Below are 243,315 nucleotides of genomic sequence, written 5' to 3' on the forward strand. Positions count from 1 at the left end.
GCTAGAATTCTGGAAATGTGAACACTGTTTAAGAGGCCCTTTTCTGCATTTGTCATCCATTTACCATAATAGAGAGCTACTTGACTGGGAGATATTGCGGGTGTTGTTTATTACAGAGCATTCAAAGCACTCCCTACATGTTACAGCTGATACACAAAAGATCATTTCAAATGCTTAAAAATGAAGCAGTTCTATAGTAATGTGACCATATAAATGCATGTGAAAAGACAATACGTTGCCAGAGATCCAATTCTTTGTTTAAAAAATGTGAAGGAACCATAGGCAACAGCTGCTCAAGAAAAAAAATACTGTTTAATACTACAGCTGAATAGTAGTTGTATATGAAACCTTAGAATCACTGCATCCTGCAAACAGACAACTCAAGACCAAATTCATCATCCTATTTTCATTTCTATTTTTTTCCTCTAAGGACTGAGAATTATTTGTGAGCTGTCAGACTCAGTACTGGATAAAAGACAGTGCTATGCTGTTTCATTAATGAACTGAACACTGTAAAGAATATGCTAATAAAAGATTACTGGTCAGTTAAGGCCAATGGTTTTAAGGATTAATTTCTGTATAAATACAGCACTGACAGAAACTCTTACACTGTGCACTGTTCAGGTTTTTTTTTTTGACTTAAATAGGTGTGGATCAGTAAAGGCTATCAAGTCTATGCAGTTTTTATTTACATTTAGAATGATATAAAGAATGTCCTTGGTACTAATGATGCAATCTTTTTGGATTCTGTTTAATCATATCCCTTATTGGTGATGTCTATATCTGTTGGACGAGGCTAGCTAATTTATCTGCCTCCTCCTAAGGGCTGCTGCAGCAATACAGTGACTCAGCTAATCTAAATTGTTATCTGTTCTGGCTGAATTGAAATATTTTCCCTGTATATGGAACCAAGAAGATTCTCAGTTTCAAAAGAAAATTTATATTAATTACATATAAAACTGGGTAACTGATTTCAATTATTTGTCAAATTCTGTGATACAGTTGCATTTCTTGCAAAATACGTTACTGTACACTGCATTATTTTTAACATTAACATTTGTGCTTGGATTTTGGTATGGGAAAAAGAAGCTTAATGGAAAGCACAATGAATCTTTGACAGACAATGAACGTTGCTGTGCCAATAAGACAAATATTAAATATTTTTCTATAAATAAAATGGGAGGCATTGAAATAAAAATCTCTCCTATAGCTCTTATAGCTGGCAAAAGTGATCCTGATTTCCCCTTTATGCTGCCTTCCAAAACATCTGGTGTGAGTAGAGGCATTGCCCATACTGTGATGTTCTCATACTGTGATGTAGCAATTGTTCTACTAAGGGGTTGGAGATTAGGTTTTTCACACCATACCATTGCTAAATACTAATTATTCATACCTAAATGTAAGGCCTTCAAGTCTTATAGAGCCGAGCAAAGGTCAAAGGGGCTGACTGTGTAATTACATGCTATATAATATTTATGTAGTTCCATAATCTAGTATATGACTAAGAAAAACTTTCCAATATTATCCCAGATAAGGGGAAAAATATTGTTCTTGCTTACACAATACAACCTAGTTTGCATGCTGATTGATGTGATTTCACACTGAAAAATACAGAAATAAGATTATTGTAGCATAGCACTTCCATGAGGAATGGGGAAGAAGATTATTACATACCTTTTAGTTGCTGTTAAGTCTTGTAGCATCTCTGAGTGTCAAATGTCAGAGATTATGGATCTGAAACAGAGAAAGAGATAAATGAGAAAAAAATTCTCTCTCAAATAACCTGGGAGTAATTTAAAAAATGATTTCTTAATTGTACTTAAAGTACAATTACCTTCAAAGTGATTAAAACATACTATTAGTGTAATGCAACTGACTCACAGAAGAGCTATTAAGAATCAGAAGTTAAAAAGTCATTATTTGTTAAGACTTTCAAATCCTGCTCAAGACTAAATCTGTTGTTTGTCTTGCACCAGCCTCTCTTCTATTCATTTCAAAGAGAGGATTTTTTTTTTTTTACTCATTTGTGGTCTCTGAAAGGAGTATAACTCTTAACAGATAAATATAAAAATTGATATGACAGTTTTAAGAGCATTTAGAACATATCAAGAACCATTACTTCAAGAGTTCAGTTCACAGGATCACATAAACACTGTCACTGTGACGCACTATTCTTCTTGACAATATAAAATACAGAGGTAGGTTGGTACTTGCATTTTGTACTGCTGTGAATGTCATAAAGGTTTGCTTTTAGAAAGCACTCAGACATCCATTTTAAGTCCAATTGATTATTCATGGGTTCTTAAGCAGCTATGTTTCTTTAAATGGCCAAAATATTTATAGAGAGGTATACCATAAGACCATTAAAGGGCACAATGATTGTTATGTAAGCAATGGAAGATTCCATGAATACAGCACTTAATACATCATGATTTTGCAATGTTAGCATTAGCTTAGGGAATTCTCAGGTTTATTTTTTCACTACTATATTACAGTTGACCTATAACTTATCTATTCAGTCATTTAAAATGCACATAATGGTAGTAAATTCTTGGTTTGCTCTTCATAAATTGGTTAAAATAACAACAACAACAACACTTGCAGAAGAAAAGCACTTAAAAAAGACCAATTTTGTTCTACTTAGTTATATTGTCTTTGATTTAGTTGGCAGACTTTTTGGTCTTCAGAAGGTGTTCACACAGATTCTCAATGAAAGATGATATTTTTAATTAGTATTTTTGAGTGTTATCTGATTAAGACAAATCTTAAGGTTTTAAAGACCAAAAAAAAAAGCACATTTCTGTGTGAGCACAGTGCATCTGTGGGTATGCATATGTGTGTCTGATACAATTCAAGCCTTCAGCTCCATTTTTAGCAGAACTTTTTTTTGGCTTCTTTACCTTTTATCTAGTATTCATGTAGTATTCCTTTTTATTCTTTACATAACAAACAAGATAAAATGAAGTTACAAGGAAACTTGCAAGAGCATAAGAAGCACTGAGAAGCTGTCCTTTAGAAAAATATTTAATCTTCTGAGTCCATCCAATTCCAGTGTTACAGTCACCATGAATATATATCTTATATTTGTTAATCATAGTTCCTATTGCTTATTTCTCTTTCTAATGATGACTGTCCTCCACAGTGAAAAATTTCCAGATTTTCCTGTTAGAATTATCCCAACATTGTATATGTAGGCTGTAAACAGTTTGTTTGGAAAGACTGGTACTTAGTCATGTGCAAAACAGTAAAAGCATCTTAGTATTTGAAATTGTTATACATTACGCAAAATCAGAAGGTTCACTGTTTCTAAATTAGTCTTCTAGATTGTATGAGAAAACATTTCTCACTGAGATGGAAATAAGTTACCTGTTTCTGAGATCATAGTACAATAAAGGCTATGCTTTCAGAGTTAAAAGAGTAGAAAGCACAAGAAAGACAAGTTACATACACGTACTGCATTGCTGATACGCTCCTCTAGAAATACAACCAAACTATATTTTGTATATGCTTTTTTTATAATATATGTACGTCTTACACATGCCCTTTTATATACATTTGTCAGTCAATTCAAGCAATTGTTCCATTTTTGCTATAAACTGTCTTTAAACATTAATTAATTAAACTTCTGTATCTTGAATAATGAAAAATTTGAAAAATTGCCTTCAGTCTTAATAGAAGTTTGTTCTGAGTAAGGCTGGCAATATTTGACCCTTAAACAATCACACAGTAAAAAGCACTTGATGTTTCTTTGTATTTGTATTTAAAGTGTTAAATAAATAAAACCCTTAAAACATGGGATATAGTGAGCCAAAAAATCAGATATTTATTATTGGGAAATGAACGTAAGACTGGTACTAGTATTGTAGCTTCAGATTTTGGAATAAATCATGAGACAAACTATTTTAATAGATGTCTATTCCATAATCATTTATTTGTTTTATAGTAATCAATCACAGATTGTAACCTGTCTTTTTCTATCACAGGTTGTCCTCATTTTCTCTACAGGATTTTCTGAGAGTCCTCTTCTCAGCAAGCATTACTTGTGAGACTAAAAAGCTCTTTTCTGCCCTACTAATTCATTCATGTTCATAGCTTGCAAAGGTAAAAGTACTGACTCGAATAAATATAATTTATAAATTAAATTGTCATAATTTTTCTGTATACAATTTACTGGACTGCAGAGCATGGTGAGAGTGTTATACAGTCCTTTTTTTCTTTTTTTTTCTTTTTTTTCCCAAGAATGCTATGTGGGTTTATGTTCAAGGAAATGCTGCCAGAGGATCATTTGCTTTTGTAATGTCAGGGAGACAAAATGTTCCTTTTAACATAAGTACAAGTTAAATCAGTTCGGTCATTGAGCCCCTTGGAGATTACAGCATCTTCTCCCATGCTCTTGCTGCCCTCTCTTTGGGAGTGTTATGGGTGAAGGAAGAAGCTCCTGCCCTGGCAATAGAGAGGCTGCTCTCCTGAGTCAGAAGTGGGAGAAAAGTAGAGTACTTTTTATTGCCTTCTTAAATACTGCTACAGCCATCAAGTTCTCTCTGAATGCTAGAATCATAGAGTTATTTAAGTTGGAAAAGTCCCTTGGGATCATCAGCTTCAACTTCATCCTAACACTGCCAAATCCATCACTAAACCATGTCCCTGCTGATGCTGAGAAAATGATACATCTTACTGTATTATTCTTTAAGCCTGAAAATTGCAAGATATTTACAGAAAATAATAAATTCAGCATTTACACAGAGAAACAAATCCAATATTTTTTATAGCTGGAATGACCTTGTGATTGATAGAACTTGAGGAAATGGCCTCAAGTTGCACCAGGAGAGGTTTAGACTGGATATTAGGAAGAATTTCTTCATGGAAAGGTTGGCCAGATGTTGGAATGGGCTGCCCGGGGCAGTGGTCCAATTGCCATCCCTGGAGATATTTAAGAACAACTTGTAAGTGTATTTCTTGCCAGTGCAGAACTATTTAAATTGGTATGCTTATAAAATGTGAAATTGGCCAGGTAAATATTTACTAAGCTGATATAAATAAAAGAGAGCTCTTGTGCCTTAATTAATATTAATACATTTCAGAGTAATGTAACCTGAAAATTTTTAAATGGAATTGCAATCAGATATTCAACTCAAAAAATTGAACATCTCTTTACTAGACTTTTATAAGCTCTATCTGAGCAGAGAGAAATATCCCTTGCGTCACAGTCATGCCTTGTTACTCATGTTACCACTTTTTGGCAGTTAATGTACCTTTCTGAACAGCTATTTTCTAGGATGAAGCACAGGAAAAATAAAATTTCAGCAAAAATCTCTGACAAATACCTTGAGAACTCACTAAGCATTGAAGCCACTGCCCTCGAATGCATTAGCTTCACAAAAGCAAGGTCAAATTTCCCACTAGTTTTATGGTTTTGCTGCCTTCCTTTTTATCTTTTCATAAAAAATATGAAAAAATACAATATTTTGTTACCTATATATCTTAAGTATGTTATTTATTTTATGAGGGCTGTTCCAAAGGTAATGCCCTCTATCTTATTATGTTGGCCCATGGTGTCATAGGTTGGTGGTTGAGGTTGAACCTTCCGGCCAGTATTCCACGACGTTCTGTTGCTGTTTGACAGAGGGGCAATCTGACAAAACGGCATCTGACATGGAAGTGTGTATGAAGCAAAGGTGTGGAACTGAATTCCTCTGTGCAGAAAAAATGGCACCTTTGACATTCATCTGCACTTGTGAATGTTTATGGAGACCAAACAGCAGATGTGAGGACAGTGAGATGGTGGGTGGTGCATTTCAGCAGTTGTGACATTGACTGTGGGTCACCTCCTCCAGTGCAGTTTTTATGAGTGCAGTCTGCAGGCTCTTGTTCATTGCTGATAAAAATGCATAGCTAATAGTGGTGACTGTTAAAAAACAGTGTTTTGTAGATGAGAACGTGCTCTATCAAACAGTTACTGTGCTCATTGTATCTGTTGTAGTTTCCACAGAGATAAATAGAAGGCATTGCTTTCAGCATAATATACACATATGCAGCCCAAGACAATTCCTCATCACTCAGTGCATCCCAGGCAACAAAAAGGCTGGACTCTTGTGGGCTAGGTAATAAACACTTTGGTGTTTAAATGACCTCCTGACAAACAAACATACAATCTGGTAATCTGTGCTCTGTCCTAGAGATTTGTGCTTTGTGCTCTAAGTCAAAATACAGGATTTTGAAAATATAGAAGCTGATTTTGTTCTTTCTAATGCAATGACTTAAACAGTTACTCCCTGGAGTGCCTATTTTTGTCACATCTTCATATGGCTTAGCTGTACTTCTGCCACCTTGGACAACAAAACACAAGGAAGATCAGAAATAGAAAACTGACATGTTTTTGCTTCAGGGACATCATAGCAGCAGGTGTTCTGGGAGAATTCAGTGAATCTGTCTACTGAAACTAATGGAAAATGGGACTGCTGGAGGTCAGACACCTCAGGTGAGAAAAGTTGTCATGATGTATTTGGAAAATTGCATACTGGAAATTTGGATATGTTTGATAGAAATAACACAGGTGTTAGAATATACATGTGGACCAGCCTTGTAAGAAATGCATCATAGGTGAAATGAATTTGAAATTTTAGTTTTTTAGAATGTGTATTACTTCAAATTCAGCAAATCCATTATACAAATATTGCCCCCATACTAACAATCAGCACTCACATAAGTGACTCAGATTTGTGTTCATGAAGAACAATATATAACTATCCTGCTACCTTTAAGGGAGAAACATATTTAGAGAAAAAATCATCTATAAATAAAATATAGAAAGGGGTGTAGTGTAGAATTATCAACTTTGTTTAACAACTCCTGTTATTAGAGATATTGTATGTCACTATTATATGCTGCATGGTATCCTTGGCATATGGTAAATATCCACTTCAGCCCATATTTTCTGTTTCCTTTATATGTATGTTCTTCATCAGTCACAGCTATTATCTGTCTTATTTTTATGGAAAATGTATGACAATTTTTGATGACCTACTGGTTTAAATAAATTATGAGCCTTTTAACAAGGCTCCTAGCCTGCATCTCTGCAAGGATTGCCAGGAGATATGCTATAGTCTAAAGGACTACATTCCTTGTTTGCCTTATTTTCAGCAGAGATTGTCCAGCACTTATTGTGGAAATGGGCCTTAAGTGCCCACTATTCCAAACTCCATCACACTGTCAGCTATCAATGTTCTTTCTCTTTGGTTCAGTCTCTGTTCCTGCCCTCACCTGGCTGGCAGTCAGGTACACTGCTTTACTACTGTAATCTTTGCACTGCAGACAGTGAGCAGCTCTGCACCCTGCTGATGTGGGCAGGCAGCTTCTGCCTGCTTGCAGGCTGAGCTGTACCAGCACACCTGGACATAAACACACGTACAAGCATGCCATTAACTGATACACATGAAATGTAAATCACACAAATAATGGGATGTTTCTTTTTCTAACCATGTGGTGCGCAGAAGCCCATGTGGCTCATAGTACATACTAGCACATAATTAAAAGAAAATACCTCCCTGGATTCTTCCCATTTCTGTTTACTGTTACTATATGCATAATATAACGTACAGGATAATGGTTGAAAACGTGAGTAATTTTTGTCCATTGAATGTAATTATGCAAGTCTACAAAAATATTTTTGTCAATGAATAACTGGTAACATGAAATATTAAAAGTTTTCATTTAAAATGTATTTAAATTCAGCCTGCTTGAGTGTTAAGTATCCCTGATTTCTAGCATGTATGACTTGGCTGCCTCTTTCACTTGCAAGACATACAGTTACCTGAAAGTTACTTCTCTCTAAAATGCTAATGTAATATTAGGAAGCATTTGACCAGCCCAAAAGTTTAGCTTGACATGATAATAGCAGAAGAATATCAATTCAGATCATACTGCTCCTAAGCTGCATCTCTGTAGGTCAATCTGAAAGTTATGCCTCCTCTCTATTTCCATGGAAATTACAACAGATATAAAGAGCACAATAACACTATTTGACAGAATTCTCAGCTATAAAACAATGTTTTTCAATACAGTCACCGCCATTAGCTATGCATTTTTGCCAGTGATGAATAACAGTCTACATGTCACACTCATAAAAATCTGCACCAGCAGAGGTGACCCACTATATCACAGCTGCTATGATAGCATAATTGCTAGGAAAATGTTGCTCAGGAAGCCTGTCTTTCATTGGCCTGAACAGATGGAAGTCAGAAGGTGCTAAATCTGAATGATACAGTGGCTATGGTAGGACAGTCTAGCCAAGACTGGAAACATGCCCAAAGGTCTTCAAATTGATATGGCATTACTTTCAGAGCAGCTCTCAGTGTTGAACTTTTTTGGTTGTTTCTCTGTTAATACCATTGTGTAGATGTGAAAAGTCATTATAAAGTGTACTGATTTGGATACTTCATTCTCGGCCAACACAATTAATCCCCAGTAATTTGATCTGTTTTGCATTGTGATTTCTGTGTTAGGAAACAAGACTGAAAATTTCCATTGTACTCTCTGCTTTGATATTGACCCAGTTTATGATTTTTGTCGCTCAGTGTACCTGTGATTCATTATTCTCACTTCTTAAGAGATGTAATCAATGTTGAAATAACTCATAAATGCGTAGTGAAGTGTTGAAGTGTCATAAATAGTGAGCTGGGCAAAAAGTGATGTTATTAGTTCTTTCAGGCAGTGTTCTACATAATATTAAATTTAGCAAGCGCTCTGTCATTCTACTGATACACTTTGAACAAAATTTTCCATTTATAGTAAGAGCTACAGGATGAGCTCTGCTTTTTGTTTTGTGCTGCCCTAGGGACCAAGTTCATTGAGGTTTTAGCCAAGTTCAGTTGCCAGTTACTTTACTGCAGCGTTGGATTTCTAATGTCATTACAGTACTTAAGGGTTGCTTTGAATGGCAGTAATCTAACAGATGTTTTAAAAACCTCTGGAGTCGACAACTGGAGAATGAGTCTAAATTTTTTAAATTGTAGTCAGCATAATGGAAGAAGTAAAAAAAAAAAAAAAGCACATCCTAATTACAGAGGAGATGCTAATGGAGTAGCACACAGTGAATATAAACAGAATATGTGAAGTTGGACATACCTGTTCTGCCCAGTCGTACGCCTCCAGAGTGCACAGGGTGTGTGAATGGGGTTCTGCTGTTCCATCAGCAGCCAAGCTGAGGCTGTTGGCCATGATTACAGTTAGGATCAGTCTGTATAATCTTAACTCAATTACTTTGCTGCATTGAGAATGTACAATCAAGTACTCAGATAAGAATCAGATTTCATCAATCAGAAAACAAAAGTTTTCCACGCAAATATGTTAACAAGGATGGAGATCTTCCAGCCCACAAATGGGAACCACCTCACTGCTTGATGTTTAATCATTCGTTAATCCATTTTACAGTAAGGATCCTGACATTTAAATTGCTCCCGATCATATTCACTGGCTGCACACACCTTGCCTTCATACAAAAGAGTACAGCTGACACTGAAGGTAGGTTTTTGGCCTGCTAAAGAGCCCTGCTTAATACTTCTGCTGATGTGCAGAGTGGAATGGGCTGTAGTTCATCCTGCCGTGCTTAATTTTGCTTTGCAAGACTGGCTGCTTGTTGTCAGCGAAACCAGCACTTCTGGTGGTGCACAGGAAGCAGCCTGGCCAAAGGGGGCTGTTTTTCCACAATCGTTCTTCTATCTAGAACAGCAATTTCAAAAATATGTATCATTTTTGAGGGAATCAGACTGCTTGTTTCTCAGCAGTATCTTCAGCGGGCGGCAAAGCAGTCGGTACTCCATAAAAACTCTCGAGTTTTTCTTTAATTTGGTCTCCAGCCTTTTAGAAGAGAAGGTAGGCGAGACCGTCGCTGCAGCTGTTCAAAGTGGGGAGGAACCAAGAGCTCCTCAGCCTTGTGCTTTTACCACCTGTGAACACGTAACACCAGTGGAAACGATGCACGCGCACTGCGTTTCTCACAGCGTTTGCACTCTGTGAGCTCCCGCTCCCCGCCACCGCCGTTCCCGCTGCGCTCCGCTCCACCTCACGGCACGCGCCGTCCATCGCTGCGTGCTGAGCGCAAACGCAAACGGCTCGGAGAGTGCCGCCGCTGTGCCCCGTGCTGCGTGCTTATAAATAAAACCTCATTCGCACGCGCGCCTGACGCCAAGCACCGCGCAGCTTCGCGCCCTGTCTCTTGCACCGGGTGACTGACCGAACCCGGCAGCTCGCGTAGCCCGAAAGATGCTTTACGGCGGGCTTTTAGCTTAGCTACGGCCGCTGCCGCTGGCGGGCTCGGCGCCAAGGCGGATCCAGCCCGGCAGAAGGCGCAGAAGGGGCAACCGCTCCGCTCCGCCGCGTCCCGCCGCTGCTGCGCCCCGCGGCCTCCCCTCAGCCTCCCCTCAGCTCCGCGCCGCCGCTGCGCGCGCGCTGCTGCCCCCTGGAGGCGGGCGGGAGCGGCGGAGGCGCGCGAGCCGCAGCGGCTGTGGTGAAAGCAGCGCCTCCCCGCCCCGGCCGGCAGTGAGGCGGCGACCGAGCCCGGCTGCGGATCGCAGAGCCCGCTGCGGCGCCCGCCGCCCTCCCGCCCGGCTCCGAGCCCTCGTCCAGCCGCCTTCCAGAGCCTCGCCTTTCTCCCGCCCGGCCAGATGATGAACTTTCTGCGGCGCAGGCTCTCGGACAGCAGCTTCATCGCCAACCTGCCCAATGGCTACATGACGGACCTGCAGCGGCCGGACCCGCAGCAGCCGCCGCCGCCACCTCCCTCAGCCTCCTCGGCGCCCGCTTCGGGCTCCCCGGCCGCGGAGCGTCGGCAGCCGCCGCAGTCGGCGCCCCCCCAGCAGCAGCCGCCGCCGCCGCAGCAGTCGGCGGGCAGCAGCTTCTTCAGCTCCCTGTCCAACGCCGTGAAGCAGACGGCGGCCTCGGCCGGGCTGGTGGACCCCACCTCCGCCTCGTCGGCCGCCGGCAGAAAGTTCAAGCTGCTGCTGGTCATCGACGAGCCGCACACGGACTGGTAGGTGCCCCCGGCCTCGCGCTCCCCTTCCCTTCCCCGTCCCTCGCGGCCCCGCTCCCCTTCCCCTGCCGGGATCCCTGGGGGCGGTGCGGGCCGGGAGGGGCTGCCCGCAGCCGGGCTGGAAGATGGAGCACGGACCGGAGCCCCGGAGCGCCGGCAGGGATCGGGAGCCGCGTCCGTCGGCACGCTCAATAAAGCTTCTCTACCGCACCGAAACGGCTTGTCCTGTGTTTAGTGAAATAAACACCGCGTGCGAGCGCGGGGGGCACGAATTTGCTGTGGGTGCCGTGGCGCTACGTGCGCTGATTCATATTGATGAGCGCGCTTGTTTTCGTGCTCGGCTCACCGGTGCTGGTGCGGCTGCTGAGATGCGTGCTGGGGCGAAGGTCCTTCAGCAGATCGGCGGCGAGCCCGCAGCTGTGCCTCAGCGCTGTGCGTGCGTGTGGTGATTAGAGTAATTAAAAGCTGGGCTTTGGTTTGCTTCCCCGTTTGATTTGCCAAAGCCGAACTTGTACTGCAGCTCGTTCCTTCTGCCCGTGAGAGAGGTCACCGCTTCTTCAGAGCCGTTTGCCGTGTATGACTGTGCTGAATGTTGTCGTTTACAAAAAGATGCACGTTTTTTCACCGTTATCATCTTTTCCTGCCGTGTGTTTACATGTCAAGCTGTGAATCCCCTCGCTCGGTGTTGCCAGTTGCCAGGTGTATAATATCTAAATTGTGCCTAAAAATAATACGGAGTAAAACAAGTATGTTGTTATAGCACTGACATCATTTGGTAATGGATTGCGGGTCTGTGATTTTACTGTCAGCTTCTCGAATTTGTTTCCCCACTGCCTAGCCGTTCGTGGGCAGTTCTGATTTGAGATCGTTTGCTTTGAAATGGTACTTTAATATAACATTCAATACAGAAATTTACACGTGATAAAAATGGACTCATCCATAGCAAAGGTACTATGCTCATTAAGATAATGTTACCTGTTATGTCTCCCTTTAAAAACAAACAACAAACCCTACAAGGTTGTTGTATCTGCCAGACTACAGAGAGCCTCTGTGTCTACGTCACAGGGATGCATCCATGGACACTGCTCACTGCCTTGCAGATACATCTGTTTATTTGACATTCTACAGTGCACACATTTCTGCTTGGTAAATTGAATAACTAGCCGTGTTCATCAAGTTTGTTTCTGGTACCGAAGCCAACCTGTGTACTATAACCATGGAATGTTTTACATACTTGATAAATGCATCCAGTGTGAACACAATATTTCAGCAAACCTCAAGCTCTTAAGGGTCTGTTTTGTGAATGCCACCAACTGCAGTTTGGGTAGGTGGCCAGATACATTCTCAGATGTACACAAGGTCATACTTGCCTGCTTTTTCTGTATTTTTTTCTTTCCCATGGTATGTGGTACGGATACATAGTAGTTGTATCAAGAACAGTTTCATGGTACTGTGCTTGTACTGTCTCTCTTTTCCCTCTAAAAAGAGAATCAGGTTGCAACTGGGGATTTTAAAATAAGAGTTGAAATGCAAATGTGTGTATTCTGATAAGATATGCAGAAAAGTTTGTTCTGTACCTTTGGAATTTTGGACACCCATATTGGAAGGTATTGCAACAGGATTTGACTGTATCACACTTACGAGCAGGCTTGGACTGCACTATAAGTGATAATTATATTGAAGGCTGGAAGTGGCAGTAGATAAATGACAATGATCTGATGGCTCTCCCTCCAGCTCCCTGCCTGGTATGAAGCACTGACGTACAATTTAGTGAGATGAGGAAGCTGCTGTCATGTGATCCATGGAAAAAATACTGCCAACAACAACAACAAAAACCCCAATACCAAGTAAATCTCTTACGCTGAATGTAGATTCCTGAGAAATGATTTCAGTTGATTTATTTAATCCTGAGATGAAGATTACGTGCTGGGAATTTTGAGCTGCATTGTGTTTTCCTTAAATTGAAAGTGTGTCTATTGCCTTTGGGTTGCAGTCTCAATAGAAATCAAAGAATTTCCATCTGGATCGTAATGCAATCCTACTAATTCAGTATTCTCTTTCTAGCAAGCTCTAGAGTATGTATTAAGCACCTTCTTTTCTGAGCTAGACATATTGCCCCTTAATTTTAGCACCAAAAGTACATTGTGTTTGTATTATGTTTAATTTCCATTAGAAATTAACTCATTAATAAGTCTGAGATGTAATAACCCTTCCAGTGTTGTTGTTGCTAGTGGATTCGTATGGGTTATTTTAGAAATAAATGAATGTCCAGTTTTTTGCATTTTTAATCTTGATCTCAGTGTGTTCTATCATTTTCTTGTTGTAAAAAGCTTTTCCTTTCACAGGTTTTAAAATTGTTCTTTTACTGTTTCTTTTATGGTATAGGAAAATTAACTTACCTGTGCTCATTTGCATGTTTTGCCATGCTATCTTGTCTGAATCTTTAAAGAAAGAAAGCAAGTATAGTCATCTTGTCAAATCATGCCCCTTACTCTACTGACTCTCAATCAACTCCATGTTAGAACTGTGAAAGATTATTTTCCTACAGGCTCTTCAGAAACTTGCAGTTATGTAAAGGACTTCCAATAAAGACAAGACTGCCAAATAAGCTGATGTCAGAGGCTTTGTATCAGTTAATACTGTTACCCCTGCCTCCATGACAAGTGAAGGAAAAAAAACAGGATAAGGCTTTCAGTCAGCTTCCATAGGCAAACCCAAGACAAGCTATACTCATTGCTTCTGGTTCTGACAGAATACTTTCTATTGGTCTCCTTGTACATCAAATGATCCTTTGGTCCAAAGGTGGAAGAAAACAACAGTCATTTTTGTCAATTATCTTTGAAGCTTTCTCTCATTCTAGACTATCACTATAAAGAAGGGATGACTTGTAATTCCAACACTCTTCAGATGAAGCAGTGCTATTCATTTATATAAAAGCAGTGAAAAAGCTCTTCTCATTTTCTGGCCCATTCTTTATGCATTTTGGCATCATGTTCTTTTCATCTGCAGCTGCATACTGAACAGGTATTTGTAATACCTTCATTGATGTCCAGATCCTTTCCCGAGTTACCACATCTAGTTGAGAACCTTGCAATGTATTCAAAAGGTAGAAGTCATTTTGGTGGAAAATCAGGATTCCCAGGAACTTCATGGATCTGCTAGGGAGGGGAAAGCTTCAAAGAACCACTTTTTACTTTTAGACTTTTATATAATAGACTTCAGCCTGATTATTTTGCAGGTTTAAGTATCTGTGTTGCTATTTTTACAATTGGAAGAATCTAAGAAGTAAAATCATTTGCTCAAGGTCATTCAAGAACCTAGTGACAGAGCTGAAATAAAACCTAGATATTTTGCTTAACCTTTTCTTTTAATTCTCCTTTTCCAGCTGTTCTGCTGTGTCCAAAATTATAAGCTAGACACGTTTATTTTACAATATATTCAGTTCCTTCAGGAAATAACCATTTTGTTCTGCATGCAAAATGTGCTGAATATTCAGTTCTGTGTGAGCAATTGATTAGAGGGTGTACATCAGTGGCAAGGTGCCAAAATGCTGCGTATGTAAATCCTTGTCTTTACTGAAAGCTTATGTGTATTTAGAAAGTTGTTTACGTGCTGAAAAGTAACTATTGCTTGGCTGGTCTCGTGCTTCAAAGATTGATTCGTTGACCATAGTGATGAAAGAAGCAGATGTGAAAAGCACAGATCTTGGAAGTATCAGTGCATTTCCATTCTACTTTTCTCTCCACCCCAATAATTACACATTTCTTGTGATGTTTGCTGCTTTAGTAGTTACCTATCTTTTGTTAGGTCCAAAAAATCATTTCCAAAACCTTTGTGCTGTCTGTGGGTGAATGTTGCTCATCATGATGTTTTTAGTCTCTCTGGCATCGTCTCAGTACAGAAAGACACTGACTGATGATACAGAAATTTACTACAGGTTGTTTGTTTTTTTTATGTATTTTGTTTTTGAGGTGATTTTTTTTTTTTTTTTTTCATTTGTCCGGGCAACTAGAAGGTGAAAACAGTTTCAGTTTAAGATACTTACGATGTTATGTGTAAGGGTAATTGCCAAACAACTTGCATACTACAACAAGATTTTATTGCGTTATTTCTGTAGGGATGATTCAGTTGTGCATAACCAATTAGGCTCTGAGTATTTCCAAACCAAGGTTAAATTAGAATCAGAATTTGTTTTATTAGATAGCAGTATCTTTTAATAATTGCACCATTCTTTGCAAGTCTTCTGTTAGCAAGTTTTCCAGTCTTAGAAGGTGTCACTTAGATTTTAGTAATGCATACCTGCCGGCAGATGCTTTGCCAAAGCTCTTGATAATCTTCTGGTTAACAGCAGGATAACAGTCTCTGTAAGGTCAGTGTTCTTGCCTGTCTCCTGGCATTACAAAGCACACTGCTCCTCATAGAAGGAATAAAGCCACAGTGTAGAGTAGGGAGGAAAGCCCAAAGTGGGGAAAAGTTGTATAAGCAGCAGGGATTGCAGAGGAAGGGGGGATTGAAAGTTCCTTTACACTCATCTAGGGGCTGAAGGTGAATAGTTTTTCAAATCAAGCCATGGGAAGAGACTGCTGTGTTCCAGAGGTGTAGGGAGACTCATTTGTATGAAAAGCGTGAGGTCTTAAGACATGCAAAATGTAGATACAAGCCTTTAAACAATGAATAGAAAGAGAAAGAATTCTTATATATTCTTGTATCGTATATATTTTATATAGGAAGAAAGGCAATAGGATAAACAATTTCTGTTGGTTTTAAACATTATTTATTTATGAACGGCTGTGCCTTTTGCAACAAGAAGCTCTGAATACAAAAGGAAAAGCAACTTTCCTTTTGGTGTAATGCTCTAATTATCTTGCAAGGAAGGGATAGAGACGATAAACTTTCTGAAATTTAGCAACAGAGATAAAGATTTTATTTTTGTTTCTTTTTAATTCTTGCTTCATATGACATTCTTGTGTTTTAAAGTGATCTTTGTGAGGAATTTCATCTGCATCTTAAAGAGTTGGCAACGCTGCAGAGTCATTACGGTTACAGTCTTTGGACTAAGTTCCTAATACCCTTAAAAGTGGGATGGCAACCAGATTGTTACATGAAACCAGCATGTGCTTAGATAGCTCCTTACAAGCAGGTGGTTAGAACGGTACTACATCTCAGCACACATTGCAGTTAATTCTGTGCTAAAGCTCTGCATTTTTTTTAAATCAAAATAGCAACATAATTAAAGGAGACATGAAGACATGACTGTAACAGAAATGCTAAATCATGGCCTGAAACAGCGATGGAGCACCTGGTGGGGAAGGCAGGGCCAACCCAGGGAAACTCGGTTGTATGCAATGCATCTGAGTGACTGAAAGGGGTGGAGCCAGGATCCACCTCTTCCCAGACCTCATTTGAGAGTTGGCACTGGAGGTGAGAGTATCTCACTGGAGATTTCTGTGTGCTTGAGGCCTTCTGAAGGTAAGCAGATTCTTTTCTTAGTTTCTGTGTGCACAGCTGTTGCATTTGAGTAAGTCTTCTTTTGCTGCAGCCTAGGATCTTGCTGCTCTGCTGTCACTGCTGTGCTTTCCATAGTGTTACAGCATTACAGTGACCAAAAGTAATATTGCTGTGAGCACAAGCAGCACGTCTTTCTGCTGTCTGAGAGGACAGATGAAATAATGTGAGCAGTTCCAGAAATTTTTATTTCGAATTCTTATCTACTTGTAAGGTATGAGAAACCAAATAGCTTTTACTGAAGGGATGAAGCTATGGCACAATATGCCTTGTTATTTGTTCTTTTTCCCCTTTTTCTTCTTTCTCTTATTTTTCTTCTTTTTTTTTAATCTTAAGTGAATGTTGAGCAAGAATTTAAGGAGGACATGCAGCTGGACAAACTGAAGTGAATGGTGTAGTAATGCATTAACAAATCTGAATTTGTAGCACAGTCTTATTCAAATAGTACTTCATGACTGTACTCTGAAATGGCCAACTGATACAGTCCTTCACCAGACAATGTGTGTGCTAGGATTTGATGATAATGCAAGAGAAAATTCCAGAGGGTTTTTTAGTTCACCTTCAGTTCTCTAATGTTTGAATGCCTTAGTATAAATAACAAAACACAGTATGCAATAGAGATTGCCTTTTGACAAGATATTTATAAAAAGTAAAAGTAGAAAACTCTTTCCAGAAAGAGCTTTTATCCTCCAGATTGTGTATTTCTCTATTTAAACAGTTGCTTATGTGCTGTGATGTAATTTCAGGCAACTTAGTGTGCATGAGATGCTCATTAGAAATTTGAACATTCTGTATCTGTTCATTTTTGATTTTGTTTGCCATCTCCTCCACCATACTTCGAATTGTAGTGAATCTTGCAGTCTAGTTAGTTGAAAAGTGAAATGTCTCCAGAGGGCTTTCCGTATTTTGAGCTGTTTCTGTTTTAAACAGACACGTTAGTCTCTGTACTGTAAAAGCTACAGAACACAGCAAGCTGTACTTGTTTTTATTAAAACCGTGTTTCTCCAAAAGATCAATGCTAAATAAACATTCTTGCAGTATATTCTTCATATAACACTTCAGCATTTGCATTTTTAGTACCCAGTTCTTAATAGTACAGTGAGATGGTTTGTATGCAGTATCGCAGAATTTTATTACCTTCAGTATTCATCCAGCCTGCCCCCAGCAACTGCTCTAAACTATGGAAATCTCTTTAATATTTTATATATTTGTAGATAAAATGCACTTTGAATATAAAAGCAACATGGTAAGACCTTAGTGTTTGTGTATAAAATGTGCCTGAAGAAAGGAACAAGAACTACAGAAAGTTGTATTTGGGTACAGAACCTGTGAAGAAGAATTCTAGGCCAGACTGGATGAAAACTGCCAGATGAAAGGGTAATTACAAGTAGGTGGAAGAGCTGTAAAAGAAATGGCGAGGAGAGCCACGAGCTGTGAAGTAAATATTGCCTGAAATAATGATATTTGTCCCAAAGATGAGGCTGTTTACAATGTAGAGTGGGAAAAAAAAAGTGTAAGAAAGTGATAAGACCTTAAAGTGCCATGGCTGGGAGGACATTATAGCTTGGTCTAGAATGTAAAATATTTGCTTGATCGCACTGCTGCTTTTGCTAATTAAACAACTCTGTGCTGAGTCAAACTGACTTCTGAGAAGGAAGCCAATGCACTTTTAGACAGCCAGATGGAGGAGAATGAGGATGGGTATATGGGTATTCACGGCAACATAACTGCAGACTATGAGTAATTGGAGACTTGAAAAAAAAAAAAGTGGGAAAATTGTTTTGTTTGTCAATTTTCCAATACTCCTTTCATCACAAGTGTGTATCCACCTGGCTGAAACAGAAATAGTCACAAACTCTGATAAACACTCTGATTTAAAAAAAAAATAATAATAATAAAAAAAAAAAATGGTGACCAATGTAAATCTGTTTGTATATTTGCAAGCAAAAGCTATAAAAATGGTAATTCAGAAGACAGAGTCTTAAATCTAAAGAGGCTCTTACTGGTTTTCCTGTAGACAGACCTGTGGTCTTTTTCATCAGATTCTGCTGTTGCTAGAATGTGGCTTGTAAAGATAGTATTATATTTGCTAACTTGTTGCTTTTAGCAATGAGCTGCTGCTTCTACAAATCAGCTACTTCTATCTCATTCAATCACTGTTTGGTAACTTTGCAACAGTGGAAATTGCAGCTTGTTCTTTTGAGTATTGCTCCAGAGGGGACAGATTTTTCAGACAGAACAACGTCTAAAGCAGAACTGCACCAGCCCTCAAGCTATACCTAAAGCTGGCTGTTTTCTGGTTTGGCAGTGTCAGGCAATAGCATGGGACATCTGCTTTTCTCAGTGTGATTGTGGCTGCCACTCAGCAAGTGAGCTGCCTGGGCTGATGCAGGCCACCAGAGGATGCCTGCTTACTCTGCTTCTTTCCAAATTGCAAAAATCAGCAGAGATGGGATTCAATTAAGGAATGGATCCAGTAGGCTGTGCTGAAGAAGATGGAACTTCAGGTTTGTTTGTTTTTTTTTTTTTTTTTAAGAACTTTTTCTTTTTTTTTTCTTACCTACATGCGGCAGCTGTTTTCATCCCTCTCCTTGTGTACCAGTTACTGAAGTGAACAAAAGATGCATAGGATGTCACTTACGTTGCTGAGGGGGAATAGTCTTCTCTTAACAGCTTTCACCACTGAGCACCTGTGTTTGGACTCAGAGCATTTTTTGTAGTTATGAACTCTCATACAAAAGGGGCGGGAGAGTTCAAGCTTTTTCTTCCCTCCATGGGCATCAGGTTGTAATCTTGACATGTGCAGACAGAAGTGTAAATGCACTTTGCATGTATTTGTAAAAAGCACCATTGGGTGTGTGGTGTCTAATGAAGCGTGATAACCTTTTTTTTTCATCCCTTACCAAACAGAAGAAAAATGGCACATGGCACCATCAGCTAGTCTGGTGCCAGAAACTGCAACTGAAGGCAGTTTGGGTGCAGTGTTTGCAGAGGAACAAACTCCCTACTATTGATCCTCAGAATGGGACCCACTTCTTGAGATGAGAAGAGATTCTGTAGGAGCAGAATTACAAGTTCTTAGACTCTGTGTGGAAATGCTTTAGCTCTATGTGCCATACTCCTCAAGAGGAGAAGAGAATACTTTTAGTTTTAGAAATATAGGAAATAACATTCATGGTGAAAAATAGGATTATGTTCAATATATAAATCAAAGTAAATGATATTAATCAGTAAAAGCAGCTTGTTTTAATGCATGGTTGGTCAAAGTCAACATCTCTGCTGGATCTGCATTTGGCTCGTGTATTGTAATAGATAGCAGTTAGCATGTAAATTGGATTTCATTTTATGTACCACAAAGAGCAAGATTATTGTGGACCCATATAAAGGTGTGTGTGTGTGTGTACACACACACATTCCTCTTTCTGCAGTAAAGCAGGGTTGCTTTCCTGAATGCCCTGTCCAAGGTTGTCCTTCATGGTAAGGTTGAGTTATTTTGCTTTGTCTGTAAACTCGGTAAAAATCCTTGCATGTGAAACCAGTAGCAGTTCTTTAGGGATGTAAACAAAGAAAAAAGGTTAGAAACAGCTCTGATCAGGTGGTTAACGTTATAAAAGTACACTCATCATCCATATCCTTTAAAAGAAAATTAGGTGCCAGGATGCAGGCCTAACCTATATACTTTTATTATTTTCAAATGGAATAGTTTTATTTCTGTTCACTCTCAAATTGAACTGTTAGTAATGCAGAGTTACTGTCTTCTACAATTCTTTTTATCAGCTGTCCCCATTAATACTGCTAAGTGCATTCTGAGGATTGTGTGCAGTCATTCATCTAAACTATGTCAAGAAATAATACAACAAACTTCTAGAATTATTCAAAAGCTGCAATCTTTCTTTAATAATATGTCAGAATTTTTTTTTCGAGTGTTATTGCAATTGTCTAGATAGGATAAAGAGGAAAACTCAATCTGCATTTTTCATTTAGTCGTCTTTTTTTATTAACATTCATTTCATTTGACCTTTTATGTTGAAACAAAAATGAAAATATTTAGCATGAAAGTACTGTGGAGTCTAACAAATGACAGTGAAAGGTGTAAACTACTTACTGGCTATGGAATGTCTCAACATTTGCATAAACTACCAATGGATTTTTGGGGAAGCTGTAGGTAAGTCACAAATTTTATACTAGTTGATACTATTCAAAAGAGCAATTTCAAACCTCTTCTCAGGGATCACTTGATTATTCTGGGGAGTTTACTCCTGATTTTAATTTGTCACTTTTTATTTGAAAGAAGAAACATGTATGATGTGCTGGTTATAAATTTCTAGGTACAAACTAGAGTAAATATGCAAAAACAAGCTTGTCCTGTTAAATCTACATTTATTGTTTTAAAGAAGGCACATTCTGTTTTTCCAGTAATAACAGTAATTGAAGATAACCCCATACGTTCTTGGACATGAAACGTAGAGAACTGCCTGAAAATCCAGAATTTTTAACATTCGTGCTAAATAAAAATCCTGTTAAGGAAAGGAAGTTCATAGATTGAATCATATGGACTTAAATCCTCACCCAAGCTACACGTATAATTGACCCATGCTGCCCAGGATGTACACACAGAATAAATAGTAGTACTGACAAGTGTATGTATGCTAGTTTCAGTACAGCTAATGCTAAGAGCAACCATACTGAATGAGCAGGATTGGAAATTAGAAGCTGGAGCACACGCCACAGTTAAGATGGGCCCTTATTGTAAACATGCTGTGTTGTGCTCAGTTGTTGCCTGGCTAGATAGATTAAAGCCAGCATGTGTGTACCTCCCTGTGCTGTAAGACATTTAATTTGTCTTTGTGTGTTCAGTGGCTCTGTTTTTTATACCACAGAGTATGTGCAACAGGGAGGCTGATAACTTTTGCTCAGCAATAGTAATAAAGTGGGGAGAGGAATTTAGAATGGACAGAAGAAAATCAGTTTCTGCACTGAATTACTGTTTACCATTATTTCTGTACTGCTTTTCACATAGTTCTGTAATGAGTAGCAAAACGTATTTATCCCTCTGTGAACTTAGAATTAAATTAATAAGAATTAACTTAGAACTAAATTAATAAGTACTAACATAGAATGTTCAACTGAATACTTGCAGTGAGGTCTCAGCCTGCCAATCCATGTTTACTGTTTTGAAGTCTTGAGTCATTGAGTCTTTGCTCATTTGACTGCTTTAGAAATAATTCTGCCCCTTTTCTTTGATAATATGATTCCTGCAGTTCTGAAACTTGCCTTTCTAGGCTTTTCAGACACTTTCTATGTCATTTGAGAAACATTTCAGAAAAGGAGGCATTGACCTCCTGGCATCAGATGGACAGAAAAGGCTAAAAGCTTTCAGTTGTAGCAAACAATTGGAGCAGATTTCCCACATTCCTAAATTAGGTGCCAGTAGTGTGAGCAATTATGTCATAAAAGGTTCAGCATTTGGGTATCTTCATAATGTCCAGAATGGCTAAAGATTGTGATTAATAGAACATTATGCATATTTGCACTGTATTAAACAACTTAAATACAATGCATATGCCTCATATTTACAATAAATACAATTATTTGTATACAAGTAATGGATCTGGAAGTTTCCAGCCAATTTTTATGAAAATACTTTTGTGAATGTTTCATCCTAAAACTTCAGCAAAATTCTTACAAGAGATATGGGAAGGGAAAAGGAAGGATAGCACTCACCAATCAAATGAAAGTAAGGGTTTGTTTTTATTAATTCCTAAAGTAGACATTGAAATGCTGGAAATTCAGTCTTATGAAAATTAGTTGTGACTGAAATGCATTTCAGCTTAGAGAAAATCCCTCTTCTGGGCAGAAGTCAGCACCATGACTCAGCTGCTGCTCTTTTCTGATAAAATGTATGTGGGTGGTTATGCTGCAGTAATCTCTGTAGCCTTCCCTTCTGTTAGTGCCTACAGACATTTTTCTTACACCCACGCATGTTCTCTGATTCCATACAGCAGATTAATAGTTCCTTTGTGACAGTTGGAAGATGTATATAGCAGATTCTGTGCTGTATGTGTACAAGAGATGTACATCTATTGTTTTAAAGAAAGCACGTCTATAGTAAAACATGTAATCAAAAATATGGGAAATATGTTTAAATAAAATTGTAAATCCTACATGTGAACACTGGGACATCTGTTTGTTGTTTTTTTTAACACTAGGAATTTATCTTATTTCCAGGGTGAATTTTGTGTTTTTTTCAGCAGAGATTTGTTGTTTTTTAGTCAGAAGAAATCACTAGAACAAACACTATGTAAAATGTTCATGTTAAAATATCTGACAGTATCTTTAAAAGCTGGTAGGTGTTTTCCTATTTTCTTTAAAACCTGAAGGTGCTGGACAACTGTTGGAGTCTTCAGCAGGTGAAAGCAGAGATTTGATAAGATTAGGATTGCTTGTCTTTTTTCGAAAGACAAGTTACACAATATAAGGTTCTACATTGCTGTGTCACTCCAAATGAAATGAAGAGGAAAAATGAGTGTAACTTCTATTTTATTGTGTCTATATATTTTTTTCTTGGTTTTCTTTTCTAGAGTGTTTTATTTTTATTTTAGAACTAAATTATATTACAGTCCATATATAGATAGGATGACAAAGATTATTTACTGACTTTATAGCACAGTTTAGAAGTCACTGAGGACATGTCTTCCTGCATGCACTCTCATCCATTCAGAGCATTCTGAGAGAATGTTACCATAGTACATGCATTACACCTTTACTGTGAGCCTAAACTTGCCAATCTTGTTTATTTTAGTTTATATTTTTTAGTCAGTATGAATACATTATAGTCTAGATCTCCTTTCTTCTTTTCTTTTAACATTATTTTTGTGATTCTGTAGTATTTTTTTTTTTTTTAAGTGCATACACGGAACCTATAGGGTATGTTGTGTGGGATCATTGCTAGAAACAAAATTAAATTACAGAAGGATGGGACAGGAAGGAAATGATTTATAGCTCTGTCCCACTCTCAGATAAGTGGGAAGCTTTACCATTAGCTCATACTGACAGAAAATCATTTTTCAAAGCACCATTCACTAAAATGGCCCATAGCTCTACTGTCAGCTGCCCTGTCTTGAAGTCAGTTGATGCCCCAGGTCATCGTGACTTTCGTCATGATAGTCAGGCACTTTGAGAATGGCCTGCTGCATCTCTGTTAAAGAATAACAGTGACTGAGTAACCAAAATGGGCAAGATTGTTGGTTTGTTTGTTTTTTTTTTGTTTTTTTTTTTACTGAAGGTATCTTTTATCATAATTGTCAGGTTTTATTATTTTTTAAATAAAAGCTCCTAGTTATGTTTGTGCTCAGGTGGATTTACAGTAAATAGAAAGATTTCTTTTTAAACCGTTTATATTCGAGGCAATAGCTAAATTGACAGAGTAAGTTTTTAAAATATTAAGTGTTGCTGAGAGGCCACTAATGTGGCATTAACTGAGAATTTGCTTTTTTTCCATTTATAACTTATACAGCGCAGAAAGTGTTGCTTAAGACTCTGAAGACATTGTCTTCAATCTGTATATATCTCCCCCAACTCTATGTATTGGTTTGTGTAAGTAACTCTTGCTCCCTTCAGGCTCTGTACCAGCCAAAGTAAAGGTTATCTGAAATAAGCAAGCTTCGTGCATTGACCTACATAGCACATGCATGAGTCACCAGCCTTGTAGTCAGTTTGTTTAGGGCTTACTGTTGGAATAAAATCTTACGTTGTCTGCTTTTGCTGATGGCCTTAATTCTAAGTTGTTGGTGGTGGGTTTTTTTAGCGTTAGAATGTATGAAAGAAAAGATTACTTAATGTGTAGGCAAAATTAATAAGGACTGTGTGAAAAGTAGAAATACCCCCAAATGTTTTTCAAGTCTGAAAATGGAACGCTTTCTTCTAATAGAAGTCTGCAAAGAAAGTAAGGAGACAAAATTGCATTAACTTTGAAACAGATTATAATATAGTTTCCTTTGTAGAAGTAACATCCAAGTCTGAATATTTCCTTCAATCTAGTCAAATTATTGGATTAACCTTACAGTTCAATAGCATTAACTATTCAAGGTGAAAGTGATACTCTGTGTAGGTACAGAAGTCATCCCAACAGCTTATTGTGCTCTGATGTCTTACCGTGATCGCGTGTACTACTGGGAGGGGTGGTATAACAAATTTGCAGTCTGCTCTTCTGGTGACAAACCAGTGAAATGTAATGCATTCCCAGACAACAGCTGTAGCCATGAAACAACTTTGAACTGTTACCTTTTGTGAAATGATTGTGTTCAAGGAAGAAAAATAACTACTTTTATTTCCTGGGCTCAAACCGACTCGTTTCTGCTTTAGCCAGGATACAATTACATTAACTACATTTTTAAAAAACAGCTTTTGACAGCACGCTTTGCTTACAGCACCAGGAGGATGTTCTTGCTGTCCTTTATTGCTTGAGCTCCAAATTAAAGTTAGCCTTTGATTGATAATGTATGTAATAATGTCCAGGATACTTAAAGACAAGTTTAGATGAGACAAGCAGGATGTGCTTGTTTCCAAAAATGATTGTCTGTTTATAATAACACCACATTTAATTGCATATAACATTCATTTCTGCCCCTATTTACTGTGTGTGCTCTGACAGATCAGAGGAGGAAAACATACAGTTGAAACCAAACATGCATTATCATGAAAAATTAAATGGAAGTTTAGGGAAAGGTATACAGAAGTTAAAACCTTTTTGGCAACAATTCAAAAAGTAGCTCTCATTGGAAATTATGTAGATGTAATTTATTCTATGCAGTGTTGTATTATGTATACGTTAATGAATTTTGTGGTTCTCTATATATTTATTTCTACAAATAGATAATGGGCTTAACGATGCATCCATGCAGGTTCTTACATATGCGGGATACTGAATGAAGCCCAGGAAGAAGCCTGCTGAGCAGTTGCCAGTGAGACAACTAGAACTGACGACTTCTGAAGAAGATGGTAGTTCTTTCTGTAAACCAAATTCAAAGATGAGATGATTTGCATTAATCACTACAGTATATTTTTTACTATGATTAGATAATGATAAAATAAGGTATATTTTCTTTGAAAGAGAATAGTATTTAGGCAATAAATAGAAAATGAAAGCAGAGATATTGTGTTTAGTACCCAAATTCCACGAGAAAGAAAAGTGATAGGTGACCAGTGCCACGGAGAGAGTTTTTATATGCAAGGCTCAGGTTGAGCATTAAAGGAAAGGACAAATCTTTTTCAGCATGTGAAAAGAGAGTTAGTTTCTACTGTAAATATTGTTTGGAAAGATACTTTGATGCAGTCTGTCTCAAAATGATAAAGAGTTGAAAATACAAAATTTATGAAAGAGAAGTTGCTTTTGATTGGAGTTTTTGTAATATTGAATTATTTTGTTGTTAATAAATTATATTGATTTAACAAAGACAAGCATGAAGGAGTACAAAGCTGGAATACTTTTCTTCCAGAAGTATGATCAAGGGTTTAGGACATTGATACTCTTCAACAAGGTATTTAGTAGCTTTAAGGATATGTTAAAATACACTGGTTACTGTGTGAGAGCAAACCAAGGCTTCATGGAAATTTGGCATGACCAGTCATTATAATTCTCTTAAATATTCATCCTTATTTGCAGAAATTACATTTTTATTTTTTATCTTCCATGGATATTTCATATTTTTTTTTAGAGACTCTAAATCAAGAGGACACTGATTATAAAGAAATAAATAACTGCGTTTAATTCAACACGATTTCTAGTATTTTGCATTCAGATTCTTGCTAAAGTTTCCAATAAAAGAAGAAATAAAAATGTGTTGTCATTTGAATAATGCAAATGTTTTAGGTTGGGGTTCTTTGTTGGTTTCTTCTGCTTGCAAAGTACAATTGCCTAGTTCTGTACAGAACACTAGCGTACTATTTCTTATCTTTCTGTTGGCTAGGTTTGTGAAACAACAAATGTTTTATGAAACAACAAATAATTATCATAAACTGTTTTGTTGTTAGAAAAGAAACAAGATAACATAAATTCAGAAAGCATTATATGTTGGTGATGCAAAACATTCTGTGAGAACTTGACTTCCGTAATTTGCCTTTACATAGAATGCTGGGTTTTTTTTTTTCCTAGTGATTTTATTTTAACAGGTCTGATTTAGATTTCAATTCACAAAGCAATGTGAGCACCATCTGGGAACCCTGATATTCCAAACAGATTGGAAATAGGTCTCCAAACCAGCCATGTATTATTATTACTAATTTCTATATTTACTTATCTGTCTAGCTATCTATTATTTAATGCTCAGCTTCTCTAAATAAATGGAAACTTTGCTCTGGTCACTAAATGTGAGAGTAGAATAATTTTCCCTACAGTGCTTGGCAACATAGTCCTAAGTTTTTGTTAGCGTTAAGATCAAGCAGCACTGATTTACATTATATAATGTGCTCAGATCTTTTAGATCTTTTAGCATGTTTTGCTGTAGATTGATCCTTCTAACAGTAGTAGAAAATGATTAGGGGTGTTTGAGGTTTTTTTTGTTTTGTTTTTAGACTGATAATGGTTAGTTGCTGTTATGCTGATACTAAAGCCACGAGTTGGCTGAGAGTGTTTTGCAATGCATGAGCACTAAACACAGTTACCATCTTTACATCTCATGATCTTTACAATTCTCATAGTGGTACATGGAATCCTGTCTGCAGTTTGCTCTCACTGCTGTATTTCCATTCCATATACATTGTTCTTGTGCCAAAAGCCATAGGAAGTTTAATAAATTGCCTATTTATGAGGTATCATAATATATAACAATTTTATGTATCCCTACAAAAGAGAAGAAGAACCTGGCCTCTGATCAGCTATCTCGCTATTTTTCTCTAATTAATGGCTGTGACATTCAAGAGTCATTTTAATAATGTGAGCAATAATTGGAAGTGAGGTGCTCTGTAAGTGATTGCACTTGATAATAGCCTTGGACAAAACAAAAATGAATCTCCAGCTATGGCAATTATGTCAATGTTGATAAGTCCTCTTTCTTTTCTGCAGGGGCTGTGCTTAGCTTTGCTACACTACTACCACCCTACTGCAGATTTTTGCTTTTTTTTTCCTGCTGTGGATACATCTGTTTTTCACCATCTACACTACTTTTTACTGTTTTCACTCACTTTCCTATTAGAATGACAAAACAGGACATGGGAAGCAGACTTCAGTACTGTCAAAGATTAATTCTCTATGATGTAAGATAGGTAGAATTTAGGCAATTATAAAGTGTGTGAATACTTAGAATTCTAAGCATTATTATAAGACAGTCGAAATTGTTCATCTCTGAGGAATCAGGGTTGTGTGTCAGCCTGTGTGATAGTCTGTGTGATGATTTTATAGCAAAGTATTGTGATACTGACACAATATGACTTTGACAACTACTTTTGTCATGCTGTTTTTCACGTCTCTTAAAAATGAACTTTAAGGAAGTTTTGATTTGAAAATCAGGAATTCAAATATTTTAGTAAATACGCAAGAATAAGAATATTACGTCTTAAATGATTGAGTGATGCATAGATCCTCCTGCTAGTCATGATCTTGAGAAGGAAATGCAGATTATTTTAATATGGATTACCAGATTTGTATTATGTACTTTGTGTGTCATTTAAATGTTGTTTAAACATACGTGTGTTTTTTGTACATATCCTAAACTATTTTCAAGGTTAATTTTGTTGAAAGGTATATTTCCACTTCTCCTGAAAAATGGCAATACAATGTGTGCAGCTTTTCTTGAAATAACTGTATGTAAAAGAAGAAATTTAGAGAAATGATATGGAAAATACATTCTCTTCAAAAAGTCATTCTCTTATTTTATATGTGGATTTATAAAGATCACTAACGTGAGGGTATGGCTCCAGCATGTAATTGTAATGAAACATTTTATATTTTCTGCTCTGCTGTCTCTACCTAACTTAATTGGTCTAAGTAATAAAGAGTAATTAAAATAGAACCAAGCTGGTGTCAGAATGATCTGATACTGACAGGACATTTAAAACTCTGCTTTAACACTATTGAAAGGCATCTGCTCAGGCACTTCATTCACTCTTTATATCACTTTCTATTTTTTATGTTGATGCAGGGCTCTGGCAGTAGTGGAAAACTCAGGTTTAGTACTAGATATTTAATAGAAGAAAAGTAAATTTCGATGCCTTTGCCCGTAATAATATCTACAGAGGTGAGAAATCTTAGTATTCTGTTTCAATTCTGACTGTGGTGAAAGTGATATAATTGTTAAAGTATATGTAAGAATGTATGATGTGGACTCTTGCACTAATCACATATTTTATTTCTTTGAGTTTAACCTGGGAACTGGAGGAGAAATTGTTTAGTTCCACCAAGGTATTTACTTAGTTACTGTAGTGTATCCTTGGTGATAGATTTTGTGTAATTCTGAAAGATGATGGGGAATATTGTTTTGTAAAAAGTTGAGGTGAAAGGGAGTAAGATCACAATTGAAGATCTCTACTGGAATTCACTCCCCAGTCTGTTTATAGAGCAGGTACATTTCCTAGATCTTGAAATAAGTTCCATATCATAGCAAAAGAGTTAGCAGATGAGGAGCTAATCCACAGCCAGAGTTCCAGCTTGGAAAAGGGTCACCCTGAGTGGCAGCCTGGAAATTGGCAAAGGAGTTTCCAGCATTTGTGAGATGTGATTACTGTGTAATGACAGGTGTGTGCTAGCAAGGGGGATATTGCAGGAGTTGTTTAGGTTTTTTTTTCCGTCTTTTAAAAAAGAGGGTAACAAAGGAATTTAATAAATGCTTTTCTCAAAATAGGTCTTGATACCTAGGAGCTTTTAGAAAGTCTTAACTGTCAAACAGTAATCGTGCATTACGCACAAATGGATTTCCCAAGTGTGGGTATACAGATGACACTTAAATTAGTTCCACTCATACAAAATACTGTCTTCTGACTTGCAGATTTTGTCTGAGCTTGAGGAGATAATGGGCTGACTCCTGTCTTATCTATGTAATATTTCTTTTAGGCAGAATTGCTAATACTGAGTTTGTTTAATGCAAAAAAAAAAAAAAAAAAAAAAGTGTTCTCTTTTGGAAAGCAAATGGAAAGATAAGGGAAGAGAACAGATCTGTGAACACAGTTCTACATTTTACCTAAAGGCTTCATATAAGCTATGTAAAGAGATTAAAATTAAATCATACACTTCTATCTAACATGTAAGATAATTTGCAAAGGAATATTCTGACTTTCCAGCTGGTGGAAAATTTCAGCTTCTGACAGGGTAAACATTACAGATATAGATGGCAGGGACGTAGCACAACAGGTGGGTGTTAATAATTTAATACATTTTGTTTTCCTAAAACCACATGATAGAATATGCAGGCTTATGCAAATACAGTTTTTCTTTTAAAAAGTGAAAGCTAGAATGTGTGTGTGGAATCTGAGTATGCAAACAGCCTCAATATGCCATGTCTGGAGCATGCTTTGAATTGGTGGGAATATTACGAATAAGCGTTAGAAATACCTATATTTTACTGATGAGAATACTTACAACATCAAAACAAAGCAGTAATCCTTGAGTAGCAAAATGTCCTGTTTGTTCTTATGAACAATGATGACACTGTAACTCAAGTTAAAAGATCAGGTAAAAAAAATCTCTCTTTTTTGTGATTGTATTTGTTTCTTAATTTATTAAAGATACATTCATTGATTTCAGTGATATTGTCTAGACATGATGTAGGAATATAAATGTTTCATTTATACACTGCATGATTTCAAAATATCTCTTAGTAAATGCCTTTTCTGGACTATTTAGCAACATTTCTTCTGTGGGTTGGGGATCTAGTTTCAGCAATGAGAAGCTGAGTGCAACAGGTATTTTCCATTATAGGAAGAACAACTTGGTATCTTATTTTCTATGACTTACGGTTTTGTTTGGAGCAGTATCTTGCTAATACCAGCTAACCCAATAGTAATCTATTAATTTATTTCAAATGACAATATGTAATTAGATCAGATGCAGTTTCCATGTGTTGTTTTCAAGGGAACTTGTAAAATGACTTTCCACCTCAGCTGTGTGGAAGCTCAGGTCCTACATTACCAAAGCATTTAAACAACAAGGGTGGAGGTTTTTGCATTTGGCTGCTCTGAAACTCTACCAGTTAGTGGGAAGAGGGTATGAATCTGGATTGCTATCCAGCAATTTCTGTCTTCGTTGTGTTCCTTAAGCATAGAAAAGTAACTCAGAAACACAAATAAAAAGGTCTACCAGAACTAGCTGTAACTCTTGTAATGCTGTGAATGCTAACAACTGGCTTTACTGATGTTTCTATAAAAAAAAAAAAAAAAAGAATTTCAGAGAATTTTATGGCAGCACATAATATATTTGCATGTGTTTTCCACACACAGCATATGGCAATTACTCAGATTGCAGCAGCCAAGTGTTAGGCACTTATGTTACTTATTTCTAAGTTTATCTAAAACATACTTTGCTGTTCTGATCAGATTTATGAAGATTTTCATGTTGTCAATCCTTAACATGGAGCTGAGTCCTTCAGTTACCTTTATTTGTTATGGTTCCAGTTAGTACTTACATATTAAACAACAGAAATAAAATACAAAACAATTGCCTCATTTCTTACGTAGCTAAATAAACATCTTACCACTGCATCCCCATGATACAGCTTTGTTTTATACCAAAGTGTACTTTTGGGAGCTGCTTTAACAAATGAAAATAATTACTATTTCTGGAGTACTGTATAAAAATGAAAGTTTGCAGCCATGTTAAGAAAACTTTTTATTAATTTCTGTGATAGTCTGCAGAGTTGGAAAAAGTCCCAGTGTTCATCTACCAACTTCAAAGAAAGAATATTCAGTTTAAATTTAAATAGAGATGTGAGTCAGCTCACCAACTTTCTGGAATGTGCTTTTTATCAGAGGAGGGTAATGCTGAAGCTCAGGATATCTTTGAAATTATACAGACAGTATGTGTAAGCTAACTATGAGCAAATTGTTGCCATGTTAAAGTATGCGTATCTTTAGGGTAACCAAGATTTTCAGCTTCTTGTGGTGAGGTATCATTGAAATTGTTATCTAGTTTGAAGAAAACCAACTAAACAAGTAACAGGCCTTTGCAGGAAGTCTATAGGCAAAGGGAGAAAGTAGTGTGCAGCTGTTCCATGGCAACAAAGTCCATCTACATGCCCATGATTTAGTAATCTTTCCTTAAAGTGCCTTGTTGTAAATACTTTATTAGTATTGATACAACGTATAAATCTATGTGAACATAATGTAATGTATAGGTATATGAATGCATAAAATATACTAATTTCTAACACAACTTAGCTAAGGGTTAGTGCATGTTTTGACTGTAGATGATATCACATGGCACTGAGTACTAGTTATTTCTTCATGTAGCCAGAGATAATGGCTATATGTGTGTATATTTTTATAATGCCTATACTACAAGAGTGAACTTTTCTAATTACAGTAACATCACAGACATTCTGACTTAGGTTTTTATCTCTATGCAAGGGAGTTTTTGCTTAACTGTATTAGGGAAATACACTGTCATAGAAAGTCAAAAGATTTTATAAAATTTTCTTTGTTACATCACACTGATAGAAAGGACTTTGGTTTACCTGGACTTAAACTACTGGCTAAAGAATGTACTATACATTAAAACTAATTAAAAAAAAACCCAAAAAACTACCCCACTCCTCATCTGCCTCATCTTCTGTAGATGTCCACAAAAACAAGGCAGTTAAAACCTAGAGAGGTACCAGTGCTAGGTATTAGGAGAGGAAAATCAGTGTTTGAGTCACATAGGGAGGTCATTGCATCCAACCGTGAATTGCTGGATTATATTTCTGGAAAAACTGTGATGTATAATCCCATAGATCCTCAACAAGTCTGGTGTTGGAATGTTAAACCAGTAGGTCAGCTTCAGGCTACAGTCTTAAGTCTTACAGGCTTTCTTAAGTAACTTGTATAGATCTGATTTCATAGATAAGAGGTTACAGTTGGCATAGTTGACTTTTTCTAAATATGTAGCTTGAAAGTAAGTGCAGCAATATATTTGAATCACCCTTCATTTTTAAACAAAACTATTTGATATTAATATTTTATGGATTTCCATTTTGATATTTTTACAGTTTATTAAAATAGAGATCATTTTCATTTGTAATGAAAAATGTCAGCTATGAACATGTTAAATAGGATCAACTTAATGTGCTGCGGGTGTTGTTTTCTGCAAATTTAAAGTAACCTGTTTCTAAGCCTTATTAGACAGAAATTTTAGTATTTATTCAGAGCTGTCTTCACTGGAAATCTTAATTCTTTTAAACAGGTTTCTGAGCCAAACATGTACTCAAGAACTTTTGCAGTGATGATTGAGCGCAATAAGCTTTAATTAGACAGTTAAAATATTTTCTCAGTTTTCTTCAGTTGGGTCAGTAGAAGCAGTATCCTATTCTATTCTTCATTCCATTTTGGAATCGCTCCTCATCGAGCCTATTGTATTTACAGGAGCTGTTTCTGTGTCTGTTCCTGGTGTCACATAAGGTGAAGCTGGCTCTTCAGAGTCAGGCAGTAGGCAGAGCAACTCTAACTTGTGATATGATTTAATATAGCCCAGTAGACTGGCAGCTGTGTTAACTGATTGATGTAGATTGGGTAATGTCAGAGGTGCCTATGAAAAGTTTGTCGTCATTGTCGTTTTTAATACAAACTTGCAAACGTTAGGACTGCAAAGACTGCGTACCCTTCAGCAGGGTTACACACACTCCCCCTTCATAATTCTTCCAGCAGGATGTCATGCCAGATGATAAATTAACTTAATGAGTAGAACTGATCCCATCTGTCATGTCTCCATGCTGAAAAGCTACCAATTTCTCAAATCATAGCTTAATATCTGAAGAAATTGTGTTTTATGCTTTGACATCGTTAACTCTTACTGGTTGCAGATACTTCCAGGTTCTAACAATTGTCAGCGATGAAGATAGTGAAGAGAGTTCTGAGATACTGATGATATTTTGTCTGTATGAATCCTTTTTAAGACAATCTCCTGAAAGTCATCTATTCTGCTAAAGTGCAAGATCAAAAAAAAATTTTATAAAATAATGTACATATATATATATATATATATCACACTCACTGATAGAAAATGAATGCTTGATTTTTTTTCTGGAAAAAATACAGCAGCAGTTTTTTGCAGGTCAGGCTAATAATTTCTTTGATAGTGCTAAAATTGGAGTTGGAGTGTTAAAAACAAACTACAAAGCACAGCCAGTTTTCAGATATATTCAGAATGTTCTGTTACAAATGATGTGGCTTGCTAATTGCTTTTAAATTAGGGTATTTGTGCCTATGATGATTATTGCAAAGCATCATTAGTGTCTAACAACTGGAGTAGTGTCCTAATTGGAGTCTGATTTTCAAAAGTACTTGAGGATTTGGTTCTGTGGACTTGCAGTCTTATTTTAAAACATTCTTATCAATGTATATCACCATGCCATCATCCCAAGAGATGTGAAGTATTGGATGTCTACACTACATAAATTTGGTATGTTTTAATGGGGTTGGTTAAGTCATTTCTCAATCTAATATCATTTCTGAGATGCTGTTTCAGGATTTCTATAGTATTTTGTTTTTGCATTGAGTTCAGCATTAATAGATAAAATCGTTAAAAAAAGAAAAAGAAAAAGAAAAATCAAGCTATCAATTGAGAAGGCAGCCATTTACAGTCTGCAATGATCAAAATGAGGGGGAAAAAAAGAGTAGAAAGAGATGTATTTCTGTACATCAGGAAGCTGTTAGGCCCCTCAGATATTCTTTCATCATTAGAAAACCGGAAATAAAAAATGTCTTGATAGCCTCCCCAGCAAATCAAAACTAGCTAAAAATGCTTTGATGTTGGTATAGCTTAAGTTTGGAAAGCATACAGATATAGGTGCTAGTGTGTACAAATAGATGTGCAGTAATTGACATGCATCTTTAACAGCAAGCTTCTCTATGCTCAAGTAATTTTCAGAAATAACCTGCAAGTGTATATGTAAGAGACAGTAATATAATCCCACTCTTATTTTTTCTTGTAGCTATAAAAACAGACCTTTTAACATTAGGACTATCTCCATTTAGCTGATTTTACTACAAAGTTACTTCTTTTTCTGTACCACACATCCAGTAACACCTTCATAATATCACGGTCAGAACTGACTCAAAGCTTCCCAAAGTCAAGTGAGAACATCAGAATCTCACTCCTCTCTTTGTGACATAATTCATGCTTTTCTACTATGTAGCCTCGGTTAGATGCTTCTTCATCATCATCTTTTTCCCTTGGGTTGTCACCAGCTTCTGGTGACCGTGCAGCTCTGTGTCTTCAGTGGCAAGACTGACGCCCAAACAAATGAGTGACTATAGCTGCTGAGATAGTAAGTAAGTGGGGAGAAAGTAAAAACAAAAACAAATGCCGATAAAACACTTCTAATTCACAAATGGTTTAACAGTGAAAAGGAGAAGTTATTTTCTGACTTCTGTTTACCTGCGTATAAAATTCTGGGTAGGGAGCTGTGAAACTTGTCAATGGAGGCAGAGCTGTAGGAAAGTCTGCAGCTGGTAGGTGAGGTGGCTTTTTGAGGTTCTGTTGTTTTTCGTTATCTGTTGATCACAAGAACAGTTTCTTTCCCAAGCAGTGGAGCTGCCTCCTATCTTGAATTTGAATAGAGAAGCTGTAAGTAATCTTTTTTTTTTTTTTTTTTTTTTACAAGCCGTCATATGAATTAGTCAAATCCACACCATGTGTGCAACTGCTTGGCATCTGTTTGTATTTCCATCTCAGTGTTATTAGACACATAGCTGTCATTAAGAAAGCTTACCTTTAAGTTTCCATATTAGATAATAATGATTGTTTATTTAGTCCAATAATTTCAATAAAGCAGCGCTGTAGGAGGAACAAAAACCTGTCAAACTCATTTGCAAACAATAGAAAGGAGTAAAACTTCCTGCTTCTGTTCTGTATAAACTATAATACACTCTTCTTACAAGGTTGACTGGAGCTCTGAGTTAGAAAGTTGATGTTGCTTTTATTATGGCTTCCTGTAAATTTTATAGAAGCTTATTTTAAGAAAAAAAGAGATTAAACTCTTGACATTTTTTGTGGCAAAATGTTATTAAATAATATTTTACTGATTCTGACATTTCCTTTCATTCAATTTGGATTGATAAAGAATCGATTGTTCTTTTTTGATGCACTTGGAAAAAAGAGAGATTCCTGATCTATCTGTAATTTAGGTCAATTGTTATTTTGTATATTTTATGCATATTGTTAGCTTCCTTCCTGAAGTAAGCAGTTGTATTCTTTTACTTCTAAGTATTTACAGTCACTGTAATAGATATTCTTCTATAATTAAGAACTTTTTTTTGTCATTTTATATATATGTTGCTACTGCAGATTTGTTTATCTAAGCTTTTTAAAGCATTCTGTACAGTATTATGCTGATTGATTTTTTTTCTGTCAAAATTCAAACATTCATCTTTTTAATCCTTTTCCAGAAGGAGATTAGCAATAGCATTTCTTCCGTCAGCCAAAGACATTACATTTCAGAACCAGAAATCTTCCTTGAAATACTTCTTGCTTTTTTTTTTTCTTGCTCTGTATTAGTAATTCTGATTCAAAATGGGAGAAAAAAGATTGCTTAGAGTGTTTTAAAATAAAACATACTTTTCTTTAGACCTCTTAATATTACCTTTTTGACACTTGTGTTACTCATGTCACCAATGCTGACTCAGGATACTCAGCTTTGAAGAATTCTCTTACTATTTGCACATGACTTTCTTGGATTAAAATAGCTATTCAGTGTTTCTGGAACTGTACTGTATTGGCAAGGTGCATGTTTCCAACATTTATACATAATACTTACTCTAATACACATTTTGTGATCTGCACCGTGACTTCTTTTTGTCAGCCTGAGGGTGACAGAGAGGTGATCATTGCTGCAGTACTCTCTGTCCTTTCTTTGGAAGCCAGGAATAAGCAGCTGGATTTTTTCAGGCAGTTTGCCACGACTGGAGAACTGAGGCATGGAATCTCTGTGGGAGAAGGTGTTTGGGAAGGAGTGAATGTCACTAAAATTTCTTCATGACTTTTGACAGTTGGAATTTTATATATGGATGAAGCAAGTGAGGGAGATCAAGCAGTCCTGTCTTTAATTGTCAAATAGCTGAGAAAGGAGTATTTTGGTGTCCTTGTTGCCAGAAATGGAGCACATTTTAACCGAGACCCATCAGGTAGATTACCTGAGTTACAAACTGAAATAATCTGTGTGTCACAAAAAAGAGCAAATATTTTAAGGTTTATAGCAGAGTTGGTGTATCCTGGCTTCTTGGCCCATGAGTTATTTTAAAGCAGTCTGTAGCAGGTGACTAAGAGAGCCAACTTAAGGAAATTATACCTCTGACAAAAGGAGTGAAATTTCTAAATGGCTGGAGAATTAATCTAAGGATGTGGAGAACTGCCTTTCTAAGCGGTGCACCACATATTGTTCCATCCTTCTAAGGCTATTGCTGTGCAGCAGCATTCTGCCTAAACCAGCTGGTAAACTGTTAAATGTTTCTCTTCTCTGCTGAACAACATAGCATGTGATATAGTGGTATGTAACACTGCCAGCAGCAACAGGACTGCAGGGCAGCAGGTGCGCTCAGCTGAACACTTGGATGGAAAATGGGAACGGCTCAGCATGGAACTGGCAGCAGGGTTTTAGGGTGTACCATATGCATACAGAGATGCTTGCAAGGAAATAGCAAATTTAGGTTTACACCACACTAGAGAGGTGTCCCGATATTGTTAATCATTGTTCAGTAAGTAGTGAAGAGCCCGCTGGCTCCTGTCCAAACACAAAATGCTTCTTTCTGAAAAGATCTCTTAGTACTTTCATAATAAATCTTTGTTATAACGATAAAGATAGAAACGGAAGGAATCTGAAGTATCCAAAGAGTTGTAGAAAATGCATAACTAACTTAAAAATAAATGCTTTTCTAAGTTGTAAAATGATTAGATGAAATAATCAATGAGTATGTATTTCCCTTTGAAGTAAATCTGTATCAAAGTATTCTTCCATTGTTTTTAAATTTTCATAAGGCTAAATGGATTATAAGATTCCTCCCTCATTTGGGTTGGAATTGCCCAGGAGGGATTGGGATGACAGAACAAGCCTTGCTTTTGTCAGAAGTTGAACTAAGTTTTTCAGTAAAAACAGTATGCATATGTAGGAGGTTCATCAAACTAAATAAATCTGCTGTATTTTCTAATCTTATCTGTTGTGGTTTTTTTCCCTGTATCTGTAAGAAATGCATACAAATACTAATTTTTTTTCCTGTAATTTAGCAAGATATCAAGTGCAGCATAGGTGTTTTCAGGTGTTATTAGGTGCTAGATGCAACTAATGAGAGTGGGAATTGATCACATTAACAAGCAGAATTTGTAATACTATGAAAATCCAGTGGCAGGATGTGCTAAAAAATGTGTAAAATCTTGTGTTAACTGTTTCATATTTTACAATTGCTTCTGTGAGAAAGATGAGCTATATGAATAAGGCTGTAGCCTTTCTTTATAAAACAAGTCTCTATTACTTTTACCTATCTTGATCATACTGATTATATGCATAAGATATTTCAGTTACTTTTGACAACATTACTCAGTACATCTTACATGTCTTTTGATAGCTTTCCTTGCATTTAATAGTGGATGCTGCTAATAGTGTTTTGTGAACAGGTGTTGGCAATAGCTAGTAGCACAATTCCAAGCAGGTGTTCTCAACATAGCTCATCAGGTGGGAGCTGAATTTGATGTGGAAGTATATTGTGTGAAGTACTAAGCAACATTTCCAAAAGCAATTAGATTAATTTTGGAAGTGCTGTTCAATCAAACAGCAACCACTAAGTTTGCAACAGAAATGCAAGAGCAAAATTCTACCAGTTACCATCTATGGGTTTGTTGTCACCTAAGTGAAATTATATTCAGGAACTAATTACAGGATTTTGGCTACTTAGCTTTAATTTGACTGGTATGATTTCTCATTTGTTGTGTTGCCTTTGTTTTTAATCATCTGCTTTTGATTTTGCAATAATCAAATTCACCAGTACTTGTTTTGCCCAAATCATGCTATATAAATCATGCTATATTCTTCCTGAACTGAGATTAGTGAAGTTGGTACTCAGCAGGTAAAACAACTTGATTCAGCTCTACCAAACAGAATTTAAATGTGAAGGTTGATTGTCTTAGCTGCAAAGTTCTGCTGCTAATGGAAGTACTTGCTTTATTTTGGGCACTTTTATACCTAAGTGCCTGAATTGTGGAGATTTAGGTGTGATTACAGTGGAAAACCTGCTACAGGATTGAAGAACGTATTTAGGGAGAGAGCAAAACTATTGCAGCTGTTTACTAAATAAATGCTATTCAGAAAAAGCACAGATAACAAGCTTTTAGTGATTGATAGCTTATGCTGTATTTGAAGTAGAACAATATTTGTATTGATATTCAGTATACCTGCTTGAAGAATCAACTGAATCTGATTACACTGCTGACCAACTGTCCTTGCCCTTCAAGGGAGAGGTCGAATCTTGAAGATCAAGGTGTGTCTGTGCCATCTAGCTGAGATTTACGTATTGCAGGATTCTAGGCATGTGCCACTGATTGCTGTGATTTTCAGTCATCTTTGCTACTTCACTTTTTTGTACCAACCAGGCTTGATGTCTTGATACATGAAGCTGTTCACTGATCAGTTAAGTAAGAATTAAGATAAAAATGATAAAAATTTAAAGTGTCTGTGATGGCATTACTTATAACTTTGGATGGTGTTGCAATCCTACTTGGGTCATAACAGTAACGAAGGAGAGCAAGTGGGCATTTGCTCTTTGCTCACTGTGTTACTTTTCTACTTACTGTGCCAGCAGTCAGCATGGGTCTTATGACTTCTTTTGCACAGATGAGTAGGCACAGGCCTAGGGATCAGTATTTATGTGTAGGTAAATTGTAATGGTTGTGAGAGAGAGAGAAATGCTGTTTTGACCAGCTTTTTCCTTTTCTGTACAGTCACATATTTGAATTTACATGATAGATTTATAATTTTAAGTTTCAGGTATAAACTGTTCACAAAAGAAGTATTATAACACCTTTGCTTTGGCATTTGAGCAAAATCAATCTTAACAAGGTGCCAACCACTGGAGTGAGCTGGGCACCAGGGAAGTCCATTCTGTTTTGCACTGCTTCATAGAGAGAGATCCCAGAGTTGAAGCTGGTCACTTCACCATCTGTTAGAAAATAAATCCAAGTACCTTGCTTAGGTAATGAAGTTGAGGTACTTTTTATACTGAATTCAGCCCCAAGTGTCTTATGATGACAATTACAGGGGAATATTTTGATACAAATACAAATTTGTAATCTCTGTCTGAAGGCAATAATATGTACATTCTTATGATCCTTATTTTTCCTGTGAAAATACACACCTGTGACTGTTCCTCCAGGGATATTTTTTTTTCCTAGTTACAAGTCAGTTTTTGTACAAATAACTGATGGCAGATCTGTGTTGGTATGATGCAGGAACTCTTGGACAACACTGAGTAGAACAAAATGCTTTGCACACTTATAGCATCTCCATACTAAGTGTGTGTATGTATAGGCTGTCCATTTAGATGTGTGTATAAAACAAATCCACCCCCAGAAAGACTTTGTCAACTTGTGTAGCTGCTATACATCCTGTCTGGAAACAGGGAAGGTTGTTATCTAGCAAACTTTTTCTATACGTTGGTCTAACAAACACTTAAAACACATTATGTGATATGTTACACAATTCTTCAGATTAGAAAATGTATGCTTCTGTGAAGGACAGTTTAAGATACTTAAAAAATTACTTGATGTAGGTAAGTTTTCTAGAGGATGAATTTCTCTCTTGTAATTCCATATGTGAGCCTTTATTAAGACTGTAAAAGAAAGTGGCATGGTGTGTAATTGGATCCTTTTATATTCACAAGGGAAAGAAAAACAGTTATTCTTTCTTAAAATTGAATGCATTTACTGATTTCAAACACGTGGTACTATGAAAATGTCCTCTTAGGTTTTAATGCTGTTGCAAATAGATTATTGAGGTATCTGGTGTGTCTCATTGCAGTGGGCCTTTTGGTACATCCTTGCTTTTATCTGTTTTATTAATCAACTTGTACTCTAGTCGTCATAAAAGTAACAGGGATGTAAAAATGTAGACGCAATAATAAAGAGTTGAGAAACATCATAGTGGACAGAACAGAAAGAAGGTATGAATCATCCCCTTTTATAGAATCTCTGGCAGTCTTTTATGTTTATATTCTAAATGAATTGGCAGTATATTGAACTCCTTTCATTAGTCTCCCTTTTAACTCCCCTTTCAGTACAAACACACTTTGTCATTCAACTCACTTTTTTTTTTTAAACCTTTGAGTTTTTCTTTCTCTGCAGGAATTCTTATACTGCTACCTGAACTGACTTGTTTCTAATTAAAGCTGTGAAATTTAGGTGTGACCATGAGCATTCAATCACATACAAATACTTACCTAAAAACAAGGAGGCCCTTGTAATTGAGAGAATTTTGCAAGCTTTGAAATTCTTACGCACGTCTTGCTATGAAGTTGTATAGACCAAATGAGATTTTACTTCTGATAATTTTTTATTTCAGAGATCCTCTAGGGACTTCTTCATATTTTCAAGCACACTAAAGACACTTGTGTATTTATGAAAGGGTATGAAATAATCATAATTTTGTATTTAAAATCAAGTCAAGGACTGAAGGAATTTAGATGTTGTTCCACTGTGGCATTAGAGAAGAACAAAAAATGATAGCTAAATGCTCATTTAATACTCTAGTTTTAAAGACAGTTGTTATGTGAAGTATGCTTGTGGTTTGCAAAAAGTAAATTAAGGTTACATTCTGTTTTGTAGCGAGTGTGTTGTTAAGAAAGGAACTGGCCTTGTCCCACACAAAATGAACAATGTAAAGTGAGAGTGATGGATGAGAATAGCATCTGTGGCTGTACGGGGTAGAGGAGGAATAATTAGCTCCCTGTCTGCTACTCTTCTGGAGTAATGTACAAATGGATGTGTGCTCTTTGGGACAGGGTTTTTCTTTTTGCTGAAAAAGGCTGGAAGCCATATGTAGGCAGAAAAGGAAGTCAGCACAATTTTAGTTACTATGTGGGGGAAGGGGCAGACATCTGCTGATTTGCCTTCAGCTGTAGAATCTCTAAAACGAGCGTGTCTTTGAAGCCATAATAGAAATTTCAGTGGGGAAAACTTGTAGTGAGATAGCCTATTGCTGTGGCAATTGTTTCCTTTCTATTCTTGTGAGGATGACAGCCTCAAAAGACTAATAAAACTAATGGAAAAAATATAGGCATTGCTTTTTGTCTAAACCAGTTTATGCGAACCAAAATGCTGGAAAAACAGAAGCATTGCTAGTTCGAGGCATTCAGATACAGTAAAGTTTTTCTTTTTCAACCAGTTCAAATCAAATTCTCATCTAATTATGGTGTTAATAATAAATATTCTATTGAGATTTAATATTTTCGGGGCTCATGTCATTATCTGTAAAGTCTGTTAAGAGTATTAATGATGGACATCAGTAAATCTATACCTAGTTTGGTACCTGATTCTTCTACCAAATCATCTTTAGACATTGGGCTTATCTTTCTTATGGGATACATATCATTTACATTAATGATTTAACAATTATTTTGAACTTGGTTTTAGGGAAGGAATTTACAGCATTCTTTTGTCTGGGCTGATGATTTCCTTGTTGAAATTCTCTTGCGTGTTAAATCTGCCAGGCACAGGCTGGTGCTTGATATGCAGGTGTTCATGCATTTCTCTTTATAAACCAGCTAAGCAAATTACGCAGATGAAAGATAAAGTAGGCAAAAATGAGCAGTGCTTACAGTTTTCTTACATTTTTTTTCTAACAGATATGGAGCTCTGAGAGCTTTTTGCCTTCTGCTGAAATAAAAAAAAAAAAATACTCTGGAATCAGACCTCAGAAGCCACGGGTGCAAAACCTACAAAGATCAAGTGGAGGGGAATTGTCTATCTTATTCAGATTAATACATCACCGTGTTCTATTCAAATTAATGTAGCATTAACATTTGTTAGAAGATGATAGTGGTAAGCTGCCATAAATTATTCTATATGTGTGTAGTTAAATGCTTCTTGGCACTGGGTAGTAGTGATCTGCTATTGCTATGTAATGTTAAATTGTGAGTCATTTGTGTTTGATAAATGTATCCTTATCCAAGGCACGAGTAGTGTGCAAGTGACTTGAGCATGTGATATTAACTTCTGCAGTGAGTCACAGAGCATAACGAGCAAGAATAATTTTAGTTTAGGATTTTACATAATCAAAACCTTGTTTTGATTTTTTTATTTAAGAATCCTTTCTGAAATAATGTCTCTTTGAGAGAGAGAATTGCGTAGAAGAAAGTAAACTATTTTACATAGGACCATGTGGTAGGGAGTTATTTTAGCTTTCTTACTTGTCATCTTGTTGTTCCTCTGTGCTATCAAACTGTGACTTGACTGTTTTTCTGTGTTCTATTAATCGACCTTTGATTCTTTTGGCCCTTTTAGTTTTAATCAATGAAATCATATTATACTCAAAATTGTACTAAAAATTGAGTAAATGTTATAATCTTTTGTAGTATGATATTTTTCAGAGTAAAAGCATGTATATCCTGTAACTATAGGTTATGTTGTTCTTTTATCTTGCCTAAGGATTGACTTGCTTGGAGGAAATTCATCAAAGAAGAGGGCTCAGTTGTTTTCATCAGCTTCACAAAGCTTTTTCTCCTCGTTTTTATTTTCTTTTTTTTTAGATTTTATCTTTTTCATTGCAATGAAGTATAATATACATCATTGTCCTCAACTGCTTTCTGGAGATTGATTTAAATACGTCTTTGCATTGGGGTTTTTAAAAATGCCAAACTTTAGATAGCAGTAATGCTACTGATAATTCAGAGCTGGTCTTTAGCATTCTTACCTTATAGCATTACAAAAAATAAATCGTTGTCATTATTCTTCTCTTTTTTCATTGATATCTGTAGAGCTTTTCTTTTTCAGTTTCACTTCAGTCTCATGTCACAACACTGGAAAAACTGGCTAGGCTTTAGAATTCAGGTGATGAAGGCCTTAAAAGAGTTGGTGAGCCAGGATGCAGAGGGAATATTGGAATAAGTGTTTCAAGAAATTTCTGAATTTATTTAATATAATTAAATTCTCTGTAAATGAAGGCACTTGTTAAAAGCATTAGAGCTATTTGCTTTAGGGATCTCTTATACTGCAGGTTAATCATTTTCATTTGATTTCTTTAAAAAAAAAATTGTTACTAACAATTTGCTGTCCTATAGAGCCATGCTGTTTGTTGAAGATTGCAAGTTGCATAAAGATGGATTTTGTAGGTCTTTTAAGGTCACATACCTTTGCTGTCATTTAAAGTTAAGATTTTGTCCTCACCTTCCTGCTGCTTCAGTGCCAGCACAAATGTTCTTAGGATAGAAATATAACTGCTAGACTGCAGCCCAAACTTCCTCATCAGCTTTACAGTGTAGCTATGTGAATGCTGTACTGGGATGGCAATGTGCAGCTGCAGTCACTGTGAGGGCCAAGCAAATTCATTGGCAGCACTGGCTTCTAAAGTCCACTTTAAATGGTTGTGAAAGTTTCATGTCTCTCTGGATTGTTCCTCTCTGGCTTTGTTCTTTCTTCCATGTGAGAGCATGAGGAAAAAAACTCAAGTTACTCTTGGTGAGGTTTAGATGAGATTTCAGGAAGTAATTCATCATGGAAGAGATGGTTGGGCATTGGAGTGGACTACATAGGAGGTGGTGGGATTCCCATCCCTGGAAGTCTGGAATGAATTTGACTGTATGTGTAATGGCAGAAATGTGAAGCCCAGCAAAAATATAATTAAGCTTTGTACAGAAAGCCATAAATCACTGAGAGTTTGTTTAAAAAAGAAGGGGAAAAAAAGCTAGTTATATTTAGCATATTTTTGCTGTGCTTTCTCTAGGAGGTTAGGCAACAGATGACAGAATAGTTGTTGATACAAGTTTCACTGTGTTAATTTACCTTCTGTCATGCTGGTGATGGTTTGCAAAATACCATATAATTAGTGATTCTTTACTTTACAATGCTTTCACGCTTAGAAAGAAAGCCAAGATTTTATAGAGTCAAAGGAAATTTGACATGCTGATGTCGGCAGAGATACACATATGCAATATGTATATATAGGCATACACAGACATAACTACCTTTTCAATTTCAGGTAAGATTTCTGTTGTCAAAATAGCCAATTTAACCTGAAACAGAAGTACTGCAAGTAAAGTCAAAACTGTACAGAACGATCACAAAATTGTTGACAAGGTTCTTTAAAATTTAATATAAAACATGGTACTGCATGTACAAGGAGGGTGAAACCCAACCCCCCTCAAAACATCTTGGAAAAAATAAAGCAGAGGAAAGGAAAAAGAACCCGAGAAGAGAAAGGAAACTTATTTTAAAAGCGTGGTCTGCAACAAGAAGAGTGGAGCAATATTTTGTGTGACCATAAGGAAAGCAGAAAGCACGAAGGAAACCTTGGCTTAGTCAGCCTGTATCTCACTTTACAAGAAACGCTTAGGTATCTAGCTGAGGTGAAAGTATGACAACAGTGGTACAACTTCTATGTAAAATAGCTAATTTTGTCTCTAGGAGGCTCGAATCTTAGTACCGGTGTCAGCAAAACATTAGAGAAGATTGTGAAGAACTCCCTTGGGGAAAAAGGAGATGCCAGTTCTGAGAAGAATAATGATAGTTTTTTTAATCTTTCTTGACAGTTTTGTGAATTTATTGTCTTTCCTATTTTTTCAAACCATGACTATTAATTTCAATTTCATCAGCTAAGTCTCTGTCAGTCAAAACTGCTTGCTTCAGCAAGCTTGAAGATGGAAGCAAACATTCCCATATTATGGAGAAGGCTTAACAGTTAATGAAAACAACAGTATGTTCTTTGAGTCTGATTTGCATCCTCAGTGTTTTTAAATGAGATAGCACTGATATTTAACTAGAGCTGAACAGTAGTCATGGCATAGCAGCTGTTCAAGTCACAGCGAAGTTTGTCTGACAGTTGCTTTTCCATGCCTTCAGAGAAACCAACACTGCTTAGTAACTGTCCTAATATTGTGAGCACTCAGTTTTCTTGTGAGCATCTCTTTACCATTTTTTTTCTCTTTTCCCTCTTATTATTATTATAGCTTTTGGAATTGAATAAGAATCTCAGCTATACTTTCAAATAAATAAAAAGTTGACACTTCATTTGAAGAGAATCGAGAGCTTAGAAAAATAACAGAGCAAATAAAAAGAATCATGTATACTATTTTCCTTAAATGTATCTCTTAAATTCAGGAATCTTACTCTAAGCTTGTGATTTTTGTCAGGCCTGTGACTCAGAAATTTATTTATTTTTTCATGTTCTATGTTCTTGCTCTGACAGATTTTGCCTTCCCACAGACTACTCCCATCTGTTCAGGGTGATGGGTTTTCTGTCTGTACTCAGGAAGAAGCATATTGTGAAGTTTGAGTGAGAAATTTTACCTACAGAAACCACTAGTACTTGAAGTCTAGTTCAACTTGGTTGCCAGGACAACTGCATCGTAGGCAAATAGAATAAAAATTTTGTAATCCTCTTGCAGAAAATTGAGGATTATAGCATTCTGACTGAAAGAGAGGAGAAAAACGTGTGATAATGAAATACAAATTTTGTATAAACATTGTGATTGTGGCGTGTTCCATCTCTCTAGTCTTAAACTTATGTAGGTGGATGGGTGGGGAAGAAGGGAACAGGAACGAGATCGTGTGAATCTAGGAATAGAACAAAAGTTATAATACATTTAAAAAGTAAAATCTAAATAAGAGATCTCATTAGTATTGATGACTTTTCAAAATACTACAAACGTCTGTCGTTTTAAAATATTTTCTTCTAGTTGACAAATCTGATAAAAATTCTCAGAATATAGTGATTTTTTTTCATGTGTATAAAATGATTGACTGTTTTGACGGTTGGCCACTACCTTTGAAAGCTGCTTTTTTGTTGTTGTTGGGTTTTGTGTGTGTTTGTTTTCTTTCTAAAATAATAATTCAGTAGATCCCATACTTGTTTCTGCTCGTGCCCGTCTGTACTGAACATCACCAGTTTACGATCTTCCCAGCAGATGGCGGTGTTCAACCAAATATAGGTGGAAGCCTGCTCTGGTTTTGTTTCTTAGAGATGGCAATTCCCGCAGAAACTCTGGTTCAGTTACAGGGATTACATAAGCATAGGCATTGTAGAAATTCACCTTGTTTTGTTTTGCTTTCTTTTCACAACAGAGTGGTGAAATTGGGCAGCTCGTTAAGTTTAATTAAAAATGTAAAAGATGCAGAATGCTATATGAGGAAGTCAAATGTTTTGTCTTCAGTACTAATCTTCAGTGAGAGGACAATTTGAAAGGCATCTAGAAGGAATATCTGTAATCCCTGCTTCATTAAAAGTCTCAAAGAGTGGTTTTGGTTGCTTAATGGGGGAATCCGATCTTACTGGCTCTGTATCACTGTTGTATATTATGGCAACATATTTTTTAAGAGGAGATCTACTAAGAATTTTGGTGATAATTCCTTACCAAAACCAGTACATAAGGTTAAGTTTTTAACTCAATAGTGTGAATTTCCTTTAATTTAACTTCTGGGTTAAAAAAAAAAAAAAAGAAGAAGAAGAAGAAAAGAAAAAAAAACTGCATTTACAGAAAACAGAGTTATAAAACTGAATTTCTCAAGTGGGATACACAGCACCAAAGATAGAAATTGCTGTTCTTATATGTAGTTAGAAATTTTTGCCCTGTCTACAAGTCCTTCTGGAATTTTGCTTTTATTGAGGCATTAGGAATTCAGTGATTACTTTCTCATTTCATTTTGTTGAATTTTTTCAGTTGTTTGTTTTTTGTCTTACTTTCTTATTCCACAACTGGAAAAAAAATAATAAAAAGGATTTTGGAGAAAATGGCAGGCAGGCAGTTGTTATACATGAATTTGATACAAGATTGCTTTCAGACAGCAATCACTGACATAACTAAAGTCTAGTTTGTGTTGATGCAGTAGTAAGCTAGAATGAGCTAACAGCATTTCTTTCTTTAGCAAACTCAACTTGCAGTGGGAATATCCTGATTCTCTCATTCTGAAAGGTTTTCAACACATCCTGAGTTTTTGTCCCAACAGGCCTTATTGTAGAATAACCAAGAAAACATTCTTCCTCTGAATGCTGTTATTTGTTCATGTTTTGTTTACTCACTGGAACGATCATCCTTGCCCAGAGTCATAAATTCACCAGCAAAAATATTTACCAGTAACTAGCTGCAGATTTGGGATGTTACGTAACAAGGACTTGCACACGCCTGCTATTTCCATCTTTGCCAAGTGGCAGTATCTTCATGGGAAAAGTACTCCAGTCTTTTTCTCTAACGACTCCTCATCCAAATGAAACAGTGCCATAATCTGCAGACTTCCAGTTGCCCAAGGATCCATTAGTGGAGAGGTGACTAGTAGCATAAGTGAGCCACTTCCCATTAGGGACTGAAGTGGGTAGGCGTAGCCCATAAAATGATATAGAACTGGATTCAGTTCATCTCCTGGGCATCCTTCACTAACATGATATATGTTGCCAACTAAATTTAAAGCAGTCTTTCCACAGAACAGCTCCTAGAGGGAAAATCTGTTCAAATCTCTAGAACTTGGAACCACCTTTGCTATTGTGTGCAAAAGAGAACAGGTCCTGTTCTCAGCTCTGTAGGCCCTGAGGAGTTAATCACGTAGATGTGAATTGTTCAATTATGAAACTATTACAGCTATTGCTATGTTTTGTTATATGTCAAAAGAGAATACTTATTTGTCTTAGTTGTTTTGTGTCTGTTACACTGCCTTTTTTGGCAGTGATTCTCATAACCATATGATAATTAACAGCATTTAGTTGTGCAGAAAATAAAAGTAAAGCTCAGCTGGGAGGGGGGAGAGATGTTGGAATACAATTCTGTGTTCAGCAGATGCTTTTGCTCATCACAACTGTAATGTACTGCCAGTCAGCTCAGCTCTGGACTCGTGGGGGACTTGCAACACAGGCCTGTTGGGAGATTTCTGCTCAAAAGATTGGCATACTGCTGAATTTCAAAATCTGAGATTTGTGGAATAGCTTACATTAGATTTTGCCCCACTTTCGGGGCTGAATGTGACCTTGGTGTAATACAGACAGACCTTGCATAGAGTGACTGGTGCAGTTGCACAGCAGGCACTTGGGACAGTGTGGGACTTGCTTGATTCCAGTGTTCGTGAAGTACTAAAAACTCATCAAATTTGTTTAACAAATAAATGAAGATGTGAGCAATTGTCGGATTTTGTATTAATGAAATGTATCGTTTGACTAAAATGAATATATTGCTCATGGAGATTTTTTAGTTTATTATTAAATTTGGCTTCTAATGAGATGAACTGTAAGCAAATAAGGTGGTCACAGCTGTTTACAAAATTCTAAACAGGCAACAGTACTTTCATGAAACAATGTCGTATATCTTCATTGTGATTCTCATATTTTATAACTTCCCATTTGTCTCTACATCCTTGAGGCTCATGGTATGTTTTCTGTTAGAGTTCACTGGACTTCACCTTAGTTTTATGGGCAGTATTTCATTTAGGGAAGGACTGGTTCATTTGCTAACTTCAGCAGTACCAGAAAACTCTGTTATTCTCCAGTTCAAAATGGAAAGCTGGAAGTCTTTAGGAACCCAGGCTCTTGTTTGATTTTTTTTTTTTTTTTTTTTTTTTTTTAGAGAATATTAAAATCAATAAAACAGGCTCTATTTTAAGCACAGACAAAATAATCTCTGATTATAATTTTAAATGTAATATTAAAGTTAGCTTCGTTTTATAGTGTACTTGGAAAGCTTAGTTGTGAAGAGAAGAGACTGTTCCTTTCAGTGAGAGGGAAGAATTTCTAGTGATAAAACAGAAGTCCTGTTATGTCTGAAAATATAGACAGAAAGATATCCTGGAAGTGTCAAAAAAAAAAAAAAAAAAGAATTATCAGCTACGTTCTTACTGGAATAGAAGGTCAGGATAGCCTACATTCTGATTTATATGGCACTGCATTATCACCTCATCACATTATCATCATTTTTACATCCTGGTTGTTTCACATACAGCTACACACAGCTCAACAGCAACAAGAAGGAGGAGCAGTTCTTGGAATCCGCCACATCATTTTATGCACTTCCCTGCAGAACATGGCATAAAATGTGGTTTAAAAACAAAAACAAGAAAGCAACAAGACAAAAAAAAAAAAAAAAAAAAAAAAAAGTTAAAGTAAAGGAGTAATGTAGAAAGCATGAGCAATTACTACTAATTTAATCCATTTCAAAATCAGTAACCTTTTCCTTATGGGTTTCTGCTAGCCCTGCATTAAATATGTAGCAACTGTTCATATTGTTGCTGGTAATATGTTTTCTCTAGTAGATTTAAAACTATTTACAAGTAAGGCTTATACTGTAAATCATGCATATACTGAATATCATGTGTAATGCCAATCATTCAGCACAAGTATATAACCTAACTTTAGAATAATGAATTATTTCCTCTGTTTTCAGTTCCTGCCTCTCGCTGCTACCTCACTTTCTTTGAAAGGGGGGTTGATAATGATACAGTATCATCAGATAATGATGGATCTGTATTTGTCTGTGGTTAGAAACATTTTTTTTAAACCAATATGATGTACATTTCTTTCCACAGAAGAGGGCAGTAAAAGCCATAAACTTTCTTTACTGCGCCTATGAAAGTGATAAAACAAGTTGGTTAAGCAGAGATGTAAGGATTAGTTTTTCTGATTGACCAACGTAGAGAAATGGGGCAGCAAGTGACTATCTTAAGTCTAATAATAAGTTACACTAACATGAATAAAGATCAAAAGATTTGCTTGGAATCTTGATTTAAAGGCCACCTCTAGTATTCCTGTAACTCTGAGTCTACTTGATGGAGGTGAAAGGATCTCTGAACCAAACAACTGCTAGTCTGTGAGAACTTGTTTAATCTTTTCTCACTTAAATCTGGTTTGGTGTTGATGAGCCCAGCTGGAAGAATTTAGATTGTGTGTGTGTGTGCGTGTGTGTATCTAACAGGATATTCTGGCTTTTGTGGTAATAATCTCTTCTCTTCCCGTGCCCAGCCTTTCCCCTGAGCCTTGTCCCTTGTGTAGGGTTGAAAATGGAAGGTCTGCAGTTAAGGCTGCAGGTTTGATGTTGCATTTAATCTGGTTTAGCTACAATCTGTGGCCAAAAAGTATGAATTATCTCTCACTTTTTTTTCAGACATGCGTGAGTTTTGCACGCTTTCTTCTTTGTCTTGTTTCATTGACTGATTTGTTCAAAATCTCATCTATAGGATAAGTACAGAAAGAAACAAACTGGGGAGTTTAAGGTAAATTTTCTGAATTAACTGCAGGATTTCTGAAGATGAAAATCCGCACATGATAGCACATATTATAAACGGTTACCACCTCGTAACATCTCCAGGTAGTAGAGAGTTTAAATAGACAAATTTCTGCTGAAGGGTCAGATAATGTGGGTTCAGTCTCAAAGATTTATTCATTCTGGGCTGGCTATTATTATTTTATTTTCTTTACTTCCACAGGAAAAAAAGTAAACTCATATCCATCAATGTTATTTCTAGCCTTTAGCTCTAGGAAAGTCAGAGCAATGCCGAATATGCAGTTTGAGTCTTATAGCACTAGGAGCCATTGAAACATTGAGCAGCATTTAGAACAGTAATATTTCATAATTGGGTTAGTGATGTTTTTCTGCATAGAAGCTTGGACTTTTTATTCAAAATACAGATTTAACTGTGGAAAAGCATAGTGGTGATTTGTTCTAATGAGTCTAACAGATTTGGAAAAGGTTATATAATATGTTGCATCAAGTAAGAGGTCTTCTAGTGATGAGGGAATGAACATTTAAAAACACTTTAATTTGTCATCTTATTTGCAAAAAAATAACCAACAGCACAGAAATTACACATAAATCTAGCAATGTGCTAGTGGTAAATATTACATAATTGTAGATGTGGGATTTAGAGACATAAACAGAAAGGCAGTCTAGCATTTGGTCATGAAAAAGTTCATTTTTGGTAAAGCATGCTGTTCAGAAAATCCAGCAAATTTAAGTCTCAATTAGATATTCAGGAGTAGGAGGCATATTCCTCCTGATTACAGCTCTATTGAAAATACTGTATTCAGGCAAAAACAGAATGACAAATAGAAGGGATCCTGATTAAAACAACGGAGATGGTTCTTGGGCTCAAAGATCTGTACTGTGGAAGAAAGAATAAATAACCCAATTTTGTTTAAATAAGATGATAACATTCTGATATACGTCAAGGGGATAGGATAATTTTTTTTGCTTGTTTTAAAAAGGCTAATAATAAATTATTACGTTGGGGTTGAGTCAGAGATTGTGGAAGCCTCTGAAGGTGCCACATACAAAGCTGTTCTGAAAAAAAAACACTAGCAAGAGAGAGATGTAGCACAGGAAGGGAAGGGGAATGATTGCCACTTAATCAGCTTGCATTCTTTATTTTTCAATAGCTCATTTATCAAAAACATTTTTAGAGTTTAATTTCGGTAGGCAATTTCTCTATTGTCTGGAGAGGAAAATCCTCTACTTTCATGAGCTCAGCCATCACCTGTAAAGGGAAGGGTAAAACAGTTCTTAGGCACAGTTTAGTGGTCAGTGTTGGTGGAAGGTGGATGGTTGGACTAGATGATCTTAGAGGTCTTTTCCAACATTAATGATTCTACGGTTTATGCCTCTGTGGAGGAAGGACTGAATGAAGTAGTGAACTCTGTTTTTTATCATGTATTTAAGAGAAAGTTCTTCAGGTTATAGAAGTCAGAGAAGAAAAGCTCTGCACTGGAGGATGCTTGTTTCTTACCGATGTTTTGGACTTCCCTGTTAAGTTTGAACTATTCAGGTTCTTTAATATGTACTTCAATAAAACTGGGCAGATCGGCAATGAGTAATCCTATTAGCTTGACAGAATAATCTGTGTGATAGATTCTACTATTATTAGTCCATCTGGGGTGACTCCATCATGTCCTCATATACACTAGGACTGCAAGTGCTTGGTTTTCTTCCCAGTAGTATGATGTGATGGGCAAGTTTGGCACTAGAATATCAGAGACAGTGATTTCAGGTAAAGATAGTCAGTGGAGACTGAGACCAGTGGAAACATCATAATATCAAAAAAAAAACATGGCAATGTTGTATCACTGGATACAGAGTGTGTTCAGAATACATTTCTACTGTGAGCTTGATAGATAAAAGAGAGGCCAAACCTCAATTGTGAACATTGCGTTACTGGCAGAAGCTGGTGCTTGAACAGTGTTTTTCTCCCTTCAGGAGGCAAGGCCATGACTTAATCTGAAGCCATGCGGTAATTGTGTCATGTGTGTCATACTGTTTTTATGAAATTAATCAAGTTTCTGTGACTTCTCAGATCACACAGTTAACAACCCTTGTCTCCTTTCCAGTGTCTCCACTGAATATGTCACTTCATCAAACTCAGTGATTAACAACAGAACTTAACTAGCTTGGTATAAAGGTGAACTATGGAATCTGATAACATAAGCTGTGTTTTTTACTTCAGAGCTGAAGAACATGCTGCTCTTCAAATTTACAGGCTCCTGGTAATGGAGATTAATGATAATCTAATTAACTCCAATCCAGCAGGGAGCACTTCAACGCTAGGAGTCATGCATGAGTTGGTACATTCTGTGATTATTTTGTGGCGGTGGTCTGCTTCTTTTAAGACAGTTTATAAGGTAGTAGTTTAAGAAAACATTTTGCTTTAGTAAAGTACTGATTAGGTCACGCGAAGAAGTATAACTTTACTATGACACTTTAATTTTTTTAAAATCTTTATATGCATGTGGAAATTCCTGTGAACCAGTTATTTGAGACTGTATACGTATGTGTAAGTTACCTGGGTTGAAGTGAATTATGCTGTTTTTTAGCATAGACAGGCTGCAATTTGTGTACTCTAGAGGGTGCTACTGTTCTAATTGGTGAATAAACTCTTGCCCAGTTGTAAACTGGCACTATATTACTTTTGAGTGTACAAAGTTCTTACTCAAGTGAACAGAAATTGGATCCCACTGTTCAAGCATGACTAGAAAACAATGCTTAAGCTAATCTAAATCTTGTGCATGCTGTACAAAATCATACCACCAATGCTTCACTAAATTGACAACAAGGGTAAATTGCAGTAATTAAGTGTGTGAGGTGCTGTGCAAATAGGAGACTTACATGAGTAGGGGGTTGCAGGACTAGAACCCATATTTTTACAGGATGTGTGCTCTTTATTAAAGGCTTCTGCTGGTAAACTCTGCACTGTGGTGTTTAAGAATGCAAACTGGATAAGCATAAGTCTGTTGCATGGTAGGAAATAATTTTCCTGTTGATTTTGTTGCCAACTGACTATAGTACCAGTGTTAATGCTTTGTTTACTTATCATTGGTTTCATGGGATAGTAAGGTATTATGGAAATGTATATAGCTGCTCAGTGATTTGAGGGAAATGTTTCAGTTTTTATTTAAAATATATTTTAAACATTTTTACTACTTGCTGCTTCACTGTCCTTGCCAAAACTAAATAGCATGAGGTCATATTTGGCTGTATCTATGACAACTCTATATTTCATAGTTGTTTAACTTTAAATGTGAAAGATTTTTGTCCAGAAAATTAATTGTGAAGCAAGAAATTCAAAATAAATGAAATATTTAGGCATAAATTCTGACTACAAGAAGTTCATGCTAATGACTGTAATAAGGAGCAGTAAGTGCCAATAAGGTACTCAGGTGCTTTGACTAGAAGTCTCAGTGTTGAAAGCATTACTCCCTTTCTGCTGAGGTGTGATGAGAGTTGATGTACAAATATTCCATGCTTAGGGCTGAGATGAATAAGGTGTAACTGGAATTTCAAACTACTTTTCAATAAAGTTCTATAAGTTAATAACACCATATTATTCTATTCCCTATTTTCCCTTAGGAAAATAAGGTAATTATTTAAGTAATGTCTTTATGGAAGGCAAATAGGAAAACAATCATATAAGGCATGACTATATTTCCTGAGCATGGTAAATAAAACAAAGTTATATTTCACAGCATACTCCTATATGAGTACCTCAGAGTTTCTTCTGAAATTAGAATTATAGAATGAATACAGCTGGAAAAGACCTCTAAGATCATCAAGTCCAGATCAAGGTATCATCACCATGTCCACTAAACCATGTCTCTCGGTGCCACATCTCCACATTTCTTCAACTCCAGGGAAGGTGACTCCACCGCTTCCCTCGGCAGCTCATTCCAATGCCTCACAACCCTCTGTGAAGAAATTTTTCCCAGTATTCAACCTGAACCTCCCCTGACTTAATGCCATTACCTCTCTTCCTACTGCTGTTACCTGGGAGAAGAGACAGACTCACACCTCACCACCAACTCCTTTCAGGTAACTGTAGAGCATTATAAGGTCTCCCCTGAGCCTCCTCTTCTTCAGGACAATCCCAGTTCCTCAGACACTTCCCATAAGACTTGTGCTCCAGACCATTCGCCAGCTTTGTTGCTTTGTTTCTCGGGACATGCTCCAGCACCTCAGTATCTTTCTGTTTTCATTGTAAGCTCTTTTTTAATGAGATCCAGATGAAGTCTTGCTGTTTTGTGGATCAGCATTTGGAGAATATTATTACACATTTTTATATAGTTAATTTTGGCCGATGCTAATTTGAAATTAAACTTCTCTGAATGTTACTGTCATGCTTGTTTTCAAGCCCTAGATGACATAACTTCAGTACTTACTATGCTGTTTATTTTCAAAGCTGAAGTCATTTGTTGAAAGATGAATTGTGCCAGAGCATAGCTGTTTAAAGGTTGCATCATCTCTAAATGGTGCTGAAGTAGAAAAAGTAAATTTAAAGGGGTAGCATTTCACCTTAACTAATGTTTGGAGCACATTCTAATAAATGCAATGAATCTAATGCTAAAGAACAGAGGAGCCTCTCTTTGGCTCTTTGTGGTTTCTTAGATCTATTTCCTGTCATGAAGAAGCAATCAGCTGCTGACATTTGTTAAGGTCTGTGCTCTGGTTGACTTATTGTCTCTATAAGGTCAAGTTACCATTAATCACTGAAGAAACTGTATTACTTTAAGATTGTTTTTTATTGTTAAAGGGGCAGCTACACTATGAATTCACTGAGTTATGTAGCCAACATAATTCTACTTTAATTTGTTATATATGATGTCCAATAATGTATTTATTGTATGCATTGCTGCACTGTAAATAAAACTAGTTAACAAAACATGTTTTCAGTCAAATTCAACAGCATTGCTATTAAACAAATAATCAGAACTGGAGTTTTAAATATCCTTTACAAAGCAGTGAATCTTTTTTTTTTTTTAAAGAGACCTTTAAGCTGGCTGTCCGTATGAATTGGTCACTTTTCTCCTGAAACAGGTTTGGTGTTAACTTTGAACATGGTACTTTCCTTTCTGCCCTGTGGCTTTTGTAGTCTTGAGTAATGTGGATGTCCTTGTTTTTCTGTGCCTATTAGATTAACGTGGTTGAGCTGATACTCCACAACAAATAGCATTACAAAACTTAATTTCGTTTATACATCTTCAGTTTTCAAGTAATTTTTTAATCCCTATATGAAATTTCAGAACAAATTTGGAAATAAAAATAAGTTATAAGTAATAGTTTTGTAAGCTTGTGATGTACTTATAATGTAAATATATTTATCTTCTTTATTGGCAAAATTATTTGATAACGTCCTCAATATGCAACTCATGTAGTAAAAGACTGGATTTCAGACTTAGTATCTTGTCTGCATTTATGAAAAAAACTAGTATGAGTCAGTAATACAAATGCTTTCTTCGTTATTTTCTTACTAATTGCATATTCATACAGAACTCATTACTGAACAATGTTTTAGTATCACATTCCAGCATAAACAATTTATTTGCTTATTACCATCAGTTATTTTTAAAAAAAAAAAGAAAAAATTGAAGAGATCTTTAAGAAATATATTGCCAAGTGCAGTGTTTGCCATTGATCATTAAGATGCTTGGTTCTTTCTGTGGTGGGCCTCACTGGGAAAAAGATTTTCCAAAAGCGTAATGAGTTGTTTTATTACATTGTTCAAATAACTTCCACTGATAAGATAAATTTAGTTTAACAGATAACATTTTGTCCAATGTTAAAAATGAATAACATTTTGTTGAAACTTGCGGTGTTCTATGTTTTATTTTTGTTTTATGTGTGGCAGATTTTTACTTGCTATTAGTAAAACTGGGAAAGGTACTTTTAAGCTTTGGCCTGAATGAAGAAGATAAAGGGATACCATCTCTCTCTTTTTTCTTTTTTTCTTTTGTTTTTTTATACTACAGAGTGCTTTCTCAACAAGTTGTTTTGTTTGTTAGTTTGCTTTATTTTCATTCTTATTTACTCCAAAGCAGTTAATTGCTAGATTACACATACAGCTTGCAAAAGTCTAGAAAACTATCTGCTTCTTAGGCCTTAGTGATTGGACTATTGTGTTTTATCACAATAACTGCAGTTTGTAACAGCTCATAATTTCTCTTTCTAACTAATTACAATGACACTTTAATGTTGAAAATCACATTGAGTGATCTTAGGAAGAATCGCAAAACAGTATGAGATGGGATATTAGAGACAAAAGAGTGTAAAAGAATTTTTGTACGAAGGAAATAGGGGGATCTTCATGTATTACTGATTACACATATATATCCTTGATTTCTATCTCCCTTTTTTTCCTGCAGGGCCAAGGCTTTTCGTGGAAAAAAGGTCCATGGAGAATATGATATTAAGGTTGAACAGGTAATTAAATGACTCAACCATTCAGATTGTGGTTTGGTTTTTATTTTGCATAGATACAGAGCTAGATACAAATGTATATGTAGTTTGCACACTATATATATGTGTAAAGTACTCCAAAAGTAATGCCTCCTATTTTATTATGTTGGCCCACAACATCAGAGATGGATGTTTGGTGATATGGTAGTAGAGGCTGAACCTTCCCATCAGTATTCCATTACATTTTGTTGGTATGTGGCAGATGGCAGAAGAGGCAGTCTAATAAAATAATGTATGACATGGAAGTGTGTATGGAGAAAAAGGGTGTGATAGAATTTCTCTATACGGAAAAAGTAGCCCCCACTGACATTCAATGCTTGCTGAAAGTTTCTGGAGAGCAAATGGCAGATGTGAGCACAGTGAGACTGTTTCAGCAGTGGCAATAGCAACAGTGAGCTACCTCCTCTGCTGCAGCTTGTTGTGAAATGTGGTATGCAGGCTTTTGCTCATCACTGTCAAAAAATGTAGAGCTAATGGTGATGACTATGTTATAAAATACTGTTCTATAGCTTAGAATTGGCTTTATCAAATGGTGTTATCGTGCTCTTTGTATCTGTTGTAGTTTCCATGAAAATAATTAGGAGGCATTACTTTTGGAGCAACCTACAGACATATTGATGTGTACTTGCAGTCCTTTGTACTTCAACAAAAACTCTCAAGTCAGCTTACCTAAATTTGCTTTAATTCTACAACACCTTGCTTGGCTCTCTTCTTTACACCACTAAATATCTGTCTCGTGTTGGCTTGGAACAGTTTCATAGGGATCTTCAACAGTATTGGTGGAGAGAGAGTAAAAAGAAAATGCTATTTTGTCTCCAGATACTATTCACACATAACAGACTGCTATCTGTGCTGATACCTGTGCATTCTTTACTATTAACAAAAGCTCTGTGTGACTAGAGTTTCCTTCATATGATCTCTCTTAGGACCAGATCTACCTTAAATCAGTATGAATTTAAGGTTTCTGAACCCTCTTAATCACTCTACATACAGTAATACATCAGCACAATAAATTGTGTACAAATATTACTAACTTTAGTTCTTTTTTTTATTACTAAAGAGCGTTATTTTATTTTTGTACTACTTACAGCATCCAACCTATAATCTACAATATTTTCTGTCATGTGCTATGCCTTTAAAGTACAAAATCTATACTGTGAATCTTCTTAATCATAGAATATTAATGAATGGCAGAGATTATTTGTCAATCTCAGGTTAAAAAAAAAAAAGATTTTACAATATACAAACATGCCAATCTCCCACCTTTTGCAATGTTTTTACAGTAGTCTTAAATGTTCCCCATGTGTTTAGAACATCATTGTAATGATTAAAGAAAGTATGTAAGCATATGGAATTTAATGAAGAGACATTCGTGCCTGAAGTCAAGAGCATACTTAAGCCCCTGAGTTGGAATGGTGGTTAGAGTAGTCAATACCTGCCTTAACTGACCACTAAATTCTTGAAGCCTTACCCAGATTTCACTTATAAACCTTCAATTACACGATTTTTCAAGAGCAGACTAATGAGAATTCTGACAGTCTCTATCCTTTATTAGTGTCTGGGATAGCACAGACACTTTTGTTTATCCTCCAGAAGACACTTGGCTGCATTTCAATTATTCTGCTGTGTAATGTTATTGTAAAGTGCTTTGAGAAATCTAAGCTGATGAAAGACTGGGTAAATGAAAAACATCCTGTCCGTTTATTTCAAATAACTGTAGATTTAGAGTATGGATTTGGTTCCTTTCAAATGCCAAATTTTCAGTGTGAGAACACAGAAAATTATTTACTTGTGAGTTTTGCAAGTCAATTGTGTAGTAGCACCAAATTTTTTTGAAAATAGAGTAAAAGCACAAAAAAGTAATGAAGTATATGAAGGGAATGGGAGAAAAATCAAAACACAACTGTCGTAAGAAATTATTGTGTCATATTTCTCTTCACATTGGTTTTATGCTATTTGCTTCAAAACATTAGGTACATTTTGTTCTGCCTGCGTTAATCTCTATTGTACACGATAGCAAGCAAATATTATCTCTACTGTGTACCAGTCCTTTACACAGCTTTTTACTTTTTTCTTTATATTTAATCCAAATGTGTAATCCAAATGTGTTGTGCCATTACCCATACTGTGACCCACACTGTTGGTTTAATATTCTTTCAGTGCTCATTGTGTTCTAAATATATATTGTTAGCAGTTCAGATACATAAAGAAAGGGCTTTGGGGAAATTAAAATAATACAAATTGGCTAATGTGAATCCTCTCTTCATAGGCAGAATTCTCAGAAATCAACTTGATAGCCCATGCTGATGGCAATTATGCAGTAGATATCCAAGTATTTCGAAATGGCACTAAAGTTGTCAGGTAAGAAAAACAAGATAACAGCAGAAAGCAATAGGTGGCATAATTTATGCATGTAAGATGTACTACTTCTATGTGTGGTGGAGATTTTGACAAATACAACACACTTTGATCACTAAGCATGACAAAAATCTTGAACAGCGGAGTAGATCTTGAGACAGGAAGTAAATCTCTCAACATTTAAATCACATGGAAAATGGAGCAGGTCCCCTTTGAACTGTTGGAAACTGGCACTTACCTGACTTCAGCTGCTGAGGATTTTCTCACAGAGGCCATCCATGCAGCTCCTCACTACCAAAATTTTGCCATTTAAGCTCAATATAAAAGGAAATTAAGTCTGGTATAAATACATGTATGGGAATCAGAGTTATCAATTTGACTCATATTTCTGTCAGATTTATGCAGTCTTGGTGATTTAGTATGCATCAGACTGTTGTAGATGAGAAATAATTGTTTATAGCATTGAGTGTTTTCTATTCATTGAATCATAGAATGGCTCAGGTGAGAAGGAATCTTAAAAATCATCTAGTTCTGTTGTGCTGTTAGGCAGGATTGCCAACCACTAGACCAGGCTGCCGTGGGCAAGATGGGACTTCACAGGGGCTGAGCAGAAGATTACCTCCCTCACCTTCTGGCCGCAACTCCTTGTCAGGGCTGCTCCCAACAAGTTCTTTCTCCAGGCTACAGTTATCTGGGATTGCCCCAATCAAAGTGCAACACCTTGCCCTTGGCCCTGTTGAACCTCATTAGGTTTAGATAGGTCCACTTTCCAAGTCTGTCCCAGGCCTGTCTGGATGGTATCCCTTCCTTCTACTTTATCAACTGCACCACTCAGTGTAGTATCATCAGCAAACTTGCTAAGGGTATGCTCAATCCCACTGTCTGTCATTGATAAAAATGTTGAAGAGCACTGGTCCCAAGACAAATCCTTGGATGCCACTCATGAACAGCCTCCATGAACACCTGGGCACAGATCCATTTCCCACATCACTCTGGCTGCTGGCAGAGGCATTTGTCTGCTCTGTTTATCAGTTTCTGAGAACAACAGACATAGAAGTATACCAAGAACATATTCAGAGTTTATATAAGTGATTTGTTTATCTTTCAGTGGCAAAAAAAAAAACAACTTGAAAAGCCATGATAACTTGTCTCTCTTCTTAATAGAGCTGCAGTATTTTCTAGATGCTGATATTCTCAAAAATAATTTGATCATTGATTAATACCAATATATCTCTTTCTTGCTAGGTCATTCAGACCTGATTTTGTCCTTGTTCGGCAACATTCTTTCAGTATGGCAGAAAATGAAGATTTCCGAAACTTGATTATTGGACTGCAGTACGCAGGCATCCCTAGTGTCAACTCCTTGGAATCAATCTATAACTTCTGTGACAAACCATGGGTGGTAAGTGATGTACTGAAAAGTTCTCTTGGTGCAAACTTAGAACTTACTTCTGTTTGCTTATTTAGTTCTTGCTCATGAACCCTGAGTGACCAACCATAAAGTCACAGAGCAGTGAAACATTTGTGAGAGGAATAAAAAGCAAACTTAAGGTATTTAAACCTTTTTTTTTTCTTTTCCAAAAAGACAGTGTAGGCAGTGTGGAGATAGAGAAAAATATTTGTGGTATAAATACTGAAATAAGTGAGGAAACTAATGGAAAGCCTATCCACTACTAACATCCTTCCTCAAGTGAGGAAAGTATTTATTCACAATTTGTGTGGGAAAAGCGAGCTGAGAATATTTCTCATATTTGTGGTTTTGAACATAATTTAAAGACTTTTAGCCAGTGTGTTCCTCATGCCTGCAAAATTTTTGGGGCTATGCTTCAGTGAGGAAACCTGAAGCTATTAGTTTCATCATTTGAAAGCTCTTTTCATAATCTTGGGCACATTGGGTAGGAGTTGACCTTTTTACAGTTACACCTGGAGTAATGAGGCACATTGGAGAATCACTGAAACAGTTTTAGTGTAGAAGCTAATTCTGCTTCTCATTGCACGCTTTGTAGTGATGGAGGTAGGCTTGGATGATATTTTTGTTCATAGAGAACTAATTAGCATTAACAAGTTAAAATATGATGCAGTAAAAGATGATTATGGATGCTACTATCATTTCCTTTCATAAATGTGTTCAGTTGCCAAGACCTAATGAAGCTTTAAAGGATACTACTTGCTATAAGTAGCCAGCAAGTCCTGCTTTTTTCCTCTTGATGCTTAAGTAAGAAAATAACTTAGTACAAGTATTCTTCACACTAAAGGAAAGCTTTATTGAATACTTTGTGGCCTCAAAGATGTTTATTTTACATTTACTTTGAAAGCCACCACAGAATGCTGTCAGAATGTTGAAACATGCATATCTTGCAGTTAATTTTATCATACTTTTGTGTTGCAATAAACTACAGCAGAGAATAAAGAATTGATAGAGTATTCACAGCTTTCCAGAATACATATTGTACGTTTCTGAATCAGGCATGTTTAAATGCAATAATTATTCTGTAAAAAGAAACCCAATATTCTTCCGGTGGCATTAGTATTGTGGCTCTTCCTACCCCAAACCAAGATGTGTTTCTTCTATCTGATCTCATTTCACAGATGTGAAATGAGCTGATTATCCTTTCTGATAATAGCTGAGGGTAACTGAGTGTTGTAGAAATTGTTACTTGCTGTAATAACTGCCACATCTGCTTATGTTCAATTTATTTATTTTCATATATTCTCTTTGCTTAATTTTCAGTACTATTTCCAAGCCCAGATATGAATGCCATTAAATTTTTTTCAGCTAAGCTTACTTTATTTGAATATAGAGAATGATTTTAGTTTTACTGACTATTTTCTACCTTGCTATTTCTACCTCTGACAGCCAGAATACATTTTATTTGAACTGCTTAAATTTTATACAGTCTCAGTACATTTCACATCTCTTAGATATTTTGAGAGGAAATATCTATCCTGAAGAATTTTTAAAGTATCAGGTCACTCGTTTCAAGCCAACATCTTTCACTTTAAAATTTACTGCCACATTTCCTTGAATGGAAGTTGTTTTCATTATGATGTGTAACAGAAGGATTGCCTCAGTTCTGCTTTACTACCCGTGGCCATCAGCTGAGACTGCAAACGTGCAAGTGGTTCCTCTTATAAGTTTATAACTGGACTGTACCTTAATTTATCCTACTTTAAAAGAGTGCAGAATTTTAACCTGAGGAAAAAATAGTTTATCAAAATATGAGGGGTCTTGTTTGTGCTTTAACTTGGAATTTTGTGATTTCTATTCTCTGTTGTAATGGGAGACGCAAAGACAACCATATTCATCCACATTTCATTGTGAAATCTTTTTCGAGTGCAGGGACGGTGGCCACTACAAGACATCATGTGGACCTGTTACAAGTCATGTCTGGATTTAATATTCAAAGTGTAAAAATCCATGGTCCTTTGATTTAGCCAGTCTCATAAATATTCAAGTAATGCAGCAGAATGTGAGACCTGTTTATTTTATTATTCTAGCTTGTTAGATTAACCCTAACTCAAATGTGCTACCTTGCCTATGTAAAATCCTGACAGCAAACTATATTCTAAAGAAAAATAAATGAGAAGAAAAATAGGTTTCACTTCATACATACTTTTTTTAATAAAGTGAATCTTAGCATCAGGAAAGAGTATATTTAGCAATCATGAGTGTCCATGTCAATTTTGCAGTAGTGCAAGTAAGCAAAAATGTGCGTAGACGCACAGTAGATTAGGCTCATCTCTTCACAGTGCATCATGGTTGCCTTGAACAATTCTCATTAGCGTGGAAGATCTGATATTTTTTATGAATACTTCTATAAAAATTGCAGATTCAAAGGCATGACAATTACAAAGTAAAAGTATAGATAAACTCAAACTATCATCCTTATTAATTGATAAGAAATAGATCTCTTCTGTAGTGGAAAATTCAATTTGCAGAAGTGAATTAAAATTCTATAACAGCAGAAGAACACAAAGTGATGCAAAGAGTCGCTGCGTTGACCCTAGGGGCTGAAAACTTACTGAATTAGCTGTGGACACCAATCATTTGTATTTGCGTAAGTGTAGAATCAGGAGAGCTGTGTAGAATTTGTAGACAGGGAAGTCAGAGAAGTTAGGTTAATTATAAGATGGCCGTGGAATAGAACAAGAGTTAGAATCCTAAATACATGATCTTTGTTTCCTAAGTTACTCTACTTCATAGTAACAGGTCTTTGCCTTTGTTAGAACATAGAACGCAGCATTTCTTTTCAACTCTGAAAACAGATTGACATCCTGCATTAGAAACTACTGCAAATTCCTCTAATTTTTTGATAGAATGCTGTACACTGCATCCGCAGCTGCAGGTTTCTGTGTCACTGCCAATAGACAGTCAGCAAGTTTCTATTTAAACTTTTATATTTGTATGTTATTGAAAGATGGGAGTGTGGTGGGAAAGTTGCCAGAACACAGTCAAAACATTTCTAAAATCAAGTCTTAAATCCTGTTTGCTAGTGTTGGGACATACATAGTTCCTTCAAATGCAAGTCAAAAGTTCAAAGCACGGTATAACCCTTTGAAAATTTAAGATGCTAGCAACTGTGGCAAAGAAAATATTGAATTGAATGTGTGTGCGGTGAGGTGTTTGCATACTGAAACATGTTAATGACTTGGGTTATTACAAAACTTCTCTTATTTCACTTCTGTGATAATACTTACCACCTACCTCATGAAAAATGTATGATCCTCGCCTTAGAGATGGCTTCTACTTAAATGCTAGTAAGAATGTCAGAACTCAGGTTAAAAGCATGAGTTTTACAAATAGAGACTGTTCTTTGTTACTAAGTGCACACGGAGCTGTGGAAGAACTGTTTTAAGTTAATAACTTCTCACAATAATTGGAATGTTTAGTTGCATTGTCATGTTGCAATGTCATAGGCTCTAATGAGATAAATTTGGCCTAGTTTAATTTACACTGGTTCAGTTGATACAGAAACAGATATTTTCTTTGCTGGATTTACAATCTATCTTATGATAGTACTCAAATCTAGCTGTGTGCAGCACCTGTTATCTCACTGACAAAACACCAAGATTTATAGACTAGTTATTTTATTACTTCAGAAAAATTCATTCCAGAAATAAGTGAGACCTTACTTCACTGAGGCTTATGAGACTGTAATCTTTCTGGTAGTATGTGATGTCAGTAAGCAAAGTATGTAATCTCAGAGGACAGAAGTAATTTAAAAAACTGAAAGTAACGACAATGCCTGAAGTAATCTCATGTTTATGATTAGGGCTGGGGTAATAATGTATATCTGAAAAAAGAATAAAATCCATTGCATTGTGTTGCTATTTTAAAGAAAATATATAGTTCTGTTTTGCCAGTGTATTTTTGCATACTTCTTATTATGATCAATGTGAAATTTGATTGTTTAAATGTTTGCATCAAGTGAACTTTGCTCTTGATTTTTACGTTTAATTGCAAATATTGATGACAGAAGCACAGTCTTGCAGTACTACAAATCACTAGCAGTGATCCATACTAACTGTTCATCTGTACTGTGTATAGCAAATATCCAATAAGTGGAATTGTGAAGTGAGATAAAGTTAACAGGTGAGGTTACTTAACATACAAACTCTGGCTTCCTTGTCAGGAGCTGTAAGGGTTCAATGTCCATAGCTGCTATAAATAGAATATTTTATTTTGATTAAACCTTGGCTATGACATAGCAGTTATTTTCATTACAGAAACTGAATTGCTGTTTCTAGGTTCAGATACTGATAATGTTTTAGCAGAGCATAGATGACAATTCTTGCAGCTGTATGTACTAATGATATATTTTTGAAGAGGAAGAAAATCCTTGTGTAATCAGCCCGATTCCATGATGGCTGTTCTTCCTCTTTCACTGAAGAGGAAAAACATAGCAGCATCCGTGGCTGTCTGTAAATCTGTTTTTCCTTAGTGTGACTTTGGGAGGCTGGTTGGTTTACAAGGATTCAAGAGTCTACTTAGACATTAACTACACAGTCATTCTGGTGAAGGAGATGGCAGAGCCTACAGAAAACATGTGAGCATTATGACCTTAGTTAGCTGCTGCCAAGCTGGTGGGAGCACTTGAAGCCCTGACTTGTTATAATCACAGAAGGGATGTAGGAGCCCACTGTAGCGTGTCAAGCTGCTGCATAGACATAACAACCTGTGAAGGGTGTCTGTCGCTGCACGGGTGGGAAGGCTGGATGCTGAGCAGACTCAGCCTCTAGTGAAGAAAACTGTTGGCATGGTGACAAAGTGCTACATCATTCTCCTGTTCAGCAGTGTGGGAAAAAGAGGGAGAAAAATAGGAATTCTTTTCTGGTCAACAGCTGGAAGAGTGGAATTAAGATCCAGAAAACAGACTTATCTGTATTTTAAAGGCACCTCAAAGATTCTGGTATTTTTTTATGAAAAGTGCCAGATGTAAGCTCATATACAAAAGATCACTGTGACTTTACTTCATTGTAGGAATTTTTTGCTATTTAAGATTTGAAATGCCGGAGTGATAGTATACTCTGTTATGTCAAAAGTGATTTCCTTGCTCATCTGCATTCATTCTGAGACTGATAATAATTTTTCCTTTTATCAGACTTCATTGTATTATAAACATCAGTTACTCTTTGTGCCTTTTCCTACAGTTCATGAGTCAACACTCAAGTGAGTTTTGAGCAAATTTGAAATTTTTTCCATCTTGCTCCTTTTGCCAAACTTGCGTAACTCCATGACCTCATGTGTTGTATTTTGCTTCATGTTGTTTTTGCAGATTTTCTCCTTACTTATCTTCATCTTTCTCTTATTGAACACTTTGTTTCTCTGTTCTCATCTTCCTATTTTGGAAGGTTGATTTTGACTGTCTTTTGATGCTTTCTGATAGTATCAGAATTTTTTCCCCGACTTGTGTTCTCCTTCATTTGTCGCTATAAGAAGTTGCACTTTTGTGCTTTCTCACTTTTCAAGATATACTTTCATAATCTGAGCTGCAGACTGGGGCACTGACAAGAAGGTTACAGGCACTCTGCAGGGAGAAGCATATAAAAGAAATAAGCTCTGTTCATTCCAGCTTCCCGTTGACAGAAATTATTGAAGCTATGCCAGTAGGCAGACACAGGCACATACATACATTTAAATATTGTGTCCTAGTATTTTTGGAGAATGAATAACATAAAATGAATGTCCATGAGAAGAAAAGTCTTTCTGAAAATCTATGTACTGTAAACTTAATTTTATGAGTCAATCTCTAGTGCTATTTTGTCTTAATGAGATAAAATATAAATTTCTTACCAAATAAATTGTGTTTTTAACCACGCTAGCAAGGTTGATCTACCTGATAGAAAATACTGGGGACAGTGAGCAGCCAAAACTTGGGAGTATGTGGATCCCACCCACTCATGCTGTTTAGTATCCTTTTTCTACTCTTATACTTCAGGAAGCCATGGTAGCAAAGGAGTTCCTTCATTTCAGGAGCTGCACCTCTCTTCCTCAAGATTTGCTTTCTTAGGTACTAGATGTCATTGCATGACTGACAATGTCTGAACATATCACAATGTGTGACGGTCCCCTCAACAAATTCAATTTGCCTCTTTGAAAGCACTTACACAAAGGGAGAATATTTTTTAAAAACCAGTTTCATGGCTCTTATTCAACTGAAGGTATTATGTAAGACAGCCAGAGAACAAACAGTCCACATGTGCTATTCTTCTAGTCTTGATCTGAGCAGAACTTTAAGCATAAAAACTGTAGTTTACTTCTCTGTCAGCCAGTGAAGATCTTGGTGTCTTTGCTCAGTCTGCCAGCTAAAGCTAAAACACATTGATGGATTTGTATTGCGAGAGCTAAAGTAAATTCACAAAACTGTGTCAGAAGGAAGGTAAAAACATTTTAAGCTTTTTGGTTAAAAGTAAATTACTAGCAAGTTTGAATACTAAATTGGAGCAAAGAACATAATAATTATTGATTTTTTTTTAAATACGTTACAAAGGAATCTACATCAAACAGTCATTTCCTGTTTGTACCTATTCATAGGGAAGAACAGAGCAAAGTGACAATAACTTTGCAAAAAAATTCAAGAATGTAGTGAAAAAAATCTGAAGCTACTTTTGCATTAAATTAGCAACTTCATTCCTGCAATAAAAAGCAAACATGAATTTGCTTAAGTTTACTTTCCTAAAATATGAAAGTTCACATGAAATTACTTGAGAACAGCAGAGAACTTTAATGATTAGTTTTTACAGGACTGATTTTACTTTTACAGGAGTATTTTCATATATCTGTTTGAAGTACTTATATGTAAATTCATTGTATGTTTTCCTTTGACTACTATTTAATCTAATGCTATGAGGCTAACTTAATGCAAAAGTAGTTTCAGATTTTTTCACTACATTCCTGAATTTTTTTGCAAAGTTGTTGTCACTTTGCTCTGTTCTTCTCTGTACTAAGGAGCAGAACTGGGAACTCTTGACATCCATTATGGACTTTCACTGCACTGAACATTTCCAGAGGCAAAAAGTTGAAGCAGATCTTTATCAATTTCTTAGCTTCTACTGGAAAGAAACTATATTTAAATAAATCTAGAAACTGACATACCTATCACTAACATCCTTGTTCTATGAAGTGCTTCTTCTCTAGTTTACAGTTCAGTTTATATCACTGTAGAGCATAACATAGTTTGGATGCTGGCCACCTCAAAAGTCCTGGGACTTTCTGTGCTGGACTTGAAAGAGTATGTTTCCTGATCCTGTCTTGGATGGTAGCATTCCATCACTGAGCTTTGCCAACACATAATATGAAAATTTTTTATTGGTTTTCCTCATCTTGTAGCAAGAAGATTAGGAAAATCCATGTAGGTATGAAGCCTGTATTGATCGAGTTTGAATTTTGTGAATGAATTTGTATATGCACATGCTTGTGTCTATGCACATTTCAAGAGAGGAAAAAATAACAAGATATTTAGGCAGTTTTAAAATAAGAGTTTACTTTTCAACAGTTCTGTATGTAAATAATGCATTGTTTCTGAAAAGAACTTCATGTTGAGACATCTGAGCACCTGCAAAAAATTTCATTAACTTCTGAGGGTCCTTAACAATTGGAGGGTTATATCTGCAAAAATACTGTTCGCATTGTAGAGCTGACTCTTCCTATCATAATGTGAAGCTTCATTGAATTAAATTTTATTATTTTCTAAAAAAAATATTTTAACTGGAGAATCTCATACTGGGGGAGGAGAGCAACAAAAAGGAAACCCATGCCACACAGTAAAATCTCTTTATTGTAGTGAGACTGAAATTCTTCTGAAAAGTGCTTAAGCACACACCCAAGTCTCATTAAAGTAAACAGGTGCACAAACGTTTCCTTGAAGAGGACACTGAACTCAATGTTCCCATAACAGTGGAATCAACTGCACATTTGTATTGCTGCCAACTGCACCCAAGAAAGAGTTTTTATTTCAATGACTCAGTTCATAAAATTTTGTTTCTTTTTCTATCTTTTCATTCTAAAATAAGAAGTTCCAAGTCATCTTGATCTCAGCCGCATGGTATGACTAGTTCTTTTCTGACAAGTACCACTTGGTCTGTTTCTATGCTTTATGCTTGTAACTATTATTTCCTTTTTTAATTCTCATATTTTCCTTATAGCTCACTTTCCTCAATGTCTGGACATTCTGTCACTGCCTCTTCCATTAGTCAAGGTGTTTTGTATTGCCAGATGCCTTGCTGCTCAAATTTGCAAGTCAGGATGAAATGTTTTTCTATCTCTAACTGTGATCCTCTTTTAGCTTTTTTTTTTTTTTTTTTTTTAAAACATCCTGCTTCTCTAACTCTTGGAGGAAAGAAAAAATTTACTCTCAAGAGAGCAGTTTATATGTGGGAGCTCTGCATCTTTTTCAAGGGCATGAGGTTTTTATTTAGAAGTGGTTTTTGTATTATCCTTTTGAAGTTCTTAATGATTAGAATACCTTGTCAGATATAACTGATGGGAAAGTATTCCAGCAGTAATTTGCAGTTGTGATTGCAATTGAAGTGAGAGGAGATGTATTTAAACCACGGGAAAGCTGCAGAAATCAAATAAATGCCTGTGGAAATTCTGGATAATGTGAAGCAGAGATGCCCAGATCTTTCTGGGAAGGATCAATGTGATCCACACAGGCTCAACACCTTCATCTCAGTGGGTGCAGGTAGACATCCCAGTGGGTAAGTAGGGAGTTGAAGATGAAGGAGCTGAGGAGATTGCAGCTGCAGTCAAGGGTGAAGGGGAGGAAAGGACAAGATATTAGTCCCTGAACAACGGGCTGAGCAGCACGACTTGAATAAAAACTAGTGCAGAAGGGCAGCTTAACTTGGTGAGCAGCACCAATATTCTCATGTGAGGCTGGACTCCAAAAAGGTTGGGAAACAATTCAGTTTGTGTTATAAAATTACTGCTTTAATTACGATGCGAGTTCCCTGTAACTTATCTTTCCATTCACAATCCAACTACTGCAGGAACATCAAGATCTTTTGTCAGTTCCCATCTTATCTGTATTCTGTTAATGTGCCCAAACTGATCTGTAGGCAATGTTCCATTGTTAAGTTACCTCGTCAAACTCTGAATTGACTTTGAAAGTTTGAATACTTTCATTAAGTTGTCTGTCAGATCCTACTGACAGAAAGTACTGAAGTTACAGTCTGCTGTCTGTCCTCTGTGGTTCTCGTAGTAGGTATCAACACATCAAACGTGTATATGCCTTCTGGAAAAGTACTTGATGTTTACTAAGTCCTAATAGAGGAAACGTAGTTGAATCACAGCAAAGAACCAGTATTATGACAAAAAAAGGAGTAACACAAATACTGCGCAGGTAGTAGTAGAAGTAAAAAACCAATACCAGCAAATACAAATGCAGGAACTGTAAAAATAAGGGATGATGAAAAATCTTGGTTAAATTCACTCCCACAAAGTGCATGTGGCAAATGTACCCTTTCACACAATCACTTAATTTCTTTTCCCACTGAAGGGCCTACAAGTATTTGTTGCTCAGTCTGCTGGCTTCCGGGTGCCTGCTATCTTTGCACTAATGATACTGAGTGCTTGTGCTTTTGAATGTTTCTTACTCTTACAAGGCAGCCATATTTTTCTTGAAGGATCAGATTTACAAGCCGCAGCCTAAAAATGGTTTTCCTTCATCAGGACAGTTTTCAGGGTGGGATCTGAAATGGGTTAAAAAAAAGTCAACGTGTTGCAACATTTGGTTAACACAGTCCAATCTTTCAACTGTTGTTCATCATCTGCTTTTAAGAAATTTATGTTCAAAGAAAGCTCTCAGAAATACTAAATACTGAAATTATGTTAGAAACTTTAAAAATTTTACTTCAGCAACTTCACCCACAAACACTGATATGCATTTCATTTTTATTTGGGAAAGGGTAAATTTTCATGTGGAAATACAGGAATAAAATACATCTCAGCAGTCAAAGATATAAATTTCAAAAGCAATGTTTTTTTGGCAACGTAGCAATCAACTTTTTTAAACTTGTTTCTCTACTGCTGGGGCATGTCAGCTCACCTGGTTTGGAGTCCAGACAATCGTGAGACCGTTTAGGTTGTTATCATGCAGTAGTGATGGTGGTTGGACTTATTTAATTGTCAGTTGAAGCCAGCCTTAAATTGTAAAGGGCATAGATAGTGAACACAAACAATAAAGGAAAATCTCTGACAAAATTGGTCTTGTAATATGTAGGTGAGAGACACTTCCCTAGAAGGGGACAGTTTTACAGGCAACTATGAAGTAGTTTGTTGCATCAAAATTTTATTCAACATACCACGAAACTCTCCACTAGAATGGACAATGGTATAACGTATTGTTCTATCTGGAAAGAGAGACTAGAAACTTGCTGTTATTAAAGGTAGCACAAAGCACCATCATATCTAATTAATTTTTTAAAGGAAAAGTTTGCAGTTTGTTCAGAAAAAAACATATGACCATTTCAGGGATGAGATGATTGTAATTAAGCAAATTTTAACTCATCTAAAGCAATAAGCAAGTCATTATTCAAATCTTTGAGATTAACTAAGTGAATTTTTTTAGCCATTCATGATAGAGTGCACTACACACAGTCAAATTTATGGAATTCTATTCTTAGTGTAACAAAATCCCATAAAGCTTTTGTATCAAGTCAAAAAGTCATTATCTTTTTGACTTATTATTTCTTCTTATCTATGCCATACTTTATTGGAGAGGAGAAAAAGTGATTTTATCCTGTTCTTTTTGAGAGGCACTGTCTCTGAAGACTCCTGCTGAAATTTTAAGTTCTTTAAAGTTATTTTGTTTCATAACCGTTAAAAACTTACAGGACTTTTGATATGTCTACAAAATACTTCATATACATATCATGTAGTTCTGCCAGTGTTCTCTGTTTCATGAACATCCCATACCAGAGAACGTTCAGCACAGGATTAGATATTAATTCAGTAGTTTATCATCTAAAAATAGCTTGCTCTTGCCCAAGTAAGAATGTAATAAGCCTTAATGTGATTTAAAGGCATAATTTAAGTTCAGACTAGTTAGTGCAGTAAACTGAAACACTTTCAAAACTTTATAGATAGAACAATAATTAGATCAACTTAGCACAGATCGTCTTTTTTCCCTCTTCCTTGGGTAAGGCTTACAAACAAGTCTAATCAGAATTGTTACTGCAGTTTCCAGCAGGCTGTTAAAACCCAGTCTAGGTAGAAAAGCAGAAGTGCAACATTCTGTCAATGTATTTGCAAACTCTGTGCATCTTCTCAACTATCCAGATGGAGCAGGATTTTCAGAAGTGGTAATTTGCTTCAATCTGTATAGCTGATGTTTTCTTTTTTAATTTTTGATTTAACTGCTCAAAAGGAAAATATAGAAAATGTAGATCACATTTAATTGCTGTTCTGTTTTAATGAACTTATTCTGTTTTTTGTGAATTGCCCAGTAGGGTTCAAGGAAAGTAGGAAATACAATCAGTAGTTTATGGATGTACAATTAAAATGCCAGAACTGTTATGTGAATTTGGGTTGACTTTATCAAATCACTTATTTAGGGATAGAGTTCAACAAGAAATTCCTAAAATTGTAGACATGAGTGAAGCAGAGATCCAGTAGGGAATAGGGGTAAATCAGCCCCCATTTTTGTGGGGGTATCTGACTTCGTTTATATTCTCTGCCTCAGGGAATTTAAACCTACTTTTCCTATGTGCTATTCCATAGCTTAACTACTAGATTATATGTACTTCAGAGTGATACATGTATATTATGTGTGGTTAGTACTATTTTAAGTAAGTAAACATTTGTCAGCATTGATATAAAGTACAGTTTTCTTATGTCTTGGATGAACGTCATTATCTCCATAAAGAGTGTCATTTTTCTCACCATCTTTCAGTAAAAATGGGGAAAAAAAATCAGGAAAGAATTACAGGAAATCCTATGAATAATTTTTTAAAAAAGAATTTTACATAAGGGTAGATTTATTGCTAGATGATTTATTTTAACATAATGGTTTGGCTAAAATCATGTATGTAATAGACAGTATTTCATCACGAAATTTTAAATTTGGATCTTGGATAAGGACAGGAATAAATAGAAGTTGCCAGGAATTCTATTCGCAAACCACCTTATTTTGGTAGCTGTGATAATATTTCTTTTCCTTGAGGTCTTTTTTCTACAGCACGTATCCAACTAGAATTTTTTAGGTTTCTGGTGAAAACTATTCATCGTTAAGGTATTTTCCACTGGCCTTCAAAATTTAAATATGTGTTTTACCAAACCTAAGTAAACACCACTAAATTAAACAAATTTTTTATGCCAGCTGGATATGCAATGCAAAGCTTTCATCATTTTTTTTCCCTTTAAATGGTTTTTACTATCCCTTCACCCTCAATTGCATTAACAGAGCATTTGATCATACCGCATCACAGACAGACTTGTATTGTTCTTTGCTTTTTTCCTGTTTGTAACCAGCAAATCCCGCTATTCAAATTGTTGCGCTAATTTGTTTATGCCTCATGTTGGCATAATGACAACTATACACATCATGGGCATGTACAAGCCAGAGCTTTGGAGTCTTGAAACAATAGTGGTCTTCTGACTGCCAAAGTCATCTTGCTCCCTAGAAACCTCATTTGCTAAGCTGTAATTTCAAGAGGTTTGGGTTTTTGAACTGTTAGAGCAGAAGAGCTGATCTGCTCACTAAAGAGAACAGCCCTTAAATATGTTTCTATTTAATAAAAGATTGCATTTTTGTGTTTAAATATTGCTTGGCTTTTTGTGTTCTTACTACTGTCTACATTATAGGTAAAGTGGGTATGAATTGAGGAAAGGGCCCAGAGAGAAAAAGTTAATAGAACAGCCAATAACACATAACTGTTTAAGTTATCAGCATCACTGTTGATCGAAGACAGTGGAAGAATGGCTATGTGGCTAAGGTACATAGCTAGAGCCTAGGAAATTAAAATTCTCTTGTTTCCTCTTCATCTGACTTGTATATGACACATGGTTAGTTATTGCTTTTCTCTGCTTTCCAATTTTGCAAAATTGCCTTTCAGTGTCACTGAAGTGCCAGAAGATAAATTAATGTGAAACATATTTCATCTTTGGATTGAAGATGGTAGGAAATGCAGTATTATAATGACTTCATCACAAAGTCAGCTTAAAATATGCAGAATATGAGGTGTCTGAAAATCAATATTCCAATTTATTTCATTTCATGTAGGTGTGACGGTTTACTCTTAGAGATAATGTTCTTTTTTTTCTTTGTATAAGATGTCATAGCTTGGATGGATTAAAGAGATGTGTAGAAGTGAGAGAAATTAGATGTTGTTTGTGTATTTTATGCTGAGTTTATGAAATACAGAAGACCAAAAGCAAGGCGATGGTATAAGAACCCTTCAGCAGAATGTGATTGGTCTCCTGAGATTCTGTTTTGCCTTGCTTTACAGTTTGCCCAGCTGGTGTCTGTCTACAAAACTCTGGGACCGGAGAAGTTCCCGTTAATTGAGCAAACGTTCTATCCAAACCACAAGGAAATGGTATGTACAAGAACCAGTACTACATTAGTTACCTGTCTCTTTAAATAGTGACTGTAAACGCACATGATCCATTTCTCATTTACTATCTATTTTAAAGGTTATTTTGGTAACTTTCAGAGGGATGAGATGTGGTGATCACTTGAAAGCACTGTGGTGGCTAAATGAAGATTTTCAGATCTAAAGGCTAACATTTTTTCAACTAATTAGCCTCAGACTTCAAGAAATTAACTGGCTGTAAAAACACAGAACAACTATTAAAGTGCAAGGGTTACTTTTATGTTTTGCTTCAAACTAATTCTTTAACATATATTTGAAGAGTCATTTCATTATTTATCTAGATGATGTGCCTACAACTGTAGACCTTTGAACTTACCCAAAATTAGGGTGTTTGTGACTTACATGTTCATGTACCTGAGCTGAGATTGTTTGATTTCCAGCCCTTTACACATATAAAGATATTCATTAAAGTGACACTTGTGAGCTTCACTTAACCTTTTCCCAAAATAAAATTACCCTACAAATTTCCAATCTTTAGATGGAAGTAGTTTCCTTTGTCCTCAAGTTGTTTTTGAAGATAGATTGGAAGAGTGTGCATCAGTGTGACTGTTTTTTCGAAACTGGTCTGGCAGGATGTAAGCATAGTTTCTTGCTGATGAATGTGCAACTGTGATTATTTTTGTGCCTGCATATGCAGAATCCACATAACCTAAAGAAAACACATCTTACGCTGGACACATTCGTATTTTTTTCATGTGTTTTCTAAACAGAAATTCTTACCTGAGTATTTTTTTCTAGGGGAAATACCTTCCCTGAGAGAGGGTATAAAGTTGTATGGAGGTATCAAGTATTTTTAGTATATAATCCTGATCTTGCCCTTCACCATCTATTGCACAGCTGAGATTCGAGTGTATCAGGTACCGCTGCAACATCCTGATAAATGCATTAGTTAGCTGTTTATTTAAGATCCTCAAGCTGTGATTGCTTTGTCCATTTTGATATTGATTAGGACTCCATCATCATAGATGGCACTTCAGACTTATCCAGTCCTCCTCTCTGGTCTCTTTGGACTATTGACTCACAGATGTTAGTCTTTTATTGAATAAGATACTGAGGAAAAGAGCCATTGCTACACATGTGTATTTAGGAAATCTGCTACACAGAAGTTTTGTGCAGTCAAATGAGAGTGGTTACTGATATGGAGCAGCAGATCTAATTCTGTATAGTCAATACTTTGGGAATTGAAAGATGTTTCTGTTGATGGGTTTGTCAGGAAAAAGTTCCATAAAATGCATATTTTTATGTCTTGGGATACATTAGTAGTAGGTAGAGAAGTAGAACCACCTCTTTTGTTCTGCAATATGTCTTCTTTAATGCTATACATTTTATATCTCCTATTATTCTTAGAATCTAATCAATCTAATCTTAGAATTAAATTAATGCTCTTCTATAATTTCCTGCACAAAAGTAATTGTTCTTCATTATTTTATCAGCTACTAGTCATTGTCCTATTGAAAAAACAGACCTTTTAAGGTATTTCTTAGTTTTACTAAGAAACTCTGAATGTAATGTCTCCTATTTAATTAAGTAGAAACCGCAACAGATACCAAAGGCACAATAACACTATTTGATAGAGGCAATTCACACTATTTTTCAATGACTAATTGAATTGAAATTTTGTAATAAAACACCAAGAAGAAGACTTATGCATTCGTTTGACATATTTTGCTTGTTTATCAGACTATGAAAAAAGTTGGGATGTTTTTTCCCTTCTTCCCTTTGGGTATTTTTGTCCTCTTTGCTGCTTATTAATGTCTGAACTCACAAGTTATTTGTCTTTTGTTCAAACTTTTGAATACCTCTACTCTCCACATTTGAGTAAATTTTTTACATATTTTTCTATGCAATGAATATTAATCTAGAGAAATTATTCTCTGCTTCAGTATTGCGTTGCCATATGTCATTCAAATATGCTATAATATATGATTATGCTGAAGATCATTTGTGTGGTTTTGCCTTCTGATGAAATTCTGGGAACTTTGTGACTTTAAAAATAATCAGGCAGCATCGCATGAGATAGCATTTTTATTTGAATTTCTAGAATAGGTGGTAAAATAATTTCAATATCATTAGTTTCTTAGTTAATAAATTGAAATAATATGCTATTTGAATTTTTATTTAAATACTATTTATGGCCTGTCTTGTTTGCATTTACTTTTACAGAATTTGATTTTTACTGTTTAACTTTTTGTAGTTCCTTTTGTGCTCATTCATTCATGTTTTATCCCCCAAATCGCAAGCTAGAGTTCCTTTCATCCAGTTCAACCCACTGAGGGGGAAGGGGGAGAGCAGGGGAAAACTGCAGATCTGTGAATTGAGTTTTTGGCTGAGCATGCCAGTTGTGCTTCTGTTTTTTGTTTTTTTTTCGTTTCTTTCATACTCTGGTGATCGTTTGTACCGAGTCTTCAGGCAGCAGTAAAAGGTAAATAAACAAAGATGCCATTCTTTTGTGTAAAACTGGAGCTGCTTTAAAGAAACACTTCTTGAAACAGAAACATTCATCTCAAATTGATTAGAACTATACAAAATGCTGTTAAGCTTTCTGAACTCACTGCTAGTTGAGTCATATTTACAGCTTTTCCCTCAGTAATTAGCTCCCTTTATTTCACTACATTCCCACTTCCTATGTTATATCAGGAAAAAAAATTCTTCACTGTAATTGCTGGGCATTTTAATAAAACTTAACTAAAACATTGTGTTAAAAGAAAAAAAACAGCAATATTTAAGGATTTTATTTTTCCAGCATTCACCTGATCTTTTCTCTAATTGTCAGTCACGAGTCATTTTCAAATTAAAATAGAATGTTGTACCAGGCTGTATTTCTGCTCTGACCTTCCTAACAACATGTACCAATGCCACTGCTGTAAAAAATAAATCTGTATATAGGAAAGTGAGATCCAGAAATCAGCACTACTTAATCTTTTTCATAATCTTTATCAGTTTTTCAGGGAAAATAAGAAATCATTTTGAGAGGATTTGCTTTTCTTAAAATCTTTTCTTGAAATATTTATTGATATGAAAAAAAAACCATCTTTTTTATCATCCATTATGGAAAGTTTGGCAAGATTTGAGTTCAGACAGAAATCAAACTGGACAGCCAATAATTTTGAAACACTTCATATTGGACACTTTATGGCAGATCAAATATAAAACATTTTAAAAACTCATTATAACATACAATTCATGTTATAGTTTGTTCATAAATACTGAAGAAAACATTTATTTTTACAATGTCTACAAAGAAGAAATGAGAGTTTGGTTAGTTCAGTTTTAAGGTCTACTTATTATAAAACTGAAAAAGAGACAGAACTATGTTTCATTTAAAAGCAGAAAATATCTGTTTTCTGCTGAGTGATATTCAAAATGCACCATTACATCAAAATACTTTAGGAAACAAATGCTATGTTGTCCATGTGTGAAATATTAACTAGCCATGTGCTTGATTTGGACTTTGTATCGTTATCAAGCTTTTGCAGACTTGTCTATGAATTGTTTTGGCTTGACAGGAGGAATTTATGCCTGGCTTTTTTGTTGCTGTTTTTTTCTTTTTTTCAATCTGTCTGTGAACTGTTAATATAAATGCACAGCACTAGCAGCAATTAGCACTGCCAATGTTGTCTTTGCAATATCAGTTGGAAGAAAAGTGGCCTTCATATTTCCTTCAGGTAAGTAGTTGTGTGCACACATGTGTGTCAATGGCCAAAACTGCCCAACTGGTAATTTTTTGTTCGTCTTCAGCAAAACAGAAAACTAAATTGGAGTTGTATTTGGCACACAAATGTATGATGTTTTAGCTTAGGACTGTAAATAAAAATGACAGGCAACATTTATGTCCCTACTAAGGGACATAGGCAACTCTCCCCAAAGGAATAATGCTGAGTGTTCCTGTTGGTTTTGCAACGTTTGCAGTTCTAAATTTCTATGTGAGTAATATGAGAGAGTAATCCATAGGCAAAATTGGAATGATTTTCAAGAAACCCAATAAAGAAAATTAGATTAAAACATAGGATCCATAACTTGGATCATGGTTCTCATCCAGTTTCTAGAACATGAGCACTACTTTAACAGTGGTCTAAACTTTGGCTCTGAATGAGATAACTTCTGCAGTTTTACCACTGTGAATTGAGATGCTTTTGTAAACTTATATATGTGTGAGACTGGCTACTAACTACAGTAATCAATTCTTAATAGTTAAAGCCCTAAAAAAAAATTGAAGGCAAACTGCTGTAACTCTAGGATAAGTTCACAAGTTGACAACTCATTATGACAGATTACAATGAGAATTCATGAATGAAAAATTATTAATGTAAATTTGATTTATAATTAAATATGCTCAAATATTTGAGAGCTTTTTAGAAATCTCTTGCAGTGTAAGTTATTAAATATCTTGTGCATTTACTTTTATGTGAGTTTCTGAAGCCAAGGCTTTAACAGTGCTGAAATAAATTGTTCTAGTCATGTAATTAGAGAGGCACTATTAATTAGTACAGCTGCAGTGATGATGGACGTGATTTCTGTAAACAGGTAAGCAGTTTTCACCTGTTGTTATTTGTGTTGATTCCATAGAATGCTGAAGCATTAGAACATCTGCCTTTACTTTCCTATGGACTAGCTATACCTTGTAGAATACTGAGTTGGATATTGGGATTTTGATTATCGAGTTTGTGTTTTAACTTAATTATCAATGAATGTTACAACTCGTTAGTTAAAGAAACCTGTGACATAATTAACAAACAAAATGTGAAGTAGAGATTGTTTTAATCACAGAAGTGTTCAACTTGTTTCAAAAGGTAAGGAAAAAACAGGGATTTCTGAATCTTTTATAGCAGATTGTTAAAATACTTTACATATACACTGTACAATAATTCTTTTGTATCAGAAGACTTTCATATGGGAAAAAAAAATAGTTCTATAAAACATTCATTAATTCATCAGAATGATTTGAAATAAAATGTGGAGCTTTTTCGATCTGTAGGTTAGCAGAAATAGGGACAGATTTCTGACCATTCTTATGTTCTCATACATTCATATTGGTAAAAAAAGGAAACTTGTTATGCCTTATAAAACACAGAGCAGCATTCTCAGTTTGAGCCTCTCTGTACAAAGCAGGACTTAAGGAATAGCTATCTCCAGGGAGGTTTGTTCCTCTTCTTGCCTGAGTGCCAATTCCAAAGACTCATACTTTAACTTTACAGGACAATTTGTTTTTGTTTCTAAGCAATGGATACATTAGACGATAGCAGTTCAAAGCTGTGAGCGTGCAATTTTTGATGGAATTAGACTCCAAGGCTTTTTAGGAAGTGATCACTTTAAGGTTCGCTGATGTCAATAAACTCTTTCTCTGGGGGAGGGCCACCTCGGTACCAGCTGCAAGTGCCATCACTTCTCTTGATACAGGCGTAATGCTTGGCTTGGTGCCCATATAGCTTTCTTTCTATCAGCCAGTCTGTCCAGAGGCACTCATTTGGTGCAGTGATTGAGCAGGGCACCATGTAGCAGGTAGTAATCTAAACATGAAACAGTACATTAATTCAGTAAATTGAAGGTTTCTAAAAGAACAGTAAAATACATGGTGTATTCCACCAGTGAAAAATGCTCTTTCCTGAAAGGTGAGCTCCATTACTAAGGAGTATATTGTTCCATACTTACTTTGCAGCCACAGCCCATTTGATATCTCTGATTAAGACTCTTCTTTTGAGACAAGGATAAATCATCCCATGGTTCAATGTAGTTGCATAAATGGATGAGGACTTTACCATCATTTAAAATCTGGCCTACAGCATGGGAAATAAAGAAAATAAGGCAAGCAAATGAAACAGTTTTTTAAATACTGAACTAAATTGAAGTCAAAAGTTTGTAACTAATTGCACCAAATTTGTCAAACTTCACAGTTTTTTCAGTGAATTTTATTTAAAATGTTAGAATTATCCTCCTGAATAGATGCTAAAGATTTAACAAGGACATTTCTCAAAAGATGCTGGTAATCTGCAAATAAGGGATGGATGTAAATGAGCTAATATCTTGGACAAGATTACAGGACTCCAGAGGTATAAAACTGCAGTTACTTACTACACCAAATGTGGCATAATGTAAGTATGGGTTGTCTCACTACATACGTTTGCATTCATAGGAAAACTGGTACTATTGCTTTTAAATGAATAATGGTGATGCATAGTTCCTATTTACTAACTACACAGTTACTGGCTTCAACTTCCTCTGAAACTGTTTTAAGATCTTCAGATAAAGCATGGAAAACATGTAAGATTGCACATTAACTGCAACTTCATACAACTTGTCCATTTAATTCTTTTTGTATTAATTAGCACAGAAATATATAGGGGTTTTTTTTCAAAGTTAGTGAAATTGGACATTGAGCAGTTACTTTTTTCTTTTTTTTTAATATGCACATTAATTTTGTTGTGTTTTACCTGTCAAAAGGTACTGTTTTTTGTTGTTTGCTTCTAGTTTCACTCCACAGAGTGATGAATCAAAGGGAGTATAGACATACTGGACATCCTTGAGCTTTTCAAATCCTTTAAACATCTGAAAATTATCAGAAACTGAAAGTCAGAGGGGAAAAGAAACATGAAAAACCATTGCAAGCAACAACTGAAATAAGTATATGGTGCATCTTTCGGAAAAAAAGGCTCTGAAGTTTGAATTTCTATGAGAAAATACCAACCATTAGGCCCCATCTCTACATAAAATTAATTGTCTGTTATTTTAGAAGAATGTTAGGTCTTTAAAAAAAAAAAAATCATTTTAAAATATCTGATTTTTTTTAAGTGTTTTAAATGGCTCTCTAAAGCCTTCTCTTCACATTATATTCTACTCATGTCTCCCATTTAAGGAACAAAACAAACACAGCACTCATCTTAAACAAGGTGCTGCAGTGTTGAATCTTTAAAGATGAAAAAATTACTGATATATTTGCATGGAAAATCTTATCTTGATCGGTGCAATGCTGTGCAACTTCAAGAAAATAAAACATGCTAGGAGATGGAGCACTGTTCCTATATTCTGTCAGTAAAGAATACCGTTTTTCCACACCCAGTTGATAATTTTGCTCAACACAACCTTCTCTAACAACTGTTAGAAAATGGGAGCTAGCTCTTAGAATTTCTATCCCGGTGCACCAAAATGGATAGGTACAGAACTAAAGCCCATGCAGTGGTCAGATTGTCTGCTCCCTAACCAGCAATCCCAGCTATGGCTAAGTGAGCCATTAAAAGACAGAAACAAAATCAGTTATATCCAAATGTGAGAAGGATCCATAAGATGCTAATCAACTTCAGAATGCCTGTCATCACCTAATATGACATAACCGAAGCCCCAGCATGCCAGGGGCCCTGTTTTGTTACATCATGCTGTGTGTTGACAGCTGTGGACAATTGCAAGGTTCACAGCTCTCATGGGCAAGCTCTCTCTGTTGCAGCTGGTATCCCTGGAAAATATGTTCATATTACTCAATTTCTCTCAGGAGATTTAAATAGTACAGAGTGCTACAAAATGCCCGGTAATATGTTAGGGTTTTTTGAAGCCTTATTTATAGAATTATAAAAATAGTAAAAGGTGTTGTCATTGCTTTTGTTGTCCATCCAAAAACATTAGGCACTCATTTGAAATATTTAATACAAGGAGAAAACACGCTCAAAAGAAAAAAAAAAATCCAGAATAGCAACTAAAAACAAACAAAAACAAAAAAAAAAAAAACCAGCATCCTGCACTCAGCTACAGTGAAAGTAATAGAAAATATATGTAATGATGATGGACAGTGTGTCTACTATTATTAGATAGAAGCCAAATGTAAATGATCTTCTCAAGAAGATGAAGAAGCAGGAGCAGGTCATGTGTGCTGCAAAGAATCTGCCTCAGAGCTAAAGCAGAGCTCCCATTGGAGCCCTGGGCCTTCCTTACTCCCCATAAAAGTCTTTCATTCCTTTGGAACTGGAATCCCTTGCTTACACTTAAATCCACCTTATTTGGGGTATGTTAGACACAGAAGTTTAGACAGTAACTGTGTGAACTATGCAAGCATCCTGCGTATTCACTTTCAAAAACCTTAGATTGAACTACATTTTATAGTAGGGTACAACTTTATGTGAATTACTCGCTACTTGATCCAAATTATCTTAAGAGCCATACATAGACAACGTAAATTTATATATGTGTATATGCTTATATATACATGAATCAATAGCAACAAGTATTAGAGACCTGATCAATATTTAAGTGAGCATTTTGAGTTTCGCTGGAGGTAGAGTTTGATATTAGTTGAATAAAACTATATAATAAGTGAGGAGCAGCCTTATAGGCCATCATCAGGCTGTTTGTTTCTTTTGTCTATGATATTCCAGCTCTGATTTATCTCTGGTTTTGAGATGTGTTAAACCATTTAAGTTTTTACCCTTTTGTTTAGTTCAGTAAATTGTATTTTATCTTCTCTGTCATTTTCTCCCAACTCCTGAAAGTGTGGATGCTTTCTCAGTAAATGCCTAGGATGGCTTGACTCAGTTTTACCTTCTGATATAATGCATTTCCATCTGATGTTCTGGTAGGACTTTATTGATGGAAAATACACAGAGGAATTAGGATAGAAAGATTTATACTTAATAACAGTTTGTATGGATAGTGGCACTGTCCTGCTGAGGTATGTAACAGATCAGTATGCTGCTATTGCTTTAAGATTTTAGAATACTTTTTTAAAAGACTTTGTGTTACTTTCAGGATCTAAGGCATGGTTTATAACAATTACATTCTTCTATCTTCTTTGTTTTCTGAGGCTTTTCAGCCATATGAGTGCTTATTTTCCTAACTTTCAAACAGCGTGCATTACTATAAAGTATACATATTGTTAGGTTTAGTTATCAGCTTGAATATCATCTCATACTCCCACTGTGCACAGACCCTGCCCTCTGTAAATGATGTCAGCTTAATTCTTTCAGAGGGATTCCATCCGTGCAGCTTGTGTGGAACTTGGTAAAAGGTGTTGATTTCATGTAGAACATTAATATCTTGGGCATTGCTTCAGTATGATAACATAGGACAAAATATTGCTAACGCCACCAGCACTGCTTTTATATTCAGGTGGCTCCTCAGAATACACAATTGTTATTACCAAGTCAATAATAACAATGCTATGAAAACAAATATTCAGACTGCGTATAAATCATGTATTTTCTTCTCAGTTTAGTGTAATGCTGTAATTATTATCACCATGAAAGAAAATGAAATAAATTGAATATATATATGGCTTTTAAACATGCCAGCTCATATATAAGAAATGAATAAAGCCATCACTGTTCATTTTTAATATTTCTGAAAATGAATAATAAAATTATACTGAATATTTCTGTCCAGAAATATCCATCCTTTACTTCTAAGCCAAAAATATTGGTTTTAAAATAGCAGGAATATATGTTGGATAACAGTAACAGCTTAAAACAGTCATGCTAACGCTACATGTCAAATTGCCCAGTGAATAATATAAAAGGAGAGCAACATTTTCCCAATTTACAGTTGAAATAAAATGTAATCTCTACAGGTTCTGTGAAAATGACAAATTCTTCATCATGGAACTAAACAACTGGTCTGGAAGAACTCTACTAAACCTAATGGTGATTTTTGAACAGTAAAATGTTGATGTACATTTGGTTTTGCTAGCATTTCTGTAACAGATTACACAGCCTTATATCTCATTAAAATCTTTAGAAACAATTAAAAAGATTATACAATATGATAGATAAAGAACACTGATGAATGCATTCCCTTACTGGAGCTGAAAAAATAAATGGAAAAATCCTATGAGATTCTGAATCATTTTATTTTGTGCACTCCCGTTTACTCTCCTAGCAGCACTCACACAAATTGATTTTTCTATGAATAGCAGGGAAGGAATTCTGCTTCTGCACATGTCCGTATTTGCTTGTGAAAAGCCCTTTCTATTTCAGCCAGAAATGCTTTCCTGTGCTCAGAAAGTTTGTTTCAGCCAGTCAGAGTTGCAATACCATAATGCAACATAAGTGGCCGGAAAATAAGCAAATGCAGTGAATACCACTCATAAATTTAAGTACGTTTTAAAAATATGCTCATTTAGCAAGTAGATGCTTCTCTGATATTCATGTTACCTCTTTTTTTCCTTTTTTTTTCAACCCTACTCTTAATTCTGTGTAGTTCACCTACGTCCATCCTTGAAACCAACTGGATCCTTTTCCAGCTTTAAGCATATTGAACTAAATTGTAGCAATATACAGAGATTATCAGTACTGAACTTCAAATTAGCTGAGTGATTCCATGTACCTTTATTTGTTTGATTTCATACCGGATCATTTTGTGGGTATCGAGAGGATCATCACTGGCAGGAACCACTTTTTCACTGGATATTTTTGCTCGAATCACTGTAATAGAAGAGAAAAAAGTTTAAATGCAAATAAGCATATACCTGCTTTCATAAGTAATAGCTAAAATTATATTTTTCTTCTATTTTTATTGATTTTTAGCATTTTTATTTACACTTTAGCTAGTAGATGTTAAGCCATGTCAAGCAAGTCAAACGCTGAAAACAGAAACAAATGGTCTGCCTCTTAAATAAATACTTACCTTTGACAGAAACATGTTCAATTTCTTAGATATTTTCTGGTATTTAAGGACAAAATTTTTCAAAGTTGCTTTGAAATGTCTATCCTTGAGTTAAGATATCCTTAAGTAGAGCAGAGCTGCTAAGCTGATTCTGGTTATGTCTGCTATGGTCCTGGAAATCTGAAATGAGTTACCTCTGAGTTTTGATAAAACTGTCCTTCAGGTTGCTAATAACATGCTAAAATCTACAGTCATTAAATGCAAAGATAACAATTTTGTTGCATTCACTTTCCTAAGACCATAGACTGTAGCTTGTTATTACTAACCTTAATTGCATTAGTCTGTAAAATTGAATTATTTTCTTTCTTGACACATTTCACTTAGTTCTTATTTTAAGGAAAGGAAGAAATTGTACGATAGAAAAATTGTTTGTTCTCTTACCTATGTTTGTTTTGTGTCTCCAATCTATATTGTTGAAAATGTACCAAGAATATTTATCACAGGGAATAAAAGCATACAATAATATGCTCTATTTCATTGAGCCCAAAGTTTTTCTAGGGACTTCCACCGCCCCAAAATTATTTATAGTCCAGTTTTGGCTTTGGATCACTGTTATTGTATCTCCTCTGCAGATGTGCTACTTGTTAGAACAAGGTGTATCTCCATGGAGAGATAGTGGCAAAGGCCTTAGAAATCAATAATCCAACCCCACCTCTACTCTAAATCTACATCATAATTGTGCAGAGATAGATCTATCCAAGGATGTCTGCATTTTTTGAAGGAAACAGTTGAATTCCCTCTCTGCCTACATATAGCTACAATAGCTACACCTATTCATGCAGGTATCACAGAAATTATTCTTCAGCATTAGAACAGCTTCCAGACTCCCTGAGATGTTGTTCTAGAGTTCATCCGTTCTTACAGTGAAATTCTCATACTTGTTGTTCTCTTCAGAAAATCAAGCTGATGTAGAGGAAATCTTTTTTTGCTATCATGCTCCCTCCCATCCCCAACAAATTTATTCAATAAATTAACTAAACAAAAGGAATAAGAAACCCAAACTGCGATTTTTCTTACAGCCAAATAGAGGTCAGTTTCATATAAAAAGTAGGCAATTCTCATTTCCTCACTTATTAGCAGAGCAAACTGGATGTAAAAATCAACGTGATGCATGTGCTTGCAGCTTCAAAGCTGGAGTTCTCCATATTTTGGCAGGGGGCTCCCTCCTCCCAAGCCGTTCAAACGCTTTTAAAGACCTTTAGTCTTACTGATTGGATTGAAAGGAAAGAGTTCTTTAAAGTATGAGCAGCAAATTCTTCATTTCAAATAGCAAGTGGCAGCATCTCTTTAATCATCTGCAGATGTGTTATGTTCCCACAAATTAACAGTACTTCTGAGTGCTTTGATCTACTTTCAGACAAAAGGTGTTGTGGATTGTTTGTGCTGTACTGATGGAAAGGTCAGGTTAGAATCGTGTTCTGTTTTGTGTTGTTTTCCTTCACAGCAATACTTCGTAAGGAAAGATTTTAGCATAAAAAAGTTCACTCACTAGAAGGTAAGAGGTGAGACAACAGTTTAGGATTTAGGCCCATAATTTCCTCACTATCACAACATGTTTTATATGTAGGAAATATTTCCTTTCATTTTCAATGCAAACATATGTAGGATAATTAAAGCTACTTTTCCCCTTCTGCTTAATATTGAAATATTACTAATTTTTATGTTTGTATTAAATTCTTGTTACCATGTGACAGGAGCATTACAGGTTACCTACAGTAGCTCAAAGAGTCTCCAGGGAATTATGTAAAGCAGTTTGTCTTTATGAGATCTTTTTGTGGGTGTGTAGAGAGAAAAAATAAAAAAGAAAGAAAGAAAAAGGAAACTTGTTTGCTTAAGAGAGCGCTTCCAGATGGTGGAATTAGACCAAACTGAGATGTATTTTTTTTTTTTTTTTAATGACAAGAAAGTTTTTACATTAAAAGATGTCTAAATCTTTAGTTACTTCAGTTTTACTTTTCTCCTGAAATCAGATTCAAGTGCACACAGATCCTTTGGGGCCTTTTAATCCTCCTTATTTTTTTCTGTTCTTTGATATTTTTTTTTCAATCAGTCGTTTAGCTGTCTCCTAAAACCTCTGATTCATGTGGTTGCTTCTGTTTTTAACCACAAGCACTTCCTGATTTAGCATTCTTGGGCTCAACCATCTCCTTTTCACTCATGGTTCAGAAAGTGGTTATAACTTAAGATTCCTCCTTGTCTGTACTTCTTTTCAATAAATGGTTTCAACTGTATCATTGCTGGGTTGGCTTCTCTACTTGGCTGAGAACCTCTGCATGTTTAGGGCAATAATTTCATTTTATCTCTCAGATGGTTGTTGGTTCCATATGAGAAATTCCACATGAAATGCATATGCATAGGTTTTGTATTTTAATGTGAATAATTCAGTCTGCCTCAAATTTGTTCCACATTTAAAATATAGGATGCATTTCTAGAGACATTCCTGCTAATATTTCAGTAGTGGGAGACTGCATTTATGCACTGTTCCCAGGTTTTGTAACTCATGGTATTTTAAGAAATACTTCGTGTTTTAAGAAATGCTTTGTAGCTGAAAGCTGTGTTGGGTAACTGAAATAGAAAGAAATGAATGTGATCAAAGCTATGCAGGGGGTCAGTTAGAGCCTCAAAACAAAAATCCTAATGGTAGCTATTTGGCTCCCACTATGATGAGTCCATACTGTCAAAGTTGCTGCCCCTGTAAGCAACTGCTGTGTTTATTACTAGGGTCATAGCATATTGCTACAGGAGGGCACTGTTCTATTTAGTAAATCAGCTTGGCTACTGCACATTTATTGTTAGATATCTATTAATAATATTTTTCTTCCTCCTTTCCTAAGTATCTCTCAATCATTTCTACATCAATGAATGGTAATTTTGAACTGCATGATGGACAGAACTTACTTAGCATAACATCAGATATATTTTTGTTTAAACAACATGGAAAGAAGTGTTGGATTTTATATAATGCAGGCGTGTTCAAAGTTAAAAAGTTAAGCATTAACCATGTCTTTTCTAATGCTCTGTGGTTTCTCTCTGAAATCAGATACAGCAATTGTTTACATGTACACAAATGTTACCATCACCTCATCTAATAGAAGGCATTTTATGTTCATTCACTTTTAAATACATAAACCTAAAAATAAATTTAAAATAACACAACGGCCAAGAAGAGTGTAAATTCTAAGGATGGCCAGATATGGAGGCAGACACTTGGAGCTTTGAAAACTTTTATCATCTCATTGTTCTCTACGAATGCTATAGCTGAACTCCCTGGACAAAGTTATCTCAGGATTGTGAAGATCACGGTAATATGAGAAATATACACTAGTATTTAGTTGTCTTATTTAAGTTGGACTTAATTCAGCAATTTTGTTTCTGGGGTATAATTTCCAGAAGACTGAACTATTTTTCTCCTGATTAAAAAAAAATAATAATTGTAGAGGCATTTGGAATAGCAATAGATGTACTTCTTTAATTATAGAAATATCCACAGAGTGAGGAAAATATGTAGCCACACCATTCTCAGATGTTAGGATGAGAAAACTGATATGAGTTGCAACTAGAAAAGCTGCAATTTAGAAGAACATAGGGGAAAGTTACAGTGAGGTGTAGAAAGGGTTGTTGATGTACGCAAATATTCAGAGATTATGGTAAAAAACAATTTACAAGGAAAAGAAAAGGAGAGAAAATGGTGTGGAAGGTGGAGAGAAAAGGGAGAGGGAAGTGAAAGAGCTCTCCCCTATGACCAGACAAGAAGGGAAGTGACAATATCTGAAACAAGTGTCCAGCCTGAGCATCCAGTGCAGCCTGTGATCCCTCCTGTGATAATTTTCCCATAGTAAATATGTAGTTGTCTACAAGACTTCCTGCTTGATAATATTAGTGATATTGATATAATGATGTAGGTAACACTAAATGGAGCCTGCAGTAATCAGGAGCAGATGTTGCACACTGACTGGTTGGAGATTTGTGCATGTATGTTGTTGTATCATGTTTCTCTAAATAACTGTTACCTACTTTGTCATTCCCTGCTTTGTTCTAAGCTAAACTGAACAACAAAACTGGTAAGTGCAAGTCTTGTGCTCATTACAGTGTCTTCCATAAGAATTTGTCATACCGAGAACAGCGGGGTTTGCAGTTGCAAAGGCAAAAGAATGGCAGTGTGAGCCCTGTACAACAGAATGAGAAAGGGAAAATTCTGAAAATTCATTTAATTTTCTAAAATATATAGAATGACTTTAAAAGCTGTTCTTTCTACCTATCTGATTCCTGATGCCTGAGACTTAAAGCTGTTGCCAGATACTATTGCCCTGGTACTCTTGTAGTGCTCCTGTATTGTCCACTAGGGAAAGGGAACAAGTGGCAAACTTGGAATTTGGAATCTAATTATTTGTATTGTTTTGAGGGTGGTTTGAGGATGGCATTCCAGATATATATGGGAACAGATAAAAGAAAGCATTTAGACTTACATAGAAGAGAAAACAGAATGGTGGTGGTGGTGGTTTGTTTGTTTGTTTTCCTTGAAATTATATAGCAATCCACATATGCAGTATGAATAAAGCAGAATTATGGACACACAATATATAAGGAATTGGTAATCCTACATTCAAATGAATTTTAGATATTAAAAAAGTCCTTTTACCAAAGGGGAGGGAGAAGGCTTCTTATGAAACGTTTGTAAAGTAGTTACATTTTGTATTTACACTCTTTTTATAATCCCCACTAAGAACTGAGGGTTATCTTCCTTCTTAGTTGGGTATATCAAAATAGAAATTTCTGATAAATCCTCAGTTTACCTGATATTAATTCTTATCGGTGCTGATACAAATCTGGACTACCTGATAAAGATATGCCTGTCTGTTTTTAAGAACCTAGACTCCTCACGTAAATTAACTGTAAAAGCAGGGACCTTGTCTGCTGCTCTTTAATGACCCAAACTAATAAGTAATGCTATCCAGTGCTAGTATCATAATAATAATGGTATGGTTTAAAACGTTGCCCTTATCCTGCAGTATTTAAGGCCTTTTAAAAGTGAGTCCTTTAACAATGAATATTCTGGTTTCTTGGTTCATGCTGAAGGATTTGCCAAATAACATCTCATAAAAATGCCATTTTTATCCTGTTCCCGTTTATAATTTCCTTCATTTCTCTCTGCTCTTAGTCCAAGAAACCTAACCCTAGTGCTCAGTTTATTTCACATTCTTCAGCTGAGATGGCCCATACTGTATGCAAAATAAGACTGAATTGTGTTTTCAAAAACTGTTTTATTGCTTCTGTAACTTGGTTTTCAACTTAGAGGCAGTTGAATACTTTATTTATATCTACCACAAATAATCTGAGTTAAATCCAAAGGTACCTTGCATTTCTGAAAATTGACTCAGATTATTTGTGATCTTTCAGAATTCTGTTGTTACAAATTTACTGGAACACTGAAAGTTCTTTGTCTTTCATTCATGTACTCATTTTTAATTTCTTTAAAGAAGATTCTAGCAACCATGTGGTCAAGATTCTGTCTTTTTAAAGTAAAATACATCTATTTCATAAGGTTCTTTTATTTTTTATAGATATTTTTATGGCTTATGCTGGCCATGCTCTACACTATGTCAAGCAGTTCCAGAAAGCTAAATACCGCCTCTGCCGTGCCTGTATGATCACTTTACTCTTGATTGCCTTTTTTTTTTTTTAAACGTTTCAATCTAATCTGCTGGCCAATATCACCACTCTGAAAAAATAGATTAATGTATTTTTTTCTTCTGTACTGAAGTGCAGGATCCTGGGTTGCAGAGAATAGAATCTGAGTCTAATCTGAAGGAAAAGCGGTGTATTTTGTCAAAATGGTTCACATAGCATTCATGGGAAATGAAAGATGACTCCTCTATTACAACAGTTGTGCTACCAAATCACTGACAGTAATATCAGTTGGAGATATAACAATTCACCACTCTAAGAATAAATCTAACAAATTTGATATCTGATGCTGTCATGGGCAAACAGTGTATGTTCCACATAGTTTTTGCCTTTCATGTTTACAATGTAGAGGTACTGCAAGAGTTCTTTTGCAGCATTGATTTCTGAACTATTACGCAACCCTCTAGTTGCAGACTTCAACAGAGAGAAGGATAATTACCTTAGTGTTCAGGTAATCTGTTGAGATGCTAGTTCACCTTTATTGCTTTCTGAGTGGAAAACTAAGATTAAACACCTATACTTTCTGTTGTCTTTTGAGAAGCACAATGCTCTTGAATAATCTTTAAGAAGCTGAAAAAGAGCAAATGTGTTTAGCAAACAGCTTATCTATCACTGTAGATTTCAACAAGGCTGATTGGCAAGCAGTAGTTTTGTTTCCAAACATTGACCTAATTGAAACCGTTCTACTGGTTCAATTGTAAAGGGAGTGCAGCAGCAGCAAAACTTGTCCAATACTGAGTGAAACTCAAAACATCTTTTCCTCTGTGTTTGTAGGATGTATTTCTTAAATGTAATTATGCATTGTTAATAATCCCTTTCTCCACAATTCCTAGAACAAAAGGCAAGGAATCTATATTTCAAAAGATGCCTATGTTAGATAGGATGTGAACACAGCCTTTTCCTGCTTTGTATTTTAGCTTTCCAATATTCCCTTAATAAATGTTCACAACCATCCATAAAATAAATCAGTGGCACCATAATCGACCAAAACACACTTTTTGAACATCACAAGAAAAAAAACTGAACCTGATAGACTGCTGGGACACAGAGGCTTTGGATCTGTACCCACACATCTTGAACAACAATCTTGAACAATCTTATAGCAGTCTTTTATCCTCTACTCTATGGAAACACTGTAGATGAGCATTGTCTTGTTTTGTTTATGCTTCCAATGGCCTGAGAAGGTAAGTGATATAACAGTATTATATGAACAGAAAAATCAAATCCTTCCACTAAAATTTTATTACTTGGTCTGAAGGAATTCCAGGGAGATTTTTGGCTCAAGAACTGAGCCAAACCTAAGTTCTTTTAATCCAATGTAAAATAGAAAACAAAGAAAAAAAGATGATGGATAAACCTATATTTTGCAAATTGAGGACAAAGATCACATGATCTAATTTAATATCAGCAATATTAATATTGCTAACAAGTATGGGTTCTTCTAACCAATTAATATGGCTGCTGTGTAAATGTTTTGGTTACACCTTTCTTCTCCAGATGATGAACTACAATTTTTTAATATCATTCACTGTTATTCATGGTGTTTTTGTTGAGAAAAGACAGAGCATTCCAAAACTCATCTTCTTGAAAAATAAATACATATGCTTCTGAAGACTATAAATCAGAAACAAATAATTGTTTTATCACTATTTCATATGGATATTAATTTGCACTGATTATCAACTTTTTTCAACGTAAATACTTTGCAGACTTTGATTATTCTGCTGTGTTTTATTAGTGGTTGTGCTAGTCTGCATCTAAAATGCATTTCTTTTGAGGCTCATTAGGACTTTCTGGTGGGTCAGGATTTTGTGAGTCCCTGTGTGTTTCTGGCTTGGGATGCAAAAATTCCTGGTGTTGAAGGGAAGAGTTGATTTAGTTTGGCTTCCTCGTTAAACCAGATTATGCAGTCCTTTTATTATTATTATTATTATTATTATTATTATTATTATTATTATCAGAAGTATATATTCAATCTGTAAGAATGAGGTTTTTATAAACGTTCAAATGGAAGAGGTGATTTTTTTAACAGATATGCATTAGTCTTAGCTTATTTATTACATAAAAAACTGCATGATTTCCTAATGTTGTTCAAGGTCACTTTTATTTTTCTGCACTGTTTTTACAGCTGCTACTCATGTTACCAGAAATATTTCTTTCTACTTCACAAGCCTCAAATACCACATCATTTGACTAGTAATCAACATCTGCCTAATTTCAGCTGAAGAATAACACTCTCTTTATGCTCTGAAATCTGTAGAACAACATACATCATGTTATTGTAGATTTCCATTCATGGCTGCATACCTCTTCCTCCATGCGGAAGAAACCCTGTACTGCTGAAATGCTTTTTAATGAGAAAGTTAGGGATTAAAATTGTTAGATTAATAGGATTAAGAATCTGGCAGTATTTTACAGTCTGTTTTATATTATTTAGTCATTGTTCATAAGCTTGCATTTTGTTTTCCACACAGTGTATGCAGAATGATTTTGAAATCATGGGTTTTAATTTCTTGTCCCTATAATGTACAATTTTAAATAAAAATAACATAGTTGCTGAATTATCCTATCTTGCACTTAGGACAACAATAAGTTGGTATTACTGAGTTACTTTTAAATCAGTGAACTGCAATAATTGTGAGTTTTTATCTCACAGCAAAACACTCGATTAGCTCTGTTGTATTTTTTTCCACTAACATGTAATTACTTTATAGTCATCACTTATGCTCTAATTGACAAGAGTTTTGTGCTCTGTGGATACATCTCTTTAAAATTCTGTCCTGTTGCTCACTATTTCATGATGCCACCTCATTTTACAGCTTCAGCTTTAAAGCTGTCAGGAGTGCTGCCATGAAAATGTTCAATGAGCAAAGGAGAATAGTGACAGCATTTTTCCAGACTGAGCCCCCATTTTCATGCTTTAATGGCAGGACTCTAAAGAACACTTATAGCAGATTGGAAATTATTTCTTAAAGTTGCATGTCATTGATAATGCATCTTACACTGTGATTTGAAAAGAGAGTAAGGAGATCAGCTAGGCTGGAATTTTGAATTAAGTTCTCAAAACGTTTGTCTCTGTCTTAAAAACTGAAGTAGATATAAGGTTATTTATAGCTTGTTCTGTCAATAGCTCTTACTTCCAACAGAAAATACTTTACCTAGCTAGTGAAGGAAACTTTTCTTACATTCTGCCAAACGTTGTCTGTAAGTAGAAGGAATTAAGTACTGTCATTTATCCTTACTTGTGAGGGTATTCAGAAACAATTAGTTTGATCCAGCCTGGGCAAATTAACATGTAGCTTCAGGCACAATGATTCTGTAAATCACTCTGTTCTTAGTCTCTGATAAACTCAGAAGATTGTTCTTTTTCTTCCCCATGGCAGCACTTAAACAATTCAATGAGCATGAATGTTGGAGTGCTTTATTAAATATTCTGCAGAGATTTGTACAAATGCATGTAGCTGTAAGTAGTCATTAGCAGCACAGCATCTTCACAATCAAAGTTGCCATCCACTGCAGGAAAATTCACATCTTTTTGTATTTTAGAAAGCATTTTGAAGTTTGGGGCTCCTGATGCCAAGAAACCAACATGTACTACGATTATAATTTATTCTAATACAGAGGCATTCACACCTTTGGATGGTTGCAGACCATTTTAATTTCAGAGCCTCACTCTAAGAGCTTTAGGAGCTATTTAAAACTAAATAACTTCCTAGGACTTATGTAGTGTAGAATTTTAAAAGCTTAATTTCAGATATTATTAATGTGTATAAAAGTAAGCATGGGAGACAAGTAAAAAAAAAAAAATTACTATGTATTTATTTCATGTTTTTAGAAGTAAAGAAACATATCCCCTTTGTTTAACTGATTTTGGTAGGACACTGCACACCTTTAAGATGACAATAATCTCTAACTGCTTTTTTTTTTTGATAATTCAATGGTTAATGTAATAAAACTCTTTCAGTGGCATGCTCTTTCAATGGCAGTGATACAAATAGCCTCAAATCTTCTTTTCCTCTATACTTCTTTATAAGAAGCATGCTCAGGTGCTGTGCTCTTCCTATCATTTGTATGTGTATTTTTTCAAGGAAGAGAGAGAATTAGAATAGATAAAGCCCAGTGCATAATTTCTCTAATCAAACTTACAATTCTTTGAACAGAAATTCAGCTTTCATTTTTTCATTTTTGCTAATTCTTTCCAGTCAGTGCTGATTTATTCTATAAATATACCTATGCATTTTTATCATTGATTTTCACTCTAGAGGCAGAACATTCATGCTCAGCACGTTTGCTATGATACAAAGCTTTGGGGAGTGCTACCATTCAGTAACACCTGGACAGCTGGGAAAGTTGGGGAGGGAGAAATCTGGTGAGGTTTAACATGTGCAAGCATAGATTCTTGGGGAGGAATAACTGTGTGCATCGGTACAGGTTAGGGGCTGAGCTGCTGGAGGTAAGCTCTGCAGGAAAGGACCTTGGAAGGTCCTGGTGGACAACAGGTTGGCCATGAGCCAGCCTGTGGCCGGGAAGGATCCTTGGGTGCGTGAAAAAGAGCATGGCCAGCAGGTTAAGGGAGGTGATCCTCCCCCTCTACTCTGTCCTGGTGAGGCCACACTTAGAATTCTGGGCTCCCCAGTTGAAAATAGAAAGGTATCTCCTGGAAGGAGTCCAGCAGAGGATCACAATGATGATAAAGGGCCTGGAGCATCTCCTGTATGAGTAAAGGCTGAGCAACCTGAGTCTCTTCAGCCTGGGGAGAAGAAGACTGAGGGGGGAGCTGATTAATGTTGATGAATATCTAGTTCTGTGATTCTGTGATTGCTACCAAGCAAATAAGATCTGTCTCCATTTAGTAGGACAGTAATATAAATATATTAATGCAATAATATAAATACGACAATATAAAATATAGATGCATATTATATACCAAGTACTATAATCTTTCCATGCTATGGAGAAGTTCAAAGATGTTTAGACAACTCCAAGATGCAAACTGTGTGAAGCCCATCTCAGTGAGGTGCCTGAAAGCACGGCTTCTGATTCAGGGATCTACCCAGGGTCTGAAAGAGCCTTCAGTGAGGCCACACTGTCCATTCTCAAGCAATGGATTCAGGTGTAGGAATTTGAGCAGCTGAAGGAACTAGGATTGTTTGGTCTGGAGAAGAAGCCCAGGGGACACATTATTGCTCTCTACAACCCCCTGAAAGGAGATTGTGGTGATGTGGGGGTTGGCCTCTTTTCCTAGATAACTAACAATAGGAGAAGGAATGGTCTCTACTTGCACCAGAGGAGGTTCAATTGGATATTAGGGAAAAGTTCTTCTCTGAAAGAGGAGTCAGGCATTGGAACAGGCTGTCCAGTGAAGCGGTGGAGCCACCATTCCTGGAGACTTTAAAGAAATGTGTAGATGTGGCACTGAAGGACATGGTTTATTGGGCATGGTGATAATGGATCAACAGTTGGACTTGATGAAGTCTTTTCCAACCTTAATGATTCTGTGATTCTTTGATATGCTTTTTTTTTTATGGGACTCTGTGGAGTCTGTCTTCAGTGGTCTTTTGTTACGTGATATAGGTATTAACATTTGTGTGAACGTTATAGTCCTTAACACAAAGATTAATTACACAGTTGCTTAATTTTGTGTTACACTGTTCGCAGCAAGTAAACTCTATGAGATTAAGCTTATGTGGGAGCATATAACATAGTGAGAATAAAAGTCTCGTTTCACTGTTAGAATTTTTTTCCTTAACTTGGAAGAAGTACTGTCTGCATTTCTAATAGCTTTTCCAAAGCTGATTCTCCCCATGAGGCAAAACTACTTTCCACTCTAATATTGCACAAATCAAAACACTGCAGTGCAAAACAAAATATGATATTGCACTGAGACAAAATAGTGTGGCATTGAACCATCAACTTTTTAATGTGAAATTCAATAATACAGAAATCACGTATTGCAATTTTACCCCCAGATGAACTGATTTTGAAAAATTAATTCTGGTGTATTTAGATTTTTTTTAACATTTATTTTTAAATGTGATTAAGATTTAATATATGATCTGGCACATTTTGCTCGTGGTGATCTTCTGAGATTTTGGGAGGCTTAAAAGGCTGCCAAGCTTCAGCTGTAAAGCTTCCATCACGTTTTGAAATGTGCCACTGGTCTGTAAAGCTGAAAAATTCTTCTCTGAAGCTATATCATATATTTATGAGGGCTGTTCTGAAACTAATGCCTCCTTATTTTACATTGGCCCACAATGTCAGAGGCAGATGTTGTTGGTATGGCAGTAGAGGTTGAACCTTCCCACTAATATTCCATTACATTTGATTGCTGTGCTGCATATGGCAGCAGAACAGCAATCTGACAGAATGGTGTCCAACATGGAAGTATGTACAAAGCACTGGGGTGTAACTGAATTCCTCTATGTGGAAAAAAATGGAACTTATTGACTTTCATTAATGCTTGCTGAAAGTTTATGGAGACCAAAGAGCAGATATGAGCACAGTGAGGCTGTGGGTGGTGTGTTCCAGTGGTGGCAACAGGAACAGTGGGGCACCTCCACCGGTGCAGCTTGTTATGATCATAGCATGCAGACTTCTGTTAATCACTGGCAAAAAATGCAGAGCTAATGGTGGCATCTACGTTGAAAAATATTGTTTTATAGCTCTATCAATTGTCTCTATCAAACAGTATTACTGTGTACCTGTTGTAGCTTCCATGGAAATAAATAGGAAGCATTACTTTCAGAGCAACCTGTGTATTTGCACTTAAGACCTCTTAGTTTTTTGATTTCTATTGCAGTGTGGCACCAATATTCAGTTAAAAAATATCATTTTCAATAAGTTTTTAGAGAAAGAAATCCATCATAAAGTAGTTGAAATCAGAATGCAGGCACCAACTCTAGGATAGGGCACTGGTATGACCTATCTTAGGAGTGTAAAGTATTTACTTATTTGTTCTGTTACCCCCAAAAACCTTGCTTTTGCTTCAGGGGAGAATACAGTTTGAATTAGAAACAACAGACTTGAGAAAGAAATTAGTCCTCTTTACGTATGTAATTTCTTTCCTGGTTGTGTAATTTGATGTGAACATTGGTTTAGAAATGAGCTCATGAATTACTGAAGTCAGTGACAAAAGGGAAATCTTGATTCCATTTGATCAACTCAGTTTCATTCCTGGCTTCTCTCCAACATCTCAGAGGACATTTCTTATATCAGCTTGAAACTATGGTGCCTTTAAACAGCCCACTCTTGTTGTGTCTCATTTCAAGAAGGAAAAAGCTTCTTGATTTTTGGTGGGGCGTGTACTTAGCATCTACAATTAGTTGTGAAGTACATGGAATTACTGTTTAATAAACCTTCCATCTCCATTTTGAGCTAAAGTAATCTGGAGAATTATAGGTGTTCTTTGAGGTTTGAAGACATTCAACAAATTCTAGGAGGATCTCAGAACTATTGAACACAACAGGAATGTATTTCTTTTTCTAACAGAAGATGTCTGTCTTCATGGCACTAGGCACATCCAATTGATAGAGATTTACCTCTCTTTGAGCTGAAGATGTAAGACCACAGAGAAGTTCAGGAGAACAATTCAGATTTGTACAAAATCACACTCCCTTATGGCTAAGCAGGAGAACAAGCTAACACACAAGTGGCAGGACCAACATAACACTCATTATTTTCTGTCAGGAACTTCAACCCTATAATTGCTGTTCTTCCTATTGAGGACAACTACGTAACTGCAGTACTCTTCACTCATCTGCAATTTTTATTTTATCCAGCACGATACCAGAACAAGAAGTACTCTCTTTTTCTTCATCTGTCAGAAATCCTATTATTTCTGTCAAGTTACTTAGGCTCTGTGGTAAATACTGAGTATTTATAAAGAGTGCAAAGCCACAAAATCCTCCTGACAGAAAAAGACAAAATGGCACAGTACCTAATCATTTGAACAAAAGGAAATTGATAAGAACTTGTCCCAGACTTTATTCTTTGCCTATTTTTTTTCTTGGATATCTCATATAGATGCTAATGCTTCTGAGTGCCTTCAAACATTTATATTTAGGGACTCAAGTAAAGCCTACAGATTCCATCCCCTCCACCTTAATCACATGAGATCCTAAAGCAGACTTAAAAAGCTACAGACTTACAGTGAAACTGAGAAATAATGCAGTAACTGAGTTACTTATCATGCTCAGTAACCCTAGGAGCAAAACTGAGACTTTCTCAGGTTTTACTTAATGTGAAACTTAGAGGCATGGCATGGTTTCTTGGTTTTAGTATGTTTTTATTCTGCAAGGAAATACTTGAATGTGTCTATGGGTACACAGATGAATGAACTAAATAAGTGAAAAAGACTGAATAGTCTCAGTAAGAAGCTGGATTGATGTTCAGCTACTAATGATTTTGGTCGGCGAAGAGCTGATCTCTTTGTTTATTGATATTTTGGAAGTACAGATATGTTGATATTGAAGTACAAATCTTGAAGTACATGTTTTAATCTTCTTAAATCTTGAAAAGGCATAGGTATAAAACTCTTTATACTACTAGCAGGAGAAATTTGATGTGTGCTACTGCACAGGATACTTAATAGCATGGCCATTCCCATTTAAGAACTGAACGGTGCAAAGGACGCAGGTGTGGCTTCAAACCTGCTTTGCTTCCAAAAGGAAGAACAGCTGCAGAGGCACTGCCCTGATTCCCACCGGGGTGGTGCTGTGTGGGAAAACTCAGTCTCGTGCTGCCCGTTCCCCAGGACAGCCCCAGCCCTGGCACAAGGGCTGGAGAAACTGCCTTTGCCAAAGTGGTTAGTGAAGGTTTCTCATATGCAGAGTAAACTGCTCCACAGGTCTTCTCCAGATCCTTTGAAGCCATTTTGATCTGCTTACAAGATGTACTGTGTTCAAAACGAATCAAGGAATTCATCCATAAATGCTTAGATCAGGTTTCAAGTGTTACATATATGCAAATGCACATATGTGCATATCCAAAAATATATATTTACAAATATTTATTTGATATATGTACATCTGTCAACTGTTTTTTTAATATATAGAAATGCTATTTTAAAATATGGATGATAAACAAAGAGATCTATAATATAAGTATTCCTTAGGTGAAAAGTACAATCTACTTTAAAAAGAACATTTATGGAAGTGAGAGCTTGAGAACCAAGTCCAAATATAAAGTAGCATTACTTTACAATCTTTTATTTAAAAATATCTGAAAGTATGTATCTACCATTTCTAAGGAACCTTGTCTTAATTAGAATGGTTGGAATGAATTCCCTAAAGTATACAACTTGTAACAAGTATTTTGAGTTTCCTCTATTCGGTGAAATTATTTATTTAGAAAACTCCCAAATCTGCTGAAAAACTTACTTTGTTATGTCTAGGAATGCAACAGATTAGTATCATTAGCTGTATACATATATAGTTAAGCTTCTGGAAGTGCAACTTTATTTTCTTTCGCACCTGAACCCCAAGTTTGTAATGCCTGGTGTAGGTAACTCAATGAAAAAGATTGCTTAACACAACCAGATTAAAAAACAATTTAACTGATGGCCACAAATAGAGCTTGGAGTTTGTCATGGCTACAAAGATTTTCTGTCAGAGTATAAAAGCAATTAATCAGTATGCAGAAGGTATTGCCTGCCCCATAGAGATGCTAATTTTGTGACACTTTGGAAACTCATGTTCTACATTTACTGTTCACACTAGATGGAAGCTAACCAGCCTCAGCTTGAGCTAATGAAATCAAAAGACTGCAAAATGACACATTTTCCTATCCCCATGCAGTATAATTTTGAGATCTTTAGTTTCTTTCTAGAAGTATTTTGACAGCCACAGCTTTGATTGAATATTATGAAATCCTAAGGAGTGGAAAATCCTATTTGTGTAGAAAGCCTGCAGTCAGATTAAAATAAATAAAGGACATATCAGTTTCCTGCTCAAGTATTTTTCGTAAATAACAGCAACAGAGTAAGATATTGTAGTGCAGAAGAACAAAGATCGAATATTTCCACATGTTGCCATTAGGGACTTTTTTTCATTTTGCTTTCCCAGAGTGCTGTAACAACTGTTGATAAGCACAGTTATAGTGGGTATGTATTTAGATGGAATAGTCCATTATAGATACTGTGAACAGTAAACATTTAGAAGTCCACTTATTCTTTGCTGCTTACTCTAAGTTAGAAGCTAACATAGATGTTGTTTTTATGAAGAAAAAAAAAAGCCCACTAAATAATACTGTAATTTCAACAATCTGTAACCACAAAATGTTCTGGAAAAGAAAAAAAAAAATATCAAGAAAAACAGATCAGCTACTGCCACATTTTTCTTCCCATAGCCGTATGTTTAAAAGGGTCGTCTGCAGTCATTTGTTCTAAAATCCTCTAAGAGTCACAGCCACATGGTTAAAAGTATTTCTCTACAGCTGTACAGAAAAGAATGCAGCAGTTAGATTAGCTCCACTCCATTTCCTACCAGCAGTTCTAAGCACGTCGTTGTTAATGACTCACCTAAAGCAGAATCGCAGATGAGCTGCTGCGGATGAGCAGGGGCACAGCTGCACGCCTCCACCAGCTCCTGAATTCTGTGGGTCAGCAGCAGAAGCACTGAAAACAACAAGGTACTAAGTACAGGATTCATGCTGCCTTAAGCACAGCTAATCGGTCTGCCAAGAGAAAATGCTTTCTTACTGTTGATTTTATATCTAAACTTCCTACAGACTATCTGATTTCTTCTGCGTCTTCAATTTCAGCAGACTTGGGTGGTTTAGAAAAGCCCTCTAATGCTCAGTCTGAGTATACGCTTATGTTAACTGACTTCTAATTTCCCTGACATAGGAACCTCTTATTTATGGCCCAGACACTAACTCGTAACTCCGCCTTCCTTTAAGGAAAAAGCACATCATTGGTGAAAGTTATTGTACCAGAAGTGAGATTACCTTAGTAAGCACTGCAACGTTGCTGTTATGAGTCAGTATAACTATTAATAATCAAAAGCCTTTACAAAAACAGCTTTTACAAGTATCTGCAGTTAATTTCATGATCTGTAGCAGAACAAAGATTTTTATCTTTTTCTAGTAAATCTTCGTCCAGCCTGAATTTACAAAATAAATCTGCTACCTTCTCTATTCTGGTCAAGTAAACAGCTGTCCTTTATTAAACTCTGTTTTCATTTGCAGTCCTTGGTCTTCCCCTGCCCTTCTGTGCATTTTCTTGAGATGACATTCCTGTTTGCAGGCTGGACAGAACATCATTTATGAAAAAGAATGCTCTATTTGTAAGACTAGTACCATTAGCATTTACAAGGAATAATGAACTAAAAATAAAAGCTGCAATAAAAGGCATTCTTTATTATTTTATCAAAGATTTAATGTAGATTTAATGTATGTTGGAGGCACAGCTTTTTCTCTGCATTCATTTTCAATATTAGTCCTGATCAACACAGATCTGTATCTGCATTTTCTGGTTACTGTTATGCATGGAACACACAGAAATTCCAAAATTGGAAGTTTCAGCTTCAGCTCTTTTGTTGATATCAGCCTGGATATGTTTTCTAAACGTTATAAAGTTGTAATATAGTGGTAATATAAAACACAGATTAACATGGAGGACAGAACTTAAAGAACTGTATTTTTTGTCACAATTCAAGTTTGAGAACTGAGAATTCAGTAATGTAATTTGAACCATTTTAATCAAGACTCATGAAAAGCTATTTTGTCAGTAGTAGACAAAGTAGTATTGCTACAGAAATGTGTGCATGTTCTACAACATAAGGTTGATTTTATAGTCATTTTAGCAACTGACAAGTTTGCTTTGATTTTCAGTCTTCCCACGTAGACACTCAAGTAAAAAACAAATAAATAAATACACAAATTCTCAGAATTATTATGTTTAGATTCAAAACTGGGCTGGGAATATTCTACATGGTATCCTGATTTAATTCAAACAGTCATACTTTGAATTTTATTTTGTCAGTCTGAAGTTTTGCTTCAAATCATGGGCATAGATCCAAGTCCAGGTCTAACACCAGCAAATAATTTAGACTTGTTAATATCTCATTTCTTACCTGGAGGAAACTTAATTTTTCAGGAAGTATTTTCACATGAATAAAAAGTTGTGAGGCTGAAACCTTATCCAGGAAGTGCAAGCTAATTTGAAACAAACAAAACAAACAGCAGGTATTTTAATGGCATCTGTGATTTATGGTCTGTAGTCATAGGGCTGTTGACATTCAGATCTCACTTGGGGTGGTAGGATGGGAAAGTGTTGAAGGAATTAATTAAGGCCCATTGACTGGTTTCCCAATAACATGATATGCCTTCTGCTATAAATCATCTAAATAGGCCAATTTGACTACTGTTTCAGTAAAATTCAAGTAACAGGTAAATATGATGCTGGGCTAAGCCTTCTCTTTACAGTGTTAATGCAGTTCTTCCTATTTGGTGGTTAACCAAGGAAGGCATTCCCTAAGGTTGTACAGAATGGCACATTAAGATAGCATTCTCTCTGTGTTTAGAGGAATGAACTCTAGAGGAATGAAATCTAGTGCAATCAAAATAATTGTACAGTCGAACTAAAATCACTACCCTTGTAAAATAACTGCCTATAGACATAGCTGGGAATTTAATAATTACATTTGGCTGTGCAGAAATGTAAACATGCTAAAACCAAATTTTGTGTGGTAATTGCACAAATGCCATAAAAAACACATTTCTTGTGATCTTATATCACATTGCCTGCAGCTGTTTTTGGAACAATTCAATTAGACTTTTAAGTGTATTTCAAAGCTTTTTGTATATATGCAGAATACTTGGAGTACGGTTACATTTAGAGAAGCAAATGGCTAGGAAAGTGGATATATATCCATTGATGGTCTCTCTAGAACTAGTCAACATTGTAAGAGAGATACTTGGAACATGCTATCAGCAACCAGACCTTTCAGCGGTAATATGAACTTCATTGAAACTTATGACTGTAAAGTTTCTGAACCATGGCGTGGAACAGTTGTTACGAGCAGCACAACACCAAAGGCAGACACGTACACCACACTAATGAGCAGTTCTTTGATAGGCTTATCTTTCAGATATTTGTGAAAATGTTGATACAATGTTGTAATTAAAATGTAAAAGGGAAACAACTTTGGAGACTTCAGCAGAACTGTTTTCTGACAAATCTTCATTCTCAAAGGAGTAGTTTTGTCAACTATTTTTTAATTCCAAAACCAAGGCAAGATAGCTGAGGAGTATCCTTCATAGTAATAGCCCATTTATGCAAGGAGCCAAAGATTATTTGTAGCTCCTGCTGATATCAGTACAATTGAGAACCTGTTACCCCTGAACAGTATCAGTAAGCATCAAATCTTATCTGGAAGATGCTCTGTGCTTTTTTATATTGCATATTCTTTTCATCATATTAATCAAACTAATTTTAGATCTAACTATATCAGTTAGATTTTGACCTCGCAAAGCACAAAGATTACTTCCAGAAGACACAGAAATGTTCCTTGACAAATCTGTAAGCAAAGTAATCTTTTGTCATAAGCAAAGTATAAGCAAGTAAAGAAAAGATAGCCAACACAAACCAAAGAAACATTTGGTCTTCTTCCTATTTGTATAACCAGACTAACAGTAGGGACTCTTTGACTGCACTCTTATGTTGATTTTCCTTCAGTTTGATATGTAAACCATGATATCATAGCAAATTGTGTCACAACAGTAATGAAGCATGAAGCAGGACTAAGCAGTGCCCACTCCTTGTTTAACGTCTGATGTAACTAACGCTTGCTAATAAGAGGCAGAAAACTGTTTCTCAAGGGGCATAGTCACTGACTACGTCAGTTCACTATGGACACAGTAGGAAGAACACTACGCAGTTTCTCTTTTTTTTTTTCTAGCTAAATAAACTTAATACTGAATAGTTCATTTCTATTTTCTAGTAAAATGCAATTAACTAATGCAGATTGTGGATCATTCACTACATTTGTTGATGTGTATGATATAGAAAGAAAGCAGGAAACTTGACTACAGTCAAAGTTATGATCAGCTTTGTCTCTTCTCAATGGAATCTCTGATTTTGCCTAGGTCTTACAATTCTCAGTGGGGCTTTTTGGGCATCATGTTCTTTATTATTTTTTACTGTCCATAATTAATTTCTATCATCAGCATTCTGGAAAAGCTTAAAGGTCACTAACTGCCAACTTTGTTTCTTTTTTTTTACCTAATGTCCCCTAGCAACCTGTATTAAGAACACCAGACTACCATCCATCGAACTTCGTCCATGCAGGGTTCCATGGAGAGAACTGCTGCTTCCCCTGAGCCCCAGAACAAACTCATTGCTTTCATAATGGTCTCATTTCTTCCCTGGGAATGTATCTCTTAACTATCTGCCCTCTATACTTAATTTTTCATATGATGCAGCATTGTGAGGTCAGTTTATTGTTTCCAGGAGATTGATGAGGAGCATTTCTGTGGGCAGATTTGATTTTGATATTTGAGTTATGTCAGGTTGCTCTGAACTGCGTTGCTTAGAAACTGTCCAAGTTTCACAGGCTCTTAAATTATAAAGGAGTATCCAAGAAAGAGATTGCTGCCTGTTCCAGCTGTAGAGCAGTTTGAATCTACATGATACATGTGACTGGATTGCCTGCTCTGCACATCAGTTCCTGACTGTGTACAGAATATAGTTTTTTACCCATATCTATCCTATTCTCTCTCTATTGTGGGAAATGAATCTTACTTTAGAATGATTGTAGGCAGGATTCTCCACAATCATAGTTTATCTGTTGCCTTTTTGATGCTTTGCTAGAGTTCTTTTCTTCCTAGCTTTCTATTTGGCATTGCATTTATTTTTCCTAAAAACTACCTTGTATAATCACAGTACATATCCCATTCAAAAACTGTATAATTATATTTTAAAAATGCAAATTAGGATAGTATCTCACAAAATAGATGAGTTTTCATCATTTAAACCCTAGTATCTACACATGTATTACAGCCCATTTAAAAAGGCATAGTACTTATAGCTGTCACTTCCTAAATACTATAGAAAAAACATACATTCATTCTACATTCACAACAATTTGGATCATTTTGTTATAAAGTTGTGGAATGGTATTGTTTTATAGGCAGCAGCCTGCAAAATAGTTGTTAGAATGATTGGAATGGAATGAAATACTGACATTCCAGAATCAAAATATAATAAATCCCTGCCAGGATTTTGTCTTCTTTAGGATTTCTATTAGAAACCTGTGGGAATTGCTCTTTTTGATTCATTGCTGTTAGATTTACCTTTTTTTGTTCTTAAACAATTCTGTTTTCATGCAGTACTGGCTTTAAAAGTGTAAGATTTTTCTACTGTCACATCACTGGTGTACTGACTTGGATAATTTTTTTTTTTTAATTGAACAGGATACATGCAGACAAATTTAGTTTGGACTGATTGCCTGGTTCAGATTTACTTGGCGCTGTCCTGTTCTATAAGGCAGTGTTGAAGTGTGCCTTGATTTCAGTGAATACAAAGAGCACTGGCATCATACGATCCAGTCTTATGAGGTGATGTTAATGGCAATGGAAGGAACTATGTATAAGGAGAACTCAGAAGACCCAGTTTTTCATCAGCTCCCAGTGGGTGGGAAGTTGGGTAGCCCCAGCATTTCACAGGAGCCTATTTGTATTGCACTCACCTAGTTTATAAGCTATCTTAGCCCTCTGTTTTGAATAAATAAAACACAATTAATCTGCATTTGGCTCTTTCTGCTGACTTTGCATTCTAATCAAATCCCAACTCTTTTCATTCACTTGAGCTTTTATTTTTCTTTAATGCACGTGTTTCTGAGAAGTTCAGACAAGGGAGAATCCAATATGCTTTGTATTGCTACGTGTGTAATGGGAATATAGGATGTTACTCTACAGATTTTACACCTATATTTCTTCTAGAAAGGTACACGACAGTAGAAAATCTGTCTTAACATCTCTGAAAGTGTTCTCTGTTGACAAATAGCAGCTGCTGAAGTGTGTTGTTTCTGCAGTTCTTAGTGATGAGAGGAGTATGTTGAGCTACCCCTGCTGGTGACAGGGAACTTCTGCATGTTTAAACCTAACTTGTCTTGGGTTTGTTTTCCTTAAACCAAATAGACTACAGAAAGTACTGCTTGTTTATTGATTTAAGAGCCTTCCTGCCTGTTTCTGAGAAAGAAAAAAAAAATGAATGAAAGGACACTTTCTTTATTTCATTTTTAATTTCCTTTCTCCAAAGCAAGCAGAGCAAAATTAGATTTAGTCTGATGCATGTTCCATAAATAAATCACATGGAAGTAGAGTGGCTAAATGAACTTTGCTTGGGGATTATTGGAAAGACAAATATTTAAACAAGGTAAGTCATGTTTATGAAGTATATATTTTTTTGTGTTGCTTTTTTCCTTTTTTTTTCTTCTATTGTGGCTTTTCTAGTCAACGCAACCATAAGGAAATTAAATACTGAGTGAGTGCTGCCTCCAAAAACTCTTTTCCGCATTGTTTCCAGCAGAGGACTTTTGCCTGGTTTATTTTTATATGCAGCATTGGGTATATTTTGTATTAGGTCTTAACATAATTAAAAGTAAATTCACAAAATTTCAATCATATCTCTTGGAAATAAAATATTTGCATTGTTTAGAAGCAAAGAACTTACAAACCATTCAGCATTTTAGTGTTTGAAGCTTAACTGTTACGAATTTGTATTAAATCAATAGACTTATACTGCAGCAAACCACTCTCACAAATCTTCCGAATATTTCTGAAGTAGGGAAGGATAGTTATTATTCCCATTACATATGGTGTATGTATACAGTTCCATAATTTCCAAGCCAGTTTTTTATTAGACAGTTCAATTTTATTATGTTTAAACTGTGTCACCTTTAGCAACCAGCTTAAATTCCACTGAGGGGACTTAAAAAAAAAAAAAAAGATTTTTGACTGAGAGCTTTAGGGTTTTATTAGAAGAGAATAACAAAGCAAAAATAAGTTGTTAGAGAGGGATGTCAAATCTCTGATCACTGCACACATCCTAAAAAGTGAAGGTACACTCATCAGGCTAATAATAGTGCTGTGGCTGCCTCTAGTTACAGTGCAAGCTTTGTTTCCTTTTAAAACACCAGTTGAGTTTATTTTGTCAGGTTCACTGGAAGGACGTGACTCTTGGTGATAAGTTCAAGATTTTTTTTCTCCTGCTGCTGCCCTGGAACTACAAGCACAGGGCAAAAATTCAGTTTGAAAGAAATCACAGTGATGAATTCAAGAGGAAGAGAATGACCGAGGACTTCTTAGTAAGGAGCACAATGACTTTTCTTTCCTTAATCAAAATGCAGTGAATATACATGTAACATTAGAGTGTAAAAATATCGCAGTTCTTCACGAACACAACATTAATCAGATCAGTGTTCGTGAGCTGTATAATTCTGTTAATGAACTGCTTGGAGCTGACAGATATAGCACCTATTTTAAGACATTCCTTTTTGCATTGTTCTTTAAACTTCCCAATCCTAAATCTTTTACAGAGACAATATATGTAGCATACTAGAAATATCTTGGCGTTTCAGAAGAGCATTATGATATTTCATAGATTTTCAGAGTTTAAAATAGGTTCAGATCAGTAACTAATGAATCTTTTAACCTAATCTGTTTTTAAAGCCAGTTTGCTAGTCATCCTAGAAACACAGAAAAGGAGTGTTTGATGTAATAACTTACATCAATGGAAGAGTGAAAATCTACGGTGTCAGCCATCTCAAAGTGCTTTGTGATCTCAAGCTAGTTAATCCAGCAGATGTCATGATGTGATCCTGAGACACTTGATGACATAAGAAACATGGTCTGTGATCTGTTTGTTGTGAATGCATGCTTGCCTTAGTTAGTGTTTCTTTAGCAATTTGAGAATATTGGGTTCAATTTCTCCCTGAATTTGGTAATTCTGTCAGTGTAAGTTCTGCTTGAGATATATCTATTATAAATCTAGATAGTTTGATTACAACTGTAGTTATTTTGATAGTTGCCTTTCTGTATTAGGGAAAATTAATTGTATATCTACTTTCTAATAGTCAGTGTATCTGTGTAATTAACTGGGGAGGAACTTTTTATAAGGGCATGTAGTGACAGGATGAGGAGAAATGGTTTCAAACTGGAAGAGGGTAGATTTAGACTAAATACAGAAAGCAATTCTTTATTGTGAGGGTGGTGAGACACAAACAGGTTGCGAGACAGGTTGAGACACAAAGCGAGGTTGTGGATGCCCCTTCCCTGGAAGCATTCAAGGCCAGGCTGGATGGGGCTGTGAGCAACCTGGTCTGGAGGGAGGTGTCCCTGCCTGTAGCAGGGGAGTTGGAACTACGTGGTCTAAAAGGTCCCTTCCAACCCAAAACATTCTATGATTCTGTGATAATATCTTTGGTTTTTCTGAACTAATACTAATAATTCCAGTAAAAAATGTAGAGTCTATGACCACGGGAGATATTGAAGGAGCTTTGGAAAATTTTATTGTATGTTTGTCATGTGTTTTTCTTTCTCATTATTATATCACAGTAATATAATATTGTGTATGATATCATTATTTAATTTATAATAGAACTCCCATTTATCCTAAAAAATAAATAGATTTCCTGTATTTATTATGCATATGCAAGGGTTCATGCAGTATAGTCTGTCTCTCATATGTAAGAATGTGTCACATTCATCAATGTAATTTCTGTTGTCAGTCTTCAGATTTTCTATTCTGATTTCTTACCTCTATTTTTAATTGTCATAGTAGAAATTATATTATTCTGAATTTAAGAAAACCTTTGAAAAATAAGCAATACTTTTGTTAAACAGTCTCCTCCCCCCAAAAAAAAATTTAAATCACACATGCAATGATTTGAATTAGTATCAACTCAACTTAAAACTGATCCTTGCACACCTGCCAGACCTCACAAGATAACGTACTACCAAATAACTGTAATGGGAATTTAAAGGAAATCCATGAAGCTTTCAGTTCAGTAGCACAGCTGTATCATACATAATGTTTATCCAAATAGATGAAAAGTCTTGAGGCTGCCTGTTAAGACAAAGTAACAGGAAAGAACAGACTGGAAAAGGTGAGGAAAGAACTGAGATGAAGTTATTGCTTGATAGTACAATATCACACAATCCTGGAATCTAGTTACTGTTAGCAAGGTGATTGCATGATGGCACACTCCTTATACAATGGGAGAACTGTGATAATTAAAGCAATGCCAGGACTAAAGAAAACCTGCTAGAAAAGCAAATTAACTGCAGCTTCATCAGCCCTGGGTTCATGGGCCTGTCACAGTGATAGAAGGAGAAAACCACTGGAAAAACTTAATTTCACTGCCATTTATGCTACCTGGTTTTTGTCTGTATGATATCTGAAATGCAATACTCAGCGCCTTTTCTGCTGCAAAACCTCTTCACTTTGTCTAAACTGGGATGTGGTATACCACAGAAATCTTGATACTGGACTCCAGAGCAAAATGGACTGTCACTCCTTAAATGATGTTAGCACATTTTCACATTTTTCTCTGGGAGAAAGCAGAGTTGGCTTTGGGTTTTTTGTTTTTTTTTTTTGGTTTTGTCTTGAATTAGTGTTTGTTCCTATGGTCCTCAGAGGATTCCACAGCTATGGAATCACAGGAAAATACATGGTCTTCTTAATTACAGGAGTGCCATTTGTACTGCTATACTTAGATGTCTGCCAGCATTTCCATTACAAACCCTGTGTCAGTGGTTTATAGTTCACTCATAAGAATGCGCTGCTGCCTCTCTGAATTCAGGCAATGATTTGTTCCCTCCCTCTTCAAAATTTAAAAAAGAAATATGAAGTAGCTGTTTTTAAAATATGGAAGCAATAAATAATTAGATGCTGATTGACTACATAGTCCTTTGCATTACTACAGTCTACAAAGAAATTTAATTTGAAATTGCAGTATGTCCGGCCCTTTCTGTATAAAGCTTTTACAAGTGCTTTTGGCTTTCTGAAGCCTATTGAAAATCTCAATATTTATGTAATTGTCAGTAACTGACAGTTCTGGAAAAAGCAAAAGCAAGAACAGAAAACATCTACATGTAGTTTGCATTCAAAGACCAACTTCCAAAATCTCTGTACACAGTAGTAAATCAACATGGTATCACAAAATATACTCGGATGTACAGCTTGGTTACATCCTGCATTCCACACTTCAGCATAGCTGAGAACACTGAACTGACACTGTGTAAATACTGTCACATGTAAAAAGCTGCTGATTAAATAGAGTGCTATTTTACCTATTCTGATTTTACTCTGACGTAAATTCTTCTTTGCTACTTTTTTCCTGTTTCACACTACACCCAAGAGATAAATTCAAGCTTTTTAGTATGATAAGTCTTGGAAGAACAAAGCATACAAGCACAAGTATTTTATTGGGTGAATTACTAGGGGAGTTCTGGTCTGTTGCTTTATTATACACGAAGTTCTCTGTTCATGCTCACAAATTGAAATCTCACCTGCAACTGCGTGATAAAAATCTTTTAACAAAAGAATTGTTAGGAAATAATCTTCTCTTATGTCAGAGTACTTCCTCAGTGAATTTATAAATTCTTTCTCAAGAAAGGATGTTCAGCATTACAAGAGAAATCCCAAGCCTCTCTTGTAGAGTCTTCAGTTCATGAATGCTTTCTGTTATCAGGACCAATATTATTTTGGAGGGAGTGGAGAGAGATTTAAGAAAGCAAACAAGACTGTTTCCTACTAAAACAGCCATATACTTTTATTTAGGAAATATGAGGGAGGGAGAAGGAATAGGTAAGACTGATTCCAGTGGCATGTCTTGTTGTACTGCAGTGAACTGACTGGGAACTGGAAAGTCAGGCAGTGCCAGCCATGTGCTGTGCCTCCTAGTAGTGCTTCTATGGTAAATGTAAGAAATTACAAGTGTGATGCAGCGATGGCTGTCAGAAGTTCCAGCTAAGCCATGATAGGCACACCAGAAATTCAGTGAAATACTAAGCATATCTTCTTTAGCTTTACTGTCAGCTTTGGCTGGATGGTCTTTTTTCTTTTCCCTCTGTATAAACCAGAGTGGAATAAAAATTCCCACTAGAATCGGAGTGCTAAAATCTGGGCGAGAAGTCTTTAAAGCTTGCACTGTAAGTATAACATGTGATGTATCCAACATGGAGGAACAGCTTTGCTGCAAGTAACCCTCAATCTTAAAACTGCCAAGAAACAGAAGAATAATTGACAGTAAATTCTGAACTGTTCAGTGCTTGTCCAGATCGAAAGCTCTCTGAAGAGCGGCAAGTATTGTTATGATTTTTCACAGGGAAGATTGTCCTCTGAATCCTGAACTAACTTTAAAAATAAGTTATTAGCATATCACTGCTTCACAGGGCTTCTTCCTCGAACTGCCACTCAAACTTTTTCCAGTAGATTCATTTTATTGAAATGGAACTGAAAATAACCAATACCACTTGTGACTTTGTGATCAGCTGAGATGATCAGAGCAAACAGAGCAATATTTAATACATCCCAATTCAGTACAAACTAACAGTTGCAGTTGATTGGAATATCAGAACAATCTGTGGATATCTATTCAAATAACCACGTGTCAAAAGCAGGTTTTCCCTCGTTAGGGCTGTTAAAATCATTTTCGTCAATGATGCAGCTTAATCATTTAACTCAGAGCTAACTTCTCTAACATTTCCTTTCTGTTCTCCCTCTCAGCTAACAATGCCGACTTTTCCTGTTGTTGTGAAGATTGGACATGCTCATTCAGGCATGGGAAAGGTGCAGATGCTACTTACTGCATGTTAGGAGGCTGGGTGTTTGTCTAAAATAATATGCATGTTCTTTTGTTTCCTGGGTATTTTAACTTTTCGGTGTCCAAATTATCTCTTTGATCCTCACCCTTGCAAATCTCTGCTTGTCTATTATTCAAGAAAGCATCTCTCTTCAGAAAAAAAACCTACATATTTTAATATTTTCATATTGACACATTCTCAGGTACTTTATGTGTTGCCCTATTCAGGACACTTATTAAAACATGGGATGCTTTCCTGAAGCAGAATCTTGTTAGTTAATTTAGTTGTCTGTGGTGAAACTATTTAAGAGTCAATGTCTGTTTGCACAAATAATTTTTTGGACCTGGGATTCTAGGGTGGTTTTGTCTTGGTTCTCTACTAGTTGCAGCCTGATCCAGATTCTTTCCTCATTTCCTGTCTTAATGTATTCTCTGTGATTGTTTCACACTGCTATATAACTGCTGCTTTCTTTCTCCAAAGTAATTGCATTTCAGTGGTGAGTACTGCTGTTTTGATACCACTTCTCTCACAATGATGGTTCAAGTGATGTGATTTAAATCGCACTTTCACTGATGTCAGTGACATTTGTAGTCATTACAGGGTACGTTTCTCTCATTGAAAACACTTAAATGCTGTGTTTTGTATTTTAAAATAAATCATCAGAGAATAGTTTCATTTATCTCCAAATGTTCTATGAACACATTTGCCACAAGAAACAGAAATAGAAAGCTGATTTATTTGTATTCATTCAACAATTGTGCCATTTGAACTGTATGCTATGATTTTTTGCCTACAACTGTTTTGCTTTATTTTTTACTTACTAAGTCAGAAGAAATCTGGCAGCCAAATTAACTGGGCACAGAATTAACTTAATTACTAATTACTTAAACTGCAGTTTCTGTGGATTGCACACTTAAAGTATTATAATGTTTATATCACACTTTCAATATTCACTTCTCATAGCAAATATCTAGCATATCAAATGACAAATAAAAATCTAGATTATTATTATTATTTTTTTTTAGCTATAAAGTATTTTAAGTCCTTAAAGACTGAGTGCCAGTCTTTTGTAGTGAAATGCTTACTATCAGAACCCGAATAAAGGTTCCTCTTGTAGCCCAGTTCTCCCAGAAGGCATTGCTAGGAGTAGTGTTTCCACTTGTAATTAGATTCACACACAGTATTGAATTATTAGAAACAGAGATGAGACCAGGAATTGTATCTGTTTTGCTGGTTCTCAAATGACAAATAATTCTGCATCATTCTGAATCCAAGACTTGAGAGCAAATACTTAGGCCATTTGGCCTCAGTATTTGGCCTGATCCCTCACTTCACTGGACACCATTCAATACGCAATTCCTATCTCACAGCTGTGGGCACTCCAGGCTACAGGTCCTCTTTTAAGTACCATTTGACAGTGGAAGCAAAAGAGATGCTGGGCTTGAAAGAAGTTGCAAACTCTTCTAATATTGGATAGTATGATACGAGTAATCCCTGCACCCTTTCCTCACCTTCCTGAAATGCACTTTGGGTAAAGAATTATTGGCATTCCAGTTTCCCTCTCCTATTTTCTCCCAGCCCTAAGACTTGTCTTCTGATTCATGTTTTCTCCCTACTTCAGCTAGCTTCCTTTGAACTCAACTGTAGAGATAAGATCTCCCTGTCAAAAAGTAATACTTCTGTCTCCCATCTGAAGTATGTTTCTCACTCTCCTTCTAAATCAGTATTCCTCACATTTATCGCAGTGTTTTACGTCTAGGAAATTCTACTCCTAGAATGCCTGACTCCTTGCAAAGAAGTAGGACAAATGGGAAAAGTGATTCCATCATCTTGAGCCAACCTTCTGTGCTCCATGTAAATGGGCCCTCACCAGAATGTCATGAGCCTCCCTCCTGGGAGATACATGACACAGAAGTGATAGTACATGGTGGGCACCACATACATGCAGTTACACAAGCAGTTTAGAAAATCATGAACAATTGTATAAAATTAGTGTAACCACAACTTCAAACATTCTCCTAAAAACCACTGATCTGAAAATGATCAATCAAAACTATTAAAAAAAATTGAAAATAAAAATCCAGTATCTGCAAGTTGCTTTCTATGGATGAGCAGGTAATACTTTGCATAGAAAATTAAATACCTTAATGTGGGACTGTTACAGAATCTAGAAATCAGATAAAATATCAAATGCCCTTTATAAACTGATGCTATCAAAAACCATATTTCTCATGAATGCCATTTGAAAGTGAAGTCTACATTTTATTTCTAATTGCTGTTTTTTCTTTTGCATTTGCCGTTTACTTGTGGCATGATGACTACAGATCAAGGTAGACAACCACTACGATTTTCAGGACATAGCCAGCGTGGTAGCACTTACTCAGACCTACGCCACTACTGAACCGTTCATAGACTCCAAATATGACATCAGGATCCAAAAGATAGGCAGTAACTACAAAGCATACATGTGAGCCAAAAACTTATCTTTTCATCATTTGTTTGAAAATTGATAAGCACCAATAAGTTTAAGACTGTTGGATGAGTCTCTGAGTAGAAATGTGGTGACTCCATGCCTTCATTGTCATACTCTTCAGAAAGACAGTGTTTTAGACTTTATGGATTTATCAGTTTTTTTTCTTTAAGTTGATTGTCACTGGGAGGAGGAGAGTAACATAACAGGTGAGCCTGCCTGAGTAGCGTTCCTGACAACTTTTAATTATTTTTCCATTTCATCTATATTTAGATGGCATTCATTCACACCAATTTGAAATGATAAAACTTTAATGGGAGGGAGTACTCTCCTTCTAACATAGTAAGAAAAATTGTTATCTTACAATGGCCTTCATATAAATGGGTAGAAATCTCTTCTAATTTTATAGAGATATGTTTAGATATCATGACTATATGAGAGGCTAACATGTTTCAGTTTTAGAGCAGCAAAACAGATCATGAGGTATTAATTGATCTACGGTAACTGTCTTTATGCATAGTTTTACTCTATTTCAGCTATCAATTATCAATGTAATTTGACATTCAATCATTTCGTCCATGTTTTTCAGATAAGTTTATTCATTTCATGCATTTGTTCCCTCATGCTTACAATTCTGAGGCAGGAAAAAAATACTTGGATAAAAACACTCATGCATAAGAGCACACGTGTATACATAATCATACATCACTAGGGACTCCTGCAATGTTGGAGGGATAACAGATTTCTAATATGTTGACATTTTAATTAAAAAACAAATAAGATACATGCAAGTTCTTTATTAGTAAAAATAACTGAACTTCAAGCAACCCAAACAAACAAACCAAAATAAACAGAAGTTGTAGTTAGGCTAAAGAAAATGCATGAAATATTTTTTAATATTAAAGACAGAATTAACATTAGGTCTCAAGTAATTTAGAAACAAGCAACAAGCTCTACTAGAAATGTAGAATTTCCTGCTTAGGATAGGGATGAAGGGCGAAATATATCCCCTTAGGTTGATTTTGGAGAGCCATGTACTGTGGCTCCTCCCCTATGACATCACTGTCACAAGATCAAAACTCTGAGCAACTGCTTCCCTCTCCTGACTTAAAAGCTGGGGGGGCATTTGTTAAAGAACATCTAAGATTAAGCCTCTCAAGAATAACTTAATGGTGCATCTGTCTCTTGATGTACATCTGAGTGGAAGAAAAGACTACATAGAACAAGGAGGACAGTGTCCCCGTAGGTCAGATCCATCCAGCAGTACAGACAATCTTCTACTTTGTTTTGAACCTAAAATTTTCTAAATTTTGCAAAAACAATGTTGGAAATTTGAGTTGTACACAGTGACCAAAGCAGAACACTAAAATATACTGCAAGGATTGTGTGGTTTCTGGAATCCTTGATCCAAAACCTCTTTTTAAATAGTGATGCAGTCCAGAATCTCTAGAACTCAAGGTCCCTCCCTAGAATTTCATATGTGTTGGTCCTACCTCAATACGCTTCCTTTCCCTTTTGTTTAAAAATAAAAACCAAATGCTTCTGAATGAGTCCAAACCATATCTTGATCTGGTATCACCTCTTTCCCAGACCACTTCTACCTTTCTATATCTTAGTCCTTACCTCTTATGCCCTAATCTTCATTGTTCCTTGCCTTGGGTTCTCCTTTTACTCTAATAATGCCAATTAACTACCGTGCTCTCCCTCCACTTCCAGTCACCATTCAGATTTCTTTCTTTATCTCAGACCTTTTTATGCAGCCATCTCAGCCTCTTCAAGGCTAGGACAGTGCTTTTCTCTCTCATGGGTGCTCTGATGCACAAATGTCTTGTACTCCACTACATATGTCTCACTTCTTCTGTTGTTTATATTACATGGAGTTGATTTATCTCTGTCTTACAGTTCCCAAGTGGCCCAGTCTTAGCAGTAAAGCCCAGCCATTAATGGTTGGGACACACCTCTGGGTACCAGTAATCAGATGCAATGTCAGTAATTTATGGTTCATTCTTTGTGGTAGAACCTGAACCACTGCATTTAATAGGAAAGGGTTCTACTTTTTTTTTTCTTTAAATTAAAATTCTGTTTAGTCTCTATAATATTTATTGTATTAGTCAGCCATGGCAAATCTATAATTTTTTACAAAGAACGTTTCTTCTTCACAAAAGAAGCAGTTGGTCTAAGGATCAGAGAAGAAAAAAAGAAGAAAGAAAAAGCAATTAAAATGGCAGCCTGTTTCTGCTAACTTTATTTTTACGCTTCTGTTCCCTGAGAAACTATGGGTTCATCCAGATGCTAAAAGCCTGGCCATCGTTTTTTCTCTACTTTCTTTCATATGGTTAAATTACAAGAAATGAAATATTGATTCATTTTTACAAAGCATTGTGAAAGGAGATTTACCAAATGTCTATAAAATTCTTCATATGCATACATATGCATTATGTCAGTAGTACATTGTTTTACAGCTGGTTCTCATTTTGTTCTCTCACACAGGAACAGAGTACTTAGAGAGCAACCACAAAAAATACAAGCCAAGCAATTGTTTTTCTAGTTTAAAGAGTTATGAAGAGTTTCATTTTTACAATTCTGTGGGAAATTGTGGTATAAGTGGATCCATGACTCACAAAACACTGGTACTTATCATCTGTCAGCAGAGATTATAGCCAAAATGCAACACTGGATCTCTCTAAATACCAGAGCTCCTCAAAACATTTTGTGATGCATGCTTAACGGCACATGGTATCATTACAGAATTCATCTGACTTCAAGGAAATAGAATTTAAAGGATCAAACAGAATGAAGAAAAACACAAATACAAAATACTACCTTTAAATCTCTTCTCCAAATGTAATAAACTGAATGCACAACAATGTACTTTGACCATAACTTCAATTAAAAAAAGTAGAGCATAGCAGCTGAAGAACAGCAATGCTGTAATAGCAAGCTGCTAAATAGATTACCTACACAAGAATTGTTGGTAGATCTTTCTACTTATTTTGTGACAATACTTGTCCAGACAATTTGGAAGGCATGCTTCAGATAGTACTAAACAAAGCAGAGAGCTGCTGGAAAAGAGAAAGGTCAAGTTATGATATACAGCAATCATAATTCCTCTTTTTCCCAACTTTAAAACAGTTTTTCTTCATGTTTACAAACACCAAATCAAGCACAAGCATGTAAAGCCTAAGTGCAAAACATTCCATTATATTTGGAGTTGGTTTCTTTATTATTTAGAATTCAATCAAAAAGGAGGAAATGATGTGGATGGGGCTGTGAGCAACCTGGTTTGGAAGGAGGTGTCCCTGCCTGGAGCAGTGGGTTGGAACTACATGATCTTACAGGTCCCTTCCAACTCAAACCATTCTATGATTCTATGTTCTTCTCTACTTAACAGTGCTAAGATTACTTCAGTGCAGCTGAGCATCTTCAACTAAATTCTTGCTAGAAATCTTCAGGATTTTTTTTCTAAATCGGTCACATTTAGCTTCCTAAAAGACACCTTAAGTTGTACATGCTAAGGAATGCCTTTTGAGAAGTCTGCAACAGAGTTCAGTCATGACTTGTAAGAAGTAAAATCTATAGAATGTATGTGGAGTAATAGTGAACTTAAACATTTTAACTGTTCTGTAAGTACACACACACATATAAATATCACTTAAAGCCTTATTACTGAACTGTATGCTTTAAAATTCAGTTAATTTTATGAGACTTCCACAGAAGGGTAGACATTCCCCCACAATTGCTACTGACCCTTGTAATTAGATCAATAAAAATTGAGAGAAAACTATTGCTGATGCCTAGTAAACTTTTAGTATATTACAGATATTCCTGTTATACTTCTAAGTAGAAACACTTCATGATTTGTGTCCTAAGCCTATTCTCAAAACATTGTTTAGGTTTCAGAAAAGAGTAATCTTCTTATACCTGGTAACCAACCTGGTGTCTGAGAAGGAGAAAAATATATATTTTTTATTTCTTACTGATAAAATAGAAGATAGTATGCTTGAAATAAGATGTTTAGATTATATTCACAAACTATCAAGGAGTGAAAATGGGAGGAGAAACCAAAATCAAGCTGTAGAACAGATTGGAGATGTTCAAAATTGACATCTTGACTTTCAAGTATTGGGACCTAAATGTGCAGCGTATGGATCTGAAATGAGAAGCTGAAGCTTCAGTTCCTTGACATTTGTGTTACTGGTATGTTACAGGTTATTCAATCAATTTATAACTGATAAAATTTTATTGTTAACACTTGCACGTAATCATAGTAGCTTTAAAATTTTACTTAAGTGAACTAATGGGGAACAAAAATTTCATTGTCATGCATCATAACATTGTGAAGCCAGTTAAAATTCATCATGTTTTAGATATTATATTGTAAGCTGCCAAATACAAAAAATATGTAAATGCTGCCTTAGAATCCATGTGAAAATCAGAATAATTTAGGAGGTAGGAAAAATATAAAACTACTGGCTTTCTTTGTAATGTTTTTCCCCTTTCAGGAGGACTTCCATATCTGGAAACTGGAAGACAAATACAGGCTCTGCAATGTTGGAACAAATTGCTATGTCAGATAAGTAAGTCAAGTCTCATGTAAAAGGTAATTAAGGAGAAAAAAAAAAAGAATTTTAAGTCTTCTTTTTTTTTTTAAATCACATTGATGTGCAGTTTACAGTAAATGAAGGTCCTCTGTTCATTTTGGAAAAAAAAAACTTGGAACTAAATGAAAAAGCATGAGAGAAGTGTTTCCCTATGAGTTGTCTCAGCTAAGTATCCAAGTTAACTATCAGGCTTACATGTTCACAGGCACCCTTGAGCTCCTAAATATATATCTTCACCTAGAAAACTACTGGAATTCCCTTCACAGTATGCCTTTTTCAGATTCAACCTACCAGTCATTTCCTCTGGTTCATTTGACCTCTTTTACTTTACTCCATGTCACAGTGTTTAAACTGTTTCTCCTACATCACGTGATGTAACAAAGTGATTTGGTCTTAACTTTGCCTATTTAAATTGTATTTCTCTTTTCTACTAAATTGCTTATTTGTCATTATTGAATCTTCTGGTCAACTGTACTGTGAGTCTTTCTCCCCAGATGCTGAGATATAACAAAGCTTTTTTCCCCTCATGTCATCATTCCCACCCTGTACTTCATTTTATTGTGCTTTTCTCTTCCATCCTTGTTCTGGTTACCTCTTAGCAATTCTGTAAATCAGTCTGCAGTACATTTTGAAGCCTCACTCTGCTACTGCTCAGTGCTGCTCATTTTCCCCGATCACAAAATATAGGCCTGTTTTACATGCAGAGCAAAGCTGTGATGCTTTTTATGGCTATGAATTTTATTTTGTTCACCTTCTGCAAAGGTTTCTCTTTCACATTACAGCTTTATTTTCCCTAAATTTACTCCAATCAGTCAATACATCTACAAATATTGAAAACTCTGTACAGTAGAAGTGTAATCTAACTGGTGCTTCAAAGTTCAACAACAGTCTTTTTCTGTTGTTTGGTTGGTTGGTTTTCTGTTGGTTTTTTGTTTTTTGTTTTTTGTTTTTTTTTTTTTAAATCTGGACCTACAATTACTTGTAGCTGAGAGAAACTGAACTGAACCATTGCCTGCCCTAAGAAAGGTGAAAACAAATAAGACGGGAATTACAACTCCCTGCTGTCCAACCCCTGTCTAGACTGTGTCCTCACTGATCTCCCCTCTGGGGATGGAGTGGAGCCACATTATTTTCTCATTCTCATTCCCCTCCCACCTTCCTTTAGACTGTGAGGTTATGCCTTCACTAAGAGGGAAAGAGCGTGCTTTACTCTGCGTAATTACAGTCCATAAACTACTTCTCTGTAAAAAAACAAGCACTTTAATTTGGCCATAAGGAAAACTAAACAGTATCAAGCATGGGCAATGAGTACAAAATGCTAACCTTGCACACCACCTCACTGTAAATGCTCTGTGCTGCTTTGGTTCTGCTTCCACATTTGAATGTAACATAATTAAATCATATCAGTATATTCACTTTAAAAAACACTAGCAACAAACCAGAACTTTTATGCTGATGAAGACAAAAGCATAGAAAAGAGGGATGTGTTCTCGTAACAGCAAGGCTATGCCATAATTTTAGTCTGATTACATACAAAGCAAAAAAAGGAAGTAAAAGCAAATTGTAGTTTTCTGAAGAGCTGAAGTACTTAAAAGGCACACAAAAGCAATCAAATCTGATGCATGTGCACTTCAAGGCATTTATAATACATCTCATGATTTAGAAAGAAGTGTTTTGAAAGTGCTGCCTGAGTCAACATTGCTGACTGAACACAAATGTTAGTCTAGAATATTAGTAGAGGAATGTGGAGCAGTAAGGGATGATGATGAGGCAGAGGAGAAACAAATTTCAATATTATATATTCTTACTGAGCCCTTCATTTCAGAGAGGCACTGCTCCCCACGTGGGCCAGAAGAATACGGACTTACTGTAGTTGTGCACACCTCACAGTTCTTGTCAGACAGTGTTTTGTTAGCTGTCAGTTCAGAGGATGCTGCATGCTACATTGATTCTAGGAAGATAAGGACCATGGCCTCTGGTCAAACCTGCTGTGCAACCCTTGGGTTTAGAACACTCCAGGGTAGTCTACTCAAGACCTCTCTTTCCAAATGTAATTGTCATTCTCCAGCTGTGTTTGTTGGAAGAAGATTGGCTACTAAATATGTTCTTATTTAAATCTGATTATTTTTTCAGTTTCTTAAAGAAAATATCTTCCTTTTTTTTTCATAGAAACTTTAATTATTTGCCGTTAAAGGGAAGTTTTACAGTCCTCGTGGCTTGCTAAGATACATGGTGATATTTTAGAGCAGAAACAAAGGTTGTTTATAAGCAAATGTGTGAAAGCAATCCAGCCAATCAGTGCATTTACAGATGCTGAAATTGTCAGGACTCCAAAAAAACTTCTCATTTTGGACAAAACACTTTTCTTACAGGAAAAAAAATATTTGCTAAAATATTACCATCAGGATTTTTTTCAAACAGTTGTATTGATTTCTTTTTATTCCACTTAAAAGATTTTTTTTCCCATGAGAACAGAAAATATGGAGAGTGTGATCTCATAAGTTTACTTGGAAAGGGGACCATTACTAAAGATATTTTTATATGAATAAGACTCACAGCCCAGCAATGAGTTTCTTTTCATCCTACAATGAAGTCAAATGCTATGTTTCTAACATCTTTTTTTTTTTTTTGCAATGGAAAATAATATGATGTAGCATATTTATCATTATGGCTTAAAGGCTGCATCAAGGGAGGGTCCATAAAAGGAAATAGCCCTTATTCATACTAGCCAATGAAAAAAAGAAGTCTCTGATAAATGATGCTGAAAAATGCTTTAAAACTGCTTTTTTTTTTAAAAAAAAAAAAAAAAAAAAAACATGTTCTTCAATTGGTGGAATGGTGATATCTGCCTGGTATAAACTTTCTTACTATATGGTATAAAATTTCAAGATCATATCATCACTTGGTGATGCCCACACACAGCTATGTTACTAGTTAATTAAAATTCTCAATGCTTTATGTCCTAGCAGTCAATCCTTGCCATTTAGCAAACATACACAACTTACATCACCTCTGAACGCTCTCAACAAAGTATTATGGCTCCCTATCTGTGCTACTGACTGTGCTGTACTTGATCACAGGAATTGCCTCACTCCTTTTCTAGTAAGTCCCCCCTTCATTCCCTTGTTAGTCAGATAATTTCTCTATTCATAGGATGGATTACGCTCCTCAGGCAAGAAAAATAAATCACATTACTGCATGTAGAATGGGCTAACTCTCCATTTATCAGACCAAATTTCTTACCACGGGGATAAAAATGCAGTGCAGGGGTTCAGTACTGTATGAAGAACTATATTTTTTGTTAGAGTTGTAACCATTCTTCAAAATTTTCTAAATTTCTGTTGAATTTTCTGTAACTGTCTGTAGTCCTACTGAAGATGTTACGTTTGTCTGCATGCTGCATAACTTTTGCATAGTGTCCCGTGGCTGTTCATCTTCTATTGTCTTAAGGCCTGCTGTTTCTTGATTTTTCTTTTGCCTTGTTCAGTATATAGAAAAGTTGCTAATTTGGAATACAGTTTGGTCAGTAATTTAAGACAGAGACTCTCATCCTAGTTTCCCTGATACAAGGATAAAACCCCTCCATAATTAAGTACACTACCAAGACTGACAGGCAGGAGGATGGTCACACTTGCATCTGTCACAGATGTGCCAGAATTTCACAGGGCAACAGAAGCCCCATTCCCTGCCTTATAAAATTCTTTGGCATCGCTGTAACTACAGAAACTGGTCAGATGCCACCTCTGTGGAGTTCCCACATAGTGTACACAAACAGCAAGCTGTACTAGCATAATGGCAGTGGAATTGCAGGATGGGATACCCTGAAATAATATTTGTGTTCCAGCATATCTTATCACAAGGTTACTCACAGTTTAGAGCACACACATATTTGGGCTAATATGAGCTGGGACAGCAGCCAGTGTAATGTTAGGTCAAGATAGAGAATCACAGTTTTTATGGATTCTACTTGGAAAAGGAGAGTAATCAGTCCAGGATCTCTAAGCTACTATTCTAGGAAATACAAATTCAGTAAAGCTGACAAAACAGTGAAAGTGTTTCAAGCAAACTTTATATGAAATGCAGTATTAGATTAGGGCTATAGAAAAACAAGAGCCTAATAAGATACTTACAGAAAAAAAATTGTTTTATAAAACAGGTACAAGCTTTGGGTTGACACCTGTTCTGAAATATTTGGTGGTTTGGACATCTGTGCTGTTAAAGCTGTACATGGAAAGGATGGAAAAGATTATATTTTTGAGGTAAGCAATCCCACCCTTTTCAATAAATGCTTTATATATTACAGATATAGAAATGAAGAACATTTGTGATGTTAAGCATTGGCTTATTTGTGTTTCTGGAAATAGTGTATTTTTGAGCAATGTTTAAGTCATACTACAAAGCCACAAGTCCAAGTCAGTGGCAACACTTGCTGGAAAATGCAACCATATCATATGGTAATGTTTTGTAGTGCTTGAGGAAATGTACACAAACTGCAGAACAAAACCAAATGTAGATGTCATATTTTCCCAGCCCTCGTGACTTCTTTCCTGATCAGGCTTAACAGTTTTTCCTGGAAGGTTTATAGATAGCATTTTCCCAGGGGAACCCCAACAAAATTATATCTTTATGTGGAAAGGCAAATTAAGAACGAAGTGGAAACAATTTTACTTTTTTCTATCCTAAATGTTACTTTGAAGATCTGATTCCTCATGAAACTCCAATGCTAGAAGATACTGTTGTGGATCATTTTGAAAAGTTTTTTCATTTACCTTAATTATGGATAAATATAACTTTGTCTAGCTATGAAGCAATCACTTGCCAAATACACAGTTCAGAGGTTTGTATTTGCTAAAGGAAAAAGTAACAGTATTTTTTCCAAGCCATGACTGTAATCTGCGATCCAGAAAGAGGCAGTGGATGGACTTCCTTTAGTTATCCATACCCATTTAAAACAAAAAAGCTTTTATAACAACAATCTTTGTTTTGTCACTGAGTTAATTTTTTTCTAATTTCATAAATTTATTTACAACTATTGCAAGTGCTAAGAATTCCCTAGTCAATTTATAACACTTTAAAGGGCTGAGCATTTGCAGAATTAAACCTTCAGCAAAACAAATATAATTAATGCCTACCTGCTGAGGAATACTGAAGAAATCCTGTATGCTTAGTCTACCTGGCCAAATCAGAACTTACTGTTTCTTACCACATCGTAACTCACTGTAGCATAAAATTTAGTTTCACACTAGCCCTTCTCTTTTACTCCTCCATATAGTGCAGTCTGTCCCACCAAAAGTTTGTATTAAAACTATTGCTTGCCCTGTAAATCTGGCTGAGATTTGACAAAGTAGAAAAAATGTATTCTCTTTCTGAAAACGGACCTCTCTGACTTCTGATGAGACAATATAAACAAAAATCCTGAACATAATATTTGTTATGTGTGCTACTTCGCTCCTTGGCTGTAGCCACAGGTCTGTCTTAGACATTGTTGACCTACTGGGAAGGTACAGATTTTTTGCTCTGATCCTCTGCAGCACTCAGGCTTTCACAGCCTCCCATATGCCATCCAAAGCTTTGCAGGATACTCTGCAGTAACTGTGCTCCCTAAGTGTCTCAGAAGGTGAGGCTCAGCATTTCTGATGCACTCCAACTTGTCTACATTCAAACTGAGTTAATGCATACCAATTTGACTGCCTTTAAGCAATGCATTTTTACCCTACAATCTTAACTATAAAATAATGACATACAAATAATAACAAAATAATGAATAAGATATGAGACCTTAGTTATCTAATAAGTTAACAGTTAAACACTGATAGATCATGTGCAAAAAGATACAAAGCTAGACTAGAAGTACATTTAGCAAGTATGTTACTGTAGAAACTGGAGATTTCAGATGTAAAACAATCTTGTGACTTACAGACTGGAACTAAAGCTGGTCTGGTAAATGACTGTCATTAGTCTACTCCACATAGTCTCTCCACCTCAAATCTTACATTCCCTAATCCCCTTTCATCTTGCTGTTTTCTGCTTCCAGTGGAAATGAAAGATGTCTTCTTTATTTTATTTGACCCCTCGTTGCATTCTTTCTTGCAAACTGCTATCACACTGAACACTCTTCACTTTCATTCACTGAAATCCAGTTTCAACATTTTTGATACTTCTTAAATTTGTAAGCAAAGGCAGCAATCAACATCAACTTCCACTGAAGTCAGTGTACACAGAGAAAACTTCTGTATCAGGCCTGGTTGGTTCATTGGGTGGGAGGAGGGGGGAGAAGTTTTCTGACAATTAAGTAATCAATCAAAATTATATAATGGAACAACAGAGTACCTCACTTCCTGCTTCTGAACAAATGAAAAAATGCCCTAATTTTCCATGCCAGACGCATTCCTAATTAGATTAAAAAAAAAAAAAAAAAAGGAAGAGAGAGAATTCTAAGAATTGCAGGATACACCAGGAATTGGGTTTATAGAGCATTTTCAGTAGTGTACATAAGAGATGATGCAATTAAAAGAAAGACTGAATAGATGCATGATAATTCTCACTGTCCTACAGGATCAGCTGATTTGTTTGGAAGATGATAGTGCTCAGGAATACTTAGAATATACGTAACCTATTGAAATGCAGAACTGTTTGCAAGGCTCACACTGAACAGAGCGTCTGTAAAACTTACAATCATTTTCTACTTAAATGCCACCTTATATCAAGAGTTTCCATACTATAATTATGACAGTTACTGCACTATAATTCTGTAATGTAATAAAGAGCAAACGACCATCTGTACTTGTACAGGAGAAGTTTATGTCTTTCCATTGCTTTCAATATGGGAAAATAGATGCAGTATGTTTGTGCTGCGATCAAGGAACTAGAGCTGAACAGGACAATCAGTCTGTAAACAATGGCTTTGCACAGCAATTGCATCCCTACAGACTGGAAGGAGCGGTCCTTGAGAGCAGCCCTGTGGAGAAGGACCTGGGGGTCTTGATAGATGAAAAACTTAACATGAGCCAGCAGTGTGCCCTTGTGGCTCAGAAGGCAAATGGGATCCTGGGCTCCATCAGCAGAGGGGTGGCCAGCAGGGACAGGGAGGTGATTGTTCCCCTCTACTCTGCTCTTGTGAGGCCCCACCTGGAGTACTGCGTCCAGGTGTGGAGCCCCCAGTACAAGAAAGACAGGGAGCTGTTGGAGAGGGTCCAGAGGAAGGCCACAGAGATGATCAGGGCACTGAAGCACCTCCCCTATGAAGACAGGCTGAGGGAGCTGGGCTTGTTCAGCCTGGAGAAAAGAAGGCAGCCTTTCAGTACCTAAAGGGAGCCTACTAAGATGAGGGGAATCAACTCTTAGAAAGGATAGATAACTGCAGGACGAGGGGAAATGGTTTTAAGTTGAGGGAGGGGAGATTTAGGTTGGATGTCAGGGGGAAATTCTTTACAGAGAGAGTGGTGAGGTGCTGGAACAGCTGCTCAGAGAGGTTGTGGATGCCCCGTCCCTGGAAGTGTTCAAGGCCAGATTGGATGGGGCCCTGGGCAGCCTGGTCTAGCATTAAATGAGGAAGTTGGTGGCTCTGCATGTGGCAGGGGGGTTGGAGATTCATGATCCTTGAGGTCCCTTCCAACCCTGGCCATTCTGTGATTCTGTGAATTGCAGTGCTACACTGAAAACCCTGCTCTTAAGTTTTCACAGTGATTGGTAGTTAGTCTATTACAAAACTACAGCATTCTGTGTCATTCTGGACAGAAAAAATACAAATATTCTAATGCATGAAATAATGTATGCAAGTATGGCCACTTTGAGCATTCAAACAGTATAGCCACCAATAGGAAATCATACATATATTTTGCCCAGCTTCAGAGTGAATGTGAATCACGTTACAACTGTGCTAAAATATCCTTCATATGTTCAGCGTTCTAGACAGAAACAAATTTCAGAATGATTCTTGGTAATTAAGCTGGGAAAAGAGCATTTTACAGGAACTTAATACATATATATGTTTTGACAAAGGTGTTCAGCAAAAGCTTTACAATATGCATAATTCAAAAAATAGTTTTTAAATACCCACAGTACTTAAGTATTCCATGTAACATCACATGTGCTTCCAAACAATCATTCTTAACTAATGTTAGAAAATGCAACACTTAAATCAATATTAAATGACTATTTCTGGAAAACTGTTAATTAATTTCATATTGTTCATTACTTTCATATCCTGTATCAATAATTTTATTTTGGTGATGTTGCCCTTCAGCTGCTTTGTGACGGTCATTTTGTCATTTTGCTTTCTTTCATTCCCCAAAAACGTGGAGCAACAAACTGTACCAGGGGCTGATGCTACAGAGTCAAAATAACCACTGTGTCTCCTGAATGTAATATTCTAGCTGCACTTCTTAGAATGCAGCACAGTAAAGTGATTTTATTTTAATCTGTGACCTAGTACAGTAGTCTTACACTGCAGGTAAGAATGTGTTGGTTGTTATTCTCAGATCCAGTCATCACACCCAAATTTTCAAGATGGTAAACCATCACTATTTTAGTTTCTCCAGTAGTTTCTCTTCTATGTGTATGATTGAAGTGATGACAATTTGACAACTTATTCTATGAGAATTTCAGAACATATTCCATGTTCTTAATGGCCATTCAATTTGTGAAAAGTATGCTTATTGTTTAAGTAGAGTAATGCCTGCTGTGTAAGTAGAGTAATGCCTGCTCAGGTATAATATAGAAGGTTTAGATAGCTAAAAAGAAAGAAAAAAAAAAGGATGTTTAGTGACACTGATGTATAATTCCAACACATGATTTCTACAGACATAAATCTTCTTAGGAAATAGAAATATGCAGATGCTAATTACTATTAACTTCTTGTAGATGCTCTCCTGGTGGGATGTGCATGTTCCTTTGACCAAGTAATGTAATAACAAATAACAAGAAATGCCTTCTCACATTTTTAGCTTTTGGTTCTTAATTTGGATGCAATTTATAGATCTGAGTCTGTTTTCTTGGTGCTACTTTATGCACTGGCATCTTTGTACTTTTGAAGCTACTCTATATACTTTAATGAGTTCAGGCTAATCCTACCATTATTTTCCAAACATTATAAAACAAACACATTTCCAGTGTACCATTCATCCTTCCACCACACTGTAATTGCGACACCCATGGGAATTTTTAAGTGTCCATTTGAGCCTTCTTGTTATGCAGATGAGGAATAACTTTTATCCCCAGGAAAAAAATGCAGACCAATCTGCCAGAAGACAGCAAGGACAAAACACTGGAGTCACAGTATCATTCAAATGTAATACAGCCTCTCTTTTTCTGTGAGGCTGCAAGTTCTCTACAGTTTTCTTAGATGGGGGCTCTAAGAAGTAACTTTGCCTTTAAAAGAACAAGGTTTTCTAAACTTTTTCCCCAGAAAAGAATTATCTTCTCTAGAGCAAACCTCGTGGGGTTTGGGGTGTTATTGTTTGTTTGTTGTAGGGTTGGTTTGTTTTGGTGTTTTTTGCCTTTTACTTCTGTACTCCAAAGAAGCATTTCCAAAGCCCTTCAAATGAATGAATTGAAAGGGCTGTCAGGTTGCTCAGGAGGAAGCCCAAGTCATTTCTGTGTGTAACAATCATAGCTGTTCGTATAGTTCCTATTCTTTTTACTTCAATTTGAATACTCAGCTGCCAAGCATCGTTACACCAATGAGACAAATTGTAGAAATTAGAATTCTAAGAACACATCATTTCAACATACAGTGTTTTAACCACTTTATCAATTCTTGATAACACAGCATCAAATTAAAGTCCATTAAGCTTTAAAAACTTAAACGAGAGAAAGATATTTAATTTTTCACTTTTACAATTAATACTGCTGTAGTTCAATAATAAAAGGAACACAAAATGGAGTGTTTCTTGCTCCTCACTACTGAATAATACCTTTTTCATGACTCACTTCTAGAAAACCAAGCCTCTGGGAAACAAAACAGAAAGCTCATATAGTTATGATGAATGCAGTAAAAACAACAACAAAAAAAAGAACAGAATCCTTTAAAGTGGCCTCATGGATAGTTACCAAATTTTGCTCAAAACTGAATGGGGGGAGTGGGTGGGGATGGCTGCTGCAAGTGTCTTGTTTCTGCTTATTTTTATCCTAAGCTATATTAAAATTAGCTTCTAAGTGGGTTATAACCTAGCAAGATGCATAAAATTTGGACTTCCTAAGGAACATTTTCAGGAACTGTAAAACAATTTAAGAAATTAAAAACCAGAATTGGGTTTTTTTGAAATCCCGGAGTAACAAACACCATTTCTGAAGGTGCTGCAATTGTTTCAACTACTAGAAAATATACCACAGCTTTTATAAAACGTATCTGCTTTACAAGATGTAATGATACAGCACCAGCAATAAGTGTGCCATCTTTTAAAGACTTGCCTATTTCCATATTCACTGTCCTGAATAGTATTGGCTAAAGTACAGAAAAGAATAGATGAGAAGGGAGTAAAGGTGACAAAACCTGTACCTCATGCAGTATTTGGGTTCAATTTACTTATGGTTGTAATTCCTTTGAAATGTTATTCATACTATTCAATGACACAAGTTTAAGGAGCCCAAGACTGCAATACTGTGCTCAGAAGCTAAACTCACTTATTATTCTATCTGAATCATATCCAGTTCCAAAACTCAGCACGAAATACTGGACATGAAAATATATTCTTTTAGTATTATTTCATGGTATTATTGTAAGAGGTGTCTCATAAATCATAGACATTAGAATGGAAGGGAGATCTGGGTGTCGCTTTGTCCAATTGCTCAGAGCACATCTAACTCTCACGTTGTTCAGGGCCTATCCCTAAAGACATAGGAGAGGGGAATTTTTCTGTTTCTTTTCATTCCAGATTGAAATGCAGTTACATAAGTTTGTCTTCAGGCTGTTGGGTCCCTCACTGTTTGATTCACTTTCCCAGCCATCGTTATTCTTTTTCTGCAAATCTTGTTATTCACTCACTGCAGGAGGGACTGTAAAAATTTTCCTAGCTGCCAATGTTTCCCTCCAGTTCTATCCCTGCCAACTTCTCAGGTGTGGTTACATTTCCAATTACAAATAATTCCTGCATCTGCTGTAGAGACCTCTGGGAAAGCCCCATGATTACTTCATATCCAGTCACTTCCTTACTTCTCAGAAATTACACCACCTTCTCTTACATCCCACTCAATCTGAAATGACCTTCTCAAACTATTACTTGTTCTTAATGTCAGTTACTCTCACCATACTTAGAACTCTTCATTAAATTCTCTTTCAGCCTCTGCCTTTCTGGTCAAAGTTTTCACCACAACTGCAGACATCCAGGTCCCATAAAAAAACACAGAAGACGAACACATTCATAAAATAGCAACAATTCAATCCAGCTTCTCTTATTCACAGACCAAAGTAAATGTTTTGGGTTGGTTTTTTGTTGTTGTTTTTTTTCCCCTTGTTCCTCACACTCTCAAGCATAGACCTTCAAAATTCCTCTCATTTCTGATGAAATTAATTGCTACTCCCTCTGCACTTACCTTCTCTTGAAACTCCCAGGTCTTTTTCCATGTGAAGTCCATGTGTTGTTCTCCTGTCACACTTCCTAGGCACTTCTGACTTGCAAGCCTTCCATCTGTTCATTCTTATTCTTCTCAGCATCCTGACAAACAACTTTTTCTCTTACCATGTCAGAGTTTTTTACATTTGCCCTTCCTCTTATTTCTGCAACTCCATCTTTCCCAGCACCATTTCAGCTGAGTCTTCATAAAGCTGTAGATACTCTTATCTTTCATAATTCTTTGGTGGTAAATATTTTATGTACTGGAGAGGTACGTGTAGACAATAGCAGTTAGTGTAGTAGTTTCTGCTTCAAAATGGGGAGTCCTTTGCAATTACTGATGTTTTATATTTGCACTGGCTCTCTTATTAATCCCATCCCATTTCCTTCAATGGTCATCAGAGATAAACAGCATTTCTCTTTTCTTTTTTACCAGTCTCAGTTTTGCAGCCAAAATCTCAAATACTTGTCTTATACCAAGCAACAGCAGAAGGCACAAATTCACTGAAGGGTCACATCACTGAAAGGTGTTATATTTTATCACAGCATTTTGTTGACTTAATCATCCTGCTGTAGTTTCTATATTACTGCTAATATATACAATTAGTCTCTCACAGTTTAACATAAAGTTGTGTTAAATGCATTGCAGCATATGTTTTATGGGTGATAAGAGAAATTCATTCTATAGAATTGGGTACTGAAATGCATATAAATCAAAGATGAAAGTAGTATGAATTAAGTAATGATAATTCATAATGACCTACGTTTTTACTGACGTCTACAAAAGTAACACTTTAATCCATACAAATTGCAAACGTCTTTCTTCTATGAAATCTTCATAATGGGAAACTCCAGTATTTTAAATAGCTAAACTAGATACTGAAAAAAGACCTGGCAAAGTGTTTCAAGGATATTTTAAGACTAGTAGAGAGTGTAATAGGCTGTTTATAAACCAGGATGCTGTCTGTGTTTAAACCTTGCCAAGCCCTCTAAGGAGAAAGGAGCCATCATGACATTCCTATTAATCATTCACAAGGTTTTAGACTCTCTTGGTGTAATACAAAATATTTTAATTCTTAAGATATGCTTATATAAAACATTAGTGATTTCTGATAACTTTCATTCATTATTTTACTAGGAAGGAGAATAGAAGCACAGCAGCAGCAAACAAAAGGGTTTTTAATCAACATCAAAACCTGTCACAGTGACAAAAGGTTCTCAAGGACAAATGGCTGTTTTTTTTATGTCATATTTATTTGAATCTGCCTCAACAGGTGCACATGGCAGATATATAAATACTATCTTACTATCTTCAAGCAATTTAAGATTTTATTTAAAATATACCTGAGGTGTTCAACAGAGGCTCCTCTGGATCTAAGGAATGATCTGCTCGAAGATTTCCAAATAGTAAGCCCTTCACTGTTAAATCCAAGTCAGCTAAGCATTGCTGAGTGGCATGACCACAAACCAGTTCTGGCCAAGTTGATGCATATCTACCAACCATTCTGTCAAGCCCAGCAGGGCATATTCACTAATTAAACAACTTGCATCATTGCCAGTGAGTCTGAAAGCTTCACACATTGTGAGTACTTAAACTGCTCAAGTTGTGGTACTGAGTTCCATGGCATTAACCAAAACAAGCACACTTTTGTCTGGGACATAGAGGAAATACAAGGGGTGTCTAAACACCATTAAGATCCTGCTGTTGGAATCTTTACATACATTATCTCTGTTTAGAGATGTTCTAATTTCATACTCATGTTTCAAGACACATGGGGTTAAAATCTGAAGGAACCTCCCAAATTAGACTCATTTATCCTATGCTGCTTCTGGCAGCTGTCACAAATTACCAATCTAACAACGATAACTCTTAACTTAATATTCTTCTGTCAAATCATATATCTGTCATAGGTAAAAGTCCAGCAATAACCTATCACTTATTTTAGTTTAGGATGTGCACAGTAATTTTCCATTCCAGTGTACTGAAATGTACTCAAAACTTTATGTTCTTTTCTTTTGCTACTTTAATGTGAAATTTAAAGCAATGCTGTCTAATAACCAACTTTTCTTATGAAACTGTTCCATCTGAGCAGCCAAACGGTATTTTACAACTGGTATTAGGCCCTTCAAAATCTCAACAGAATAGACTTTATGTTATTTTATAGCTGTCAAAGCTGAGCTGAGATAGGTTAAATGATTTACTGATGTGGATGTGGAGTTTTGAACAACACCTCAAAGCTGCTTCTTTTATTCCTGGCCAAAGAATGACAACTTCTCTATGTGTTCCGGTAAACAACATGGAAATAACTCCCAAATACAGTTATGTGTAAGTAGTCATAGAAGTATTTGGAAATAGAAACTCAGAGTCAGAGCCCAATCCTCTGGATCTTCATCCTATCTAATCCTTTGGCAGGATCTTATTTTAGGCAACTTCTTTCACGGTTAATTCCAAATATTTTTTTTTTAATGTAAGTGGATCTTAAAGAAAGTGAGGTTTCTTTTCTCACACCTGTCATGCTTCTTCACTCAAGCCTTTCTTCTGCATACATTCATTCATTTTTAGGAAATATTTGCTCCAGATCTCAACTATTATTTCTTTTTTTACTTTAGGTTTATTTTAAATTCTCTTCACTGTGAGAAAGCTTAGAGGACACATCCTAGATTTGAAAATCCCAAAACAAAGTTGTCAGCATTTTGATTGCCAGTATGCAATGTTAGTGTCTCTCATAAATCAACAAACAGAAAAATAATGTAAACACTTTTGGGCTTCAAGCTAATATTATCAGAACAAAGTCTTTGTCAGCATCAGTAAGAATTTCTATAGCACTATAAAGGAGATCATGTGCAGTGTAAGTTAATGGGTTGAGGAGAGTTTTGTTGGCCCTACTATACCCCTTCATCCCATAGAATTCAGTACCACCAGCTTTATTCCCTTCAGTCTGATCACTGTGACAGCCCTACAAAGAACAACATTCTTCCACTTTGTAAATATTTTTCATGATCAGGTCTTATCACAAAATTTCAGCATCCTCCTTCAACAACACAAGTTGAGTAATCAATGAAGAAAGCTCAGTGTGCCAACTTACATCAGAATACCTTTCTGAAGAGATGGGAATCAGCTTCCCCAGTCAGACTAGCCCTGCATGCTGTCAGCAGAGCCCTTTTTCTTTTTCAGTCCTTTTGCTAGAATTGGGTAGGAGTGAGTGACATTTATGAAGTTTCTCTGATCATTAGCACTCCCAATTGCCTGTAGCAGAAAAAGTCCTCCAGCAGTCTCTTGACTCTTTTGAACCTTTTCAGTCTTCTTCCATTTACCTGCAATGGAGAAGAGAAGACAAAGACACACAGGGAAGTTCACTTCTGAAAGTACTAAAACACCTCCATATAATTCACTGATCTAGATCACCTTCTAGATCTGGGCAAAATCCATGAGGAGTCCTTCTTAGTGATGCTTTCCTTCTTCATCCACCACCATCCTCTCTCTTACCAGCACAGCTTACTTCTGCATCAACTGCAAGATCTGTCTACACTAGTGAGAAATTGTGTGTGACATTTTTCATCTGGCACAGACTGGAAATTAGATGGACACAATTCAGTTTGTACAAACAATCTAACTGGGTCAGACATAATAACATCCATCAGGTATATTACTACTAATGTAGTCCAACTGCTTTATCCTTTACAGTCATTTGTTAATTACTAATATTACTGCTTGTATTGTAGGCTTCAGTCACTTGTGATCCACATCTATGAGAAACACCAAAATGCAGAGCTGCAGATGACACGCTGTCACCTTGTTCTGAATTGAATGAATGACTGCAATTTCTCAAAAGCAAATTAAATCCTTTGTTATTGCAGAAGTAAGAATGTCTATTGCCATTGTGAATAGTAGTCAGGGTCATTTTGTTATCCTTTTATTTCTCATGAAACACACAGAGATACACCAAAAATAGGCTCACTGTAGAAGTAACAATATCTCTGCGGAAATAAGAAATTCTTATAGCTCACTGAAGTGAACAGAATTCAGTATTAGTTTTATCCATTAGAATAGCTGAATGAAATGACTGCTGAACTCTACTGACCAGTAACATGTACCATGGAAAGAAGTACATTTTTATTGGTCTGTCTGATATTCTGCTTTCATTGTGTTCTGTTCTGTTGGTTGTTGTTGGTTTTTTTTGCATCAGCTGCATTGCAGCCATGCTGCTTTTCAAAACAGCCCATCAATAACAACAAGGTCTTATTACAAAGTTTTCTCTAATCAATAAGGATCCTTACGTGAGAGCAGAAATCCAACAAAGAGCTAGGAAGCTGAAGTTTTAGTTAGTATTTCCATGTTCTAATTCAGTTGATGATCAGAGCTGAACCACAACAACGCCTAAGAGAAAAAAAATCCTCAATCCAAAATGTAGCTTAGACCGCAGTGCAGACAAGTTCCAGGTCAACAGAGTAGCCTAAGAAGTCTCATATTCCTTATCTACTATAGCTGTGAGCTTCCCACCAGAATCATTTTCCTTAAAGAGCGTATGCCTACGTATCATACTGCACCTGTATATTGCTTGGAGATTAGAAAGAGATTACATGATTACATGGTAAAACTGCTGTTCTCTTGTTCTGCTGATCCACATCCTGCACTTGGGTTTTTTTGTTTTTTATTCTGGTATAACTTGTATCATTTATACAGATCCCATTTGTGTTTTGTTTCTTTTTCTTTTTCTTTTTCTTTTTCTTTTTCTTTTTCTTTTTCTTTTTCTTTTTCTTTTTCTTTTTCTTTTTCTTTTTCTTTTTCTTTTTCTTTTTCTTTTTCTTTTTCTTTTTCTTTTTCTTTTTCTTTTTCTTTTTCTTTTGTTTTTAAAGATGACCTGATATTCTACACAGATGTGGAATAAGTTTACTTTGGTTCCATATTTTATTTTACAGGTAATGGACTGTGCAATGCCTCTGATCGGTGAGCATCAGATTGAAGACAGGCAACATATAACTGAATTAGTTGTAAGCAAAATGAACCAAATGTTGTCCAAAACTCCTATACCATCTCCTCAGAGACCCACTGCCACTCAGCAGCCTCAGGTAGGAAATCTTTGTCTTTAAAATAAAGCAACTTTTTCTATAATGTTACACTCCACATTGTCCTTCAAGAATCTGGCTGGACAGCTATGCAGATGTACCCTCAGCTACAACAATTCAAGAGCTTTTCAATATGTTTGATAGCTTTGTCATGCTTGAGTGAGATGGACGGATGCAATTGAGTAACGCAGGGTTTTTTTTTTACTGTTTTGTTGATATGGTTCTACAAGTAATCCAGTGGCTCTGGATTCCATGAATTACTGAGTTTTATGTTTTATGTTTATTATTTTTTCCAGTTTCATCTACATAAAATGTTATAGAAGTTTAAATATCACAACAGTCTTTGCCCTGAGGATATCAGTAAGAGTGCTAAGATAAGAATTCTTGTTCATGTGCATTTCTGACCTTAATTATATGATCATCTTTTGATGTGCTACAATTCAGGAAAATGCCTCTCAAATCTAGGAAACTCCTGAAATAGTTTTAACATGCTATCAAACTAGTTTCAAAGATTGAAAGAGAATGATTTTCATTTATTTTATTTCACATAGTCTGATAATTAAAGCATATTGACCATGGAATTCTGCCCTTCGCTTTGCTACCAGCTGTCTTTCAGACTTTGGACATTATTCTCATTTCCATTTCTGTGCTTACAAATACAAAGTCTCTTCTATTGACACTTCAGAAAACTTCTGTGGGTGTCATTAATTTGTACAAGGTTTTAAGAGCATAAAGGGGCCACCTAAACAGCAACTCTTACCAGTTCTTAGACTAGGCAGCAGGTCTAATCAAAAACAGTGTCATTAGCTTCAACTTTCATGTACTTCTTTTAATATACTGAAGGAATATACCATGACAATAAACTACTAAGGACTGTAGTGCTGCTTGGTACCAGCGCAGCTCCATGTTGCTCAGTTAATTAACAAAGTAATCCAAACAATATTACAGAAATTACCAAGCCAAAATCAAGAATCTATTTTTACTGCCAGTAGGCTCCATACCAGGTAAACAGTTTGAAAACAGTTTTGTGGCATACCTCAGACAGACAAGTTCTTGAGGTAGGGTGACTAACTTGTTCTTCAAATATATCATCATGTTTTAAGTTATAAAAATACACCATCCCACATAAAAAATTGGTGTGGCTTCTATTTATATTACAGCCACTCAAACCTAAGCACAAATTGCTGAACCACACACAATGGAGACATTTCCATCCAGCATGACTCAAGTTTATTGTATAGAGCACTGAAAAAGAGGGACAATAAAGGGAAAAAATAAATCACCTCATACCAAATGTGATTTTCTTCTAGGACTGTAAAATTAGTCACACATACAAATGAAGCAAAGTGTCAAATCTGGAGTTGCCCAAAGATTTATCAACATAAATCAAAATCTGTAGCAATAATGGACAGATTCACAGTGACTTAGATGCTTTAAATCACTAAATCACTAAATCTAAGGTCCTTTATAGGCATGATTCCCTGGATTTCAAAGAAGGCAATGATGGAAAAATGTTTGTGGTTACTGGTGTCATACAAAGAAACTGGTTACCTGTTGTATGTAAATACAGGTTTTACTAATTTCCACCTAAAACTGCCTACAGAGGACCAGATCTAGAATGAAAACAGGACAGGCAACATTTTTAGAAAGTTTCTAAATTCCAGGATTTTTTTCCTGTTAAGCAAAGAAGCCTTGGATGAATTAAAAGATAGTATCTGCTAGTGAGCTGCTGAATTTCTACTCTATTTCCACTGGTAAGTTTAGGTTACTGAAGAATTCAGCCTTTACTAAAGGCAACAGCATGTTATTCAATGTTAATCTTACCTGCCTTATCGTGTCCCTTAATTATGGATTACAGTTGACCAAAATCAGAGAGACATCCCTTCAGAATATTTGCAATATTATTTACATTTCTCAGTTAATCAGACTCTGCTTCCTTAAAATTTTCCTTCTTACATTACTCACCAGCTTAGGTCAGACAAATGTGATCTAAATTTCTACATAAGATGCCATTTGCAAACATCATTAATTTTCTCAGGGAGACAATCATGAGTATGTAAATCAGATATCTTCTTATGTGCAGTTCATTTTTAACTAGGTTGTTTTCCTAAGCATACAATTAGTCTGTTTTAAGCTGTCTCTTACATCTTTGAACAGATTTCTTCTTTTCTAATCTCGGACATTATTTTCTATCCTTGAAAAATAAAGACTATTCACCTGCAGAGAAAGGAGAGAGACTGCATATTCATGCAGTTTGTATGAAATGTGAAGCTAGGAATTTATCCCAAATAAAGTGTGTGCATGTCAATGTGTGGTCTTAGAGACTAAAGTAACATGAATACCAAAATGTCAAATGAGTGGTTTACAGCCATAGAAGTTGCATATTTTGAGTTCCCTTATTATCTACATGTTTGGTTGTTTTTTTTTTTAATTCTTTATAACGTATCTGTGGCATTGGGTTCATCATGCACAAAACAGTGTTTCACTTTATAAATGCCCTCCATGGTTAGTACTGTTCCAATTAACTAGTAATCCATCAGAAAACAATGATTAGGAAAACAAGTCTTTGTTTAGAGCTGTGCAGCCAAATCTTGATGAAGCAATTGGCCTTGGAATATGTTTTGAAGGCCAGCAAAGTTCCTTCTGTCGGAGTGCCAGAAGTAGCGAGTTCCAAAATAAGAACCTCAGACAACTCTGTTGCTCATGTTAAAAACTCAGAATTGCAGATCCTGTGATTCTTAAACTTGTTTGAGATATCAACTTATTTACTTATTTGTTTATTTATAAACCTTTTATAACAAGATACACTGAAAAGAACATGAATAATCAGTAACGGTGAAAGCACCGGTGTACAGTTCTTTCTGTTGCTGCTCTCCCCCCTGACTCTGTCTGCAGCCAACAAACTGTCATGCTTTTGTGGTCTCAGCTTACTGCATACCTTTGACAGCATGATCAAACCATACCAGGATAAAAAGCATTTTCAGTTACAGGACTCAAAACTTACCCGTTTTGCTTTTATCAGTCACTTTACGAGTCTTCCCACTACAAAGAAAAGCAAGAATCCCTGGACAGCTTTATTGCCTTATATAACTGTACTTAGTTAAAAAATTCAAACAAGTGCTTTATTTCTCTTTCTTTTTAAAAAAATGACGGCTTGTTTTACATACAGCCATGATGAAAATGTTCAGTAGAAATATATCTAGGAATGTGATTTTTGTGGAAATTTTCCATGAAACGAACGAAAATCCAGGTGTTCTACTTGTAGGCAATAAATGGAAATCCAAATTTCCTCCTTTTGCAGCCTCTTCTAACACTTCTGACAACTCCTCTAAGAAACTTCTCTCAAATCTTTCCTTAAAAGACAAAACAATATGTAAAAGTACCCAGTGAAATGCTGTAGATAGAGGAATCGCTTAACTCTGTCTCCATCTTTTGACAGGAAAGATCACTGCTGAAAGTTCTGCTGTGTGGATTTGCAAAACTACAGGTGGTTGCTCAGTAGAGGCTATTTTATGAGTGCTTCTGTAGCAACATTTATATTTAAAACAATATTAGTAAAATACGTTCAAAGCTGCATATCAAATCATGATACTTGTAGTGATCAAGTAAATTTTTTGTAAAATATTATGCAAGAATATTGCCATAAAATTCAAATGATTACAGTGATATTAGCAGTTGAAAATAAGGAAAATCATATTAAGAAAATCTTATCTCATTACAGCTATGTTGAGATCACGGTGCATTATCAACCACAGAACAAGAAAGTTTATGTCCTTAATGGAAGGAAGAAATACGTGCACCAGAGGCACAACATCCATAACCACATAAAATCTCAAAGAGCAGAGCATCCCCAATACCCTGGTTACTTTCTATTTAACAGAAAGAAGTAGCACACCAGCAAAATCTAAATGAATGATGCAGAAGTAGAGGATGGTGCTTTAATTGTTTTGAGACCAGAACAGCAGAACTTGGCATATTTCCTTTCATAACATTCTATTTTAAAACATTTTAATACTTTCTTTACTTTCTACCCAGAGGGAAGTACAGTGCAATTACTTTAAGTTCAGTGCAGAGTCAACGAGCTCCTCCTCACCAATCTTCTGCTCTACAGACATATGGTTGATTTTTTATAATTTTTGCCTTTACCTTATTCATTCTTCACTCCCTGAACTCCTATGTGATTTGACTACAGCCAGACAGTTCTCTCCAGTTTATTTTACTACATTGAGTGAGCAAATTGAGTGGATAAAAAAGTATTAACTCCAGACAGAAAAGCAAGCTTATCAAGTTACCTATTCTTGTGCTTCCATAATAGTAGTTACTATTCCATCTGTTGTATTTGCTATTTCTTTATTTCAAAGCAAACTCCGTATGATGAGCAGCATGTTTTTTAATCACTGAAGCTTTTATGCTAGGTATACAATACAGTTACTTGATTTGATCTTAACTAACGTGACGGGGAAGGATCCATCATGGAGTTTTATGGAAATCTAGAAGTCAGTATTCATCTGCTTGTTAGGAAAAGTAAATTTTTCTGCACTAAAGTCCAGGCATGGATCTCATTTCTGAATGATGCTCTGCTTTGCAGTCTCACAGAAGTTCACCTGCAGTGTAACAGTTGATGAGCTGAAGAGCATTGGGGCCAAGGTTAGGTTTGCTAGAGCTTCATGTCATCCATCAACTCCTTGTGCTAAACCTACTCACATTAGCCAGGCTGTCTTCATACCACCAGTCAGCACCACCTATAAGAACTTGCTGTCAAAGTCCCACATCGCTTATTGCAAGAATATACCTTTCATACATGTTTGTGAAAGGAAAGACTGCCTTCTATATGAATGAAGGTAAACATAGCGTTTGAGTACTAATATATGAAAATCCTATTGAACTGGTGCAAAGCAAATCATTCCCTGTTGTAATTACAACTATAATAACAGACAACAAGAGTCATGTAAGAATTGCTTGCCTTAAGAGGCAAAGCAATTATGCTAAATTATGTGATGAACCCTAAAACTATATGTGCTGTATTTCTTTGGTAGACATTTAATTAGGAAATAAATGGCAGCCATATCATCTGTCCATAAAAGAGACATACATGGATTTGTGGAGTAGCATCCAATAGAAATTCAGATCGTAAACATACTCAAGAGATTAGCCTGACTTTCTCCCTGCTTATGGCAAGGCAGCACAGAGATTCCATGATATTACTATATGCTTCTTCAATTATTTATATTTCCAAACTATGACATCACTTCCTCTGTATGAACAAAGCAGCATACCTAGCCAATAAACAGATAGCATGTCTGTGTAGCTATTAACTGAGTATCTTCTGTGGTCTACACTGGGGTACAATGAGTTCTTTTTATTGTGTGTGGGTACCTCAGAAAGTTTCTGTACACTTTGACAGCCATCAGTGACTACAAACAAAGTCCTATTACTTATTCTTTATTACTTGTTCTCTGCATCTGCCTAGAAGTTCTTTTAAATCATAGTTCTTAGGAAGCAAACTGCTTGCTACATTAAGATGTTTATAGACTTATTGTTGGGACTCAGTGGTAAGAGCAGTCAGGCAGCAGCAAGATGCCCAAATAGTCAGAAAATCTGTCATCGAGACTCATTAAGAACGGGAAAAAATATTGCTGAGCCATTTACCCACAACAGAACGCTAAAAAATACATTTCAAAGGTCATGTAAGTGAAAAGGCATTCTTTAAAATTGTACTGTTAAAACAATTTTTACAAGTTCTTTGTTAAACCGGGGGTTCGCTCTGCTCACTGCGGTGCGTTCTGCTTCCTTGAGTCCCAGCGACACCTCGCGGCCTTGGCTGTGTGGCAGCCGATGTCCTGAGCTGCCCTCAGTACCGCAGAGCACTGCAGCACACTGCGGGGCTGCACCATCCTCAGCAACAAGTTGGGTACATTTTACCCATGCGAAATGTTCTCTCTCTTGCAATTTCTGATAACTCTATTATAATGCATTTACACCATTTAATTTCATTATTTTTAATACAGAATGTGCTTACTTAATGTATACATGTAATTGTACGTATTTATACGTGCAATATCCAGCTTTGTATATTTGAACAAGAGAAGATTATTTTAATCAAAGGGTTTTTTTAACCTTTTAGTTATTTTACCTTTGTGCAAATACAAGAAAAACAGTTGTTATGATTTTAGATCCTAATGATTTTAGATCCTAGCGCGTGGAATTAAGAAAAACAGAAGAAAATAGAATTGTAATGGACTTAACAAGAGCTGAGTGCTTCTTGTTAATAGGCATGAGGAAGGCACACTTCATTCCACCTATATTTACAGCAGCCAAGTTTAATTATCACACATAAATAACGACAGCATATATTTTACTACACCAATTTTGTCCATCTTTCATTCTGACATCTATTCAAGGCAGATCTTTTGTCTTTTACAGAAGTGACAGGGATCACAACAGACTAAACTGATGGATTAAGGGTACTTTATAAGAGTTCTGGCTGAGTTTTTTAAAACATTATTTCATTGCATAGTTTGATTTAAGCTTGACATTCAGAGAGCGAGATACTAAAATTGAAGTTCATGCAGGAAAACAAATCTGAGGCTCTTTGACAGCAGTAGGATACAATATACAGATGCTGAGCAGAGATTTCATTGAAAAATATTTTCATTGTAAAATTTAAGATATCCTATTTAAAAATGTTTATTAAGATCCTGTACCAGTAGATGGAGTAATCACTACGGAGGTAAGTATGTGCTGCTCAGTTCTACTAGTGATGTCTACACGGTTGGTTTTGGTGGCTAGCTGGAAATGTATCAATTAAATGAAGATGATTAAATCAAAATACCAGTAAGTGCTCATCTTTCCTAGCTTGTTTTGAATTACTGTGCCACAACTAAACAAGTGTGCCTTTATAATGCCCTTTTTAAAGGGATACTTCACTAATAAGAGAAAAGACACTAAAGGGCATATATTAGAATGTTAGGATTATTTAGTTAAAATTTTTACTGACATTGATAGAAATTAGTGAAAACAGAAGTTTCCAGGATGTTGCCTTGGTTTTGTGGGTTGTGTTTTTGTTTGTTTGTCTCTAGATTTTTGTGTGTGCATTTTTTTAATTAGTGTTACTATTATTCTTTTTCATTCTGACTGTACTGGATGTTTAGTGTCAGTGGAGTGTCTGGAAGAATACATGCATGATCTCCCTGCAGATAAGCTGAGTAAAGCTTGATAACAGAGTTGCTCACAAAAATATTTCGTAGAAGAGAAAAACAAAGGGAAAGCAATGTGACAGACTCCAGCATCAGGACCAGGATGATCAGAATAACTTATTGTTTGTAGGACAGGTAGGTAAGGCAATAGCCTTACTGCTAGTGATTTTTATAGTACGTAAAGCAACAAAATTCTAGACAAAACTGAAAAAAACAAAAACAAAAACAAAAAACCAAAAAACAACCAACATATTAAAAGTACGACTAATTAATAACTTTTAAAAACATATTAATAATGCTTTTGGTCAACACTGAACAACAAAATAATGCTTTTCTTAACTTTTCTGGCCATCTGTCTTCCCATCTGCCCATTACGTTGGCAAAAACTAACATCTTCAAGAATTCTGAGACTCCATGGTGACTAACCTCAAGAACAAAGAAAAATGTTTAATTTCTAAGTAATCATGAGCATTCCAATATAGAGTATATGTTCTCAGTAGATTTTTGTGAGAAACAGCTTCTGTGTCCCACAGACATTTTTGGGAGACTTCAAGAAGATGTCTTCTATCTGTTATGTAGCAAAACTCAGTCTTTCAAAATCAAAACAAGGAAAACAGTGATCCTATCACTATGGAACACACAAGTGTTGCCACATAAACAGATACAAACACAGAGTCTAAGCTAGATCTCTTTGTTTGGTCTTAGTGCTATAATTGCTATCATATAAAAACCTCTTGTTTTTTTCTATTTTATCATATTTTTCATCTATTTCTACTCTCTGATTTTGCTTATTTAAGCTGAACCTAATAGAATTATCTTTTTTTGGAGGTTTTTCCTTCGCCTCCTTTCCTTTCCCTGCTGTGCTGGGTGTTTCCCTTCTACTTTTTTGTTATCATTCTCTGTCGGCACTTTTTAAATATGATTTCTCTGAATTTTAAGTTATAACCTGTTAGGCCCATTTGGCTTTATTCCATGTTTAACTTACAAGGATTCTGTCTATCTCCCCAGTAGTCATCACCATAGTTTATTTTGAATAGGGACCACATTCTAAATAAGCATTACAGTTTTTGAACAAGGATAACTACCAAGAGAAATTACAGAAAAATCCCAAACAGTGCAACTCATTTTCAAATATTCTTGAATGATCAATTGGGAAAAAACGAGCAACCTCCCTGATTGTTCCTCTACCACTCATCTAGTGGTGGATCAGTGCTCCATCTGCCTAGCTGCCAGCAGTTCAAGCTTCTTTTCACCTGTTCAAAGATTGTTCTCCAGAATCTCCTAACTTATAAGAGACTCAAGCAGGTTCTCAGATTCCAACAAGTCACCAGCGATGCCTACATGTGGCTGTGTGCTTGTGCTGTATCAGACAAAGGAAAGAAGCCCACACAACCACTGGCAGACAGGTCTTACGTTCTGTTTGAGTTCTGAACTTTAGTCTTCTTTGGGGAATGGCTCTTAGCTCAGCGACTTGTCCTTTCCCAAGCCTTTTCCACCATTCTGTAACACTGATACAACAATATTCTGACAAACTACTCATTTTAAGACCAGACTTGAGTTAGCTCCATCTTTTTTCAGACCTTCTGTTTCAAAGCACAGATTCCAATTCTGAATGGATCCAGTAATGATGAATCACTGCGACTCCCGGTTTTAACCCTTCCTGTTCTTGAAAGGATCACTTGTCATCCCATATCAAGAAGACCAGAGGAGCATAGCATCAGCCAACATCCCTGGGTCCCAAGGTTAAAACATTCCTTACAGTTTCAAATAAGAGCACAGGATTTTGACACTATCAAGCTCTAAGCTAGAGGTATCTATGTACACTGAGAAACATTTAAGGAAGATTAACTTTCCAATAACTAGATAGTCTTCTAGATATGCTGTACCACTTTCATTTTCCTGTCCATCTATCTTACAGCTCTCGTTCTGTGGTATAAATATGCAAACTCATTACATTTCAGTTCCAGCTGCTTTAGCACACAGGGAGCTCTCTCCTATCACATAGTCCACATTCCTTCCTTGTCTGTGGGGAGCAATTTTTTACTGGGAAGAACTGCCTGACAGCTGCTTTGCAACAGCATACTTTTAATGTTCCCTTTTCAAAAACTGAAGTTGAAATCTGGCTTCATTAAGCAAGAACTGCAATAAAATCAGATTGCATCCTTGTCCATTAGAATTACCATCTGCCTCTGGAATGGGACCAGTTAACTTCAGCAAGTGCTGCTACTTGTTAAGAAACACTTTTTTCTGATAAGTCGACATCCTGCATTTTGTATAGAAATGTCATGTTTTGTGGTAGTGAGTGGGATATTTCTTTTTTTCAGCAAAATAATAGAACATAGATCTGACATAGGCAATGTGATGTTTCACCTGTTTCATTGTCTAAGAGAAAATATTGAAGTGTGCCATTAAATAGCAGTGAATCTCCACTAGGATATTCATTTTTCAGAGTGTGTGTAAAAATATTCAGGAAGAAAACTCTTCTCTAGGAAGAAATTAGTTATTTAACAATGGAAAGCACTTTGTATACAAAACATAAGCTATAGTACTTTTTGATGTTTAAAACCAAAACTTTTTCAGTGCATGATGTAAATACTGTTCCAAGTAAAAATTAAGCTGCATAGCTTGTTTTCTCCTCTTAGCAGTCATTTCCCTTCTCGTTCAGAGGAAGATTTTACAGGTTTTGCATTGATAATTTGGAAAGCTGGCTGAGCAACAACAAAAGCTGGTCTAAATTTTTTAATTCTTTATCACAACTTCAACATGAACAGATCTTGTGCTGGCATCAGTTTTGCTGAGAACATCTTTGGAGCAAGGCTGAACACTGAAACTCCAAACAACTGTAAAATGTGGGAGTGGGTTCTCCTTTCACTGGCCTCTTTTACACTAGATGGTAAAAGTGGCTTCTTTCTGATGTGTGCCTTACCACACCTGTCTTACAATTAGAATCAGGCCTATTTCATTGCCTGTCTCAGTCCACAAGAAATAAATAGCAAAAACTTTGTTGTCATGTTAAGCCCTACTACCAAGGAAGCATTTATGAGTCACTTATATCATGTTCATCCTGTAGAGAGTAACGTCTGCTCCAGCAACTGGTGAGTACCCTTACCATACTCACTGCACACTGAAGGTATAAAACAGTAAACAATAAGATGCTAAGGAGTTTCTTATTTTTGGATTCTCCATATTACTAAGTCAATTCAAGATCTCAATGCTTTGCTAAGTAATACAGTATGTGCTTATTTACAACCCAGTTTTATTCAGCTCATAATGCCCATTTCTTCTTGGTTCACATTATCCTTTAGTCTAGCTTGTTCCCTATCTAGTGCTTTACCATTACAACATTGTAAAAAGAACTGTACTGCCTTCAAGCCTCTTTGGCTAACCTAAGCTAGCTGACTTCTTCCACATGCTGTAGGTATAGACTCTTCCATCTGCCTGGTCAGTTTAACAGTGCTTTTCTGCATCTGATCAGCTTATATTCATCTTTCTTTACCAGCAGTGATGTTCCTCTGTTGTAAGGACTAAATATTTGTATCTATGAGACTTTTCATGCAGTCATTTACTACTGACATCATACTTAAATAATCTAAATTACCTCTCTGCTTTGCAATCACATTTCTTCTTAATCCTTCTGTTAACTTAACTGTTTTACTATTTATTCTTGTTTCCTTTAGGCAATCAATCTCAGCTTATACTTGGCAATTCTCAATTGATCCTACTATTTCTTGATCTGAAAAATATGGCTTTCTTTTCAAATATTGAAATACCTGTGAAAAGCTTCTATCATTGCATTACAAAGAAAACCAAATGAAACCCAAAAACAACAATGCATGCTCCAACTCTGGTTCACAAAAGCTTCATACACAGCCAAATCAATATCAGTTTTAGTTGGGACTCAGTTTAGCATCTCTCTTGCCTAGGGGCTATTTTCCTGCCAAGTTGCTGCTTTTGCTTCCACCCTTTTCAGCATTCCTCTGATTATTCAAAATTCAAATATATATGAATCTAATCTGCATTTACATAAACAGATAGAAAAATAAGTAGTATGACCGATCAAGTTATAATACAGCATGCTTTAAGAACCCTGTTTTACTCCAGCTTTACCTAAAGAATTCTAAGGAGATTGTTTCAGGTGAATATGGAAAAGAAGGAAGTGCTACAGAGACATCCATGGGCACTTATATTTTAGACAAGTAGCTGGGTTTCTGCTCTAGCTGTAATGAACTTAACCAAAGCATTGATTTTTATACTCAGATCTGAGAAGTCACTATTGCATTCCTGAAGTATTCATGGGACTTCTTGCTTCCACAAGTAGAGTTGTATTTTTTCTAATAGTTATGTAAACAATAAATTCCCTTTGAACAGGAGAGATTCTCTAACCATCACCAGAGAACGTTACTATCAATATCAGCAATCCTCTCTTTTGGGAATTCTGATGTGATATAAAAGCTGCATTCCTGAAATGAAAGCAACAAGGGCTTCTTCCAGAGCATTTACCACAACTCACTTAGTATCAACCATTCAGTATGGTTTAAAATTCCACACTGAATGCTGTCATTTCCCATCACTGCACTACTAATTGCTGTACAGTACAGTACTACTAACTGGCAAGCCTTGAGCGTACAAATAAGAATCTGTTCAGGGCCATTTTCCATTATATGGTCCACATTCTAATCCTTGATTCTTGTAGTGTTTGAATTAAGCAGTCAGCACGTTTGTAGATGAGAACTGCAGTGCATGAAAACATGTTTGTGCTGAAAGAAACAGGTAGGAGGGTGATCATCTAGGCTGGGCAACAAAGGAAAAAAAAAAAGAAAAAAAGAACAGGAGGGGTGAAAACATCTGCAGGACAGGTCTAGTCCAGCATCTCTGTTCAGAGAGGCTGTGCCGCCTATATGGAGTTAGCAGCTCTTACAATTACATTGGCACACCACGTTGGAGAGGTGAGCAGTAACAGACTGCAGTCAATTTGCCAACAAGTGGTGTTTTAGAAGAAGCCTGGATTTTATTAAAGACCTTGGCTCAGGACAGCAAACAAGAGTGGTTCAAAGCCTGTGTTTAATATCAAGTACCAAGGCTTCTGACTGTCTGGGGGAAAGAAAAAAAAAAAAGGAAAAAAAAAACCTCTTGAAAAAGACTGGATTACTACAGACCATTGAAAAACCATGAGTAAGATTTCTCAAATAGGAATGTAGTGCTAATTAGTCTTTTTGGGTCAGCCTGGGTGGGTTGGCTAATTAGCAAAAGTAATATACCTGTGTGATTGGCCTGGAGTGTGGGTGAGGTTCCTGGAAGCACCAGGTGATATCTGGTGAAAAAAGGATGTGTGGGTGGTAAAATCAAGACAGCTGCAGTCAATGACTGGAGTGGGGAAAATACATCTCCAACAGAAAATGCACAAAGGCTTTAAACTTCCAGAACAGTTGAGGTGAGGATTAGCAAGCTTCTATAAGGTTTATTGAAAGCCTAATTTAGGATAAAATAATTTCTTGGTGAGATAGAAAGATATGTGGATTGCATAAGTACTGATGTTGTCAAGTCAGTTAAATAGTGTGTGCAATAAAACCTGAGACCATTTCAGTGCAAGAACAAATGGCAGACTTGCTTCAGCCTCAAGGCACAGAGGAAACGGGGGCCCTACAGATGTTGTTTTAATATTTAAGTGATGTGAACTTAAAGCGTCAGCTTATTTTCAGTTTCTAAATAAAATATGAGTTTTCCCTATGTAATCTTTCAGTAGAAAAACAGCAACGTGCATATTCTCTCTGGTCTGTGTCACTGCACAGAGCTCCTCAGTGTATTTTATGGCCTTTTGCAGGACTAGTCAGTCTATCACATGCTAGTAGTAGTAATATTCTTTACTGAACGCTATGCGTGCTTTTTAACTAAGTCATGTGGTCAGTTCAGTCCTCCAGAATGCTTTTGAAAGTCCTTAAAGCCAAGTACTCCCACTTTCCCTTTAAGGGCACACTCCACGTGTCATACTTCAACACCAAAGGAAACAGAAGCTCTCTGTAATGCAGAACACCCAAATGCCCTCTGGGCGTGCAGAGGAAGGTGCCAGGTGCATCAGAACAATGGTAGTAGAATATGAAAGGAGTTAGCTGCTCTAGGGCAGCTTTTCAAGGTTTCCATTCTCTGTGCTAATTTCCCCGGTATCCAAGGAGTTACTGATGTATATACGTATTTTTTCAGCAAGCTCCTGTGCTGAAAATTATATAAAGTGGATACCACAAATGCTTAATGCGTCATTGAAACAGGAATAGGATAGAAATTCAACTTTTATGTGTGGTTCAGAAGGCCAGAAGAAAAAGAGAAATAAAACAGGGAAGACTTTAAGTCACATGAAAGCATTTTAAAATTATCTGGCAGCAGTGTATCCTCATCCTTACAGTGATGTTTACTGAGAGCTATCCAACTGGATCAGTTAACACGGGATCAGATTTTGCCTCATTCATTTTGTGTGTGTCATTTTTACACCTCAGTTGGTCTTCTGAAGGTTGGTAACTCACAAAACTTAGTTTTGGACCTGTCTTATGTCCTTTCACTTATGTAGCTAAAGCAAACAAAGCTGCATACAAGAGTGTCATGGTCTTGTAGCATTTAGGAAGGACAATATCTAGATTGCTGTGCTGGAATTTGGATCACTTGAGTAATATTTATTTCTGCAGTTCTGAGATCAAATACAAAACTGTCAGAAAAAAAAAAAAAGTTTTGCAGAAAAAGTTATATTAATTTTACATTTACTACTTAAGATATCCTGGTTTTTTCCTCATGACAGATGGCAGTTTAGTTTCTGAATCCTAAAAAACAAACAAACAAACATCCCGACCAAGATATTGTGTCCAATTATTTGACATATTTCATTTTTTTAAATATAAGAAATGAGTCCAAAACGAAGCTTGGATTCAAGTGCTAACATTCCCAAAGGCTTTTCTGCTCCAAGATTTTGGTTCAGGCCCATCTTTTCCTCTGGACAAGTATACATTCAAAAATGATACTGCTGAATAAATCTACTGTCTTGAAAATTTAAGTATTACATGTGTTTCTAATAACATGTCAGATGGAGTAGCATGAAATAATTTTAATTATTTTCACTATTTGTTTGTGGTTTTTGCTTCCTTCTTGCATTTTGCTTAGCAAACTAGTTAACCTAGAGTAGTACATCTCTCTTCCCATTTACAGTCAGAGAATCAAAGTGAAACTACCACTGCTGTGCTACTGCTTCCAGAAACAAATGTTATAAAAATACATTATTTCTTGAATCACACAAAGGTGTCTGTTGAAGTTCTATTCAGTATACTCTAAAAAAGACTGCAGAAGTGATGAGATACAGAAAAGTGGTTCAAGGTGCTGGGAGCTGAAGAAGGAAGACCATACGCAAAAAGCGGTAAGGTTTGAGAAGGCACTACTTACGTCTTGGTCACATGCTGCAAGGGGAAAACAAGTTGTTGTTTGGTTTTGTGTTTTTTTAAATCAGTTTTGGAATAGTCTAGGATTTCTGTCATGGCAAGCACCAAATAAAGTTGAGAATGTTTTCTGGAATAAATTAAAATTGTATGTTCAGCCCCCAGCCAATAAAGAGATTTCAAATGAAAGTAAAGGCAAATTAGTGGAAAACCGGAACTATGCTACTCTAATTTTCTTCTCTTCTGTTTTCAAATATGTTTTCCAGAGTGGATCACTAAAGGAGCCAGAGCCAAACAAAATCCCACCTCAGCGACCACCACCTCAAGGTTGTTTACAGTACATTCTCGACTGTAATGGCGTTGCAGTAGGACCAAAACAAGTCCAGGCTACTTAGATAATTGAGACTAAAAGCAAGAGTTAAAACAAAAATGAAAATTAAAAAAAAAAAAAAAAAAGAAACAAAAACACAATCTTTAAAGCAAACATACCAGTTTTGTTCAATTTCGCATTGTTCAGTGCTGACCTGGACTGTGTTTTTTCTATGCAGTGTCAACTATACCGTCTGGTTGTTTACTTGTTCATGTCTGTGCGTGTAACGCTTACCTACCTTTCTCTGTAAAACTTGTGATTTCAGGGCTGTTGTCAACAGTGTACAAAGAATGTGCCTCTTTAGAGCCCAGTGCAACTGTATGGATGGTTAGACAGTATTTCTTAAGTATTATATATCTGTCAGTGAAATACCACCAAGGTTCAAATCTAAATACTTTGCTTACTCTGTGAGTGTGTGCACACTATGCTCATCGCCTTTGTGTGTGCGTGTGCGTGCGTGTGTGCATGACTAATAGGTTGGTGATCCAGAAATATTTTTTACAGCCTAGGTTAGAATTTGCTAGTGAGGCTTTTTATTTATGATTTTATAAAGTTTGTTAACATTTGAGTTTTACTTATATGCAAGTGGAAGTCTAATATTTCAGAGACTCGATAAGTGCGATACAGTTCTTCCCAAGGAATATTTAAAATATCTTCTATTTTACATACTGGTATTCATATTTTTAGTAATTCTGCATTAAATTATTAGCTACAAAGCTATGTAAATGGGCCACCTATGTGCAATATCTCAGTGAAAGTGTGAGTATTTAATGTATCTTATTTCAGTTAAGTAGTACCTTTCGTTGTAGTTCTGAATTAGTAATATCTATGGAGATTTTTAAGTAAAAAACTAATGCAAATATTTTAAAAATCTTATGCTCACCTAAGAGTTAAATCCCAGGTTATTTGGTGAGAAGTACCTCAAGGACTGTTAAACTTCCTGTAAGAGCTCATTTTTTTCCTAAAACTGAGATGTATGGATATAGTAGACCAAAGTATCTTTAACCAGCCAGAGATCTTGCAAGACAAAAATATTGGTGGTTTTCTTCACCAACTCAGGTCTATAACTTTAAACCTAGAAATCTCAAGATAGCTACAAAGAAAATTTAGTGCCAGTGTTATCCACGTCAACAGGGTTTAAAACAATTGCTTAAAATCAAATGTGCAACAAGACTTGAGATGCCTAAAAGTGTTAGATTTTCTGTAGGTAAATTATTTATGATTTTTTCAAACCCATTTATAGTGTAGTATTACAAGAAATATACAAGTGGGCAGTTAATCTGCTGTGAGAACTCTAGCCAAGAGTCAGAAGCTGCACAATGCTAGCATACCATAAAACTTTGTTGTGAGTGAGCCACGGAGCTCTAATTTGAAATTAGAAGACGTACAAAGATGAGCAGCCATTAGTTTAGTGTGAACAATTCTGTTTAAAGGGAAAACAGCTTTATGTTCTTCTGTTTTTCCTGCAAACACTGGGAAAAAAATTATCAGTGAAAATCATCATTCTTAGCATTTCTTTCCTTTGTACAGTCTGTCTGGTAAGATGAGAACTAAGGTATGCATTATTAGCTATTTCAGTGTGTGTAGTAAGTGCTACTGTTTACTACCTATCGGTAATTTACATGAATATTTTGCTTTAGTGATCAGCATTTGTCTGGGTCAGTGATCATTCCCATGATGGCATTGACTATTCTGTTCTATATTAAGAAAATTCCACATAGAGTCAGGTTCACAAATCCTTACCTCCAGACACCATAAAAGTGAATAAACTATACTGCCCTGGGGTGAAGAAATGAATCTGATGATTGATTTTATTTAAAGCAGCTGGTATTTTTTTGCATGTAGTAGTACAAGTATTCACAAGTGCTTTTCACACGACATTTGTGAGCTGTGTGTGCAAAGAAGAGATGAGTGTTTCAGAGAGGATTTCAGCTTTTTGACTGTAAAGGATTTACAAGGGCACACACTACTGCTACATACTACAGACAAGAAGCAAGCCAAAATGTCTCTCTGCATGTAAGCATGCTTAGGTGCAATATTGTGGTAACAGGGAACAGATGTTTTACAGTGTAGGCTTAATGTTCAGTTTTGTTATTTTTGGTAAAAATTTCTTTCATGATTGTTGCCTTTTGTACAACCCAGCTGCAAGAAAGTGAGCAAATGCTGGAAGTGTGACAGCAGTATATCTTTTATGTGAAATATCTTGTACAGCTTAATGTGCAATAAAAGAAAGTTATATCTGTCTTCAGTGTAAAGTTTCTGGCATTCAAGCCTGTATATACAAGTGGGGGAAAGAAACCTTTCTGTTTTTCAATATTGAGTGAAAGGAGACTAATAAGAAAATGATCCTTATTAAGATGTTGCAAGACCATGTTATCACCTTCAAATATTTCCTACAAAAGTGGTTAAAATTAATACACGATGAAGGCACATTCCTTAACATACAGTACGTGCTATTTATCTTTCTACACCACAAAACACTGCTATAACTGTACTAAGACTTCTTGAAGCATTAGTACGTGCTGTTCTCAGACACATACACTGGAATGAGATTACTGGAATCTCATATAGTAAGTGGAAAACTATCTATAATAGCAATTTCTTTTTTTTAATCATGAATTGCAACATTATTTCCAGATATGAAGATTTTCTCCATAGAGACTCAAGTAGGTGAAGTCTACTACTTGCACTTAATATATGTGTAAGAGTAAAAATTCCCAAATATTGAGAACACTGTATAATATTTACCGTTCAGCAAAGCTTTTTCCCTGACTGAAGCATTATACAAACTAGTCTCTCAAAATTTCATGCTGTCCCTTCCTCCCCTTAACTCTTACATCCCACGTGCTTAGTCATGTGCAAGAATAAAGATTTTTCTGACAACTGTCAGCCAAGAAAACCACATTCAGACGTCTCATGTGAGATAAAAGCAGCGCAACCACTGATATCTGACACAGCACTATTTCAGACAGAAAGCAGTAAAAAGAAAAGCCCTCACTGATGATGTAGCATCTTTCAGCCACAGATTTCACAACTTAGCTCTGTACCACAAGTGGTAATTTCACACTTGCTACAGTATTTTTTCAGCATAATTCCTGCTCAGTGGGAAGATGTCCTTGGTAAAAAATCAGTAATGATTTTCTTTCCTTTCTTGTAATGCTCTTCATGTATTTCAATAAGGAGTTAAGTTATCGAACAATTTTAAATTAGTTTTGTTGCTATAAGAATGAACTTAAGAGGACTATTACAAAAATAACTTCTGTGCTTTGGAGGAATAAAATTGTAATAACTACACAGAAAATAGGAGCTGTATTGCAGAACTAGATTCTGTTGGTATATGCAATTCTCTCACAGCCTCTTCTTTAGCTGGGCCAAAATTATAGTGGCTGTAACTCCACTAATTTGAAGGCAGTGGGGTTACCACTGGGATAAATCTGGGACTTAGCAATTTTATGGATGCTCCAAGCAAGCTTCTAATGTACCAGCTGTAAATTGTAGAATTGACTACGTTAAGCTGCAGTGCATAGAATTCCATAGATTTTTGCCTCAGAAGTATAATTATCACATTCAAGGATTATATTAAAGTGTTGGATATGAATCTAGTAAGAGCTCTTTGATACTATAACATTATGAAGTTTTTCTTGTGCTGAACCTAGGGGGCCCAGTGCAACCCCAAGGAATGCAATCACAAAGCCAGGAGCCATTGCAGCCACAGCGCATGTACCCCCCTGGGCAGTCAGCAAAGCCCTCCACTTCCCAGCCACAGCGTCCACCCGGACCCACGACCCAGCAGCCACGTGCCCAGGCTCAAGGTCCTTCCAGCAACCGATTACAAAAGGAGGCAGAGGCACAGCCTGCACCACAACCACAGCCTGCTCCACAGCCACAGCCTGCGCCACAGCCCGCCCCGCAGCCCGCGCCGCAGCAGAAGCCTCAGTCTCACCCACAGCTTAAGTAAGATTTGCTTTATCAGTTTTCTGGTCTCAGAATAGTTACATTTTGTTGTTGAAACTGTAATTTGAGAGCCGGTCTGACCTTCTTATAAAGATGTACATACGTTTCCCAGTCTAAATTGAGGTTTCAAAAAGCTTATTATCGGTTTATCATTAGAGTAGCATTAGTTACATCCTGTGCTATACAAGATTTCATTAGTTGTGCAACTTATGCCCCCACTAGATCTGATGTGAAAACTCTTGATCGTTCTCATTTCTTTCCCTTCCTTCTTATGTCACTGACTCATGATCTGGGTGTGCTATTCGCCTGCACAGAGAAGAGGAAGTCTTATCTGCTTCAACTTTTAACCTTGCAGTCACTCAGAAGAACAGATTTCAGTTTCAAAAGGCCTATCTCAGAAACAGCCTAATGAACAAGCCGTCAAACTGTGTTTACAGTAACGCTCTGGTCATGGTGCACATTGCTACTGTCTGTGCAGCACAAGTCACTCAGACTCTTTCTGGAGATGTCAGCAGGACTCGCACAGACACCTGCCTGTAGCTACCTCACTGCTGGAAGGTTCCCTCCTGCACAGCATGAGGCTGTTGCTCTATATAGCCAGCTACACACTGCAGTAAGGAATGTGAATGGGATCTGTAGCCATGCATTCTCATAGAGCTTTAAATCAGTGAATGGAAAACATGGAGAGGGTATTAGCAATGATTTGCTGTTTTTCAACGTATTGATCCTGACTCTACTGCCAGTAGAGTCGCAGATAACATTGCAGTTAGGTTGATGAGTAAAAAGCCATCATTTTTTTTCAGTAGTGCAGATTCCCCCTTTCCACCAACTCACATGCTTGTACTGGTGTGAAGCAACTCTGAGTCCTCGCCTGAACACAGTTCAGCCAAACAGCCTTGTTAGATGAGAGGATGCACAGATTAAAACAATAGACAAAAAAGCTTAAGCATATTTGCTTCTGAAGAAAGTGTTTTCTTGCATTCCTGGGACAGTATAGTTCTTTATTTTGTTTTATAAACATAAAATTCCAATTTATTCATCTATTATTTATCTAGAGAATAGACAGCTCCATTTTCTTAAGCAAGATGAAAGACCCTAAACTAGTTTGAAACTTAATTTGTTCATTTCTGATATGAAAAAAAACTGTACCACATACATTTTTCCAGCTTTCTCTTTTTCCTCAAATGGAAAAGTAGTCTCTATATGAAAGAAAACAGAATGAATTCAATTTTTAAGATGCAAACTATATTGGTGTAGTTTTTCTAACTTTCAAGAACTTTTAGGTCTGCACCAAGACTCAGATCTCCTGCCTGTAGGATTAACTCTATTTGCATGTGCATACTTTGTATTCACCCACATGCTGTTGCCTAACCTGTATGTACATGTTATTAATCTGTGAATAAATATTTAATTAGGCCACTTATTGTGTTACTAATCAAGTCAAGTGCTGCTTCCCACCCTCCCTCTTTTAGTGAGTACAAACAAACATTTATCAGTCTATTCTCATTAACACAACTATAATTTACAAAAAACCTAAAACGCCTGTAGCACTGTTTGCTGTACAGACATAGAAAAGTTGCAAACCATGGGGAGTATAAAACAACTTGAATAAGGAGAGTGATTAACTATAGCCAAAACTGAAATCCTATTATTGTACTGAGAGAAAAACGAAATTGATTAATATATTATTGCATGGATATTTTCAAAAAAAGATTATAACTCATCATTGGTTTATATTTAAATTCAAACTTACCTTTTAGGTGTTATTTTACTTGAGTTAGTTTTAAACTTCAGACATTTTCTTTCTTGTACGTTATTTTATTCATGCTTGCAGAAACTTAAACCATGTGTACATGATAGCACTAAAAACAGAATAGGATTGCTAGACTAACTGCTGACAGAGAAGCAAAGTGATACCTGATTTGGGAATTTTTTCAAAGAGGAAAATTGTCATTAAACCGCCATTAAGTTTGAACATTATCTAACACGCAGCAGTGGAACACATTACAACTTTAGGTCTCATTCTTTGAGCTCCCATCATGCTTTGTTGAGTAGTGAGTTGGATTTAGTAGGCAGGCTCAGATTCGCCTTAAATTCTAATTTATGTCATCCAGTTTACTTAGACATAATGTTTCAGGTATGTAAAAAAGCAGTGTGTTCTCTAAATAAAAGATTGCCCTACTTGTCAAATCAAAGTACAGAAGGAAGATGCTTTATTGCAGCAACTCTGTATGCTATATCTAACCATATTACTTGTGTTGAACATTCATTTTGCTCAAATGGAAATTGTCTGTATCTCACAGCCATTCTTCCTTTTCTGCTAATTTATACAAGTTATATGTGGATGGAAGTTGATAGACAATATGACCATACCAAACATGTTGCATTTTTGTCTTGCAGCAAGTCGCAGTCCTTGACAAATGCCTTCAGTTTCACAGAATCATCCTTCTTCCGATCATCTGTGAACGAAGATGAAGCAAAAGCTGAAACTATTCGAAACTTGAGGAAATCCTTTGCTAGTCTTTTTTCTGATTAGCCAGCTTCATCTAAATGCACACAGCATATAGTCTAAAATCTACGTGAATGTTACATAGGTTTTGTTTTCCCTGTGGCAGTACCTTTCTCTCCTGTGCTAACTGTTGTATTAAGCAATATGTTAAACTTACAAAAAGAAAAAAAACAAACAAAAAACCCACAGAAGAAGGACTTTGATGAAATACCATTTGGGAACATGTATAGTGATAAACAAGGTAGAGTTCTATTATGAAAACAGAATGCCAAATTCTGAAGTCCTTATCTATTGTAATATTGTGGCCTTACTGTGACTGACTATATTATCCTAATTGAGACTTCTTTGTAGATCTGTGTTAATAAAGCATTGAGTTATGGGTTTCTTCTTGCTTTACCCATTTCCAATGTATTGCAATGCATGTGTATTTTGTGTGTAAATGTTTTGTACTGCAAGAGTAGTCCTGATTTGTTCTTGCCTCCCAAGTTTAGGAGGCAGTTCCCACTGACGTTCTTGTCAAGCTGCATAAATAGCGTGAGAAACTGAAGCACTTTCTTCCTCCTTATACAATCTTTCCATCAGCTGACTGTAGATTTCTGATGTATTGCTGAGTTATCATTACACTAAATTAATCTCATAAATAGAGTGTATATGTACTACTGTACTCCATGTCTATTTAAATTTATTTACAAATTGTAACCATAACTGATTTTAGTTGCAAAGAATATGCATGATGTTACCCTTATTTTTGTGAGCACCTTCTAATAAATGTAAAGTCCCATGCCTGTTTAAAAAATGTCTTTGACAAAGCTTGTTTCAGCATCAGTATATATTGTCTGTTTTAACTGATTTCAAAAGGGTATTTATGTGATTATGAAATGTTTGGACACAAGCTACAACTCTAAGAAAGCAAACTGTCAGAAATAATTCCCTTTTACACTGGCATCATTAAAAAATATAACTTTTAGGAAACACATCTGCATTTTCTATTAAGGAATGTATTTGTTGAATATTTCTCTAACTTGCAAAAACAGTCGATCCCAGGCTTTGAGATAACAGCAGTATTTTTTTTTAATTCTCAAAAGGAAACTGAAATTGATCAGTAATCTCTTGACCATCCCTTTCCAAATGAATATCATGTCATTCTCCTTATCCTGAATTGCATACAGCAGTACTCTATGCCAGGAAGCAGTGCTAGCAGTGGAAACACAAGAAAATAGTATATATATTTATACTAGCATATCTGAGGTAGAAACGAGTAACACGAGGTTAACTTCTAAATCCTCTGGAATTTATAATGCATTTGTAGAAACACATCTATTTCCCTCTGAAATTTTACTTTCTGTACTAGCTCATAGCCAAGTATTAGTTTATGAAGCATAGAGAAATAACAATAACTGTGACTACATAGCTTCAGTTTGGGATTCTTTTGGACAAAGTCTGTCCTGGACCAAGAGTTTGGCAACAAAGCATGGAAACTTTCACCTCAAGTGATGTCAAAATCAAGTTCATACATTAGCATCTGGTAGTTGCCTTAGAACAATACTGTCCTCCAGATTTAGGACTGGAAGACAGAAATCTGGGGGCAGGTTTGCACTGCAACATTAGAAACTATAAATACATGGCGCTGCCCTCTGAAGGATGGACTCTCATTCTGTAATGGGCGCATCATCTTTGTGAAACAGCCCTCAAAGCAGCTCTCTTACTAAATTAAAGATGATTCTCTATTATTTTTTTACTTCCCAGGAAGAAATGCACTGTAGACAGAAACCTACATTTTAGACTATGAATTCTGTGGCAAACAGCACTCCTTAAATATCGATGTTCCTATTATTTTATAAACACCATCAAAACTGATTTTAATTTTGTCCCCTTCCTGCTCCCCTCTGGGTTGAAACACCCCTCACTGGCAGCAGTAACAACCCTGAGCAGTTCTATAGCCTTTTATGTCTGAGAAGCACTTTACTTTTAGATTAGAAAGATTAATCAAAGTTGCTAACGCAAATTAATTACTGCTACAGAGAAAGCATGGTAATTATGCATAGTTTGGCATGGTTCATGATTAGTACATGCCTAGTTTCAGCAATATAGTACAATATGAACTACAGGTAGTTCATTAGTCCAGACCCTGGATTTTGACTTGAGGCGAAGTTTCTTGCTCATATAAAATTCCCTCCCACCTTTTCCTGGGAGAAAACAGGTTTCACTGCAGTCTTTGTTTTACCATCTGGAACCAAAAAAAAAAAAAAAGAGAGAGAGAGAGAAAAAGAAAAGAAAAAAGAAAAGAAAATCAAAAAGAGAGCAAGATGATGCAATCAAATCTGTATGGTGTATCCTCCCACACAATGTACATAACATTGTGCCTCCCCACAATGCCAGAAGTTCTTTGTATCTCCAAGCTTGCTAAAGCGTGTCACATGCAAGCTCACGCATGCTTATGTTCCTTATGTACTTTTTCATAGTTAAAAAATTTTTAGGCAATCTATAGCACATGTTCAGAATACCTATCAGAAAAAAAATAGTGAAAAATCTAATCACACATTTATTCTCTGGTTTGTATTTTTTCATTAAATAAATTGTGTTTTGAATACATTTGCAAGCTCTAAGTACCCAGTTATGCAATACAGTGCTATCTAGGCTTGCATAAATGGTAACACAGAAATAACGTGAGTGTCTGAGGCTCAGCTTTGGAAACATTTGCCTAGACACATGAGTGGTGTACTTCATATGTACCTTTTCCATGGAGATGCAGATTATGATGCCATAGGTCACTATGCACAGCACTCCATCCTTTTTGTCACCTTCCACTTACAGATCAGCATAATATGAAATCTATAGAGCTACTTCATCAAGTTTAGGTTTAAGATTGAGATGGAGTCATTTTCTGACCAGTAGGCCTGCAGCCATTCAAAACACAAGCAAGTTTCAAAAGATTGTAATTATGGATGAATATGGATGCTAAACTGGCTTTGAAACCACCATTAACTCTTCAATAAAAATTAGACAAATAGTACTAAGGTACTTTGTAAATACTGAGTGTAATTTGTATACTTCCTCCTCCAGAAGAACAAAGTTGTTTATCTGAACTAATGTTGTCTCAATGAATACAACACATACAATGAAACTTATTTACAAAATTGAAAAAGTCATTGTACGATATCTGTGCATTGACGTGGCTGTTGCCAGTATTTGGATGAATACTACAAATAAATTTCCTAGCAAGTTGCTCATTAACAACAGATTCCAGTGATGTTGGGTAGGATGCAAGTGGCTGAATATACCAAACAAATCTAGCTAGTGCCTTTTCAGACATCCATCTTAATAAACAGAATCACCACAATGCTGGGGGTGGAGGGGAGGGACAGCAACAATACAGGATCTGTGGGAGACCAGGGCTATTCTAAATTGTCAGTGCAAGGCCAATATAAATTGACCATACATATAAATTGACCTAAAGTGGCAGTAGGTATTACTGAGCTTCCTCTCAGATCAGGTTTTTTCAGTTATTTTTTTTTAATCATTCAGAAATGGAGTAAGAAGCAACTTAAGTGAGCTCTGCATTTCTTCTTCTCTGAATTAACAAAGCTATCTAGGAAGCCAGTGCTACAAATAATGATTTGCAAATTTTTATCACTAGTAGAGTTTATTTTTCATACCAAAAATAACTAGAAATGATTACTGACTCAGAAGAGATTAAGAAAGATTATCTAACATGTCACAAATGCCAGCACAAATGAAATTAAGTCCTGATGAGAATACATGTCTCATACGGAAATGCTTTTTATTAGACATATGTAAAACTATTAAGATGGTTTTAAAATCTCGTGTGATAAGTTTCAAAACAGACAGCTAAAATTAGTTTTCCAAATTTACATTCTATTACACAAATAAGCAGCAAAATTTGCAAAATGATGTTTTCCTCACTTCCTTTATTTCCTTCTCATCTTCTAAGGAAGAATGTTACACCTCAAGATAACAATTTATATCAAGTTTCGTGAAGCACTGATTTGGCTATGTGCAGTTAGATTATTGCACCTCAAAAAATATTTTAAGAAAGAATGAAATAAAATTAGCCTTCAGAAAAAGAATTAAAATAATCTCTAGATCGTCAGGTATTCTCAAGTATCCCTGCACTTAAAGGGAAAGAACAGAAAGACTATCCCCCTGCTTTGTTTTAAGACAGCTCAGGAGTAAAAGAGATGTTTTTTTCTTTTTGTGGAAAGAAAAGCTTTTTCTCCCCACAGGTCACGTTACATAGAATTAGAAAGAAAACCAATTTTAACAAAAACAAACACAAAAAGATACCAGGCTTTTTCCTTTTCTTAAATGGGTTTGAGGTTTTAACTTCTGTTGTGACATCGCTCAGAATTTCCAAGGGTGGATGCAGTATTTAAAAACTGATCCACTTCACAGTAGAGCGTAAATATTAAGAGAAGGCAGCTGTCTTCCACTGCTAAACCTTTGCCCTGTGTAAGCAATAATAACAGAACCTAAGTGAAAAATATCATAATCTGACAAGACTGAGAATGGATTGAGAGCTTCACTCTTCACACGTGAACTTCATTAGCATTTTTCTCCTAATTATTCTTATTTTACTCACATGTGCCTGTTCTTCTCACCAATCCCCATCAGCCAAATTCTTCTTTAAGGATTTATAAGCACTGAGGAATACCCAAATTTTTTGGTTGAGGGCAAGTCTTTGAATTGTTTTCATCTCCTGCTATTGCTCTATGCTTCCTTATGCACTGAAGATAGCTGGAGTAAGTAATAACAGATTGAAGTTGGTTGTTCATGTTCAGTTGGTTGTTCATGTTCTCTTGTTGCTTCTTTAACTAAAAGAGAAATTTTGGTAAAGATAATTAGATTTTTAAAGCATATAGACATGCAATGCAAAAGAACTTCTTTTTGTCTCTCTTGTAGATAGAAAGGAGTACAAACAAAACTAGGAGTGAAAGTGGGTCACTGTTTTTGAGTTTAGGAGCTACTTATCAAATGTTTGTTACAAAAGTTACTATAGTGAGTCTTTTTTTCTTTTTTTTTTCTCTGACATAATCTAGTATAGGGACTTAATGGAAGAGACTTAACAGTATAACTTTAACTACAAGATAACTGAAATAATGAAGAAGCATTAGATGCATTAACAAGAGTTATACTTTATCAGTATGCCACGTCCCATTTTGAGGCTGTAATGAAATCTAAAGTATGTTTTCTGTTTTACTGTAGTTCAGAGCAAAAGAATTAGCACGGCTCATGGAAATTAGATTTCTGCTTCTAAAATAAACTAGGAAGAGTGAATGCTTTTCCCTCAGGTACTTCACATAAAACTCTCCCACTTTGGAGAAAAGGATCTACTGGGCAACTGTTTCCCTGTTAATTAGAAGGGGATGTCAATGCAACAAAAGAGTATTTCTCTCATTCCCAGTCACTGCAATAAAATATGAGCATGTTGCTGCTTCATTCGTAACGTGATGCTTCCTTCAAGGTCATTAGAAGCTTTAACATGGAAAGAGGGGTGAATGCATCCTTTCATTACATGTTTGCAGAATGCCATAAGCTAATGCCTGACTTGCCAAGTGTGTTCTAACTGGAGATAGAGTGTACAGATCTCAGACTGATTATGTAAGTTTTAAGCCCTTTAAACAGTAGATTGCTATCCTGACTGCATCTATCATTGCTGAGTACTTAACAGTTCTGGCTAGTACAAACCAAACTCCTATAGCCTGTTTTTTTTTGCATATTTTTCTTTCTTTGTAATCTATTAATAATAGTGTCATAAATATAAATATATCTTTAGGCATGTTTTTCTCACCTGTACATTTCTTTCAGTCATGTAGAATTTGAGACCACATGTTCCTTGTGTATTAAGAAATGTGGCATGCTGCTGGAGAGTCTGCCACTAGAATTAGTCTGCAAACAAACCCTACTGCCAAGATGCTATGTCAGATGCAGTCTTTGTGAGATGTGTCTCATGTTTTAGATCAACAATCAGCTCTAAGTGCCAGACATTATAGCTTAAGATATAGGGAATGTTCCTTTCCTTCCCTCTTCTTATTGGGAAATGAGGATTAGTCACTCTTAGTCCACTAGCTGAGCCAGGCTTAATTACTATACAGAAATGACAGTAGATCAGAACTGTGATAAACTGCATTAGTTAACCATCTTGGTGACAATTTAAGTATATTAATCAGCAATAAGTGCTGCATGATTCATCTTAAGATTCCTAGGAAATTGAGTTGTTTCCATATAGAACACATTCTACCTCAAACGCTGTTAGTACACAATCCCAACCAAACATCTGTCTCTTAATGATCTTGACATGGGTGTTGCTAGCTACGTCCACTGCTATTTACTGTAAAGACATCTTTTCTCATTACTTGATGGAATTGTAACAAATTTGGGTATATGGAAGAGACCTGCAATTTAAATGCTTCTGCCCCACCTGTTATGGGAATGTCTCTGAACTGGGATCAAGGAAGCATTCTTTTTCTTATTTAGATGTTTTCTGTCTGTTTGCAAGTCATGACTTAATCTATTAAAAAGTGATTTTTTTTTTTAAAGTACAATGTCTCAATCTCTTCTAACCTTAAATTCAAGTTCACTTACAGGTGATCATCATATTACAATATATATTCATTTACTTAGCTTTGTTTTACAGTAGATTTTTGAAGACACTAGCTTTTGTCACGCTTTTTTTTTTTTTTACTAGAAAGGGAAAGCATGTGCACTGACTCTGAGGCATACAGAGCTGATGTAATTTCATGGCAAGAAGACTCCTGCTGCCCTTAAGAATGTTAGTACAAGTTCTGAACTGACTTACCCTCCTCTGGAATAATTATGCATTCCACTCTGGCACATTTTATCATGCAATTCTCCTGCTTTGTAGATTACATGTCTTGAGGAGGTACAAAAGGGAAGAGCAAAGACTGTTTTATTTCTATACATGCATCTAACAATTATATATACACACACACCTCAAATAGTACTTTTAAATGTAAAATTATGTGAGAATTTACAGGCGTATTTAATATGTACATTAAATACAGGTATCCTTTCATGCATCAAGGAGATGCAAGCATCTCTTGGGAGTAACACAAAGTATGGGGAGAATATATTGTTAAATTATAATTGAGCAAGCTAGAACTTGCTCAGGTTAAACAGCCCACCCTCAAACTGAAAAAGCCAAATTACGCCCTCAGCAACTTCTGAAAAGCAAACTGCCTTCAGTGGATTTCTGCAAATTTAACTGTCTAGAGCCTACAGCCACATCAGAATAAGTCTCAATGATCTCAGAGATTAAGCAGTCCCTGGCCGAGTAAGTATTTGGATGAGACCACTTGGCAAATTCACATAGTATTAGACATCAGCACAGGATGCATTTATAATTGAGTGCTTGGGTGTGAGGGAGTGTTCACAACATCAGACTTACAGATATCATAAATGTACCTTCCAAAAAGGTTTTAGGAGGGATTTATTAGCTTACCTCTGTCTGACTACAAAAGCCTAAAATAAGTTTAAAAAAAAAAATAGTATGGAAGCTTAAGTGGCCTGAGTTCTTTCTGCAAATAGCAGATAGCAAAATCTGAACGAATGTAAAGACTGAACACAGTTATCTGTTCTGAAAATGGAGAATAAAATATGACTACCTTTAAAGGCTACAGATGAAGTCATGTTTTATACTGAAAGGCATAAATATGTCTGTTGTTAGAGTCAGCAGAAGCATATAAGGATAGAGCTCTTCACAATAAAGCCAGACAGAGATTTTACTGTCCTTACAGTATCTCCTTCAGATAAGTTTTAGTATATCTTCTTGAGGTTTAGGTATTTCAAATGATTATTTTTGACCTTCAGGATGTTATGGACAAAACTTTGAAGAGGAACAAATGCTAGGAACTCTTTTTATGCAATGATGCGTCAGAAACCTACTGTTTCATTTTGAATGCTCCTGAAAGTCTAATTCAGCTATGAAAACTCTCTCCCTTGTTCTAATAACTGGCTAATATTATTATGTTGGAAATTTCTGTGTACTGATTTGTCAATATTACTGAGTTGCAAAGTCTCTGTGTTTTTACAGGATATGGAAAAAAAAAAAAACTAAAAAGGCTGCAGAAAGATGGAACAGTATCTTTTAATTCTCATCAAAATCAAGATTTCAGGAAATCTAACAAGCCAAAAGAGTAGCAGAATGGTTAACTAGGAGTTCTGGTCTTATCTATATCTGAAATGCTGGGTTTAAAACTCACAATCCTTGCTACTCTCTGCACGTGTCTGGTTTCCCATTCCAACCAAAAGCTGCTTTTCTCCAAATGGGTCAGGCTTATAGTGGGGGAGAATATACAGAGCATCACGCAGACTGTGTTGGCAAAATGCAGTTCTTCATCGTTTTTATGCCTATTCTCTCCACTAACAAATTAAAACCTTTTTTTCCTCATTTATTTCAGAAGTCAAATTTATATGAAGTTCAAAAATAATACGTGAAGTTGCTAAATAATACTGATGCTTTTTGTGCTCCCTCACACATATGGCTAGCTGAGAATACATAGCAAGTCCAAGCTTGAAATGAATCTTTTTTTAAGCAACCAGTATATAACACTAAACATGATTTAATAATGGAAAGACTGGCACAGCCTTAAAGGAATATCATCAAGTAGGCAAGGTATTCTTGTGACTTATTATAAAACAGTTAAATCAGGTAGGAAGCATAATCCAGATTCTTTACATAATTATGGCAGAAGGGTGTGGAAAAAGGACTATCAATTACTGTCGAAATTGGAGAACTTCTAACTGTAAAAGAAGCAATACATTGATCTCCCATTTCTCTCATTTCCTTGAAAATATCTGCAATTTTTCATTTCTTAGTGTTGTTGCCAGGTTAAATGCCAGCTTAACATTTTGCTAACACTGAGCTTATTCTTTTGACAAAGGAGTTAGTAAATTTTTTTTCGAGTTTTAATATGTAAAGCTTAATGTTCTCAGGACTGTATCATCTCTATGTAACCAAACGGATCACAGAAAGTAAATGAAACAATTTCTTGTCCTCGTTCCACAAGTAACAAAGTCTTATTAAATTCAAATTAGCCACAGAGAAAAATTGCTTAGTTATAATACCAAAATGGTGCAATCCAGTATTAAGTAAGGCGGCACAGAATTGATTTAAAACACTGAAGACAATTTTATTTATGAAGAACTTGTTATTTTATTTGCCTTTTAGTTCAAGTACAAATAATTTCTGCTGCAATTAACAACAGGTTGCCATGTCAGATGGCACACAGTGGTGACTTGTAATTAATTTTAAGAATGAAATATACATCAAAACAGTATTCTGTTTCAAAACAGTATTCTATTTTAAAGCACTTTTGTTCTGGATCTCTGTGTAAACCAAGCAGTAGTTCCATGGTAAAGGACTGGCGTTTCCTTAGAAGTCCTGTTCTTTCCAGCCTCTCATTTTTAATCTCTTCTTAAGAGACTGAGACTAGAAAACAGAAGTGTGATTTGTACACACTGGGTTAGGTCTGAGGAATCAACAGTTCTTTACCAACGCTATTGAAATAAGAGGTGTGTCTGTGATTACCAGAGATCTTCCGGTGATAAAAGAAGGATTGCATCAGCTTTTGGCTCAACGTGTCAGAATGACTCAGCAGAATGTGTTTCTATTTTCTTTCCGGTTGGAAGATGCTGAACCTTCCTTAGTACTTTCTCTTAAAACACCATGAAACAGGCAAAAGGGGGATGTTAGATTTCTCATCAGAATAGCTTGAATCACCTTTATTCATAGTGGCATAAGAGCCATACAGAGTTCATTGATGCCATTCTACCGTGTGTTTATTTGTTAGCAAAAAGAAAACAAAGAGATTTGTTTCAGAAGCTCTGCAGCTGCTCCACAGTTAAGTTGCCACATCATTTCTCCAAGTTTGTACAACGCATAACCTGGGAAATTCTGATTTGGAATTAAAACTAAATTGTGAGAGGTATCATTCTGGGTAATTCTAGTGATCAATTAGTCCTTTCTTCAATGATTTTGACCCTCCTTTCTTTAGAAATTTAGAAAAAATAAATTAAACATCTAAGGAAATTCCCAAGTCTACATCTTACATTAAATTACCATGATTATCAAAATGCAACTATGCAAAATATGTTTTTTAAAATATTTTTCTTATCCTTTCATATTGCTAATAGAGATTGAATACTGAACTATACAGAGCACTGGATTGACTCAGCAGGACATTTGTGTTCTTACTTTTATTCCCTGTAAGTAATGAGTTTGTACCAGTGACATTAAGGCAACCCAAATTAAAACTAATTTGGCAGCCCTGCCAAAGTTTCTTCTGAAATAGAGTTGTAACTGTATAAGTCAACAAAATCAAAACATGCCAGAAAGACGTTTGAAAGCTGAGTAAAAATTTATCTGGGTATTTGATTTTAGTCTGTACTGGATCAGTCAGTTAGAATCAGGACACTTTGCCTGTTCCTGGAGAATTCTGATTGTTTTGAGTGTATCTGCTGCTATCACTGAGAGTTAATGTCCAACTACAGGTAGTTTTCACTGTGGCCTTTTATCTATGCTTTTTCCTCTCCACTCAGCATATGCTGAGGTCAGCATCATCTGATTTAAATTAAGACCACCACATCTTACTTTCTGTTCTGCCCTGCTCTCTAATATTTAGATCACTTCCTTGACCGCTGTCAGGAATCAGTTTCAATCTGTACATACTTTAACAAGATGTTTAAACAAGATATCATGAGACTATACTAACTGCATTTCATCATCACTGGGTGACAGACCCAGTACTTCCTTTAGGCTATGCTGTGCTTACAATGTAATCTCCAAGAACTGGGAAAATCTAAAAGCTACATTTCCAGTTAGCTGTGTTCTTAGAAAAGGAGTCTGAAAAGATCACAATTACAAACATATGGGAATAAAATTGACAGTCGAGAAAAAGAACAGCTATTTAAATCGATCAATCATTGTCAGATATTATATGGTGTTCCAGAAAGTCTGTTCATTCTCCTGAAATAAGACCATGCATATTCTAGTTATAATCCTGAAATTTGAAAGGAAGTTTAAAAACATTTTTTGAGGCCTGCCATTTCCTTTGCATCAAGTTCAATAAGTCTGAAATAGGTGATGAAATAATGATGGAGTCAAGACTAACTTTTGTGCACAATTTGCACAATACAGCTCTAAAGTACAATCCATCATCTAATCTAGAAACGTACCTCAATGCCAACTGTGGTTTTCAGCAACATGCCCTTCTGAATCAGCACTGAAAGTGATTTAACAGCACAACAGATCAACCCCCCCCAATTACTTAGGTTCTGACAAATGTAAAAAGGCTAAGAGATTTTCTGCTTATTTAGTTGATCTTGCTGCAACCATGTTGAAAGTTGCTTTACAATGATTGAACTAATTTATGTCATTTTTGCAGGAGTTGGTCACATTCTTGGAACAGACTGAGCTTTGAGAGACTGATTTTCTATGTGAAATATTGGCACCCAATCTGCTGTTACGGTAAGCATCCTCTGTTCACAAAACCTACACCAAAAAAAGCCCAATGTATTTACAAGCTAATTACGTTTATCAATGAAGGCTAAAAATCAGGTTTGTGCTATCGGGAAGATTAAAGCCAGAAAAGTCCTTAAAGTTGCAAAATTGATAGCTGCCAAGCACAATGATCATTCACGTTTTAGAGAAATGGAAACATGGTTTATTATGTGTATCAGAATTAACAGGGTATATTCTTAAGAGAGGAAATATTTTAGTGATAAAGATACCAGTAAAACTTTCGTAACTCAGGAGGAGGAAAAACACATTGCTTAAAAAATTAGAAGCCTCCTTTCTGTCCAAAGCATCAGTCACCTTCCCAGAGTGTTATTTTACCAAAAAATCCTGAAAAGCAGGTAACTGCCAGCTATGACCAATGATGTTGCCTTACAAGAAAAGTGGCAATGAAATGAGCAGCATACCAGGACATAAATACAATTGTTCCACTGTGAAAGATAAACCACAAGAACCAAACATTAGTTGGCAGAAATCGATAGTCCAAGGCCCTTCTGAATGAAACACTGCAGAGCAACAGCACAGCTGTGCCATGATAGAGCCTACAGACACTGCAGGTTGTGCAGTGCCAGCTGCAGTGCCAAAGCCCAGACGGTTGTTCAGCTGTGCTTGCACTGGATCCCTGGTGCTATTGTCCAGCTAGTGAGCAGAAAGAACTTAGCCCTAAGTCTCAGCAGGGCTTTCTTGCATCTGAGGAGGAAGAGGATTTTTCCCAAAAGCAGAGTTCAAAATAAATGAAGTCCACCCAAATTTGTAAGACATATTCCTAAACTTTAAAATATTCTGCAGTCTTATCTATGTACGTTTACTAGTTTACTCCAACTGAAATGCTTTTCAATTACTAAGAGAAAAGATTGTTCACATCAGTCTCTTGCTTCACAGTGTGTGTAATCTGTGTGTGTCAGTGACCTGTATTATTTCTTACTCTGAGGACAATCAGCTTTTAACAATGTACTAAAAATGTATGCCAAAGACTCATTTCATTGTGAAAGGCCTACTTTCTCTCTTCCATTCAGCAGATTTAGTTAGAATTGATCTTCCAAGTCTACTTTCTTCTCACTAGAGATGCTAGGCAACTGTTCTTTGGTTGTTGGCTTCCTTAGACTAATATTAAAAATAATCTCAGTGAACATTTCAGTATTAGAAATCTTCCATTAAGATACCGGATCACTTAAATGTTTGCAAAAACAAAAACAAAAGAAGGATAATTAGTAGGATGCTTTAATTCCATCTTATCCCTTCTGCAATGCGCAGAGATCCTTGGTAGTACTGAATTAATGATTTGTCACTCATTGACCGTTGGCTTAACTGTTATTGGTACAATGTTCATGTGCTGTAAATTCTCTGCTTTTACACTAATTATTAGAAACTAAGGCATTACACCAGATCAATAACTGCAACCACACCCAGTCCCCCCGTGTCAGATAAACACCTGGTAGAATTTGTCTGATGCAAGCATGTATGAGATCAATCTTATTGATTTTATGAGATGGCTACTAATTAATCTGTTTATTTGTAACTGTTCACGGAAGAGTTTTATACCTTTACATCTAGGTTTTGCATTTGAACTTTCGTGAAAGAGAACATAATAGAACGAATGCTTATTATTACTCTAAAATGTAAAGTATTAAACAAAACATCAAATAGATGCATTTTGGAAGAGCAGCATTGGTTATAGCAAACAAATCTGGGTAAAGCAGCTTTCAGTTCTCCATTAGTTATGAAATAAAGCTTCCACTGTCTTAATACCACAAGAGCATTAAAGAAATTGTTATTCAATTAAGCCCAGTTTCAGTATTGAACACCTTACCCATTCATCATTTTGGAAGGAAGAACATGACTGGCGTGACATAATTCCCGAGTAACTGAGAAAAAGAAAAGATTACTCTGAAGTGTTATGAAAAATGAAAGTATTCCACACGCCTTCCAGCAGGGGGCAATGCCATATATAAGTGCTTAATCACATGCCCTGAACCCCGTGCCTCCCAGCGACTGGGGGAGTCACCCCTCATCGTGTAATGGAATTGGACACTTTCTGGTTAGACAAATTCTCCTGCCAAAAAGCAACCAGGATTATTACTAAATGTGGTATAGCAACCAACTTGTATTAGCTTTCCTTCCAAAATAGTTAAATGGCAGTTAAGAGCCCCAGTGCTATTAAAACTGAAAGCATGGTAAAATTCAAATATATTTAATCATTTCCTCATTTTTAATTTTTTTTTAAACTCAGCTTGGGCAGCATTAGCTTGGAAACTTCCGCCTCCAGACAATAAGAAAACATATGAAAAGGGCTTGCAAAAAGAGGAAATAATACAACTTAACAGAGAGACAACAGGCTACAAATAACTGAATGACCTACAGAAATACAGCCAAATTATGTCCTATATTTTACCTATGATAACAAAATCCTTTTGAAAATGAATGCATGATTTTAAAAGCATACTAGTAAAGAAAAATGTTAGTGCTCTAAAAATAACACCAAACAAAACAAGCAAACAGCAAAAATTCCATGCCTACAATTAAAATTTTCCTGTCAAGTTGTTTGGCTGAGTGTATGCAAGCACTAAATTTCACTTTCTTGTTTATTACAGCTGCAGGAAGGAGGCTTTTGGGGTTGTTTCTCTGGCCCCAACCCAAGTGCATGTACACACACAACCACACTGCCAAATTCCCCCCAGTTGACAACAGAGATGGGAGGAAAATGAGAGAGCAGAAAAAGAAGAGAAATAAGTCCTATTTTTCTACCTCTAGGCTCTGAAACAGATCTTGGCTGCACTACTTATAGGAAAGATACAATTGCAATTAAATCCTTAACAGGGTAGCATACCTGTTAAAAACAAACAAACAAAAACACATTTCCATAACTTTATTTTCCTGTATCTTTGGTACATGGACTCTATAAGTCCTACTTTAAAATGGTGAATTGCTTTTGTGTTGAGCCTAGAAGAATACTTCCCACTCTTGGGAAGTAAAACAATTCAGACATAATATGACAGATCAGTCCTGGGATTATCTTCCACAGGCATTCTCCTCTCTTTCCCTTCCTCAGTCCTCAATCCAAATTCTTCCAACAGCGTCACGCTGTGCTGATCAAATACCAGTAAACTGCTGTTCATTGAGGACTGGGCTTATGATGTGAATACCACAGTACTGCATGTTTCTTGTTTTAAATGGAGATCCAGATTTAGGCTCTTTTTAGTATCTAGAGTTTAAATGTCATGATATGCTTAACTCTTCCTTTCATGGTTGGCATATAGACGTAAGATACTTTCATCTCCCATGTCTTATAAAGCATAACCCAGTAAATCTCATCACTAATGTAGAAACCATTAAGCAAAAATTTACTTTGCTCACATTCAGCAAAGTTTGTCCTGATGTAAATTACTTTTCTTCTGTACTTCAATGGGCACCAGGTTGCTAGAAACCCCATATCCAATCCAGTCTATAGCATGAAACAGCAACTCCATGTAAAGACAAAATATTTACTGCCATTCATGAAGAAAGAATAAAATGGCAGAATCCATTCCTGATATTTTCCCCTGCAAGTTCATAGACATAAAAAATCAGATATAAAGATTCTGGTATTTGGTCCCTTACCCCTCCAAACAGTCAGGAGTGAAGTGATCATCAGAAGCAGAAAAGTATTTTGATCTTTGTTACATTGGGACTATGGAATCTAAGCAACTATTTTACAAGACATTGTAATTGTTTGTACTTGCAAAACTGGATTAAGAAATCACTGCTATTCTTAAAACACATTTATCACATACATACAAAAGTCAGCATATTTTTACTTGAGCTGAGCCTTCAGCCAACCACAGTGAGTTACCGTGTACCGCCCACACTCATTCTCGCATCCTCCCCTTCCCCAGAGCAATCACTGCATCTGGCTAGTATAGCACAAAACAGTTTCCAAAACGCCTTACCGGGGTACACCTGCCCTATGGATGACCCATGTGTGTCTCACCTATACTCCATTGATAGTGTCACAATTTCCAGCAATTTCAGTGCGATTAGTGAAACACGGGCATTAAAAGTGCTGAATAAAAAGGCGAGATTATGGAAAGACTTAAGGCTGGGGGGTTTTGTTTGTTTGTTTTGTATTGTTTTGGTTAAGATACAAGCCCTATTTTATTCCAAATGAATTGAGAATTAAAGCAGTGGCATCAGAGTCCTTTGCAGTGTAGTAAAGATAAGCAAAAGAGGCAGCCATAGAATGCAAAGTTTCACCAGACCTCTGAAATTCCTAAGTACAGTGCTTTACTGAAATTTTGCTGTGTAAGTCTGCCTAGATCTGTTGTAAATGCTTAAAAAAGAACCAACTAACTAACACTATAATTGAAAAATAGCCTCAAGCATGTATCACAGCCACAATCAAGCTAATGTCTGAGTTAGGAGACTACAGTTGTCGTTTCTGTTAGCAAAATCAGCATCCACACAGCTAAGGTTTGTAAGGAAATTATAATGATGAGGGACTCAAAAGCCAAAGTTTCTCTACACATTTATTTCTTCTATTTCTTTTTTTATTAAATGTCTATCCTTTTTTGTTTCACTTTAACAAAAAAATAAAAATTCTCTTTTAGATTTGATTTTATCTTTCTACTTCTTTACTGATACATTCCTTTCTAATATAACCTGGAAAGCATTTGCAGTGCTTTAGCACCATTATCTCTTTCATATTGCTTCTAAAAGGAGGTATGGTTGGTGGCAGGTACAGCACTCTGTCTACATTCTTCACAGAAGATAAGAAAAAAGCAGAATGGATCTCTTCCTTCTTTCTTACCTCACATTCTCTCTCTCCTAAACAGGAAAAAAAATCAGACTTCTTGGAAACTAGATTAAGAATGTAGTGGTTTACATGGTAAGAAGTAGTAGTTCTCTCCATTCTGGTTCATTCTGTCTCTATAGTCCCAGAAATACTCATGTTATACTCATGATATCACTGCACATTACTCATGTTATAATTTCTCTTAAGGACATTAAGTAAGAAGTTATGACACAGTGCCTATAAACAAGATATCCTAATACTTTTCATAGGTACTCCTGGCATTCTCTATGTTAAATTGTGTTCCCTGTTACTTATGGTCTATAGCAGATGGTGAATTACAAGACCTCCATAGTTTCCTACCTCCATAAATACTTCAATATACTCTCCTTCCCTCTATCCTCCATATGTAATCTTCCTTAACAAGGAAAGCTGAATTCCCCTTCTCTAAGAAAAACAAAACAGAACAATTTCTGAAAGGAAACTTAGGAAACTTCATTTAAGTTATTTGAGTCAAAATATATTGTTATGCCCTTCTTGCTGGCTACAAATGCTGCTTAGCCTTACCTATATTTGACCACTGCCAAAGAAGGAAGTTATTTTTTTTTTCCTCTTGGCAACTCTATTGGAGGTACACTATTGTGTTCCCAGAGTACTCGTTCTCAAAGGCTATTGTGAATACTGTAGTAAACAGAACGCTCAGCATCAGGATGCAAGAAACAGGATCCAAGGCTGAAAATATTTGCCAAGAGTGGATGTGACCGCTGCCCCATTCAATCCTGGATGGTACAACAGTTCATCTTAGCTGCTAGATATAGCACATTCTGTAATGAGGAGGACAAAGGTAGCAATTACTGACAAACCGTGTTGTTGGAGAAAACAGCATCAGGATGTTTAAAAAATTTCCTTTCCATCAGGCAACTAAACAACGGATCTCAATTCCAGATAGTAGGCTATAGTCTCAATTTGTATCGGCATATTTCCACATACTGTTGTGGAGCTGCGTGATTACGACAACTGAGCTGATGACAACTGTGAATTTGGCCCACAGATTGAAATTGAAATACTCAGAGTATTTCAATTAGCTCCTTGGCTTTTTGGCAGAACATACATGATTAAGACTTGCCAAATGATTCACATTTTATAAAACTAGAAAAGAACCAGAAAGTGGTAAATCTAAACATTTAAGAAGCTAATATTAAATACAGAATTTCACAGAATTGAACTATAAAGCAAAAGTAGTGTTACATAGGGAACAAAGTACTGTGAATAGCTATGGAGGAACTGATGTTCTTTCATTCCGATTATGGAAAGAACAGGGGAAATGCACAGAGGAATAAAAACAGTAGATGATCAATCTGATGTTAAGAGAAATATTTAATGGATTTTACTATTAATTAGTGTGTTTACCATAGTGGAAAAAACGTATCAGGGCTACTCAAAGTCAAATAACTGCTTAATACTACCAATCACCAAAATTCAGGCACATCAAGAAAGATACTGTTGATGTTAAAGACAGATCTGATTTTATCCCCTGCATAATACAAACCACAGCAACTTCATTATAAATTGTTCCATCAAGCTCGTAGCTAATTCTTTACAATTCAAACGCATCTCTAGAGACACAGATGGAAGGTTCTGAGTTATAACACTTTACTTTCTAGATTACTTGTTTCAGTTACATTTTTAATCTGAATCTATATAGTTATTGCATCTTCTACCTCTATCTCTACTTTCAGCTGTTAGAAGTACAGCACAGATAGTTACTGAGTCAACTGACCCTTTAACTTCTATAGGTGGGCCAAGACCCTGATGTCAGCAAGTTACAATGCTATGAATTTCTGTGCAGCTCTGTTACCACTGTAGTACAGCTTCCCACACACTTTTACACTCAAATCACGTCAACAGTCTTTCAAGGGTCTTTGCAATACAGAAGCCCATTTAAATTGTGAAGGAATTTAGGAAAATATTACCATTTTTTATTAGTAAAACATCACCACTAATTAGTAGGTGACTTCTTTAGTGTGTGGTTATTAAACATAAAGATGATTCTTGCTATGTCTGTACACCCATTCTGTCAAAGTAGTCACTACATCAATCAAGAACTTTCTGATAATGCAAAATCTCTGTGCATAAAGATGTCAGGACTTGTTCCCAGTCTTAACACATCGTCTTGAGCCACCAACAAAGTGGCAAAAATATCTGACACTCAGTTAAGGAGAAGAGATAAATGAACACCTGCACACACAGAAAAGATTCGGGGAAAAGTCATCCATGAGGAGGACAATTTGAGTGTTTTGCAGGCACAAATAATGCTTGAGCAAAGCAGGTGTTTGTAGAATGTCCCACAGAACTGAATATCTTTACAGAAGCTATTTCTCTCACTTCTGCCATTTCTAGTGTCTTCTTTTTTATAGTTAGGAAGCATGTGTTTAGAAGTCCAAACAAGAGCTGTCAGATAGTTTCCATTTATGAAAGGTTTTGTTTTGTTTTCTTTGTAGGAGAAGTAGGTTTGGGGTTTATTTGTTGAGGTTGTTTGTTTGTTTGTTTATATGAACAAATATTTCTGTCTGCTTACTAGCTTTCATCTGTGCAACTTCAGGAATCTGAAACTGCTTTTAACAGTCAGGAAACAAAGGCACAGAAAAGTAACTGTTTTATTCTTCAGATCACAAATGGCTGTTTTCCATTATAGATTGCAGACCATGAACCTAAAAACAAGGATCTGGGGCAAAGAATCCTCTCAGAAAATACCCCAAACTGGGAGGAAAACAGCAAGATATTTCACCTATCTTAAAGTCAGACATAAATTGAGTCTTGATTCCTGCAGTCCTAGGCACACACATACATAACATTAAAATAAGCAGTTCTGTCGAAGTGACAGTAGATGTGTGTAAGCACGGTACTGTGATGTAAGTCCAAACACCAATACTACAACGCTACTTTTAAAACAAAGAATATGCCAGATTGTGAATGACACAGAAACCCTTCTCAAATTTTGATCAGTCGAGGTACTGTTCAATCCTTCAGTTCCATAAGGAAGTCCGTAAGCAGATCACATCACCTCACTGGTGTAAGCAGCCAAAACAGCATTTAGAAGTAATAACTTATGAAAATATTTTTATTCACTTGTATTCCAGAAACAGCTAAAGCCACTTTTAAAAAAGAACAGTCTGGAAACTATCACTAGAGCAATGCTTTAAAAATTACTCACAGCCTAATTAACATCTGCTTTAGGAGTTTAAGTTATTACAGTCATTTATCTACTCAGAGCATCTTGTACAGATTTTTAATGTTTAACATTTCTCCCAATAAACTACTAGTGAAAGATATCCACCTCAGAGAATACAGAGGTAATTCTCACCTAAGGCAATTTTTCCTAATCACGGGATAGGTAATAAACATAGAAATGCAGTCCTTTTTAGAAATCAGGTGTAAAATTCCAGCATCAAAAGGGAAAATAACAACAACAACAACAACAACAAAACCTACATAAACAACTTTACCAACAAACAAGAAATAGAAATTCTATAGCTGGAAAGACAAATGAAAAAATTACTCACCAAATGTTCTAATGTGTATGACCTTACTTTATATTATAAAAAACACTTAGAAACATATGGATCTTGGAAAGGTTCTCTCTCAGTTTTCAGCTGCTAGTCTTTTCTGAAACACGGCTGGCTAGAAGTTTGATGAACCAAACTGCAACTATCTTCCTACCAACAGCTGTCCTAATCTTTTAGGGGAATTATTCCTTTGAATTTCATTTCCCACTGTTAGATTAGGTTGTTGTCTTACTAAGGCAAATGGGATGGATGCTGTGGAACATACATAATAATAGAATCACTACAGTTGGAAAAGATGAGTAAGATCATCTAGTCCAACTAGCAACCCATCCCCCCCATGCCCATTGAACCACATCCCTCAGTGCCACATCTATTTTTCTAGTCTCCACCAACTCTGTGGGCAGGCTGTTCCAATGCCTCACCACTCTTCAAGAAAGAAACTTTTCCTTAGATCTGACTTGAATCTACCCTGGTGCAACTTAAGGCCATTCACTCTCATCCTATCCCTAGTTACTTGGGAGAAGAGGCCAATGCACCATTCAGGCAGGGAAGAAAGTTTCAGCACTGAAGAGCATTGATTTCCATCATCTCAGACAAACCACAGCCTCCAGCATGTGCATAGGAGTGTTTCTATTGTGTCTCTAGGAATGTGTTTAAACACAGTAGAATGGAGATCTAGGAATTTAACCCTTCCTAACCTCCTTTTATTTTCCCTTAATGTTTATTATTATATGAATTGATCTAAACACTCTGGAGAGTCTTTCTGATCATGATTCTAACAGTTGTTTTAATTTGGTGTGAAATTTGGGATTCTTGTTGTTGTCAACATTGTGCCCTACACAATAAGCACAAGTATAAATGAAGAAAGTATTTCTTTTAACTAGTTCATGTTAGTCTTTATTCCCTTTTAGCAGCATCCAGCATCAGCTGAGAACAGAAAAGGCATCTAATTGAAACAGCAGAATCAGAAGAAGAAAAAAACAATTGCTGTTCATTAATGCCATTTTTACTAAAAGATGTGTTCTGAAGTGTACACCTGGTATCAGTGCTGCAAAATACCCAAGAGAGTTTGGAAGAGCCCTTCTAGTTCCTTGCCTCCCCAAGCACAAAAAGAAAATCAAGGCAGTGTTTCATTATTGTAATAACAAGGTCAGAAGAGCACAGAAAATCTGCTCCTAATTATAAGAAACCTCTGAAAGCCTTCTTTCCTTTTGTTGGCGACCCCACCCCTACCATATACATAATTTATCAGCTAAATTGAGTTTCCCTGCTTTCCCTTTTCTTGCTTTCTCTTTTCTCACTTTCCCTTTAGGAAGCCAACCCTCTGAGGGCCCCAGCCAGACTTCAGGGACCCTGACTGCAAATCATGATGCAGTCCTTCCTTTTTTGGAAATTGGGTGAAGCTACTGCACAGAAAAAGAGGATGCTAATGCAGGCTGCATATGCATTGGACCAAATTCTGATCTCGGACACCCACACAATTCCTGTTGTAAGTCACATGTGTGCACATTTCTGGCAGCAGGATATGCCCACTTGTGCTGTGTCTTAATGCATCAGCAAGAGTGGCGTGCCTGATTTTTTAATAGAAACAGAAGTGTAAAGAGATGATTTTTTAAAGCTCAGGGGCACAGGCAGACTGATAATGTTCCTCTTACTGAAACTGGATGGGTACAAAAAGACTAGTAATCAAACCAAAGATGGAAAAACAATTTTCTCACTTAAAAGGGATTTCACAAAGCTGGCATGCATCCATGGCAACTCTCTGCTTTTAATATGGGTTGAGGGACATATTTCAATTTTAAATTAATTAAGGAAAAAAATATAATGTAATCCAATTGTCATATGAAAGTGCTTCTGCAACAGCTTCACTGTTATTATTTAAGCTTAATGAACAGGGTAGGTAATAGATAATTGGCATATAAAAAAGCTGTATATTGTTACAACTAGAAGCATAGCTGGAAGTGAACACTACTCAAAATGTTAGAATAAATAGCTGCAGAATTATTTTTTTCACGTCTGAGGGAATATACAAAATATGCTTTTATAAATATCTTTACTAGATCTTATGGAATATTCTAATAATCATTCTTAAAATACAGGAAAATAATGCAATCAGAAAGAGCTGAATTTATCCTCTAGAAACTTTGATTCGTTGTCATATCCACGGATCATGCAGCAGATTGGTTTACTTTGTTCTTTGTTCCTCCTGGCTACCATAAATCACTGCCTGTCCTTCCCAATTTAAGTGGATATTGGGGAAGCAAATTAACCTAACTGGAAATAGAGATATTGTCCCCTATTTCAGAAAAAAATCTGCCAGTAATAGAAATGTATATATATTTACAAGGAAGGTTTCCCAAAAGTATAAACATTGGAAGGGTTGATAAAACATAAAAACTTAACCTGGTACACAGATCAGGCTGTAAGAGATCACATCACACAATTTAAAAAAAATAGGAATGTTCTGTAACAAAAAAGCAGAGGTTAAAAAAAATAAAACAAAACACCTTGTACAAACAGAGCTGAGGTTTCTAACCAATAAATGTTAAAAGGTACAGTCATGAATAAAGAACTCCAGACAAAAAGACTAGATCTGTGTGATGAGTAAACAGGAAACTGGAGACAGAAAAGATAGAATGGAAGGAGTTTGCTACCATATGCTACTGCAAAAGCAGTTACCATAAAATACTTGTTTGTTCTAAGCTAAGATTGGAGGTATCAATAAATTAATACAGAGGAACAGGCTAAATTCTTGAAACCAGTAATAATTTTTCCATTCTGTTCTGCTGTCTTTTCTCTTCCTTTTGTATACTTCATATCCATTTTGTGGATACTTTATAACTAAATATACTTGAGCTGTAATAAATGAAATACAACTAAATACGAAGCATAATTTCCCAATTTAATCAGATTTTCTTCCATATCTTTTGTTTTGGTAACCTATTACTTTTGGTTCTGTATGCAGTAAAGGTAGGCAGGCAAATAAACATAAGAAGTTTTCAAATGCAAGTAGGATAGTCCAGAGAAAGTTGACGTGCAATAGTCTGTCACCAAGTTACAGTCTGCAGCGTACTAACCTGCTGTGTTTTGTTTTTTATTAGTATGTATAATACTCATTAGTATGTATATTAGTACATAGAAGACTCAAATCAGCATGTCATTGTTCCTGACCCAATGTTATTTTTCCTCCATTTCTGTTTCAACTTGCTATTTAAATTCACCAGGATGTTTGCTCATATTAGCTAGGACATTCTTTTTTATTATTATTATTTTTTGGCATTCGGCACTTCATATTAAAAAGCAAATTCTATACTGTAAATGTTGTGTCATCCATGCTCAGGAGAATGCATATTGCCATTTTATAAAATGGCAAATAAGCTTCACAGAAGATATTTAATATCCATCCATGAGAGAGATTACAACAGAACACAAATGAGAAAGAGCTCCTGTATTGATAATGAAGGGTTTCAAGAACACAGTGGGCAGAAGTCCTAACATACTTGAAAAATATTTAACTGAACAATAATGGAGCAATGCCAAATACTAAAAGCTACCAAAGATAATTTTAATTGTTGTAGATATAATAGTGTTCAATGACAGCTGTTTTGGAACAAAAAGGTTATTTCCTGCAAATTATTATAATATTTTTTCTCCCAAAATAGCCCCTGATTCACTGCTAAAGTTACCTGGCATCCTCTAATGGTTAGCACAGAGTAAAAACCAGTTACTAACTTTATTTTTGGAGAGTCAAGATTTCAAAGTAACAATTTATTAAAAAGTCTAACAAGAGTCAGTTCAGAAGAGCAGCTAATGAACTAACAGAATGAATGAAACATTTTTGACTTTAATACAACAGCTACTTCAAGTTGCGTTACCTGACCATATTTTATTTTCTTGGACTTCTGCAAAACAAAACTCAAAGATGAGTAAGGATTAAAGGCAATGCCTCTCTACCCATCAAAATTCCATGTGTGTTTGGCAGCACATTTTTCTGACGAAGATTTAATCAGAGAGTAAGCAGATACCGATTACACCGTAGCAACCAACTCATCTGAGGCCTTTGAGTTTAGCATCTCTGTAAGTTTACACAAAACAAGAACTGAAAAACACTGTGTCCCAAGACTATGAGTATTTATGGGCTTCTTCACTGTGCTACTGTCCGTATTCTTGCGCTGCTTATGAATCCATATTTTAAGGTTAGCAGTCAGAGATGTGTGTGAGCTTATTTTGTTGATGCATACCCAGCTGGTCACATCTTTAGTGGAATAAGAAAAAAGAAGCCAAAACATTGTGTCAGATGCAAGAAAATAATGTTTACATTTTATTGTTTTGCTACTCCCTGTGGTGATTCCTTCAGAAATAAGTAATGAAATCATATAATTTTAGGATGCTTAGCACTATAGTAGTCTATATTAACTACAAAGATGAAAAAGAATCTTCTTTTTTACCCTTTGGTTGTGTTATTGAAAGATACCCTACTGCTGCAAAAACTGAGAAAAGTATTTCATGTAAATATATTGTTAAGGGGTTAACTGTTAAAATAAAATAAAATTATGAGGGAATAAATACCCCTTCCTCACACTCTTAAAAAGGAAAAAAAAAAAATCTATATAATTGTCCAAATGGCTCTAATTTGGTTTTAGACTTTATGATCTAAAAATGATATTTGTCCTAAAGAAATGCAAAATGTTTAAATGTTTATATGTATCTAAGTATATTAAACTAATTTATTAGACATCTGAAAAAAAACAAACAGATCTACTTAAATATCTTCACTTTAAAATCCTCTATCGTTTCTCTTGGCAATGGAAATCAAAGTTGTGATATCAAATTGAGATCCATCCCACAGTGACAGAATTGCCAAGAAACTAATCCTTATGGCTCGATAGTGTGCGAGGAGATGTTCTTGATTCAATGACTTTCACTGGGATTAGTGGTAGCAGTGCATACTGCTTTTCTACAGAATCATCACTTAGCTGAGCAATGGTATTTCTGACAGCTATCTGGAGCACCCTGGAGATTAGGGTAAAATATGTAAAAAGCAGAGATTTTAAAAATAGTATTTCAAATCAATTCCATAAAACAGGACAAAGGTTATAGGAAATGGAAGTATCGAGTGATCCTCGTACAATCTTCCAAAAGAAACAATGGGAGGACGGAGTTAACTTTAAAAAAAAAAAAGTTATTAGGGAATAAATACCCTTTCCTCACACTCTTAAAAAGAAAATTAAATTCTCCTTGTGAAGAAACACTTTATTTTGAACCTGGAAGCAAAGTTCTCTAGATATTTTCAGTTATACTTTGCACTTAGGAGTTTATGGTCTTCTTTACTGGAATCAATGAATTGTTGTGTGAGAAAGAAATAGCAAAATACATGAAACTAATTATGTTACTGATATGGTTTTTGACCTGCTGATACAATTATATACCAAGTCCATCAATGAGCATGAAGCAATTGTACAAATACTGATGACTTCAGTCTCACACCATTTTAGTAATAAAAGTTTTATTTCCACTTCATATATGAGTAAAATGAGCCACAGTTAAGTGCCTTAGCCAGTGACCCACAGGAAGTCAGTGACACAACCAGGAATAGAACACAGACCTCTCAGCAGCTAGTCCCATGCTTTAACCACAAGACTAGCCACCCTCTTCCCATACTACATTAGCACAACTCTAAATCTTGGTTGCATGAGCTACTAATTTAAGATGTCTAAATATGTACAGTTGTAGAAATCTCATTTTCAAACATTGGATCATTTACATTCATAAATCTGTCTTAACCACAGAATGAATTAGGATAAAATGTTTTTAAATGAAACTCAAAAAGACCATAAACTTTTCGTAGCTTTAAAATGATTCCTTCAGAAATCAATTTCTGATCTACAAGCAGTAGTGTATGCTTGATTTTTATGCTTTATTACTGTATATTCTGTTGCTTCAAATCTCACTGAGACACAGTTTAGACCCATCCAATCAGAATGGGATTACGTGAAGATAATATCCTCTTACAGGAGAATAAGACAATCCTAAAAAAATGCCATACTCTTACAGAGAGAAAGAAATCAGAGAAGTTGAGAGTTGGGGAAAGACCAAAGATAATGATAACTATTATAATTAGAGGTACAGAGCCTGATGTGATCTCCTCTTTACAGAACTTAAAGCAGGTACGATTTGGATTTTGATCTTTTTTATCTAAGCCTCAAAGTTCAGGAAAAGAAGGATAATTTTTAGTTAAAAGGATTCTTGTTTTGACCCGCTCTACAGTTATCTATGAAAAATCTGCATTATGCCTAGTCCTATCACTTTTGCTGGATCCAAGGCATTGCACTCTGAGTGTGGTATAACAATACCGTAGTGCGATCTCCAAAGAGAGTTGGCATCATACCAAGGGAGCAGTCTTCTGCCATCACATAAAGAACTGTGTTTCATACATAGGTTTTGCTGTGTTTCCACACTCAACTCCACAGATAATAATTTAAACTCCTGATTTCCTTCAAATAAAACAGTATGTAGAAAGAACGTGAAAATTGAAGATAGGCGTGTGGCAGAACATTATGAAATACTTCTTACAAAAATATCTTCCCAGAAGACCAAAAACTGCCAGTAAAGACAGAATAAGATATGCTAATACAAAGTTCTTTTATCAATAAAAGAACAGCAGATATATAAATTCAAAAATTACATAAATTAGATAAAGTAGACACAGTAACTGTAAGAAACAGAGCAATAGAATAGCTTCTCAGCTTACTTGAATCCTTTTGCTTTAAAACAATGCAATTTACACAGCCAGAACTATTCTTCTGACTGCTAGATTTATAGTCATGCTGCTAGAGTATGAGATTGCCCTCTAGATGTTAAGGTTGGCTAGATAGTTTTTCATTCTTTCCAATGTTTCCAATGTACTGAGATGGGACACACTGTGTGATTTGTAATTTCAAACTTCTGTAATATACCCGGAGACTTAAAGCATAGACATAAAGGAAACATCAAAATAAGTAAATTTGGAAGTAGTATATTTGCAGAGACTAAAAATATTTCTCACCTCGGTATCCTTAAGAGATTTCTATCCTTTTCAAGCCAACAGTAAAAATCACTGCATCATAGACAGAGTCTCTCTAATGTATTCCATGTTGTAATCTAAGATCAAGCTTTAAAGACCTATCTGATATACCTTAGAATTAGTTGCATAAAAATTGCTTCATTAATATGGGAAGAAAAAATAAAATTGTTTAAGGGAGGCTATTTGGGTTGCACTAATACTCTTACCCATTCTGAGATTCCACACAGTACCTTCTCATTTCAGTGGGATTATTTTTGCCATGATTCAAGTCAATCTGCTTCAAAGTTAGTTAATAAACAAAATAAATTATTAGTACTGTATACACGATACAGAAATAAGACTTTTGTTCAGATGCATTAAATTTTAGGTGCATTTATTTTAAAACATAATTGATCCTTTGTGAAGACAAGTTATCATCCAATTTTAAAACAAGAACTGATGCTGACGCCCTTTGCTGTTTATCCTTGAACTTAGGGAAGAACTGAGCTGCCTATGACTCAGGAAGGCCTCAGCTTAACACTTCATTCTTATTTTATAGTGCTTAAATGTCCCAGCCAAGCTTAGGAATTCATTCAGATAGTAGGGCACAAAGTTCCCATAATCAAAAACTGTGCAGGAAAATGATGCAAACAGAATCTGTTAGAGAAACTGATAATTTCATTCTAATGGCCATTTCATTATTGTAAAAATAATACCTAGAATTCATTTTAGAAGAGATAGGTATTAGTAACCCACTTTCTTTACCAAAACCAAAATCAGTAGGCTTCCTACCTTCCACAAGTGGAAAAAAAAAATCGTCTTTGTTGATAAAGAAAGCCATTAATTCAAATTATAAATGAGGTGTATTTTTGACTGCCAAAGATAATTTATGGATTCTTCATCCTTTGATTCTTCAAATTAAGATTAACTGTCATTCTAAAACATACAAAGCACCATATACTACTACATAAAAATCCATGTTAAGCAGGAAATCAGATGAAGTAATTTATTTTTTCTTTCCTGTCTCAATCTGCTAAAATACATATTTGCAAAACCTAAGTAATTTGTACATAAATAAAATACATATAGTATTTATAGTAATTCTCTGGAAGCTCTGGTTGGTTGCTTTCTTTGGGCTAAGTTAGATATGTCTTTATTTCATCCAAGTAACTTAATTTGAAGATTATTTATGCATGCAGTTTTATTAAAATTAATGGTAAAATACAAAGTATGCTATGTTTTTCCTCCTTTAATTATAAATTTATTAGAAGTCTAGCCTCAAATATGAGTTTATATTCAAAATCAGATGTTCATTATTACTTGCCAGTTTCTGGAATGCTCAGAGTCTCATGGAGTTTTAAAAAAATGTGCACGTTAAAAGCCTAGGTTTTCTGAAGAGCTCCCATGTTATTCAGACATTTAAATCAGATGAGTATATTCTTCACTATTTTGCAGACAACAACGTTCTTCCTACTGTCAGCAGAGCTAAATTTTAGTGCTGTAGAGGTGTCCAGCTAAGATCTTTCTTCTTTGAATATACTACTGAAATTCTATATGAGATGTTGGAAAGTGGTTAGGGATAGTATTAAGTATTTATACCTCTTTTATTGGTGTAATATTTTTTACTCACATTTGCCTGTTTATTCACCCGTGACATCTTGAACTAATTCTGAGGTTTTGATTTACTTGTTTTCAGCCTCTGGCTTCTAGTTCTGAGTCAGTGCACTACTGAATAGGTATTACTGCAGTATGTTTTTAAAAAAAAAAAAAAATCCAGAAAAAAACAAAATATTTCCACTTTTCAGACAGTAGGAAAAGCATAAGCTGAAAATAATTCCCTGATGTGCCAAGGCAGAAGTAATACTTCAAGCCCATACAAATCCATACAAATAGATAATTCTCATAAGAATTAACACAAGGCTTCCAGTCTCTGCAGAGATTGTTCTCATAAACAAAAAGCCGCAGGCAGTTCGTATCTGTGAGAAGACCAGGTAATTTGATGTATTTTACTCTAATCTATAAATTGCCTTCGGTATACAAATAACAAAGCAAATGGAAGCAAACTCTTTCAAAACACTGGATAACTAAGAACTGTGAGGCAAATTTAGGATCTTCTGAATCTTCTAATGATGCCCAATTGATCAGGAGTTCTTAAAGGTAAACTGCTGCGTGCCGGGGCACCTGGACTTACATGGTGACTCTCTAAAGGCTGTTGATCTTATGACTGACTTACAGCATCTCACTTTTTAATAAAAGAATCTCGGGATGAAATAGGAGGTGACATGCTTGTTTGAACTTGCTCTGTCTTGAGACTTACCCAGCATAGCCTATACCACTTCTTTTTGCATTCCTGGGAGGGAAGGGAGGTAAAAAAAAAAAAAAAAAAAAAAAAAAAAAAAAAAAAAAAGAAGAAAAAAAAAAAATAGGGGTGAAAAAGAATTTCATTTACCTCCGTCACCGCTAAGAATCTTTTCAGAAAAGCATTTAGTCCTGTCACAGCGGGACACAAACTGACGTGAGGTGAGCGACTACACGCAGCGCAGAGAGGAGTGAGCTGGAGAAGGGGAATGCAAAAGAGAAAGCAGTTAGCAGCCGGAAAGAACTGAATTCTCAGTTACAGGAGATTGCAGAGAGCAGAGATCAAATTCCAGACCCACTCCAGGGCCCGCGCTCCGTCCTCACACGAGGTGCCCGCGTGCGATTACGCTTAACGGGCACGGACCCGGAGGGAACCGGCTCGGGTGAACGGACCGGGTCTAAAGGGGAAAGGAAGGAGAAGGAGCGCCTCCTCCTCACTGACCCGCTCGCTCTCCGAACGTCCCGGGCGGCTTCCAGCCCCGCGCGGCTTCCAGCCCCGCGCTTCAGCCCCGGCTCCCGGCTCCCGCCTCACCGCCCCCGCCCCGCTCCCGCCAACGGCCGCCGCGGCGCGAGCCCCGACCCGCGCGGCGCCCACAGCCCCGGGCGCCGCTCGCCCCTCGGCGGCGGGAGGCGGTGCCCCGGCGGGGAGGCGGTGCCTGGCCGGTAGGATGGGCCGGCCCGGGGAGTTTATCCCACCAGAAGGGAACAGTTTCTCCGGCTGAGACTTGACAGCGCCAGGTCAGTGCGGGTTAAGGGGGACCTTTCCCCGCTGCGAGGGGGCCGGCGGAGGCGTGAGGGGGACCGGGAGCGCGAGGGCGTGCGGGGGCTCGCGGGGGAAGAGGGCGGCGGCGGCGGCCGAGGAGCGGCTGTCGGCGTGAGGGAGCTGCGCCCGGCGTGGGCAGGGGGCTCGGCACCGGGCCTGGGGAAGAGGCCACGCCGCCGGGGATGCTCAGAGCGGCGGGGAAGGAAGGTGGCTCCGAGGGAACGGGAGGCGGGGCGGAGGGTTTCCCCTGACGGAGGGGAGAAGCGGTGGGCTGAGGGGGAGCGGAGCGCGGCCCGGGGCGGGGGGAGAAGCGCCGCCAGCACCCGGCGCCGTGGGGCTGCGTGGGCGGGCGGAGAGGATGGGGTTGCCCGTAGCGGGCGAGAAGGAGAGGCGAGGGGGCGGGAGGACCCCGCGGGACGGCTCCAGGTGCGCTGCCTGCCCACCCCCCCACACCCCGTCGGGTCTCCTCCACGCGGAGGTGCTGCGGGCGGCGGGCGCATCCCGCGGTAGCGACGGCCGGCTGTCCTGCGGTACTGCCTTAGGAGAAGGGATTGGAGCCGGGAGCTCGCTGGTGGTGCTCACCTGGCCAATGCGCTTAATGAATGAAAAGAGGTTTGGTTCTTGCGCTGCTTGGTTTTGTTTTGTTTTGTTTTTTCCTCCCCCCTTCTTCTTTTTTTGTTCGTTTTCTCAACCGCAGCGAGTCAGGGAGCCCTTATGAGCCTGCAACAAGTGAGATGCCGTGTTGAAATATGCTGTGTCTTGATGGTATGCCTCAGGTCTGCAGGGGCGTTTTGTAATCTTCCTGGTGTCATTTCTCTCCAGGGTATTCTACAACTGGAGAGTGCAAGTTCCTGTGGTGTTGTAACTTCACGGCACTGTGTACACATGAGCATACAGTGCTGACTTAACAGTGATGTATTTATTAATAATCGGTGACGTAAGGCTAGTATTTACTCTGATGAAGAGCTCAGGAAATTACCGGTTTCTCCCCATGCTGTGGGCTGTAGGTGCCTTTAAATCAGAAGGATGGATTACAGTTATCCTGGAAATAACTGAGGCTGTGGGCTAGCCTTCCATTTGCAACCTGCCGCTCCATCTCTGAACAAGCTCACCACGGATAGTGATTGTATTGTTCCATTTAAACACTAGTATCCAAAACAAAATTGTATAAATATGTATGTTTCTGGTAGCAATTAATCAGTAATTTAGCTTTTAATACATGACTATAATTTGTTACTAGTTAACTAAAAAATTTCTAGTGTACATCAGCTGTGTATGTCGTGACGCTCAGTGCTGTCCTTGGGGAAGAAGTTTCATACATTTTGCTTGCGTTAATAGCAGGGTTTATTGCATGATGTGTTTGGCGTCATTATTCTCTGTGGCTGTTACAAAAAATAGCTGCAAAAATGCTTAGAGATTTAATTAAAAGATTGTAAGAAATCTCACAGTGTGTTAAGGCATGTGATGCAATATAAGCATGAACTTGTCAGGGGGGAGAGAACTGGAAAAATAACTGGCATGGACTTCGACTGGTAACCGGTGATATACATATGTATAACTTACAGGTATTTTTACATAGCTTTTGAGTTTGAATATTCTTAGACATCAGTTCTGTAGGATGTACCATTAACTGTTAGTAGTTCAGCGGCCATTTATCTGTAAACTGCAGTTTTCAGCAATGCCTCTGTGTCAGATTCCTGGATATCGCAATTTATTAAACAGTACTGCTCAATGGAACTTCAAATACTATGTGATCGTTACACAAATAATGATCTTTCTCCTGCGATATAAATGCATAGTTCATATAAGGAAATATCACAAAAAGTAGGGAGCGAGCTATTAGAATTCAGTTGAATATTGGAGCAGTGCCTTTCAGCTTTCCGTAGGATGTTGATCGAAACTCACTGTCAATGTTGTTTCTGATTCTTTTGTGAATTTTTGGAGATACCTGTGTCCATTTAGAAATCAATAAAATGTAGGTCAGCCTTCAATTATTGTCAGTATATAGTTTTCTACTTCTAACGACTAATAAAAATCAATTTTGCAGGAAGTTATATCCTAAGAATAGGGGAAAGTTTAAAAGTAGAAAGGAAAATCTGTATTATACTAGACTGGAATACATAATTAAAAGTATACTTTGGGATTTTGTTTTCCATCTTCCATTTTTGAGGCCTCCTTTTCTTTTTCGCATATTCACTGCCATCCTGAACAGTTTTATATTTACTGGCCAGGTTTTGTAGCCTAATTGTGCATCACTAGATATTTGCATTTGATATTCAGAACTTGAGTTTCTTTTACTAGTTTTTATTGCAAGAGTTTTTCCACTGCTGTCCTCTGACGTACACTAAAACAGTTTTCATGACAGTTACTCAAAAGAAATTAAAATACAATTATAAATTCTCCACGCTGGGGTCACTTGAAATCAGGGATACAATACTCTCCATTGGTAGTTGCTGCTAGTTTCATCTTATTAGTCACTGGTAGACTTGTTTAATAACTGACTCTGTCCCTATTTGGTTCCTAATTACTCTCGACTCTACTTCCATAACCATTATTCCTTTTTATTTTAGGGATCTGTTTTTCAGGCCCTTTATAACAAATGTTCTCTGTCTGTCAATTAACTTTTTGTGAACTGTAAAAGGAAAAAGTTAGAAATAATACAAGGAAAGAGAGTGCTGTTATACTCAACTCCTCTGTACCCATGCCACAAGCAGAATGTGGGGTTTCCCAATAGCAGGTAGGACCTACCAGGTCATTTCTTAGGGATTTGCCTGCTGTAGAGCACTTGGAAAAAATCCTCACATGCACCTCTTTTTTTGGTGGGCTGTTTTCTTGTTTGACTACAAAGACATTCCCAAAGCTGACCAAAAATGAACGATGTGTCTTCGGATATTTCAATTCCCATGAACGTGAAGTGTAAATTGAATCCTGCTTAAATGATAAACTTTTAATATTTCTTTTACTTCGCTGGTTTTCTCTCCACCGCCCCAGCTGCTGTTTTGTAGTGGTGGTTTTTTCTAATACATAACAAAGTAAATATAAACCTAATTTTTGCAGATTTTTTTCTGTTTGTTTGTTTTCCCTCCTAGCTTATGGAAAATGAGGGAAGCAAGGCCTATCTGCAGACTTTATGTCTCAAAACTTTTACGGAACTTGAGACAATTTGATCGCACTCCAATATTCCTCCCTCTCCAACCTCACCTTTCAGCATTTATTTGATCTCTTTGTCCCCTCCTAAACTACTCAAGAATTGAGTGATTGAACTGAATTGAACTAAAGAATTGCATCATTCTATGATTATAATTCATGATACTTGAACAATACAGGTATGTTTAATTACCTATACTGAAGTAATGCCTAACAGCCCAGTCAAGATTTGAGCCATCTTCCTTCTCACTCACATGAAAAGGTTTTCCCTGTCTCCAATACCATATGATCTGTACCATGAGAATGCAAATAATTACAGATTTGTGATGGAGACAGGATGTAGTAGTGAGATTGATGCAAAACTTTCACATTTCCAATGATTTTATTTATGCTTGCAACAATAATAGATTCATATAAAAGTACAGTTTCTGACCTGCATGAGTGCAAATAGAAAAAAAAAATGTAAGGTGTATTTTTTATAGCATATTCCTAAACTTACAGCACAAAAAAAGAAAAAAAAAAAAAAAAAAGAATTCTAAGCAGCACCTTATTGTCTGTTGCTGCTTTACTGACTTTCACTGTAAATAGGAAAAAATATGTCCTGCTTAGGAAGGAGGAGGATTTGTAACTACCTCAAAAACCAGGTTGTATGGAATCAGCTACCAGGTGATGCTTTGTGGACTTGCATCAGTCACCTCATTCCCTCATGACTAAGCAGATCACCATCATGCCATGCAGTCTGCACATTCAGGACAAAGTCTATGAATTCAAGTCTTTGAATCCCAAAGTCTACTCTGCTGGTTGATAATTAGCAATTTAAAAAACACAAGGCTTACGTCGCTTTGTGTGTGTATGTTCAAGCACAAGTGTGCTTGATGAACACTGATGAATGTGTGTGTATGGTTATGTCTGTATTTCTCAGGCGTGTGTGTAGGTAATGCATTAATCCTATGTTATGGGAAGACTTCCTGCTTATCTCAGAAATGTAGAAAGGCTATATATAACTTCAGATAACACGCTGTGATAAATATTGGATAATATCCAAACAGAGAAATACACAGAACATTCCACTGTACCAAGAAAAGTTGATGCTGCTTTATTGTAAGATGCGTAGTCTAGGAAAAAAAAAAAAGTCCCAACTTCAGTTAAAGTCAGTGGAAATCCTGGTATTTTGGTAGAGTCAGGTTTGCAGTCTGCATGCGCTGTTAGAAGTTTTGGGTTTTGTACCACTTGCTTCCACTATTAAAATCAGGTGGTGGTTTTAGTATACAGAAAATACAGAGCCTAACTAAATGAATTGCTGTTTGCCCAGTGAGGCTGAATGTCTGAAATGAAATAACCATGAATATGTATGATAACAAAACCTGTAGGTATTGTTCTTCACTTGTTTAAGAAATGAAGTGAAACAGGTGAATATTTCTTTAGTTCTGGAATTTGTATGATCAATTTCTTTGCATACTTGAAGTGAAATAGTTGTGTTTTGTTACAGAGCTAACAGTTGGGATTAGTTTATCACAGGCCTTCGAAACCAGCAAGTGTTCCAGTTTTGGGTCTTATAACCCAACTTATAACAGCTTATAACTTATAACAGCTGTTGTAAGAGGAAAAAATATACTTCGTGATGTGACTTTACGGATCATTGGTGATAGTAACTTCATGGGCTCCACGGAGGAATCACGTCTTTCCTCTTTATCACAGATCTGATTGTAACATGTTTCAGATTCCCTTCTACCAGAACCCTATTTTTTTATTTTTTTATTTTTTTTATAGGGAACTTCCAGGTATGGTGCATGTGATTTACCTGTATGTATTTATACCGTTCTTGACACATTATTTTGTACTACAGACACTTCTAACTGTCATGGAATACATGTGTGGAGTAAGCAAGAGTGATGGAAGTTTTTGTATTGAGTCTTGTGTTTTTCCACTGAGGAGAGGCACGTTACTTTTCAGAGAATTTCATATTTGCACAAAGTAGCCCTGCCCAATTATGATCTGGTCTTAAACTTTTTACACAATATGTGATTACAGTTCATTGCATAAAAGAAGATTTTATGTTATAATGTTGCATTATAAGTCCATAGTACTTGTGTGTTTGTTTTAGATTTATTGAGCAGAGATGTTGTGTAATTTCTGTAACTATTCACAGTTGTGCAGAAGCAATTTTGAAGTTTGGGAAGCTTTAGACTTACGTTGCTATGCAGACACAAATGGAGTGATATACATTCTCAGTATTTATGCTAGGGGAATATTTTATTATTGCTGGGATATAATGTCTCACCCACGCTGGTTTGAAGCATATGTTAGACTACCAAAAGTGTCAGCCTGTTGCAGTAAAAAAAAGGAACTATGAAAAGAAAAATGTTAATTACAGGCTTTAACACTCACACCAAGATCTTCTAGTAGGGGTGGTCAGAAAAACAGGTTTTACTACCTAGGCCTGGTGCTTCGTGGTGCTATCTAATGTGGGGGCTTGTGGAAAAATGCAGCCACTTCTATTTACTGCCTCTCATAACGTACATATTTCCTCATGATAGGTTCTGACTTTTTTTTTTTATGTCTCCAGTAAATAAAACTGAAGAGTTTATCATTTCATCTTGAACACATTTTACCTTGAGTTAGTGTTCACCGTTCCCTACAATGGCACTTCAGCTACAATATCTTGTGCAGAATCTCAGTTTTTAAGCTTGTTATAGTGTGGGATATTGCTGAACTGATTACTAATCCTACCTAAGAATTAAAATATATAAAGTGAAATTTTATTGTTAGCTGCAGCCAGAGTTAGCTGTAGATCAGTGAGTACAAAAGTGCGTGAAGGCAGAAGATTATCTTATTTGCCCGGAATTGTATCTGTATTCTCTAACCTTGCTGAGGACCATATTTGATTGAATCATGAGAGAATCTGACAAGGCCACAGGCTGAGGTGCTCATTCCTTCCAGAACAATGAGAAAATCTGTTTGCTTTGTACCTTGTAGGATATCTGAACCCAAGTTCAGAACCAAAGATTTACTTCATGGAATTACTAATGTCTGTGATGGTTTTTCCTGTAACTCTTATTTATCATCCTCTAGATGCCATCATTTGTGCTTGAACTATCTAATATGCCTGATCTGCACATCAAGACATGTTAGCATGTTTAATTTTTAGAATTACTAGAAATATGGAGAAAAACAGTCCAATCTTATATTTATTTTAAATATCCCAAAGTAATTTTCATCATGAATAGTTTGGCAGATGACTACATACTACACAACTCTCATGTAGCAGTGTAGGTCTTTATAGTTTTTGCCTAGAACATGATTATAAGGATGAAAACAAAAGTTCTGTAGATATGCTTTCACTTTCAGAATTTCCAGCTGCTGCTGAAGATGGTTTGAGATGATAAACAAGATACAACCAAACTGAGTTTAGAACGAAGGAATTAAACAGTTTTCTGATAGAAATAGGGTCTATAAAAAGTGTGAGGGTCTCTTTTTTTATCTGGATTTTTTAATTCTTTTTTAATTTATATTTATTTATTGTACACTAGAGGCATTGCCAGAATTGCTAAATTAGCCTGGAGTGATTAAGTAAAGATCTCTGCTTAGTATCAGTTGTTATAATTAAATATAGATAAGTTTCAAAATCAGTATTACCAAAAGTTACTGTGACTGGGTTCTGAATTTAAAGGAGGGAATGAAAACAGCAAACATTGGAAAAAATCGGGTTTCAGGTTTTTAACAACAGTTTTGAAGCATTTCCCGTTATTAAGACAATGCAAAATAACTTCCAAAAAAAAGCCTTTGGAAACTTCATTAGTTGTTATTTTGCTTTTTTTATATTAGAGTGTTTACACTTCAGAAATGCAAGCAAAGTCTGCAGTTGCTTTCCATGGTTAGCATCCCAGGTGACCTTGTTTCTGTTTTGCAACTTCCTTGGTGTTGTTATAGTTATGATCGCAGTTTTCCCGTTGTCCTGAACTGGTTAATAACTTTAGTGATGTGGATAGGAACATTATGGCATGATGAATAAGAGACCCAAGAGAGCTCCTTGCAGTTTCCTTTGGGTACTGCCCAAAGACTTGTTCTTTGGGTCTGCCTCGTGATTAGGCTGGCTAACTTTACCCAGTTACATTGGGTGCAGTGGATGTTAATTTTGTTCACAATTTCTTGTTTAATTTTTTTTACTGTAGTTCTGTAGACCTTGCATAAAGTAAAGTACATGTTTTAAATCATTGTGTGTGTTTAGGTTATTTCTTGGGCTAGATAGGGTGGACAATAATGTTATGCAAGTTACTTTCTGACAGATAATTGCATTTGAGAATTATTTTCTTAAATTGGGCTTACTGGTTTCAAAAGAAATGTTGATTTCAGCCCAGTTGACATAGGAAAGAATTCTTGACAAATGATTGAAGTCATACTGGTGAACACTTTTGTTCAAAAAACATCTTTTTCCTATGGGAAATCTAATTCCCTGTAGACGTATCTTGAAAATTTTGAGGAATGAAAATCTTAATCCAAAAAAATATTTTTCCCAAAAACACACCTTCAGGTTGTAATTTATTTAATTAAAAAAGAAAAAAGCAATTAAGCATGCTAATGTCACAGCACATGGTAGCTGCCTGGTTGTGAAATGAACCTGTGTCTGTCGGTCATCATTTGTATTATTCTGGGCATTGAAATGTGGTATCTGTCACATTTTTAATGCGACAATTTTGTTAGGAAAGGCATTTTTTTAATGCAAGAAAATAGTTGCATTTGGTGCAACAGCCCTCTGAGCTGCTCCCAGCATGCTGCTTCATCTTTTGTGATGTAACACCAAGGATGTGGAAGTCATGTGCGTTTCTTTCCATTCTCTTTTGGGTCACCAGGGTGCTGCTTTCGAGTAGGTGAGAGGTCAAATGGAAACACAGAAAATTGCTTTCTTTATCTTTTATCAATTTTGTTTTTAAAAAAGACCAGAAGTATTACCAGCTGATTGTTCTGCTTTGCAAACAAAAATATCCACAGCAACATTTGTACAGAATAGGTAATGCGTGAGGTAAAGGCTTCAGCTTTGTGGAACAGTTAGATGGTCTGTAATAGAGGCTCCTGGTGTTGGGGACAATTAGTAAAAGTGCAGCAGTGAGTTAAGACAGGGATGTCAGGTCAGTGTGGGACTGTAAAGGCTCCGCAGAGAAGTGAGTTGAGAGAAAGTGAAAAAGATGTCCATAATGAGTGTAAGGAAAGGAAATGAATTTATTATGTAAAGGAAATTCAAAGGCAGGCAAGGGGAAGATTGACTAAGACTGTTCTTCTGCTTTATTTATTTATTTAGGCTTTTTGAAGTTTGCCAAAGATATTAAAAAGAAGAGAAATTCTTTAAAAACACAGATGTTTGAATTTCTTTCTCAAAGTTTAAAATTTACTGTTGGAACCTTCTTGATCTTGGATTTTTCTCTCTGGTCTCCTATGAGATTTTCATCTTGTCTCGATTTAAGATATGCTGACAGTGCCATAAAATGATCATTTACTGTATTTTGGCATTAATACTCATTGTTCTTTTTTTGCCCAAGTTTGTTCTGTTTTTTAAATCTAGCCTTATTTATTACTCCTTTGAGAACAGGAACTGTATGATATGCTAACAACAAGTGACAGCTTTCCTGTCAGTAAGGACAGGAGAACAGGCAGTGAGTATTGCTGAGGTCTGAGGTAAGTTTAGAATAACAATGACTTGCACATACGCTGAATTTGATCTACTGTAGTGTGACTGCATTCTCTGACGCAGGCTGTGCAACAGATTCCTGTCTCCTCCCCCATCCCCAACAGGAAGGCATAGCAGAATGTTGTATGGCGTGTGGCAGTATTGAATGTCTCTGACTCTTGACCCTTGGACAGGAGGGTATCTTTTGTTGTGTCACTGCTGAAAGAACTACATTGTGAATCTCTTAGTAATGTCAGAATGAATGGATACAATTAAATAATTAAAAACTAACAGATTGATAGACATGAAAATAGTGAGAGATATATAGTAGGGCCATCTACCCCTTTCCTCCCCAAATCTCCATTTTGAAAGGAAGAATAAAGGGAGGAAAAGGTTTGAGGTCAGTAACACGAGAGTCCCAGTGTAAGAGAGAAAGACAAATGGGAGAGAAACACCCATTGTCCTTGAAGGAAAGCAGAAAAAAAGCAAGGAGGAAGAAGAAGTTGATGCAGATATGGTTGCCACTTCCCTGACAATTACTCCAGGAAGGACTAATGAATGTAGTGATTATACCTGGCAGTGACTCTACTGGAAAAAGGAATTCTTAAGCTTAAGACTTTGAGAGTTGCAGAGTGCTCATTTAGCAGTGAATATGGAAATGAAGACAAAGTAGGCAAAATACTGAGTAGACTTGTTTTCTGATTCCCATGTGTCAGATAAATGCTTTATAGCTCCTCAAATGGTGCACCTTAAACTTTCTGAAATTAGCAGAAAAAAAATGGAAAATCTACTACAGACTTGTCTTATACTGGGAAGAGATACTGGCAGATCTCACAGATATTTCTGCCTTCATCTTCTATGAATCATAGACTTACTAACAGATTTCCTTATGCCCTTTGAGGCTGTACAGTTCATCTGAAAAACAGTCAGTTTTCTTCTGAGATTACAGAAGTTTTTAGTCCTTCACTTATAGGATTATTTTAGCTTGTAAAAGACAGGGGTGATTTTGGAGTGGCTGTTGTGCCCAGTTGTTACCTATTCTCAGAGCAGGAGAATCTAATGACATGATTAGTAAGCGGTTTCCAGCTGGCCGTAGTACTACCACTTTTATGTAGTGTATTTTTGAAGCAGCAGAATATTTATTCTGTTTTCATGTGACATGAAGAGAGATAGGTAAATGTTAGAAGGTAATCAGAGCTAAATTATAATTTCACTCATTTTGCCTGTTTAATGATCAAGAGACAAACTTTTCTGTTTTTTTCTCTCCACTGTTTCCTTCTGGCATGGATACAGTGTTTCACTGGAATGAAGTGCCAGTTTGGGAAAAATAGTTCAATATATTTCATGTTAGTGCTCAATAAAAGTGTGTACAAAGGAAATGCATGTTTGGTGAGATTTATGAGATTTGTAGAGAGAGATTTATATTCACACTGATGCTGAGTGCTTCCATATTTTCATGCTTCTTCCTGAAAGCTAGGACTCCTATGTGTGTTGTCAGCTTGCGGGCAGAAAGTGGCCCCACATTTAGAAAAAAAATAAAGCTGGTACAAAATGAAATAACCCAGTGAAACTGGGGGGTGTATAGGAAGAAGGAAAAGGTGTTTATACTCCTTAGTCTCAGAGAAGTCTAATCGAACTCAAGGCTTGATCCATATTATTAAAAAGTATTGTAACCTGGGCACAAGCTCTTTTTAACACAGTCATTTAATTTAACTGGATAGTTAAATGCTTTCATTCTTAGAATTTCCCTGGCCCTGTTCTATGTATTTAATTTTAATGTCCTACTGTCCATTCCAGGAATTACAGATAATTAACATTGCAACTCACCCTTAGAGAATACATTACAACTTGTTTGATCTGAAAATTCCTTTTGGCTCAAGTGAAAGTACACAGTGCAAACAAAGTTATGAAATGTGTACACAGGGTGTGAGAATAGGTGGTTATACTTGTGTGTAACTTTATGGTTCTGATCCCTTGGGCTAGTCAATGCAATCTAAGCCTTCTGCTCACCATCTAATTGATTTGAATTAGATTAGGACCAAATCAGACTGGTTTATTTTCCCCTGTATTATTAATAGATAATAACCAAAGATTATTGCTATTATTACTATTAAATAGAAAACACACAATTGTAAAATCTAAACAAGATGAAAATATATCTTAAGTGTTGAAGATTTAAGAGTTAAAGTATTTGTGTGCCTACTATTTTAAACCTCACTTCTGTTGTGACAGTTGATAAATATTGATTCTTAAAAATTCTTTCAGCTATGTCACTTTTGATTCAGCTAAAGGGGCAGCAAATACCATATTTTGTTAAGACAAAGATATGGTGAGGACCTACTGTAAGTAATTAGTTCATGAAGAAATAGTAAGTAGTAATATTTTTGAAGAAGACGATGGTCCAGCTTACAAATAAAAATCTGACAAATCAGAGACAGAATAAACACAGTGTAAACTAAAGCCTTAACATTTTTAACATATTGTCAATCTCTAGAGCAGTATGTGGAGGAGGAAGTGTAGCTTGACTTTGCAAAGGGACGTCAGCCTTTTTATCTTGAATATGGGAGTCTGGAGATGGAGGGGGAAGCACTACATGAAAACTGTTTACATGGAAAGTACTTCAGGGAATTCCTCAGTGTTACTCATAACTAGAGAGTAACTTTTAAAGTCATTTTTAGAAGCAAACCAGTGCCATTTTTAACCCATCACAGTGTGGATTAAGTCACTATTCTGTTACATGCAGTGCATGCGGGAGCATGGCTGCAGCTGGTTTAATCTGCATCAGGGAGAGCAATCCAGAAATGCAGAGCTCCTTTCAATCATTTCCTGTTTTCTGAAACTTGAAGCCATATTTTCTTTACAATTGCTCCACTTTTGAAAATCTTAGTGAGAACAGAAATTAAATCATTGAGTGGAGAAAAAATATGTCTGGTGGGCTTCTATCAAATCAAATTTCTCATATAATTTGTGGTAAGAGTAGCGCAGAAAGACAAAGGAAATAGTACGTGCATCATCCTGGTTGTTAAAGAGGATTATTCTGTCCTTATTCAAATGGTTCCTTGGTCAGTAGAACCAATGAAATTAGCTTCCTACAAATATGGTTTTTCAGGGATTTTTCTTTGGGATTTTCTGATACTTATGGCGTGAACTCATGCTGATGATCTTTAAGTGGTGATGCTAATGACAATTTGAGCATATTTTGATCAAACTCCTCTACCTTGTATTTGTGTGGCTGAAATAAGCTAGTGTTTTAGAAAGATTCTGGGCATGAATAAAGAAAGATTAACAAAGATGCTCAATTGGAAACAGCAAAAGTTTTTGGCATTCGTGCTTTTTGGGATTAACATTATCAAATGAAATATTAGTCTTTCAGTGCTCATTGTTTGAGTCAACATGTGAAGTAGATTGATATTTTCATATCATACGGTTCAATTTGCAAATCTGAATTAGAATATTCCAAGTACTGCTGGGATTTGCTGGTTGTCTTCTGGAGCAACTGAAGTATCTTAGTTAATATTACCTCAAGGAACCGAAAGCACCAGAAATCCTATAGTCAGATATGTTGTCTTCTGGTAAAGAAATCGTGACTTCCAGAGAAGAAGAGACAGAAAAGCATGCAAACATTTTCAGTTTATTCTTAATTACTTTGCCAATCTTAAGAACTTTTTTCTTTTGAATGTGAACCACTGATTGTTGTTCAAAATTGTTTCAAATCATAAATTCATGCTTGAAAGTTTTTAAAGAGGACCACAAAGCTGCAGATTGTGGCCTCTGGGAGAGTAAATTCCAGGGTTAATTTATAACTAAAGCAAATGTATCTGTAAAAAGAAGAAAAGTTCCATAAGAAATATGTTAATGACAAGAAAAAAATAGGCTTGATAAAAGATATCAGAACTTGTTTGGCACCAGTGATTTTATGACTGAGGAATTCAATTACAGGTGTGTTGGGAGTACCAAATCACAATTCTTTAAATTGCTAATGGGAGACAAAGCTTTTTATCATGCTCTGAATGTGTTCACATGAAATGTTCAGTCCTGCCCTCTGTAAATAAACTTCTGGTGCCTACGCTGTGCATATGCATTGGAAGTCTGTGGCAGTGAAATAGAAGATGTGTGGTTCCTGTGTATGACTTTTCAAACATGTCTGCTTCTATACTCTTCCATTAGAAATGAGGTTAAGCAACAGGTATCATCCTTTACGTTTGTACTAAGCTTGTAATTTTTTCCTTCTTTATTATTAGCATTCTCCTAGAAACTCTGTGGGTTTGTTTGCAGAAAAGTTTTATCGATGTGTCCTGCAGCTCTGTGCAGTAAATCTCATCAGTTTGGGTTTGTTTATTCCTTAATCAGATGGATAAGTTTCATAGTAGTCTTTAACCAGTAAGGTACATAATAATATTGTACTTACCTAAGAGAGACAGATCAGCCTTGGATTGAGTGCAAATTAACTCCTATTGTCTACGCATAGTCTAAATTATTTTTAAGGCTCTCTACTTGCTTGTTACAGTAGTAAACCAGTACCTTTTGTCAGTCAATGAGAGAGGAACGGCTGTTTCTGGAAATGCAAATTTAAATAATGGGGACGTCATCTTGTTAATAGTTGTTGCAAGAAAACGAAAAGATTAGATTTTGTATTATATGCCCAAATTATAGCAAAAAATGTGCAGCGCTACTGTGAGAAGCATTGCAGACTGTATGAAAAGTTTTTTTCTAAATTAATTTTCTCTAATAGAACTTCCTTACTGATTAAAACACTTAGGACCAATTTGAATCTTTGTATTGTTTAGTGGCCTTGATGTTGCATTTAAATATGATTATGGTGAACTTATATTATACTGAATTACATCATATTATAATGTGTCATCAAAATAAGAATGTTATATGCACAATGCCTATCCAAAGTACCAAGTCAGCAGACCTAGTATTTAAGAAGTTAAAGAAACTTTCATCAACAGTTTCTTTTCTTGTTATGATACCTGGTTCTGAGCAAAAATGTTTGCATAGCAAATGCTTAATGTTCAAAAGTTTTATACTGGATTTTGAAGGAACAAAATATTCTGTTTAGCCATCTCTTTTCTGACCCACTGATTTTATGAGCAAATTATTCTTTTCTGATTAAAAACTACTTAAATTATGATAATTTTTTGCAACCTTGACCACTTGAAAATTTTAATTTATAGGAAGCATTTTTCAATTTCTGATGAATTATCTAATCATCTCTGTAAATCTCATCAACATAGACGTGGGCTTAGAAACATTGAATTTATCTGTCTTGCATGTAGTAAACATTGTTAATAGTTCAAGTATTTAAACAGTGTAATTGGTGCCTGGTAATCTGCCCATATTGCAGATTAAGAGGGAGAGGGGGAGAGATTGCCTCTCCAGAGCAAATCAGAGCAGGAAAGTCTTTTAGATGTTATGAGTCACCCTGTAGAGCAACCTGTCTTACTGACCACCAGGGAACTCCAGAGATATTATTCTTTCTGAATACCTGCCACAAAGGAAATTTTTTTTTGAGAGCTGACTTTCCAGCCTCCTGTTTTTAAATCAGCTTCATGAGGATTCCAGGAAGAAGAAGAAAAAAAAAAAAAAAAAAAAGCTAATATTAGTAAGCATGGAAATGCTGAAGTGTGTGTGAATTTGTCATTCAAGATCTGTATCATGAAGAAAAAAAAAGCAGTAAAGGTAGTAATTCATCATCCAAAGGAATATGAATGTGTTCCAAAAGCAAACCACTATCTCACAGTCAGTGCTACCCAGATTCTCTTATGCAGGGAGTCCTTAGAAAAAATCCTCAAAGCTTAATCTTGAATGACTCTGCAGAAAAAAAAAAGATGGGTGAAATATTCAGGGAAATACCTTTGTTATGTTCCTGAGGTTTTTTTTTTAGTTAATGTACCACATGACTTTCCTCTCAACCTCTAGGAATGCATTGGATGTTTGTCAAGACCACAAAATTGTCCGTACTGTAGAAATGTATGAAAGCCCTCTGTATTTGGAGTTGCCATTGCTCTTTTCCTTATCTGTGAAGGAAACACAGCAACTCCCACTGGGGAAATTTCATGTTAACTTGATCTTAAAATAAAAAATCAAGGGAAAGGTCATATCCTAATAAGCTGTGCAAATCTAAATTCCCAGGGAGCTTCAAAATGACATTGTATGACTAGAGCATTAACAATTTTCCAACAATGTATTTTTGAATTGCTTCCAATAGAGTGTTTTTAACATCTGAGAACAAATAGTAAAATAAAGATATAACTGGCGAGATAAAAGATTCAATTGAACTCTGAGATTGACTGTACATCCCCAATTGATAATCTGGGGGCTTTTTTCTGACAAACACTGGAGTCAGCAACTTTTTTTGCTTTCATTCAGACATAAATGTTGAGGAAGCTTTTTGCTGATGAATTTACATATTGCTCTGATCTCAGTATCAACAGTTCCTAGAACTGTTTGAGAGGCTACTTAGTAGGTTATGTATATTTGCATTGTAAAGGAGATTTGATTATATTATGCTCAGATGTTGACCAAGAGGTGCAGAATTACTATTCAATAACCTGCTCCCTCCATTGCCACCCTAAAAAAGGTAAATTGGGAATTCTGTCGTTTTAAAGGAGCTGGTATGTTATCCCCAAGTCTCTCGTTTAACTCTGCGTGTTTTGTAGAATTAAACAAAATATTCCATAGTCCCAAACTGTGAACTGAGTCCAATACCAATTTACATTTGAAAAACAATGTTCTAGAATTCAGACATTTCCAAAACATGGACAAAAATGTCATCTAAATATGTTAGTTTTACATTGTATGCCAAGTACACTTTACAAGCCCATCATTTACATAGGAAAGGTATGTCTAAGTAAAGCTATGGAGAGAATGTTGTCTTGTTATGATCCAAAAAATCCCAACAGTTTCTACTTTGCAAATAGTGTTGGTATTTAGCCTATTTTGTGATGAAGTAGAAAGTGACACTGATGCTGTCTTATTGACAGTAGAAGGTGAAGGTGAGAATCAAAACCAGTTTTAAATCCCCAAGTTCTGCCAGTCTAGATGGGTGTAATGAAATTACATTTATAGTTGTCCCTGTTTTCATCCTTGTCACAGTCCTCTAAAGCAAAGCACATCCCTGATAGTGAAGGGTAATTTAAGCTGCTGCAAAGCAATCTTTTTTTTTTTTTTTTTTTTTTGTACAGAATATTGTATTAAAGTTTAAAACAGATACATAGCTTGTTTAGCAAAAGACAGGAAGTATAGGGTGTGGAAAGTAGTTGTTACTGACGATCCCTTCTGATCTTTTGGATTAGAAGTGGTTCAGAAAGCTTCACTGTCAGTTTTGTGTGCATCTTGAATGGCAGGATGAGATGTTTCTTGCATTCAGCTCTATATTACAGTATTTTACACTGTATGTGATTCAGATGTCTCTTAAGAACTTGTTTGGTATAATTTCAGCTGTCTTTTAATGATTCCTGTAAAGTACAACTGAGTCTTTGAAGAGATTGTTCATTTGTGTGTTAATCTTGTTTCAAATTCAGCCTATAGAAATTTAGATATTACTGACTTTTTTGTTTTAAATAATAAAATTAATTTAGCTCTGTTTAAGAACAGTGAAAAGCCAAAGTAACTACCCTTAGTATGTAATAAGACCAGGATGAATGGGGCTTTAAGCAACCTGGTCTCAAAGGTAGGTGATGTCCCCGCCCATGGCAAGGGGTTTGGAAATGAATGATCTTTACGGGTCCTTCCAACCCAAGCCATTCTTTGATATACCAAAGCCACGTGATTTTTGTTGTTGTTGTTCACAAGCCTGCCTGAAGGGTTACATAAAGTCACAGTAATGGATTTTAGTTCCTCACACTAAACTTGCTTGCCTAGAAAATGAATCTACTTGAAAGAATAACGAGGTATGACAAGGTTATCTATTGTTATTCTGTCCAAATTAAAGATAAATAGTTGATTCATCGTAGAATCATAGAATCATTTGAGTTGGAAGAAATCTTTAGCATTTGATTTAATCATAAGAAATCAAGTATTCCATTGTATAATTTGTGCTTGGTATGTGAAAATTCCATGGATATTTAAATATATTTTTACCTAATTATATGAAATAACATCTTCTAGAAAGTAAGTGACTATTCTTCTGTATGTTAACTTACACCATCTCATAAACATTCTAGAAAGATGTACAAGTTCTTTACAGATAGCAATATTTAAATATATATATTTTTGTCTTGGAGTGTACACGTGTGCATGTATGCAGAGCTGAAAGGTTTGCTGTTAGTCATCCTCTTAGAATACTTGCAAAAGGAATTTAACTGCTTTAAACATAGAAAAAACAAGATGATGACAAGAACTCATGACAGAGAAGGGAACTGAAAATTTTCTCTCTCTTCCCCTCTTTTTAACGCTGTTAAAATTTAATATAGCTGCTCTGCCTATACGCTATAGGTAGTGTTGCATAACTCTGGAATTATTAGAACTACTGCTTCAGAGTTAAGAATTTACCTCCTCAATTAAAGCTAACAAATGCTGTCAAAAATGGAAATGAAATGGCACTTCCTTGTTCTCTATAAAAATTAAGCTTATACAAACTGAGATCTCTACAGGCAATTGTCAATCTCGTATACAGAGCTGGAATCCATATGAACGTAGGTGACTGGGACACACACTGACTTTTTAGCTTACTTTACTTTACACTGTGTAATCTGCTCAACATTTGTATGTACAAAATGTATGTACTAGACACTGTACTCTCCTCAATATTTACAGAATTCTCAGTTTAATTAGTTCTTAATGATTCACTCAAGCATTGGTAATTCTTTACAGCTGAAAATAAAGGAATTTGAAAACCACTGCTTATCATCAAAGTAACACAATTCTGAAAGTATACGTTAATACATTTTTTCTTAACAGTAGATTATTCTCAGCTGTGGATACTCTTTCTAGTTTTTTTCCTTAAAATGATGTCATTGTAACTCTTGAAAGTTCCATGACAAAAGTAGGAACACTACTTATATCTTTCTTTAATAGAATGAATTGTACAGTCGTACATTCACTATGTAGAATTGTAGGATAGTTTGGGTTGGAAGGGACCCCTTAAAGGTCATCTAATCCAACTACCTTGCAGTGATCAGGGTGCTCAGAGCCCATCCAGCCTGACCCTGACTGTCTCCAGCAGTGGGGCATCCACCAGCTCTATGGATAACCTGTGCCAGTGCTTCACTACCATTATTGTTTAAAAAACAAAAAAACCCACATTTTTTCCTTATGTCCCATCTAAATCTCCCCTCTTTTAGTTTGAAATCATTTCCCTTTGTCCTGTCACAACAGACCCTGCTAAAGAGTCCTTATAGCCCCTCTTTAAATTACTGAAAGGCTGTTCTCAGGTCTCCCTGAAGTTTTCTCCAGGCTGACCAGCTCGAGCTCTCTCAGCCTGTCCTCATAAGGGAGGTAATTCCATCTCTTGCATCGGTTTTGTGCCCCTCGTCTGGATGCACTCCAACAGCTCCATGTCTCTCCTGTGCTGAGGACTCCACATCTGGATGCAGTACTCCAGGTGAGGTCTGACAGCGCAGAGTAGAGGGGCGGGATCAGCTCCCTGACCTGCTGACCACGCTGCTTTTGATGCAGCCCAGGGTACAGTTGGCTTTCTGGGCTGCATGGGCACATTGCTGCTTCATGTACAGCTGCCATCCACAAGTACACCCAGGTCTTTTTCAGCAGGGCTGTGCTTCATTCTTATATTGCCCAGCATGTATTGATAGTGGGGATTGCTGCTACACAAGTGCAAGACCTCACCCTTGGATTTGTTGAACTTCTTGAGGTTCACCTGGGCCTGCTGCTGGAGCCTGTCTGGGCCCCTCTGGATGGCCTCCTGTCCCACAGGTGTGTCAGCTGTACCTCACTGCTTGGTGTCATCTGCAAACTTAATGAGGGTGCACTCAATCCCACTGTCAGTATCATTGATAAAGCTATTAAAGAGCACTGACCCCTGAGGGCCACCACTTGTCACTGTTTTCCATCCAGTTAAAAGTCTGCTGCTTGTGTATTCCTGTATGGTAAGAATGAGACTTGCTATGTGTACACACTGTGCTTTAAAGATCACTGGTAGTATTAACTGAAGAATAATATCAAACACTGTTTTTAAAATGGTAGCTAATTACCCAGCCAAAACTAGCAGCAGTTTGCACTGTGGAACTGAAGAATGAGTGTTTTGTTGTCAGGCATATATGTTTGTTTAAATATTAAGATATTGAACAAAATATTGGTTTTTTTTCCTTTGAAAACTACATTTGGAATGGAATTAAATGTCTGTCAAATTCTATCCCGTTCCAATGGCTCATGTCAGATTCTTAGAAAAGCTTGTGGCAAGGAGGCCTTTTCTTAGAAAATTAATGAGGAATGTGTGACATAAGGCTTAAATAGCTGTGGATAATGGCTGAATGCATGTATTGCAATATTTTGTTTTTCATTTGCAAAGGGAGTTTTGTTTATTAACATTAGATGGTAAGAGTAGAAATAACATCAGTTGATTTTTCCAATGGTTTGGTTGACCTCCAAACCAAAGAGATTGTTAGAAAAATTGTTACCCCATCAACTTACATTTTACCCTGGTTTGTTTCAGAACTCAAGCTAATTCACTTAAGTTCTGGGCTTTTTGGGTATTATCCATCCTCCAGTCACTTTGATTCTGGGTTCTGGTGTTTTTTTGTTTTTTTTTTTTTCCTCTGTTCTGTAATTCAGTTCTAAGTTCCAGTCTGTGAGAATACTGATCAGAAAATTTCTAACCAAATTCCTGTGATTTCTGTAGGAATTAAGGAATACAGTGATATAAAAGAAAGTAAGTTGGTGTTAATTTAATGGCAGCTGAGTTTTTATAGTTTCTATGTTAATATTCTTTCTCAGATTGCTATTACTTAATCATAGGCTAGCTTTAAAATTAACTTTTTATGTCTATCTCCTTTGATAATCATTTTTCAGTGCTGAATTTTGTTCTGAAAGTTTCCACCTACTTCTCTTCTGGGATAAAATCTGGAGTACATTGTTATATTTTGTCGTTTTTCATACTGACCCTCAAGTACAGGAATGTGAAACATTCATATGATGCTCCTCCCATGTAGTGCAATAGAAGATTCACAAGTGAAACTGTTAAAAGTAACTTAAATTTGGAGCACGGTTCATAATTAATGTACTGACATTCATTAAATATTTCTTACTGTGTTGCAATTTCAGTTACAAAAGCAAGCTTACCCTATTTATGACCTTATTTTACACACCTGTGTAGACAGTCTGAAGTCACCCTGATATGGGATAATTTTAAAACTATGTCAAAGAATCAATATGTAGAAAGATGGATACACAAGATGCAAAGAGCATTGATCTAAATGAGTGATTAACATCATGCAGTATTGAGAACAATAATTATTGAATTACATGTAAAAACATGTCAACATATCTTGGGACTATTTCAGAGGGTCAAAAGTACAGTAGTCAGATGACAAGAGATTGCTCTATTACTGAAAAGTGGCAGAGCAGGTTTTATGCTTCTTAGTTGGTACAGTTGAGAAGATTAATTTTTCTGCTAATTTAAAAGATCAAAGAGATATATTTGTGCAACAGATGATAGATGTACAAAAGTTCATGTATATCTATTACTGAATTATTTTAGGTGAATGCTTTTACTGTGGGCTGTTTCAAAGCCTGCTGGTATATGAAATTGAAATGGAGTACCTGGTTTTATTTTGCCTGCAGTTTAACACGTCAAAATAGCGACAATAATTGTAATGGAATTAAGAGTAGCATCTTTCAGTGCTGTGCTGGGCAACGTACCGCTCCGAAGGGGTATGTCTATTACTAGCAGTACCCTTCCAAGTTTAGAATTGCCTGATAGAAGAGTTTCAGTAGCTTATGAAGATGCACTTCTGTAATAGTGTGTAAATTACTGTACTCCTGGCAAAATCTGAACTCATTCTTGTGTTAGACTGCATGAAGGGGCATCTAGAAGAGAAAAAATGCAGTGTGTTGTATCATCTCTGGTGCACTTCATACATTTTCCCCAGGTTTGCAGCAGTGTTTGAACTAGCTTAACACCACAGAGTTTAGTGACTGTATATGAGCATTTACTGGGTATCTTACTCTTGACATAAGTCAAAAATCAAATTAATTTTGAAAAGTATGTATAGGAAAATGTGCTCCCAGCCATGCTGAGGTATTTACTGTACATCGTTCACAAATAGCATTAAGCATGTTTGTTAGTGAATGACTTCTGCAACATGGTGCTTTTTAAATAGTAGGTTAAAATATTTTAAATTGTAGCAAATAAAAAAAGTGCCTCATCAGAATATATGGGGGCTGCATTCAAATATACTTTGCATTTTTAGTATTTTAGAAAATGACAGCTTTGTGAGGAAACGGATCTTCCTGATATGAGAGAAACATTTTTATGGATAATTTGCAACACATCTGACTGCCAGGAAAAACTTTAAAAGTGGGATTTAATTCAAGGAATGAGTTTCAACTTATGTTGCATTTGTTCCTCCTCCTTCTCTTCCTGTGGGAGTATTCAGTATTCTGCCATGGCAGGGAACAGAGTTGAGGATATTAATGAGTATATTTTACTCTATTAAAGCTGTGTGTCTTATTATCTCATCTCTTGGAAACAGAGATGTGAACGTTAAGAAACACTGACTTGATGAAGTCTGAGGAAAGAAAAAATCCCAGGCTACTTACCAACAGTCTCATGTGTCTGTAAAAATATCTCAATAAATTCCCTGCTACTACTACGTGAGATGGGAACGTTTTATTTGGTTATTTGGATGTTTTTATTATAAAAATGCGTCAGTGCTTGAATCAATTTTTTTTCACCTAAGATGTCATATAGAACAAAATTAACTGGATATTGTGAACATCAGTAGTGTTATTAATATTTCAAAAAGAAATGCAAACACTTTCAGATCTGAACTCGGTAATGAAGTGCATTTATTGTAAATGTTCTTGCTAGCTACGTATCCTAGCTGATAATCATTGACCAAGAACTATTTTTAAAGAATGAAGTCCATGATTAGTATATTGAAATACATTAAAAGACATACTGATAATAACCTAATGAAACCAAATGAACAGTGACGTGTAAGATTGTCTCATTAATAGCTGCAATGGTTATGCTTCTCTGGAATATTTTACGCTGCCTGCTTAAATCTTTGCTAGTTTGGCAAAGGCTTAAGAAGTCATTGAGGAATTTGCAAATTTTCACATAATGGATCATGTATGAACACAATATAGATTTACTAGATAGCACTGTACTTATTTAACTAACTATTCAGTAGGCAGCTGGCTAACTGACACTTGTTTCATGGTAGCTGTGAGTTGATTTCATCGGCTCTGGGCACAGTGCTATCACTGCAGTTAGTGAGAAACATAAAAATTGTATGTGTAGTTCATGTAACACGTATTTTATACTATAAAATGTGTATTTTACAGTAATTAAGTTTTTGTTGATCTGTATTACAACATATATTGATAGAAACGTGCATATGCTTATAGTTTAGCAATACACCCTAACTAAAGAAATCACTGAATTGTTTGAATTATATGATTTTCCAGTAGTTAGTAAAACTTTTACTAGATCTGAGTAATACAGAGTTTACCCAGTATAATAAACAAATGCCAGCAATAAAATGTGTCTTAAAATGAGTCTTTAAGCCAAGTACAGTTCTGAGAATGTTAATGTACTTGTCAATTGTTCTGTGCAACTTTCTAGTTGATAAAGCTTGCATGTCTCTGTATTTTAAAATCAATGACTTAATTCAGTCTTGTGAGGCCATGTATATGACAAGAGAAGGCCTACTCCTTACTGCCTTGGCACACTCAGTTACTACATTTTGCCAAAGGGGGCAAAGGTCTCCCTTAAGAAGCCAGCTTTTTCTGATTACAAAATTGAATGTGATTCATCACCAGTCTATCAGTATCCTTTTTAAAATCACAATGATTCATAGAGAGTAACGCCTACATTTTATGTCATGAGATAGTTTTACAATATTGCCAGTGCAAGTTAGGGGCATGTTGTTGTTTCTGATTTCATCAAATCCCTCAAAACCAAGATTACTCAAATCTGAGCCCTAGTAATGCATTTAGGTGTGTTATAAGTACCACTATGTCATCTTTAACCTTTAGAAAATAAATGTAGACATTTATTTTGTCTTTTCTTTTAACAGAAGAATTTTTGTATTTTTCGCATCTTTGTGCTTTTGTTTTCTGTGTTGTTGTTCAACAAATGAAATAACCATTTGTATTTTGAAGACCATGAAATATTTTTATGATATTCTCAAAGAAAAAGCATTGGAAGACATCAGGATGGCATCTGTCTGTAACAAGAAAACTCTCATTTTTCTGTTCAAGCATTTCTATGAGGAGTTTGAGGGTCTATTCCCACAGATGCTGAATCTGAGTTAACAGAACAGCAATCATCTCAATAGCTCAATGTTCTGCCGTGCTTATGACTGTAGCAGAACACTTTCCTTTTCCTGGTAAGCAGTCTTTTTTCACTGGGAGCCCAAAGCTGCATCTCTTACAGAATTCTGTGGTTGTGTTCTCAATCATTTCATAGTGCACTTCCTCCTAAATTTGAGATATCTAACAGCTTTTCAAAGATATAAATCAGTATTTCTAACACCAGTTATCATCCCTTGTCCAGTGTTCCCAGTTTCTATTTAAATTACAAGTTGAGCACAGCCTTGCCATTAGTTTTTTTAATATCCTGAGAATTTGTATTGAGGCAGTCTGTGATATTTTTAAGATTGTTAATTTGCATTTGTATTTACGGTTGTTTCTGTTGCTGCAAAAGCCTGAAATATTGCTAATTCACGTGAGAAGTCAGGGCCATGTGCCATTTTCTGTGAACTATAGGCACAGTAGAAAATATATGTTAAATTAAACAGATCTATTATTCTCACAAGGAACTTTTTTTTCATTCTCTTTCTGTTAGCTACTCCCTGCTGAACATTGTAGTAAATGTTATGGACTGTGCTTTGAAGTTGTTGCAGTGTGTAGTTGTGAATCAGTAACAGGAATAAAATACATTTCCTACTGATTTATGAGTTGCTTGCTTTTGTCCTTCTCTCGTGTTTGCGCTTCCACCATTTCTGGTGTTTTACTGTGCAGCCTTGGTGAGAGGGTGGATGCACTGACATCACCACACCAATCTGTTATTTGGCTTTTTGTAGGATCTCAATGACTGTTCTCTGCAGCCCTTGGACAGAGCAGCACTTGGATTTCTGAGTTTGGTTGTTAAGACAGCCACTCTGGCACTCTGTGGTTTATGTTAGGTGACAGAAATGGCATCTCGTGGCAGGGTTTCAAGACATTCCTGGGAGTGTTGTTTATTGTTGTTGTTGATGTGTTGTTTTTTGGTTTGTTTGTTTGTTTTCTGTCACACCTTTAGCACTCTACTCAGTTCCAACTCTTCACTGTCAGGCTTTTGGCCCTGTGCTGGTTTTGCTGGTTAGTACAGCAGGCTGTAAAACAAGACTTTCATAAGGTCCTATTCTTTCACTTAGTGATTAAGCTTTGAAGTGCACATGTTGGCCGACTCTCCCCTACTAGTGATGCATACCTCTTCCTCTGAATAAAAATATATCAGAACCATTTTGTCTAGAACCACCAGGCTTACTTTTATATTGAATGGTTATACCTATTCTCTAAATGTGTGCTGTGTTGCATCCTTTTCATATTGCTGGGTATCTTTCCTAACAGACGTCTTCATTTTTTTGGGCCATGTTTAGATGGCTTGAAGGTTGAATCTAAGAACAAAGAAGAAAATGTTATCTATCGTCTTCATCCTGTGCTTAGAGTTAGGGCTGCATTAAAAGTAATGAACTAAATCACCTGAGAACTTCTTCATTAAGTCACTTGCTCTTGCGGAGCTAATTCCTGATGCTAACTATTGCTGGAAGACACAAGGTATTTCCTTCTTCTTAAAGGAAAATTAAACAGGAGGGATGAAACATGCTTCTGTATTTTCAATAAAAATTCTGGCTTTAGTTTATCTTTCTCTAGTTGCAACAAATTCATGTATTGCTCTTTTGTTTTCCAGTGAGCTTATTTTCCATTCCTAAGTAGTTCTGGTAAATTCATGCTTAAAATAAAAATTGGAGGTCAGGTGATACGACAGTACAGGCAGGAATGATGTCCAAGGTGCGTGCCGAAGTGTTTTTATTGCTGCTACAATACACAGTTCTAAGGTGGGAATGCCGGGCGTAGTGCTGAGTTTTCAAATAAGACTGAACATACAATACTAAAATTTGATCTAAGTGAGTCTGTGTCCAATTTCCACAACTGTAGCCATTTCTCATTTTCTTGGAAAAATACTTTTTTTTTTTTTTTACTAAGTCTATAAACTTATTGCAGTTCTGTGCACAAATCATGACATAAATAGATTTCTGCCTTGAATTTTACAGGCAATCGTGGATGAAAATAAATTCTTCTTGATTACAGTAACATAACATTACAAGACTCAACAATGGAACTTTTAAAGGAAATCCTCACATCTTTTTGCTGCTGTTTGTTTTTCACCTTTTGAAGCTCACTGAGTTTGGCAAAAAGTCCTTTGGGATTTTGTCAAATACTGATTTGGTTGTATCAGCAAACATGGCTCTTTTCATGTCCTTTTTTGCTTGTTTGTTTGTTTTAAGAATGTCACAGATTGTGTCAGCAGAGTTCTTGGAAAGAGCTTTTTTAGTTATGTTGTGCTCCCTCTGCTGACTCTGCAGCAACAGAACACAAAGGAGTTCAGGTCCTACACTATGGAGTGGTTTGCTACATTTGAGAACCTGGAGATCACACCAGCATCGTTGCTTTAATGAATTAAATGGAATCTGTCCAAGAGCATTAGGTTATTCTTTACAATATAGAAAAAAATGGACATGTTTTGGCTTATCCAAAACCATTTGGATAAATAGTGCCTTTGTTTTATGCAAATTTTCTTATTAGGTAAAGTTCACTATGCAGACAGATACTTTAAATGAAAAGTATATTGTTTTCATGAGTAAAGAGACTCAGACTGGGGTTAAAGCCTGATTGTACTTAGACATAATCATGGATATAAAAAATGTATAGAGCAATACAATCCCCACTGAAAGAGACTAAAATTTAAATAATCATACAAGGTGAGAAAGAAAATAATATATATCATGCTTTCACTGGACGTGTAGAGAACTGAGACAGAGAGCACAGAGTAGTAATTTTTATTCTCCAGGACAAAGCAGGTGTAGTAAGATGATGCAACTTTTCACTAAATAACCAGAAGAAAAATTAATAAGAGATTGTCTTTTTTTAATCTGTCTCTTAATAGGATTCATGACTATTTACACCTTCCAGAAACATTGGTGAGTTATTTTTTGAACACAGCGTATCACAAAATCAGACCATATGCCTCATATTTAGGACCTGAAAACAGCACTGATCAAAATGTTGGCTTAAGCTATTTATGCATTGCCAATAGGATTTCTGTGTCAGAGGCAATGAAAAAACTGAATTATTGAAAGGGAGATGTGATTGCTTTATTGCAGGATGGTCCTTATTCTTCTTACAGTCCATCACAGCATTTCCTTCACAAGAGATTAATGAAGTTCTCTAATTAACTGGATGTGTTACCATTGTTTAGGGTACGTTGATTTTAAGGTATACAAAAGACATCATTGTTACAGAGATAAATTAAACATATAGGGATATGAAGTTGATCCTTCACTATCTCTTTTTTTTCTTACAAGTTAAGAATGGTTTTATGATCTTGACCAACTCACACATGAAGTTATTTCAGAGATGGTCTGTACTTGCTCTAATTACATTAATTAGCAAGGTTCTCATTACATTCTGCAGAACCTGCGTATTAATTTATTTGATAAACTCCATAAGATATTTATATCTGAGATGAAATTCAAACTCTTCCATGAAAATGTGTTTTAACTTACAAAAAAAACAAAAAAACAAAAAAAAAACCCTAAACACATAATGTTAATTATTATGTGTGTTCATATTTACATTTGGACCTATAGTATTATTATGCAGTTGCCTTCATTTTTAGCTCAAAGTTGAGATGCTGCAGCTTTTTTGTTGTTGTTGTTCTTGATTTTCTGTGTCTCGTGTTACGCTAGGATGTTTTGTTTGTTTTGCTAAATACCTAGAGGGTCACATTTTGGTAGTTTTGTCTGGAAAAAGCGTTCCTAGAATGCAGTGCAACAGGCCTTTCAGGTTAACTGAGCACAGGTAGTCTTTATGGCAAAGGGGAGGTTGTGATCCAGGATGCTTTTCATACCGTGATGGTCTCTGACATTGTATTCTGTGCTTTCCTATTTAAAAAAATGCACTGAAGAGCTTCCTTGCAAACTGGAAATCAGTTCAACTTCAAATGTCTACTGAGTGACACAGTTCTCACAGCCAGCACTATGATAAGGCTAAGCTACCATAGTGGCTGATAGTTAATACAATTATTAGCTAAGGTCACGTGCCTTCTTTTACTTCCTTGTAGACAGTAGTCACCTGTTGGTTGTGTGAGATTAAATGCATGTGACAGGAGTTATAGCAACTAGAATCATCTCTCAGTTCTTAATGTTAGCTCAACAGCATTTTCTTTCAGTTCTGTGGTTTTTTTTCTTGATGAAATATTCTTTTGGCTTTACATGAGTGACATCTCTGCTTGTTTTCTGCACAATCTTCTCTTGGCTGAGAATGATTTTTTTACACATGGAAATCTTTTAATCCAACTTAATGCTTTGATTACCTGGATCTCACGTGGGCATCTGTGAATTTTATGAAGGAGTTCTTGATTAGTTTGTTGATGGGACTTATGCTTTGGATGTTTGGTTTTTGTTGTTTGAGGATAACAATTGAACATTATCCTTGCAAAGGAGAATGTTGGCATTCACCTTTTCAAGGGGAAGAAAAAGGAGAAGATATACGGCAGAAGTTAGGTAAAGTTCCATACAAATGAGAAATGTCTTATAAACAAACTATTAAACATAGGAACAGCTCAACGTTTTAGTAATGTAAGAATAAAATTGGCATGTATATTTTTCATTCCTCTAATATTTATAATACAAATCAGACAATATTGGAAAAACTCATTTTCTTCCACCGTAATGGTAACTTGTATTAAACGTAGCAGTATATTTATGATTCAGCTAAGACCATTCATATGTGAAGAAGATTAGAACTTTAAATCTGTGCTGAAATGGTCTGATTTTATATCCAGAACAGAATTCTTATAATTCTGAAGTGCTTATGAATATTATTGGTTTGGGGTCATTAATGCCTTACTGTTTTGTTGTAACAAAAAAATTATATATTATGTACATTGCAATCTAGAAATAGGCAAATAGAGATTTACAACATAGCTATGGTTAATAGCGTTCAGTGGAAGAAAAGCAGTTAATAACGTATATGCAAATTTCTTTGTGTTAATTAAATCCTATTTATGTCAGTCATTTTAGCATGCTAGACTCGTCCTTTAAAAGAAATCTTCAGATAATCACAGTTATGTGTGTACATATGTGTATTTTTATGTATGTATAGTGCAGTTATGAGGTATGCAAGTGGCCATTTTAGACAACATAAGGTTTTTTAATTTTGTCTATCTTACAAAAACTATAAATATGCAGGTGTTTTTTTTGGTTTTTTTTTTAGTCAAATCATTTAACAAAACCATTTTAGTTGTCTAAAGAAATGGTATTTACTTACCATGGGATGTTAACCTCTGGAAGAAGTGGAGTTCATTGTCTTTATCCTTATTTCATTAAGGATAGCATGTGAATCTATATATCCTATCTACTGGCTGAAACCTTTGGAGAGGACTGTTAGGATAACCTAGCCAAAAGTTCACCATCAAACAATGTTTGCTTTACAGAACTCTACTTTATCAGGCATGTAGTGATAGCAGTGGCAGTACGAAGGAGCTGTGGGTTGCCCTTCTGTTCTGCTAGGGACAATGTGTGTGATGTGGAGCATGTGCTACAGCAGGAACACTTGTGTTCTCACTGCAGAGTAGTCCTACCTGAACTTTAAGAACAAAAAGCATCTTCCAGCCGCTGATGTCAGTGTTCAAGGTTGTGCTGTGAGCCCTAAGAGGAGGAAGAATTATGGTGGCTTTCCTGAGGAAAGATTAAGAGAACCACAACCATGTCTGGCCATTACCATCTTGGCACTTCAGCACAGTTGATGGGGGAGGACGGTCACTGTTGTACTTACTTATCTCCATGTCAAAACAAAGGATCATCTCAAAGTAACAGAGCAGGTCTGTTCCATTCTATTCATTTCATAACGGTTTAGGAACTGCGGCAGGCAGAGTAGTTTTGACTAATTCCAAATAGATCAAATCAAATAAGTTTCTGTCGTCTAAATGTTAAAAGCTATTCACTTGATGGATCTGAAGTCCAAATAAAACAACCAAAGTGACCAAGTTATTTTAGTTCCATAATCTCTATTCTATTTTTAGATTAAAATGTCCTTTTTATGAATCATGAAAAACTGAATATGAATGCTTGTTATGAATCAGTTTGTGAAATATGAACTTTTTCATAGTTGAAATATGTTTAAATCAATGATTTTTGGTTGATCTGACAGCCAGATAAGCATCTGACTCAGATGAACATTTTATAACTCAATCTAAATTTATTCAATTTGCCAAAGATTTTCACAGATTGGAGCTCTTTGTTTATGGCTCTCAGGTTCTGCATAAACATATATGGGATTTAAGAAGTTACAGAGTAATTTTCCTTGAGCCTTGCATTTAAGATTCTAGTATAAAAGTTTTGATGTACTAGACCAACTACAGATTTCACAATTAAACTATAATTATTTAATACCAACTACAATTTTTTTCTTGATATTAAAAAAAAAAACTTTAGTATGTACATGTTATTGAGAGATGCAGTTAAAGTCAGTATAATCAATGTAAAAATCATATAATCATGTAAAAATGGTGAGCAGTTTGTTTCCAGTTGTACTTTAATTTCACATAATTGTTTTTTTTTTTTAAATGACTTGTGTGCCTACTGAAGTACAAAATGATCTATAAAAATGAATTTGTATTTCTCCTGAACACTCAGGATTTTTTTCCTCATGTACTTTTTGCCAGTTATTCACTTGATTGCACTATTATTCTGTGAATTCTCTAGTTGTCTCTGCTGCCTTTTGAGGTACAGATCAGGTCATTCTAGTAGCATACCTATGACTTGCTATTCTGTTCCAAGGGTAACCTGAGCACTGATGCCAACAAAATGTCATTTGTTCTTATGATGTGTAAGATATTAGGGCCTGTCTAGGAAGAACCTCAAAGCTGTACTGGCTATTTAGTATTATCCATGCAATATTCCTAAACAGACTATATGGTGAAAAACTCAAGCTGAATGATGAAAGGAGATGATGCTTTCCTCTAAAGCCTACACCTGAATGTTGATTAGCATCTTGGCCCTTTGGGCAGTAGACAATTAGGCCTTAACTTGGGCTCAAACACATTACGGAAATAACTAGCATCTTTAAAAAGCATGTTTCTTTTTTGTTTTCAGAGATTACAATGGTTGACACAGAAATGCCGTTTTGGCCCGTTAATTTTGGAATTAGCCCAGTGGATCTGTCTGCGATGGATGATCATATGCATTCCTTTGACATAAAGCCATTTACCACTGTTGATTTTTCAAGCATTTCTTCTCCACACTATGAAGATATACCTCTTGGAAGAGCTGATCAAACAAGCATTGATTATAAATATGACATCAAGCTCCAGGATTGCCAAAGTATGTTTTCTATTTTTCAGTATTTCTTTGTGCTCACATTTGCTTCATTCTCTAGAAATTGTACCACCAGCAAAAGAATTGGATGGAATCATATGCCTAAATGGAGAGATTATAAATCCAAAACCAGCAGATATCCACATTATATTCTGATAGGGCAACCTTCACTCTTCTAGAGGAGCCTCTAGTGACTGGACAGGGTGTCATATAGTAACACCCAGCATATGTAGCATATTAATTAATAATAAATTGAGCTTTTGAATTCCAAATAGGCTAAGAAGCTGATGAAATGAAAATATTGGCTGCCACTATGTTTGTAAAACTTTTATCAATGTTCCTAATGCGCACATAACCTTGAAAATTTGTGACCTAGTATTATTTATATACTATGAAAAACCAACATCTTTTCCCAGTTATGTAGACAGTACACAGAATTCTCCTTTACAGAGAGAGAAGAAAAAAAAAAAAAGTAGTCTACTCTGAAATAAATTGCTATTGCATTCCTACTCATAGTAAGAAGTCAGGTTGCTGTGCCTGGAACTTTTTTAAAGATCCACTGACTCTATTTAAATCTGACATCACTTTTGTAGGAATTTTTTGTGAAATTCTGGCATGGAGGATTATACTATTTACTTTTGGTAATAGAGAGAACCAGGTGCTGTGTAGTTCTGAGTTATTTATGAAGTGAATTAAAATACACTTGTACTGCTAATAATTAATTTCTCTTTTGCTTGATTAGAAAATCCCATACTACTTTCATAACAAGAGAGTTGATTAGCTAAATCATGAGGCATGCTAAATCCTCATGGTCTTTACTCAGCTAACTTCTTCCTTTTTTCCCCTGGTTTTGTAGAAAAGAAAACTTCCCAGTTTATGTAGTGTAGCCAAACAGAAAACAAAATGTTCACGTTATGGTAATACTGCATCTGTCATGTAGTTCCTGAAGTGTGATTTGATGTAATGTTATGGTGTCAGTTGTCACAGCTTTCTTCTTTGACCAGCAGTGATTGATTTAAATATATCATATTTGGTTGTTTGAGCTTATTCAATGTTACAAAGTGCTCTCACAATAATTAGAAATTTTGAGAAGATTAATCTCTAGAGAGCATCCTAGGAGGGAGATAAATTTCATTAAATATACAAATTATTCACTGTGTGTTTATTGCATAGGTGTTTTTCATGAGATTAGAGTGTCCAGTTCTTTACTCTGCAGTAGTTCTGAATACCTTAAAGTAACCTAATTAGATACTGAGAAAAGGAAAAAGACAATTTGAGTTTGAGGTCTTCATATGCAGATTTTACATATCTATAGAAAAATCATTCTGCACTACAAAGCTGGAAAGTGAATTTGTGATATGATTCCCATATGCCTCTTCAAGGCTTTCAGCCTACACACTACCAGTGAAATAGCTGCATACAACTTCCATTCCCTTATATCCTTTGTTTACTACCATCATTTTCTATTACAAAGCATACCTATGAATCTGGCTGTGTTTGCTGTGATTGTTTCTGATTCTTCCTTGCTTCTTCTTCTACCATATATTTAATCACACTTTTTGAATTATTCATTTAAATCTTCTCTATATACAGGTGCAATCAAAATGGAGCCTCCTTCTCCACCCTATTTTTCTGAAAAAGTGCAGTTATACAATAAACCTCATGAGGAGTCTTCCAACTCCCTTATGGCTATTGAATGTCGTGTGTGTGGGGACAAGGCCTCTGGATTTCATTACGGAGTACATGCATGTGAAGGCTGTAAGGTAAGTAGTCACAAATGTGTTTTCTCTGAAGTTTTAATACTATTTTCATTTAAATAAGTTTTAAGTCTTTTAAATTGTTTCATACACACAACATATACTATAGTAAGTAGAAGTCTTAACATGTTCGTTTTTATCACTTATGTTACTGATCTATTTGAATTTGTTTGCACTTCTACTTTTCTTAATTATGCAGTTACGTCCCTTTCTTGCTGTCTTGGAGATCACTAGATCTCCATGAATTAGAATTCGTAAAATGAAGCAAAAGCAGGCTTTTTCTGAATTTCAAACCTCAATAGTCCAAGCAATTTAAAATTCAGACTCTATTGTTCTGATTTATTAGAGTTTCTTTACCCAATTTACACATTCCAGGTGACTAAAGAAGAGTGTAATGATATTAGAGAATGTGGCTATCCACTTCAAAACACCACTGACTTCTTTTGATGGCAGTGTTTTTTAGTGTCTATAATAAATAAATGAAAATGAAAATTGATTGTCCTCAAGAATGAGAAGATAAGCACCAGAGAAAGAAATTACATTAAATTCATTGAGTTAAAAAATTTTTTAAAAATACACATTTTAAATTCAGGTTGTTGCTATTTTCAATATCTTGAGGAAAATAAGTGATAGTAAAAACCCAGTGCAGACCTGAACTAAAATTTTGAGCACTAAATTCGGAATATATATAAAGTAGTGAGTGTGTTGTTGATTGCTTACGTTACAGTGAACCATATACACATCAATCAATATTATGCTTATATTATTGTTTTTATTCTGTGAGGAAACTGTTACAATGAACAATTGAGGGCAAATTCAGGTAATCTTTATTCATCACTTATCATTGATTTCAGAAGGTACTTTTAGATTGTCAAAAGACAGAACTGTGGATTTCCATAACAATATCCGTCCTTATGAGACCTCATAAGATTTCTGTTTAATAATTATCATGAGTAATTCAAATTTATCAAAGTAATTTTTATTCAAGTTTATTCAAGTAATATCAAGTTTCTGATTTTTTTCACGTGCCAGTGTACTTTACAAACTTGTAAAATCCAAACAACAGGAACAAACTAGAAAATAAAGCCTCAAAGATAGAACCCAGAAATATATATTGCAAAACTAGGGTAGCACGTTGCCAACAAAAAGAAATAGAATAACCACTTCTCTCATGAGCTCTAAAAGGAGTCTTATTTCCTTTCCTCAGGCTGTAGTACTGTCAATTTGTGATAATAGCATCCTTTCAACCCTATTCATTCTCATTAGTTTTCATAGATTTTTATTTTTTAGACTTTTACCCATATCAAGCCTGGCTGAAAATGGCTAATAAGTTTAGAATGGGAGCATGCTGCTATGCAGATATGATCACACGACCATTGCTTTCTTCAGAAATCTGTCTAATACAAATTTAGACTCAACGTGCATGCAGAAATGTGCTTTGTATGTCTATACAGAATTGAGACAGTGATGCTAGCAGTGTTTATTCTTTTATGTGCTTTTATGTTTGTTACAGGGCTTTTTTCGAAGAACAATCAGATTAAAGCTTATTTATGACAGGTGTGATCTTAATTGTCGTATCCATAAGAAAAGCAGAAATAAATGTCAATACTGTAGATTTCAGAAATGTCTTGCAGTTGGAATGTCACATAATGGTAAGTGTACACAGCATATTATAAAACAGTAGTGTTTGTTTTCAAAAAATAACATGAAGCATGTATCTGTGTACTGAATTTGATGCTCTGTTGTTTTGAGCCTTCTGTTTCTTTATGCCAGGCAGTGTAGAAATATGTATCAGAGAGGCTGCCCATGTGTTTAGTGGACTATGTATACAATTGGAGATTAATTAACATAAAAATCAGATAGGTAAAGATTTGCACTTGTCACTCACACAATATAACCAGTGAGTTGGTTTTACTCTCTATCGTTCTTGCTCATTTCACATATTCCTAATGTAATTTTTTTTTCAGCTCATGGTCAAGCTGGTAAGACATATTCCATACCATAGCTCAGTATCTCTTTGAAAACTGGAGTTAATTGTGAAATATGGAGTAGAAAGTTTATCAAAAGTTTGTGAATATCAGCAACTTAAATTTGATGCTCAGGATGCTTATCCAGGGCAGTCAGCATTGCTGAGTTAACTTTTCCTCATATTAGAATACAACATACTTTGAACAAATGGCCCATATGCTGTACTGTGTAAAAATAAAAAAAAATTAAAAAAAACTGTCCTCCTCCTCCCTTAGGATACCCACATCTGGGCATAGATTCCAATGTGTGGTAAGTAGGAGTGTAGTGTTTCTTAGCATGCTCATTCAGCTGTTGGCCTCTCATCATATAGTGTGTATAGCTGTTATTCCTTTGTACTATGCATTGTCTGACTTCTCCATCATCCAGAGGTAAACATCCTTTCCCATCTGTGAACTGCAAGCAGCATTTCCATTTTGTATATGTTCTAGTCTTTGCTTGCAAAGCTGTATGCAATTGTGTATGGTTCTGTGATTGCCTTCTTTACAGTAGGTAAAGCATTAAGCATATCACTATGCTGCTCTCTTGTATACAATATAGAAGAAAACCTCTCTGAATTTTAAAATTAACACATCAATTCATTTGGAAATACTTACTTATGAATGTTTAGACAGAAAGATATAAATGATGAAGATTCTTTGCTGCCTTGCATTGGCGAAGTTTAGTAGAAACAGGAATTAGATGTCATAACATGGAGACTTATGTAATTCAAAGGGTAAAGAATTGCAAACATGACTGGGAAAATAATTTCTGTGGTTTTTTGTTCCTTGGGTTTTTTTTTGAACTTCCATTATTTTCACTATGAAAAAAAAAAATTACAAAAATGAGTGCACTGTCCCCAAGAGGAAGGCTTAACTGTGATTTGTGATGGTAGTACATACAGTGAATGTAAATATGGATGGGAAATGTTTTGCCAATAGAAAATATGGTTTTCCATCTCTGGGATGCAACAGTAGCTCTTAAAAATAAAACTAATTTTGAAATGCTACTGTGGGTATTTTTATAGTGATTCAAGACTGCTTTGTTATTTTTTTCAAGGTGCATGCCAGATTCTCTCATAAACTAGCAACATGGTTTCCATTTATATCAATGTGAACCATGTGCAGCCTTATCAAAAAGGGGAATGTTGAGATCATCATCTCTGGCTCAGCAATGCAAAGGCCCCAGAAAAAATTTTCACCTGCTAATTGTTCCTGGACAGCCACAGCAGGAAGAAGCATTGGCACCGGCAGAGACCATGGTTGTGAGGAGCAGGAGAGGGGAATGGCTTTGCTGTTTTTTCCCAGGGCTTGAAAGAATGCTTTCATTGACTTTTACATGAATTCACTTACCAAGGAGTTAGTAGTGCTTATATTCAAGTGTTAGCTTCTACATTTGTGTTTTTTGCCTGCTCCAGTAACATCAGATTATATGAAGCAACACCCTCCTCCTCCATCACTTATAAACAAACACATATCTAAAAAATAACTAAAACTTGCCTTTGAAGACAGAAGTCTACATAAAGAAACATGCAGAAGCACAACACTGAAAGTTGTGAATGGCACCGAGACAGATTCTAATGTTACATTTACAGCTTCAAGTTTGACAATTTGGATAGTGAAACTATCTGATTTTTAAATGCTTGGAGTCAGAATGCGGATTTCTTGTGCCTGAGGGTTCCACTCTATGGCTATCTTTGCATAGATACATTATTGCAGAATGAATAGTTAGGGCACTTAAGAAAAAAGAGGGGGGAATGCAAGAAGACACTTAGCAGCTAACAGCCACATTTTTTCATGTATAAATGCTACGTACCACTTAGCTGAAGGTTAAGAAAGACAGTAGTGTTCTCATGCTTTGGATATTGTTTTCCTTTCCTTCTCTAACCACAGTGCTGCTCTGTGTTTAACCCTCAGTTGCTCAGATTGCATTCTGAAATACCACTCAGCAGAAGTTTCGTTCCTACTTCTCATCTCAACCCAAATTCCACTGCTGTTTCCCACATTCCCTCTGTAAACCCACTGACCTCTCCTTGACTTTATCTCAGTCCCCTGAAAACAACTTCTCCAAAACAAAACTACTAGGCTAGTACCACAAAATTGAATTTTGACCCAGATTTTCCCTGCTATGATAATAAAAACTGAACAATCTACTGTAACTAGAATAGTATTTATAAAATATACTTTAAACATGAAAGAACACACTTATATTTTAAAATTATGTTTTTGCCTGTCAAATTATAAGTTAAGAATTTTTGATTCACAACTTTCAGACTTTTTGTTGCTAACAAATCATTAAATTCAAAATGCACCTTTGGATACTAGTGACCTTTTTTTTAGGAAAGTTTATGAATTTTATCACAATTTATCACATATTTTTGTGGCAGACGGACAGCATCTAAAGGTAAATCACTTCTATTATTCCATCTAAAAAAATACACGTTTAGAAAAAAATGTAGAAATGATAGATTGCTAATAAGCATACAATCCACCACCTAAAAATCTCTACATATTTTTAAAAGTTGCATAGCATACTTTATTCCAAGTTTGTTTTCCACATGCTAAACATGACAAAGTATGAAATATTCCTGAGGAATTTAATTACTGCTGAATTATTTTATGTGAAAGTCTGATATGCTGACAAGCAATAAGCTAGACCCTGAAGATGAATTAGTACGGAACGCTGTAAGAGTCTGTTACCCTTCTAGGGGAAGTAAATTCACTATTTAAAAAGACTTGATTCTATCAGTTAAATGTCAACTCTACTGATTTTAGTGGCTGTTTTGTTGAACTGATAGATAGTGCTGCTCAAGTGGGCTGTTAAACCAACAATGGATGAGATAGTCTGCCTTATAGCATTTTGATTCTCTATTTAAAAAAAAAAAAAAAGACAGTAATTTGGGTTGATTTAACATTTGACATAATAGCTTTCAATAGCATGTGTAAGCTTTGTTATATCTGAATGCAGTATTCAGACATTCAAGAATAGAAGTTAATGCTTAGAACTTAGTTTACTGTTCTGCAATATGTGCTAATTTTCTTCCAAAGCAATCCTGGCATTTTAGCAAAAGGCCTTGCAATGTAATTCAGTGGTACCTTTGGCAGTATCGTTGGCTACTTTGGGTCTCTCTCCCTGCCCATTTATACAAAAGGAATTTAAAATGCTTTTTCTTTTTATTGAGAAGAGACCAATCTGGTATTTTAGGCAAGTTGGCATCATGATGCTGTATGCCAAACCTATGTCAAATATTCCTTAAAAATACATGTCAAATTTGTATGCAGCTTTTTTCATGTATCAATTGATAGTTCTCCACTGTGTCAGTGAGATTGAACTTCAAAATAGATTGTACATGAATGTGTGAATTCTCTTTTACCAGTGAAATTTACTGGTTTTTTTTTTTACCTCCATATGTAAAGATTAGAAACATAAAAACAAAAAATTAGGTATGATTTCAACAAGAAACGGTATTGGAAAAAAACAGCATAGCAAGAAATAATAATTAGTTTTTATAGCATTTTTCATATTTAGATCTGCAAGCATTTCCTATACAAATAAGTATAATCATCACAAGGCAAATAATAAATGTTGAATTAAAGAAGACATCTGCTTAGAACTATTAAGAGTATACAAATGAATGACAAACTCCAAATTAATCTGTAAATTAACCAAAATAATTTTACATTAGAAGCTCTAGGGCTCATCACACATACTATTGAAAGGTAATTTGTTGCCCTTTGTTGGCCATAGATGAGCACATCATTCTGGAACATCTAAGTTAATCTTATTTTCTGAAAGAAAAATAAATCCAATGTAAGTTGTCATTTATTATAATTCTGTTATTGTAAGTTTTTAATGGATAATTACCAACAATTTGCTATTTAGTAATATCAACTTGCTAGCATGAATAACTGTAATTGACTTTCCAAGAAGCAGGATAGAAGTACACGCGGAATTCAGGTTATATGGTAAGGGGCATATGTAGAAAATCATAGTTAACATACTATGCTGTCATTTGATACTCAAAAGTCGTAGTAAACCTGTTTGATACTGCAGTATCTGTGCAACAGTAGATAGATACAGTTATGTGGAAAATTGCCATAAGATTTTTAAAAAAGAAACTACTGTCCACCCCCAAATTTTGAAAACATAGATACATACTTAGGGGAAAAAAAAAGTTGCTAGCCTATGTCTGAATTTCCAGCAAGATGTTACCAGTCCTTATTCTTCAAAAGAATAGAAGTATAGATCTTAATTATTCTCTAATAACAAAACAGCATCTAGTTTGAAAATCCTCGATCATTTCAATAAAATCTCTGTCTAACAGTACTATGTCAGTAATCAGTGCCACAGTTGGTGTGTACACTATGCTACATCATCAAGAATTTTCTAGGAAAGATTTAACTGTTTTAATTAAAAGAGGAGGAAAGAAAAAGGTGGGGGAGAAAAAAACCTATTGTTTTTAATGCCTTCGGGAAGTATAAAAACTATTTTAGAGCTAAGTTAATATTAAAACATAGGAAGGGGAAGCAATATACCATCTTTTTTTTTTTTTTTTAATCCCTTGGTTTATTCCCTTGTTTGTACAAAATAACTGTGGTGAAAGGGGACCTTATGCCAGGGAGATTTTAGATTCTGTGCTTGCTTCTGCAAACCCTGAATTTCCAGAACAGTTATCACACCAGAATCACGTTTTATACTATTTAGTCAAGCTCCATTTCTGTAGTATTTTAAGAGTTAGTATGCTTACAGTGTGAGTTTATAGAATTCATATCTAATGGATATGTTAAGTATGCATGATTTGTTATAGAAGTAAAGGTATTATATATAATGCTGTAAGTTTATTTCATACAAAATATCAGAACAGTCTATCATAGTTTATCATAACAAAATACTTTTCTAGCCAAAAGCACCTAGCTCCTGGTAGAATTATGAAATCTTTCAAAGGACGTTTCATTTTTTTGGGGGGGTTGTTAAGTGTTTCTTATTATGTATTAAGAAGTCCTCAAGTCATACTCCATGTATTTCAGGGAGTGATGAGCATTTTACAGACATAAGCAACTCTTGTCTCTTTTTTTTTATTAACAGTCCTTTATATGAGGCTAATATTTGCCTTGCTTCACTTTCCATATTAAAAGTTCACTGTAATAGTCCAGCAATTCTTGCTAGACTTCACTGAAGACATTATTTGGAAATGCTTCTTGAAAAGACAACTACGAGGAGCTGAATCTATTGCCAGTAAACCAATCAGAAACATCAAAGTATTGAGGCTTTTCTATTGATGAAGCTGTTGCAAAATATGCATTTGAAAAGTGGTCTAATCTGGATCATAGAATTATCTAAGTTGGAAAAGACTTCGAAAGATTATCAGTGGCTTTTTGAGCCGTTATAGTGTGTCATTTAAGCTAATAAGAAGTTCATTGTTTTTCTGTAAATGGTTTACTGTTAGCATCGAGGTGGACTGGCAGTGATGTCTCACTGAAGACTATTGTAAGTAGCTGATTAAGAGCGCTCAGTATTCCTTAAAGGAGAGGAAAAAAGTGCAATTGTAGATATGATCTAAAACAAATATCAGTTGGCGATCATTCAGAATTTCCCTCATAAAAAGCTGTAAGCAACAGATATTTAGAGGAAAAAAATAAATCTGTTAATCACTGTTAATTTGTTCCTACTGGGCTAAGTTTTGATTCGGACTGATTTTCATTCTCATAAGTAAGCAATAAGAATACCCCAAAAAAAAGGAAACATATAGCTTGCATCACTCAGAGACCAAGTTTACTGGAAGAGAAAGTAGAGTAGTAAGAAACAAACTGAAAAAACCACTGATATAAAAGAACTGATCAATAAATACAGCAAATGCAATTTTTAAAATATGATTATTTATTCTTGAAAAAAAGTGTCCTTTTTTTCATCAACACACTGCAAGCATCCTGCAAGCAGGAAAGTAGCTGACAATTTCCAAAATAAACATCCCTAGGGTAATCGTGTGTGTGACCTTAGGAACAATTTGTTCTTATCTAGGGAAGGCATAAACCATTGAAAAAATATTAATAATATTTCTCTTTCCTCCTGCAGCTAAAAATGCAAACCTTTATTTCTTCCTTCTGTTTTTTTTTATTTTGTTGTTGTTTTGATGCTTTGTTTCTTTTTTTTTTTTTTTTTTTTTTTTTACTGTAAAATAAGTCCTGTTTACTGAAATACCATATGATAAATCAGTCTTAATTTGATGGTTCATTTGAAGTATTTTCTAAGCCCATCTCTGTAAGTATAAACAGTGACTTGGCTATTAAGTATATAGAGGTAAAACTGAGAAGTTTACAGCCAACCCTACAGATATGTAGAGGAACTGAGATCATATGACTAGGTGGAACCCTTTGCTGTTCTTACAGTATAACAATCACATACAGTTGTGATGAAGAACTCAGGCTTTTCGTAGTTCTTATTCCCTGTACTTATTTCTTTCTCATTCTTTAACTGTTTGGTAATATTTTAAATCACTTGATACATTAAGGTCTGTTGAACTATTTAGGAATTCATTCCTGCAAGGCATGTGAGTGTTTTGTTTCCAAATGACGAAGCTTAGATCCATGTGGTGATTTGCCCAAAACAATCCAAAGCTGAACAGTGGTTCCTACCCTAAGTAAACTGAATTTTAGTATCTTAAAGACTCCTTATATTTGATTTAGGTTGTAGGTGGATTCAGTGGTTTTCACTAACTCAGGCTGTTGGATGAACTGACAATAGTTCTTGTGTTTCAGAGCATGATATTGTAATAGAACTATTTAGGCATATATGTTATTTTCTTTTTGAGATTGGTTTGTTTACCTATCTTTGAAGCACTTTAGTAGTTTGCCTATATTATTGGAGAGAAATGTCTTCCTCTTTTTTGTCTGTCTACTGTTTTAAGAAAAAAATTGAATAATAATATAATAAAAGGTGACAGAAAAATAAAAATATCATTTGTGGGTGCAGCTGTAACTATGGTAATTACTTGTCATCTTCTTCAGCCATCAGGTTTGGGCGAATGCCACAAGCGGAGAAGGAGAAGCTCTTGGCAGAGATTTCCAGCGACATCGACCAGTTAAATCCTGAATCTGCTGATCTGCGAGCGCTTGCCAAGCATTTGTATGACTCATACATAAAGTCCTTCCCTCTGACCAAAGCCAAGGCAAGGGCGATCTTGACAGGAAAGACGACAGACAAATCAGTTAGTTCCCTCTGTTTTCTTTTTTTTTTTTCTTTTGAGTAAATGATTTACCACATTTGACAACACATCTTTAAAAAGAAAAAAAAAGAAAGAAAAAAAAAACTTTGCTGTTGGCAGTTGCATGTTTCAAGCTGTGTCTGAAACACAGGAAATGTTTTTAGATAGGATAAGTAAACATCATTTGAAAAAACTCCAAGTCCACCTAATAAAATACTTGAAACCGGTACAAGAATTTGAAGGTCATCTTAACCTTTTTGTATTCTCTGATCCATTCTTCCCGTTTTTCTTCTCCTTTACCAGAGGTTATCTTCCACACTATCTGTTTTAAGTGGCTATCTAGCTGTCAGCAATTGGTTGCTATACTATTCAGGCATCCATATTGTAGCATGTTATCATAGAATATTATCGCTGCTGGCAATATTCTTTCTCATAAGTGTCAAATGATTCACAATGCGAATAGCATCACAGGCTTTAAGTATGATGTTTATTCTTATGATGCTCTGATGACTTCCTGCATTTAACTAGTATTCTATGCTGGTACAAATTGAATTTTAGGAGAATGCACAAGAAAATCATTGACGTAGAGATAATTTATGGGTTCCTTTGGTAACTTCACTGTCAGTACTTAACAGCCTTCTGTCAGTGGGAAGAAGGATGAATAAGATCTGATTATTGTGGTAGATTTTTTTTTTTTCTTTTTAATTTTATCACTATTGTGGTAACTAAAGATCAAAATAACATTTCCCAAACTAGTAATTCTTAGTTTGATGTATTTTCTAAAATGATTAGCAGAAATTTTATTGCCAGGGTTTCAACAGACTCTATTTAATTTTCTTCATAAATATCAAAGGTAGGAAAAAGTATTTCATTTTGTCCTTTTAAGGACTTCTGTAATCATAATTTGAATGTAGTTTCCAGTTTGGTTGCAGCAAAAAAAAAAAAAAAACTCCACGTTAGCTGTGGCAGACGTTTTCAGTTTGAGTAACTGATCATTCTGGAGTAGATGAAGTTTGAACTATAGTCATTTATTTATCCTGCGGAAAGCTGATACACTAAGTCTACTTGATGGTCATTGTTTTTTCAGAGTCTTTCCACTACTTCCCTCTCTCTATCAGAAACATAGATTACTGGGAAAGAATTAACATAGCAGTTTAATTTACTTTATTTGCATTCTCTATAAGTATTTTTTTGGAATGGGAAACATACTGCAAGTGGTGCACATAATTGTATATCTTGTTTATTGCCCTTCATCCTGCTTCTTTCTGTACTGTACACTTGTACTACTCCTTGTTCTTCATAAGCTTCATATTATGCCATAGTGATTATGTGCGCGATTGGCAGACGAAAAAGGAGAAAAGAAAGATGAGCTACAGATGGGCATTCATCAGGCACAAGAAATCCCTCTGCTAAGTGGGTATCATGGCAAAAAGACAAGCCAGCATAATGTTTGAGCAGAAAGCATTGAAATATCCCTCAGAAGATTGTTTATCTATTTTTAAAATATAAGAGGAGAAATCATATTGGATGGAAGTTGCAGGAGTATTTTTTTTCAGAAGCAGTATCTCTGTACTAAGAGGTTCTGTTTCTTATTGTAGTCAATTCTTTAAATTTGGAAACAAAGAAAACAACCTCATTGCTTTTTCCTTGTCCTACAATTACCACCACATGTATTAACAGTAGATAAGAATATTTTCCAAATTTTTAGGGTAAGGTAGCCAGTAACAACCAATTCATAGTATTGGCATTCAAATTATTAGATTTCAGGGTTAATGCTAACCTATGCTAGGTTAATATTAAGTGACATTTCTTATGTTGTCTTAAAATTAGACTATTAGACTGCTTCAGTTGAAAATGATCAGATATGCTATGTCAAAGTGTTGTAATTAAAACAGTGGAGTAAGTAATTCATGGGATATACAGTGCTTGCTCATTTGATAAAAATTTATAGTCATAAGGCACATCTCAATCTGTATTAATTTACTTTTTTAGCAGTTTTGAACTCTTGATTTCCATCTTCTAATGTCAGTAGGATGGTAGTATGAAGCAGTCATTCTGAACGTACATTTCATGTACATGCTCAGAATAGATTATTTTTTTCTTGTACTTAACACTGCCACTTAGGATTTTCTAGAAAGAATAGGAAGGAATGACCTACCAGTAATAATATGCACATTTTAAGTCTTCCCTCTGTCTTGTTATTCCACTGTTTCACATATACACATGTATGCATGTATATATACACTTGTATATAGAATATTTTTTCTGCTACCAAAACAGCTCTGCAACTTGAAAAATACCTTATTCTGCTGGTTTTTCTCAATGCTGTGTGTTTATTTTTTCAGTTTTGCACCCAAATCCTAGTACAAGTGGGGAAAAAAGCCTCTGTAGTTGACTGAAACTCATGGTCTAGAACTATAGTTGCTTGTTGTTACCGTGAAAGTGACCAGTTTCATTGGTCATGTAAGGAGCAGAAAATTGAGTTAATCTTGTTGCATGGATAATGTTATTTCAGTTCACACCTAGACCCTTTGTTTTCCAAGCAGCTGTATCAGTTAAAAGACAAAACTGTGACATCTATCACCCCTCCCTCTCTTCCTAGAGAAAGTGTGTTGGAGTTCTGTGTTCAAATGACTGACCACTTTCACAGTTTCCATCTACAGAACTGTGGGAGTAGTAAACTCTAGCTGTGGTGGGCAGTAGTAAGCATCTTTGGGCAGTATCATGTACAGTCAGCACACTCAAAAGTGAGTAGCTATTTGCAGTTATAAAAATTCCATAACAATTTAGCTAGCCCTGAATAGACTTCAAAACTGATTTAATAAATTTGAAATAGAATCAGTTAATGGAAACTCCTACAGTTCTGAGAGGATACTGCTGACTTTGTATAGAATGGTGTGGGTTATTTTTTAAATCTCTTCTGCAGCTTGAAGTGAATATAGAAAAAGAATGAACGCCCACATGAATAAGGCAATAAAATCAGTGATGATGAAGGATCTTAAATCAAAAAAACAAATCTCTAGTCCAGTTTTGTAATTCCTTGTATTTTAATTGATCAGGCATGTTAACAAAGCTGTTAATATCAGACGTTTGTTCAGTGCAGCATGAACCATTTAATCATTTGGCCTTTACAGAAATATTCTTCAGGTAAATTGAAGAAATCCTCAATTAACCACTTATTTAAAATCAGAGGATACATCTATATTCTGAAACAGACTGCTTCCAGTCTAACAAAAGTTTTCTTGGCATTACTTTTTCTAATCTGTTTTCAAAATTGATTTATTCCAAATGAATTTATTTCCCAGTCAGACTCATTCTTGTGTTCTGAATTGTGCTGTTGCAGTTTGTGTCATGTTATTTGTGTTTTCTTCCCCCACGGACAATTATTTTTAAGCTTAGATACATCCTAACCTTGTGATTTTTAAAGTAGTTAACAGCAAAAGGTTATTATCAGATAATTAATGCCATTAGTTCCATATTGCTTCAAGTTTTATCCTTCTATAACCGTAAAAGAATGTAACAGCATATGAAGTATTAAAAATGGGAACATAGTATCTCTCCACAAAAATAAACTGTATCATCAGAAGTGCAGACATTTTGCTGAATACTTACTAGTTACATTTGGTATAAACCAGTAAAATGCAGGTAAGAGGAGTAACATTTTCATTTTGTGTGAATGGGTATTTGGAGCTTTGAATTATAGAACTTCTGTTAAATGGGAGGAAAAAAAAAAAAAAAAAACAGGACAAAAAATCATGAATATTGTAAATGTTCTTAGCTCCCACTCCTCCAGATAAGAAAAGTATCTCCCAAAGTCCTATTTTTATCGTGTTGATTTACAGAACATAAGAAATCCATAACACAATCCTTTGTGTATGTCATTTTAACATTATGAGAATATTTGCTTCAATAGGATTATAAAGATTTAACCCAAAAGTGACTACCCTTGATGCACTGCCCAGGTATTTCTAAGTGTTTTCTGATAAGTTATACCTCAGTACGTTACTCCAATTTCTCAAGAGCCAAATGTTCATAGAAAAGACATGAAAGTAACCTGTGTTCTCCTTTCATTTTTAGCCATTTGTTATTTATGACATGAACTCTTTAAGGATGGGAGAAGATCAGATCAAATGTAAGCATGCATCACCACTGCAGGAACAGAACAAAGAAGTAGCAATTCGTATTTTCCAGCGATGTCAGTTTCGCTCTGTGGAAGCAGTGCAGGAGATTACAGAGTTTGCAAAGAACATTCCAGGTTTTGTGAATCTTGACCTGAATGATCAGGTAACTCTCCTGAAATATGGTGTCCACGAGATCATATACACTCTCCTGGCTTCTCTGATGAATAAAGATGGAGTTCTTATATCTGATGGACAAGGATTCATGACACGGGAGTTTCTGAAGAGCCTGAGAAAACCTTTTTGTGACTTTATGGAGCCCAAGTTTGAGTTTGCTGTGAAGTTCAATGCACTGGAATTAGATGACAGCGACCTGGCAATATTTATAGCTGTCATTATACTAAGTGGAGGTAAGAGCTATCTTTTATTTATATTATGTAATAGAATCGGCACTTTTAATTCTGTCCAAACAGGAAAGTGCTCAGCAGTAAGAGATGGGAGTTTATTTGCAGGTAGTTTTTGAGTAGCTTTCAGCTTTCTTGGTAGTATTTGCCACTTTTTCAGTTTCATGCAGAAACTGAAAATGTAAATGACCTGATATTAGTGATGGATCTGGAAACGTCTCCTGAATCAGTAGGTAATGTAATTATATAAATCATGGCCATCTTTTGGGAAAAAAAAAAGAGTACAAGTGGAATTTCACTGGCAAAACCTTCTGACAATTCAACTTCTGTATGAGGATTTTTTAAACCTGCAGTCAAGTGTGTCTTACTAATTGAACAAATAACTTTGACTCCATAAAATTTTCAAAATATATGTGTCATTTGGCTGACAGGATGGGTTTATATTGGTTTTGGGTTTTTAATTCACACCAGGTTTTGTCCACCAGCAGGTTTATTAGGAAAGTGTTCTGCAAATGCCTGAGAAAAACAGATATTTGTGTGTTTGCTCTCTTCATTTTTTTCAAAGCTGCTCTGTTAGTGTTAGACTTTGAGCAAATCTGAATCTGAGAGCCCAGGTATTGTGCTACATTCATTCTAACACTTAATTATAAAGACACTGGATTTTCAGCTTGTATTGGAGGCAGTCTACTGAAGATTTTAGTTATTACATTTTGCAAATTAACAACCCAAATGTAGTTCACTTAGAATCCTTTCTACCAATATGATATGATCTGATATCTTATATCAGATATACATTTCAGATCAGATTGTGGTTCTTTTGCTTTAGCCAATGCTATCAACTTAGTGATGTTGCACAAAGAAAATATAACCAACTGATCTGTGTATATTTTGGCTTAGATCGCTGGTGCAGATATCAATATGAGGAATGTGCTGAATGTTCTGAATTCAGATCCTCCACAGAGCAATGCAGAGTATTATTGAATTATGTTTAAGCAATCAAACACAACGACCACATGCCATTGTTTTAAAATCAAACATTCTGTTGATAGTGCATTGCTTGCTTTGCATAGCTTCTTATACATTTAAATTCACATAAAATCTCTTTTGCTGTTTTGTTTCAGTCAATAAAAACGTGATATTGTAATATGCTTTATTAGATAACTAAAGCCATGTCAAATAAGTACAGTTCCCAGAAGATGTTTTCTTGAGCAAACCTTTGAACACAGTGATCCCTGATGACTCTGAATTAATTCAGTACAGAAAAATATGTTACTAGTATATTTTTGGTTGAATTTAATGGGGGAGAAGAAATTAAACTAGCCTATTAGGGCACAACACAAAGCATGTCAGTATTTCGCATTTTCTAATACAGTGAAATTTAACAGATGAAAAACAGGCATCTCAAAATGCACTCCTGATTGGAAAAAGGGAACTTGCAATCTGTGAAACTAGGTCTGCTATACTTCAGTGATGTTTGGTTTGCATTAGAGGAAACATGTATGATGTAACTAATAATATGTTTTAGATCTCAGGAGAACAATGATCCACAGAAAAACAATAATTGAGTGCTCTGAACCAGATTTCTCAACAAGTCTTTGTTATTTTAAGACTAATTTGAAAACAGAGATCCATAAAGAACTACCTGAATTTTATTGTTTAGCACTTAAATCCAGTCCCTAAATGTGAATTTGTTCTCTTTAGAAAAATACATTGATTTTATAAAAGATTTCTCACTATCTTTGTTCAGAACTTTTCTTTTTGAAAAAGGATTATAATTATTTATGCAAACTGAGATTATATTTTGAAAATGATTAAGATTTGCCAGCAGTTAGAGAATGGCTTTATATTGTAGTTTTGAATTAGATACTACATACATTGAACTGTATGTATTCTGTGATATAGAACAGAAAACCTATTTCTCAGATGTCTTAGATGCCCTTGATTCTGTAAGATCTTCTGTAAGAACTTTATGATTATCAACCAGAACCATTTCATTGAGAATAGGATCTCAAAACCAGTACCTCAAAGACTTCAGTAGCTCCGGAATACTGTGATGTTTCAGTTACTTCACACAATCCAGTGTATAGGTGTTGTACAAAGATGTCCTAAAAAATTTGTGAGACAAAAAATGATCTTAGCTGAATCCTCTCAGTAAATTTGTTGTAGCAAACTAATGCTAGTGCTGCTGTCTACCTGAGTGCTATCTCCAATGCAACTCTAAAGAAAAGAGGGAAGAGAAAGATCATTCCAGCTGGAAAATCACACATAAAAAGGTTTGCCACAAATCGTATAAAACCATTCAACCTTTTGATATCAAAATAGTTGACTCTGCATTATGGATGACAGTAACAAGAAACTGACAAATTAGCTGTAATAGCAACAAAATGAAAGTACTCCCACAGTCATTTTATTGTTTCTGAGGTGCTCAGTGCAGCCACACTTTGTCTCAGTGATTCCAGATGTTACTGTGAGCTCATTATTATGAAGCTGAAAATTGTTCTTAATGTCTGCATATTTTGCTTTAAAATATTGCTGTACATGGCAAACAAATGCTAGTATTCTGAATTGAATACTGATGAAACAGAGATACTCTGAGTTGTAAGATGTTACCTTGTTCTTATGAAGGAAATACTTTATGCCACTAACAACAATTCTAAAATTTCATTACAGTGGTTTTTTACTTACAGTAACTTTGAAAAATATATTTATGTAAAGAGTAAAGTCTCTTTTCTTCAAGGCGACGTTCTTCCTCCCCATTGCATAACTCTGTGCCAGTGAGGCATTTCCTCAGTGAGTTCTGAGTGCCTTGGTGAATATGTTAAAGCATCTTAAAAAGTACTGTGTGTTAGAGAGCTCAAAATGAATTATAGCATAATAAGAAGGTTTAAGAAGTTGAATATCTGTTAATATCTGTTTGGTAATAGTCCAAGGCTTCTTGGATTTAATCCATGTTTATCAACAGGGAAAACTGATTCAAAGCACTTGTTGTCAAATAAAGAAAAAGCTCAAAAGGTAATTTCATAGCATGTTTATGTATTATGGATGGGCCTAACCTCCTGTGAATTATTCTACGCAGTGTTTAGGATGTAGTGGTGGCAGAGAGTTGTGGTAGGGCACATCTGTAAAGAGGCAGACACTATTAGTCAACTCACAGGATAATAGTTGAATTCAGAAAGGTTGCTACGTTCACTTTTATTGGTCTCTGAGCATTTTTCTTTACATACTTGAGCTGTGAATAACAGCTGCTTGTTTAACCACTGTATTCAATAATTTTCCTACAAGCTGAGTTAAAAAATAAAAGAAATTGAAGATTTTTCACAGAATAGTACCAAGAAATAGTCCATATTTGACTCCTACGTAGATCCTGCTTAGCACACCTGTTAAAATAAAAAAAAACTGCTTCCTAATCAAACCAAAAACTGCAGATAATCACTCTGTGCTTTGAACCAAAATTCTGGTTACTCCGATATATGTGACAGTCTCAGAAGAAAAACTGAATCTGCTGAATCATATGTGCCTCAGCAAAAGCAGTAGTAGTTATACAGTCAAATATCTTTGCCTGCTTTATCATGTTAAGTTTTGAGAATGTATATTTAGGTGCAAAATACACTTTGTCAAAGACAGTAAGATATGAAGGTATGGACAAAAGCATACAGATTGAATTTTCTAATGTGAGGAGTAGAAAAGTTGCTGTTAACGTTAGGAACATGAAAGAAGCATGTATAAGAAATAAACTTTTTCCCTGAGATAGGTTAGGGCGCAAGTTTACACAAAGTCACACTGCTGAAACAAAACTAAAGGATTATCAGTCTTCCCCAGCCAGCGTGAACGTTTTTCTGAGTTTTAAAGTTTCCCACAGAATTTTCACATGAAACATCAACATGACAATGAATTAAAACCTAACAAAAAACTGGATAAAGAAAAGTAATAAAAAGAAATGAGGCATACTCTGAATGGATTAAAGATAGCTAGCAAGTAGCAGACAGTGAAAATGCTCTAAACTTTAATAAACAATCTTTTTTATCAAATAGGCATAAAAGTAGTTTCCAGTTTGCTATCCTCTCTCACTTTAATCATTTCAAGTCCTTATAATTTGGCATTCTTTAACTTAATTTCATTTGATCATAAGAATGTCCTGCTACAACTCACTTGTCTTTGTCTCCACATCCCTCATCGATTCACTTTGCAGTCTTTTCTGTGAGCTTTCATACAGCATATTAGATTCTGTCATGGCCTCTCCAAAGGCCTCCACCACCCTGTCTCATCTAGTTTCTTCCCATTTCTGTTTCTGTCTACTTCAATCTAATTTTTTCAGGGCTCACTCTTAATCATTTCCTTTGTATTTTTTTCCACAAGCCACATGTACCTGTAGTTTCTTACATTTGTGTTGTCTCTCCTGCATAAAATACATGTTTCTTAATGTAAGCCAGTGATTCTAGAATGAGTAAAAGCATCTGAAAAACTTGAAGTATTTGATAACATCTTGAAATGAAGCCTTTTGCCTCTTAGTTCCTTTCTTTTTCATATTTATATATGTATTTTGGAACAGAAACAGCATTTTCCTCTGTAAGAAATTTGTACTGAGAAAGTATGGCAAACTGTCAACACCCAAAAATAACGTCCATATCCTAAAGTTCTCATTCATGAAAAAAATCTCACTTGTCTTCAATGGAAATTTTCCTTTCTACTGAATCGGTCTATTTAAAAATAACTTCTTACAATCTCCTAAGCTTTTGTCATAGTCATCTTTTCTGACCATGGTTCAATTCAGTTATTACAAAACCATTTGTCTGTTTGTCTGTTTGTTTGTTTGTTTGCTTGTTTTCAAAAGAACTTAAGGAAATTAGGTACTTAAATCTCACTGATCTCCAGTTTACCAGGGACACATTTTTAAGTTCCAGTCTCAGCACTGATCTCCTGTGTTCCCCTCCTGGACTCTGAAATTTGCACTAGGGAGCATGGTGTTTGAAGTGAATTTCACTTCTGAAATACTCACTCTAAAAATTCCCACTGCAAAAGAAGCAGGGGGCAAAAAGATTAATCTCAGAGGAAATTGAGGCCACAGTATTTGTGCTTCTTGATTTTTGTATCGCTAAACACTGAGTCATACTCAGCCAGTTCAGAGTTGATCTGCAAGATATAAGTAAAATATAAAGCTATTGCAACTCAAAGCTAAAATTATCAAACAGCTTTGAACTATTCCAAGCTTGGAATTTTCTGAAAGATCCGAAGAAAGCAACTAGTTTTTGTTGTGTGGTTTTTTTGTTTGTTTGTTTGTTTTGTTTTGTTTTGTTTTTTTTGCAGTGCTTGCAATCTAAAAAATAAATATCTGTAATTCATATATAAAAAAAAATCTCTTAAGTATTTTTTAAAAATGCCTTATTGATTTCATTTATCAGTATTGCCAGAACTGGAGATGGTTTCCTGCTTGCTGATATTTCCAACAAAAATGCTTTTATGATTCTGTGGTTCTGTATTTACTGACAAATTTTCTGAACCCTATTTTAAGGTGTTACCAGTTGAATGGTATAAATAAGTGATCTCTGGAAGACAAAAACAGCTTATTAGCATGAAGTTCCAGAGGGGAAGATTCCAGACACTTAAAACAGAAGGCTATTGCATCATAAAACCACAGTCAAATAAATATCAAACTTGCTATTATTCCTACTTCTGAAATACTATTCCCAAACCTCGCTTTTTTTTTTGAGAGTTAGCTGCATGTTCCTAATCAGTGCCGTATTCATGGCTTTTTTATATTCGTTTGTTTCCATGCCAGCTCTGCCTTTTAGTTTACACTGCATTTTTTTTCTGATTTAAGAAACATCCCAAATTATTTTCAAAGATGTTTTTCCCCAGTCTTTTTTATATATATATATATATATATATATATATATATATATATATACACAACACAACTGCAGTTAGACAGTAGAATTGCATACACAAAAAGGTTACTAAGATCATATCTGAGAATTTCAAAATATAGATCAAACTCTTGCCCATTCTGAAAGGGAAATATTTCCTTTGGAAAAGTAAGTCAAGGCTAGCTATAGCCATTACTTGTTTTTGATCAATCTGAAATTAATTCCATGGCTACAAAGAAAATGTTATTGAAATTATTGACTTCTTTTTTTGCAGAGTATTCTGATAATTGGGATGTTTACCCAGTAGATGTGAGGATTACCATATGTGCGGATTTAATTATGTTAAGCAACTTAATTTGCTTTCATGGCTGTAGAATTAAATACTTTATTACTCCAAGTTAGGGGAAAAAAAAAAAGAAAAGGGATTATGTTAAATAATGGCAACTTCTTAAAGATGGTTGGAGGGAGGCAGACAGAAATAAGAGAACAATTGTCATTATGCAAGATAATAATGATGACCAATGAGGAAAGATTTACTTCTTTTTTAAATAATACGATATACCAAAAATAATCCTGGAGTCTTGCAGCTGTTGCAGGCATGTAGCTGATTTTTGTTGTAAACATCCATACCAGGTTCCTCCTTATGGAGGATAAGTCTCTGTTGGCTGGAGCCCAGAAAAGGTATTTTCTCTGCAAGCCACATCTATCAGTTCTTACTGCTATAAGTATATGTGGCTAAGCTCATGCTAAAAGCTATCATGAGATTTCTTAACAGCAAGTGGAACTCAGATGTGGAGAAGAACTGAGCCTGAATTTTTTAGATCTCTCAGATTAGTGTGACTAGATCAGTCTTGTTCTGTACTCTGTCATGGACAATGTCTCTCTCAGTAGCTGAATTTATTTCTTTTTTTATTTGATAGTTTAGCGTGCATCTTCACAGGAAATATTTTTAATGGTAGTAATTGCATGCAAATTCACTGAGTATATGTTGATTTTCCTAAGCTGGATTACTTGGTACAGGCTTTTTATCTTCCAATTCATGGTTTGTTTCCAAGATTACTTGGAAAATGCATTGCATTACTGTATAAGCCTGTCTTATATGCTTGAGCTGTTTCTAAGGCTAATTCTAAAACTTCTTGTAGCAGATTCTAGTAAAATCTTAAAATAAGTACATTAAAAGTTTGTCAAGTTGTCAGTAAGTGCCATATGTAAATACTTAATTTAGACTAAGAAATTACTACATTAGATTGTTGTTTCCATTTTCTTCATAAAAATAAAAACCCTCTCCCTCCTTTTTTTCCTAGACCGTCCAGGTTTGTTAAATGTGAAGCCCATTGAAGATATACAAGATAATCTGTTGCAAGCTTTGGAGCTCCAGCTAAAGCTGAATCATCCAGAATCATCACAACTGTTTGCAAAATTGCTTCAGAAAATGACGGACCTCAGGCAAATTGTAACGGAACATGTGCAGCTGTTGCAAATAATAAAGAAAACGGAAACAGATATGAGTCTTCATCCACTCCTACAAGAAATCTACAAAGACTTGTATTAATGGCGATAGTAGTTCTTATCCTCTGACATAATGTATGTTCTTCAGATTGCACTATTTCTTTGAGAGAAAACTTTGCATACTTAAGAAATTACTGTGAAACAGCATTTAAAGAAGAGAGAGCTTAGTATAGTAGATCTATTTTATGCATATTGTTTATAAAGACACATTTACAATTTACTTTTAATATTAAAAATATCTATATCATGAAATTGTTGGCAGTATTTTCAGAATTAATTTTTTAAACTGTCTTTTTCTTAAAATTGCTTGACAAGTATGATTGATGCTTGCTTCACTGAGGTTGGTTAAGCATGCAGTTAAATTTTCAACTTAAAAATAAAAATCTTTCTCCTTAAACATTTCTAGGGAAACATTTTAAGTATTATGTTTGATTCTGTGTTCCCAAGGCAGCAGCAAAGTAACAATGAAGTTGAATCATGGATTAGCGTAACTTCACACAAGAACTCAGAAGGTAAAATTAGACATGTCAGGTCTAGTAGTTGTTCCTACCATAATATATTTTTACACTGATAGAGTTCTGTAACGAGGACTTTGTATAAGTATGAATTAGGGCCATCATTTATGGACAAACTAAAAAACTTGATTCCATTTCAAGCATTAATTGAGGAATATGCATTGTTCATCACTCTTAGGAAGCAGATTTATCGGTTGCTCTGCTCAGAGAGTTCCAAGACACGTGGTGAAGCAGTCTGTGTGGAGATGCAGTGCAGCTGCCTCTCTGCCATGATCTGCAATGCACATGGCACACCAGACACCAGATAGTGCTAATGCAGCCTTCAGCTACTCTGGGAAGTCTGTTGGTGGAATCGGTTCACATAATACCAAAGTTATTTGATGAACTCCCATTGAAAATATACTCAGTCAGAATGCTGTGAAAAATTGGAATAGGATGACTCCTCTTAAATATAAGCAAGATTTGAATTCATTCTTGAAAACACAAACCTGGAATGGAAACCCTAGTATATTAGTTTGACTTGAGATATCATTATGTATCACTGGGAATGAGAATGCTTTTGAAAGGTTCAATGTTTTAAGATCACTCATTTTATTTTATACATTGCCCTATAGTGTCAGACAAGATTTCCGCAGGGAGCAAAGCATAGGGGAAAGCATAAATTTGTTAAAAGGTAAATTTAGTTACACTATCTTCTTCTAGTATTCTCAGTACAACTGTGAGATTACCTTAGACTCACATGTATTCACATGTATTGTGGGCACATTTACTGTTTGTGAATGTGTTTGAGAATCTAAAGCAAGTATGATCCATAGTGATGTGCTCAAGAATGGAATTTTGGAAAGGAAAAAAAAAAAGCCACTAATTGTAACACATATCATTGAAGCAAGGAGTGGTCCTTAATTGAATACTCTTAGTTTCCACACAGTGACCAAATTTTCTTTATTTGGCAAAAAGTGTGCCTTAAACTTAGATATTTCTAGTGGTGATATGTAAGCAGACCAAA

At 35.9% G+C, this 243,315-nt stretch overlaps 3 protein-coding genes across 10 annotated transcripts; 2 read left to right on the forward strand and 1 right to left on the reverse strand.

The window, feature by feature from the left end:
- Positions 1–10,467: 10,467 nt before the first annotated feature.
- On the forward strand, positions 10,468–159,238 carry SYN2 (synapsin II). Of its 2 annotated transcripts, XM_031609057.2 has the most exons (13): positions 10,468–11,026; positions 57,499–57,556; positions 59,862–59,953; positions 61,196–61,352; positions 74,900–74,989; positions 113,100–113,162; positions 115,501–115,643; positions 120,149–120,223; positions 124,404–124,506; positions 136,720–136,869; positions 151,741–151,801; positions 155,501–155,798; positions 158,199–159,238. In XM_031609057.2, the coding sequence occupies exons 1-13, from the start codon at positions 10,662–10,664 to the stop codon at positions 158,332–158,334; spliced, it is 1,791 nt and encodes a 596-aa protein (XP_031464917.2). In that variant the 5' UTR covers positions 10,468–10,661; the 3' UTR covers positions 158,335–159,238. The 2 variants fall into 2 exon arrangements, with proteins under 2 accessions (XP_031464917.2, XP_090004200.1); XM_090148074.1 differs by lacking the exon at positions 113,100–113,162 and having other exon boundaries at positions 10,469–11,026; positions 158,199–159,237.
- TIMP4 (TIMP metallopeptidase inhibitor 4) lies at positions 75,198–188,143 on the reverse strand. Of its 4 annotated transcripts, XM_090148076.1 has the most exons (8): positions 188,035–188,143; positions 187,684–187,788; positions 158,172–158,257; positions 101,886–101,981; positions 85,346–85,443; positions 81,475–81,589; positions 80,696–80,820; positions 75,198–80,553 (listed from the first exon to the last, which is right to left on the reverse strand). In XM_090148076.1, exons 3-8 carry the CDS (start codon positions 158,176–158,178, stop codon positions 80,356–80,358), a joined length of 639 nt encoding a protein of 212 aa, XP_090004202.1. In that variant the 5' UTR covers positions 158,179–158,257; positions 187,684–187,788; positions 188,035–188,143; the 3' UTR covers positions 75,198–80,355. The 4 variants fall into 4 exon arrangements, with proteins under 4 accessions (XP_090004202.1, XP_090004201.1, XP_090004203.1 ...); XM_090148075.1 differs by lacking the exons at positions 187,684–187,788; positions 188,035–188,143 and adding an exon at positions 162,908–162,999; XM_090148077.1 differs by lacking the exons at positions 158,172–158,257; positions 187,684–187,788; positions 188,035–188,143 and adding an exon at positions 102,066–103,183.
- A 40-nt stretch (positions 188,144–188,183) lies between these two features.
- Positions 188,184–242,306, forward strand: PPARG (peroxisome proliferator activated receptor gamma). 4 transcript variants are annotated; one of them, XM_031609023.2, is made up of 9 exons: positions 188,184–188,330; positions 217,192–217,442; positions 218,716–218,943; positions 220,531–220,700; positions 222,208–222,346; positions 229,703–229,902; positions 233,977–234,427; positions 241,590–241,869; positions 242,242–242,306. In XM_031609023.2, exons 2-8 carry the CDS (start codon positions 217,328–217,330, stop codon positions 241,835–241,837), a joined length of 1,551 nt encoding a protein of 516 aa, XP_031464883.1. In that variant the 5' UTR covers positions 188,184–188,330; positions 217,192–217,327; the 3' UTR covers positions 241,838–241,869; positions 242,242–242,306. The 4 variants fall into 4 exon arrangements, with proteins under 4 accessions (XP_031464883.1, XP_090004225.1, XP_031464904.1 ...); XM_090148099.1 differs by having other exon boundaries at positions 242,201–242,284; XM_031609044.2 differs by lacking the exon at positions 217,192–217,442 and having other exon boundaries at positions 242,201–242,284.
- Positions 242,307–243,315: the final 1,009 nt, after the last annotated feature.

Source organism: Phasianus colchicus, chromosome 11 (assembly GCF_987193195.1).
Source record: "Phasianus colchicus chromosome 11, bPhaCol1.hap1.1, whole genome shotgun sequence".
NCBI classification, from domain to species: Eukaryota; Metazoa; Chordata; class Aves; order Galliformes; family Phasianidae; genus Phasianus; species Phasianus colchicus.

Excerpts from the sequence above, each read along its gene's own strand:
- SYN2 (XM_031609057.2), top strand. The coding sequence starts at position 10,662 with ATGATGAACTTTCTGCGGCGCAGGCTCTCGGACAGCAGCTTCATCGCC. Across the intron at positions 11,027-57,498 it reads GACGAGCCGCACACGGACTG|GGCCAAGGCTTTTCGTGGAA; the intron begins GTAGGTGCCCCC and ends TTTTTCCTGCAG. Across the intron at positions 74,990-113,099 it reads ATCCAAACCACAAGGAAATG|CTAACAATGCCGACTTTTCC; the intron begins GTATGTACAAGA and ends TCTCCCTCTCAG.
- TIMP4 (XM_031609067.2), bottom strand. The coding sequence starts at position 102,015 with ATGAATCCTGTACTTAGTACCTTGTTGTTTTCAGTGCTTCTGCTGCTG. Across the intron at positions 85,444-101,885 it reads CATCTGCGATTCTGCTTTAG|TGATTCGAGCAAAAATATCC; the intron begins GTGAGTCATTAA and ends CTTCTATTACAG. Across the intron at positions 80,554-80,695 it reads AAATGGGCTGTGGCTGCAAA|ATTACTACCTGCTACATGGT; the intron begins GTAAGTATGGAA and ends TTTCATGTTTAG.
- PPARG (XM_031609023.2), top strand. The coding sequence starts at position 217,328 with ATGTCTGGCCATTACCATCTTGGCACTTCAGCACAGTTGATGGGGGAG. Across the intron at positions 220,701-222,207 it reads ATGCATGTGAAGGCTGTAAG|GGCTTTTTTCGAAGAACAAT; the intron begins GTAAGTAGTCAC and ends TGTTTGTTACAG. Across the intron at positions 234,428-241,589 it reads TGTCATTATACTAAGTGGAG|ACCGTCCAGGTTTGTTAAAT; the intron begins GTAAGAGCTATC and ends TTTTTTTCCTAG.